Raw genomic sequence first — 288,358 nt, 5'->3', positions numbered from 1 at the left:
ACTGCTATGTACAACACATGTGCGGTGTTGCACACATGTGCTGTACGTAGCGACACCACACATGCACCCTATGTAGCTACGCTGCGCACGCATCATATGTAGCGGCACAACGCATGCGTCGTATGTAGCGGCACAACGCATGTGTCGTACGTTGCAGCGTAACATGTGTGCAGCCGGCAGTTTCCCCTGCCCCGGGTGTCGGTTAGCCTTCGTTCGCCCCTGGAAGGGAGAAACCCCAGAAAAACAGTGATATGTCGGTGACATCTTTAACTATGAAAGCAGCTTAGAAATATTTTATCAATAGAATCTTAAAACATTGGGCTTCTTGATCCCAGCAAGGAAAATCCACCACTGGAAATACGCCTTCCACATTTTGAGGTGACACAGACGCAAATGTGCTTCTCAGTCCATGAAGTTATCTGCCGCCACATCTGGGGACCACTAAGGATCAAACTTTCCTAGTGAGCAGTGGTAGGCTGGAGCCTAGAGGAGCAGAACAGAAAGGCTACAGAAGAAAAATGTCCGAGCTGCTCCAGCGAGTGGTACTGTGATTGTAGACATCATGTGAGTGTCTGAGAGAGCGTGAGAAAGGAAGTCTGTATTATCTCTTCCTTTGAGTACTATTGGAAGTGAGTTTCACTTCTGTGTGTGTTGCAGTTTTTCTGTACAGTGGTACCTCATGTTAAGTACTTAATTCGTTCCGGAGGTCCGTTCTTAACCTGAAACTGTTCTTAACCTGAAGCACCACTTTAGCTAATGGGGCCTCCTGCTGCTGCCAGAGCCCAATTTCTGTTCTTATCCTGAAGCAAAGTTCTTAACCTGAAGCACTATTTCTGGGTTAGCGGAGTCTGTAACCTGAAGTGTATGTAACCTGAAGCGTATGTAACCCGACGTACCACTGTACTGGTGTTCAAAGAGCACAGGCGTACTGATGGAGTCTCTGTATATAAGACTGTAAATAAGATAGTTTTAGAACTACGATTGAGTCTTTCTTCTGCTATGACATGCTAGAAGACTGGCATGCTCTGTTCAGGAGAGGAGGGTTGCCTATTACCGGTCTCTCTGGACTGAGGGAAATTTATAGCCAGAGAGGACCACCGGAGAGATGGCCCGAAGACTTCGGAAGTTTGCAGCCTTCCCAGGGCGTTTTTGCAACAACTTGAGACTAAGCAGAAGGGGCCGGAAAGTAAAACAGGGAGTTAGGAGGAAACTCTGCCTTTGAAAGAGGCATGAGGAGAGAAAGATTGCAAAATACTATTTGCATGGTTGCAGGGCATGGTAGGATGCTGTTAAGTTGTGGGCGAACATATCAGACAACACAGCGATTCTTCAAACAGCTCTTGTTTATTCACAGGCCCAGAACAGAACTGGGCTGAAGCATTCAGCCTACCTGCTTATATAGAGCTCAACTACAAAGCAACAGTAACAAATTTCTGTAACTATCCAATCACTGAACGTCACTTTCCATTCCTTATTTGCATATGTGGACCTGAGTGAAAACTATCTACAGTATCCCCCTGCTGGCCCAGGGTAAGAACTTCAGTACATAACAGATGCCTCTATCCTTTCCAGTGATGTTGTAGCTACTAACCAATAGCTGCCTATGACACAAAATCACATTCCAGGCTGCGCTCACTGTCATAGTGGAACCGCTAGCTAGCTAGTGCAAGTATTCATTTCCCCCATCAAACCAAAATAGCAGTGCATTGCTTGGAAAATGTGGTTTCCCCCAGGTGGAAGATGTCATTTGGCTGAATACTTTTGCAACGGAACCGCTGCATCTGGATTGCTGCAACTGGCTAAATGCTTAGCATACCTAGTTGTGCAATGAAATCTTACCTGGAAAGGCTCTTATTGGTCTCCCTATAGTACTAGGCTGCTGCTTCCATAATCCCGGGACCAAACATAGCATAAATTCAGTCTCCTTTTATTTGGCCCTTGGGCATTTAACACTTGATCTGAGAAATCACATCCAGGTTTTCCTTCCCCTCCCCAATATTTCACTCAATTATGTTTCTGAACTAAAATCTTTAATTTCCTTCTTAAGGCTCCAAACCTCAAAGTCACCCCTAAATAAATCTCCACTAATTTTTTAGTTTCACTATCCAGGGAGTTTCCATCCCATTTCTAATACACAAAAATATATATATTTTTTTTACCCCTATGGGCTCCATCTTGGTTGATGTGCTAGTAAACCTCCTCTCTTATTCCCCCAACAATACCATTTTCCCCGAGCCTTTTGCTAACTTAATTAGATATTCTAGCACTTTGGTTTAAAATAGTATTTAATTTCACTTAATGGATTTCAACCAAAATATTAGGATTCCCCAAACAGACATGTTCCTTCTCATTATTTTATCCAAAGGCTTCTGTTTCATCTTTTCCTTGCTTTGTCAAAATCTAGTTAATTGACTATACTTAAAGTACAATTCCAGCAATTTCCCTCAGTGAGGCATCATTGCTTCGCCTATTAGCACTACCTAATTGAAGTTATAATCTCTAGCCAATCACTTCACCCACTTCACAGACCTGAAAAGCTGCAAATGGTAAATATTAATGTTCCGCTTAAATGTATGCTGACTCCTCCCAAATTAACTCTCTGCTCCTTGGAGTGTAATCTAATAAAACACTGGATTAATGGGATTTTTCTATGTGAATCGGAGGGAACAGAGAGTTCAAATATGCATTTTGTCATCTTGTTAATGCAAACGTTCTCCCTGGGGCCGCAAGAACCTGAAAGAGTCATGGAGGCCATTAGAAGGTTTTTACAGTTTATTTCAAAATCCAGGCTGGATCTCCAACTGCAAGCAAAAAAAGCATCACCAAAAAAGCAAAGTACCGTATTTTTTGCTCTATAAGACTCACTTTTTCCCTCCTAAAGAATAAGGGGACATGTGTGTGTGCGTCTTATGGAGCGAATGCAGGCTGCGCAGCTATCCCAGAAGCCAGAACAGCAAGAGGGATTGCTGCTTTCGCTGCGCAGTGATCCCTCTTGCTGTTCTGGCTTCTGAGATTCAGAATATTTTTTTTCTTGTTTTCCTCCTCCAAAAACTAGGTGTGTCTTGTGGTCTGGTGCGTCTTATAGAGCGAAAAATACGGTGAGTTAGATATAACAGAATGTAGGAACCTAGAAAGATGCCTTATAGCAGGCATCCCCAAACTTCCCCCTCCAGATGTTTTGGGACTACAACTCCCACCATCCCTAGCTAACAGGACCAGTGGTCAGGGATGATGGGAATTGTAGTCCCAAAACATCTGGAGGGCCGAGTTTGGTGGTGCCTGCCTTATAGTGAGTCAGTCCATTGGTCCATCAAGTTCAGAATTTCTTGCCCATGAGCCTTATCGGGGCCACTGGAGCTCTCTGTTTGGCCACTCCACATCCACCTGCTTTGTAGCTGGTGTCATATAAGTTAAGTATAGTAATTTAATTCCCTGAGATTGTCAATGCTTGTATGAATTCTATGGAGTTCTCATGTGATTGGCTAAGGTTGGTCACATGGGTGATTCCATTTTATGTGATGCAAGATGACTGTGTTTTAGAATCCACTGTGAACACTGCTATGTTGAATAGAGTGTTGGAGTTCTTCTTCCCTGCTTGAAAGCAAGAGAGAAAAGCTGCCAGGAGAGGGTAAAAGAGAAAATATCTCCTCAGAGCTGCATGGCATGACCTGAGTGCTGAGCTCTGGAAAGAGAGGAAAATGCAGTTGTTTGGAAGTTAGAAGAAGAGGCTGTAAGCCCATGCTTCGACAATCATGTGACTGTAAATATTATGTTTCAATTCATCTATACGTTTCTGCAAGTAAAATTTTTGAATGTTAAAGTCTGGACATTGGTTTAATTTTCGAAGAAGGGTGTCAGTCATACATATGATTTGAGCTTCTTAGTTGCGATGTCGCAGCTCTGACTTCAACAATATACAGTGGTACCTCGGGTTAAGTACTTAATTCGTTCCGGAGGTCTGTTCTTAACCTGAAACTGTTCTTAACCTGAAGCACCACTTTAGCTAATGGGGCCTCCTGCTGCTGCCGCGCCGCCGGAGCCCGATTTCTGTTCTTATCCTGAAGCAAAGTTCTTAATCTGAAGCACTATTTCTGGCTTAGTGGAGTGTGTAACCTGAAGCATATGTAACCTGAAGCGTATGTAACCCAAGGTACCACTGTATATGCGGTATAGACACAGCTGAGTCAGAAGGAAGTTTGCAGCACTGCATTCTGCAAGCCCCAAAGAACCACTCCTCAATGGGGCTTCCATGCACAGATTAATGCAAAAGCAGGCCACCTGATGTCATTGTGCCATAATAATAATAAGAAGAATAAGAATAAGAATAAGAATAATAAGAATAATTTATTATTTATACCCTGCCCATCTGGCTGGGTTTCCCCAGCAACTCTGGGTGGCTCGCAACAAAATATGAAAATACAATAGGTTGTTAAACATTAAAAGCTTCCCTAAAGAGGGCTGCCTTCAGATGTCTTCTAAAAGTCTGGTAGTTGCTTTTTTCTTTGACATCTGGTGGGAGGGCATTCCACAGGGCGGGTGCCACTACCGAGAAGGCCCTCTGCCTGGTTCCCTGTAACTTGGCTTCTTGCAGCGAGGGAACCATCAGAAGCCCCTCTGAGCTGGACCTCAGTGTCTGGGCAGAACGATGGGGGTGGAGATGCTCCTTCAGGTATACTGGGCCGAGGCCGTTTAGGGCTTTAAAGGTCAGCACCAACACTTTGAATTGTGCTCGAAAACGTACTGGGAGCCAATATAGGTCTTTCAAGACCGGTGTTATGTGGTCTCAGTGGCCACTCCCAGTCACCAGTCTAGCTGCCGCATTCTGGTTTAGTTGTAGTTTCTGGGTCACCTTCAAAGGTAGCCCCACGTAGAGCGCATTGCAGTAGTCCAAGCGGGAGATAACCAGAGCATGCACCACTCTGGTGAGACAGTCTGTGGGCAGATAGGATCTCAGCCTGCGTACCAGATGGAGCTGATAAACAGATGCCCTGGACACAGAATTGACCTGTGCCTCCATGGACAGCTGTGAGTCCAGAATGACTCCCAGGCTGCGCACCTGGTCCTTCAGGGGCACAGTTACCCCATTCAGGACCAGGGAATCCTCCACACCCGCTGGCCTCCTGTCCCCCAAAAACAGTACTTCTGTCTTGTCAGGATTCAACTTCAATCTGTAATGCGAAAGTGAAGCTGATCGGAATGCCCTCTTTTGTTTTTAAAGATGGTTATCTTCCACACTCGTACGTATGTAAGGAATTCACACAGTGCGTTGGAGTCTAATGTTTTGTGGATATTTTGTTGCAACAGAGCATTGAATTAGAACTGGGGGCACCCCTCTCAGCCATAAAGCTCAATGGATGGTGATGGTGATGGTGATGATAATCACTATCTCTTAGCCTAACCTCACAGGGTTGTTACAAGAACAGAAGTGAGGAAATCATGTTTATTGTTTTGTTTTGTTTTGTTTTGTTTTGTTTTGTTTTGTTTTTTTAACCACTCTTTGGTTACAATCCTTTGCACACTTAATTGGGAGTAAGACCCACTGAAATGAGTAGGACGTACTTCTAAGGATGCATGGAATCAGGTTACCCTTGTAGCTCAAGAAGAAGAAGAAGAAGAGTTTGGATTTGATATCCCGCTTTATCACTACCCAAAGGAGTCTCAAAGCGGTTAACATTCTCCTTTCCTTTCCTCCCCCACAACAAACACTCTGTGAGGTGAGTGGGACTGAGAGACTTCAGACGAGTGTGACTGGCCCAAGGTCACCCAGCAGCTGCATGTGGAGGAGCGGAGACACAAACCCGGTTCACCAGATTACGAGTCTACTGTTCTTAACCAACATCCTCTTTGCATTCGGAAGCTCCCATTTCCCATACCCAGCACCTGGGAGAAATGCCTGTCTGAAGACCTGCTGCCAGTCACTGTGGCCCACAAGTGGGGAACATTTGGCCCTCCAGATGTTTCTGAAACACAACTCCCATCAAAATGACATATAATGAATTGGAAAAAAATGTTTAAAATGGCATTTGTAAAAAAAAAAAACAGCGGCAAGAATTCTGTTAGCTCAAGGTTGGAAGACTGGAGAAGTACCAACGAAAGAACAATGGCGAGAAAAACTGATGAACTATGCAGAATGAGCAAAAGTAACCGACAAATTACATGAAAGGGACAATACAGTGGTACCTCGGGTTACATACGCTTCAGGTTACATACGCTTCAGGTTACAGACTCCGCTAACCCAGAAATAGTGCTTCAGGTTAAGAACTTTGCTTCAGGATGAGAACAGAAATTGTGCTCCGGCGGCGCGGCAGCAGCAGGAGGCCCCATTAGCTTAAGTGGTGCTTCAGGTTAAGAACAGTTTCAGGTTAAGTACGAACCTCCGGAATGAATTAAGTACTACCACTGTAGTGGCTTTGAAAAAGAATGGGAACCTTTTACAACTTATCTACAGAAACAACAAAAAGAGATGGACTCATTGGTAGGTTTTGAAGAAACATTCACAATTTTATTTAAGTAAAATGTGGAGAAAAACAATGCAATAACATTTAACATGCAGATGATAACAAAAAAATGTAACAAACAAGGAGGTGAAGATGAGGAAAGTCAATGGGGGAGGAGGGGAGATTGAAAAATGTAAAATTGGATAATTGTTTTTGCAAACTGTTACAAAAAAAATCAGTGGAATGTTTTTTTTTAAAAAATGAAACACAACTCCCATCAGCACTAGTAAGCATGCCCAATGGCCAGCTATGATAGGAACTGTAGTTCAGCTGTAGCCTTATTAGACTTTACTGATTGGTTGAGTGAGTGTTGCTCCCGGAGAGGGTAGAAAGAGTCAAAAGACACCGAGGATGGTTCAGAGAAAGAGTTATTTATTTCTGCTCTCCAGAGCAGCAGAAAGGCACTTGTGTAGTCAATTCACAGCAAGTCCAAAGAAATGAGAAATTTCATGCAGTATATATATCCTCCAGGCACCCTCTCCCCCTTCCCCAGGAATCCAGCTATGTCAGCTTATACACGCAAGTTGACATCACAGATGTTCCTGCTCCGGTACTCTTAACCATAAAAGGGTTTCCTCTTCCTGTACTCTTGACCATAAAAGGGTGTTCCTGTTCCTATACTCTTATCTTGGAGCAAGAGGTCACCAACTCCTGGCGCCGTTCCCGGGTGGCTGACAAGGTCTGTGCCTCAGTGTAAGATAAGACCCAGATGCGTCATCCCTGCTCCACTTTGGAATGGGCAAGGCCATTCATTAGGTGTCACGGACTGATAAAGGAGAGAGCTTTGAGCACTTGTTTATACAGCTGGGTTTTGGCTCAAGAGCTCAAGTTAAAGCATGCTCCCTTGGAGAAGGAAAAATGTGGATTTTGGGGCCCGTTTCAGACTGACTGCCCAGTCAGGTTTTAGGTTTTGGAAACCCATTCCTTCACAGCCACATCTGGAGGGCCAAAGGTTCCCCATAGCTGTTGTAGAGCTGGAGAGAGACCAATGGTCTGAATCAGAATAAGGCAAGTCTCTCTGTCCCCACACTCTTGCGTTGCCTTGTGGAAGGCAGACTAGAAGCAGGGCCCAATCTTATATGAGCTTTCTACATTTCTGTCAGAATTTACCAACTCTGGTACAGGGAGTGAGACCGGCTTTTCATGTCAGATTTCCCACCCAGCGATTCCAGTCACACTAAATTTAGCGAGGTAAGAGCATTAGCCTCTTAGACTTAATTGGTTTCAGTCGACTGATCAAACTGACAGTGAAGAACGCTGGCGACTTCAAAGAAAGGTCTCTCGTGTTTCTTCCTTACCTGGCTAAATTAAGTGCCATTGTGGCATTAACCTCTCACACTTGCTCTTCTCTTTGGAAGCGTGCTTCAGGAAGAAAGATGGGTGTGGAATATGGCACCAGTGCTGTATTGTCATTCATTTCAAGGATTTCCCTACATTGACGAGAAATGGGTAAACAACCCAGTCTCAGTGCTTAGGGCAGAAATTAACCAGACTGGGCTCTCTAACCCATGGGTAGGCAAACTAAGGTCCAGGGGCCAGATCCAGCCCAATCACCTTCTAAATCCGGCCCGCGGATGGTCCGGGAATCAGCCTGTTTTTACATGAGTATAATGTGTCCTTTTATTTAAAATGCATCTCTGGGTTATTTGTGGGGCACAGGAGTTCGTTCATTTATTTATTTTTTCCAAAATATAGTTCGGCCCCCTGCAAGGTCTGAGGGACAGTGGACCAGCCCCCTGCTGAAAACGTTTGCTGACCCCTACCTAACCCAAACCAGATTTTTTCTAATTGAGTTGTTGAGTTGTTTACCCAAGTAGAAACAGAAGAATCCAAAAGGATAAACTACAGGTAACTCGCAACTTATGTGCATTTAATTCACTTTTCTGTGCTTGGCAATAATAATAATAATAATAATAATAATAATAATAATAATAATTAATAATTAAAAGGGGCAGCCGTACAGGAAAAATAGACATGGGCAATCCCACCCGCCATTGAACCCAATGTGTTTTGACTATACGTAATATTTATCCCCAGAACTTAAACCAAGTTGCCTCTGTTACTAGCTCCAAAGCAAAATAAATAAGAATAAACGGTTGCTCAAATCAGTTGTACCCTCCTTGTCCGAATGGTTGCACACCTACGATGGAACATGGGTTGCTTCCAGACTATCATTATTTCACAGAAGAGATTCAATCACATACCTGAAATTTAGGCTTGTGTAATTAAAATGTTCGGTTGTCCTGGTGCAGCAAGGTGACTTTTTTAAAAAAGGGACTTTTGTGACTAGGTAAGTGTATTGGAAAAGTGTGTGGTGATTAATAGGAAGACATATAACCGCTGCACAAGCAGATCAGGACAAATGCAGGAAGAATACCTGCAGCCATATAACCTCCTCATAGACAAATTGGAACTAATGCTCAGTAAAAAAACTGGCTATGATCCAAGCTCTGTGTAAGCTTCTTGCTAGCAAATCAGAATGGATGCTTCACAAGCAGGTTGCCTGGAGGAGCCCATAGTGGGATGTACACACACAAGAACAAGTGCTGTGTTGCTGTCACTCACCCACACTCACTGTGGAAAGGCAACGGCAACGGCGACTGGTAGCTTGCAGAAGAAAAAGCAATTATTGGGAAGCTGTAGGCATCACCTGTCTGGAAACACCCCTAGAAGGGAAACAGGGAGGTAAAATCTGACTGTCCTGTTCAAAAATAGACATAGTGGAGTATTAAAACATAGCAGCTTTGGCTGACAGGTTTGCTGCTACAAACCAAGGTACATCTTAATGTAAAAGAATAGATTCGGGAAGAATCTAAGGTAACATATGGACAGCAAAACCCATGTAGGCAGCCAGAAAGACTTCTGGTTGTTACACCCAAGTAGGGAGGGACATCACCTTGCCAACAAAGGTCCGTATAGTTAAAGCTATGGTTTTCCCAGTAGTGATGTATGGAAGTGAGAGCTGGACCATAAAGAAGGCTGCTGGCCAAAGAATTGATGTTTTTGAATTCTGGTGCTGGAGGAGACTCTTGAGAGTCCCATGGACTGCAAGAACAACAAACCTATCCATTCTGAAGGAAATCAGCCCTGAGTGCTCACTGGAAGGACAGATCGTGAAGCTGAGGCTCCAATACTTTGGCCACCTCATGAGAAGAAAGGACTCCCTGGAAAAAAACCCTGATGTTGGGAAAGATGGAGGACACAAGGAGAAGGGGAAGACAGAGGACGAGATGGTTGGACAGTGTTCTCGAAGCTACCAGCATGAGTTTGACCAAACTGCGGGAGGCAGTGGAAGACAGGAGTGCCTGGTGTGCTCTGGTCTATGGGTCATGAAGAGTCGGACACGACTAAACAACTAAACAACAACAACAGGGAGGGACAGAGTGTAGAGGTTTCAAGGAGAGGAAAAAGAGGCAAAGTGGCCTTCTCTCAGATTTTCAGGAGCTGACGCTCATGATCCCTGTCTTCATAATGAGAAAACATTCCTCCAGGTGTTGCCGGACTATAACTCCCATCATGCTTGACCAATGGGTGCGCTGGCTGGGTCTGATGGGAGCTGAAGTCCAACAATGTCTTCTAGAGGGCTGCAGGTCTTCCATCCCTCAGGTGCGATGCTGAATAGCTGTGGAATTGCACCAATTCCTTCCAAATGACCGCATTTCTGACTGTCCATTGGAATGCCGTAAATAAGGACTGCTTCAGGGTAGTCTTTGGGGACTCTCCACAAATTATTTCAGGGTGGTCTTTAGGGGCTATCGCCAAACGGTTAAACGGAAAAAGTGTTTCACTTCCAGATGGCCATTGAGGTGACTGAGAATGACTGAATGATGATCTGTAAGAAACATCAGGAGCAACACAACCCACCAACCACTTAAACCTCCTTCCTGCCCCTGGTGACCCCAGCCATTAAGAATCAGGCCTGCCTTTTCATCTGCATCACTGCATGGGTCTGTTCTGGCTTCTGCCTCTTCATCACTCTAAAGTGCGATGGGATGTTTTTAACTGGCCTTGATTGATAGCCGTCGAGATCTGTCTGTCTATACTACCCATTACTGCGCAATCACAACAAGCCATTCTTCACAGGGATGTCAAAAGCGCTCCGTAAATGAAAACCGTGTCGAAACGGACTTTTCTTTGGTGAACGGAGGCTTCCTAAACATTGACTTGATTGTACGAGTAACGTTTCCTGACACTGTGAGTAAAAAGCGCAATCTGTTTGCCTCCCTTTCTTGTTGTTAAGACATGGTTTTGTTTTCGCCTAGCTCCTCTTTTGAAGAAGCAGTTTTGAAACAGAAGCAGCAGAGGGTGCTATAGACTGCTAATAGGAGCCTTCCACCTAGGAAAAGATGGGTAAGCGATGAGGAGAGATTTTATTAACTTTCTGCGATACAACAGCAACCTTTTGTTTAGTCGCTACAAGCAACAATTCTAGATGGGGCTTGCTCCAATTGAGCGCTAAAAAGCAGGTTTTCATGGGGAAAGCTCCCAGGAAAAACAAAAAACAAAAATAGCCCACACGCTCAGACACAGAGCTTTTAAGTGTGGACCTGCACTTAGAAAGACTGGGGCAAAAAATTAAGTGGGGGCAGGGCTGGTTTAAGGTAAAGGGACCCCTGACCATTAGGTCCAGTCGTGTCCAACTCTGGGGTTGTGGCGCTCATCTCACTTAATTGGCCGAGGGAGCTGGCGTACAGATTCCGGGTCATGTGGCCAGCATGACAAACCAGAGCAGCGCACAGAAATGCCGTTTACCTTCCCGCTGGAGTGGTACCTATTTAACTACTTCCACTTGATGTGCTTTTGAACTGCTAGGTTGGCAGCAGCAGGGACCAAACAAGGGGAGCTCACCCCCGTCGTGGGGATTTGAACCGCCGACCTTCTGATCGGCAAGTCCTAGGCTCTGTGGTTTAACCCACAGCGCCACCCGTGTCCCTAAGGCTGGTGTAGAGCTCTCCATTTCAGAAGTTCACCATCCCCACTGGTTGAGGGTGAAAGGAATTACCACAAAGGGCAGGCCTTCACACACTCATACCCACTTGGCCGTGCCGGATTTACGTATATAAGCTAAACAAACTATATCTTAGGGCCCCCTCTCTTGGGGGGGCTCCAAAAAAAATTAAAGGAAAAAACCCTGGATGTACATTTCCAAAATATAAGATAAAAACAAATAAAATAAAACCTAGATACAGCAACAGTGTTTTGTGTTGTGTAGGCTCCTATGATGTAAGTCATGGGCCCCGCCTGCTCCCTAAAATATCACTGGTTTGCTTATTTCTATATCTAGGGTGCCTACTTTCTGCATGGACTGGTTGCATGGCAACATGTGCAAATGGCTTTAGATACCTGTTAGGTCCATAAATAACCATATAGCATATATGGGTGAGCTCCCTGCTCCTGCCAACCTAGCAGTTCAAAAGCACGTCAAAGTACAAGTAGATAAATAGGTACCGCTCCGGCGGGAAGGTAAACGCCGTTTCCGTGCGCTGCTCTGGTTCGCCAGAAGCGGCTTAGTCATGCTGGCCACATGACCCGGAAGCTGTACGCCGGCTCCTTGACCAATAAAGCGAGATGAGCGCCACAACCCCAGAGTCGGCCACAACTGGACCTAATGGTCAGGGGTCCCTTTACCTTTACTAGAGAAAACTCTGCCTTTTCTTCTCATTGAAATCTAAAGCAGCTCACACAATACTGTGTCAAACCCTAGCATGCCGGTACTTCCACCCATTGACATATTTACTTGCATGCCTACAATAGACTTTGTATATTGTGCTACATCGTCCTTCCCCAACCTAATGCCCTTCAGATGTCATCGGGCCACAACTCCCATCACCATTGGCCTTGCTGGTTGGGGCTGATGGGAGTTGAAATCCAGCAACTTCTGGAGAAGGGTGTCTCTAAGCTAACAGAGCCACTCCAGTGTATGCTGCTCATGTATTCATTGCATAAATGTATTGTTATAATGAAGAGATAATGCAATATAGAGTCGATGTAAATATACAGCTGTAGATGTCTGCAATGTCTCAAGCTCCCAGGATATAAACTATGTTTTATGACATGAATCAATAGAGCTTCATTAGTAGAAGGCAATGCAAAATATCCTCTTTTGGCACCGAGGGCAGATAAGTCATATACCTGTATAGTCTCTGTATGCACATGTGTAGCCGATAAACACTTTTGAGATGAAAACATACTTGCTTTGTGGTACCTTTACAATGTTGTTGTTGTTGTTGTTGTTGTTGGTGTGTGTGTGTGTGTGTGTGTGTGTGTGTGTGTGTGTGTGTGTGTGTGAGAGAATCTCATCTCTTCAGGCACCTTTCACTCATTTCCTACCCCTCTGACCAACCTGGTGGGGACTGATGGGAACTGGGGTCCAGACACATCTGGTAGGCCAAAGGTTCTCCAGTCTTGGTTGAAATCCCTGCAATGTTTGATCAGCCAGTTTCCAAAGTCAGCAGAATTTGAAAAAAGGCTTGCTGTGCAATGTGGAAAGCTGCTGTTAATGGGAGAGTAAGATTTTACAAGGCCTGTTGGGTGTGAGCAAGCAATTGTATGTACCCAAAGGGATTCGTAGGCTCACAGCCCAGATAATCTTATAATGAACTTGGAGGTTCCTGCAAAACATTCCCCCCCAAAATTCCAAAAGACAACAAAAGAGTTCCAGTAAGTTTAATGAAATGTCTTGTGTGCATTCCTCACCAAAAGCATAACACATTGTCAACAAATTATATGGAAATTCACCAGAATGATTATTTTCCTGTAGAAGTTCTGAGACAAACAATCGCATAAGTGAACCAATGAGTGAAGTTAGTGTTATGGAACTTGCTGCATTGATTAGAGTGTCATGGGTCTAATTCTGCGATTTCATTCAGAATTAAAGGACTACTCATTGCTCGGGTAAGTAAGACGCATTTAAACAAAGTTACTGTTCCGGTGGCTTAAGTATGTACCCAACTAAAGCAACTTACTCAGTCTACTCATATAATACTGTGAAAAGAAACATTTAAGTCATATCAGACCTTCCAAGTGTCCCTATTTTCCAGGGACGTCCCTGATTTAGAGAAGCCGGCCCAGTTTCTGATTTGATCCTGAAATGTCCTGCTTTTCCTTAGGACATCCCTATTTTCATTGGAGAAATGTTGGAGGGCGTGGAGTTATATGACCTCCTTCTGAAGGCAATCCTGAATAGGGAAGGCTTTCTAATGTATAGTGTTTTATTATGTTTTTACATATGTTGGAAGCCACCCAGAGTGGCTGGGGCAACCAGTAAGATGTGTGGGATATAAATAATATAATTATCACTATGGAACGGGACATCCCTATTTTCATCAGAGAAATGTTTGAGGGCATGGTATATCTTTAGGGATGTCTCCATACAGAAGAACAAAATGCTTAATGTTAATTCAAGCACGTTTTAACAGCCGCAGCAACACCATATTTTTAAAGCAGGTTTCATGACTTCCTTCAAAGAAATCTAGGAACAGTAGTTTTTTTTAGGAGTGCTAGGAAGTGCAGCTTTAAATGTGCAGCACGGATGTGTTTGCAATTTTGCATCAATAATGCTAATGCAATTGTCAAGCTCCCTTTAAGAATGAACATTTGACAAGGCTGGCTTTGAGACAGATGACTTGCTTGCCCTGTGTGTACACTGGTGTATCCAGAGGCATGCCTTATAACACGTCCTAATTTGAAGGGTCGCAGGTGGCGCTGTGGTCTAAACCACAGAACCTAAGGCCTGCTGATCAGAAGGTCGGCGGTTCGAATCCCCGTGACGGGGTGAGCTCCCGTTGCTTGGTCCCAGCTCCTGCCAACCTAGCAGTTCAAAAGCACATCAAAGTGCAAGTAGATAAATAGGTACCACTCCGGTGGGAAGGTAAACGGCATTTCCGTGCACTGCTCTGGTTTGCCAGAAGCGGCTTAGTCCTGCTGGCCACATGACTCGGAAGCTGTACGTCGGCTCCCTCGACCAATAAAGCGAGATGAGCGCCGCAACCCCAGAGTCAGTCGTGACTGGACCTAATGGCCAGGGGTCCCTTTACCTTTAATGTCAAGGAACATTTTAAAATTTCCTCAGCGGTTTCTTTTTTTATTGTCAATGTTTTATTAAAATTTTAAAATCTTTACATATAAATTCCAGATTCCAAATTTGTTATACATTTCTCTTTCGGCTTTGACTTCCCATCTTTCCCTAAAGGCACTTAAATTCAGTGGGGTGACGTGGAAATAATTAGTCTTACAGGTAGAGGTTCTCCTGATTGCACACCAGATACCTAGAACCCTAGATCTGTAGAGTTGGAAGGGACCACAAGGATCACCTGTCTAGTCCAGTGTTTCCCAAACTTAGGTCTCCAGCTGTTTTTGGACTACAACTCCCATCATCCCTAGCTAGCAGGACCAGTGGTCAGGGATGATGGGAGTTGTAGTCCCACAACAGCTGGAGACCCAGCTTTGGGAAACACTGACCGAGTCCAACTCCCTGTAGTTCAGGAATATTTTGCTGAATGTGGGGCTCGAACCCAGGACCCTTAGATTAAGAGTCTCATGTTCTACTGACTGAGCTATCCCCCAGGGCATCAATGTTGTGGAAACGCAAACCTCTGATGAAACATTAGCCTATACTGCAAAGGGTCTCTTGAAAATAAGGGAGAGAGATCCAGTCATGTTTAAAGCTTGGTTAGTTTAGGGGGTAAAGGTAAAGGTACCCCTGCCCGTACGGACCAGTCGTGTCCGACTCTAGGGTTGTGCACCTATCTCACTTAAGAGGCCTGGGGCCAGCGCTGTCCGGAGACACTTCCGGGTCACGTGGCCAGCGTGACGAAGCTGCTCTGGCGAGCCAGCACCAGCGCAGAACACGGAAACGCCGTTTACCTTCCCGCTATAAAGCGGTACCTATTTATCTACTTGCACTTAGGGGTGCTTTCGAACTGCTAGGTGGGCAGGAGCTGGGACCGAAAGATGGGAGCTCACCCCGCCGCGGGGATTCGAACCGCCAACCATACGATCGGCAAGCCCTAGGCACTGAGGTTTTACCCACAGCGCCACCTGCGTCCCATAAGTTTAGGGGGTAGGGGATACTTAAGATTCCAAGCATTGCCTCAGAAAAAAATCATGACATGAAAACCCGCATTTTGTATAGTGCCCTGGAACTGATAAAAGCATGTTAGTGTTTTTCCAGAATGAGATCATCTAAAAACAACTGAGAGGTATTAGGTGATGGAGCCGAAAACACAGCTAAAGATCTTGAAATTGTCATTCCCAGCCTGGCAGTATCAAAAAATCACTATGACAGTGTTATAACCTGTAGATCACAAAGAACAGAGAAAATATCCCGCAAGCTGGCACACTGGGATAGTCATCTCTACAGGCTATTCCGAAGAGCAGTCAAAAATACATAAAAATTGATTTCTGCTAGCCTGTGTTAGATAGAATTCTTGTTGAACTCGACGGATTATTCACCTCTAACACTAATTTGCTCTTTGGACCTCACGGGGGGGCCTTGGAAAGAAAGGAACAGGGGGGGGGGAGTCAGCGAACAGAGAATCATATTCCTATTAGTGAAACTGGAAATTACGATGACTGTCTTATTTACACATATGGATTTCCATGCTTGTATTTACTGGCGCTGTGGGTAAATCCTCAGTGCCTAGGACTTGCTGATCGTATGGTCGGCGGTTCGAATCCCCGCGGCGGGGTGAGCTCCCGTCGTTCGGTCCCAGCTCCTGCCCACCTAGCAGTTCGAAAGCACTCTTAAGTGCAAGTAGATAAATAGGTACCGCTTTAGAGCGGGAAGGTAAATGGCGTTCAGTGTGCTGCGCTGGTGCTGGCTCACCAGCTGCAGCTTCCTCACGCTGGCCACGTGACCCGGAAGTGTCTTCGGACGGCGCCGGCTCACGGCCTCTAGAGCGAGATGAGCACGCAACCCTAGAGTCGGACACGACTGGCCCGTACGGGGAGGGGTACCTTTACCTTTATAACCCAATCCAGCACATGTTTACTCAGAATTAAGCCCCTCTAGAGCCAACAGGGCTTACTCCCCGGTAAGTATATTTAGGACTGCAGTCAAAGGAGGAGCAACACCAATCTTTCCAAATATTAGGGTAATATCATCCTGTTTGGCTTTGTGCAGTGGTTAGTGTGTTGGACAAGGACCTAAAAGACAGGGCTTCATGAAGCTCGCTTGGTGACCTTAATAATAATAATAATAATAATATATTTATTTATACCCCGCCCATCTGGCTGGGTTTCCCCAGCCACTCTGGGCGGCTTCCAACAAAACACTAAAATGCAATAACCTATTAAACATTAAAAGCTTCCCTAAACAGGGCTGCCTTCAGATGTCTTCTTGAGCCAGTCATTGTCTCCCAACCAACCTCACAAGGTTGTTGTGATGAGAAAATGGAAGAGAACAACGTTCACCGTCTTGAGGTGCCTAGGACTTGCCGATCGGAAGGTTAGTGGTTCGAATCCCCGCGACGGGGTGAGCTCCCGTTGCTCGGTCCCTGCTGCTGCCAACCCAGCAGTTCGAAAGCACATCAAAGTGCAAGTAGATAAATAGGTACCGCTCTGGCAGGAAGGTAAACGGTGTTTCCGTGCGCTGCTCTGGTTTGCCAGAAGCGGCTTAGTCATGATGGCCACATGACCCGGAAGCTGTACGCCGGCTCCCTTGGCCAATAAAGCGAGATGAGTGCCGCAACCCCAAAGTCACTGGTCCCTTTACCTTTTACACGTAATAATAGAACAAAATTGTTATTAATATTATTTTATTACATACAATATTACAAATACATATACATATTGCATAACCAAAAGAAAATTACAGAAAAAAGAAAGAGAAAATAGAAAAAAACATAAAAGGGAAAAAAAGGGGAAAGGAAAGAAAAACTGAAAAATAAACATTTTCAATTATACATCTTTGTGGGGAATCCAAGCCTTCCTTTTACAACTTCTGGCTTGTCTCCCTGATTTGTATCTTGACTTCCCGCCTCCTTTAAACGGTTCCTAATAATTCATAATTTCTTGTTGTCTGTATTCAGTTAGTAAATCTGTGGAGAACAATCAAATTACCAGTGGGATTTTAATCTACACTAAGCCAAGTGAAGTCCTGGGAATGTCCTTTTTTCATGTAAGTTATGAAGACGTTCCATTCTCTCCTTATTCTCTCATTTGAAAGGTTTCTTAGCGATTATGTAAGTTTAGCCAGTTCTAAGTATTCACCTAGTTTTAAGAGCCATTCTTTTTTTGTTAGCAGTATATTACTTTTCCAATGTTTCACAATCACGATCCTGGCGGCTGTGGTTGCGTATAGAAGGACTCTTTCATTGTCCTTTGGAATGCCCGTTGTAAAATTTCCTAATAAAAATAACTCTGTGGGTTTTTTTTGGAAAAGTGTGTCTGATCTTTTTTTTTTAATTTTATTTCTTCGTATATCATGTCCCAGAATGCTTTTATTCTGGGGCATGTCCACCACATGTGGAAAAAATTCCCTAATAGAACAAAATTAATTCACTCTACACCTCAACATCAAAAAAACTAAGATCATGGCCACTGGGCCCATCACCTCCTGGCAAATAGATAGGGAAGTAATGGAGGCAGTGAGAGATTTTACTTTCATGGGCTCCATGATCACTGCAGATGGTGACAGCAGTCACGAAATTAAAAGACGCCTGCTTCTTGGGAGAAAAGCAATGACAAACCTAGACAGCATCTTAAAAAGCAGAGGCATCACCTTGCCAACAAAGGTCTGTATAGTTAAAGCTATGGTTTTCCCAGTAGTGATGTATGGAAGTGAGAGCTGGACCATAAAGAAGGCTGATTGCCGAAGAATTGATGCTTTTGAATTATGGTGCTGGAGGAGACTCTTGAGAGTCCCATGGACTGCAAGAAGATCAAACCTCTCCATTCTAAAGGAAATCAGCCCTGAGTGCTCACTGGAAGGACAAATCCTGAAGCTGAGGCTCCAATACTTTGGCCAAGTCATGAGAAGAGAAGACTCCCTGGAAAATACCCTGATGTTGGGAAAGATGGAGGGCACAAGGAGAAGGGGACGGCAGAGGACAAGATGGTTGGACAGTGTTCTCGAAGCTACGAACATGAGTTTGACCAAACTGCGGGAGGCAGTGGAAGACAGGAGTGCCTGGCGTGCTCTGGTCCATGGGGTCACAAAGAGGCGGACACGACTAAACGACTAAACAACAACACACATCACAAGCTTTCAAAATTAAGCTCCAATTTCCATATTGCAGTGATAAGGGCGAATTGTCCTCACCCCACCTTCCAGCTTTCCTTACCTTCCTGGGATCCAAATTTCATTCTTACTGGTGCTTCTGTTTCCAAAGAGAGCAAATGCATTCCATTCACTGTTCTCTCCCCAGAAGACCTTTATGAAAATTGAAATTTCAGCAATACAGTCTTAATGAAACCTAATTATGTGTCTGCTCGAACAAACTCCCTCAATTTTTCACACATAGGAGAGCAAGATAAAAAAACATCCTTTCTTCCTTTCTTTAACATCCAACCAAACCCAGACTGTAGGGAGAGTGAGGGGGCATGCACCATGGGGAACAGATAGGGGGGGGCAGAGAAACAGCATCCTGCCCCCTGACAAAGCATCTTCCTTCTTATAAGTCAAGGTCGGTGGACCATAGCTAGTCATCTTGCATCGTCTTCAGAGCCTGACTCCTCCTTTACGTTCCTGCTGGACCAAAAACAGAAGAAAAAAGAGAGATAATCTCAGCCGCTACCCTCTGATTAGAAATTGCATTTGGTTCAGAAAACACCTCGCACATAGCAAACGTTCTTTGCTGTTGAGGTGGTTCACATCACTTTATTCTTTAAAAAAATATATTATCATTTTCATTTGTAACGAAAAGACATTTCTAACATGTCTATACAAACATTATGTACTATTTCTTAAGAGGGAAAAAAAGAAAGAAAATGATAGAAAATTTATAAAGAAAAAGAAGAAGTAAAGAAGTGACAAAGATAAGAAACAAAGAAGACATGCAAATCTTTTAATCAATAAAGAATTGATATTAAAAAAAAGAAAGGAAAGACATTTCTAACAATATGAAAGTCATTGTTACATTTTAAACCTCTTTCTGCGGTTCCTTAACTATACTCTCTTTTCCCCTGCATTTCCCAATTAAATCTATTTACGCTTTTTCTCTTCTATCCTCCTAATGTCTTAATTTGTTTGCAAATATTCAATAAAAGATTTCCATTCCCTATTAAAGAGTTTGCTGTCTTGGTTTCTTATTCTTCTAGTAAGTCTTGCCATTTCTGCGTAGTCCTTTAGTTTCTGTAGCCATTTTGTCTCTTTGGGACTTCCCATCTTGGGGCAAATACCATTCTCGCAGCCGTTTTTGCCTACATAAATAAATTTCTATATTGTTTAGGTACCTCTGATCCCATAATTCTCAAAAGAAAAGCTTCTGGTTTCTTTACAAATGTTATTTTAAACATCTTTCTCAATTCCTCATATATCATTTCCCAGTGGGCTTTAGCTTTATTGCAAGGCCACCACATATGAAAAAGTTACCTTCTTTCCCTTTGCATTTCCAACACTTATTCGATTTCAGTTTATACATTTTTGCCATGGTGTTAGATACCATCTATATAGCATTTTCATATAATTTTCTCTTAAACCATAACATGCTGTAAATTTAATATCTATATTCCACAATCGTTCCCATGCCTCTGTTTCTATCTTGTGACCAATATCTATTGCCCAATGTATCATTGATGATTTCACTTGTTCGTCTTTTGCCTCCCACTCGAATAGCAACTTATACATTTTAGACATTATCACTTTACTCTTTGGAGAGTTGCATCCTTCCATTTGCTGTTTTGGGGATTCAGTACGCTTGTCTCTCCCCGTATCACAAACACGTGATAAGTTGCCCTTTCTCTCCCTTCTTTCTGGGGTGATTAACCTGCAGCCCTCCAGTTACTGCTGGTTTTCAGTGCCCATCATCCCTGAACATTGGCCATGAAGGTTGAGGCTGAAGCAAATCGGTCCAACAACATGGGTAGGCAAACTAAGGCTTGGGGGCCGGATCTGGCCCAATGGCTTTCTAAATCTGGCCTGTGGACGATCCAGGAATCAGCGTGTTTTTACATGAGTCGAATGTGTGCTTTTATTTAAAGTGCATCTCTGGGTTATTTGTGGGGCATAGAAATTCATTCATTATTTTTTTTCAAAATATAGTCTGCCCCCACACCAAGGTCTGAGGGACAGTGGACCGGCCCCCTGCTGAAAAAGTTTGCTGACCCCTGTCCAACAACATCTGAGAGCCACAGGTTGCCCATCCCTACAGTAGACCGTGATTAGAGCTCCACCTCTGGATTTTTCTTTATTTATAACCCAACCAGAACCAGAACACAAAGCAGCTCACAAAAAATTAAAACAAATACAGATAAAACACACACACACCTTAAAAAAAAACCCACATAAAAAGGTTATTGCTCAAAAGTAATTAAACTATCTACGGAATTAAAGCAATGCTTTAAAAATGTAATAAAGTACAGAGACAGTGGTACCTCAGGTTAAGTACTTAATTCATTCCAGAGGTCCATTCTTAACCTGAAACTGTTCTTAACCTGAAGCACCACTTTAGCTAATGGGGCCTCCTGCTGCTGCCGCGCCGCCGGAGCACAATTTCTGTTCTCATCCTGAAGCAAAGTTCTTAACCTGAAGCACTATTTCTGGGTTAGCAGAGTCTGTAACCTGAAGCGTATGTAACCTGAAGCGTATGTAACCCGAGGTACCACTGTAGTCAAAAAACAAGGCAAAAGCAGCACAGCACACTATTTCCTTAAAAGCAGTCAGTTCCCAGAAGCCTATTGGGATAAGAAAGTATTCTCCTGGCAGCAGGAGGGAGCAAATTTAGCCTCTCTAGGGAGGGAGTTCGAAAGCCTGGGAGCAGCCACCAAGAAGGCCCTGTCTCGCATCCCTGCCAAGCATGCCTGGGAAGAAGGCGGGGCTAAGAGAAAGGCCTTCCCAGAAGATCTCAGAGACCAGGTAAGTTTGTATGGGATAACACAGTCCTTCAGATAGCTTGGGAATTCCTCCTCTAGGTAATTATTAAAGGCGCAGCCTCCAGATTCTGTTTGACTACAGCTCCCATCATCCCTGACCACTGGCCACGCTGGCTGAGGCTGATGGGAGTTGAAGTCCAGCAAAATCTGGAACCCAGCAGGTTTACACAAACACACACACACACACACACACACACACACACACACACACACACACCTACCTGTTCTATTCAACCATGAAAGGTGTGCAGGCTTCATTCAATGCACTTCTTTTTAAAAACTTTCTTTTATCGCGCTCATCATGCGGTATAAAAACTTGGCCCATTCTGTGGGCTCAGCTCTCCGAAGTTTTATTGCGTTTGCTCTTTCTGCCCATCTGTATGCAGCGCTGCGGCTTACCCAAAGATGAACGGCAGTGATCCTGGCTTTACATGTGTCTTAGGCTTCTTGTTACTGGGAGAGCTATCAGCTGTGTCTGGCAAGGGGCATCCATTTTAATTAGGGAGAGAGGCTTTTCTATCCATTATTTACTATCCGCAGAAAACAATAAAATCCTTATCAAAATGGAGGCGAACCCAAGAAGTATTTTTCACTCATCTTGTTAGCACAAATCACAAGAGGAGTAAAAACCAGCGCTAGGCACATCAGATCAGGACAGCCAACAAATTCAGACCTCAGGCTCCAAGTGCGTGTGATGGTGACATTTGGACCACATCTTTACACGCAGGTCCATCCCATTCGTCTCTCAAATGGGATTGATGAGTAAGTTAAAGGGCCAAAGGGACGCCCAGGTGAGGGTGCTGAGCTGTCATCTCGCTGTTCTTTCTGCCTTCAGATATTTTGTTTTGTTTTCGTTCCTCACGAAATGAAAACATAGTGATGGTAATGAGACACACACACACTCCTCAATCCTTGTACATTTGTAGGCATGGGTGTGGGGGAACTTTTTCACGCAGGGGGCCACATTCTGCTCTGGGCAACCCTCTGGAGGCCACAGGCTGTTGGTGGGCCAGTTCAGAGGCAAAAGCAGACAGAGCAACTAATGTGAACTTTGCCTTTGCACAGTAGCCTAGTTTATGCAGACATCCACACACCCGCTCTCTGTCCTCCATTCGGTGGGATGTATCATCGCTGAAGCAGTCAAATACAACATTTCCTGTTGCCCAGAGTGGACACACAGGTGAATGTTGCTCCAGACAGGGAGGACTTCCTGTCATACCTGCTCTGGAACCTCCTCTCCCTGTGTGTGACCAGGTAAATGGGCGTGACCCTGGCAGACCTTATAAAAGGGCTAGTCACACAGCCATCTTCCTCTTTTGCCTTTTTTGCTCTTTTGCTCTCTGCTGGTTCTTAGCCAGCAGCACATCGCTCATCCTTACAAAGGATGGAAGCCACAAGGTCCATTTCTCTACAAATGTAACTGTAACCACAAGATAAAGGCTGCTTTCAGAATACAGTGGTACCTCGGGTTAAGTACTTAATTCGTTCCGGAGGTCTGTTCTTAACCTGAAACTGTTCTTAACCTGAAGCACCACTTTAGCCAATGGAACCTCCTGCTACCGCCGTGCCGCCAGAGCACGATTTCTGTTCTCATCCTGAAGCAAAGTTCTTAACCTGAAGCACTATTTCTGGGTTAGCTGAGTCTGTAACCTGAAGCGTATGTAACCCGAGGTACCACTGTACTACTGTGGACTGAATGCAAGTAAACTTTACTCTTACTTTTAATCAAGACCCTTGTGTTGTTGTTGTTGTTGTTGTTGTTGTTGTTGTTGTTGTTGTTGTTGTTGTTAGAGGGAAATGAGAAGGGAAACTTACCAGGAACAATCCAGACTGGGCAAGCCAGACTGGATTGCTTAACTTAAATTATTCTAACAAATCCATCAACTTGCTTCCAGCTCTGCTACTTGCTCACTAGTGTGAGAAGGGATAATATTTAATCAATATATCCTCTCCTACTTTCCTAAACATTCCCACACATTCAGAATAGCAAGATGTGGGATGTGAAACACAGGAGCAGTCCAGTACAACATTCCTAGAGTGAACATGTTTGCACATGGGGAGGAATGTTTGTCCAGCCAGCAGGTAAACTTCCTGTTTCCTTCTGGGCTGGGACAGACTTCCTCTGCATGTGACTAGAGGTGGGTGTGGCCTCACCTGTGCAGGTAATGACAAAAGCACAGGGCAGGGCAGGGCAGCCATCGCACTCCTCTTTCACCACATGCATCGAAGAAGCAACATCTACTAAGCCAAAGATGCCCTCTTGGCTTCCAGTCAAGAGAGGACAAAGGGACTGTTTTCTTAAGAGATAGATTCCAAGTGTATGTTACTTTTCTAAGCTAAGTCTGCCTTCTGGGATCCGACTGTGAACAGAATGTGAGTAAACTCTTTTTATACTTTTGTAGAATACTGTGTCGTGTCTTATCTTTTATGAGGGAATAAGGGGAAAATACCAGAACAGTTATTGCAGAGGCTTTAGCGAGCCTGAGCAAAACACATCCGCTGCAAATTTAAAAGAGGGGAATGTTACTCTGCCAAAATTGTGGAACTTGTTAACACAAGTTGGATAAGGATGTAATCAGACAATATATCCTCTCCTGCATCCCTGAACATGCCCACACAAGAGACATTGTCGGAGTTCAAGGGCACATTCCAGGAAGGCAAAAACACCCAGGTAGGGTGAGGAGCATTGCAAGGAGTGTAACAAATTACTGTTAAAACAAATCGAAAGCAAAACTCTTGAAAACTGGAACAATTTCTATGTAACAAAAATGAGTAGCATAAGGAAACGGGGATAGGATACACGTTATAAGATTGGGGGTTGGCCAAGAGAAGGTTAATGGATACAGGAGTACTGCTGGAGGCTGCCTTAGAAGCCCTGGCAAAGTTGCCAGCATCGCTTTTGTTAGGAAAATTACACAGAAAAGGCTCGCGATGACTAGGGAATAACTGGAGGCTTTTCTGGGAGGTTGAGGGCCATTTTGGGGGGAAGGCCTGCCTTTTTCAGCTACCCCTTTGGCCACTGGGAAGTGACAAGGTGTCTCTGTGTAAAAAGAACAACAGGTGGGACAATGAGGCAAAATGGACCGGCACCTGCTCCACCCTTTTTGTGTTTTACTCTGCAGCCCCACTGCATAAAAATTATTGCGGTAGCCCAAGATTATGGCTAGCAGCCATTGATAGCCTTATGCTCAATGAATTTGCCTAATCTCCTCTTTAAAGCCATCTAAGCTGGCGGACATCGCTACATTTTGTGGTGGCAAATCCCACAGTTTAATTTTACACACTGTGTGGAGAGGGGCATCCGTTTGCTTGTCCTGAATCTTCCAACATTCATGCTATGAGAGTAGATGCAGGCTGACTGGATCTGCGTATTGTATTTCTAGCATGCTGCTTTGTGCATAGAATCCTGAATACCAAGTAGTAATTATTATTATTATTATTAGTAGTAGTAGTAGTAGTAGTAGTATTTATTACTTATATCCTCCCATCTGGCTGGGTTTCCCTAGCTACTCTGGGCGGCTCCCAACAGAATATTAAAAACCCAATAAAACACCAAACATTAAAAACATTAAAAGCTTCCCTAAACAGGGCTGCCTTCAGATGTCTTCTAAAAGTCAGAGAGTTGTTTATTTCCTTGACATTTGATGGGAGGGCGTTCCACAGGACGGGCGCCACTACTGAGAAGGCCCTCTGCCTGGTTCCCTGTAACCTCGCTTCTCACAGGGAGGGAACCGCCAGAAAGCCCTCAGAGCTGGACCCCAGACTGAAAGATGGAGGTGGAGACGCTCCTTCAGGTACACTGGGCCAAGGCCATTTAGGGCTTTAAAGGTCAGCACCAACACATTGAATTGTGCCCAGAAATGTACTGGGAGCCAATGTAGGTCTTTCAGGACTGGTGTTATATGGTGTCAGCGGTGGCCACTCCCAGTCACCAGCAGCGACTGCTGCTCACATGGAAATGGTCTCGCCATTCCATTTCTGACCAGGTATGTGCTTTCCCTTGCTGCTCTCAGCTTTTCAGAGAACAAGAAGTCTTGCTCTTACTTTTCACATGTATGGGAGAGAATGGATGAGAAGATGGATGGATACTGTCCCCCTGACGTTCTTGTATCAACCCATGCCAACCCATTCCTACGTCTTATTATCTCATCAAAACCCTTTAGAGTGCACTGATTCCTCATAGCATTATGAAGTAACCTAGAACAGGGGTAGGCAACCTAAGGCCCAGGGACCAGATGCAACCCAATCGCCTTCTCAATCCGGGAATAAGCGTGTTTTTACATGAGTAGAATGTGTCCTTCTATTTAAAATGCATCTGGGTTATCTGTGGGGCATAGGAATTCGTTCATCCCCCCCCCCCAAAAAAATATAGTCCAGTCCCCCAAAAGATCTGAGGGACAGTGGAGCGGACAAAGCCTGAAAAACGTTGCTGACCCCTAACCTAGAAGGTTGCGGTGGAAATGCAGAATACGCAGGTGATATTGTGCTGCCAACAGCCCCATGCAACATTGTACAAAACTGTGATTTCACTGATAATTACTGGTAAATCTTGAGAATTTCCAAGTACTTTATATAAACGGCCCGGTTTCATCTCAGCTTCCATGGCTGACCAATAAAAGGAGACACATACCAGGACATACACTGGCTCCCAGTACGTTTCCGAGCACAATTCAAAGTGTTGGTGCTGACCTTTAAAGCCCTGAACAGCCTCGGTCCAGTATATCTGAAGGAGCATCTCCACTGAGGTCCAGCGCCGAGGGCCTTCTGGCGGTTCCCTCCCTGCGAGAAGCCAAGTTACAGGGAACCAGGCAGAGGGCCTTACAGTAGTGGCACCCGCCCTGTGGAACACCCTCCCACCAGATGTCAAGGAGAACAATAACTACCAGACTTTTAGAAGACATCTGAAGGCAGCCCTGTTTAGGGAAGCTTTTAATGTTTGATGCATTACTTTATTTTAATATTTTGTTGGAAGCAGGGTATAAATAATAGTTGTTGTTGTTGTTGTTGTTATATTTCTCCTTAATTCCTTACATTTGGCACCGAGCTTCCCCGACTCTGATTGAGGTCTATGCACTTCTGTTGTATGTTGTGCAGCCCAGTCAAGAGCACGTTTACTCAGAAGTAGCTACCACTGAGCTCAATAGGGCATCTTCCCAAGTAAGTATGCATAGAACTGCAGGCTCACAGAACATGATCCTCTGCAATGTTTACTTGGGAATAAATCCCACAAAGGTTCAACAAGGCTTACTTCCAAGTAAGTGTGCCCAGGATAGCAGCCTCAGTCCTATAAATCTTTTATTAATGTTTGGTATTATACTAATTAAAACTGCCTTCTGTATGTATTATTAATTTTTGTAGCACTTCATGCTAGGGTGACATTTTTAGCTGGCTTAGCAGAATTTACCACAGTAAATAAGAAAAAACTCATTTCCAGGCAATTAGGCTTACAGAAAAATAAGTCTGCTAATGGAGGGCATGATGATTACAAATTTTACCTAAGTAAACTGGGTTTTTTTAATGATAACTCCTCGTGCTAAGTAAACAGATTGCTGTAGTAATGTCCTAAGCAATACTTAAATGTAACTGTTTAATAAATTGGTAAATTACTCATTTCATCTTAGAACAAAATGGTAATCCTGCAGTAATAACATAGTATATATTCTGTAAATATGAAGCATCATCACTTTAGCTCTGAAGAAATCACCCGAGCAATATGTCAGCATTGATCTAAAACTGTAGCATTTTATCTCAAGTTTATTACCCATTTTTGAGAATCGCTGAGATTCTCAGAGCATAATGGCAATAAAAGAAGAATTTAAAAAGCGCTTAAATGTGCATAAGTTAATCAGAGGTATCCTCGGGGGGAAAGGGAAATTTGGTAAAACATGAATTATCAGCATCATTTAAACTTACTTTGGACGCTAGAGATAATAAATGGCACCATAATTTAGAAATAGCTTTTAACATCAATGACTGTAAGTAGCACTTTACCGTTCATAAGAATTGCAAAGCAATGGTGCTGCAGCCAATTTTATTAGCCATTTTTTCCTTTATAAAAGCATTCAAACCATTTTCCAAACTGAGCAGACAGGAACAAGAATTACGTGTTAATATGCAAAATGCATTTGTTTGCGCCCCCCCCCCCGACTTCAAAGAGCCAGCAATAAATCTACCAAAAGATATGGTCTGCAAGCAATTGAATGATCATTTAGGAAGAATAAAGCACTTTCAGAGCTTACATATTTGGGTGAAAGACTATAGGTTGCGGGGGGGGGGCGGGGGAGAGGAAAAGCAAGTTGTTCATTCATTTCTGATTTGACACAGAACGTCTTGGCACTTCTGAGTGAGTGAAATGAGACGGTGCATTTCATTTCTAAGGCGCTTTACGCAAAAGTATTCCACTTTTTAAACTTTTCATCACTGCCAAGCAACGCACAGACAGCATGACAGATAATACGCTGCGGTCGTAAATTTCCTCATGCAGACAAAATCCAAAATTTATTTTAAAACGAACCAACAGGCACAATGGAACTTCTTCTCCTGGGCTTCTTATCGGGGGGGGTCATTTTGGGGAGGGGGCAGGGGAACTAGGCTACCCTGTGGAAAAGCCAGAGATGGCTTCCACGTGGAAAATTGCCAACTCTCCTCTTATGCCAGCAAAGCCAAGGGCAATGCCATTGGTCCTTGCATGGTGTTCATCTGTGAGCCTCGGGGTGCATGAGGCCCTGTTTTTGTGCACCTGTAGGCAGATGGCCAGGGCTGTCAGCTTGGATCAGCCTGGCAATTGCAGCCGGGAAAGATATTCACACTAAGCAACCTCTTTGTGGGAATGCACACCCAGACCTGATTGGGCATGGACCACTGTGTGCTCAGTCGTCCCTTTCAGATGCTCGATTTCTTAACCCTACTTAGCACCATTTTTAATGCATGCACAAGACGCAGCCTAGAGGCACTATCTTTCCAGATCAAGAAGACCTATGTCCCTTTATCCCCAGATCCCATAGATATGCATGCACATACCCCACTTTAGGGACGCGGGTGACGCTGTGGGTTAAACCACAGCCTGGGGCTTGCCGATCAGAAGGTCGGCGGTTCAAATCCCCGCAATGGAGTGAGCTCCCGTTGCTCGGTCCCTGCTCCTGCCAACCTAGCAGTTCGAAAGCACGTCAAAGTGCAAGTAGATAAATAGGTTCAGCTCCGGCGGGAAGGTAAACGGCGTTTCCGTGTGCTGCTCTGGTTCGCCATGCTGGCCACATGCTGGTTAGTCATGCTGGCCACATGACCTGGAAGCTGTACGCCAATAAAGCAAGGTGAGTGCCGCAACCCCAGAGTCGGTCGTGATTGGACCTAATGGTCAGGGGTCCCTTTACCTTTACCTTTACCCCACTTAAATCGCTTTTAAAAATTGGGTTTGTAAACAAGAATAATGTTATACAAACAAGTATACCGACTTTTCTCATGTCATTTGTATATCACAAAAACAGCATAATAAATTTGGAAAAAATATCTACAACATGTTTCGTTATTGGTGGTCAATGTATAAATTCTTGGTTTATCAGTTGGTTTAAACAATTTGGAAGAAGAAGGAGGAAAAGGGGTTGGGGTTTGATGGTTATGCTTCTATTAATCTACTTAATGTATGTGTGCGGTTTTGTGTCAGTGTCACTTGTATGGGTTCTCTTACTATTCGCTTGTTGTATTTCCTTGGTGGTGAGAGAGGTTGCGGTGGGCCTAGGGTGTGGCTGGTTGTCTTTGGTTGGCTGTAGTGAGAATTGTTTTTGTGAGAGAGCGGTGTGTGTGTGTGTGTGTGTGTGTGTGTGTGTTTGGATCAGGGCAACCAGATTGATTCGTATGCTGTCAGGGGATTCTTGTCGTTGTCTTGTTGGGCTGTGTATGTGATAAAGGGGAGCCATACCAGGGTGAAGGCATCTTATTCTATTTGTCCCCATGTCAGCTTCAGTTTATTGGTTAGTTTTTCTAATAAGGCTGTTTCCCATACTATTTGATACCGTTGGTCCATGCTTACTCCTGACAGGTCTCTCCAGTGTCTGCTTAAAACACATTTAGTATCCAAACAAACCCCTGTGTTGCAAAGAGAACATCAACAATGTCTAGGCAACACGATGACCATATACATACGTAATAGACAACCTTTATAGAATTCCTTCAAATCATAAAAAGTTCAAAATGAAATCTTTAGTCTCAAAGTCTCTGAAAATCTTTAAATGAAGCGAGGTACCAAATTTTGTACGGTGGAAGACAAGCTGTGAAGCTTTGTGTATGCAACAATGATGTCAGTAATTCCGGATATTGACTACTGTTTCATAGAATTCTTCATCAGCGTTGTGGGTGGATATAGAATGCTTCATAAACCCATCTTATTTCGAATGAATGTATATAAATGAAAATATCAAATGCTGTGGAGCAGTGCTCATGTAAAAATGTAATCAAAACACATTTAGAGCACATTGCTTCCCTCATACAGATTCTTAGGTTGCTGGGAATTGCAGCTCTGTGGACAATAAACTACATTGCCCAAGGTTCAAAGGGACAAGACTTAAATATATGGTGTGCATGTAACCAAAAAACACTATAAGGCAGCATACTTGATGCATTTTGTCATATTAAGTCCCAAACATCAGTGTGGGATTCTAATAGGAGCATTTAAGCAGCAAAAACTGACTCAGTGGCTGCAGTTGGTCAAGAAAATGGGCGTCTGCATCCACCTCTTCTGTGTCCTGTCAACACTTGAGTACATCTTCTGTCTCCTGCTTATGTTCCTATAGCACTTTACTGTTATAAAGATGAGAGCTGAGAGCAAGTGGTAGCTTTTGGTGACTTCTTTTCCTCTTTAAAACCCAGGCAGTCATTCCTTCCAGTCCTCCTGGCTACAAATCCTTCAGGAATCCAGCCACTGGGCATGTGCCAGTCTCCCTGGCACTTCCAGATACGCTTCTCCTCCTCTGCACATGTCTAATGGAGCATCGTCGGCTTCTTGCGACATGACCCTGATGGACAGGCAGACCAGCTGGGAAGCAGGGGGTTGTCCTCAGAGTCTCTCCAGGTGCAGCCAAGTGCCAAACGTGCAATTATATTGTGTCAGGTTGTGCTCTTATCACCTAGTGCAGATGTCGGCTTGGCAGCCTCAAGCCAAGACCAGAACATCTCTCTCCGCTAACCAGTCCGAGCAGAGTCTTACACAAGACTTTGCCACAGAACCGCTGCCGAGGAACCAAAGTCAAACTTTTCAGGCTCCCTTGATAGTTTTGCTATTGCCAGGAGTGCCATGTTGGTGGTGTGATCCTGTTATGATTATAATACTGAAATGTTGTTGTCGGTTTTTGTCTCTTGTTATATTTGATATGACGCTGTTTTACTATGTCATGACGAAATCATTCTGGCAATGGTTGATTCTGAGATGCGTTCCTTTTTGAGCATGACTTTTTGTGGGGGGAAAGGTTCCCTGCAGGGAATGCCTGACTAATTAGGGGCTTATTCAGAATGCCATGGTCGGGCTGGCAAAACAGCTTTAAAGGAAAGGGCTTAGTAGGATACTGCTAAATAAAGGACCTCACTGTGGGAGATTTTATGCAGCCAAACATAACTGTACAATTGCCAGTAAGAAAAGTTTACGGACCACAGAAAAGTCAATTCCTAGAGAAGGTACAGCTAGGTCACACCACCTTACCTTTGAAAAGGGAGGTGTAATTGTTTGTTTCCTGTTCCCTTCCTCTTCCTCCCTCCTTTTTGAACCATGTTTGAGACTCCAGACCATACTCAGACCACGTGCTTGAAACAAATTCCTGCATTTTGTAACCAAGAATACTTTGCCTGGGTTTCTGCTGTAGCATTGAACAATGCATGAGTGAGACCCGCGTACAGCTTCCGGGTCATGTGGCCAGCATGACTAAGCCACTTCTGGCAAACCAGAGCAGTGCACAGAAATGCCGTTTACCTTCCCGCTGGAGCAGTACCTATTTATCTACTTGCACTTTGATGTGCTTTCGAACTGCTAGGTTGGCAGGAGCAGGGACCGAGCAACGGGAGCTCACCCCGTCGCGGGGATTCGAACCGCCGACCTTCTGATCGGCAAGTCCTAGGCTCTGTGGTTTAACCCACAGTGCCACCCGTGTCCATACCAGTAGAAGTCCTCAAATGCAGAAGGCACATGAGCTGCTAGCTTTGTGAAGGTTCAGACATGATAGGGGAGCATTCCTACAAACAGAAAAACATAGCATTTGACACTCATAAGAAGAGCTGGTGTAACATATGACCTAAAAATCTGAGTGATGGATCAGGAAATACAGGGTTGAAATATCTTCTCTGCCATGAACTCAGGCACTATTTGCAGGATATAACACTGTCTTACCTTACATGGCTGTTATAGCACTTAGAACATTTAAAATCACTACAGTGTTGTGTTGTAATTATAATAATAATTATTATTAGCAATGCTCACACTAAAAATATGACCCCTTTTGAAAAGACCAGAACGGTAAGAACTGAATTGACAAGCCGATCACACACAGGAGCTATTTCATTTGTTTGAGTCTGAAGGGCAAGACTGAAGAGAGATATTTGAAAAATCTCTCCCATTGTTCTTTAAGTGGCTGAATGGAAACTAGCATTTCATGGATCTGAAGGAAAGCTTAATAATCCTAGGAATAGGAACGTCTTAAGATGCATCAAGTGAATGGCTAAATTTGACCCTGCAATAAAAGAGATGTGCTGGGAGAGCATTTTTATTTCTTTGCCAAAAAAAAAAAAAGTATATGAAAGCAGCGCAAGAAAGTACTACTAAGTTTCTAGCAGATGAAATAGAAAAATGGCCTAATAACCTGCATTCAAACTATTAGAGGCATTATTAAGAATCAAGCGGTATATACATTTTGCTAAATAAACCGTTCTGAGAAGTAGATGGGGGAGATCTAGCAGATGACAAAATATCTTATCTGAGGTAAACTACTTTGTCTCAAGGTTTCTCTGCTCAGAGAAAGTGGAATATCCCATTGTGTATCAGACTGATGTCTTCTCTATTTGCTTCTTGTTGTTGTTGTTGTTGTTGTTGTTTAGTCGTTTAGTCGTGTCCGACTCTTCGTGACCCCACGGACCAGAGCACGCCAGGCACTCCTGTCTTCCACTGCCTCTCGCAGTTTGGTTAAACTCATGTTGGTAGCTTCGAGAACACCGTGCAACCATCTCATCCTCTGTCGTCCCCTTCTCCTTGTGCCCTCCATCTTTCCCAACATCAGGGTCAACAACAACAAAGTGTAGCTAGACAATACTAGGTGAGCCAATGGTTCAACTCAGAAGGCAGCAGCCTTCCTATAATCAAGCATTCAGAAAGAAGACCGGCTAGCAGAAATCTCGGTTTCACTTGACTAACTCCACAGCTACCAGGAATGAACTCTCCCCCCGACAACTGTTCCCGCATCAAGAGGTTTCCAATGTCAATAGCTGGGTCTTGCCCTGTTGATCTGCATCATTCTCTCTGCGTGAGGATTGGCCACCTGCTACCTGGACCCATTCCTATTTTGGCTGATGAATTCCAGCCAAGAGAGGCCAGGATCTTTGCTGGCTGCGGTGAATGTCTCATTTGGCAAAGGAGGGGAGAGTGCTGGATGCAGATTTGAAGAAACAGATTTCACTTAAAAACAAAAAAACAAAAACCCTATCCTCACAGAGATATCTAGATCAGCAACCAACTTTCTGCCGTCTGCCCTGTGATGTGATGGTAGAATTGTGATGTGTTAGAAATACACTGTATTGCCTAATGCTAGTTAGAATAGATAAATAAAATGTGCAATGAACGTAGACTGTGTATGTATTAGAAGTAGGCTAGGCAAGTTAAATAAAATGTGGGAACTGGAGAAATTTACATGCAAAACTGAGTTGGAGCAGCTTACAATATATATATTTAGGTTTGGGGATATTTTATGACATTCATTGATATATCATAGACGAAGTTAGTAGGAACACTAGGTGGGTTGCAGTTGTTGCATTCTGTGAATGGAAGGGCTCCTTCTCTGCTAACAAAAGGAGTCAAAGTCTGCCATTCCCTCCCCCACCACATCAATCACCAATCACCAATGTTGAAGCAATGTTGTGTGGATGCCTGATGATCGTCTTCCAAAGCAACTGCTCTATTCCGAACTTTAAAATGGAAAGCGTAATGCTGGTGGTCAACAAAAGAGGTTTAAAGACTGTCTCAAGGCAAATCTTTAAAAATGTAGTATAAACACTGACAACTGGGAAAAACTGGCCTGCGAGCACTCCAGCTGGAGAACAGCCTTTACCAAAGGTGTCATGGGTTTTGAAGACACTCAAACTCAGGACACAAGAGAGAAACGTGCTAAGAGGAAGGCACACTTGGCAAATCCACACCGTGATCAACTCTGATGACTATTCAGACGTCACCTTGGACCTCTATGGGGGTCAGGGTGAGGCTTTCCCGGGTCTTTAGGGATCATCTTGGATAGCTCAGCTGGTCAGTGCATGGTGCCGGTAATGCCTAGGTTGCAGGATTGGTCCCTGTATGGGACAGCTGCATGCTCCCCCATCGTTCTACACGGACACTGAGGTCCAGCGCTGAGGGCCTTCTGGTGGTTCCCTCGCTGCGAGAAGCCAAGTTACAGGGAACGAGGCGGAGGGCCTTCCCGGTAGTGGCACCCGCCCTGTGGAACACCCTCCCACCAGATGTTAACCACCAGACTTTTAGAAGACATCTGAAGGCAGCTCTGTTTAGGGAAGCTTTTAATGTTTGATGCATTACTGTATTTTAATATTTTGTTGAAAGCCGCCCAGAATGGCTGGGAAAGCCCAGCCAGATGGGTGGGGTACCAATAATAAATAAATTTAATTAATTAATTAATTAACTCCTGCCCGGAAACCAATGTCCCCACTGTGGAAGGACGTCTGGGTCCAGAATTGGCCTCCACAGTCACATGCAGACTCACTGTTAAAACCGTGTTTGTAGAAGACAATCTAACTCGGCGACAAGTGATCGCTAAAGAAAGAAGAGGACATCTCTCTTAGTCCCCACAGAATCTGATCCAGAGGGCTGGAGGATGTGAATGGGGTGGAGGAGGATGTAGTGGGAATCCAAAGTAAAAGACCACTCTGCAAATGAAAGGACCCTTTCCATTTGCAGAAAGGCAGAGTTGGGCACGACTGCTAATTCTCTAAAGTGTACTCTGATCCATAGCTCAGTATGTTTCTGCATGATGGCGTGTCTTCACATGTTTCTGTGCAAGTGATTTGTGCTCGTGTAGCGCAGATTTTGCTTTTAAAAAATAATAATGGTTACAGTACTTAATTTTACTCTTACACTTCTACCATTCAAGGGGCTTCCTACATCTGCTACTTCTAAGAAGCCATTCATATTTCTAATGGCTCACCTCTTACATGGCTAGTGTTGTGTCAGGCGAAATACAATTGTAGGAAGTACCGTTCTCTGCTCATGCATTCATTAATTCACTTAAGCAAAAGATCTGTATATTTTATCCACCTTTATATTATCTGGCCTGTCTGGATAAGTAAGCAATCCAGCCTTGTAGATCTATACAATCCAATGCCCCTCTTTAAAGGATTTGCCACAGAGCATATGGAATTTGGCTAGTATTCATTGTTAGTCTACCTGCATGTTGAGTTATGTCTTTCATCTGGAAGGAAATAATATTTTGATAAATGATAGGCCCTAAGGCAGGGGTCAGGAACCGTTTTCAGATGTGGGCCAGTCCACCATCCCTCAGACCATGTGATGGGCTGGACTATATTTTGCGGGGGAAATGAACGAACTCCTATGCCCCACAAATAACCCAGAGATGCATTTTAAATCAAAGGACACATTCTACTCATGTAAAAACACGCTGATTCCCGGACCGTCCACAGGCCAGAAGGCGACTGGGCTGCATCCGGTCCCTGGGTCTTAGGTTGCCTACCCCTGCCCTAAAGGACAACAACAGCCTCACCAAACGTTGACCATAACTCTGAGAAAACACTTCGCTAGATGTGGCTCTTGGTTGCTGGACACAGGCCCAGTTTCTTCATAGATCCATGGTCCTCAGATATACCGTATTTTTCGCTCTATAAGATGCACCAGATCACAAGACGTTTTTGGAGGAGGAAAACAAGAAAAAAAATATTCTGAATCTCAGAAGCCAGAACAGCAAGAGGGATCGCTGCACAGTGAAAGCAGCAATCCCTCTTGCTGTTCTGGCTTCTGGGATAGCTGCACAGCCTGCATTCGCTCCATAAGATGCACACACATTGCCCCTTACTTTTTAGGAGGGAAAAAGTGAGTCTTATAGAGCAAAAAATACGGTAGTTATTCTAAGGCAGGAGTGAGAAACCTCCATCCCATAGGACTAACATAGCCTGCCAGCCCTCCCCATTTGGCCCATGGGACCATTTCAGCCAAGCCATACCCACCTACCCATGACATTAATTGTGGGGCAGGTTAAAGGCAGGGCTTTTGTGAAAGGAACCACTGGTAAATCCCATGGTTGCATGGGCGTAGCCAAGGGGGGGCAGCTGCCCCCCCCCCGATCAAATGTTATGTACTGAGATGAATCCTAGAACAATAGGATACAGAATGCAGCAGTCTGATTGATCCGCAGGAGCCACCCAATCCAGCTCCAGGTGGAAGTGAATCAGCGACCTGATTGGCCTGCAGGAGCAGCCAATCAGGCTCCTGGATGAAGTGAATCAGCAACCTCATTGGTCTGCAGAAGCAGCCAACCAGGCTTCTGGAGGAGGTGAATCCGCAACCTGATTGGCCTACAGGAGCAGCCCGGAATTAGCCAATCACACAAGGCCCATTGTAAATAATGTATATATAGCTAGATGATTTGGGGAAAGTTTAATTCATTGCTACTATGAGCTGAATAAAGAGCATGAAATCCACACTCGACTCTGAGTATATTTCATAAAACATTGGTTCTGCCCCTGCCACAAAAGTCCTGCCCCCCCCCCATCAAAAATCCTGACTACATCCATGATGGGTTGCCAGTGCCTGGGGCCACGTGGAGTGGGAAGGAAGGGAAATGGAGTAGCATGTGCATTCAACTTCCTAACAGCTTCCGCATCACCCAGGAGATCACAGCCACAGAGATAAGAAAAGAAGAGCTGTTCTGTTGTCTGGAGAGGTCACTTACATGTCAAGGTCCCCAAGCCACCCCTAAATAATTCACAATTCACACATAATTTTTGTTTAAGGTTTTTGGTATAATTCTGGCCACAACTTTATTTAAAATACATACATGTGAGTGGTTGCTTAGGCATTGGTTATGACTATCTGTCCCCCACCCTGGGACAGAACTGACTTCCGGATTCCAGCGAAAGCCAGTAAGAGAAAACAATATTGGGGAGAGCATGGAGCCGGGCACCAGCCCCTCATACCCAGGGGTACGGATGAAAGAATGGCAAGCCCCTGGATTCCTTTAATGGAATTCCCTTTCCACAGCAGCATTGGAGGGGCAGGCACTGCCAATCTTCACCCCTCCACCAACCAATTTTTTAACCAATGACTAACCGCAACCTTACAAGTTGTGACGATTTGCTACGCAGTAGTCAAAAACCAAATGGCTCCAGCCAAATGGACAAAATTCCTACCAGACCCCTGTCCCAAAAGCAGATGACCCCATGACAGGTATAACAAGGTCAACGCAATAGCCCTAAATTAGGGAGGGTGGGCGGGTGATCCGATGCATGCAGCAAAAGAGCCCAGTCAGTGCTGCGTGACTTGATTTTATAACCTTTCGTCCATCCACCTAAATGGCAACACCAAAATTTGCCCAGTAACCCAACTGCCCAATCACTGCGGATGGTCATCCATACTAACCTGCCCAGCAACAGAGGGGTGGCCTGTGAGACCCCACCGCAATACGTGCTCTCTATGAAAGAGAACATGCTTTCCTGGTTTGCATGGAGAAGCTGTTTTCAACAGAGCCCAGTAATGAAAGAGCGCGGCTGGATTGAGGCAAATTTTGCACCCCTAAGAATTTTGCGCCTAGGGCAACCGCCCCTGTGCCCCACCCCATGCTAGGCCACTGGTAAAACCCCTTGGGACAGCACTTCCCAAACCCCATCTCGGTTGGCTGAATCTAAGGCAGACACGAAGATCATGGCCACTGGTCCCATCACCTCCTGGCAAATAGAAGGGGAAGAAATGGAGGCAGTGAGAGATTTTATTTTCTTGGGCTCCATGATCACTGCAGATGGTGAAAGGCAGTCACGAAATTAAAAGACGCCTGCTCCTTGGGAGAAAGGCAATGGCAAATCTAGACAGCATCTTAAAAAGCAGAGACATCACCTTGCCAACAAAGGTCCGTACAGTTAAAGCTATGGTTTTCCCACTAGTTATTTATGGAAGTGAGAGCTGGACCATAAAGAAGGCTGATCGCCGAAGAATTGATGCTTTTGAATTATGGTGCTGGAGGACACTCTTGAGAGTCCCATGGACTGCAAGAAGATCAAACCTCTCCATTCTGAAGGAAATCAGCCCTGAGTGCTCACTGGAAGGACAGGTCGTGAAGTTGAGGCTCCAATACTTTGGCCACCTCATGAGAAGAGAAGACTCCCTGGAAAAGACCCTGATGTTGGGAAAGATGGAGGGCACAAGGAGAAGGGGACGACAGAGGATGAGATGGTTGGATAGTCTTCTTGAAGCTACAAACATGAGCCTGACCAAACTGCGGGAGGCAGTGGAAGACAGGAGTGCCTGGCGTGCTCTGGTCCATGGGGTCACGAAGAGTCGGACATGACTACACAATTAAACAACAACAAGGCAGAGACTCCTGCAGTGAGAACAGGACTACCGCAGCTGCCGGAGGAGATGGCACCTCAGCAAGACAGACCACGTTATTTGCCACCTACTCTCAGTTTCACTCTTCCCACCATCTGTCTGATAAAAACTTCAGCGCAAAGCCCTGTAGGGCAATATTGCTAGAGCAAGCATTATATGGGCACTTTAAAAATAGAATGGTCTCTGAGCCCCCGCCTCAATCCAAGTAAAAGGCCTGAAGGCTCTTTAATTATTAACAGTTTGCTTTGCTTTCGCACTTTAGATTACAAGATCCTTAGAGGCAGGAAACACACCTTAAACTCAAAAGAAAGCCCTGATGGAAGGACCCCATGAGCGAAGGGCACTGCCCCTTGCCCACTGCTTTGCAGAATAATCTCATCCCGTTTGTGTGCACAGCTCCTGGTTGTGATCATGGGAAGTGTCAGGGTAGACCGAAGAGATCAGAAGAGACCGTACTGATCTGGTTTATGATCTGGAATCATAGAGTTGGAAGGGACCCCAAGGGCACAGCCCCCTACTATGCAGGAATCTCAACTAATATATTCAATAGACACACAAGACGTAACCGGCTGCACATTTGAATAAATAAGGTATACTATTCATTGTATTAAATTGTAGTTATCAACAGAAGTAGCTCATAAAGTTCAATGAGAAAAGCGGAAGACCCAGTGGATCAGTTCATTCTCTAATCAGTTCATGCATAAGGTCCATACAGTGGAACCTCAGGTTAAGTACTTAATTCGTTCCGGAGGTCCGTTCTTAACCTGAAACTGTTCTTAACCTGAAGCACCACTTTAGCTAATGGGGCCTCCTGCTGCTGCCGTGCCGCGGGAGCACAATTTCTGTTCTCATCCTGAAGCAAAGTTCTTAACCTGAAGCACTATTTCTGGGTTAGCAGAGTCTGTAACCTGAAGCATATGTAACCCGAGGTACCACTATATATGTGTAAGTGTCTATTCCACCTGTCTGTTTATAGAGTCCAAGAATCCACACGAAAGGTTGATACAGTTCCACAGAATCCTTTCACAGAGTCTAAGACAAGGATTTCCGGAATATTAGCCTTGTTTCGTCGTCCTGGGCTTTATCAGTAGTACAAACTCTAGGTAATGCAAATAAATACAATATCGTAATCTCACACATTTTTACAACAAAAATAATATAAAAACCATCAACAACCGTACATACCAATTTGCCAAGAAAGCTCACCGGTGGAATTGTGTCAGGGAAAGGACTGTAGTAGTGCAGTTCTGCTTTATATTGTGTCTCGCCAGTGGTGTATGCTCTAGTTATCTCCTGCTTGGACTACTGCAACGCGCTCTACGTGGTGCCACCTTTGAAGGTGACCCAGAAACTGCAATTAATCCAGAATGCGACAGCTAGACTGGTGACTGGGAGTGGCCGCCAGGACCACATAACACCAGTCCTGAGAGATCTGCATTGGCTCCTGTATACCTGAAGGAGCGTCTCCACCCCCATCGTTCAGCCCGGACACTGAGATCCAGCGCCGAGGGCCTTCTGGTGGTTCCCTCATTGCGAGAAGTGAGGTTACAGGGAATCAGACAGAGGGCCTTCTCAGTAGTGGCACCCGCCCTGTGGAACATCCTCCCTTCAGATGTGAAGGAAATAAGCAGCTATCTTCTTTTTAAAAGACATGTGAAGGCAGCCCTGTTCAGGGAAGTTTTTAATATTTAATGCTGTATTGTTTTTAACACTCGATTGGAAGCTGCCCAGAGTGACTGGGGAAACTCAGCCAGATGAGTGGGGTATAAATCATAAAATAATAATAATAATAATAATAATAATAATAATAATAATAATAATAATAATTACTATTATTATTATTAGCAGAAGGTCCCAGGCTCAATCTCTGACTCAGTATAAAGCATTTCACTTTGTTCACTTTGTTCCGATGTCTATTTAGGTATCGCTCATGAGCTTTGCCACCAATTCTTGGAAACACATTCATTCTGTTGCATCTCAAGTCTACCCACTGATGTAGCCAAGGCTGGTGCCAACCGTCTTGCTCTGCTTTCCTTTAGAGCACATCAGCGAGGCCGGGGCGGGTCTTGTCATCTGAGCAGCCCAGGACCTCCATACACCTGCCCAGGCTTGTGTCCTGGAGTGGTCACTTTGGTGTGGCTAACGCAGCAGTTTGACTTCACCCCCCAGAAGCGCACTCCATTGTCTCTCGAGTCGGATAGATGCCAGCCATCTATAAGTTTTGCCATCCCTGCTATCTGAAGTTTGTTCACTCTCCCCCCCCCCCATATATATATCTAGGTAAAGTTAAAGGACCCCAGGACAGTTAAGTCCAATCAAAGGCAACTATGGAGCATGATGCTCATCTCGCTTTTCAGGCCAAGGGAGCCGGCGTTTGTCCGCAGACAGCTTTCCAGGTCATGTGGCCAGCACGACTAAACCACTTCTGGTGCAATGGGACACTGTGACGGAAGCCAGAGCACACAGAAATGCCCTTTACCTTCCCATCACAGTGGTACCTATCTATCTACTTGCACTGGTGTGCTTTTGAACTCCTAGGTTGGTAGGAGCTGAGGCAGAGCAATGGGAGCTCACCCCTTTGCATGGACTTGAACTGCCGACCTCACGATCAGCAAGCATGAGAGGCTCGGTGGTTTAGACCACAGCGCCACCTGCGACCACTTCCTGTACGCAGAGAGGCCCTGTAATAGATAAGATTGCCTACTTGCCAGCTCTTTGCCTTGCCTGCTGCTTCTCTGTCCGCATGCTGCTGCCCATTTCAGTGAGTTGACCACTACACTCATACTTCTGCTGACCACCACATCAAGAGAAGAACATACAGGGTCCACCATCTGCTCCCAGCTAAGTCCACCTCACTGAGAAAGAGATTGTGCTGCTTTTGGCAGCTTCCACAAGAGAAATAAATATTCTGCCCACATTCTACTGCCTGCTTGAGTGGAAGAGGAACAAAAATTAATAAATGCCTGCCTGAGTGGAAGAGGAATGAAGATGAATGAATGCCTCTCCCCACAAGATGATGCTCCCTACCTGAAGGACAGGGGCTGCCCACTGTGGCCCCTGCTAGCCACCTGAGGGAGAAAAATTGGCCACTGTGATCTCATGCTGATGCTGCCTATTTCACAGACTGGCCACTGTGTTCTCACACGGATGTGTCCAACCAGAAGGAGAGACACAGACACAGGCCATTGTGATGTCATGCTGATGCTGAAGGAGAGGGAAACTGGCCAATGTACCAGCCCACAACTGCTGTTCACCTGAATAACAAGGAGACACTGCCTGGCATGCCAACACATTGCTCACCACGTTCATGAGAATTATGCCCTCTGCACCTTGGACCAGACTGGGGTTTCTTAACTTGCTTTTACTCTCCTGTTCCTGCATATTAGGTTCCCTTACCAGAGGTCTATAATAACAAGGTAATGAATCAACCACATTTATTTGTACACAAAAAGGTAGGTAAAAGGTAAAAGGTGAAGGACCCCTAGACGGTTAAGTCCAGTCAAAGGCAGCTATGGAGTTGTGGCACTAATCTGGCTTTCAGCCTGAGGGAGCCGGTGTTTGTTCACAGACAGCTTTTCGGGTCACGTGGCCAGCAGCTTCTGGCACAATGGAACACCATTACAGAAACCAGAGCACACAGAAACGCCGTTTACCTTCCCGCCACAGTGGTACCTATTTATCTACTTGCACTGGCGTGCTTTCGAACTGCTAGGTTGGCAGGAGCTGGGACTGAGCAATGGGAAAGCACCCCGTCACGGGGATTCAAACCGCTGACCTTCTGATCAGCAAGCTCATGAGGCTCAGTGGTTTAGACCACAGCGCTACCCGCATCCCTTTACTTTTCCATATGCGTGTGTGTGTGCGCGCGCGCGCGCCGCCCATTTGACTGGGTTGCCCCAGCCACTCTGGGTGGCTCCCAACAAAAAACAGTGAAAACACAATACAGCATCAAACACTATAAATGTCCCTGAACAGGACTGCCTTCAAGTGTCTTCTTAAAATCACATAGCTCTTTATCTGTTTGGCATCTGCTGGGTGATGGGGGTGGAAGCGCTCCTTAAGTCTTTTAGGGCCTTCAGCACTAACACTTTGAATTGTGCTTGGAAACCTACTGGGAGCCAATGTAATTCTTTTAGGACCAGCGTTATATGGTCCTGGCAGCCACTCCCAGTCACCAGTCTAGCTGCCACATTCTGGATTAGTTGTAGTTTCCAAGTCACCTTCAAAGGTAGCCCCACGTAGAACGCATTGCAGTTGTCCAAATGGGAGCTAACCAGAGCATTTGCCACTCTGACGAAACAGGTAGGGTCTCAGCCTGTGTACCAAATGGAGCTGGTATACAGCTGCCCTGGGCACAGAATTGACCTGTGCCTCTACACCAGTGATGGCCAAATTTGGCCTTCCAGCTGTTTGGGGACTAGAATTCCCATCTTCCCTGACCACTGGTCCTGTTAGCCAGGGATGGTGGGAGTCAGTGGCGTAGCGTGGGGGGTGCAGGGGGGGCCAGCCGCACCGGGCGCAACATCTGGGGTTAGGGCAAATCCATGGGTTAGGGGGCGCAAATCCACGGGTTAGGGGGCGCAAATTACTTGCCTTGCCCCGGGTGCTGACAACCCATGCTACGCCACTGGTGGGAGTTGTAGTCCCAAAACAGCTGTAGGGCCAAGTTTGGCTCTACACATTGATGGCACACTCAGAAGACCCACAGCTAACTCAAGAAAATCTTCAAACAGCCTTTTTGAGTTTCTATTCTATCTTACAAAGTAAGCACCAGGAAGAAATAAAAGCAGAACAAGACAGAGAAATGGGGGGCGGGGGGGGGGGAGAGAAGCTAACACTAAAAGAAATGTTTGAAACTAGGAATGTAATATACACCGTATTTTCAGACGCAGCCCTAGTGCAATAACTTAAACAGCACAGATTACTACTTGGGGAAATAAAAGGAGCATAACTTTTAAACTTGAAAAAGCTCTCTTTGCTTGTTGTAATCAATCGCAATAATCCGTGACAGTGATTTAGATGAAGATCAACTTTACCTTTCTTTGCTGATGACACAGAACTAGGAGCAATAAAAACTTAAGTGCATTTGAATGCACACAGCTAATGGATTGGATGTGGCATATGCCAACATACAATGGCTGCGAAATGAATGGGATCAATCAAAAGAAGTTTGACATTCTGGAAGACCTGAGGATTCTACCTCCAGTTACCTAATGGCTAAGAGGCTTGGCAGAGGTTGGTGCTCTGCAATATTTCAGCAGCTTGCTTGCTGACCCCAGAAAACGTATTACACACACAGCCCTAACATGACCCTCGCAGTTGGCAGCTGTGGCATTGAGCCAGCACAAGCGATGGAGATTGATATTCTCTTTCTAAATACTTCAGAGCAGAATGCTATCCTGGCTTTTGACAACATAGAAGACCACCCTGCCCAGATAGCTGGACACCTCTGGGAACACGAAATTTGTCGGCAAATAGAAGGGCATTCAGAGTTCCAGCGTCGAGGGCCTTCTGGCGGTTCCCTCCCTGCGAGAAGCGATGTTACAGGGAACCAGGCAGAGGGCCTTCTCGGTGGTGGCGCCCACCCTGTGGAACTCCCTCCCTTCAGATGTCAAATATCATCATCATCATCATCATTTTTAATTTGTATACCGCCTTTCTATCTTACAATACTCAAGGCGGTTTACAAGCTGAAGAAACAAAAAACGTACATCTTATAACAATCTAATGCAATACAAAAATGTGATCCTAAAACATAACTTTAAAATAGGCAACCTCCATCAAAAAAGTAACATTCGACAGTCATTAGAATAGCATAAAATAATAATATCAACATATAAAAGTTAAACAGAAATCCACTCAACAGTTACAATAATATCTAAACTATAATCAATAAAACAACGGCAAGCCACAGTACATAACACAATACAGTACACATTGAGAAGCAGAGGGAGGGGCAAGGCAGGTGGAAGAAGGCCTTCCCTGATGGAGTCTCTCCCCTCACAGTTCTTCCTCCAGGCACAGCTTCCTTATGAGGAGACCCAGGGCCGGAGGGTGGGGCAAGGCAGGTGGAAGGAGGCCTTGCCTGATGGAGTCTCTCCCCTCACAGTTCTTCCTCCAGGCACAGCTTCCTTATGAGGAGACCCAGGGCCGGAGGGTGGGGCAAGGCAGGTGGAAGGAGGCCTTGCCTGATGGAGTCTCTCCCCTCACAGTTCTTCCTCCAGGCACAGCTTCCTTATGAGGAGACCCAGGGCCGGAGGGTGGGGCAAGGCAGGTGGAAGGAGGCCTTGCCTGCTGGAGTCTCTCCCCTCACAGTTTTTCCTCCAGGCATAGCTTCCTTATGAGGAGACCCAGGGCCGGAGGGTGGGGCAAGGCAGGTGGAAGGAGGAGTCTCTCCCCTCACAACTATCTGACTTTTCAAAGACATATGAAGGCAGCCCTGTTTAGGGAAGTCTTTAATGACAGATGCTTTAATGTATTTTTAAGCTTCTGTTGGAAGCTGCCCAGAGTGGATGGGGAAACCCAGCCAGATGGGCAGGGAAGAAATAAGTTGTTGTTGTTGTTGTTGTTGTTGTTGTTGTTGTTGTTGTTGTTATAAAGGCAATAGTAGAAGACACATGATAATGATGCAGATTAGACAGAACAGGATAGGGCCAGTGTCAGTGCTCAGCAGCCTTGGGCTGTGGCGCCCCCACTTAGCTTTATTTTAAAATTTCCTACCATGTGCCTGACATGGCATCATTCTGGGACAGAGGTCACCCACCTTTGTAGGTCCATAGGCACATCTGGTTTTTTGGGTGCTGCATGATGCCCTCCCCCAGGGAGGCATCAGCCGCCACCGACAAACAGAGAGGAAAGCACATAACCGCGCACTTTCCTATATTCAGTAGTCACAATTTGAGCATGTGTGACGCTAAAATTTGGTGCCTCCCCCTGCCTCTCTCACTCCCTCCTACAGCACACACCAGGTATTATATTATTATTATTATTATTATTATTATTATTATTATTTTGTGAACAAGGATTTTCAACTCTAACAAATAAATAATCAGAAAAGAGAAAGGCTTCTTTGTGCTGCTGAGATGAGAGTTTGTTTGACTCGGATTAGATCTAATATAAATGAGATTAGGGGACACGGGTGGCGCTGTGGTCTAAACCACAGAGCCTAGGACTTGCCAATCAAAAGGTTGGTAGTTCGAATCCCCGCGACGGGGTGAGCTCCCGTTGCTCAGTCCCTGCTCCTGCCAACCTAGCAGTTCGAAAGCACATCAAAGTGCAAGTAGATAAATAGGTACCACTCTGGCGGGAAAGTAAATGGCATTTCCATGCACTGCTCTGGTTTCGCCAGAAGCGGCTTAGTTATGCTGGCCACATGACTGGAAAAACTGTCTGCGGACAAACACTGGCTCCCTTGGCCTATAGAGCGAGTTGAGCGTGCAACCCCAGAGTCATCCGTGATGGGACTTAACTGTCAGGGGTCCTTTACCTTTACCTTTAAATGAGATTATCCAGGAAAAGCAAGTTTACACCTCTCACTGAGTTTCTATACATAAGGTACATATGTAAAAGTCTAATTTATAGTTATATTTTGGGAATGGTTCATGTTCTTATGTAGCTGCATTGTTTTATACTTTCGGGATGTCCCATGATCATAGTTTAAAGTTGTTGTGTTCTCTGTTATAAATCAAGCACTGCTAGGATTGGCTCTTTTTGTTTTCCAATGTATTTCTTATCAATTAAAAAAAAATTGCATGTGGCACATGCAAATTTATATTCTGAAAATGTGGCCCAGAGAGAAAAATTTGAGAACCACTGCCTTATAAGGTGTACAGGAGGGTTCAGGTCTGCATTGAGTTGTCCTAGGAAACCTTGTTTCTAGTCTGTGCTGGGCGATTGTGGTTGCCGGTAAAGAAAAGCTCAGATGTCATCTTTGTGGCAATGTTCAGGGATGCAGGAGAGGATATATTGTGAGATTATATCCTTATCCAACTTGTGCTAACAAGTTCCCAAAATATCAGCAGAGTTTATAGACATTCCCCTCTTTAAGTTTGCAACGGTAACGTGTGCTCAGGTTCGCTAGAACCTCTATAATAATCACTCTGGTAATTTCCCCTTTGTTCCCTCTTAAAATACAAGACACGACACAGTCTTTTATAAAAGTATAAAAAGAGTTTACTCATGTTCTGTTCACAATAGGGTCCCAGAAGGCAGACAGGCTTAAAAAGGTAACATACATTTAGAATCTATCTTATAGGAAGATAGTCCCTTTCTCCTCTCTTGGCTGGGAGCCAAGAGGGCATCTTTAGCAGATGTTGCTTGAGCGGTGGAAGAGAAGCAAGAGAGAGATGGCTGCCCCTGCCCTGTGCTTTTATCATTACCTGCACAGGTGAGGCCACACCCACCTCTAGTCACATGCGGAGGAAGTCTGTCCCAGGAAGTTTACCTGCTGGCTGGACAGACATCCCTCCCCATGTCTTAACATGTACACTCTAGGAATGTTGTAATTGACTGCTCCTGCGTTTTACATCCCACAATCTTTAATCAGACCTTCTAATAGTGAACTCAGGCAGAGAGTGATGATGGATATCTATCCAGAACAAAGCCACCGAGGCGAATCGGCATTCTCGGGGAAATCTCAAAGTTTAAAGAAGTACAAAAATCTTTAATTTTTTTTAAGCATTCAAAAATATTTTAAAAACAAAACAGCCAGTGAAGAATGGAGCATATCACTAGGGCAAAAAAAGAAAATAAGAGAATGAGGACTGCCTGACTAGAACCCCAAACAGGAGTTCACTGCAGAAGATTCACTGCAATATTTTGTAACATAAATTGTTTTTTGCCTTTAGTTAATGGTCCCAGAAGATAAAGATTCCGGAATTGCTTCCTAGTCAAAAACACCAATTCCTAGTAAAAATCAAATAAAATTCTTAATTAAAATTAAATATAAAATTAAATTCAAATAATTAAAGCAATCCTTCATGGGCCTGGCACACAGCACTCTCAGTGGCAGGCAGTTTTATGGCTCTGTTCCAGTTTTGGGTGCCTCATCAAACTCAGCCCAGCTAGAACCACCATTCTGCTGATTCAGTGTTCCAGGTTGGGATCCTTAGTCCTGATTGGTGAATATGGACGTCGTAAACCATCAGCAGGGGTCACAAACAACTGTCCCTCTGTTCCCAGTGCCATAAGTTTTTATTCTCACTCGCTGGATCTAAAAAAATGTAGTATAAACACTGACAACTAGGAAACACTGGCCTGCAAGCGCTCCGGTTGGAAAACAGCCTTGACCAAAGGTGTCATGGACTTTGAGGACACTCGAACTCAGGATGCAAGGGAGAAATGTGCTAAGAGGAAGGCACACTTGGCAAATCCACACCGTGATCAACTCCTGCCCAGAAACCTATGTCCCCACTGTGGAAGGACGTGTGGGTCCAGAATTGGCCTCCACAGTCACTTACGGACTCATTGTTAAAAACCGTGTTAATGGAAGACAATCTTACTCGGCTACGAGTGATCGCCAAAGAGAGAAGAAATATAAGTTTTTATCACCCATATGTGAGATGTGGTAGGTTCTGGCAGATGGGATCCTCATAACAGAGGGTCCTGGTTGCGTGCGGGACCCAAGAGCTCAGCTGACAGGGTTAAAATGGGGGTTGGGAGGAGCATGAAGTCCTGGCCATTCCCCTGGGATCACACCAGGCGATTTTAGCCAATAGTGGGTGGCGTGATCCATGGGGCTTTAAAAACGGCAGTGTGACGCAAAGAGGGGCACTTGCTTCACACTGTTGAACACCCGCCCACCCTCGAGTCGCTTGGCCTTGCTTTGGTTTGGGTCACCTGTTTTGGAACAGGGGCTGGGTAGGAATTTTTCCATTTGGCAGATTGGCTTTAGCCATTTGGTTTTCACCTACCTCTTAGCAAATCGTCACAACTTGTAAGGTGGCGGTTAGGCATTGGCTCAGTTGGATTGTGGGGAGGGGAGGTGCGGCCATCACCTGCCCCTCCAGGAACTGGGTATTCCATAAAAGGAATCTGGGGGTCCTGGATCTCGTCCGACGTTCGCTTGAGGGGCTAGGGACATGCCAGGACCACAGGTGAGCTTAGGTTAGTCCTCATCAACCTAGCTCCCTCGTTTGGTTTACCCCATTGGACGATCACCCTGAGAGGTGGAGTCTGTTATAATGGGGAGTCAAAGCCTAAGCCAATACCTCTCACGCGATTGTATTTCAATAAAGTTGTGGCCAAAATTTGCCCCAAAACTTAAACTAATATAAGTGTCCGTGTGTATTTCGGGGGGTGGGTCTTGGGGCCTCGAGGTGCAAAACTTTCTCGTGTCCAAGTGCACCGCTCTAGCTGTGACTCACAAGATAAAAGCTGAAGGCCAAGAAGTCTTTAACTCTTGACCTTTGGCTCACACCCCTGCCCAAGAAGTTCCAAATAAATGCCGAGGAAGCTGGGTGGAGGAAAAGCAAATGCAGCAGAAGGCTTTTCAGGTAGCACCAGTTCCACTTTCCTCTGCAGATTTGGGACCACAATTCCTATCAGGCTCTAACCAGCAGAGGAGCTCATGGAAGCTGTAGTCCCAAACATCTGAGGTTGGGGAAAGCTGACTTACACCAACAGAAAGATGTTGTAGTAGTAGTAGTAAAAAGGTAAAGGGACCCCTGACCATTAGGTCCAGTTGTGGCAGACTCTGGGGTTGCGGCACTCATCTCGCTTTACTGGCTAACGGAACCAGTGTTGTCCACAGACAGCTTCTGGTTCATGTGGCCAGCATGACAAAGCTGCTTCTGGCGAACCAGAGCAGCGCACGGAAACACCATTTACCTTCCCGCCAGAGTGGTACCTATTTATCTACTTGCACTTTGCTGTGCTTTCAAACTGCTAGGTTGGCAGGAGCAGGGAAAGAGCAACGGGAGCTCACCCCGTCGCGGGGATTCGAACCACTGACCTTCTGATCGGCAAGTCCTAGGCTCTGTGGTTTAACCCACAGTGCCACCCGCATCCCTAGTAGTAGTAGTTTTATCATTATCATTATCATTATTATCATCATTTTGTTTGTTTGTTTGTTTTTTTTGTATACCACCCTTTGCCTGCAAGTCTCAGGGCGGTTACAACATAAAATCAGAATATCAAAACACAAAATACATAATAAAAAACGAAAACAACCCAATAATCTCCTCCCCCTCATTTTCATCATTTTCTGGACTTTGTAAAGTTTGTCTCTCAAACAGAAGTTCCTTTCTAGCTTTCGAAGGCATATTAGATAGGTATGTGTGCTGAAAATGTACATGGATTTGATGCTCATTGTGACTATTGCGGCTTTGCCTAAAGAATCCTGAGAACTATAGTCTGGCAAATGACCGAAAGATCAATGTTACAGGTCTCTAGCCTACGGTTCTCTGGTTCCCTGAAAGTGGGAGGAGGAATGGCTGATAAACCAGTTCCACGTCTTAGAAGTGGCCTCTATCCGGCCCGGAACTGAATAAAACTTTCTTTGCACTTTGCCCCACTGCAAACATTCAGCCTTTGTCTCTTTCTGATGGATCCTGGGAAGAAGAAGCACGTCTGTGGCAAGTTCTCCTTTTAAGAGTGCAGGTTTTTTTAAGACGTTCAGAGTCAGAAGCATCCTGCCTGAGATGGATCAGGTGGCAGAGATCCAGCAATCGATGCCACAAAATAAATGCAGCTTATTGAAAGAGGCTTGGAGAGTTCAGGCCAGCAGAGAAGAGCTCACATTACAAATGGCGGAAAGGCAAGGTAAAGGACCCCATTTTCACATGGAATGGGGGTGTGGGAAGAGAAGCATGTAAATATTGGCCTGTATTTGGTGTTCATTAGCTCCACCCTGCTGGGACGCGGGTGGCGCTGTGGGTTAAACCACAGAGCCTAGGACTTGCTGATCAGAAGGTCGGCGGTTCGAATCCCCATGACGGGGTGAGCTCCCGTTGCTCGATCCCTGCTCCTGACAACCTAGCAGTTTGAAAGCACGTCAAAGTGCAAGTTAATAAATAGGTACCTCTCCGGCGGGAAGGTAAACAGCGTTTCCGTGTGCTGCTCTGGTTCGCCAGAAGCGGCTTAGTCATGCTGGCCACATGACCCAGAAGCTGTACGCTGGCTCCCTCGGCCACCAATAAAGCGAGATGAGCGCCGCAACCCCAGAGTTGGCCACGACTGGACCTAATTGTCAGGGGTCCCTTTACCTTTTACATAGCTCCAACCTCCCTGCCACATGCAAACACACTCAACTTGTAGCCTCAGTAGATTGGCAAATTCTAAGGGAAGAGCAATAATGTGTCTGCAAATAAATTTGTTGGAGAAGGTATGTTTTGCACACTGCATAGTGTGCACTTTTTGCACACAAACCTGAAATTCTCGCACGCAATCCAACACTCCGTCTTGTGGATCCTTCATCATCGAGACCTGGATACGCTCCAGAGTTTGGCACCCAAAAAGTTAACTCAGAGGGCAGAGATAAATCAGAAGTAAACGTTATGCTATCAGTGGGAATTAGTACATTGACTACAACAGAAAACAAACAAAATAAGAAAACAGTAGGCAAATGTCAGCTTCAGTTTAGGAGAGTTAAAATGAGTACAATGGTTATTCTTAGAAGCTTTCCTAGAAACACACAGGAAAACTAGGATGTAGTCAGAGAAAGGGGAGTGAGGGTGCTGGATGAAGAGGTGAAGGTTGTACCACATGGGTAGGTAAACTAAGGCCCAGGGGCCAGATCTGGCCCAATTGCCTTCTAAATCCAGCCCGCAGACGGTCCGAGAATCAGCATGTTTTAACATGAGTAGAATGCGTGCTTTTATTTAAAATGCATCTCTGGGTTATTTGTGGGGGCTGCCTGGTGTTTTTACATGAGTAGAATGTGTGCTTTTATTTAAAATGCATCTCTGGGTTACTTGTGGGGCATAGGAATTTGTTCATTATTATTTTTTCCAAAATATAGTCCGGCCCCTCACAAGGTCTGAGGGACAGTGGACCGGCCCCCTGCTGAAAACGTTTGCTGACCCCTGTTGTACCATAAAGGCAGGGGAACGAGGGAGGTTTGGGATGTGGGCCTTTGGGGAGTTTTCAGATTAAAATCAGAAGAAAGGCTTTGGGGCAGTGGCTGAGATGAGTGAGAGTAGAGGGAGTCTGAGATTTTGGGTTGAGACAACTAAAGAGGAAGAAAGAAGCAGAGCAAGGGAGGGAAGAGGGCAAGAAAGAGGGGCCCGACTGCATGGGCATAGCCAGGGGGCAGGGAGGGGCAGCTGCCCCCCTAAATAAATAAAAATAAATTAAAAAATACATAGCAAACTGAAGTTCTGGGGCCTCCCATGACAAAAGGCCTGTTCCCCCTAACAAAACTCCTGGCTACGCCCATGCCTGACTGAGAATCAAAGCAGAAGGCTGCAGAATAGGTTTCTGATAGGTTGCAGAAAGAGAGTTTAATATCTTTTTCCTCGTTCTTTGGGGTTCCTGGTTTTGAAGGTGAAGGTACCTCTTCAGCAACAAAAGGGATGAGGAAGGGGGGAGAGTCCTCAAGAAAGTTCTTGGCTGGAGAGAAAGAGAGAGATCTTGGGTATCAATATACCTAGCTAGCAAGGCGGACAGCATCACCTCTCCTGCAATGGATGGATGCTGCCCACTGAGAAGAGTTCGTCTAAAACATTTGCAAAATGGCTTCAATATTCAATATATATTCATTCTGTCTGTCTGTCTGTCTTACTCTGGTGTCTAGGTGACACGGGGGGGGGGGAGATTAACATATCTCAGGATCACTACCCCTCCACACCTACAGAAATTAAATTGTCAACAAATATAATGAAAATGATGTACAGATGGTATTTGACTCCTGTAAAATTAGCAAAGATATATCATAACTGTGATAATCTATGTTGGAAATGTAAAGAAAAGGAAGGAACCTTTTATCATATGTGGTGGACCTGTCCCAAGGTGAAAGACTTCTGGGAAAAGATTTATAATGAATTGAAAAAAATGTTGAAATATACATTTATAAAGAAACCAGAGGCCTTTCTTCTTGGAATAACAGGTTTGGAATTCCCCAGGAAATATTTTAAATTATTTTTGTATGCCACAACTGCGGCTCATATTTTGTTAGCTAAAAAGTGGAAAACCCCAGAATTACCAATGATAGAAGAATGTCAGATGAAGATGATGGATTCTTCGGAGCTAGCTGACCTAACCGGAAGAGTCCACGACCAGGAGGAGGAGGAGTATCAGGAAGAGTGGATTAAATTTAGTGATTACCTAGTTAAATATGTTAAGTTAAATTAACTGAAAACAGCTTGCAGACATTTCATTGGCTTAGGATTTTATTTATGTTAAGTGTCGAATTAATATGTTTAATTTCATAATGTGAAGATCTAAGGATGTTAATGTTTAAGTTAAATTTTACAAGAACTGTGATTTGGAAAACCGTTAAAAAGATATGCAATGAAATTCAACCAAGGGGAAGCGAGGAAGTCACTTAACAATGTTAATAAGTGTAATTTTCAATAAGGCTATGATTTATGTTTGTTTGACTTATGTGTTTGTTTGTTTATAATGTTGTGAAAACCAATAAAAAAATTGAAGAAAAAATAAATAAATTGTCAACTGACTAGAAGGACCAACAGTTCTGCTGCTCCATGCAAGACGGGTGAATGGAGGTGAATGAGAAGCTTTTCTTTTCTCCTTCACAGGCAAAAAGAAGAGGGAGGAGAGGAATCACGAGCTCCCTGGAGAAAAGGTGTGTAGAAATTTAAGAAAAAGAAATGCATCGCACCTCCTCTTTTGCTCACCCAACACCCCAGAGGGTGAGGCAGCTCAAGTCTGGCAGTCGAGAGTTGACCATGCAAGCCAGCCGCAAGTCCATCCCCATCTGCAGAAAGAAGACCACAGCTGCGGGCGGCTGTGAGGGCTTCCCTTGCTGCAAGGACCATGGGAAGGCGAAGTCCTGAAGTCTAGCCAGCTCCTTGACAGGCTAGTTTTCTAACTGAGAGGAGAGAGACTTTCTGTTCCTCATCAGGCAATGGAGTTTCCACCTGCCTTGCCCAACCTCGCCTTTCCCAGATTATGATTTTGAGAACAGCAGCTGGGAAGAGAGGAATTCAGGGATAGATAGATAGATAGATAGATAGATAGATAGATAGATAGATAGTTTTATAGGTTGCACATCTTTGTTTCTCATTTTGGTCCTTTTACATGGTTTTGTGTGTTTTGTAGAATTTTATGCATTGTGATTTTCTTCTATTTTCATTGATTATATTGGTAATTCTTTATTGTGGTTGAACTGCTTAATTACTATTTGCTGATGCTTAGTTTTCATGTCTACTATTAGATTCTGATGGGTTGTTGAATGTTGCTTTGTTTGACATAAGTTGTTTGTTTTAAAGTTACTTTGACTTTTATGTTGGATCAGATTGCTACTATTAATGTGTGATGTTTTATTATGTTTTTATGTCTTCGAAGCCACCCTGCCAAATGGGCAGGGTATAAATGAAAAAGTTGTTATTATTAGTATTAGTATTAGTATTAGTATTAGTATTAGTATTATATTATGAGAGCTATCCCTGGCTCTCCATTTGGAGAAGAATCCATTCAGTGACGTGCAGCCCAAAAAGATAAGAGCTAATCTTAACTTGTCTCCATCCTTTCCCCCCCCCATCCCTATATTACTGCTGAATACTACTACAGTACTAATGATAATAATATTAATTGTGGTTTAAGGAGGCAGCACTAGGAAAATTTACGCCACACACCTTAGGTCAGGTGTGGCCCAGCTGTGCATCACAGCCACCAGATCCATGTGGGTTAAACCACAGAGCCTAGGACTTGCCGATCAGAAGGTCGGCGGTTCGAATCCCCGCGACGGAGTGAGCTCCCGTTGCTCGGTCCCTGCTCCTGCCAACCTAGCAGTTTGAAAGCACGTCAAAGTGCAAGTTAATAAATAGGTACCGCTCCGGCGGGAAGGTAAACGGTGTTTCTGTGCGCTGCTCTGGTTCCCCAGAAGCGACTTAGTCATGCTGGCCACATGAGCGCAGCAACCCCAGAATAGGCCACGACTGGACCTAATGGTCAGGGGTCCCTTTACCTATGATGGTGGGAGATGATTCAGCGGCGCAGGAGAAAACACTGAGCCCCTCAGTCCACTTTAGCCGATCAAAATCCAGGTTTCAGGCTCCCTTAATCACAGCTCAGACCAGAACCATTTTTAAAGAAAACGTTTATTTACACGCTTCAGCAAGTACAAAGTATTATACACGGTCTGGGTCAACCTCCGCTCTTCCTTCGTAGTTTTATTATGAAACATAAGGCGCTTTCTCTCCACTTCAGTCGCGGGCAAAGGGCATCGGCTGCGCAATGGGATTTTGGGGGGGAAAACATGGGGAGGGAGGTTGCTTTCTTTTCTTTTTTTGCTCCCCCCCCCCCACCACCACCAACCCCGCTCCAACCAGCCTCGCTCCATCTTCGTATCCTGCCAGAAAGGGGAGGCTGGGGCGGAAAATAATCATAATAAAGGCAACCGAAAGTCTGCGTGGCGTGAAAGGGGAGCCCTTATTACCGTGGCGAATAAATTACGGGTGGCGTTAGCTTCGCTTGGGAGACAGCTGGGGGCGGGCGGCTTCTCAGCTTAACAGGGTTCCTTAAGATAATGGATTTATTTTCCTTTGCTAAGTGGTTTTCGGGGTGGGAGGGCCGGCCTTCCAAGGTAAGAGCCGGAGGAAGGAGGAAAGCGCGCCCCCTATTATATTCTCCTTTCTCGAGCCAACCGAAAATATGTGTTCCGCTTTCCATAGAAATATCAAAGTCCTCTCTCTGCGTATTAACAGTGCTCGGCATCTCGAGGCATAAATAAATTAAATTATTCACATTTTCTTTTTACAGACACACACAGAAATGACCCCCTTTCATTCTCTCCGCCCCCGCACCTTCTCCTGTCTCCGGGGCACCGCTGGGAGACATCTCTGCGATGTCTGCCGGGGCTGTTTCGCCTCGACGGCCACCAACCATTAGGAACTGGGAGGCCTGGGCAACGGAAGGCACCCGGCAAGACCTTTCCCAGAAAGAGGGCATCCCCTCCCTCCCACCATCGACGCTTGCGGGTGAGTAGGGAAGCGGGGATCTAGCCCAGGGGAGGCAATGCGGGAAGGGGCGCCCTGGTTTTCCTGGCGCAGTAGCCAAGAGTTTCTCGCTCGCTCACTCGCTCACTCACTCACACACACACCGAAGCAAAGTTCTTGTTTAGTTGTTCGTTCCTTTGCTTGCTTGCCCTTGGAAAATTCAGATATATGGTGGGGCTCTTGCCTTTCGCCGGGGGAGGCGAGATCTGCGACCTTCTCTCTCGCTTCTGGGCCGCCGAGAGAGGCTTGGGGAAACTTCCAAGGCTGGAAGGAGCTGGCAAGAACCAGCCAAGTAGTTCTTGCTTGGTGGCGGCGGTGGGCAGGGTGGAGGGGTGGGAATATGGCTGGCGAGAGCATTCCTCATACAATAATCCATGCAGTCCCCTCCAGGGATACGGAGGGCCTCCGCGAGGGTCCATCGCCAGCGGCGGCAGCAACACTGGTGTCAGAAGTGGGATCACCCCTCCCCGCGGCCAGCGCGCACTCGCGTCCTCGGACCGCTTCCCGTCCTCGGTCCTTTTCGCGGTTGTGGGGTTTTTTTTTTTTTTGGTCGGAGCACCTTCTTTGCTGAGTTTCGGCCTTCGGTTCATGCAGGGAGAGGTGGAGGAGGGTGTCTGCCTTTCCGAGGCCCGCCCGCCGGCCCGGGCCAAGATCCTTTTACACCAGGGAGGTGACGGGCGGGATCTTGGAGCCTTCCTCTTCCCAGGGCTGGAGGTTCTGCAGCGCGAAGAGCGAGGAGTTGTGCAGGCAGAGCGGGTCGGGCTGGATGGAGTCGTTGAGGGACTTCTGGAAGGCGTCGTGTTGGAGCTGCAGCATCAGCCGGCTGGCCTGTTGCCTCTCGGCTTCCCTCTCCTCCGCCGTCTGTCTCCTAAGGAGGAAAAAAGGCACAGCTCAGAAGGTCCCCTCGCTAGGTAGCCGTCGACGCCCAAGCAAAGCCCGCGCTCGCCTTCCGTGGCCGTCGAGGGGAAACCGAGGGTTTCCTGCGCCACCGGCCGCCCGCTTCCTTCCAGCCCAAACGAAACACTTTTTTCTCTCTCTCTCTCTTTGGACAGCGCAAATTCCACCCGGATTCTCACTCAGAAGGCCGCCCTCCCCACCGAGTTCAAAAAAAGACGGGTAGAGAGGATTTGTAGCCTGGAGAGAGGGCCCCAGGTTTACTCAGAAGGGGTTAAGTTTGCTCAACTCCCCCGGTCGAGCAGCGCGACTCAGGCCTCCTCGGGAGAGAAGAAGGCGTTCGGTGGAGCTTTACTCCCAAGCGGGTTGCACAGTGGCATCCCTTTGGCTCGCCGGAACAGTTTCCACGGGCTCCGAATTAGCAGGGTCCTTTTATTCGTTTAAATAATAATTCTGCCTTCTGCGAGGGGGGTGCGGCTTTCAGGGAGCGCAGCTTGCTCAGATGGGGCTCAGATGGCGGCCGGCCCACCCCACCACGTCGAGGACTTTCCGTTCCCCCATCCTGGGCGCCCCAAGCGACAGGCGCGTCAAGGAATCGCCCCCGGCTGTTTTAGCCGGATCGTGGCACAGACACCACCTCCTCCCTTTTCCGCCCCTCCAAAGAAGCAGAAAAGTGCCTCTTTTTCCGCGATTTATTCCAACTGCTATTGCTTCGCACCTGCCGCCCACAAATCAAGGCCGGGCGCGCGCCAGAAACTTGGCGCGAGAAAACCAGGAGGGACATTCAGTAAACACGAGAGCCGCACATCCCAACGTTTCCCAAACTGGACGACACCCCCCCCAAAAAAAATTCCTTCTCTACGCACTCCAAAGCAGAGCAATACCACCCCTAAAAGAGGCGACCCCCTCCCATCCCATTCCTCCCTCCCTCCCGCAAAGTAAGTCAGCAAACGTAGACCTGTGCGCAAACCTGGGCATCCCCATAATTTAAGTGGGGCAGGAAAGGCCCGCTTTGTACGAGAATTTATCAGAGGAATTCAAGGATAAATGGGCGGGGGAGGACTGCAGAAGAGAAACTGAGGCAAGGAGGTCAGGCCTGGGCGAGCCATGAACCCGTTAATCCGAAGGACTTGGTTTCTAGGCTGATTCAGCGCCCGATCCGCAGCCCGTGGATTTGAGATTCCTTGAGCCCAACTAGCGCAGGCGTTAGCCTTGGTTTCCCGCACCCGTAACTTTCAGTCTCGCTTGTCCCTTCCAACAAGAAAGCGCGACGAAAAGGAAACCGCGAAATGATGCGCCCGAGATGGAGACGCGGCGCGTCTACACAGGCGCGCGGACTTGCTCCGCTCTCCAAAAGCGATCTCTCCTGAATTTGGGCCAAATTTGGAGGCGCTCCCAGAGGTCACTAGCCCGGGAAGCCAGGTGGAAATAGCCTGCCCAATTTTAACCCCAAAAGGCGCAAATTCTCCTTGAAATGCCCGCGGATGGGACATCTCGGCGCCAAACGCCTTTCTTCGTTGGCGCTTTTAAGCGCCGCTGTGAAGCCTCCTTGGAACTCACCGCCGTTTGGGAAAGTAGGAACGGGTCGACTGGGTGAGGACCGGAGTCCCTGAACCACTTTGACTCCTGTGGCCGCTCAAAAACGGAGTCGAAAAGGCACCGGGATGGAAAAACCCCTTCCTCCCGCATCTGCGCTCTGCGCAGCTAGGCCAGTTTCCCCGGAAATCCGAGCCGCGGATTTCTACGCGGGGCGACTTCCTCGCGAGTAAGCCTCCTTCTTGCCCCGCAATCGCCACCGGCATTCAACAAGGCTTTTCGCCTTCCAACGCATTTCCCCAGGAATCCCTACGGATCCTGGTCTTTTTTTATCGGGGCACCGATCCGGCGGCCGAGGCCTCTTCCCTGAACCGCGGACGGCGGCGATCGCGGCCTTTGCCGCTGCTGGTCAGTTCTTCAAACGCCGGTTGCATTTCCATAGGAGGGGATCGGAATCATCGTCATCGATTGCAGAGGCGGGGAACAAAAATAAACCCTGAGTTTTCGAAAAGAGGCGCATGATTTCTGACCGAGACGCGGGGGACCGGGGAGAGCCGTGAATGACCGGCTGAATCCGGCAGGAGCCCCTCAAGTCATCTGGGGCGAGACTGGGGGAAATGGAACAGTGCTTTGATTTTTCAAATGTGGAACACAACCCTTTGCAATAACGGGAGGTGGGGGGGGGGGGTCTCTACCCTTTCCAAACAATTTCCAGCTACAAAACTTCCCTCACGCCCCCTCTCACTTCTCCCCCTCACAATGCCCAAATTTATAACCAAAAAATAAAATAACATTTAAACGTATTTCGCATTTTTCAGACCGAAAGGCTTCCTTTTCAAAAGCTGAATTAAAAGGCTTTTGTTTTGGCGGGTGGATATTTGTTTTTAGAGAGACTGGAGGGGAAAGGAAGGAGCTTTTTTTATTTATCAGCTCATCTATTCCAGCCTATTTTCCTAGGAACTTTGCTCGCTCGTTTTGGTGGCCAAGCGACGTGAAACGATCTCCGGACCTGCCTTTGCGCTGCTACAAATGACGAGGCGTAATGCGGACTCTGAATCAGCGGTGCATAAAATGTCCAGAAGCATTTCAATGATGATTGTAGGCGGTCGAGGTTTTTGTTTTATTTTATTTTGGGGTTTGATTTTAGGCGAAGGGTGAGGAATGCGGGTAGGAAATCAGCGCCGAATCCCTGCTCTCGCCCCACCTCCGTCTGTTTAGGGTCGCAAACGAAGGAGCCTGGAAGCTATTATGCGCCGAGATGCCAAAAGTGGATCCCTATGGTTTTTTTCCCCACCCTATAAATGGGACAGCGATACCAAACCTTGGGAAAGGCGGACTTAAGAAGATATAGCAACCTTGCGCATTGGACCCTGTCCAACAGATTTCCAGAGGAAACAGAATCGGTTGTTCCTCTTGTAATGTTTCCAGTTTGTGACCCGGGATTTAGATCTCTTAATCCAAATGATGATAATATTTCATGTTATTTTCTTTTTTCCTTTTTGGATTAATCTGTTTTTATTGTAGTCTATGCTGAAAGGTTTCAATAAAAAATAATTTTAAAAAGAATAGCTAATAATAATAATAATATTGTTATTGTTGTTTTTATAGCATTACTATGAGCGTAGCATTCACGTTGTCGCGCCGTTAACACAAATACAATAATTATATCGGCATTTTTGTCCGAGGGCCCAGGCGCTCGTTGCAACCGCAAAGCGAGTCCATTTCCATTAATCGGGTGTCCTACAGCGGAGGAGGACGAGGCGTAGTCAGCGTCGCTAATACAAAGAAAGAGTTGCAAGTAACAGCGGCCTTGGAGAGGTTCGCAGCCTCAAAGGAGAGTGGAAACGATTCTGAGCCGACAGGCGTCGAGCAAACCTCCCAGGAGAGCAGATCCGGCCTCCAAAGGCTTGAGCCTTCTGCGCCCTGCTTACTCGGAAAAGCAAGAACTGCCACGGAAGTCAGCATAGTTTACTTCCGAGTAGGGTGTTGCCATTCAAAAGACACACACACACACAAATATATAGGTACATATATGTGTGTCCAGTAGCTCTCAAGAACACTTGAAGAGCAAATCAAGGCGCCAAAACTTTGGGGAAATAAAAGGGTGGGTATATTTTTTTACTGCGCTCGGAGCTCAGCCTTGCGCGTTGGTGTAAAGAGTAAATGGACGGTCGCGGAGTGGAGGGTTTTGAATGCACTCCTGCGCTCCGTTTGCGCCACTGAGACAGCAGTTTCGGGGTGTTGCCGAGAGTCACAGGACAGGTGATTTCAAAAGCATCTTTGAACTCCGGGATTCTTTAGGACAAGAAGAATCAGGGAAGGGGGTCTGAATTGGGACCACGGAGCATGGGAAGGTAGTTAACCCTTTCCCCCAACTCCCATTTTGCCATTGACCCCCTACCAAGGCGATGGGCCCTGGAAACGCTTTTCTCGGTGCCTCTGCGCGCCTGGAAGCCAAATAAATCAGAAGCCCCTGGCTGGATCAGTCCAGCATTTTACATCCAGCAGCGATCATCCGGGCAGCACAAGCAAGAGGATACAAGCGACAGCCTCCCACGTCTCAGCAGACGCTCGGGTTTCAGAGATACATTGCCCCTGAACCTGGAAGTTCTGCTTAGTTTCCATAGCAAAAGGCAAGGAATGTGTGTGGGGGGGTGTTAGACTCCAACTCCCATCAGCTCCAGCCAGGTAGTCCATGGTCAGGGATGATGGGAGTCCAGGAACAACTGGAAGATCTCAAGCTCCCCATTGCTGGCACAGACAGGCCTTTTGTCCATGGAACAATCTCTAATCCTTTTTGAAATGCGTGTAAACCCGTGTCCGTCCTCGCCTGACTATTAATTCCGCGAAGGAGCCACAATGTTGTACGGATCTCTTTGCGGATTCACCTTTACTGAGAGAGCGAATTCCTCTTTATTAACTCCCGGATCCGCGCTGTATTATTATTATTATTATTAATTATTATTATTATTATTATTATTATTATTATTATTATTATTATTATTATTATTTATTGCCTGGTACTGTGGTCGTCTCCCTTAATTTCTACCAAAACAAACAAAAACTCCATAGATACACCGTGATGCATTTATCGTGAACAGAATGTGCGCAGAGTGAGGGTTTTTTTTGCCTGTCATTACCTAGATCCTACCTTCCAAACCAATGGGCCTGAGGTCGCTGGATGAAAGGGGATGTCTAGAACGGGCTCTATGTGTGCGTGCTCCGCTTTTCAGGATCGCGCGTTTAGGATGCCGGCGGAAGGAGGGCAAACGCCTCCTTTTCAGGGAAAGAGAGAGTCGGATGGGCCCAAAATAGCGCGGGGTGCCTGTGGAAGGACTTTGGGATTTGGCGTTGGGCTCTGTAGCATGAGAAAGGGTGTTTCATAATCACGGTGTGGGGAGAAAAGATTCTCACCCGCTCCCCGAATAAATTAGGGCTCTGTTTAATTTCGCTTCTACCACTCTGTCCAGTAAACGAGAAGTCACACGCCGCTAGAATTAGAGCGCTGCGCTCTTCCTCCGCGGTCGCTGTCCATTTCAGCACCATTCCTTTCACCAACTCCATTTGTGGCGACAGAGGAAGGTGTCAGGGCGGAGGGCAGGAAGCAGAGGAGGTCCCGATCCCTAGGTATCCTGCTCCCTCCCCACCCTCCCCATTTACTCCTTCGGTCCCCCACCCCACCCCACAGCCATCCACTGACCCACCGACTCACCGCCACTTGGTCCTGCGGTTCTGGAACCAGGTCTTGACTTGCGCGTCGGTCATCTTGAGCGACTTGGCGAGCGCCGCCCTCTCGGCCGAGGCCAGGTATTTCTGCCGGTGGAAGCGCTTCTCCAGCTCGCAGATCTGCACCCGGGAGAAGGACGTGCGCGGCTTCTTGCGCTTGGGCGGGGTGCGGTTCTGGTAAGGGTGCCCGATCCGCCGCGTCACCGTGAAAGGAGTGAGCGCCGCCGCCGCTAGGACAGAAGACGGGGGCAGGGTGAGAGAGACGCGCAAAGGAACGGGGGGCAGAGAGAGAAACAGACGGGAGCCCTGCCCCAACCAGGCTAGGGGGCCCCAGGGCAGCACAGGGAGGGAGGGGGCAGAGGGGCGTCATTTCTCTTCCCTCTATAAGCCAACAGTGCTTTGATGGCCGATAAACTCCGCCTGGGAAGCATCTTAGCAGGCCTCGAGAGTTGGACGTGGTAAGAGAAAGCATCGCAGGAGAGCGCCTTGAGGCGCCCATTCAAGCGCGCTTAACATGGATTAGTTTAGTTCTCTTAGTGCTGTGTGACATTCCTCCCCAGTAACTAGCCGGGTGGCAAAAGTGGGTGGCTTGTTCCGCCCATGACCACCCTCCCCCCCAACCAGTCCATGATTATGGGTGACGTGGGGATTCAAGCCCTCCCTAGAGAGACTTTGTGAAAGGGAATCGAAGTTATTCTGGACCCATTAATTTGGAAGCGCAGAGAAGGCGGGCGCGCAAGTTAAGGTATGTGGTGTAGAAACAAAAAAAAAGCACATCTCATCCACCCAAAACAGGGACGGGCTAAGAACAGCCTTGAAGAGAGAAAGAGAGATGGATGGATGGAGGAGAAGCTGTTAAGCAATAGTGGAAATAAGAGTTTCCGTTATCAGGAACTGGCCAAATTGAGTACATTCCTGGCTAGGAAATATGCTCACCAAGCCAGCAAGTGATGATGATAATCACATTTAATATAGTGCCTCTCCAAGTTTAAAGGGTTATCACATTCATTTTCTCTGTCTGCTTATCCTAAGATTTGCTGATGGGCACCTCAACTACCCCCCCCCCTCCACAAATAAATGCCTTCACCCTGAAGTGAAACACCACCACATTCATAAGGGGAGGGGGCTTATTTGCAAGGGGATTTTCTAACCATGCCCATCTCCCCGTTTCCTCGTCCTTCATCTAATCCGCGTTGGATTCGAAGATATTTAAATTACCACCCTAGCTTTCTCATTTAGTTTTTAGCTGCCTGTTCTCCGCCTCCAGCCCCCTCTCTTACATTCTGTAATCAGATTAGGCACGGCGATTCCCTCGCCTTCCCCTCTCTCCTTGTACACTGCGATTTAAACAAATCAGCCCCACAAAACCATGAATTGGAATCGAGGCTTTGAATTCTGAGCGCTGGGGGTCGATTCAGATTAGTGGCGCGGGGACAGCTTTCCAGGCCGTCACTATTTACGGTGATTTTTAAAGAAAAGAAAACCCCTAAGAAACAAACATAAAAAGGGAATAAGTAGAATGTTTGCGTCTCAGTCCTGGCCACCCAAATACTGAAACCACAACTTGGTACCACAAACTGATCAACCGTCTCCCTCACTTAGACACACAAACACATTCCACATCAGCAAAATGGGAATATTTATCTCTCTCTACACGACGCACAAAACTGAATTGGGTTTTTGTTTTTTTTAAGGAGATTTCTTTCGCCCTGTTGAAGGTGCATGATATTGAGGCAGAGCGCCTGTGTGCGCAATGTATGTATGTATGTATGTATGTATGTATACATACATCAGTATAATTTTTAGAAGCACGGACGCTTTGGAAACACGCTGCGAAAGGAACTTGCGGGCTGAAGTTCGTCCTCTTTCTCTCTCCTCTCTCTTTCTCCCGGGGTCGTGCCTCTGAGACACCCCCCTCCCTCCCGCTCGCATCCCAACCACCCCTCCGCTTACCTGTGAATCTGTCCTTGACGAACCGCCTGCTGCTTTCCATCCAGGGGAAGTTGAGGCTGCCAAGGCTGGGTACAGCTGGCATGGCTGGTATGGCACTAGAAATGGGAGGTGGCACTGCCCCAGGGATGGGTCTATGAGCTGGCACCCTGATCACGCCAGATGGAGCCAAGCTGAGATTCACACTGTAAGATCCAGAGTCCTCGAAGGGCGCCCCGATGCCAGGGAAGGCGCCTGGGAGAGAAGGGTACGGGGCGCCCGTCCGGCTGCCCACGGGGCTGCCTAGGTAATTCGCGCTGCCGCCGCCGCCGACGTCTGATCCTCGCGGGGCGGGTTGCGAAGGGGTCTCCTGGTCGGAACTGTTTAAAATCTGATCAATCCCGAAGCTGATGGGTTCGTGTTGGTGCGGGGTCTGCGTGTTCGTTTGCTGATCCATCCTTGGTGAATTAGAAATATTGGCTCAAACGAAAGGAGAAGGGGTAAAAAAAAAAAAAGAACCTAAAAAAAAACACAACAACAACAACAACACCGTAAGAATTCCCCTATAAAAACGCTCCCCTTCCTTATTTCACAGTAGATCCATGTAAGGTCCTCTTGGTTTGTATGGATGTCACACTGAAACTTTGCCAAGACTGGTCCAGCTCGCCAGGCTCTCTGTCATCTTTTTTTGAACCAAACCTGGAGTTCCTGCTTCTAATTTCTCTCCCGCAGCTGCCATTGGCCACCCCAAACAAGCCTCTCTCCTCCCATTGGCTCCCGGGTTTCAATAAAGGCCTAATTCATTGGAATAGGAGCTTAGGGACTGTTCCGTGGTGACATCATTTTAACAAACGAACAATAGGTCAAATTTATTAGCTAAGATAATGCGGGGCGGATATTGCAATGAGCATCTGCGAGGGTTGCCTTTCGAAATTAGCGATATGAAATTGAACAAACCTGAGCAATTGCTGGGGGGGGCTCCCCTCCTCCCCTCCCCCCTCCCCTCCCCCCCCTTTGGAATCATTAACAAATATGCTAGTTGAACAGAATTCCAGGCTGGCCGTTGCCGAGGCTGCTCCGTCCCTCCTCGGTGGATTAATTTGGGATCGATGCCCCTCTTTCCTATATATTGCTTTGTTTGCAAAAGGGAGGAAGGCGCGGGCTGACCGCAACTGGGCCGATTCCCCACTCCGCGCCCCGTCTTAAGGGGTTGAGGAGCTGCTTTTGTTTTTAAATGCAAATAAGGGGAAACCATTCTGGTTTGGGAAGTCCAGAATTATTCCCCTCTTTCCTTTCCCCCTCCGCCATTTAGTTTGGGGAATCCGAAGCCTACGAAGATTTACTGGGAAATAAGTCTCATTGGACCCAGTGGGACTTCAGGGCCGAGTCAAAAAAATGCCTAAGGACAGTCAGCCAGGGGTATTTAGACAGGGCAATTCTCCCTCTGATTAAGGATGGAGGTGGGTTTTCTGGAAAACAACTCCAGGCCAAAGAAGAGGCGAGCATTTTGGTAAAATTCACGTATCCAGAGGTATTTAACAGCGCGCTCAATGGCGTGTTTATTTGGCGGGTGGGGTTTTAAAATAAAATAATAAAATGAAATATGTCAGATTGCAGCAATCCATAACAAATGTTTGACCCAGAAGCTGGGGTAGGGCGAAGGAACTCAACCCTCTCCCAATTTCTGCAAGCGGGAGAAGAGAATCGCCAAGTGCTTTTCCCTGGAGGAGGAAAGGCTCTCAGATTTACCCAGATTCAAATCTGTTCTGCGGTATGTGCATGTAAAATATGTCAGAAACTAAAGTGGCCTTTCTTCGGCTCGATGCCTTTTAGATCTGTTGAAACACAGCGCATCCTTCTTCGTGTGCTGGTGGAGTTTCCCCAGTGTTTTATTTGTCTCAGGCTCCGTTTCTTTCCACCTCATGGCAAGAAATTGTTCGCCTCTCTTGGATGAGCCTGGCCGGTGTTTGCACGGCGTAGCCTCCGTCGCCTCGGAAGAAGGGATTCCGTTTTGGATTAATTCCTGCCAGCGAAACTTATTGCCCCGCCGTCTGGTTCTGTGAGTTTGGAGACGCTCCCTAACGTCCAAATTGGACTAAAAGCGTTAAAAATTAAATAACGTTCAAATGCATTTACTTAGTTTCCCCTTTATAAAGGGAAATGAAAACAGGGAATAGAATTTTCCTTTTAATAGAATGTAATAGTATTTGATCAGCACCTGTTAGGGCTGATTTCGTGATTTCAGAAAGCGGTGACAAGGAGGGAGTATATTAGTTTTTAAAGCTTAGGATTCAATTACCGCAACACACTGAATAATTTAAATGGCAACAGTAAATGCAAAGAGACCTGCGGAGTTTTATTGGGCTTATTGCGCGGAATGGCGGCCGCGAAACGGGAGGCCCCGCGCGCTTGCCTCCGGCCTCCGCAAAGCCAAGTCCCTTTCCTTCCTTCTGGGGAAGAGGGACCTTGCTGCTCTCGAGGAGACTTCGAAACAGAAGGCGACTGCTGTCTCCTTCGGACCCTTGTCTCTTCCTAGTAAAGATTTTATATGTCTCTCTGCGTGTGCACGCACACATATATCTGCGCGCTCTCGCTCTCTTTTTTCGAGCCACAGAATTTATTTTCCCACCAAAATTTTCCATATTTTCCCTGGTGTATTCGCGTCTAGACAGGGACCCAGGTATATATATATGATATGGAACCTAATTCATTATACAGTATGTACATCATATATGTGACATAATAATATAAACACACGCCTTATAATATCTATAATATTTAATAAACGGAAGTCTGCGTTTTGGGATTGAAATGGAGGAGGATGTCTGCAGTGGACGTGGCCAAGGGGTGGAGCACCCTCTGGGTTCCTGGCCTTCTTGGGGACTGATCCACACAGCCTGCCAGGCTGAGGCTCCGATGGCTTAGTCTGTTCCACGGAAATTAAGAGCAATCGCTTCCGATTCCACACCGGCGTTACCTCAGGACACCCGCTGTCGGTGGTTCGCAGAATGAAGCGTAGCACCTGGCGCCTCGACCCTCGTTTGCTCGCAAGGAAATCTTATGTCTGTTTGTCTCTGTGTGTTTCAACTGTAGAGAGCGTGCTCAGGGTCTTAACTCCAAACGGATCTAACCCTCTGTTCTTAAATTCAAGCGAGGGTAGAGAATAGTGGACAGCTCTGATCTCTGCCAAGGACAATCTAGACCCAGCCATCGCGCACGGGCGCATTTTTCGCGGCTCCTCAGTAAAGCCAGGTTAGGAACCTGCGCCACAGTCCTAGGAGGGGGTTCGGCCCCTCCAAGGCATTTTGCTCTCAAACCTCTCTATTAAGAGATAATCCTCAAAGGAAGGAAGCGCGAGGTCTCCCTAAGGGTTGGAACTTTTACGCACGCGAGACCGGCGTTTCCTTTTCTATCCGGTTTTGCTCCTATTTAAATAGCACTAAAATAGGGGGCCAGTTCAACCCACGGTGGTTTGCGCGCTAGGAACCTAGCGATTAAAAATAATAATCCTGAAAACTTTCCCAAGCAGATGGAAAATTCTTATATCCACCGTTAAGGAAATGAGAACAACCGAAGGCTCGCTGATGCAGTCTTAGCTACCCGGCAGAGGAGAATGGAAAGTAAAAAAAGGGGACTTTATTTCCAAAGGAACAGAGGAGGAACGCATCCGTTTAGCCGCGTCTTTGACATTAGCTGCGGGACTCTGACAGCCTTTTCAGATTTGCATGGGCGTTAAATGAAAGGGCGGGCCGAAGGCAGATCAGGTGAACTGAAGCCAGGGGAGGGATCCAGACGAGGCGCTAAGTCCAAGTCTCGCTACGCCCCTTTTTTCAAAAGAGCAATCTAATGGATGTTAAAGACATCCGATTGCCTATGGAGTGTTTAAGAGGAATAATTAAAAAGCCAATAGACTCGCAATCCATTCCCCCACCCCACCCCCGCGCCACTCTTTCTCAAGAAACAGGGAAATGGACAGCTAGCACAGAGGAAAGCATATACTTATAAATATATATAAATAAGTTCCTTGTGAAAATGCACTAACGTAATTTCGAGGCCGCTTGCCTGACGTGGAGAGCGCCTCTCAGTTCAGGCGCCGCTCTTTTCCAGGCGGACGTTTTTACGAGTCTGCCCAGATGGAATGTGAAGGATATTCCTTTCACTGATAATCCGATTAAGGGAAGGGGAAGAGACCCACCGTCTCAGGCACAGCCAGCTCATTCCCCAGGCGCCTGGCTGCTCTTTCGGAGATGCTTCTACCATCGTGGTAAACAGAACAGGACCGCGTAAAGGAGGAGGAGATCGGCGCGAAAGAAGGAACTAAAAATGCGAGGGTGGTTACAAATCAAAGGGAAAATGTATCCCAGTCTCAGGTCTATTTTTCGCCTCGCTTTCGTGTTGATACGCCCTTGCAGTTGTTGCGAATAACCTGTTGACCTCTTCACGAGTGGGTCGGCTTGGGCTCTTAAGTTTGAGCCGGAGCTCCGCGTGCGCTTTCAGGAGCGCGCGTGGGGCTCCCAGGCAGGCTAAAAAGCTCCTCACGCCTCGTTCACTTCCACGGCCGAGCCCTCGCCCCCTCTCGACTGGAGTGATCCAGCTCGTATATCCTTCGTATTTCCGTTGTCATTCTCTTTCATTCATATCCATGTTCTGTGCTTGATAACTTGTAGAACAAACAGAGACCTGTTCGTACACAGAAGCACACAGTTTATTCCAAGGTGCGTCTTAAAACACACATGCAAAGAGAACAGATAATATTTACAATTTAATGTAGACACATATGCTTTACTAAGCAAATCTCCTCGGAAGTAAGGCCCACTGGTTTTCAGTGAGGTTCGCTTCCAGGAACGTGGATTGCCGTTTCAATGTATGCCATGTGCGCGCGCGGCTATAGGCAATATGTGTGTGGCATAGAATTGATCATACATTATTTTAGTTTTAATGTTATTACTGCTGCTTCTAGGGGGCCCAAGTCCCTTCGTCGTCGTCCCCCTTAAAATATTTGAAGGGGCCGCTCCCCCAAAAAAGTTGATAGGCATTGCAATTCAAGTGGTCCGTGCGTGCCACATCTTGTGATCGACTATGCGGGGCAGGGATTACATGCCCCCCCCCCAATATTTTATTCATGTTGGCACCCCTGCTGCTGCTATGCACTCAGCGTGCGTGGGGCGTTACAAAATAAAAGGTCTCTGCCAGGAACAGCTTACAATCTAAAAGTGATGCGCGACGGAATGGGAGCAGCCAGAGGGCCGGAAACTTGGAAGCGCCCTGGACAGGCGCAGACAGACCGAAAGTTTTGGGCACACACCTCTTGCTAGAAACCGGCTTCGCCAGCGGCTGGCTGGGCCAGGTCCCGTCCCCCCCCCCTCACTGCCTCTCCGGTCACCCCCGGGCCTTCCTTCGCCCGCCTTGGGGTGGGGTGGGGGGGCCCGGGAAGCTGCTGCCGCCGCCGTTACCGCCGCTGCCGTCTGGGAGGCTGAGCTAATTGGATTCTCTCCGCTTGCTCTCGCGGCGTGTCTAAGCGGCCTGATCATTAGTTTGAGTTTCCTATAGAGCGGAGCTAATTGGATTTACAGGATACCAGCAAGCTGCTCTGCCAGCTTCCCGGGGAAGAAGGAGGCGCCGAGTCCCAGCTCCGGCGAGGGGCGAAAGACCCCTCCAGGAGGAGAGGCGCCCCCCGAGGCGAGCCTTTTTTTGCGCAGCAGAAAGCACCCTCCTCTTTTTGGGGAGCCTCTCCGAGCCGGGATCCTGACTTTTGCAAGAGAGGGGCGGGGGCGACACACACACACACACACACACACACACACTTGCGCGCAGGCACAGCAATAAATAAAGCGACACCGGTCCTGAATCAGGCCAGTCTTTGTTAGAGGAAATTGCAGCTTGATCTGCATAATGGAAGTTCTAGGTGCCCAGGGCTATCTCTTTATTGCGTGTGTGTCTGCTGTTATCAATTTTGCGAACGATTTCACAGGGAGCCTGGCAGACTCGAGCTGGAATAATATGCAAAGATTAGCTTTGAATAATGAATGATGTGCTTTTAAACCAATTCCAAAGTGTCTCTGATAGTACAATATGAAAAGGGGTGGTAAGTAATAGTGGGTTTTAAAAGGCGCTAGTATGTTTTTATTACTATATTTAAAAAAAAAGATATCTATATTATTTTGGCAAAATGGATAATATATCACGGAGTCTTTGATAATCATATAAACAATACATTTTTCTTTGGAAGATCTCTCTCTCTCTCTCTCTCTCGGCTTTACCCAGTTGTGTAGGGCTTGGCTACCTTATTAAATATTAACTCTTTTTTAATATTAGCTTTTAAGTTTAATATGTTGACGTTCTGTACTTTTTACTTTAATTATATTTTATAATTAATAACTTAGGACCGGTGGTATTCTTAAACGCGACTTTCTATTTTGCACTCTTCCACCCCCGCCACGTCATAAAAAAAGCAACAACAACAACAAAACTTGTGAATTAATTTCCAGGGCGGGCTTTTAAAGGGTCACATCCTGTAAATAAATGTTTTCTGTTCACGATCAGGTGAGTTTATTACCGGAGATGCCGTTTTATATCTCAATATAAATGTTTCAGAATATTTTATGGAGAGGCCCTGTAATATATCGTAGCCCATGCAGAAAACATGCATGTAAAATACCTAATTCTACAAACGGTATTCGGGTTTTTACTAGCCTACGAAAGCCAGTGAAAACGTTCAATTAATTCGTTAAATTGCAGGCGATTTATGCATCACCATGTTCATATTTCATAGTGTTATTTAATTCATTTTAGTTACTTGGTTAAAAAAACAAAACATGAGCTTGTTATAATTTATTCATTTCGGAAAATCCATGCATTTTCAGCTAGTTCTTCTGTTTGCGAAGTTTCCCACTTGGTATCCTTTCCAACAATGAGAAAGGTGAAAGGGTCGCTAATCGTTTGAAGTGTGTACAGGGGATGGGGAAAAAAGAAAGAAAGATTATTCTAATAAATGTAAGAAAATTCAGTTTAAGTTTTTTAGGATGAGTGGTGGTGTTGTTTTTTAAGCATCAGGAATGAAAGGGGTGTGTGAGCACTGAAAAGACAGCCCTCGCCCTTTTGAGACGATGCTGCTGCCAAGGGTGCGGCTACCTTACGCATTGGAGACCCTTCAGACCCAGGCCGAAATGAATACAGTTAAATATCCCATTGATTCACTGTTTGCAGCAGTTTGGCGACGCCCAGCAGGAATTAGGGAACTGGTCCTTGTACAGGATTCCTTCAAGGGATGTGCTGGATCATCCGGATCATGCCCACACACACCCCGGCCCGCCCCCACTGACCGATTTCAATCCCTAAAGATGAGAAGGGTCTGAATACAGGGAAGAATACTTTGGCATCAACACCCAGCGCCTTGCAGGCCTGGCAAGGGCGCGGAGACAGCAAGGCCGAGGCGCGCTCTCTCTCTCTCTCTCTCTCTCTCTCTCTCACACACACACACACACAGAGAGAGAGAGAGAGAGAGAGAGAGAGAGAGAGAGAGAGAGAGAGAGTTTCGTCGTAGCCAACCCACAGGAGGAGAAAGAGAAAGCTGGGATGCAGGCGGAGCGGGAAAGGTCCCAGTCGCTTGGCGACGTTTCCTTCTGGCTAGCGGGCTTCTCCAAGGCCTACGGCTCCATCGCCACTTCCTTGGCTTCGGCGGAATTTGGCTTGTCTGGGGGTTGAGTTGCTGGAGGAGCAGCCGCAGGAGAGAAGGAGAGCCGGGCGACGAATCTCCCCTGCCCAAGCGAGCTGTGCTCCTTGGAGGGACACGTGCAGGCGCAAAAGCGAACGAAGGAGGCTGCTCCGTGTTTTGACGCTTGCTTAGTGGAAGCGACTAGAATTCCTCGACTCTGGGTCCCACTCTGTGCTATACACCTAAAGCAATATCATACCACTTTAAATGGCCATGCCCGCCCCCGCCCCCGAGAATCCTGGGAAGTGTAGTTTGATATGGGCTGTTATGGGACCCACCTATTCCCCTCAAAGAACTACAGTTCCCAGAGTGCCCTCGAAAAGGTGTGGGTGGTTGTTACACAGCTCTGTAAATTGTTGGAGGTCTCATCAATTCCCAGGACCCTTAAACAAACTACATCTCCCAGGATTCTCTGGGAGGGGGGAGCCATGACTGCTTAAAGGTAAAGGGACCCCTGACCATTAGGTCCAGTCGTGACAGACTCTCAGGTTGCGGCACTCATCTCGCTTTAACGGCCAAGGGAGCCGGCGTACAGCTTCCGGGTCATGTGGCCAGCATGACTAAGCCGCTTCTGGCGAACCAGAGCAGCGCACGGAAATGCCGTTTACCTTCCCACCAGAGCGGTACCTATTTATCTACTTGCACTTTGATGTGCTTTTGAACTGCTAGGTTGGCAGGAGCAGGGACCAAGCAACGGGAGCTCACCCCGTCATGGGGATTCAAACTGCCGACCTTCTGATCAGCAAGTCCTAGGCTCCATGGTTTAACCCACAGTATAAGTCACCTGGGAATGCATCAAAGAGGTGTTTAAACACACACATTCCTGCTGTTCTTTCCAATGCCACCTCCTTCTTCCCTTTAATCAAGCTGGGAATTCTCTTATTTTGAAATAGGCAAGCCAGTAACTTGCCTGTTCTCATTTCCATCTACCAGGCTTCTTAACAGCGCATTCCCAGTTAGGCTACCAATTCTGAGGATCTGGATTTGCTCCTTGGGGAAGGAAACAGAAGCAGGCAATGAGGGAGGGAACCCTATCCATTGCATTTACTGTCGTTGTTTCCAGGAAAGTGCATGTCTAGGTGTGCAACCTAAAAACAAATACTGAGGCCTGCAGAATCTCCCCACTTCCACCAAAGACATGGGATAGAAATGGCTCCATTCGACATTTCATGCCATTGTATGGAACTAAATTTAAAAATAAGCACCACCACCAAAGACAGGAGTGCCTGGCGTGCTCTGGTCCATGGGGTCCCGAAGAGTCGGACATAACAAAACAACTAAACAGCAACAACACCACATCCTACATAAATGTCACAAGACAACGCAGATCAAATTGCTGAGGCCTCTCCCCTGGGAGAGAGTAGCAAGGAGAAGGATAAAGTGTACATTGCCAGGAGCTTTGGAGAGAAGTCTAGCAGGATGTGAAGCAGAACAAACAAGGGCCCCAGCAAATCAACAACAAAGGTCTGGTTTGGACAATTACCTGTGCAGTAACAATCTCGTATAGTGTGTGAACAGGCCCAACCCTTTACTCTCTCCATCACACAATGTGCTGCTATATGATGCAGCCATCTCTTCTTTTGTGGAGCAAAAATTCTACCAGTGGAGAGCCTGTGCACCCAGGTAATATAGAGCGGTCCAAGTGTCCCTATTTTCCAGGGACTGTCCCAGATTTACAGAAGCCATCCTAGTTTCGGATTTGATCCTAGAATGCCCTGCTTTTCCTTAGGACATCCCTATTTTCATTGGAGAAATGTTGGAGGGTATGAAGTTATGCGACCCTCGAGCCAAGGAGATAAGTAACTATACAACCTTTAGAAGACGTCTTAAGGCAACCCTATATAGGGAAGTTTTTTTAAAAATGTTTAATTATATATATATAATGTTGGAAGCCACCCAGAGTGACTGGGGCAAAAATAATAAAATTGTTCTTCTTGTTGTTATGGAATGGGACGTCCCTATTTTCATTGGAGAAATGTTGGAGGGTATGGAAAGAGAGTGAGATACATTCTCCCTCTACCTCACAAAGGACCAGAGTTCTTTTGCCTCATGGAATTCTCATACTGTTAGGTCTGGAGTCTACAGGTAAACTAGCTGGGGAAATTAGCTGTTATAAAGCATGGCGTTTTTCTTCTCTCAGGCAATGCCCCTGCCCTCTCTCCCTGTTTTGCCGCTTTTGATGTCATTGCCTCAGCTGATCTGATGTCACCGAGGGGGCTCTGAAGTCACAAATGGGCTGGACCAGGTAACCAGAGCTGACCAGGCAAAGGACAAGATTATGCCTGTCTCCTTCCCCTCCTGGCCATCTCATGTACTGATAGTTAAATCTGGTGATGAGACAGCACCCTCAGCTTCACCTGAGAGAAGCAGGCTAGTTTAAGGGATGGAGGGCAGGTTATTTAGTGTTCAAAGCTATGTTCTCTAGCTGCTGGCTGCACCTGACACTTGACACGGATGCCTCACTCTGTTAAAACTGTGATCATGGAAGACAATCTTACTTGGCTGCGAGTGATCACCGAAGAAGAAGACTCGAATGGCGCAGGTAAGAGAGGGATGGAAAGGGAGATGTCAGGATATATGATCAAGAGCTGGTACACTACACCCCCCCCCCAAGTTTGCATGTACCATAGGTTAGTCCTATGTCTTTTTCAGTGGAGTCATTTGTAGCCTCTTAAAGGGAAACAGAGGGACGCGGGTGGCGCTGTGGGTAAAAGCCTCAGCGCCTAGGGCTTGCTGATCGAAAGGTTGGCGGTTCGAATCCCCGCGGCGGGGTGCGCTCCCGTTGCTCGGTCCCAGCGCCTGCCAACCTAGCAGTTCGAAAGCACCCCCGGGTGCAAGTAAATAAATAGGGACCGCTTACTAGCGGGAAGGTAAACGGCATTTCCGTGTGCGGCTCTGGCTCGCCAGAGTAGCTTCGTCACGCTGGCCACGTGACCCAGAAGTGTCTGCGGACAGCGCTGGCTCCCGGCCTCTTGAGTGAGATGGGTGCACAACCCTAGAGTCTGTCAAGACTGGCCCGTACGTACCTTTAAAGGGAAACAGGCAGATGACATTGGGCCAACAAACAGAAGAGCTGGACCATCTATTCCAGGGTCCTGTTCTTACAGTGGCCAAACAGATGTTAGTAGGGTACCCACAAGCTGGATCTGAACACAAGAGCATATTAATGCAGCATTTTAATACCAATGTCATCTTCTGGAGGTTTGCCAGGAAAATTCATTTATAGTTTCAATTTTCTCTTTAATCTGGATTTGATGTTAATTATTCACTCTGTGCTAATTAATACTAATGAATGTTTCATACAATGTTGTAAGCTGCCCTGAGCCTCTGGGAGAAGGCAATATACACATTCCTATATACATTACTTGCCCTTTTGGAGGTCTTTCAGCAAAATTATAACGGAAGGGGAACAGTAATAAAACAACAACCAAAAACAATTATTTATCAGTGTCTTAGGACAGAATAGCAGGACTGTGCATGGAACCAACAATCCAATTTGTGGCCCCGCTTTGTAAATTCAGGTCAGACCTGATTTGGCCCAGACCAATCCAGACCAAATCTGAATTCTAATCTGTATGGCAATCCAGAAAATGCAGACCAAATGAGTAATAATTATAATTTATTATTTATACCCCGCCCATCTGGCTGGGTTTCCCCAGCCACTCTGGGCGGTTCCCAACAGAATATTAAAAACATGATAAAACATCAAACATTAAAACTTCCCTAAACAGGGCTGCCTTCAGATGTCTTCTAAGTCAGATAGTTGTTTATTTCCTTGACACCTGAAGGGAGGGTGTTCCACAGGGCAGGTGCCACTACCAAGAAGGCCCTCTGCCTGGTTCTCTGTAACCTTACTTCTTGCAGGGAAGGAACTGCCAGAAGGCCCTCAGTGCTGGACCTCAGTGTCCAGGCTGAATGATGGGGGTGGAGACGCTCCTTCAGGTATACTGGGCCGAGGCTGTTTAGGGCTTTAAAGGTCAGCAGCAACACTTTGAATTGTGCTCGGAAACGTACTGGGAGCCATTGTAGGTCTTTCAGGACCAGTGTTGTACGGTCTCGGCAGCCGCTCCCAGTCACCAGTCTAGCTGCCGCATTCTGGATTAGTTGTAGTTTCCGTGTCACCTTCAAAGGTAGCCCCACGTAGAGCGCATTCCAGTAGTCCAAGCGGGAGATAACCAGAGCATGCACCACTCTGGCGAGACAGTCCGTGGGCAGGTACGGTCTCAGCCTGCGTACCAGATGGAGCTGGTAGACAGCTGCCCTGGACACAGAATTGACCTGCGCCTCCATGGACAGCTGCAAGTTCAAAATGACAACCAGGCTGTGCACCTGCTCCTTCAGGGGCACAGTTGCCCCATTCAGGACCTATGAAAGCAACAGGGAAGCGGTTTCCTACACTGCTGGGGTGTCAGCTGAACCATCCCTTTCCCAGAGTTGTATAGTCTTTCATATTTTTTAAAGCTGTGCAAGTTTAAAAATGGATTTATGGATCTCTGAACTGGGCCACGTTTCTGTGAAAGCTAGTTTTCGATTTGGAGCATGGTGATGCTCACTACCCTCTTTGGCCCCAGTGCAAGTGGGCTACATCCAGAGCTTTAATGAAGTCCTTGGCTGTCCGTAAAGCAGATCCTTTTCAACGTTTGATAGAACTCCAGTTGAAGCCATATAACCCATTATTATCTGCTTTGCTTGTCATGTTTATACTCCATTATTATTACTTTTTAAATGAAGAGGTGAGGCAAGGTGGACAGGCTTCTGGAAGGAGATCAAGAGAAAGCGATGCGATGAGAACCTTTTAAAAAGACAGGTAGCATTTTATAATAATGGAACATTAATTGATATTACATTACTCGGAAATTCCTATGGAGTTGCATATATTGCCTCCACAATAATACGAGGAGGACAGCAAGATGGATAGCATTGCACAATGAAGGAAGAATGGATTTCCACGTCATCATATTAGAAGTACTGCCAGATATTCCTTTTTGGAGAAACGAAGCGGGTACCAAGAGGCAGATTAGCTTTGCTCTGTTGTCTTGCTATGGTTTTGCTGACACGACTTACCCAATCTTTAAAAACAAAGTGTCATGTATTAAATATGGGCTTAGTTAATGTGTGGCAAAATGCTAAACAAAACCTCTTTCCTGCACGTTATATTGATTGTAAGGTATCAGCTGCAGGTGGGGATCTTGTAGGACTTTGTGACATTGCAACTGACTCTGGCTAACCAGTTTGTCATTTTCATCCTGTTGACTAGAATAATCTTATATTGCCTTGTGCTTGTAATGAAGCCTTGCTCCACGTACCAGATTTCAAAGCCTTGCTCCATGTACCAGATTTTGAGGAGCTTGTGGAAGAGATGCTCGCAACAGATTCTCCCCCTTTCCCCAAGTGCTTCCTCCTCCTCCTCCTCCTATTGCCAATACTCATTTTCTTGCCCTCCCACTAGTCCTGAATCTACACTACTGTATTTTTCACTCTATAAGACGCCCTTTCCCCCTCCTAAAAAGTAAGGGGAAATGTTTGTGCGTCTTACGGAGCGAATGCAGGCTGCGCAGCTATTGCTGAAGCCAGAAGAGCAAGAGGGATCGGTGTGCAGTGATCCCTCTTGCTCTCCTGGCTTCAGCGATAGCCACGCAAAGCCTCTTGAGTGCAGCCAGAGCACTCCTGACTCTTCGCTCAAGAGGCTTTGCATTGCTTTCTTGTTTTCCTCCTCTAAAAACTAGGTGCGTCTTATGTTCGGCTGCGTCTTATAGAGCAAAAAATACAGTATATCCCCAAGGGAGAGAATAAAGTAAGCTGCAGTTACTGTTCCTCCTTTCCCCCTCTGCTCACAGTTTACTTGCATGGAAAGAGCAGGCAGAGAAGACAGCAACAAGGAGGGGGAGCAGGGCCAGGTGACTCTAGGGATTGGCAACAGGCCCCAGTTTAGACCTGGACATGGCAAGTCTCCAACAGTGCCAACCTCTGATGCCAGTTTTTGTTGACCCCTAACAGTACATGCATCAGTCTGAGAAGTACGGTGACCAATTCTGCATTGCCAAAAGACATTTGCATTAAAATTTAACTGCTAATTGAAATTGTTGTTGTTTAGTCGTGTCCGACTCTTCGTGACCCCCTGGACCAGAGCACGCCAGGCACTCCTGTCTTCCAATGCCTCCCGCAGCTTGGTCAAACTCATGCTGGTAGCTTTGAGAACACTGTTCAACTATCTCGTCCTCTGTCGTCCCCTTCTCCTTGTGCCCTCCATTTTTCCCAACATCAGGGTCTTTTCCAGGGAGTCTTCTCTTCTCATGAGGTGGCCAAAGTATTGGAGCCTCAGCTTCAGGATCTGTCCTTCCAGTGAGCACTCAGGGCTGGTTTCCTTAAGAATGGAGAGGTTTGATCTTCTTGCAGTCCATGGGACTCTCAAGAGTCTCCTCCAGCACCATAATTCAAAAGCATCAATTCTTCGGCGATCAGCCTTCTTTATGGTCCAGCTCTCACTTCCATACATCACTACCGGATCCGGCCCAATCGCCTTCTAAATCTGGCCCACGGAAGGTCTGGGAATCAGCATGTTTTTACATGGGTAGAATGTGTCCTTTTATTTAAAATGCATCTCTGGAATAGCACATTACAGGTCGATGTCAGTGTGCAGACCAGACACAGAGCAGTTAGCCCACGAAGGCAGCCTACTACTCTGTTCCATTTTATTCTTTGTATTTTATCCAACAATACTCAAGTCCTTACCAGATATTTCCCCCCCTCTACTAAATATAACTTTGTTTCAAACACTTTTGTTGGGCAAATTACATTAGGGTGGATGGCGCAGGTATCCATTAGAGTTTATTTATCGTGATACAGTTTAGATCTCACGCTTATAAATAACTTATGTTATGGGGCTTTTGTTTGTAGAAATGTAACTTACATATTTTATTACGCTTTTCTGTAAACCTCAAAAAGAATGTCAAAGCAGCACTCTTAAACTAAGGTACATAAAATCTGCACCACCATTATTTTTTAATACGGCAAGGAAGCATGCTATTTCTCGATAGTTTGAAAGGTTTGCTGTCACCATAAACACACACCACAATAAAACATTAAAAAGTCGGAGGAATTATTTTATGAAGTGCATAGGCACCACAAACTGCATTCCTCCAAAGCATTCTTATGTAAGAGGAAACAGAATATTTTTCACACCTCTCTCTCTTTTTTTTAAAAGTCAAGCAACACAGCCTTCGCTGGGCTACAAAGCAATACACAGTTGTTTACTTCTCTGTGTAAAAGCCTGGTAGATGCTTGCTTTCACCTCGCGGCTATACAATGCTTTAGTGGGACGAATCAAACTGAAAATCCTAATTTGTTAAATTTATAGCTGCAATTTAAACTCCCACGTACTCAATTCAGAGGAAACTACTATTGCCTACTTCTCGGATGCTTTTAGAATATTCCCCATCCCAATTATTTCCCCTCTATTATGTTCATGCCTGGCCCATAAGCTATGGAGAAAATAGGGCACAGGAAAGAGAACTACGTAAAGTAGGGCAATTAAGAACACTTGAGGGAGGGGTGTTATTGCACAGATAAAAAACCCATTTAAAGGATTAAATTCTGGACTTAACTAATTTTGGCAGGGTTCCTTGGAACAACGGATAGATTTAACAACAGCAGCTGGAACCGTAAAAACCCAAGGCCAAGTGCTATGGCACCCATTTCCATATCTAAAAGCGGGCCGGTTCATATGTCCATGTATTCCAATAAGTTCCAGCTCTTAATGGTGGTTGAGAAGCTGTTCAAAATATGTGCAGCAAGTTTCAGGAATGATCTTATTTATCTGGCAGTTTTGTATTAAACGTGAATCTTGGCGTTGGATTTATATGCTCCCGGGAGCCTGAAGCCATATACGAGGAAGCAGCACTAAATCCAGAGTGCTTAGTTACAAGGGTTCTCAAGTCCAGCTTTCTAGAGAAGCTGGTTCAGACCCCCCCCCCCCCAAAAAAAAAAGACTGATCTGAGGACACAGACAGATTGCACCCAAACAGCATTTCCTCCCACGGCATGACAAAGGAAGCCACAGTTAAGGGAAAGTTAGTTTGGATCTCAGCCTTTCAATGCGGAGGTACAGGTTTTCAAGCTAATGAATTTGGCTTTGCGTGGAAGTCAGGTGTTGTTTACAGGGATGGAGAAAGGAAAAAACACCTTGGACTGGAGCGCCTCGCCTCTTGAAACAAATAATTTGACGGAATGACAGTTCCTTGCTTTTTTCGAAGGCTGAAGTGAGTTACGAGTGACAAGTCTCTGCTCCTGTTTCAACAGCAGGAACAAAATGCCAACTTTAAACAAAATGTAATCTGGGCACCCACATGAAACAGACCGAGGCAAACCACAGGTTCATCTAGCCATTCTCCAAAGTCTCTGGAAGGGCTTTTTCCCAGCCTTGCTACGAGAGTCTGAGCCTAAATGATTGCAGGTTCAAGATTTTGAAAGGTGCACCGTTGCCCGTATCCTATGTGGGATGCTGCCTGAATAAGGAGTCAGAGGACCAGAGAAAAAAACCATTCCAGCACCAAGCGTACTCATTTCCCCACAGTGTTGATACAGAGTACTGTGCAGCTGTGGAGAGGATAAATGGCTGGCAACAGTTCCTTGCACAGAACCCTAATCCCAATAAAAGTGGATTCCCTGTGCCCCATGGACCACTGGTGAGCAGGGCTAACTTCCAGGGTTCTCCTACTTGATGTAAGTAGGGCCATTTAAGATGAATATGCCCTTTAGGTGCTGTGACAGGAGCAGTCCATTTCTTTAAAAATATTAAAATTCATTTTAATCCTACGCACAATTACAGGCAATCCTATACACAATTACCTGAAAGTAAGCCCAAATGAAAACAACAGGACTTTCTTCTGTGTAGACCTGTGTAGGATTGTACTGGTAATTCTTGCGCAAGGAATACTTTATAGCAGTCAAAACACAAACTAAAGCTCTGTATTTTGTCCTAGAATGAAACATTCAAAATACGTGAGTGTGAAACGAACATTTATTCATTCTCAATTAAAGAATGGATCATCACCTGTAAGCTTCAAAAAGTACCACTTTCTTACTTTAATCCAGAATTGTTAATTTGCATTCTGCCAATCTTCTGCTTGTCAACAGTGCACTTAAGACATAAAGCTTTTTTAAAAATCTACATATCTACATATAGCCATATTGTTTACAAATTATGCTTTCTGTTACTCAGTTTAGATGAAGCTATGAGAGAAATAGATATGACATCGCTGTTTTTTTAAACTCTCTGATATTGGTCTAATCGCGGAACTGAAATTTCCCAGCAATGCAATTTCAGAAAGAAAATACACATTTTATTTTGTTCTTTGGTTAGATATTGTTTCTGCACCATTTAATTGTGAAAGGGGATAAGATGTCTGGATACGGAAGTTCAAAATGGTTCTTAATGCCAAGTGTGATTTTTACATTGTTTCCAGTTTTACAAATCCTTACATTTATGCCAGAGATATAAAAAGGCAGAAGTTATTTAAAAAAATATTTTCTATTAAAGTCAAACCCTATCTAACAATATTGTGGTTCCCCAACCTTCAAAGTCTGTTCATTTATCAAACATCTTCCAAGTTCAGCATCAACTCATCATTTCTGAACTGCTCGATTCTGACGCCCCCTCGCAGCGCAGGGTTTCAGCCATGTCTCTGCGGAAGACGGACATATTCTGTGTGAATCTGGAACCAAGAAGGCACCAAACATGTTAAATGTCATTTCGGACTAAGCATTTAGAAAAGGCTGCTAAGAATTCTGAAAACAAAACCAGTCCTTTGTTAGAATTGAATTGCTATTGTCAGAAATTAACTCCCACAGCTGCAAGAAATCCTACAAATAAAATAAACACCTTTAAAAAATTTTAACAGATGATGATTATATTTGGATTATTTTAGTCCTTATTTGAGCTGGAAAGGAAAGCCCCCAAAGCATGTGAAGGTCAAAATTAAGGCATAGCTAAAACCTGAAAAAGTCTGGTTAGTCAATGCAGATGAACTTTCCTTCTCTATTTAGCGGTGAGAGTGGAACAATTTATGCATATGAACAGTGATGCCTCTTTCAAACCATTATCAATTCTCTGAAAAGACTATAATTAGCCATGATTATACCTTGGGTTTAGATTTCCACCAACGTTGTTTTGAAAATGAGAAGCAAACTTTTAAATCCATCCCTCTGATTTGCCCAAGGGTGAGAACCTTTTCTGTGTGGTTAATGATTTTGGTGTATTAGTTGAAGGCCTGTTCTTTGAGTCTTACAGATCCCTGCCTTACAAACAGCTCCAGACAGGTTTGGAATTGCAACAAGCCCAAATATTTAGGGTGAAGACGCAGTCACTCTCTGTTTAGTCTACCCCATAAGAATGCTGTGAAGGTAAAATGGGGGAAAGTAACAAAAATGGATAAAAAGAACAATAAAGATCATGTACATCTAAAATATAATTATTAGATGCTATTAAACTGCCCACAAGGTAGCAGTTATAATGCAGCACAGTGGAGCAGATCAGCACGTATTTGGGGCAGATTTCTTTACACTAATTCAAGCCTCAAGCTAACAAATGGGGAATTCAAATGGGTCCTACAAGCCTTTATGACAGGGGAAAAAAAGAAAAATTCTCCAGCACTGGAAGGAAAGTTTTCCACCAGCCGTTGCACAAAGGGCTTTCCATATTAGACTGTGCAGCCTATCATAGGCCAGAGCTTCTAAATAAATATTTGGGCATTTGGTCTGCAGATACTGAGCTTTATACCTTTGGGCATAGTAGTTGTGTTGAGAATAACCAAATCTTTGTACCTGAAGCATTGCTGGGAGCTGTAATTGTACCTTGGCATTGGGGTGGGGAGCACATTGCATTCAGTGACTTTTAAATTTGCCCCCAAATGCAAACCCCACTGGGATTAGCTACTTTATGGAGGGCGATTTCTCACTGCTGAAAGTTGCCGCCAATCAGTTGAATTCCTTGCAGGTCCTGCCAGTGGCTGCAAAATAGCTCACCTGAGGTCATCCGGTGACTGACAGATGGGAAGCCCCCATCGAACTGTCAAAGCGGCATGTGGGAGGTGAGGAGACAAAGGACCAGGCCCACTGGACCCAATCCCGTGTTCTTGCTGGGATTATGGAAGTGAGAGCTGTACCATAAAGAAGGCCGATCGCCGAAGAATTGATGCTTTTGAATTATGGTGCTGGAGGAGACTCTTGAGAGTCCCATGGACTGCAAGAAGATCAAACCTCTCCATTCTGAAGGAAATCAGCCCTGAGTGCTCACTGGAAGGACAGATCGTGAAGCTGAGGCTCCAATACTTTGGCCACCTCATGAGAAGAGAAGACTCCCTGGAAAAGACCCTGATGTTGGGAAAGATGGAGGGCACATGGTGAAGGGGACGACAGAGGACGAGATGGTTGGACAGTGTTCTCAAAGCTACCAGCATGAGTTTGACCAAACTGCGGGAGGCCATGGAAGACAGGAGTGCCTGGCGTGCTCTGGTCCATGGGGTCACAAAGAGTCGGACACGACTAAACGACTAAACAACAACAACACCATGGTGAGAAGCAGACACACAAAAGCCGTAAATCATGCCACTTCTGTGGCAACATCATGGATTTTATCCTTAGTCCGACGTTCATGGCTTTCTGAACCCACCAACACTAACAATAAATCTTGTTCCCGTGTAATGGCTCGGCTACATGTTCCCTATTGCCTTGGCACAAGATGACATTTCCATACATATACATGCACACACTGCTGTCTGAGCAACTGTGCATTTATGGTGTGCAACATACTTATCTGGAAAATCCCCTATTTTAAGGTTATTTTATCAGTCACAGATTTTTCAGATTCTTTTCTCTATGTCAGGATATAGTGAAGCTTACCTGTCTCTGTTCTTTACTAGAAGGCTTTGTTCCACTCCTTCCATTAGGTTGCTAAAGCACTGATGAAGGACTTCTTGTTTGTTGGCAGGCTGGCTGTTTATCAAGCTGGCTCTTAATTCACTGAAGTACTGAAAAAAGAAAGAAGAAATAGTTATTAAAATGATGGAATGTAGCATATGGCTGAGTTTACAGGATCAAACTTTCTATTTATTCATTTAGTGCTAGTATCTCTCTCTGTGTGTAAGTGTTTGTATATATATATATATTTCAATAAAATATTTTATATATATATATATATATATATATATATATATGCGCAATAATGTACTGTGGAGTACAGTTTTTTTGTAATGTAAAACTGACAGCATATAATGCCAAAGCATAGTAAGATACCAAACCTCTCCATAACGTGTGGAAGATTTATTAACATTCAAAATGAACAGGAATCAGGCTGCATTCAACTTTTTTTTAAAATCACCTCTTACCACCCTGCTGTGCCGCATTAATCATTCTGTTAATGCTATCCTAACAAGCCAACTTTGTAGGGAAAGACCAGATCCAGCTTTCCATTTAGCAGCAATTTCCATCCTTGAAGCAGCCAACAAAAAGGCTACAAAGTTCCTGGTGTATAGAGGACTGAATTTTCAAACTCCAATAATAAGTGAGCTCCATCTTGGGAATATGAATATCTAGTTCCAGCTACAGTTTGGAATGAGGCACTTGATCATTGGAAGGTGTTTCAGGGCTCTTTAGCCCAGCCTAATAAGCTGAGGCATCCTTAAATACTTCTCACACACTCTACATCAAGACAAGAGCAAGACACAAGCAAAACCCACGTGGGTCCACTGTACCCCAGAGCCAAGTGAAGGCAAGAAGGAACAAGATTATTGTAACACAGAGGCCATTGACCAGAAGATGCTAGTTGTGTTTACATCCAATTGAAAGCAATAGGACAATTAAACACGGCTGGGATAAGTTCAGCATGACTAATTATATCGGGACTGTGAATATTTGCTGTTACAGATATGGGAACAAAGGCCAGGACTAAGCAATGTAATTTAGTCTTCCTATAAGGAGTCGAGGCAACCCATAGTTGGTGAAGGAAAAACTTATTTTTCTTATCTTAGTTAACATTTTAAGCACTGAGATTAGTTAAAAAATTTCCCACAAGGGCTCCTTTTCTTACAACTGCTTGGTCCTCACTCTGAATTTTAAGTTCAGTTGGGCCCTTTAAAAAACCAGTAGATCTTTTGAAAGAGGGACAGTTGTTGATGTAACCCAAAAGGCCAACCTTCCTAATGGTTTTTGTTGGCATCCGTCTGTTTTGAGACACCAACCCTCATAATAATCCTCTGCTATTCGCACTTTTCAAGGGAGGCAACAGAGACGTTATCTTGCCACAAATACCCCTTCTCTTATCTGCTTTAAAGGACTGTGTAACGTGCCACAGTGCAATCTTGGGACCCAAAGTACGAACTAGATCAATTTCACTAAGTGTAGCTGTCAGGGAACTGACATCGGAGCAAGATAGAGAGGTGAGGCTCTCCAATGATGCCGGAGAAGGAACCAGTACAGGAGGAGAGAGGGCTCCCGCGGGGGAAGGAAAATCAGGTGACACCAGGAAGAAAGGAGGGTTGGAGAGCACCTCGGAGGGGAGGCTCCGAGACTCTTCAAGTGAGGTCAGTGGGGAGAGTGGAGGACCATCGATAGGCACGCCCACTCTGCGCAGAAGGCTGCCGCGCAGAGAGGCGAGAAGGAGGCTGTCCGTTAAGGAATTTTTATGTTGGAAGAAGTTTAGGAAACGCCCACTGACGGATTCTGCCAGCGACTGAAGCAGTCATGCCCAAGGGGGGCTGCTCAGCCGGGGAAAACGCAACCGCCTCACCCAGTTTGGAGCAGGTGGAGGTTACACACAAGCAACCCCAATTCCCATGATAGTAGCAAACACCCACACCCACCCACTGCGCAGTACTGGGTGCTCCCCGCTAATGTGCTAAAAAAAACCAATGAAACTCTTCATCAATGAATCTTGAGAGGTTAAGCCTTGTTGTAGTGGGTTCTACTGGACTAGGACTAGGTCTGGGAAGTTGAACCTAGAGCAGCTCACTGGCTGACCCTTGTCCCATCATTCCCTTTTAGCCAACCAACCTCACAGGGTTGTTGTGATGATAAAGTGAAGGATTGGACCACGTACACTTCACTGAACACCTCGGAGAAAGAGAGGTAAAAATGAATGACACTGATGATAAGCATCATGCAATGGCAGGCTGCGCATGTTTACTCAGATGTGTTCAATGGGGCCTACTCTCAAGACAGAATTGCCACGCCAGATTGCATCCAAATTGGTGTTGGAACCGTGAACTGAAACAAACCACTGCTCATCGCTATATTGCTGGCTTCTCAGAAACCGGAGCAGCAAATGTTACGGATACTCGAAGCGCACAGAATATTTGCTGTTTTGTATCCTTTATATAAAAATATTTCCCAACAAACCTATTAAAAAAACCCACCCACCCCAGTACCTGCCTCCTTAATGCAGACGAGTCCTTAATACAGAAGACCTACTGATAAATAATGACACGCATATATACATTCCACGGCTAACCAAGCTCCATGATCATTAGAATGCAATATTGTTCCAGAAGAAAGAAAATTGTGCTAGCCCCATATTTCTTACTATTCATGATTGCATGGCTATATCTCCTTGTGAAATATTTAATTCCTTCTTACACTAAAGCTGCTAAAATCAAAACCACATAATTAATATAGAGTCAGGCTAATATTTAATACTATAAATCAGAGGCATTGGCTAAACAAAAATGTTGCCAAGAACAAGATTGGGAATGCATAAGACTACTTATTTCCGCCTTTTATAATGATGCACTGACTCAGGGCAGATAGAAAATGATTAGTTTTCCTCCCAAAGTAGGAAATATTGCTTCCATCTGTAAAGGATAATATTGTGATGTCATAAACTTTTTCTAAACACTGAATTTGCCCTTATTCCCTCTCAATCATTTTAAAAGAACTGCTCCTCGTATGGAGGTTGGATTTAAATCACAATAATACACCAAGAAGATGAATGACAGTGCTATTGGATATGGTTAAAATTGGATCCTTCAGCACAGGTGAATGATGAGACGGCGCTTCTATACTTGATATATTTTCTTCTTCTATTAGTTTCCTACCAGGGCTGGGATTTCGGTTTGAATTTTAATGTATGCGGCTGCTGCTAATCTTAGTGTCTTATTTTTTCCCAGCACCATCTTATTGTATAGACAATTCATTCTCCAAAGCAGTAATGCACTGCCACTTGTGACTGCCCAGGAGATAAATGAATTTGGAATAAAGTCAGAACGCGCACAGAAGTATGGAGAACGTTACAGGTCAATATCTCCAGGAACAATCCCTCAGTATCTGCAGCAAGCCTGTATATGTTCAGACGGGTTTGCATGGCTATACAGAAATGGTTTCCTTTTCATCTGGGTACCTGACCTTAGCCTCAAGTCCAGACCCAAATTTGCATGCAAAAACCCTACAGGGGGTGACTTGTCTGAAAAATGACTCCTTTGTCCACCACAAAGCCTGGCGGTGAATATCAATGATGTTCTTTGAGAGGCACTGGGTGCAACCACACATTTTGGGCTGTGCTTGCACACCAACATAATGAAATACTCTTGAAAACTTTTGAGAAGGAGGAGGGCTCCCCTCACCCCCAAATTCTCCTCTGCTGCTTCAACAGATGTATCAGTGGAGGAGCAGGCACTGCATGTGGTAGGTGTCTGGAGAACCCTCTCCTTCAAGAGTGATAGAAGGAGGGCAGAGTCCAGGGATGGGGAACCTGGGGCTCTCCATTGTTGGACTCCAGCTCCCATAGCCCCAGCCAGCATGGTCAATGGTCAGGGATGATGGGATTTCCCTCCTTCCCACTGGTCTAGAAACACAAATCAATTGGTTGTGAGCTAAAGGTTTGAATTCCGGTGACGGGGTGAGCTCCTGCTGCTCTGTCCCAGCTCCTGCCAACCTAGCAGTTCAAAAGCACACCAGTGCAAGTAGATAAATAGGTACCGCTCCAGTGGGAAGGCAAACGGTGTTTCCATGCGCTCTGGCTTCTGTCATGGTGTTCCACTGCGTCAGAAACAGTTTAGTCATGCTGGCCACATGACCCGGAAATCTGTCTGTGGACAAACGCCGGCTCCCTCGGCCTGAAAGTGAAATGAGCGCCACAACCCCATAGTCACCTTTGACTGGACTTAACCGTCCAGGGGTTCTTTGCCTTTACCTCACAAAATGAAAGAATCTGCAGAGGGGGTTGTGGGGCATCATTATCTAGTCTCAACCCCCCATACTCCTGTATGCCACCATGCATTTAAGGGAGAATGTCCTAAATTAGGCTGCTGAGGTTGACCAGGGCTAGAGACATGAGCTACATAATGGTTTGGGAATGTAGAGGAGATTCATTTTTGTTATGCAAAGAATATAGGGTTTCTTTTTGCAATATGAAGTGTCTCCAAACACCTCTGCCTGATCCAAGAGACTTATCAGCAATGGACTGTGAAAAGCAGCCTGTCAATACCAACACTGACTTGTCTCATTTTTAATCTAAATGAATGCCCTAGCTCTGGAATACTTACTTTCTCATTGAGAAGTATAAGGCCCAAGAGGGGTCTGGAGACTGACCACTGGTTTCTGCAGTCCTCAAAAATTATGGTGTTCATGAGAATTGACATCATCTGAAAAGAAAGAAAATGACCAAAAGTGTAATTAGTGAATATACCACCGTGCATGACTAATCCCAGCTCCAAAATAAATGAACAGAATAAATAGAATTTCAAGTATTGCAGAAGTTACTTTTGACATGGCATGGGTATTTTAACCAGACAAGCTATTTTTTAAATACAAATTAACTTATGCAATATACTAATTATTTCCTTTGATTCCCAAATAGCAACCTCATCCGTAGCTTATTATAAAAACAGCAGAAGGGGGAAGAGGAGAGAAAACAGAAGAAAAAAAATTAAGGGTAGACTTGTGTCCACCTGTTTTGAATGCAGACCTTAATGCAAACTTGTCAAACCCCTCGCTTGATGGAGATAATCTAGAGCCTCTGGACAGCTACTGATTGAAGACCTCCGATGAGGGAGAGAGCATCACTCCTTTAGGTTAGAGTTTCCCAAACTTGGATCTCCAGTTGTTTTGGGACTACAACTCCCATCATCCCTAGCTAGCAGGACCAGTGCTCAGGGATGATGGGAATTGTAGTCCAAAAACCTCTAGGTAATTGGTTTCACTGTCAAACTGATCTTCTTATCAAGAAATGTCTCCTGATGTTCAACTGAAACCTATCCTGCTGTAACTAAAGATAATTAGATCTAGTTCTGCCCTCTGGGGCAGCAGCAGGTTTTATTTATTTATTAAAAATTTCAATTCCACCAATAAGGTAAGGAATGAAATATAACAATAGATATTATAAAGGAGAAAGGGGAAGGAAAACAAAGAGAAATTTACATAGTGGCAGAATGCTAAATTAAGGGAAGAGTTTCATGGGGGACATTTCCCATGAAAACACAGGATATTAATGAAATTCAAGTGTGCCATTATTGAGGATGCAAAGCCACAGAGCCGTATTTCCAAAAGCCGATTTCTGTAGTGAGATGGGAGGAATTTATGCTGGCCTTCAGATAATTGAGATGCTGCAGAGAGCTTCCTGGCCTCTTCTGAGAATGAACAATTTTTGTTTTGGGACACACTATTGTGAACTTTATAGATAGTGAAAAAATCAAAGTAAGCAAGACATTTCACAGTTTATAGTGTACCGAACATAAACATCAGGTATTGCCCAAGTAGTTTTAGAGTTCTACATTTGTAAAATTTGGTGAGGAAAAATTAGTCCATTGCTGTAACAAAATAACTAAAAAAATCATCATCCCAGCATCAAACACAAGGAAAATCCTTTGATTATTTTTTCAAAACCAACGAGTAGCAGTGAGGTGAGTCCCCCGAGACCTGACATACACTCCAAGCCAGATTGTAATAACTGCCCAAGAAAAAGTCAAACAACCTGTTTCACTAAATGAGATAATCCAGAACGAAGACATTGTCAAAGCTTCATCACTAGTAGTGTAATGGGGAGTACAACCTAGGCCTCATTTCATTGTTGTCAGCACACATGGATGACTATTACTCAGGCATACGGGTTAAAAAGATGATTCAAAATGGGCTAGAAATCTAATCTATCTATTCACGCACACGTCCTCCTAAACTAGGCCTTTCTCAGCTTTGGGTTGGACTAAAACTCCCATCATCCCTAATTAGCACGGCCAGTGGTCAGGGATGATGGGAGTTGTAGTCCAACAACATCTGAGGAGTCAAGGTTGAGAAAGGCTGTCCTAAGAAAAAGAAGGTACCTTTTACCACATGTGGTGGACGTGTCCCAAGGTTAAAGACTTATGTGAAAAGATATATAATGAACGGAGGGAAATGTTGAAATATACATTTATTAAGAAACCAGAAGCCTTTCTACTTGGAATAATAGGAATGGAATTGCCCAAAAAAGATGTTATATTGTTTTTGTATGCCACAACTGCAGCGAGAATTTTACTAGCCAAAAATTGGAAATCACAAGAAATACCAACAGTGGAAGATTGGCAGATGAAGATGTTGGACTTTTTGGAGCTGGCTGACCTTACTGGAAGAATCCACGATCAGAAAGAGGAGGAACATTAAGAAGATTGGAAGAAATTTAAGGAATATATAGCTAAATATTATAATATAACGTAAGTGGAAATACTTGCAAGTACCAAATTGGACTAGGATTAAAGTATGTTGAATTGTATAATACTATGGTTTGAGAATATTATGAAAAGGAAGGAAGACAGTAATTTGAATAAGTTAATTTTATTAGAAAGTGGATATTGGAAAATTGCTACAATGTGATTTAATGAAACTCAGGGAGGATTCGAGGAAGTCACTTAACAATGGAAATCCAATTGGATTTTTAGTAGTAAGATTTATTTATTTTAATGTTTGTTTCTTCTTCTTTTCAATATGTGTTGTTATTTTGTGTGAGTTATATTTGTTATAAATTTGGAAAACTAATAAAAAAATTTGGAAAAAAGGAGAGAAAGGCTGTCCTAAACACCACCACCACCACAATGCTGTTCCATGGGAAACTAAAAGAATCTGCACATGATATCAAAATTACTGGACGTCGGAAGCTGGCTGACTGAAGTAGAGCGTATGCTTTGCAGGCCCAAGGGCCCATAACAGTTTCACTTAAAAAAATCTCTGACAGCAGATGTCAGAAAAGAACCCTGGTCTCCTTGATGGCAGTCAGAGAAGACAATGCTGGGTTTAATGATTTGGTTTAGGTCCCACAACTGCTTTCTGAGCAGAACATCCAATGTCTGCAGCATTAGATGAAGAAGAAGAAGAAGAGTTTGGATTTGATATCCCGCTTTATCACTACCCGAAGGAGTCTGAAAGCGGCTAACATTCTCCTTACCCTTCCTCCCCCACAACAAACACTCTGTGAGGTGAGTGGGGCTGAGAGACTTCGGAGAAGTGTGACTGGCCCAAGGTTACCCAGCAGCTGCATGTGGAGGAGCGGAGACGCGAACCCGGTTCCCCAGATTACAAGTCTACCGCTCTTAACCACTACACCACACTGGCTCCAACTCTTGCCAAATAACTTGCAAACTTGCCAAATAACTTGCAAATACAAAATGGTTCTGCATGAATACCTGGTACAACACGCACACAGGCATCTAGTTTTGCCTGTGCTTTCCATCTCTACAATGGTCTGATGCAACAAGAGCATGGGTTGCACAGAAACTGCAATATACCTAGGAGAGGCGGAGAGTATAATGTACAAGATTTGTTTTGGGGAATTAAACTATATTGCTCTTTGTTAGAAGCTGAACGCAATGTTGCTGGCTGGTGGTCTTGGTGGCACAGATTCTGTGTGTCACTAAGTAGGCAAGATCTCATTTAAACAGCAACTATTTAAAGCAAGGCGCATTTGGTGCAAGTTGGACCTAAGCCAGGTGGTTACTGAACTGGTTGGAAGGCTGCACCCAAAGCAGAGAGAAGGTGTTACTCCGGTGTGGTCTGCTGATGTTGGTGATGAAGTGACTGAAATGCTCATGAAAAATACAGATGTTACAATCTTAGAAAGAATAGCAATCAATGGAGAGGAGATGAATACAGTTTAAAACAACCCTGAAACAAAGTGGGACACTATCTTGTAGAAACAACACTCAATAAAGTCAAATGTAAAAAAACACACACCATTTTTGTGCTTTTAGCAAGGAGGGTTATTTTTAACATTTACATTTTGGTTATAATCTGCCACCTGGCTTTACACTGGGCTGCAAGGTGAAGTTCAATAGGACAAGGGAAAGGAAATAAAGCCTGTTTTAGTTTGCTTTCTGAAGTATTGTATGTAGGATGTGGGAGGTTAGGCCTCAGAAGGAGAGGAAACCATGTGCGTCATATCTAGTTTTGAACACAATATTTTATAAAAGGATACCCACACATTCAAAGGAATGCAACAATGATAAAGGGCTTTTGAACAACTCACAAGTGGGAAAGCTTGAAAGAAAAAGAACATTTGAATTTATTGCCTGTTCTCATTACACATGCATGATCGAGAGATAACACTTGCTCTCTGGACTGACAGTGGTTCCATAAAAAAGTCACTTCCTCCAACATTTCTAGTAAAATAAACTTACACCTGAGCAATTTGATACAATGAAAGAAAAAGCTAAAAGTCATTAGCAGAAAACATAAGATATGCAAATAAAACATAGCAATTCCCTCCATACTGCAACCAAACAAATAGAAATCAAATGGGGCTTCTATTGCAGTATATTAATCTTATATTTTATATTACAATTAAATTACAATTATTTCAGTTTAACATTATCAAATTGCTGTTTTTAAATCAAGGTATTCACAGCACTGATATAAATATCTCCCCTGGATGGTTTCATAACTCAATTCAATGCAGGGGTATGCAATCTCCTAAATGCCACGTCTTTTTACAACTGCGCAGAAGTTCCGTACATCAGTTTAACAGCAGCAGAATAAATTTAGAACAAAAATTATCACCTAGTCCAGAGCTCTGTGTGCATAATGCTAGCTGAAAGAGGAATTGTAAAAAGGTGTTGTACTATGTGCGGCTCCCATGTGTCCCCATGTGCATAGCAGAACCCAAAGCTCAGTGAGCCAACACATACGTTTTGCAGTAGGAGAAGAAGACAGCGAAGGCATGGTCTGGCTAGAACTGGGGAGAGTCAAAGGGGCAGGGCTTGTGTATTTCCTAAAGGGCTCTCCTATAGTAAAAGCTATGGTTTTCCCAGTAGTGATGTATGGAAGTGAGAGCTGGGCCATAAAGAAGGCTGATCGTCGAAGAATTGATGCTTTTGAATTATGGTGCTGGAGGAGACTCTTGAGAGTCCCATGGACTGCAAGAAGATCAAACCTATCTATTCTTAAGGAAATCAGCCCTGAGTGCTCACTGGAAGGACAGATTGTGAAGCTGAGGCTCCAATACTTTGGCCACCTCATGAGAAGAGAAGACTCCCTGGAAAAGACCCTGATGTTGGGAAAGATGGAGGGCACAAGGAGAAGGGGACGACAGAGGATGAGATGGTTGGACAGTGTTCTCGAAGCTACCAGCATGAGTTTGACCAAACTGCGGGAGGCAGTGGAAGACAGGAGTGCCTGGCATGCTCTGGTCAATGGGGTTACAAAGAGTCGGACACGACTAAACGACTAAACAACAACAACAACAACCTCCACCCTAATTTGAGTACTGCATAACTGTTTCAGTATTCTCACATAAACAACATAAACACAGGGAATAAAGTTCCTATGGGAAATGTCAAAATAAGGTGCAGAAGCAGAAACAAGTACTGTACAGTGGTACCTCAGGTTAAGTACTTATTTCGTTCCGGAGGTCCGTTCTTAACCTGAAACTGTTCTTAACCTGAAGCACCACTTTAGCTAATGGGGCCTCCTGCTCCCGCCGCGCCGTTGGAGCACGATTTCTCTTCTCATCCTGAAGCAAAGTTCTTAACCTGAAGCACTATTTCTGGGTTAGCGGAGTCTGTAACCTGAAGCGTATGTAACCCGAGGTACCACTGTACTGGTGTTAGCTAGCAACTTTGTTATCACTGAATTTGAGACTTTGTTATTGTTCAATTTGGGAAATCGAAATGAAAATTGGTTAGTCAGGTGATGCAATATGAAATCCATTCATATGAAATCCTTTTTTTTAAAATAAAAATAAAAATGGAGACTTCTGTGACATTTGCAAGTGATAAATGTTGGGCTGAAAAGAGACAAATCGTGAGGCTATTGCCATAGTGTGAATTCCCATGAGCATTACAACCTTTTATAGAGACTTGATGCTGACCTGCATTTTGTGAAGTACAGTGTAACATGCACAAGGTCTTTGCTTTGGAGGCATTCATTTCTGGATGTCAATAAATGAATTTTCACATGTTACATTCATTTGCCAGAGGTTTTCTTTCCACGGTTTCCAATAAATATTTCCCTAAGTTTGATACTTGTCCATGAAACATAAGCTCTATATGTATACTGCCATGGACGGGGGCAAAAGTGATTCATAATTTTAGAGAAAACACTTATCCAAGCTACATATAAATTATTTAGGTCGCAAAGCTGTTACATCAGTCACTTTTTTTAAAAAAAAGCATTTAAACTACCTGTGGCACACTTCTTGATTATTTTTGTAGGGAAGATTAAGGCAGTTAAGAAACAAATAATTTAATGTAATTGCAGTTAAGTAATACTAGTTAAAACATAAAATATTATGTAAAGAAGTTTACAAACCTCGCCACGGAATTACCCGAATCACTCTTGTGTTTGAACCGTTTGGCAACTTGTCCAAGACTTACAGGAGTCTCTAGAAATTCAGCTATATTAGAAAGTGGTGAGGTTTTATAAACAGAGGGAGGAGAAATGAGCATTGTGGAACAATCCATTATCAATATGAATTATTTTTAGTCTGATTTTTAATTAGGGAGGTTTCCTGAACTCTAATCAAAACCCTGCTTAAAGAAACAAATTAGGAATACAGTGGTACCTCAGGTTAAGTACTTAATTCGTTCTGGAGGTCCGTACTTAACCTGAAACTGTTCTTAACCTGAGGTACCACTTTAGCTAATGGGGCCTCCTGCTGCTGCTGCGCCGCCGGAGCACAATTTCTGTTCTCATCCTGAAGCAAAGTTCTTAACCTGAAGCACTATTTCTGGGTTAGCGGAGTCTGTAACCTGAAGCGTATGTAACCTGAAGCATATGTAACCTGAGGTACCACTGTACTATGAATAAAGTGTATGGAATTGTATTGAAATGAACAGGACTTCAAAAACATGCCTAGAAAGAACCTTATATGGATTAAGCACTAAGATTCCAGTTCCTCATTCTTACGATGGAATTACAGGCTTTGGGGCAAAAGGCCTTCAATCATAACTTTTCACCTGAAAAGTGTTTCCCCGGTCCCTGTTTATTTTAAAGTACAGTGGTACCTTGGTTCTCAAACGCCTTGGTACTCAAACCACCTGGAACTCAAACACTGCAATCCCGGAAGTAAGTGCTCCGGTTTGTGAACTTTTTTCGGAAGCCAAACATGCTTCGTTTTGAGTGTAACGCTTCCAATTTGAATGCCACACTTCTGATTTGAGTGCCACACTTCCATTTTGAGTGTTACACTGAGGTCTGTCTCTTTTTGCTACCTATTTTACATTTTTGTGGCTCTTTTTTGTTTTGTTTTTGTGACTGTGTGGAACCCAGTTCAGCTGCTGATTGACTGATTGTGTGACTGCAGTACGTTGTTTATTGCTTTCATTTTATGGATCAATGGTCTCGTTAGATAGTAAAATTCACGTTAAATTGCTGTTTTAGGGGTTGTTTTTAAAAGTCTGGAATGGATTAATCCATTTTGCATTTTATTCTATGGGAAAGCGTGCCTTGGTTTTGGAACGCTTTGGTTTTGGAACGGACTTCAGAAACAGAATAAGTTTGAGAACCAAGGTACCACTGTAGGTGTTTTGCATCCACATCAGGAGCTCCTCACTGGAATTCATAGAGAGGACCCACAGGAATCTGGATTGGGCCACAATAATTTAATCTAGACTGAGAGTAAAATTTGTAACCTTAAACAAAGGTGAAAGGAACCATGCAAAACACACTGTAGAGAGACATAAAGATTTGTGAAAAATTAAAGGTGATGTGCACGTTCAGGACATAGCTATACAGTGGTACCTCTGGTTAAGAACTTAATTCGTTCTGGAGGTCCGTTCTTAACCTGAAACTGTTCTTAACCTGAAGCACCACTTTAGCTAATGGGGCCTCCTGCTGCCGCCGCACTGCCGGAGCACGATTTCTGTTCTCATCCTGAAGCAAAGTTCTTAACCTGAGGTACTATTTCTGGGTTAGCGGAGTCTGTAACCTGAAGTGTCTGTAACCTGAAGCGTATGTAACCTGAGGTACCACTGTAAATTCCACGATCAGTCCTAAGTTCTACCTCATAACCATTTTCAAGAGTGCCAGGAATGAGCGAGGCCTCTCACAAACTGAGCTTTGTGCATATGAGGAAAAGTAGGAAACAGTGCAATGTGCACAATTCATGTAATGAACAGTGACAAATTCTCACGATGAATGCGGCCTTCTAAAACTCTCCGCCCTCCAACCAAGGCTGTAAAAGAAGATCTAGCAATCTGAGTAAAGTCAGGAAAAATCACAAAATATGCAAACGCTTTGCATACAAAAACTCCAAGTTCAAAACCCTGGCTACTCCAGGTTTTGTTTTTTTAAAGAAGGATCTCAGATAGCACGGTTGCGAAAGATTCATCTTGCCCTAGGCTTTGGAAAGCTGATGCCTGTCGCAGCAGAAAATAATGGGCTAGAGTAGGGTTTCCAAAGCTGGGAAGATCTGGGGGGAGGGGGATGAGTGTAAAAAAAGAAAAGAAAAAGTGCAATATAAGTATAAAATTAAGTCATAAAATTTCAATCCATTTGAAAATTCAAATAACATAATTAGGAGAGCCGGGGAGGCATGGGATTTTTATGTTAGCTAAAATGGGGCAATGGGTAAGAAAGGTTGAAAAACACTGGGCTAGATGGATTTGATAATGTACACATGGAATCTGTATGTGATTATTTTTAAAGTAATTTTAGTTCTTGGAGAATGTTTCTTATGTCTTACGACCTATTTGCTGTCATTGCTGGGCCACCTATTCAGTTGTATCTGGACAAAGGCATCACAGATGGAATGGAATTTTAGATTGCAACAAGGCCAATACTCTTTCTATATAATCAATCACTTTTCAAAGTGGTAGGGTAACTTGAAATCCTGTGAATCTTGGGAAACGAAGAACGAAAGCTCTCACCTTCATATCAAGTGTGTGGAAATTAAGTTAAGACAACCCAAAATACATTATGAATGGCACAGTTTAACCACAGGAAATGACCCTGCTGAAGGGGAAAAACAAATTCAGTTTCACAGGTGTTTCTTTCTTTATTTAGGAAGACATTTTGAATAAGAGCTCAAGCGTTTCTTATACCTGCTGTATCTATTAACATCATGTAATAACAGTTCCACACCAATTAGAAAGCTAGTATCTCATCCTATCTTACGGTTTACTGCTGAAACTTTTGACAACTGGCAAAATGCCTTCCAAACTGCTGACAAGATAATAAAGTTGATGTCTACATTTTATCTGAAAGTAAATACAACAGTAATGGGAAGACAGGAAGCAGCTTGACTGCAAATGTGCCAGTCTAATGCCTCACTCTAAAAACAATGTTGATTCAAAATATCAATTTTAAGCACTTTCAGTTTGATTTGCAGATTTCCAATATGTTGACATCAATGCTATTAAAAGCAAGTACCGGTGAAGGGCATTGCATCTGACGTGCAGTCCAGCTGGATGCGACAACAGCAGCCATGTTTGTGGTTCATGTGTCTGCCTGGTTCACTCGTAAAACAGGGAGATGGAAGGTCCAGTTGTGATTCGAGTACCCGTCCCCCGCTTTGGGTTAATAAAGACACGTGGACACAGTATATTAGGTTAATGGGGCAGAAAAGGCCATAACTTTATTGATTACAGCATGTGAAAAGGTATTGGCTTAGGCATTGGACAAGAGCAAATTTGACCCCACCCACTCGGAGAGGGGTGAGTCTGACGAGGGGTTAACCACCAGTAGGGGGAGCCTGTTGATGCCAATACAACTATAAGCTCTCCCCTGATGCCACCGGGGGTCGTGCCATGGCCCCCCGCCACACAGGGCATCGGACAGGATCCACAACCGGCGGATTCCTTTAACGGAATACCCATAAGTGAAGGGGTAGGCGATGGCCATACCTTGCCCTTCCATACACCAACAACACATTCCAATGCCTAACCGCCGCGGCCGCATTTGAGCGGCTAAACCACGCCCCCGCAGTGTCTCCTGATTGGGTGCCCAGCTGGGAGGCGTGGCGCGCCAGCGATGATGGCAGGGCAGGGGGCAGAACGCCCCCTGCATGACGAGAGGATCTGGTCCCGCTCACAACCCCTCCCCGCCGGAAGGCTTTGTTAACATCAAAATGGCTGCACTGTTAGCACAACAGTTTGGGTTGCTATAGATTTATTTTCCTGCAGGTTAAATAGGTGGTGTGTGGCTGACATGCTGCACTTACAAGCAGAAACATAATCAGAAGAGGCATCTCTTGTTCTTGTCTACATTGAATTCCTTGTCAGCTCTCTATTGCGTGCTGTGTCATTTCCAGGCTGCTTTATATTTGGGTGTGTGATGCACCCAACAGATGTTTTCAAACTCAAGCACCCTTGTATCTTCCCATCTGGGCTTTTGGATGTGCAGATTTTTCTTCCTCAAGGCTTGAATAACTTATCGCTCACAAAAAAAAAAAAAAGGATTTGTGAGTTGCTCATTTGGATGAAGCTTGGCATTCTTCAACTAGCAAACTCATTAGAGTTAAGAGTCCATTCCAGTTAGAGTATATCATATTGCAGTATGGACCGTTTGGAAATTACGATGAGCTCTTTAAGCACTTAATCAAACATATTTCTCCTTTTGGCAATGCTAACGCAGGCCCTTCGTAGAACAAACGCTCCACATGTTACCATATTTGCACTAAATTTCCACTATTGGGATTGGATAACAGCTCCTCTTTGAACAATCACTACCACATGATTAATGAGGGGAGAAAATAGCATCCATTACAAGTGCCTCTTGAGAGAAGAAAGGCGCAGACAGCCTGATCCTCTTAATAGCTGTGTCATATGCTTCCTCCACCAATGGCCTTGGCAAGAGTCTATGATTGCAAAGCTAGCTTTTAGCCTACCAGCCCTCCACATCTGGCCCTAAACTGTTGCTGGAACCTTCGGTGTCTGTTTTATACTTAAATCAGTGGGACATAAACTCTGCGCCATTTCTTCCTAGTGCTTGATCATTGCAAAATATCTTCCTTTCTATTCTATGGTGATCAACCAGACACTTCTTTGAGAGTCATTCCTCTTCCACAAGATGCTGAAACCAGAAGGTAGTTTTGCAAAGTGGGGTGGGGGAACGTGATAGAAGAGCATGTTGAAGAATACTTCCCTTTTTTTTGAAAAAGGATGTTTATTTTCCATTGACTCCTAATGGGTATCAACAAAAAGCAACCCTGCTCTTGAAATCATGATAGGCAAAGTACACAAAATCTATATACTGTGTCTCGGTATTGCACAATCGTTTGCCAAAACCTGCATTCCAGTGCAGACCAGGAAGAGATGAAAAGGACAGAAATTAGACTGGTCATGAACTATCAAGAATAATGGCTTGATGTTTAGAGAAAGGGTTTTGAAAGACACAACGAAGTTTATAAGGGAAAGATAAATACTAAAGTTCAAAAGAATCTTAGTGCCTTGGGTGAAAAGAAAGATGCGACTCTTAGCCTAACACAACTTCTACCTGGATAGCTCAGCTGGTTGGAGTGTGATGCTGATACTGTCAAGGTTGCAGGTTCAATCCCTGTATGGGACAACCGCATATTCCTGCATTGCATGGGGTTGGACTAGATGATCCTCAGGGTCCCTTCCAACTCTATGATTCTATGATATAGAGAACCACAATTTCTTTTAGAAGATCAGCTTATTTGTGTGTTTGGCAAAGCATTAAAGAGACATGCTGGAACAGCTTGTATATGTATATAGGCTTCTTTAATCCTCTTTGTTCTCAAGTGGTTCACAAACTGATCCTAAATTTTATGGAACAATTTGTTACTTGAAACTATTCGCATTTGGAACAAATGATAATTTGAAAGCACATTCTTATGAAATGACGGGTGGGAAATTGAATACTAACAGTAGCTATTCCAAATGATTGGAATTACTGAGTGGTAACAGGTCTTCCCTTACTGCATTATAAAAAGTAATCAAGAGTCTTTTTCAATTAATATAATTTCTCACAACCACCACCCATCAAAGCTAGAAGTAGCAGGATACATTCTGGCATTATTAAAAACAACTTCCTTGAATATTACTTCTCCTACTTAATACTGCTTCTGTACCAGTCTCTTTGGATTCCTCTGGTTAACCAATGTTCACTGGAATATTTATTACAGACTGGAATATTGCTCTTTATGCCAAAAAGAAGTTAATTGGTTTTCTGTCGGTAGCATTAATCTGAGCACATCAATAACTAACCAACTAAAGAGCACTATTTGCGCTGCTTAAATGGCAGCACAAATCGCAAAAGCTCTAACCATAATAAACCAGCAGAGACCTCTTCTCTAGTAGAATATTTGAGGTAAGAAAAGGGCCAACTCGGTTGCATGCAGAGACACCTACGATCTATGGAACCAAGTGTTTGAGAAGGCGTTTTCACCAAAGATTATCACTGTTTTCAAAGAAGTCAAGGACCCAGCTCAGGATCCACGATTTGGGCAATATGAAGCCGATGCCATGCGAGCTCAGAAAAACCAGGAAATAGAACAAAATATATGCCCCTAAAACCTGGAAATAAATGGACTTTGATTCTTGACTGAGAAGTACTGTATTTTTCGCTCTACAGGACGCACCTGACCATAGGACGCACCTTGTTTTAGAGGGGGAGAACAAGAAAAAAAAAATCCTTCCCCTCTCTGCGCAGCGCTCCTTCAGCAAAGCAGCAGGAGAAACGGAGTCCCTTCCATTTCTCCTCCCACTTAGCTGAAGAGGCGCTGTGCCTTAGCTGAAGGGGCACCTACCCTTCAGTGAAGGCAACCCGAAGCCTTCAGAGCACGGTGGGAGTTCGGAGCATGGTGGGAGTCTTGCTCTCCAGGCTTCAGTGAAGGCAACCCAAAGCCAGAAGAGTCTTCCTCTCCAGGTTTCAGCGAAAGGAACGCGAAGCCTCCAGAGCGTAGCGGGAGCTCCCGCTGCGCTCCGGAGGCTTCAGGCGGCTATCTTTGAAGCCTGGAGAGCAAGAGGAGTCGGTGCGCACCGACTCCTCTCCCTCTCCAGGCTTCAGTGAAAGCAACGCAAAGCCTCCAGAGCGCGGCGGGAGCGCTCCCACTGCGCTTCGGTGGCTTCGCAATGCTATCGCTGAAGCCAAGGAGCCTGCATTCGCTCCATAAGACGCACACACACGTCCCCTTAATTTTTGGAGGGGGAAATGTGCATCTTATAGAGCAAAAAATACGGTATATTTTAGCCAGATTTGAAGATGGCCTTTTACTTTTGGGGGGGGGGTATTGTTTTTGTTTGTTACTACATTATGTATTTTTGTGGCCTTATATCCTAAACCCTCAAATGAAGGGCAGTATGGAAATTTAATTTTTTAAAAATACATACATCTGATGTGAGAGATCGCCAGTGCAGTATGGTGCCTAGAACTGGGGTGGCTAACCTGTTACCCCCCCCCCATCTTATTGTACTTCATCAGACCCAATCAGCATAATAAAGGCTCAGGGAAGATGGGAGTTGTAGTTGAACAACATTTGAAAAGGCCAAAAACTAACCATTGCTGGGCCAGAATATCTAGACAGATTAGGTGGACTTGAGTTCAATCCCCATTCAGTCATAAGAGCGCTGAGCGACTTAGCTATGCATGATCCCCCCCATGTTGCCACCCCATCATTAGAACAGGGTCTACTGGATCATGCCAATGGCCAATCTAGTTCAACACTGTGTTTTCAACAGCAGTCAATAAGAGGCGGCCAGGAATGCAGGCAACAGCTTTCCCCGTGGTCGTTCGTTTCTCTGTAACACGTATTCAGAGACATACCAAGAAGCTCTGCCTACAACCACTGGGACATTCAAATAGACAGATGTGCAAATGTTTCTGCAACACTTACTATTTCATTTCATCCTAAAATAAAAATGCAGGCAGCCTGTGTAAAACATAGGAAGAAGGGCAAGGCCAGCTTTCAATCAAATGGTTACATCCTGCCATTTGGCAACATCCGTTTTATGCGGAAAACATAACCAAAACATTTTGTACGACTTCTGAATCAAAAGTAACAAAGCCAGACAACTGCAAAGAAGTGGGCAAATTCTGATACAAATACTTTTAAAGATTGTTCCGTGTTTGCTGCTGTTTTAAAGGAGGTTTGCCTAGAAAACTACAGTTGTTCAGTAAGCATGAGAGATTTCATTTATAATTCAAAACACCCCCGTTATTTGTTTTTCCTCAAAATATAAAGGTAAGCCATGCTTTATAAATATGCAACAAAGTTTCAAATAAGATGCAAACACCAGCATCCTAATGTTTTCATTTAATTACCCCTGAAACGCATTCTATTTAATATTCATTACTCAAAAGCCAATTTAAAAGGGAAAGAGGTGATGGTACTTATTCAGAAAGACATGCTTTCATTCACTGCAATAGTTATCTAATATACGGAAGTTAATAAAGCAGATTAATCTACAAGTCCCTTTAAGCCATCACTGAGTTTAGAACAACTGCCTCTTTGACCTTTAACCCTCCTGCTGTGCACCAGTAGCAGGTGCCAGCTGCGCTAAAACGATGGCTGACGTGTTTGAACGCAAAGCCTTTTCTTACTTTGCCTCTGACCAGCAGCTGACCCTGTAGGAGCAATTGTTTCATCTGTTGGCCTAAAGGGTACATAAACCAGAAACGGATAAACAATAAGCATATATACACCAGCTGCCTAGCCTTAGGGTACACCTCTACCATCAACACCTCTAGCAATTTTTTCCGAAAGCCAAATTGCAGCCTTTTTGTCTCCATCCATGGACTAGGCGATACTTGTTACTTTACGAAGCTAAACTTCCATGCACACCAAAGTAGCACGCTGTATTGTTAAGTGCTTAACAAGCTTTGTGATCAGGGAAGTCATTCTTGCTCGATTTAACCGTTTTGTTTTACAAACAGATTGCACTCTTAAAGTATAACTGCTTTGAAGAACTATAAAGTAGCAAGCTTCGGATTAAAAGCTGAAAAGTTATGCAAGATGCAAAACGATGGACGAAAGGTTTAGTGGGGGTCCCCTCCTCCATTTTATAATTTTACACAGAGAACGGTAAGCACAGCATTCTGTACAGGTGGAATTATACCTGCATTGTGCTTTTATCAAAGCTGCTGACACCGTCACACCATTATGAAATATTGTTCTGCTTATTGAATTACTCTGCCTTAAGATGAGAAGGCAATTATTTTGTTGATAAAAGTTACACGAGCACAAAGGCAGAGCAATTAATAAATGTATTATACGTCTGACAGAATAAAAAGTTAATATATTTTAAGGCACATCCAGTGCCTCCCCCCAAATTCATGAAATTATTTATATTAAACTATCAATCAATGCTGAAATGCCTAAATTTATGTCAATAGTTCAATAAGTGGCTTTGAGATTGAATTTTGGTTCATTCAATAAAGTACCTTTTCCTGTTCCTTAACCACCCACATCTCTGCTGATTTGGTCTACAGCTGTTATATTTCTTTCAATTAAGAAAAAGTTATGATGCTTATTGGATCATATCCTTAAAATATGCTAAAGTCCTGAATCCAGATATGAGTGGTTGCCCATTGTTTGGGGCCTGAGGGTACATTTAATTTTGACAGAGTGAGATGGGGGCATCGCCCCCTCTGGTTGCTTTTTTCCCCTCCCCTGGGTTACACTCCCCTCCCTTGAGAAAGGGAAAAGGCACACACAAATTTGTTTACACAAATCCTCTTCTTGTGTTATAGCCACCCCACCCCACACTTCATAGTAAGGCTATAGTCTTGTCCCCATAGTATTCTAGTTGCTATAAAAAATGACTGAGATGCCATCTGAAAAGGTAGAATCAAAAAGATAACATGCTATGCAGTGCTGAGAACATTCATCCAAATGTGAACAAACTTTTGCTTTTTTACTTATTGTGAAAAACATTAGCGCGAAACATTAAGGCATTTTATTAATGGCGTATTTTACCCCGATCCCCCTGTGAAGCAGACTAATTTTAAATCCTTTTGTAAACTACTAGGCACGCTGCTGCTTCTCCCACTGCTTAATACCAAGAAAAGCCATCAGAATTTTAAATATGAAGAAGGTACCGCAAAGTATGTCAAAGCACTGAATATCTACTGCAAGTTACACATGGGCTCCCCATAGGAAGGACAGACTATTCCCTCTAGGGGCTGTGGTTAACTTTGGGATGAACAACATAACCAGCACTGAAGAACGGAAACTTCTATTGATTTATGAACTGCAGAAAACGTATTAACATAACTTCTATTTACGTTGGAGCAAGTTGTTAAGTTACAGCTTATGTATGTGATTCAAACATTAGTTAATTAAATGAAACACTTTAAAAAAAACAGTTGGGGAAGGGTGTTGGCTTTGTTTAATCTTAGCAAGGACGGAATAGCTGCATTTGTAATTTGTAGTAAAAGAAAAAGCAAGCACAAGGATATTTAAAGAGGATGCATTTTACTACGTTGAACAAGACTGTATTAAAGCTTAGAAGTGATACTGGTTAGGAATATAAAACAACACCCAATCATATAATAAAAAAAAGAAATTATGCATAATTGGGCTTCTTACATTCCACGTTTCTAGAGCAGTTTCACTTATGTGAGCAAGGGCAACTCCATTTGCATTCTACACAAATTTCTATTTCATTTCTTCAGCAGGCAAGATCAGGCAACGGAGAGAGCTAAAACCTCTTAAAGATCATTGCTCCAGGTCTAACTATCTGATAAACACTCACAGAAGTAGTTTTCATTCTGAGACATAATTAAATAAATGCCTTTCACTGAACTTCTAATACTCTTAATAAGACTATATGTTTTAAATGCCTCTGACTATATCCACAATATTATTATTCCTACCCCTCAAGGCTTTAGCAGAGGTCCTGTTTATTGTATAACCCAATCAAGCCAAGCAGTGAAGCACTTGGATAGTCTGCTCTTTGCTATGTGTTCAGATGTTTTATGAAGTTACGAGGCCTTTGTCTCACAGGGCCAACATATATTTGAATCTTAACATATGCATGTGGTTTCAGATGGAGATAAGCAGATGGCATGCTTTACTACGTTATACGTACGCTTACAATAATCTGAATAGTTTTACAATGGTCTTTCATCCTCTAATCTTCCCTCTCTCATATCCCTGCTGCCAGCACGGCACATCCTCGTCATCTATTACTTCTTTAATATCCCAGTAGTCAGGAAGATAGCAAAACAGCAGTGCAGTGCTATGGTGGTCAGCTGAAATTGTTCTCACGGTTCTAAAGAATAAGACCGCTCTTTCCTCTGGCTCTTTATGCCACGAAAAAAGACATGTAGCCCCCCCCCTCCAACTCTAGGCTGCCTTGTGTCTGTGCACCATGTCATGTGATCAATTACGCAGAGCAGGGCTTACTTGGCCCCCAAAAGAATATTTTATTCAAGTTGGCACCCCTGGGTGGTACAGTTGATATGGCATAGGAACTGGTCAATGCCAGCTGAATAAAGGAGCAGTTTGCTTAGAATCAACTGGCATTCATTCTATGGGTCCAGCAAATAGCATCTATCGTTAAACAGGACCAGAACGTTGGAAGGGACCTTAAATGTCGTCCAATCCAGGAAAGCCACTGTCGTTGTACAGCTGGTTAAAATGTATTTCCATTTCTTCAGTAACAAGAGAACTTACTTTTACCTATCTATTTGATGCTTGTGCAGCTATGCACCCGTATTTAGGGATGCTCCTTTCGTTATTTTAAAAGAAACACAATATAAACAGTGCTTCCGCCAGAAGAGAGGAACAGGGGAAAATATTCTGTTACATTGCATCACTTTAAAGAACTGACAAGCCTCTTTAAGCTCACAGCACAATTAGTCATTAGGGCCTAGTTTTCTAGCACTGTTAAGCAATTTGTAATAACCCCCTTCCTTTTAATAGGGTTAGGCATTACTTACAAGACACAGCTGTCTAGAAAACTGAAACCTCTAGTTGTGAAGCAACCGTCTTGTTCATTAGCCGCCATGATAGTCAAATCAGCTCTAAAGCCAGGGTTTAATGGCCTGCCGATGAATAATCAATGGCTCACTTTTCATCTGAGTGTGAAAATGAGAATAATCTAATTCATTGTCCCTCTGGTAAGATTCAAGTCCTTGGGTTCTGTTTCTATTCAGGGCTGATTTATAACCCAATGGAAACCTGATGTAAACATATAATCAATGAGTCCCATCATTGCTGATAACCGCCCCCAACTGGCTCACTCCCTCATCTCAAAAAGCCATCCCTTTAGGCTATTAGCTCCGTCCAGCTAACTCTTTCTACTATTCCTTGCCTGCTGCTTTTACCTTGGCCATTCGTTTAGACCAGCAGAGTCAGAAGTAATTTTATACGCAGCAGAGAGCGGGTGGAATTGATTTTTCACTCAGCACTCAGTTCCCATCTGAATAATTATCAATTTTACTGCCTCATAAAGGGGAGAGTCAAAATTTCAAATCAATTCAAAAGAGCTTCTGAGACTAGAGAAACGGTGCACAAGGAGAAAGGTCAAAGTTGGCAGTGACCTCGGGAGATGATGTCAGGTATTAGAACACTGAATGGTTGACATCAGAAGCACTCAGTACGGTATGACTCGTGCTAATGCAAATCATATTTATGCTGACTACTGGAGACCAGTCATTAATATTTAAAAGAGTACCTGAAAGCCTACATTCAGACGAACTATAATGTATTCGACAAACTGCGAAGCTAATAAAGACAGATCACTGCTTATTCATACGATATAAATTTCAGGATTGCCAAGCATCATTAACACAAAATACGGCGTTCAGGTCATAAGGAAGGCAAACGTATGAAAATCCTGATTTGAGGTCAGTATGCTATTATTTCTGATCCTACAGTTGTATTTATAGAGCAGGAACTACTGTACACAGTGACAGGTGAGTACTGAACACACCGCCAAGTTCTAATCAATTTCTGCTTTGGATTGGCTTCTGCAGGAAGTCGTAGCGAGAGGGAATGATGGCAATGAATCACATGCCGATAATAATGCCAGTCAAATACATGCCTAAATAATATGCTGTGTACCAGTTCCTTATTTGCCTTTATTTGGAAACAAAGATCACCCAATGTAATCGGAACAATAAATAACAATGATAAATCTTGTAAACTTAAATAGCAAGCACCATTTCTGTTACCTAACCATCAGTACAATCTCCAGGTCACTAAAGATCTTCCACTGATGTCACTCTGTCCTGATTACAGCCATAAATCCAAGCAGTTACATGGTATTTAGTTAACAATCTGTTCTTAAAATGCCCACCAGTCTGCCATTTGGGATTAAATCATTCACCAAAGACAAAACTGACTATGAAACTGTCAAAATGCATGGTTCCTTGCAACAATAGTGCATCCCATAATAATAGAAACAGAAGCACAACACCTCTCTGTATCGTCTTCAGATCATGAAATTTTTATTACTCGATTTGCCTTGAAAAGACAAACGACAATCAATCGCTTAGTTGAATATCATATGAGCATCTAGTTATTTTTTTATTTAGAACTACTGTATTCCATCTGCTTATCTCTGAGGTGACTCAGATAAAAGATTAAATACTAATACAAAATATAATACTAAGATACTAAGTAAAATCCATCTAATATACAAGGAAAAAGAAAAGTCAGAAGAATAAGTGTACTTACTAAAATCTGGTACAATTAATATATATATGTTGAAGACTCAAGTACATTAAAAAGCCTTCACCAGACGCCTAAAAGACATTTAAGTAGGTGCTAGGCAAAAAATGTTTAGAGAGAAAGTTCCAAAGTCAAGCTGCCACACTTTTTTCAAAAAAAGGGCCCTGCATCAAACTTCCAAAGGTGGAGGCAACTAGATCAGGGCCTCAGTTGATAATCTAAGCAAACAGGCACATCCATGTAAGAGAAGACTGTTGCCCTGAGGCTGTTTAGAGCTTCAGACACTAAAATGAACTTTGAACTGCACCCAAAAACATACTAGAAGCCAACAAAGTTCTTTTGGTTCCAGCAAAAACATATTCAGCACAGCAGTTTCTAATTGGTAACTTGGTCACTGAACCTGTTCAAGTTTCTGAAAACTCTTACACAGGCAGCCTAATGTATAGCCACATTGCAGATATCTAATGTGAGATGTCAACAAGGCATGGATAAATGTGGCAAGATTTTAGTTATCAAGGAGAGGCTGCAGCTAGCACGCCAAGGCAGAAAGCTTTCCACACTACAGACTTCATTTGGGTGCCCAAAAGCAAGGCTTGACCTAAAAAACACCACCAAATTCTCTTAAGGGAAACTGCAATTTCATCAAGAACAAGCCAAATATTAACTCACTACCCAACCATACCATCTATGAACATTCTTCAGTCTTGTCTGTTGAGATTTAGTTTATCAGCATTTATTGAGATACCTACACCTATTCCTGTCCCAGGCATTCACCACTATATTTGGATTGGGAGAAGGAGGGAGAACTCTCCAGATGGTTTCACTAAACAGGATGTAAGGCAAAATTGATTACTAGGGAGCCAAAAGTGCTCTAGTTAGAGGGACAGCATGCCAACAAGTGATCAACACTATATTTCAGAGGTCAACCAGGACTCCCGTAGGTGTGTCAGCAACATCAAGCTGTAAACTCCCATAGTACCAGACCATTGACCATGCTGGCTGGGAATGACAGAACTTGAGATTCTGAAACATCTCGAGGGTATCAGGCTCAGGAAAACTGGTATACAGGATTCCAAATCTGGCCACACATTCGGAAAGGTACCACAAAGAGGTCAACTTATTTTCAACCCCAACTTTCCAATAATGAGTTAATATTTTTCACTGCTGTTGCATCCCAGGTTGCAATGCTTTTCACTGAGCTATCCACAATGGCCCCAAAATTTCTTTCCTGAATACTCAACCACTGAAGACTCCCTTAGTGCATTATAGAAGCTTCTGAACTTCTATAATAAAATCATTTCACATGTGTGCTGATTGGGCACATGGTTTTTTTTGGCAAAGTGCCTTTTGCTTTCCGGCAGAGATGCACTGACACTGGAAATCCAGTGCAAAAGGAAGTTGTGGTGGAATAGGTCTCTTGTGTGCAGATGACCCCAGCATCTCCCAAATGCAAACAGGGGACACAGAAAGGGCTGAACTCCTCAATGCCTTCTTTGCCTCAGTCTTCTCCGATAAAGAAAACAATGCCCGACCTGAAGAATTTGGAGCAAATGATTCAGCAGAGGAAACACAGCCCAGAATAACTAAGGAGATAGTACAAGAATACTTGGCTAGTCTAGATGTATTCAAGTCTCCAGGGCCAGATGAACTGCATCCAAGAGTATTAAAAGAACTGGCAGATGTGATCTCAGAACCACTGGCAGTCATCTTTGAGAATTCCTGGAGAACAGGCGAAGTCCCGGCAGACTGGAGGAGGGCAAATGTTGTACCTATTTTCAAAAAGGGGAAAAGAGAGGACCCAAATAATTACCGCCCAGTCAGTCTGACATCAATACCAGGGAAGATTCTGGAGCAGATCATTAAGCAAACAGTCTGTGAGCACCTAGAAAGGAATGCTGTGATCACCAATAGTCAGCATGGATTTCTGAAAAATAAGTCATGTCAGACTAACCTGATCTCGTTTTTTGACAGAATTACAAGCCTGGTAGATGAAGGGAACGCAGTGGATGTAGCCTACCTAGATTTCAGCAAGGCATTTGACAAGGTGCCCCATGATATTCTTGTAAAGAAGCTGGTAAAATGCGGACTTGACTATGCTACCACTCAGTGGATTTGTAACTGGCTGACTGACCGAACCCAAAGGGTGCTCATCAATGGTTCCTATTCATCCTGGAGAAGAGTGACTAGTGGGGTGCCACAGGGTTCTGTCTTGGGCCCGGTCTTATTCAACATCTTTATCAACGACTTGGATGATGGACTCAAGGGCATCCTGATCAAATTTGCAGATGACACCAAATTGGGAGGGGTGGCTAACACCCCAGAGGACAGGATCACACTTCAAAACGACCTTGACAGATTAGAGAACTGGGCCAAAACAAACAAGATGAAGTTTAACAGGGAGAAATGTAAAGTATTGCACTTGGGCAAAAAAAATGAGAGGCACAAATACAAGATGGGTGACACCTGGCTTGAGAGCAGTACATGTGAAAAGGATCTAGGAGTCTTGGTTGACCACAAACTTGACATGAGCCAACAGTGTGACGCGGCAGCTAAAAAAGCCAATGCAATTCTGGGCTGCATCAATAGGAGTATAGCATCTAGATCAAGGGAAGTAATAGTGCCACTGTATTCTGCTCTGGTCAGACCTCACCTGGAGTACTGTGTCCAGTTCTGGGCACCACAGTTCAAGAAGGACACTGACAAACTGGAACGTGTCCAGAGGAGGGCAACCAAAATGGTCAAAGGCCTGGAAACGATGCCTTATGAGGAACGGCTAAGGGAGCTGGGCATGTTTAGCCTGGAGAAGAGGAGGTTAAGGGGTGATATGATAGCCATGTTCAAATATATAAAAGGATGTCACATGGAGGAGGGAGAAAGGTTGTTTTCTGCAGCTCCAGAGAAGTGGACACGGAGCAATGGATCCAAACTACAAGAAAGAAGATTCCACCTAAACATTAGGAAGAACTTCCTGACAGTAAGAGCTGTTAGACAGTGGAATTTGCTGCCAAGGAGTGTGGTGGAGTCTCCTTCTTTGGAGGTCTTTAAGCAGAGGCTTGACAACCATATGTCAGGAGTGCTCTGATGGTGTTTCCTGCTTGGCAGGGGGTTGGACTCGATGGCCCTTGTGGTCTCTTCCAACTCTATGATTCTATGATTCCCACAGTGGTCAAAGGTGCCCACTTATTTGTAAGGTAGTTGATACTGGGTCAATGAGGAAGACTATTGTGATTGTTGACAGTGAGGTCGTCAGCGCCTGGAGTTAAGAACATGATCTCCCCATGACTACTGTATCACTAGAGGCTTTTTCTAAACTTCCAAAACAAAAAAACCCCAGCAATTTTTTAAAAAGTCTCATCTATTAACTTATAAACTGGAATATCCCTGTAAACTTGCGTTATAAGAAAGAAGAGGAGCTACGACAGCAGCGCGGATGTTATTTGCCCAAAGATGGAAGGCAGACAAAGTACCTACAAGAGAAGAAGGCTGACAAAGATGATGGAATATGCCGAAATGGCGAAAATGACCAGGAAGATTTTATGGGAATGTTTAGGGATGCAGGGGAGGATATATTGTCTAAGATATCCTATCCCAACTTGTCTTTACAAGTTCAACAAAATCAGCAGAGTTAACATTCTCCTTTTTTTAAACACACGCACAGCAGGTAGCTTGCTCAGTCTCATTAGAGTCTCTGTAAATATTTCCTGGTATTTTCCCCGTTTAATCCCTCCTAAAATAAGATGCTACGCAGTCTTCTGTAAAGTATAAAATGTTTACTCACAAGTAATCATCTGTTCACACAAAGGTTCCCAGAAGGGAGACTTAAAAGGTTATAACATAGTTTAAATGTGGTGACTATCCCCTTATGGGAGAAAGCCCCCCTTTTCTTCTCTTGGCCTGGAGCCAAGGGTGCATTTTAGTAGTGCTGTTGTTAAGATGGCATCGATAGAGATAAGAGAGACAAGAAGAGACAAGATGGTCGCCAGCCTGTAGGTTCTGGATCATTCCACTTCAGGAGAGGCCACGGCCATCTCAAGTTACACATAGGAAGTTTCGTCTCAGTCCTGGAAAGCAGGAAGTTCCGGCTGGAGGACTGAAGAAGAGTTTGGATTTGATATCCCGCTTTATCACTACCCGAAGGAGTCTCAAAGCGGCTAACATTCTCCTTTCCCTTCCTCCCCCACGACAAACACTCTGTGAGGTGAGTGAGGCTGAGAGACTTCAGAGAAGTGTGACTGGCCCAAGGTCACCCAGCAGCTGCATGTGGAGGAGCGGGGAAGCGAACCCGGTTCCCCAGATTACGAGACTACCGCTCTTAACCACTACACCACACTGTCTGCTCTAGCAATGTTGTATTTGACTGCACCTGATTCTTACATCCCACAGATTTACTATCAAGAGGATAATACATTTAATAAAGAATGGGGAAAATTTATGTTACTTCAAAGAACTCTGTAAACAATTAAAAACGTTGGCAGGATTCTAAAAAACACTTGCAATGTAGTGAGAACTATGGTGAAAATTGAGGGTTAAGAAAATATGGAGAACATTATATGATGCAGTTAGAAAGTAAGTTCTGGGACTCAGACAATCCTATGTGTACATGATTAGGATTCATTTGTGATGATAATTGTTAAAGGCAAAAATGAATAATTATTTTTTTTAAAAGAAAGAAAGGAGAGGAGAGGAGAGGAGAGAACACCTTTGCTCACAACGATAACAAAAATGGAGGAAAGCTGCACAATGCTACGGAGCTTACCTGCTGCAATACCTCTGAGTTCTGCTGCATGAAGTGCAGTAATCTTTGCCCGTCTTGGGAAGTCTCTCTACATCTCAGAGGTTTCTTGCCTTCTTTTGCTATGTGCTTAAAGAGGTAGGTGACAATGTAGTCTAAACTTGCACAGCAGCTGGAGGAGACGATGGTATCTGCACACGGCAAATGAAATAAAATGTAATTAATTAGGAGAAAGTTCTAATAGTAACATCCTAGATGAGAAAGAGAAATCACAATATTACAGTGAGATTAGGTATCTGGATGGAAATGTTTCACCGCACCGTTGCTCTTCTTCGGTAGGTTTAACATATTCAAAGTAGATTTCAGTGCAACAGGCCCTCTTCTCTCACTCTAAACCGCACAGGGGGACTCCTAAATCCCACTGGTATTCTGCCTAGTTGTAAGCACTCCTGCTGGGTGTTCCAAATTGCAGGATTCCAGCTGCTTCCTTATTGCTATGAAATTATGAAATCTGAAGAGTTTGTACTTGGGGGATAAGAGCAAATGTTTTCATTCTCCTGTTTTAAAATCCTAACTGAATAGCCAAGATCGCAATTTGCCTGAAAAGGAATGCACAGGTTGAACATGTAACCCAAGGGGCTTTTTTTATTAAATATTCAGGGATATTGTAGGGACGTGGGTGACGCTGTGGTCTAAACCACTAAGCCTCTTGGGCTTGCCAATAGGAAGGTCGGCGGTTCAAATCTGTGCAACGGTGGTGAGCTCCCATTGCTCGGTCCCAGCTCCTGCCAACCTAGCAGTTCATAAGCACGCCAGTGCAAGTAGATAAATGGGTACCACTGCGGCGGGAAGGTAAACAGCACTTCTGTGCACTTTGGTTTCTGTCACGGTGTTCCGTTGCGCCAGAAGCAGTTTAGTCATGCTGGCCACAGAAAGCTGTCTGTGGACAAACGCTGGCTCCCTCAGCCTGAAAGTGAGATGAGCGCCGCATCCCGTAGTCACCTTTGATTGGACTTAACCGTTTGGACTTAACCGATTGGACTTAACCTTTACCTTATTCAGGATATTATTAAGAATTTGGAAAAATGACACAAACTTGCCAGCTAACAAAAATATTTAAAATTGTATTTCGATAGAACTTAGGATGACACTGATACTGGGGTATGGAATGAGAAGTGAGGAAGATAGAAGTAAATGGCTGGCTGGATATTTTTATTACAATCAAGGATAATGACAAGTGCAATGACTATTGCACAATTTCTACCAGAGGTTTTGGGCTGTGAACTTGATAAAGCAATAGCTGATAAGAGAAAGTAGAGCAAAGGATAATGGCACATCCTTATGTGCAGGATTTAAACTGAAGGAAACTTGTCAGAAGACCAAAACCGAACCATATCTGATGGAACATTAATGTGTCCATCTGACTCATGTACACTATTTTTTTCCCTGCTTGAAGGACAGGCGCAGTTTGTCTTCCTCACCTCAGTTCCTTTATTTACACCCCTCTTTTGCAAGGACACCCCGTTCAGTGCCACACTTTTAACAGCAGAATACCTTTGTATGCTCAGTATAGTCAACCGATTCCCAAATCCATATATTACTGATGCAATAACTTTGCCTACTCTTTGGAGAATGTTCGTTGTATTTACACTAACTAGAATTATCTGCTCAGCTTGTAATGTGGATAAAAATATTCATGCTGCCATTATATCATCATAACCTTACTCCAACACATGCTGCCTCAGTTCAATGAAAACAGAGTTTGTTTGCTTATACGCATTAGCATATGGCAACAATAGATTGGTTATTTTCTATCTGTGCCCTGTTTATAAATGTAGGCAATCTTATCTAGTTTCTCCTTACTGAGTTATTTGGTCTTCTTTTCCCACACCATAGTTTTTTCTAGCATTACTCTGTAGCCAAGTGCAGCTTCTTTTTCAGTTCTAATGGCAGTCACGCTTTAAGCTACTGCAGATAATTTGTCTCCCTTTTTGTTCAAAGAAGGAGAAAATGGAATGGAGGCTGGTATAAGAAACAATCACATTCGTAGGAGATTGCCAGCATTTGGGGATTCAACCTGCTCCCAAGTGAGGGCAATTGACTCTAAGGGTTGCAAATCTAGGTCACCATAGAATTGGTTTTGATTGTCTAGCTTTTGGATGGGTGCACGAATTAAATTGTTAAAATATTCATTTGGAAGAGAAAGAGAAGGTGTATGATAGACTCAATTAAGTGTATCCCCCTAAACTGTGATGAGTGGAAACCTGCCAATATTGCAGTGAGCATTTGAGAACTACTCTCTAGACGCCAGATTGTTGATCTGTGCCAGTTCTGCTTCATAAACGTTGTTTTCAAGTTTACTTGTATTTGAACATCATTGCAATATATTTTCTCCTAAGCTAAGTTCTCCTGAGGTCTTAGAAAGGATTTTGCAGACAATATAGCCACAATTAGTCTCAAGACTCTCTTAATCTTACCAAGTATGAAACATTCCTGTGAATTTCTGATAATCCCCATTTCTACTGGCTTCAAATGGAGGTGAACTTTCGTATCTCTTTCCCAGAGAGTTCCTTTATTTGTAGAATCTACCCAATCTATCTATTATCCATCTCTCATAATAATGCCCCATCCATTCACCATGCTGCTGAGGTTGTCATACATGGTTATCTCATTTTATCATCTCACCAGCATATAAGTACTGAATCTAACACGGATAAATTAGACATTCTTACACATCAAGTCATACAGAATTCACTACATTAAGTGCAGGATCAAAGCTTAATGTTGTGTTTCCAGGGGGGTTGCTCGGGAGCAAGCAGGCAAATTATCTCCCTACTTGGCTGTGAAGTCTTGGCTTTGCTGCCAAAATAAACTTTATCTGTCCGGAGCGCCACTCTCCGGTGGCTGACTCAATCGCTGGCAGAATCCGTGAGTGGGCGGTTCTTAAACTTTCCCCAGCAAAGCAGCTTCTTGACGCCCAATCTGCGCCTCCCCTCTCTGCGCGAATGCTTTCTGCGCAAAGAGGGCGTGGGCAGCGGAGGACCCCTTCCCTCCCCGCTTCTCCCAGGCAAAGAGTCCTTTGACCGCCTCGCCACTTCCGACTCCTGCACCTCCTCTCCACTGGAGCCGCGTTTACTCTCCTCCGTTGAAGAGGAGCTACTTCCCACGATCCCTGGAGGCTCCCTATAATCCATTTGGCTTTTGCTCTCTCCCTCCTGCACTGATGGCAGTTCCCTGACACTTAAGATCAAGATATTTTAAATTCCAAAATGGGAGAAAATGCAGAACCAAGCAATTCCTTCTCCCAAGGCATGGCAGTTTGAACTCTGTAGTGCAACGGGAGGTATTACGATGACTTGTGATCTCAGGGCTACTTGATATACAGGTGAAACTCAAGAAATTAGACTATCGTGGAAAAGTTCATTTACTTCAGTAATTCAACTTAAAAGGTGAAACTAATATATGAGATGGACTCGTGACATGCAAAGCAAGATATGTCAAGCCTTTATTTGTTATAATTGTGATGATTATGGCGTACAGCTGATGAAAACTAGACCCCCTATAACAGGATGGGCAACTTCAGGCCCTCTGGGCTTCTCTGTCTGGTCCTTGGGATTTTAGCCGAAGTGGAACCCAATGCAGGACCAATGTAGGGTGGGACTATGCAGTGGTACTGAGTACTTTGGGACAAAACAAACAAGCTTCAATGTGGGTCATGGGGGGGGGCTGGATCTTCACTTCTGACATTGGGATCATTTGAACAGGTTGTGAAAAGTAGAATTTGAAAGATGTATGTAGATGACCAGTGACTACCCTACCTATTTGGGGTGGAGGAAGGCGGATTTCTCATCTACTCCACCATTTCCCCTTGTAATTCTATTTCTGATATCATCTTTTCCAAGGGCAGTGTTGATTGTGACATAGAAGCGGAGGGAGGAAAAATCTCAATCGAGAACCTGACTGTTGCTTTGAGGTGAACTAAAGTCATTATTCAAACAAAGGTCTGAGAGATGTGACCAAGAACACAACTCCAGGCACCAAGATATATGAAGTAATTGTTTGCAAAGTGCAGAATTAATCTACTATGTTGGCCACCCAAGGAAGGCAACTGCATGGGCCTGGTTCAGATATTCCCCCCAATCTTTCTTCTATGTTTTGGGTGGACAGGATGGGAAAAGAGCATACCTTCCCTCATGGGCGTAGTGAAGGGGAGGCAGCTGCCCCCTAAATAAATAAAAATCAATACAAATCTGAGGTCCTGTCTCCCCAACCTAACAAAAATCCTGGCCACTCCTATGCCTTCCCTACCCACCCATCTGGCCCACAAGTTCAGCTTCTGAAGCTACTCAATGTCCACATGTAAGCATAACACTTCAATAGGACATGCATAAGAAATATCCAATGTGGATAGGCTGAAATAATGCAGAAAGCTTCCAGGCATTTTCTAAGATATCTAGTGTGCTGTTCTGGTCTATGTGCACTGGATGTTAGGCATGCATGCCATTCTGAAATGCTACATGTTTATACAAACATATAGTAAAACAGGCATGTAGATGGGTGAGGAGGCCCATTCTTTCTCCCTGAAATGTGCAGGAATAAGATCAGGGGGTGGGTACTGTCCAAACTAAGTTGTTGTTTTTTAATAAAAAAGCAAAAATGGATGTAAGAGTTCTAAAACTTCTAGGTAGAGTGCAGGTGGGCCTAAAAAAATAAGAATAAAATGTTAGCGCTTTCCTTCTTTGAACGGAATAGTGGTTCCCTTATTGAAAAACAAAAACTCGGCTCACAAAGAAACGTGTGTTTTAAAAAGAAGAGGACAAGATTCTTCAAACAATGTTTAGTAAAGAAAAACATATTGCCTGGCCTAAAATCGGCTACGCAGTACAAAGGTTTGAGTGAAATCAACTACCAGGTTTTTAGCCCTCCTGATTAGACTGTATAAAGGTAATAACTGAACACAAATTCAGCCCAAGGTATTTAATAGCTGCTGAATAGCAAAGGGGATGAGGGCGGCTTCTGTGAACAGTGTAGGATCAGGCCCATTATGTTTTCACTTCTAAAGGCTTCTGGCCTTGTAGCTGCATATGGAAGTAATGAACACTTTAAGAAATGTATTTGGAAATGCATATTTCATAAGCGAGTTTTGCAGTACTTTTAAACCAGTGCTTTGACTCTATTTGTTTTAAAATTGAATAACACAAAGTAAATCACTAACATCCATTTAGAAACCAGTAGCTGTTCTAAACATGCTGATACTGTACAAGTAGATATTTTATATTCCTCTGTAAGTGATCTTAGCAGCACAGTGGAGAGGTCTACCCTCTCATCTGCTCACGAGGATGCAATTTAAGTATTAAGAGCTACTTATATTTTCCCATAACTGTATATCAAAGATGCTTGTGGCACTCATTTTTCTTCTTATTGTAAGAGTGTAACAGAGGAGGATGTGATGCAAGACCCCCACGCTGATTTTAATGGACGCGGATGCAGTCCTTATTGCATTTTACTCAAGGCAGACAGACAAACAGCAGGCAGGCAAGTTAAAAGGGGAGGAGGAGGAATGACAATTGTTGCTCTGGTAAACAAAGAGAGAGAGGGGAAGTGTCTGCAGCAGTGATACCATGAAACATCTGGTAGGCAACCTGGCTAATGAGAAAAGGGAATATAACATCTGTATTCAAGCCAACTTCCTATTACATTAGCACCAAGGTGCTGCTGCTATTTATTGTTACTTGAAAAGGCCCATTTGGCCCTAGCATTTTATGAATAAGCATAGATGGAAGAACTATTTTCAACACTTGACAGCATTACTGAACAGACCATAATCTAAGAGCTTTATTTCGTTTAAGATGAAGATAGCAGGAAGAGGTACAAGTGCAATGCTTGCAACGCTCCTGGACTAGGTTCTTTTTACACCATACCTAAATGATCTCTTTTAAGGGAGTTTGAAAGTAAACAAATTAATCTATTTAACATCCAATTAAAATGGCAGGACACCAAAAAAATGCCATGCTTTCATTTTAGTTAATGAATGGCAGTATGTTATCAATCACAGAAAAATTAGAAAAGCTTTACATGGCGATTAGGGAGAACATCATACAAGATACATTAAAAGGTTTCAGTCGGATGTGGAAAAGCCAGGCAAACACTTTAGAAAAGGGCTCTTGAAAGTGTTTATCTTTACTGTGAAGTCTATATGAGGGCTTCCATTACACATGATTTACAACCAGGGCATACCAAAGGAATAAATATTATTGCAGAGTATTGAATATACTGTAAAGTGTGGAACTATGATGCACACAGTACTTCCATTCAGGATACTTGTATAAAACAAAAAAGTTTTAAGATGTGGGTTTTCACATCTTTTGCTCTACTGTTTAATCCGCAATATATGCCAAGCACTTCAATGACACAAGGCAGAAAGGGCTTACACTTGAAACAAGCAAACAAATACGTCTTAGCAGATGCTCTTCTGTTCTACTAAGCACAGGATATAGGTTGCTTACTCTAATGGTCTGATGTTAGCACATCCTGTGGGATGTGAAACACAGGAGCAGTCAAGTACAACATTGCTAGAGTGAACATGTTTACACATGGGGAGGGATGTTTGTCCAGCCAGCAGGTAAACTTCCTGTTTCCTTCTGGGCTGGGACAGACTTCCTCTGCATGTGAGTAGAGGTGGGTGTGGCCTCACCTGTGCAGGTAATGACAAAAGCACAGGGCAGGGCAGCCATCTCTCTCTCTTTCACCACATGCATCGAAGACACAACATCCGAGCGAAAGATGCCCTCTTGGCTTCTAGCCAAGAGAGGACAAAGGGACTGTCTTCTTAAGAGATAGATTCCAAGTGTATGTTACTTCATTAAGCTAAGTCTGCCTTCTGGGATCTGATTGTGAACAGAATGTGAGTAAACTCTTTTTATACTTTTGTAAAAGACTGTGTCATCTCTTATATTTTTTGAGGGAATAAGGGGAAATTACCAGAACAGTTATTATAGAGGCTTTAGCGAGCCTGAGCAAATGCAGCCGTTGCAAACTTAAAATAAAAGGGAATGTTACTCTGCTGAAATTGGGGAACTTGTTAACACAAGTTGGATAAGGATATAATCGGACAATATATCCTCTCCTGCATCCCTGAACATTCCCACACATCCAAGGCCTAGTTATGTATTTAACTGTTGGGTTGTATTTGCCCACTGCTTGTGCATGTCAACACCATGGCTGCAGTTTTCAAAAAGAGTGCTTACGAGTTGGTCGGTGTTACATTTGTGAATTTACCAACATGCTCTGTATTTCATATGTTTGCATTTGTGCTTTAATGCTTTGAATGTCTGCTGTGTGGTGCTTTGGCCACAGCTCATTGCAGAAAAGCACCATACAATTAAACTCCATCCATCCATCCATCCATCCATTCATCAATCAATCAATCAATCCATCAAACTGAGAGACAGTTGAATTTCCAGTATTCTGACACCCCCACTAACATCCAGCATCCTCACAAACACCCAACTCTATTTTAGGAACAGGAAACATTATCCAGTTTCATGGGAAGTTTCATTATGAAGCAATTTTATGCAATTGGACCAGGAAGCCTGAATTCAAATTCCAGCCCACCAATGAAGTCAAGGGAACTACTATTGCTTGATTCATTTCCCTCTGCAAAATGAAAATATTGGTGACAGGCTTGTTTGTAAGGTTGAATGAGTTACAGAAACTATGCCCTGGTTAGAATGTTCTGTGAGGAGAGTGAATTACACATTTTTATAAAAATTGTTTGGAGCAACACTGAAGAAAGGGACAAAAGTTGGATTTAAATGAGGAGTGTGTATGGACCATGGTTCAGCATCAAAAGTTCTTAACGAATGGCAGTAATATGCATATTTATGTCATTAAATTCACTGGGAGTTATGTTACTGATGTCCATGAGCTGATGTCTATAGCCATGACTGCTTGAGGACCAGAACTGTTAATTTCCCCACAAAATAACCATTTTATATAAAAATAATAATACTGTGCAGCATTGGAGTCACAGCAACAAAATTAAATTCTCTGGAAGCTATACCATATTGCTTTTGACTGCTGCACAGTAGTTTTTACACCCTTCCTTAGCTGAGTTGCATGGTGTACTTACCCAGTGCAGTAAGTCCTTCAGATATTGAAGTAAATATATACATTAGTACATGAGGCTCTAAACTGGTGATAAAACTCATGTGGTCCTGGGTGAGACATTCCAAGAGTGGATAATAAGACTGGCCTAGTTTTCGATATTGCTAGGGTTGGGGGGAGGGAGAGACAGAGAGAAAGAGACAGTTGAAAAGTTACTCCATGTGGATTATTAACATTTATTGCATTAAAATACCTGCAAAGTAACTTCAATGCATTCTGGATTATCTACTGCATTAAATCAATTTTACACTGGAAACAAACCCAGCATAAGATATACCCTGGGCTGTGTTTAGTCTGTTCTATAGACCACCAAACTGGTGCCAAAGTAATCTGCATTTTGAAACTTGTATTAATTATGCAAATGCAGCCAGCTTATTCATAGATCAGATCATTTTGCAACTTTGTTCTGTTAAGTATGGAAAGAGGAAAGGAGCTGCACAAGCACTAAAGATTTCCCCGCTAACTAAGGCCAATATTCAAAGTATAGAACACACAATTCTGTCTATATGTTGACTTCCCTACTGGAGAGAGGAGAGATAACTGTGTGCATTTACACACATGTAGGCACACTCTGTGGGGGGAAAGGGAGTGAGAATATACACCATTACTTCTGAGCAACAAAGCAACAGCCATAACACCTAAGTATTTACCAGTTGCTATCCTTAACTTTTAAAAACATTAGCAAATCTTGCTTCCATTCTGCAAACACAGATATGTTCCTAGCTGTTATTGGGGACAGTGTGAAGGAGCAACAGAACATCCACACAGCCCAAACAACATTCTGTTCCAGGCATGGCTTTGTTTGCTCCTTGTTGTCATCTAAGAGTATCATGCCCTGGATTTTAATCCTAAAATTGAAAATAGTCTATTTCCAGGCTCTTACTGAAATCAGTGTCCTGGGCTGGATATGCACCAGATTTTAGCCTCCAAACTCTGAAAATAGCTTAATCATTTGGGGGCATGTGTTTTGAGGGAGAAATATACAACTCTCCTATCGCTGCTGTAAAAAATAAATAAATCACAGTACATTAACTGCTTACAAAAAAACCTGCTCCTGTGGCATTCTACCACCTATTGGCTCTTCCACATATTCCACTGTTGAAAACGCTGCACTATGTCATGCTTTTATAAATTTTATTTTGCAGTTTTACAGAAATCCAAATCCAATATTCCCCACCACACACTGCTTTTAGACCATGGTCATCTCTGATCACAGTATGTGGGGATTTTACTGGAAGGGGAACTTGACTGGCCCTTCCATCCTATCTGGTACATGTCTAGCATTTGCACATCAGTTGTAGCTGCTGAAGACTCAAAACTACACTCGAGTCAAGGCCTCATGTATTAACTCAAACTTTCTTTGGGAATATTTTGGCAAGTAGTGAAAGTCAGCAAGTCTCCCCACTAATTTCTTTCTTTCTTTTTTTTGCAGGGAAAAAGGGGTCTTTCATGCCCTGCTTGACTCGACTGCTTATACAATCAATGCATATCTCCTTATACAATTAAAAATTGCTTCTGCATAGAACTGTTTATAGGTTAGCCATTATAACGAGAGAGTCTAGCTTTATATGCTCGACTTCATTTTTCCACAACCATGAATGGTTTTCTACAAGGTGAGTTGTATAAACCAATAAAAGGCAAATTAAAATTGCTAAGGCCCAGTTTATCTAGTACTGAAAGAACAAACGACTTGGTTCAATACTACAGTTTTGACAATGGCAGAATTTCTCTCTCCCGTATGCCAAGTAGTGGACTGTTAGCATCGTTACCATTAAACCCATATGAATAGCTGTCAGAAGACTAATATTTCAGAAAAAATATGCCCCAAATTTCATAAGGAAAGGTTGTTGGTGTGCACTGTTACCGAAAAGGCATTATGGCATCTAAGCTAAATTAGAACAACGTGGAAAACAATTCTACTGCCATTCAGGAGAGGTATTAGACACAGAAGATAATTTGACCAATATCCTCTTATCCTTGTGATGCATTTTAAACATTTTGAAGTGAATACTTATCACTTGAGATAATGGAAATACTAATGGTATATTTGACTCTAAGAATGCAAATAAATGCAGGTAGCTGAGACTAAAAAGAGCTGCCTTTGAGTTGTTCTAGATCCCCCTCTCTCTCCATTTTAAGCCTGTGGTGGTGATTTCATATTTTGCATAAAGACTCCCAAGACGAATAATTGCTTACTAGCAAGTCACTGTGGGAGACTGAGAGCAGCATTTTGACAAAGGCCTGAAGTACATTGTCAAAGTGGTTGTCCCCATACAACTTGAAGACGCCAAAGCTGACATAATTTCCACACAAGGCAGATTTGAGTGCACAATAACAGATGGAGATACCCTTGAGTTTCAGTGGATAAACTTGATCTTTCGACAGAGTCCCAAGGGAGAGGATCTGATTACCTGTTTTCAAGGAAGGGGGAGGGGGGGAGGAGAATAAGGGATAAAGAGAGGAATTGACATAAGTAACTGAAAAAACTGAAAACTGTGTCGCTTCATGTTTCCATTTTACTGGGTTTTTATTATTATCTGAACACCCCATAACATTGATATTCTAGAATAGTACCATTTTAAAGGAATCACAACAATATATTTAAACAGAAGGTCCATAATAATACAATAAGGCAGGAGAACCAAACTGACCGTGGTTTCTTCTAGTGAGATTGATACCAAGTTCTAGAGATTGCATATTCTAACATAAATGGTCATTCTAAAATACATGGTTATTTATATACAAACATTAAACACAGAGCATAAACAGGTGGTTTACTTTTACCAGGCCATAAGAATGAATTACTGTTTTTAAAGCTTCAGTATTCTTTCCCCTTATTCTAGTAATGCAATTGTTTGGCATGCTTAGTTTGAGACATTGGCTATTTTGAGACCTGCTGAACAATTCAGAGGCCTTTGTAAAGGTGCTACCTATGATAAAGAGATAAGACACCTGTCAATGGCCCTTGAGATATTGCAAAAAAAGGGGAGAAATACTGCACATGAAGCTGCTGGGCTGAAGGGAATATAGTGATGAATACTTTTTAGCTCGAGTCTACTGATGTGCTTCTTCATCTCTACATCAACTTCCAAGTCCCTGGTGCAGTGAAAATTGCACTGACTTCACAGCTCCATTGGCCAACACCTGCAGTGAGTATGGCTCCTGCTGTACCCCAGAAAAATACATCACACTGGCTCTGCTGGCGATCTAAACTCCATTCCATGACTTGCCTGACTTGTGGAAATACTAGCATATGAGGCCTGTAAAGGTATTTGACTTGAGATTGGTATCTGTTTAAGAATAGTTGTAAAGAACAGCCTCGAAAGAAGCCTGACTTGCCTGACTTGTGGAAATACTAGCATATGAGGCCTGTAAAGGTATTTGACTTGAGATTGGTATCTGTTTAAGAATAGTTGTAAAGAACAGCCTCGAAAGAAGCCTGACTTGCCTGACTTGTGGAAATACTAGCATATGAGGCCTGTAAAGGCATTTGACTTGAGATTGGTATCTGTTTAAGAATAGTTGTAAAGAATAGCCTCAAAAGAAGATACTGACCAGTTACTGAGAACAGTTCTAAAATGGGTAACAGGATAATCAAGAGCAAAATGAGCTAAGATCCGAAGAAAACACGCTGGATTAAAACTTTTACATCACAGACTACCTGAGAAGTATCACTTTTAGGGGAAACTATTGTTGGTAATATGTAAAACACAACTTCCTGGGCTCTATCTATAAAAGAGTTGCCCTTGTTCCATCCTTCTACACCAGGCAAACCTGGCCCCCCAGTTGTTTTGGGACTACAATTCCCATCATACCTGACCACTGGTCCTGTTAGCTAGGGATGATGGGAGTTGTAGTCCCAAAACAGTTGGAGGACCAAGTTTGGCCATGCCTGTTCTACACAGTAAGGGGATTAACATGAATACTTGTGAGGGGATCAAGCTGGCTAGCACCCCTAGCCTGGTTGATTGGTCCAGAATTCTCCTTCCTGTAGGTGCATAGGGCTCCTATTCACAGCCCTACACACAGCCATCTCTAACCCCTAATTCTAACTCGACAGAGAGCAATACTGTATTTACTCGAATGTAATGCACACCTTTTTTGGTAATGAAACTTAGGGTGCACATTAGATTTGATGGCACAATAGATTTTTTGGTTTCAAGGTTTTGAAAACTGAGGTGTGCATTAGATTCGATGGTGCATTGGATTCGTGTAAATACGGTATTCTAATTTTTCACAAAGTATAATGCTGCTGAGTCTCCACCCTCCCCAAAAGATCTCCAATACTTCCCAAATTATTTTTAAGCCAACTTTTAAAGGAAGCTAGAGAGTATCTGTGGGGGGATTTTAGGACACACATGTTCTGAGAATGACAAGAATCTCAAATTGATCAAGGGAACATTGGAAGTGGCAGCTAAGAAGCTGGATAATAAGCAGGCAGCAAACGGAACAATGAGCTGCTTCAGTGCACCACTCATTTCCAAAGTGTGCATTCCCTGAGAGTCCTGGCCACCACACACACTGGGGAAAATATAGGCTTATTTCCAGGATGCTTTTGATGAATGATGCTATCAACCTGGAGTTGTGTTCTATATGCTATGCACCTTCTGACCTAATAACAGAGCTACTAAAAGCTTGTGATGATAAGAGTGCAACATGCAATCATCTTCTCACCTGTTTACATGCTTAAAGGTAAAGGGACCCCTGACCATTAGGTCCAGTCGTGGCCGACTCTGGGGTTGAGGCGCTCATCTCGCTTTATTGGCCGAGGGAGCCGGCATACAGCTTCCAGGTCATGTGGCCAGCATGACTAAGCCGCTTCTGGCAAACCAGAGCAGCGTCCGGAAACACCGTTTACCTTCCTGCCAGAGCGGTACTTATTTATCTACTTCCACTTGATGTGCTTTTGAACTGCTAGGTTGGCAGGAGCGGGGACCAAGCAACGGGAGCTCACCCCGTCGCGGGGATTCGAACCACCAACCTTCTGATTGGCAAGTCCTAGGCTCTGTGGTTTAACCCACAGCGTCACCCGCGTCCCTCTGTTACGTGCTTGCTGGTGTTTAAATTTCACTTTGATTACATGATTCCAGTGCTATCTTTGATATTGTTCTCATCTTTTTGGAAGACATGGAAGGATGGGCAGGGGTCAAGCACACCCACCATCTACTGTTTCAGTCTTCTCCAACCACCAACCTCCATATGTTTTGGACTCCCACAAACTCTGACCACTGGCAAAGCTGGTTGGGGCTGATGGAAATTGTAGTCAAAACATCTGGAGGATACAAGGCCGGGTAAGCTTGCACTATTGGGATAATTTCCTATTAATGAGGCAGCAGGCACAAACCTTGTGGTTTGCTTGCAGCACCTCTACTGCAACCTTGTTGTTAGGGGAGGTGAAGTAAAGGTGGGACGGGGAGGGCATATTCAACAGGTTGCAGTTTCGAGTTACAGAAGCGGACTTAGCAATAGGCTAGTCAATAGGGACTATTTAGCAGAAAATGGTCTTAAAATGCTGTGGGTTGAACCACAGAGCCTAGGACTTGCCGATCAGAAGGTTGGGCAGTTCAAATCCCCACGATGGAGTGAGCTCCCGTTGCTCGGTCCCTACTCCTGCCAACCTAGCAGTTCGAAAGCACAAAGTGCAAGTAGATAAAGAGGTACCGCTCCGGTGGGAAGGTAAACGGCGTTTCCATGCACTGCTCTGGTTTGCCAGAAGCGGCTTAGTCATGCTGGCCACATGACCCGGAAGCTGTCTGCGGACAAACGCCAGCTCTCTTGGCCAATAAAGTGAGATGAGTGCTGCAACCCCAGAGTCGGTCACGACTGGACCTAATGGTCAGGGGTCCCTTTACCTTTACCTTTAAGAAAATCACCACCCCTATTTCAAAATGAAACTAATTTGAACAGCATGCTTCACACAATTGCAGGATGCACCAGTAGAGTATGGATTCTTAGAGTAACAGAACTGAGGCATTCTTTAAATCAGATTGACATGCTGCAAGTATCACTAAAAGAAGAGAATATTGTGTGATGTTAAACTACACGAGTTTATCAGATGCTAAAACTGCCAATACATATAGCTACAGAATGTAAATACCATGAGTGCTCAGTATAAAGGAACAAGAGTTGTTAACGGGGCAAAAAATATAGTCCATTATTAAAATGGGCAATCTATTAAAAATAATATTTATTACACAGCAAAGAACAATTTAACTTTTTTTAAGAGGCATTATTTTATTATGTTGCTAGGGTGGAATGGATTACAACACTAAGCTTTCCACAATAGATGTTCTAGAAGCAATTTAAAGCTCATTAGAAATAATGTCCCTGGCTACTGGAAAATGTGGTAAATGTAATCCACATCCAAATGTTACCTGGGCTATGAGAACAGGAAATTGTTCTGTGCTACTGTGGCTAACCTTGAATCTGACCCTGGACGGTAACTGCTAGAACAGCTGAAAGCTCCAGCAAAATTAAAAACTTACATCAAAGTATATCATGACAGAATGTAGATAAATAAAAAACAGCATATTGAAAATATTACTTTTTCTGTCAGTCTTTCGTAATGGCAAGGTAGTAAGGGCTGCTAAAAATACAAGGGGCTCCCGTCACAAACACTAGAACAATACATATATTAGGATCTAGAACAATTACGTCTCACTTTCTGATACTTAGCACATCTGAATCCGTTATACCTATATGCAGAGTTTCCGATTAGCCTACACTATCATGGAACACAACTGAAGGCCAAGTCTGCTGTAGTGCAGGGGCGGTACAATGATGGACCACTTAGTGCTTAACTGGTTACCTGGATTCCACTCAGATATGTGCCCTTAGTCGACATCGTGATGACAGAGGAGTGCAAATATAGCAGAGAGTGATGGGAGAGACTCCATCAGGCAAGGCCTCTTTCCACCTGCCTTGCCCCACCCTCTAGTCTCTGCTTCTCAATTTGTATTATATTATTTTATGTATTGTGTCTTGCCGTTCTTTTATTGATTAGAAATTTATTATAACTGCTGAGCAGATTTCTGTTTAACTTTTATATGTTATTATTATTATTTAATACTATTCTAGTGATTGTTGAATGTTACTTTTTTGATACAGGCTACCTATTTTAAAGTTATGTTTTATTATCACATTTTTGTATTGCATTGGATTGTTATAAGATGTACATTTTTTGTTTCTTCAGCTTGTAAACCGCCTTGAGTATTGTAAGATTGAAAGGCGGTATACAAATTAAAAATGATGATGATGATCAATAGGCAGTGGCTTTCCAGCATGACAAAAAGGAGCTGTTTCAGTCCTACCTGGAGATCCCAGGGATGCAGTTTGGAAATTTATGCATGCATCTTTGAACACTGATACTTTGCTATTTAGGGGCTTGAGAAGGCCATTCCCTCCCTCCCTCCCTCCCTTCCTTCCTTCCTTCCTTCCTTCCTTCCTTCCTTCCTTTCTTTCTTTCTTTCTTTCTTTCTTTCTTTCTTTCTTTCTTTTTTTCCTCCCTCCCACTTCCAAATGGCACCCTCAACTTACTGGGTCTCAACTGTCCTCAACATTCAACAGGCCGCGTAAGTTCACAGGTTCTTGTGCGCTTGTTTTGATTTTGTTTAACTTTTAAAAAACACATAAATGAACTGATATACTTCTTTGAACGTAGGGAATTTCCAAGTATACAGGAGCTACTAGCTTATTTTTCAAATTGCCTTATTTTGCTTCCAGCCTGATAGGCAAAAGATCACGCAAGTGCAGTGCTAGAGGGATGGTGGCTTCCCTGTTGGAATCTGTCCCTAAGGTTGGTGTATACAAAGCAACCTGCTGTCCAGAAACAGTCTAAACTCATCATCTCTCACAGTAGGCCTTGCAAATATCAACGTATTTGGAAGCTAAATCTTGCTTAATGAGAATGAGAAACTCCTTTGTTTCTAAAAAGGCAAGGTGATATATATAAAACAAAGCATCAACAGTTGCTCACCGTAAGTGCAAATCATCTTACTGGCCTCCCTGAAGAGGAGAATTCCATTAGGAGAAGACACATCAAAATTTAAACGCTGCGATCTGGAGGGAAAGTAGCAACATCTCTTCAAATAACCCAATAAAACAAACATTAATCATACATGCTATAACAGTGAACTCAGGTACAGTGGTGCCCCGCAAGACGAATGCCTCGCAAGACGGAAAACCCGCTAGACGAAAGGGTTTTCCGTTTTGGAGGTGCTCCGCAAAACGAATTTCCTATGGGCTTGCTTCGCAAGACGAAAATGTCTTGCGAGTTCCTGCAGGGTTTTTTCCCTCCCCCCCCTTTTCCCCAAGCCGCTAAGCCGCTTATCAGCTGATCCGCTAAGCCGCTTAACAGCTGATCGCTAAACCGCTTATCAGCTGATCCGCTAAGCCGCTTAACAGCTGATCCGCTAAGCCGCTTATCAGCTGATCCGCTAAGCCCACTAAGCCGCTAATAGCACTAATCCGCTAATCCGCTAATGGGCTTGCTTCGCAAGACGAAAAAACCGCAAGACGAAGAGACTCGCGGAACGGATTCTTTTCGTCTTGCGAGGCACCACTGTACTGAGTTATGGTGGTCAAACAGCTAAATCAGGGGTGCCGAGAAACCAGAGGGAGGTATGCTCAGGAGAACCCCCAAGACTTGCCGAAGTAGGAAAGAAAACACAGAGAGACTTAGTGGGGAGATGTACCCCAAAACAGTCCAATGGGGACTGAGCATGTTAAGTAGCCACAGAACACTGTTTTTTAATTTTTTATTTATTTAAGAATTTAACTGCTTATTGCATGGATTTTCTGTAAGCGGGAACAACTGACGCATCTGAATCAAAATGCAAAGAAGACAGTTGTGAAGAGAAGAGAACTAATACATAGTGCTGATTAAACACAGTGGCCAATTTAATAGAAAAAACATTTTTTATAAGTTGGAACCCCCTGAAGCTTTCTGTTGCTTTGGTGGGCCAGACATTTTACTGTTACTGAATAAATGTTCTTGTTTAAATAAATAAAAGCATTTTTTTTAAAAAAAAACACAGCACCTTGATTTCAGTATTTGAATTCTACACTAGCTGCAGTTTTCAAAGTGACTTCCAAGTATTAACTCCCCTCAGTGATTTTCACAAGAGGATCTACCACAACGCCCCACTTCTTCAAGTGAAAGGTGCATATTCACTACATTCTCCTGTATGGAATGAAAGGATTAGTTTCAAAATATGTGGAAAGCCATCATGAAGGTGCTGAGGTGGAAATAGATTTATCTCACAGGCACTAAGAAGGATGAAGCATGATCCCATGCTTCCTTTTACACACGTACACCCTGCCACAGTTGCGGATATTTCTTCTTGTTCCATATGAGTGACATCTTTTATGTATTTACAGTGCTGGTTTATTGGTGGTTTAAATTGTTGTTATACTTATGTTTTCATTTATTGCATCTACTGAACTTTTGTAAATAGCTTCAGTACTATTTTTGTGAAATGCTAGATTAAATTAAATTAAGTAATAATTAAAATAATGAAGGAATGGAGCAAAATGTTCCATTCATTTGTACAGGCATAGCAAAGCTTTGTGGATACCAGAGAGACCTATCAGATTTTCAGTTCTCTACAAGAAGTTGCAATTTTGTATGGCACCGAAATGCTTTACAAAATGTGTGTATTACATACACTGTAGAAAATGGTAACATCTGGCAGATGGAAGAAACTGAAGCAAACCCTCATCCTATCATAATGCACAATTTGATACCCTGTAACATATTTTCACCATGTCAAAGTGTATTGTATTATGCATTTTAACCTGTAAAACCTAATTCAATACACAACTCCAGAAAAAGCAAACCCATCCCTGATGATGTTCTCTAAAGGGAACAATACAGGCTTTCTGCATACCAATAGGTAGATGAATACCATGAATATGCAAAGTAGTTCAATGAGCTTCCTCCTTTGAAGATTTAATCTACTAGCACCTCTTTGCATTGTCAGTATTTGTAAACATGTCTCCAAAAACTTTCTCCTCTAATGTCTCAGCATTACCAATTTTAGAGACGTGTGATATAGATAAATGAATGTTAAGATTGAACAACTCTCAGCCCACCTCACATGGCTGTTGTGAAGGTAAAAGGGGAAGACAATGGACACAACCTTGAGCTCCTGGATGAAAGATCAAGCTCCAAATATAGATCAAGTAACAAATTTGTGCAGTTTCACAACCCTCAGCAAAACATATGCATACAAAACATTTTGCAGGAATTGATAAACATGTTTGTGTTATAGTATAGTCCATAGGAATATTAACTTGTTGCAGCTGAAAGGTGTTTAATTATTATTTGGTTGTATTTGTTGATTCATTTTGTATTTCTGTATCATCGTAATCATTATTACATTACATACCCTTTACCAACAGGTCCCAGGGCAGGTTTCAACACTTTAAAATTGTGTTAATAACAGTTAAAAACAGTTCATAGCCATAGGAATTGGGTGAGTCCTAAAAACACACACATCTCAGCTGTCAAAGGCCAGGGTAATGATGTTTATAGTATATTAATAAATAGCAGTCCAGTGATGACAAACAAACTAGAAGTGGTTGCATGAGCCAACCATCTATGATTTTTTTCTGTACAAGTGGAACACCACTTGGGGAGTGAAATGATATGGACACAGTGCTTTAAAAAAACATTCCCCAGTATCCTCCTCCATCCTACTTGAGGTAGTCCCCCACCCATACTGGAAGGGGCCCTTTCTAAGTCTCAGGTGGGGGGTGTCAGCATCCCTTCCAGCATCCCGCTTGATTAGCATTAAGCGTCCTTAGCAATGGTGCTGTTTGCTGAGTGCAAAAGCTTTAGAGCTGCTCTGAGTTTTCTACTCGAATGTCCAACTGACTTTCTAAAAAATGAAAACTAAGTGTCTGCTGGCCCTCAAATCCTACCCCTTCTACCTATTTGTCAGCAGTCCTGACAATGATCAACTTGTAGAGCAGAGGTCGGCAGCCTAAGGCCCGGGGGCTGGATATGGCGCGTGGGGATCGTTTAACCGCCCCCCGAGCCGCCCCCAAACCCTGCTGCCCACTCGGCAAGTCCCCGTGCACTGCACTAAACCGGCACAGCACGGCTCGGGGACTCACTTCTGCGGCGCTGGCGGGGCTTCCTATCGGATGCAGGAAGCTCCTGCAGCCAATAGGAAGCTATAGGCACCTCCTCCACACCGAAAATAGCGTCCGCGCATGCGCCTGCTCCGCGCCGGAACGGCCCACAGAGAGATCTCCGGGGGAGTGAAGCGGTTCAGGCTGCTTAAGGCTTGCCGACCCCTGTTGCAGAGCAATCCTATGCATATTTATTCAGAAGCAAGTCCAACTGTGTTCAATGAAGCTGATTCTCAAGTCAGTGTGCACAGGACCCAGTTTGAGTAAATCCCATTGAACTTAATGGGATTCACCGCTGAGCAAAATATTTGCAGGACTGTATTGTGCTGGAGGAGTCTCTTGAGAGTCCCATGGACTGCAAGAAGATCAACCCTATCCATTCTGAAGGAAATCAGCCCTGAGTGCTCACTGGAAGGACAGATCCTGAAGCTGAGACTCCAATACTTTGGCCACCTCATGAGAAGAGAAGACTCCCTGGAAATGACCCTGATGTTGGGAAAGATGGAGGGCACAAGGAGAAGGGGACGACAGAGGACGAGATGGTTGGACAGTGTTCTCGAAGCTACCAGCATGAGTTTGACCAAACTGCGAGAGGCAGTGGAAGAGAGGAGTACCTGGAGTGATCTGGTCCATGGGGTCACGAAGAGTCGGACACGACTAAACGACTAAACAACAACAACAACATTGCACAAGAACTTCAAGGACTGCAATTGTTTGTGTGAACATGGCCTTAAGGTGTGACCTTTCAACGTCAACATCATTTTGAAGAAAGACCCCAGAGGAATCTCAGATGTGATTTTCACAAATGCAAAATAAAGTTTGTTTTGAAGGAATTCCAAAGCATGGCAATGGTAGTTGCATATTCCAAGTCTGAAAACATAATACAATCTCTAAAGTTTATCAGGACAGTTGAGCAAGCCTATGATTAATTCTACCTGTTTTGCATCATCTCAGCCATGAGCTTCAAAATAGGAGTAGTACATGCTGGTTCACGATACCACAGCTCAATAGCTCTTTGAAGAATAGGGAGATATGACGGGTATCTTTCATAATGTAAGTTAAAGATAAAATTCTTAATAAAAGATTCTCATCACACACAGCTTCATTTCAATACTTACTTTTAAAAACATGACTAAGGTTTGAGGTCTATTCTTTAGCTGCTATAAATTATCTCTGAAACCAAGCCAAATTGCTTCAAAAGACAATCTTAATGTGCACTAACTGAAGATTTTGTTTTGTAGCCATATCAATCACTAGAGAATCAAAGATCTTGCTGACGGGTCCAACCTCTGGCAGCCCAAGAGCAGCAGAGGCAAATTTAATGAAAGAATCAACCATGCTAAAGTTAGAGGAATAGTTTAAGAACAGACAACACTAATAAAAAAACCCTGTGTAGCTACAAAGGAAGAAAAACAAGGATATCAATCAATATATCAATGCTCCTAGTCCTAAATGGAAAGCCATCAGAGCAAAATGCTCTGATAACTTCCGCTGTAAAAACTCTGCAAATATCCTGATATGGCTAGCCAGTTCAATCAAAACTGAGGAGCTCTAGCAGTAGGTATTTGGAGATAAAGTTTAGGTGATGGAAACCCAAAGGAAGAATGGCTTCTGGCATGCTTGATTTCATGGATGCCTAGTATAGTGACAGAAGGAACTTCATAGACAGTTCATTCAACTTTTTTTAATATCTGCTTTCCTTCATTGATAACTTGGATGTTCTGTTTTCTTAGCAAAAATAAATAAATTTTAGTGGAGTTTCTGAACATTCAGTAGATATTATGTAAAGGGACCCCTGACCATTAGGTCCAGTCGTGGCCGACTCCGGGGTTGCGGAGCTCATCTCGCTTTATTGGCTGAGGGAGCCGGCCTACAGCTTCCAGGTCATGTGGCAAGCATAACTAAGCAGCTTCTGGTGAAGCAGAGCAGCGCACAGAAACGCCGTTTACCTTTCCGCCGGAGTGGTACCTATATATCTACTTGCACTTTGATGTGCTTTTGAACTACTAGGTTGGCAGGAGCTGGGACTGAACAACAGGAGCTCACCCCGTTGCAGGGAATCGAACTGCTGACCTTCTGATCGGCCACCCGCGTCCCTCAGTAGATATTAGATTGCTGCAGTATCTCCTGTTTTAGGGAGGGTCCTGACTGGCAGCTGAGCCAGTCTACTTGATTCTGCCCTGATGACTCTCTCCTTAAGCAAACAGGAGGTTGCCTCCTTCTTCAGGGATTTTGAGCACAGGCTCCCTGTCTGGTGATGTAGGCTTTTGTGGCAACACTGTTGGTCATAATGTGAATGCAGTAACCTGTCAACTTGGAAGCCAAATGTGATGAGCCTGGGTGCACTCGAAGGCTTCTGGCAATGGGATGTCCATTGGTCAGAGTGGCACCTGTTGTGACTGTTATTCTAAAAAGATTGCTCCTTTGGGCAGCCTCGGCTTAGCTGAGCTGGCAAAATCTAACAAGTGATGGAGCAAAAGATTGCTGCCAAAAGCCAAAACCTATGGGTTTGAACCCTTGGAAGTTGGATTTTCAGAAGTAGGGTCTACATGGTCTGGAGGGATGTCTTGCACTTTATAACGTGCCTATGGACAAAAATTTCATCTCACAAAGTCTGGCCAGGAGTTTCGGGCAAGCATTTTGTGGAAGAGGGGGAAATTGAAGTCTTAGGACAAATGGATAATTATGGACAAATTGATAAGACTTGAATTTCCCCTCCTCCACTAAATTTTGATCTGCAGACATCAATATATAACCAATCAAATGTACACTAGAATCAAATTTACATTAAAAGATATGCTACACTTCTCAAAGCAGTGTCTAACACAAACTCATTCAAATGATTAAAATCAGAATGCAGTCTCATTAACAGAGTTTTCAATAGTCATGTGGTTCTAATATTTACTTATCTCAAGAAACTACATACTTTGATCATGTTATAGGACCTATTTCTTGAGGATTATCACAAAATAGGTCATATAACATGATCAAAGTATGTAGTTTCTTGAGATAAGTAAGTGTTAGAACCACATGACTACTAAAACTATGTTAATGAGACTGCATTCTGATTTTATGCTTAAGGGCGCATGGTCTTAGAAAATATTGTTCCTGTATATTCAAAAGTACCCTGCACACCTAATATGCTGTATTGCTGAATATACAAGGAAAACCAACTTCCAAAATATAACACTTGAATCACTGACAGTTTGACATATCAATATTTTAAAAGAAACGAATGACTTTCATATTCATGATATTTTTAGTTCCATGCACCTTCCCTCGCAATACTTCAAGAACAGCCTATATACCTTACCACCAGAAATGTCTTTAAAATATTTGGAGATATTTTAATAAAGCCTTATGAGAGATCAAATAACAACTTTGTAACAGATTTTTCTATTATTGCACATATTTGCTCTTCATCCTTTGCCCAGAGGGAAAAACTATAAATCTTTTCTCAACTGAATGAACACCATTTATCATATTCATTTTCTTGTCAATACAATTATGAAAAGCCTTTGGCCTTTTTCCAAGGAGCCTGATTTGTTACAGAAACCCAATTAGTATAAGCAAGCCTGCTACAAACAATCCTATTTTACAGGATAATGTTACTATTCTGCTTGCTGGGCTATTCGCTTCTAAACATTACCCAAGAACTGTTATAATATATAAAACATAATAATTCCCAGGTTAAAGACCAAGTCAAAGATGTTATGAATTCTGTTCATCTTTGCCATCTAGTGGACAGAAGTAAAATCAGAGTGGTTTCCTCAAATCTGAAGAGGATATCTAAGGGGGTCACCACTAGCAATTTTAAGACCACTTTTGAATCTTTTAAAAATGTTGCTCATCTGAAATGGAAGCAGGGCTCTCTAGAAAATTCATGCATATGACTGATGATGGCTGCTTCATCTTTTGCTCTCTTCCTTTTATTCTACTTGCTGCTGAATCATTTTGATACAGTTTTAATATTCCTAGGTTTTAATCTGCATACTGCTTGGATTTTTGATTTTTTTTACATATAGGGAATCAAAAAATGTAAAAATAAAATAAATAAATCCTATTTTTAGAGTGAGGTGTCCTTTTTCTTTCTTTCTAAAAACACCCAAACCACTTTTCTATATAGGCAGGAGAAACACAAAAACAAGTTTAAATATTACTTAAGAAAACCTGCAACTGGAAGATCTTAAATTGCTAAAGCCCTAAAGTGTTTGAGTTGACTTTATATACTATCCACCTGATGATGATGATGGTGATATAATAATAATAATAATAATAATAATAATAATAATAATAATAATACCCCACCCATCTGGCTGGGTTTTCCCGGCCACTCTGGGCGGCTCCCAGCAGAATATTAAAAACACAATACAGCACCAAACATTACAAACTTCCCTAAACAGGGTTGCCTTCAGATGTCTTCTTAAAGTCAGATAGTTGTTTATTTCCTTGACATCTGATGGGAGGGCATTCCACAGGGCAGGTGCCACTACCTAAGGTGGGCAAGTTGTAAAAGTCCAGAAAGGCCCATGGCTTTGTAGGCTTCAGACCCTTAAATCCCCTAGGAACTCAAGCTGCTCAACTTGCTCACCCCACCCTTTCAAACCCACAAGTGAGCATCCAATATCTGCAGAAAAAGTAATTTTGGTTTCCCAGCACAGCGTAAGAGAAGACTCAAATAATGGAAATCCTACAGCATGCATAATGTCACATGAGAGATCTCATAGTTACTTACACAGTAATGACTAAAATATACTAAATACAATTTCTTCAATGGGTGGATTATGATGATAATAAAAAGAAATCAGAAAGAGCCCCGATAGCAGAGGTACATCACACTGTAAATTAAAGGGCTTTAAATTAATCTAAGTATTGCAGGCTAACAATAGAGTAGGAGAATAATTAGGGATTAGTGTGGCACAACCCCCGCTCTGCCAAAAGTGACCTCCTTGTGGTCTCTCTCCAAATGTTGCCCTCTCGGTTAATGGTATGATTGCAACTGTACTGTAATTTTAGCTGATTACGCATTAGTTCATTTAGCTTTGTTTCCTCTTCCCCACTGTGCCACACTATTAAACTAATGCAAGGGACCTGGCATCCCTCTGTGCACAGAGCCGGCATTGTCATAGTGTAATAAGGATACATCCAGTCAAACAGCATGGTGTAGCTGGTCTTTGTGTTCAGAGCAAAGGCAATCCCTCGAAGATCTCTCGCCAGTCCGATCAACATACGCTGTCAGTGGGAAAGAGACACAGTAATTGATTTTCACGTTAGCACAGAGCAGATGGAGTCATGATCAGCCAATAATGAGCACAATATCTGATTTTAATTCATTAGCGTAAACGTCTTTCCCCCCCTTTTTTCTTTTAAAAAAACCTAGGGCTTCTAAGTCTCCAACTTAAATATTAATACTAAGCAAGTGATTTTTGCGCAGCGATAAGCTTATCAATAGAAATAATAAAATGTATTCAGCTTGAAATAGTAGATATGAGATCATATAATAAATTAAAGCCCAGAAGACACATTAAACAGAAAGTAACTTCTATTTATATTCCCACTTTCATTTTTCGTTTTTCTCTTTTTAAACTAGGCATGGGGATCTGCACTGAGGTCACTTATTCTAACTTGGTTATCCCTCAGAAATAGTCTGAGCAAAATTTATTTAGCTGTTCAGTTTTATGTTTGAAACAAGAATAGATGCTAAGCATGGAGTATGAATATATATTTCCATAATTATTATTTAGTATATTCATTATTGAGTGTGTGTGTGTGTGTGTGTGTGTGTGTGTGTGTGTGTATCAACATGCAATTCATGGAAAACATTTATTAGAATAAAATGTTTGTTTTTAAAGATTGACCCATGCATCCTCTTTATAAAAACAGATTCAACAGCTGCTGAAATTGTTTAAAAGACAATTCCTAAAATCATATGTAGACTTCAAGTGTACATGGCTGTCCTCTCTCTAGGAGAGGAAAGTGGTGCTTTTAGGTAAATAAATAAGCTATGCCATTTTTAGACTCCGCAAAAAATGGGGGTTGACATTGCCATCTGCATATAGTCAGCTCTAAAATGATAATGTTAATCAGACTGACTCTGAATAGGAATTCTTTGGTCTGAAGGTTAATCAGATGGGTTTATCATAAGAAATATAGTTTGCTGGAATTATGTTTACTGCAAGACAGGGCTAATTTGAGGCATCAATGATATTCAGCCACCCTACTGAATTCGCAACATAGCATCTATCCAGCCTGTATCACCCATGCTGACAACGTATGGACCCAAACTAACAAGGATGAAAAGGAGCAAAGTTCCCCATTTCACCTTCTTTTAACAGAAAACAACTAGAAAAGTCGTGCATATTTATTTTATATTTTTGGACAGGTTACGCCGCAAGGCCGCTCGGAAATTTGGGGAGTCCCTGAGATGCCTTGTTAATGGTGCGATTCTACTCAGAAATGTGGGACCCTTCCCTGAATCTCCCCAATTCATCTAGGAATTCGGGGTACACACAGAACCAATGCAGACTCCTAGTAAAGAAGTTATAAATTAGCATGATTTAGTGTCCAATTTTTTGCACCATTGTTTAGGGAATATATGAAGATGTAATCCATGGGAACCTTGAGTGGAACTGAACATTGGTCTAAGGAACAATTGCTGAAGGGAACAATCTCCCCTTCTGCCATGTGCTGTTCTGGGGGTTCTCCTGATGACCCCCCCCAGCAGACTCGGAGGAGGCACAGGGGGGGGGGATGATGGAGATAGTTTGGTTGCAGTAGTTGAAGTCCTTACGCTGGTTTTCACTAACAGAACCAGGTAATTGAACCCTGTCCTTTGATTTATAAAGGTAAAGGGACCCCTGACCATTAGGTCCAGTCGTAACCGACTCTGGGGTTGAGGCGCTCATCTCGCTTTATTGGCTGAGGGAGCTGGTGTACAGTTTCCGGGTCATGTGGCCAGCATGACTAAACCACTTCTGGAGAACCAGAGCAGCGCACGGAAACGCCGTTTACCTTCCTGCCAGAGGGGTACCTATTTATCTACTTGCACTTTGACGTGCTTTCGAACTGCTAGGTTGGCAGGCGCAGGGACCGAGCAACAGGAGCTCACCCCGTCGCAGGGATTCGAACCGCCGACCTTCTGATTGGCAAGCCCTAGGCTCTGTGGTTTAACCCACAGCGCAACCCGCATCCCTCGCCTTTGATTTATATTTGCCTTTTTTCTTCTTGTGGAAATAGTTTTACAGCAAACCACCCTAGTGGGCAGCAATGGTAGGATATCCACCAATGAGGGCCCAGATCTGCAATACACTACGCGAAACCTGCCCTTCCCCATGATTAGAACTAGAAACAATAACACAAAGCAAAGAAACAAGTGTAAATGTTTTTAATCTGCATAACTTATACAGGAAAATCCAGTTTATTTTGTCAAATATATTTTATGTTTGTTTTTAGCACAGAGCCCAGGGACACAGCAATGGTGTAGGGAGGGAGAATGTGGATGAGCACAGCAATGGGCTCAGAAGTGATAACAACATTTGCTAGAGTCTTGGAGCGCAGTGGGGTATGGCAGGCTAGGCTGAGACAGTGACTGGTCCCAGGTCATCTGTGAACTTCATGGATGATCAGGGACGGGAACCCATGTCTTCAAAGCCATTTCTTTCTCTTTCTCTTTCTCTTTCTCTCCCTCCCCTTGGGGTTTGGGCTATGGGGATCCATCAGTTCAAAATTTAGCACTATACCACTGAACACACGACTGTTTTGTATTACTTGTGTTTCTATCAACATCACTATGAGGTCCCCTCACTCCCTTGACCTAATTCAGTCCAAAATTATTTACATTTCTGACAAAATGCATTGAGCATAAGTAATACAGCCAATATTCTGAATAGGCAACTTGGAGAATATAACTCACTGAGCTTAGAATCTGGGATGAGACTTAGTGTGTCAGGAGAGGGAAAGGGCACTTTACAATTAAATGGCTTGGACAGGACCTGGTTATGTTACAATTCTCTTTCTGGGACTAGACTTACAATGAGACCTCAGAATGGACCTGGTCATAGAAACTTTTCTATGACCAAGACTACGTTGATGTACTGCCTGTCATTCAATACAAACAGTGTGACAGTATGAATAATTCCAACTACCCAAGTCATTTCTCAAAATCCTTTTTCTTCTATTAGCTCATTTACTTATGATTTCCAGATGAAGCCTGCTTCCCCTTATAAATGTTCATAATTTCCAATGGCAAATGTATATAACTTACAGTAGCAAAGTCTACTGTAAGCCATTACCTAAAGCAGGCTTCCTCAACCTCGGCCCTCCAGATGTTTTTTGGCCTACAACTCCCATGATCCCTAGCTAGCAGGACCAGTGGTCAGGGATGATGGGAATTGTAGTCTCCAAAACATTTGGAGGGCCAAGGTTGAGGAAGCCTGACCTAAAGCTACACAGTGCATGGCTACAGAGATCACAGAAATCACAGTTTTGTAGAGTTGGAAGGGTCATCTAGTTCAACTCCCTGCAATGTAGGAATCACACCCGACAAATCCCTGACAGATGACCATCCAGCTTCCATTAAAAAGGAGAGTCTACTGCCTTTGGAGGTTAGTTTAGCCCCTAATGACTCACACCAAAATCCATGCAACAAAGTCAATCTGGGACAGTTCAGAGAAGGTGAAACCAGTCCACCTCTCCTTTCAATGGCTGGTTTAGTCTTCACTGCTAGGGATCGCAACACATCTTGAACTGCAGGAAGCACCAAGATGCTTCCAACCTATCCATCACACTCAGGTTTCCCTCTGTATATACACGCTTTCCCTCTGTACAAAGATTCTGTGATAATAATAGGGGCTAAATAAATTTAAAGTTATGAATAAGTGTGAAAAATACCGATCACATGTGATATGAAAGAAAAAGAATGTGAGAACTATGTGTTTCATTGGGTCATCATTCGTTCTTTAAAACAACGAGCGTGGAGAACATACCATACACTGTAAGTCTAAGCGGGGAGAATCATGAATGATAATTCATTAAGTTCCACTGAGGTCAAGTCTCACTAGCCAGAAGATCCTACTTATTCCAAATGGTAAAAACAAATGCTCAAATTGAACAGATGCCCCAAACATTTATGTGATCACATGCTGACACTAAAAGGATGTTAAGGCCACCAAATTCATTCATTCATTCATTGTAAGACCAATAATCAACTTACTAGTCCATGTTAGGCTCTCAAAGCAGGTGTAGATTCATTATTTTCAGATTTCAGTAAGATGAATCTATCTAAAAGTATAGATTTAAGGTGGCATGGTCTGAAGAAAAATTCAGAAGAGGCCTCTAACAGTAGTCACATTGCATGATTTATTTTCTTGTTGCCAGATATGTGTGATATTAAGGGAGGTAGAAACAGGAATAAGCAACTGGTTTTTTAAAAAATAAAAATGCTTATTTGTTTATATCCTCAAAGAACCTCAAATGGCTTGCATCTAATCTGAGGAACATAAGGTTACTGAAGGATCACAACACATGTAACACTGAGATACATTCATTCCTGGGATGCATAGTAACCACTGTCGAACAATGTAGTTATTACGCGAAGGACTGAATGCGAAAATGTGCAGAGAGAATTTTGGTAGCCAGAACTCAGATGAATAAGCACATTTCCATTTTGAAATAATTACTGCATTTCTCATAACTACAAATAAAAGAACAGGCTGGCTGCTTTAAAAGCCACTTCGCTAGGCCTGTTGCTGATTTCCCCTCGATTTCTTAAAATAAATTTCCGCGGCTTTCTAAAAGTAAGAGCAACATGGGGGCAAAAGACCCATCAAAACCGAAATTGCAATTTGACAGCCCGCGCAGCACATTGCTAACTTGTTCCAAGTGGAGCCAGACAAGACAACCCATTCAAACACCCCAAAAACAGGGTTTTCTAATGGGAAGTCTGACAGACCTTTAACTATAGTTGCACTTCTGGGTGCAGCTATAATATTACCCTCATAATTCTACTATATAATAACAGCCGGGGAAAAGGTGAAGGGTCATAGTGCTTTGTCTTTAGAATTAAGATGGCTGTCTTCGTCCTTACAGCATACTCTTAATTCTACAGACACGTCTTAATAACCTCTAAATAGTTCCAACAAAAGGGCCATGTCAGAGGAATGAGCAGGCCCCAAGGTGTTTCAACTGGAGTGTTTTCATCTGCCTTTATTGCGCTATCCCTCTCCAGAATTAAGGCAATAACCTGTGATAAATTATTCAGGAACTGCTACAGGGATCAAAGCAAAATCATTCTGTTAAAGTGCTGTTTGCAACATTTGGCACTTAGTGTGAAAACTTTTAATGTGTGCAAGCTGAAAATCAAGGATTTTAAATAATTCAGCAGCTTCGAGTTTCTGTGAACCAGCTATAGATAGCACCATGCTACTTAACCACTCCTCTTCCTCGGATCACATTGCTTTATTTGCCCCTATCAAACTAATCATGTCATAAATAATATCAAAGTACCAACGAGGTTAAGTATAGAAAGTCGATATATTATTGAGCCAAATTTCCAGGGCCAATACAGGGGCTTCTTTAAGAGAGCGGTGGTGAGGAAATAGGCACTAATCTTGTAACTATGATTTTTTCCCATCCTCAGCTAATGACGTCCTCACATATTTGGTGAGCACTTCCTGGAAAATAAACCTGAACATATGCTTTATGAACAGGCTTGTCAACTACAAATGTATTTCAAAAAGGGTAAGCTGCCCCACTGCAATTATTTTTCAACTATGTGTTTCAGATGTATAAAAAGCCAATTAGAAAATCCTAGTAGAAGCCACAAATTAAATGAGCTTGGCAGTCATAGGCCATTTTCTAAGTGATATTTTAACAGTGTCACCTCCCTGCAGATAAGAATACTAAGCATTTTATTGAAGAGCGGAACAGATTATTATTTTCCTTTTCAGTACTTCCAAATAGAGTACCTGAAAGCACTTTACCACGTATTATTTATTCATCAGGATGAGCAAACAAATAAACAAAACAAAACAAAATCCCAAAAACTCTATAATCTAATAAATTACGTTTAAAAAGATTTCAGTGGGAAAGTTTACTTTATGATAAAGCAACAAATTCAGTTCCTTAGCAGTGGCTTAGAGCATGAAGTTTCCCTTTATACAAATTAGACAGATGGTGCTTACAGTAGAATTTACTAAAGGTCTGTCACAACAAATGCAGCCAAGCTGCATATTTAATCACTGCAGAACCTTGTCTACCTGCAGCTGCCAACTGCTAATCCAATTTCCCTGATAAATGTGGCAAGAGACACGATCAGCAATAAAGAGCATCTAACTCCATTTTCCTGCAGGGCGTCTTTTGATGAACATTTAGGACGGAAGCAAGGAGTGCACTGTGTGGCCCTGGCTTGTGGCAGCTGCATGCATTCTGAAGGCACAGTTCTCAGGTTACTCACTTAATTCTGCCACTATCATTATGTTGCTATTGATCTCAGTAGCTCTTGTCTACACAGCATTACTCTAGATGGAGCTGAATCAGGCAGTTATCATGCATCAAAGTTGCTCAAAAGCCTGGAGATTTCCCCTTAATTACTTGTGATTTTATTTGCAAATACCGTTAAAGTGTAATCAAAGCAATCACTTTCCAGGGTCATTAAGAACTTGCTAGTTTAGGGATATAACACTGGAACTCTATTAAAATTTCCACCAGTAAGAACGTTCCTCTATCAAACAAGACAGTGCAACAGCGAAATGGTTTCAGTACTGATAAAGTCCTCAAATGACAGAAAGCTGCAATCTTTCATGAAGGTCGTTTAAAATCCACTCCAAATCTGATTCCTAACCTCAAACTGCTCCCTGGAACAACAATCTTTACATAGTAGTAGTAGTATCTAATGCCGCCCTGGGCTGCTTCAGGAAGAAGGGCAGGATATAAATTCAACAAACTAACAAACAACGCGTTATTCTGAATGATCAGCAAAGTCAAGTGAAGAGTTTAATGTATGTGGCAACAGTTACCGCATTTTTCGCTCTATAAGACGCACCAGACCACAAGACGCACCTAGTTTTTGGCGGAGGAAAACAAGAAAAAAAGTATTGTGAATCTCAGAAGCCAGAACAGCAAGAGGGATCGCTGCGCAGTGAAAGCAGCAATCCCTCTTCCTGTTCTGGCTTCTGGGATAGCTGTGCAGTCTGCATTCGCTCCATAAGACGCACACACATTTCCCCTTACTTTTTAGGAGTGAAAAAGTGAGTCTTATAGAGCAAAAAATACGGTATTTTTTGAGTCAAAACAGTGCATTTACTGTTACTAAAGGCACTGATGCATCAAAACATCTTCTCATGGAGCAACATTAAAGACAACATTTAGCAAACATGCTTAGCATATGCTTATTATTTAGGGCCACATTTTAGCATACACAAGGGTTTGTACAAAAATAAACTGGGCTCCTGGGCTTCTCCACTCCCATCAATATCTCCATGAGCTACCTCCCGAAACCTTGTCAAGGCAGGCAGAAGCACCCAATGAAGATTGCTACCTATATATAGAGTGAGAGCATACAGTTCTCCAGATCCGTTTGCGTTTTCTGGAAGAGCCGAGGAGAGGGAAGAACAGCAATGGCACCACGAAGTTTCCCACCACATTTTAAAATGCTAAGGGAAAATTATTGATAAGAGCTTCTGCGAATATTACACAGTGTAGCTGAAATAGCCACTCTAGAGTGCACGGTTAACTGTTTGTTCATAATAGTAGAAGGCAATCTATTTAATGTAATGCTATGCTAATGTGCTTCGTTCCACTTAGCAAGTCTCCCCCCACCCTCTAAAATATACTGTTGTTTTGACACAAACAGCTTGCTACACTTAAGGATTTTACTAATAAAACATAATGTTGTGCTAGATAATATGACTGTTGCCACAGCTGAACTGACTTGTCAAATCAATCCTAATATGGCTCCCACAGGCACATAAAAACCTTATTTAGCTATCAGTTATCCTAATCACTTTGTTCGGTTTAAGAACGCAATACTTCAAGACCAGTTCCTATTTATACATATATGCCCAGCCATTTAATAAACTCCTGATTTATATATTAAATTCTTGTTTGGAAGAGATGTTCTAAATATACAGTGTTTTCATCCCGCTTATTCCTATACCTTTGTAGGTCTACACACACCTAATAAATAAATACATAAAGAAACAGAAAAGCTCATCCACACAAAAAATGAAAGTAGTTAATAAACAACAGGCCAAAATTCCAGAAGTATAAGATATTGAGCAGTCAGGGTAAAATCCAACATTAATCATGCTCAGAGCAGAGTCCAACATTAATCATGCTCAGAGCAGAGTCACTGATATCAATGAACTTAAGTCCATTGGTTTCATTTAGTCCACTGTGTATGACTAATGTTGTGCATCATCCACTGAAAAACAGAGAGTGGAGTCAAATGTAATGCTGATCATAAGGCTGTCACTAAAATAGCAACCCTATATCTACTTCCTATCTCCCACTGATTAAAGGAAAAGTGTGAGATGGCATAATGTTTTCATCACTGCCACTCAGGGGAGGATGGCAAGGGAGGCAAGTACGCAATATGATGACATCATATCACACACTTCCCTTATGAAATGACATAGGGAGAGACAAGGGAACTAGGTGTGGGGTTTCTAGCTCATTGATGGAAACTCCGCAAACAGTCTAGTTTCACTGGTAATGCAAAATTCTCAGGGAAAATTCAACGGTGCAATTTTGCTTCTCCTAGTTTAGGATTATCAAGGCCTTTTGTTCTTCTACTTCAGCATTCCTCAGAGCCTAGGAATAAGCTCAGCACCACATGGGGATTGATACAGATAAGGAATAAGGCACCTTGCATGCAGGGATGGGACAGGGAGGTATCAAAAGAGAGGGACGAGCGGAGAACCAATTCTACTTCTACCTAATCTTCCTACTTGTTTGCTCATTGTGTCAGTCTCTGCTTCATCTTGCTCTGGAAACAAATCTCATGCCTTGCCCCTTCATGTAGGGGAGAGTAGATTCATATCCCCAGAGGCTTAAAAATGAAGGGTTCACATATGGACCTTCAAAGGGAAACATCACATAAACTAAAGCAGAACTGAGAAAAAGGCAACCAGCCAAATCGAATCTTTCTGATTTTAAGGGCAGAATTACTTTCACACTTCATTTCCATCAATTTAAGTCAATGGGCCTTAGTGTGATTTTTTTTTGGCTGGATGGTATCTCCCCACCCATCTCTCTCTCCCGCAATCTCCCTATTGGTTTATGAGAAATAAGATTTCCCCCTTCTATTCAAAACAACTTACCTTTGCTTCCTCTTGTTTAAAACTATTGTTAAATATTTGAGCTAAAGTTTCAAATGAAACTGTCAGGGGAAGCATGAAGTTTTCAAATTCATCTTCATCTTCACCTATGGGAAAAAAGGAAGAAAGGCAAGGGTTAAATGCCAGGAAAAGAACAATGGAGCCCAGGAGGCCTACAACAAGGACTCCTAATATACAAAACTTGCTAAAGGCTATTGAAAAGCGATAGATCTTCAAAAAGCGTGCCAAGCCTACAAAGCGATGGAGTTCCATTGTTGCCGAGTCAATGAAAAGGCTGTGTTAAGGGTGCCCACCATCTTCACAGGTGGACACCTAAGTAAGTCTTCCAACACTGATTTCAGTAAATGGACAGGTTGGCATGAGTGCAGGTGGTTATTCAAGTATCCTGGGCCCAATCTGCTCAGGGCTTTTAATGTTACAGCTTTTAATGTTGAATCCACATTTCTTCACAACTTCACGTCTTAACAGCAAGATGTAGTCTAGGAGACCACTCCAGAGCAGGGCTCTTGGGATGACTGACACTCATAGGACCTTACTAGTGTTAGTTACTCAGTTGCTAAGCTAGGGTAAGCCTGTGTGTAGGGCTATGCGTATGCACACACAAATGTGATTGGGGGCAACACCACACCAAGGCTTCAGAGCAGGGTTTTGCCCAGCTAATATTATTTAATCTGCAGTTAAATCCAGCTTCCTTCATACTGTGTTGCATTGTACAGTGGTGCCTCGCAAGACGAAATTAATTCTTTCCGCAAGTTTTGTCGTCTTGCGAGTTTTTCGTCTTGCGATGCACGGTTTCCCATAGGAATGCATTGAAAATCAATTAATGCGTTCCTAGGGAAACCGCCTTCAGACCAGGTCCGGGGACAGTCTGTCCCCCGACCTCTTCTGAAGGCTGGGGGGGCGAAAGTCTTTGCTCCCCCCGCCTGCATTCAAAAGCCCTCCGGGACAGCGGAGAAACGTGCTGCGGTTCTCCGCTCTCCTGGGAAGGCAGGCAGGGGGGAGCAAAGACTTTCGCCCCCCGCTGGCCTTCAGAAGAGGTCCAGGACCTCTTCTGAAGGCTGGCGGGGGGCAAAAGTCTTTGCTCCCCCCCTGCCTTCAAAAGATGTCCGCCCAGGCTTCGGGGACCTCTCCGCAAGCAGCGGCAGCGCTGCCGCAGCTTGCGGAGAGTTGCCGGCATGCCGAAGCCTGGGCGCGCCGAGATCAGCGCGCCCAGGCTTCGGGGACCTCTCCGCAAGCAGCGGCAGCGCTGCCGCAGCTTGCGGAGAGTTGCCGGCATGCCGAAGCCTGGGCGCGCCGAGATCAGCGCGCCCAGGCTTCGCGGCCCCGCCCCCGGCATCGGGGCATGGTCCCGATGGCGGGCGGCGGGGGGAGGCGTTCCCGCCCGTCCACCGGCATCAGGGCATGGTCCCGATGGCGGGCGGCAGGGGGAGGCGTTCCCGTCCGCCGCCCGGCATCGGGGTATGGTCCGGGGCTTTTAAATTGCCCCGGAACAGCGGAGAAGTCCCCCGCTGTCCCGGGGCTTTTTAAAATGCTGGCGGGCGACAGCGGAGGCTTCGCTCCCGCCCGCCAGCATTTTAAGATCGCCCCGACAGCGGAGAAGTTCCCCGCTGTCCCGGGGCTTTTTAAAATGCTGGCGGGCGACAGCGGAGGCTTCGCTCCCGCCCGCCAGCATTCTAAGATCGCCCCGACAGCGGAGAAGTTCCCCGCTGTCCCGGGGCTTTTTAAAATGCTGGCGGGCGACAGCGGAGGCTTCGCTCCCGCCCGCCAGCATTTTAAGATCGCCCCGACAGCGGAGAAGTTCCCCGCTGTCCCGGGGCTTTTTAAAATGCTGGCGGGCGACAGCGGAGGCGCTTCCCTGCTGTCCCGGAGATTTCCCTATGGGCTTTCGTCTTGCGAAGGAAGCCCATAGGGAACTTCGTCTTGCGAAGCGCCTCCAAAACGGAAAACCCTTTCGTCTAGCGGGTTTTCCGTCTTGCGAGGCGTTCGTCTTGCGGGGTACCACTGTACTCTTGAATACTGATTTTCCATTGTTATGCAAGAAATGGGAACACAAAACTCACAGGGCATTTTGATATCATATCAAGAACTATAGCTGCCTATTATTCTAAATAATATGTTAATTCTCCCAGCTGACACTGCTGATGTCTGTATATTCTAATTATCTGTCTTCTTCTTATTTCTTTTCGATTTCTATATACCGGCTTTAGCACACATCCCTCTCCTCATCACTTTCAGAATTCCCCCAAAGACTCTTTGGACTACTCCACTTGATCAAACATGGGATGGAATTTGATGAAACAGGATCACACTTCTTTGAAAGAATATACATCCCTTTGGATACATTCTGCCCAATCAAATTTGAATGTGTGTACGCGGGTGGCGCTGTGGGTTAAACCACAGAGCCTAGGAGTTGTTGATCAGAAGATCGGCGGTTCGAATCCCTACGACGGGGTGAGCTCCCGTTGCTCGGTCCCTGCTCCTGCCAACCTAGCAGTTCAAAAGCACGTCAAAGTGCAAGTAGATAAATAGGTACTGCTCTGGCGGGAAGGTAAACGGCGTTTCCGTGCGCTGCTCTGGTTTGCCAGAAGCGGCTTAGTCATGCTGGCCACATGACCCGGAAGCTCCCTCAGCCAATAAAGCAAGATGAGCGCCGCAACCCCAGAGTCGGCCACGACTGGACCTAATGATCAGGGGTCCCTTTACCTTTACCTTATAATGAGATCCAGGGCTTTTTGATCTGCTGAAGCCCCATGTTTCATGTGGCGTATCCAGGTATCTCATCCTGAGGCCACCTCATAGGCTATGGCTCAAAAATACATGCCCCTCATAACACACGCAGCTACATCAAGTCATTGTTACTGACACGTGTGACAGGTACTATGTTGGATGTGTTGTATTACGCTGTCATGGAAACAGGCAGCCTGAGGATGGGGGAATGTAGATGTCACCCTTATGATCGGATCATTACATCACAAAGGGTGTAAATTTTCATAATACAGTCTCTGATGGGAGGCAGAAGAGAGATGAGATGCACAGGCCAATGGATGGCCCAGACTTGGAGACTGAAAATTCCAATGGGTTTACAGAATGCTCTGGGAGATTAATTTTACTTATGCCTATAGATGACCAGTTGAAGAAGTTACTACAGCTGCTCTCATTCCGAATCCTAAATAGACCTTCCTTCGGTGGATGGATTACAGAAGGCTGTTGAGGCTTGGAGACAATATAGCAAAGTGGTGCAATTTTTGTGCTTAGTTGGACCAAACAGGTAATTGAACCCATTTAAAAGGCTACAATTAGTGGTAGCGAAGAAGAGTTTATTCTCAACTTAGACAGCACTGTGTTATGGGGTTTGTTGGGTCCACATTTTGCACACAAACAGAAACTAAGTAATCCACCATCTTCTAAGATGCATTAGCAAGATAGTGATTTTTATTCAGTCTAGCTATTTCTAAAACATAATCTGAGTCACTGATGTTAATGATCACTTTCAGTTTATTTCTTCCTCTAGATGCTATGGCATTTTAAACTTTTTTTCAAAAAATCCCAATGAGAATAGGGATTTCTAGGGTGCCAGGATATAGCAATATAACTTTAAGGACTGTATAGATAGTTTACAGGTGAACTTTGCCTATTCTAGTTTGAATCTGGCGAGGGAGCGTCTTACTTTGCAGAGGAATCTTATAAGTCTGGAAATAAAGTAGCATTAACTTAAAATACTGAATCATCTTTGGGACAATCTAAAGCCAGTGGAAATAAAAAGAAAGTACATTCTAAATCTGTCTTTTTGTTCCTGGCATAGAATCCTAGAAGAGAAAGTAGGTTCTTCAGTGAAACAGGGATAGGTCCCATGTCCAAAGATTACACTCTTATAATTTAGCTGACCAATCTAAAATACGTTTATTCAGAAATTAACTCTTCTAAGACTTATTTCCTAGTAAGAAACATTAGCCTTGAAATGAAAGCCCATAGGTAAATAAAATGAACTGGATCGAAGGAACCTGGATGGAATGAAAATAGCCACTAATACGTCCTACAAAAATTTTGAAGGAGTATTTTTTAGTACATTCTATAGCAAATTTCATGCGGATTCTGGCACAAGCAGTCATGCGGACTTAATGCAACCAGAAAAACCATGCTGAATTTAGTTTCACCTTTCTTGCACATGATGAGGAAAACAATCCTTCTGTGGGCAGATTAGGTCTCAAAGTGGTCATAACATGTTTTAATAACATGTCTGGCGTAGTGTTCTTTTGATTTAAAAACAAATATCTATATTGCCAGGAACTGATTATTAGACCATAGACAATGTATTTGGGAGACCTTTCTAACTTCAGGAAGGGAGTGAAGGAATACAATGAAAAATTTCTTACCTAGATCTACCATGAGAAGGCGTGTGAGTGCAGTATAGAATCTGGTTCTGCACCTAAGGTCACTCAAACCATAATTATCATTTACACCCAAGAAAGGAAAGTGTTTACTCTGGTGGAAAAATGAAGAACAGATGAAAAAAAGTCAACACCATTCATTATTTTATGTTAACAACTTTTAAAATATGGAAGCTAATTCGAGAGACCTACCGTATGATTCTGCAGCATGAACTTCACAGCATCTATTTTCACAAGCTTTTTTAGGAGAATATAAGTGTTTGAAATTAAGGGAAACAACAGTATGCAATTCATATGCTGGTAACACAAAACCTAACTTTTTAATGCTTATGGTCTTCAGAGACCACATATTGACAGCTTTACAGAGTATTAGAACATAGAGATTTCAAAAATTAGGCTTTTTATTTAAAAAAAAATAAAAAGTAATGATACATAATATTACTAAGCAGAAGAGCAGGGAAGTTGTTAAAACTATCAACAGTCAAAGTGTTCTTAATTTTTTTAGAAGACAAGTAGGAAATGTATGACATCTCAAGGCCAATTCTTTCATCTTTTACAGCAGTCGTCTCTCACAGCAGATGGGAGAATGGGGTGCCAAATTCAGGTAAACCTTGTCACTAATCCTCAACAGGTGAGTGTGGCGTTCGTACGGAGCCCCCGGTCGTCTCACGGACTATTGACCCGTACACCACTAATCCGCTGCCACCAACCAGGTCCTCCCTGGTAAAATCACTTCAGCCTCAGTCAGGTTCTCAATTAATAAAGAAGAGTGTATTTGATTTCAGACACAAACAAAACTTTTACAGCATTCCAAACGTTGTTGCTCTTTACTTTCTTAGTCTTATTTTCCTCTCTCTATCTCTTCTACCTCCCCACACTCAAGAACCCGCTGCCCTAACTGTCTCTCTATTACCAACTGCCTTTCCCAATCAGCCAACCCACTAAATCCAACCAACTACCCACCAACTACCCCCAACGAACTCCTCCCAGAACTGGTTTTATAGTCCCACTGACTCCACCCCCCTGGGTCCTGACTGGGCAACCTGTTTAACTATTTACCTCCAGCACTCTCTCTTATGTTAACGTCACAGTGAGCAGCTCTGTCAGAACAGATAGTGCTGGTCCTCTGTAGTGTGTATACTGGGGAAGAGGGTGGTTCTTCTCATGCAGAAGAACTGGCACGCAACTTGCTGCTACATATGGATCAAGGTTTTGAGTTCAACATCTCATCTCTCACAGTTCCTATTAAAATATTTTCTCTGTTTAAAATGGTTAAGACAGGAAGGAGCTACAGAAAAATACTGGCATTATCCTGTACCACTGTTTTACTCTAGGAGAACCTTCTCCAACATGGTGCCCGCCAGATTCCAACTCCCATAGTCTCAGCCGGCATCACTATAGGTCAAGGATAATGCATTTGTAGGTAAAAACATCTCAAGGGCACCAGGTTGAGGGAGGCTGTATAAGGAAAGAAACAAATAAAGTGGTACCTTGGTTCTCGAATGGCTTAGTTGCCGAACAAATCGGCTCCCGAACGGGGCAAACTCAGAAGTAAGTGTTCTGGTAGACAAACGTTTTTTGGAAACCGAACATCCAATATGGCTTCCAATTGAGTGCAGAAAGCTCTTGCAGCCAATCGGAAGCCACGCCTTGGTTTTCAAACGGTTTCAGGAGTTGAACGGACTCCCGGAACGGATTAAGTTTGTGAACCAAGGCACCACTGTGTCTCTGCATCAAAGTTAGCTATAGTGTGGCACTGAATATTCAACACAGCAAAATAGTCAAAAGTTTGAAAATACTGTATTTTTCCTTGTAAAAGACTATATTTCCCCCCAAATTTTTTAAGTTTAAAATTGGGGGTCATCTTACACACAGAATGTTGCAATTAATTATTTCTTAATTTTGGGTTCAAAAAATAGGGGTCTTCTTACACATGGAAAAATACGGCACTAGCCTTTCCGTCCAACACCTTGCATTCACAGTCAAATATAGTTAAAGAACTTTATATAGCTATGAAACTAGTGTACACATATCTATCTTATTGGCTGAAAGTACAGTGGTACCTCGGGTTACATACACTTCAGGTTACATACACTTAAGGTTACAGACTCTGCTAACCGAGAAATAGTACCTCAGGTTAAGAACTTTACTTCAGGATGAGAACAGAAATCGTGCTCCGGTGGTGCGGCAGCAGCGGGAGGCCCCATTAGCTAAAGTGGTGCTTCAGGTTAAGAACAGTTTCAGGTTAAGAACGGACCTCCAGAACGAATTAAGTACTTAACCCGAGTTAGGTAAAGGTAAAGGTACCCCTGCCCGTACGGGCCAGTCTTGACAGACTCTAGGGTTGTGCGCTCATCTCACTCTAGAGGCCGGGAGCCAGCGCTGTCCGCAGATACTTCTGGGTCACGTGGCCAGCGTGAAGGAGCTGCTCTGGCGAACCGGCACCAGAGCAGCACACGGAAACGCCGTTTACCTTCCCACTATAAAGCGGTACCTATTTATCTACTTGCACTTAAGGGTGCTTTCGAACTGCTAGGTGGGCAGGAGCTGGGACCAAACGACGGGAGCTCACCCCGCCGCGGGGATTCGAACCGCCGACCATGCGATCGGCAAGTCCTAGGCGCCGAGGTTTTACCCACAGCGCCACCCGCGTCCCTAACCCGAGGTACCACTGCACTAAAGAGAGGGTATAGGAAAAGAGTTTAAATTATATAAGCAACCTGGAAGTTATTCAAATTGGGGTCTCTATTTAAAAATTTGTTTTCTTTAATCCTAACATTTTAAAAGTCAGAACTCTTGGCACGCATGCAACATTCTGTGTGCATAGCTCCACTACTGCAACAGGACTTCTGTTTTTTCTCCCCCCTGTGCATCCCAAAAAAACTGTTTTGGAGCATGCTCCAGCCCTTTGGAGTTGATTTTGAGGGTGTGCAGGTGGGTGGAAATGATTGGAAAGGAAAAGGCAGCTCCATTGGCTACATGGAAGTCCACTGAACCAGAGAAGCCACAGCATTGGGTATGGCCTCTAAAGTTTACATCAGCAGTCTTCAGCTTTTAATTGACCTAGGACCCATCTTGGTCCTATCTGTAACCTCTTAAATTTTTGACTACAGGTAACTCGCAACTTATGTGCATCTAACTTGTTCACATTCAGCTACACAATTGGCAATATATATATAATAAAAGATGGCAATCCCACCCGACATTGAACCCAATGTGTTTTGACTATACTGTACGCGATTTTGGCTTTACACCAAAATCCCTATACCTGGAATGTAACCCCAGCGTAAACTGAGAGTTGCCTGTATTTTAATCACAATCCAGTACAGTGGTACCTTGGGTTACATACGCTTCAGGTTACAGACTCTGCTAACTCAGAAATAGTGCTTCAGGTTAAGAACTTTGCTTCAGGATGAGAACAGAAATCGTGCTCCGGCGGCGCGGCAGCAGCAGGAGGCCCCGTTAGCTAAAGTGGTGCTTCAGGTTAAGAACAGTTTCAGGTTAAGAATGGACCTCCGGAACGAATTAAGTACTTAACCTGAGGTGCCACTATATAGAAGTAAGCATGTTTAAACACATTTGCATCAATGGACTTTGGCCGTAATTTTTATCTTTACTACATTTGTCTAAATTTTTCCTTCCTTCTCTATTGCCAAATGGTAAAGGTAAAGATACCCCTGCCCGTACGGGCCAGTCGTGACCGACTCTGGGGTTGCGTGCCCATCTCGCTCTAGAGGCCGGGGGCCAGCGCTGTCCGAAGACACTTCCGGGTCACGTGGCCGGCGTGACGAAGCTGCTCTGGTGAGCCAGCACCAGCGCAGCACACGGAAACGCCGTTTACCTTCCCGCTATAAAGCGGTACCTATTTATCTACTTGCACTTTGACGTGCTTTCGAACTGCTAGGTGGGCAGGAGCTGGGACCGAATGGCGGGAGCTCACCCCGCTGCGGGGATTCGAACCGCCGACCATACGATCGGCAAGTCCTAGGCGCTGAGGTTTTACCCACAGCGCCACCCGCGTCCCAGCTATTGCCAAATGATAGTTTACTGCAATGCTTCTGCAACCAAGCCAGCATGGGTCTAGATGCAACCAAACAGTAGATTCATCAGCTGAGGACGAACATTTTAAATAATCCACTTCCTAGGCTATGTTTTAACAATTACATGTAGAGACTTTTAGGTAACTTGCTTGATTACTTCTTATCAAGTGACTGTTTTATGTTGTGAAGTCTTTTTGCAGGGGTTTTGTTTTAAACCAAAAGAAAGACTTTAATAACTGCAATCACAGGTTAACTAGGAAGAAGAACAATCAGATACCTGAAAGACACTTTGTGGTCAGTTCCTTCACAAAATAACCGTGTGTGTGTGTGTGTGTGTGTGTGTGTTAAAGTTAATTATGAGAAACAACAGAGGATGCATGAGGGAGTAGCATGACTACACTGACAGAAAGGAAACACTAACACATTCCATTATGTAAATGAATTCAAAGCTATTCCGTGACTGATCAGCTAGAAGGGACATAATGATTTATAATTCAAATAACTGAGCCTTAAAATCAAATTGGGCTAATATATTTCTAAATATGCAAGCCTGGAATAATTGTTAAAATAATGCAAAACAAGACAGCAACACAAATCATTTGTTGCCTCTTGTTGCTTAAAATACTCCCTATATATATTTTTGCTCTTTTGTCTAATCCTTTCTAAAATTGTGATATATATATTTTTTAAAAAAAACTGTTATAGAATCTCTGAAGAAATAAATAACCCTTATGCATAATAAAAGATAAGTACCAATTTCAAGGAACATGTAGCGCTTGATTCTGAAGGAAAATTATATGCATATGAATGAATTAAGCAATGGGCAGGCATTTAAATTAAACTAATTATTTTTTAGCCTTTCAAATTAATCACAATTTAATGTACCCTGTGCGCTGAAAATGGGCCCCCTGGATGTGGTCTCTAAAAAACATGATGCTTCTCAACAAAGTTATATATAATGAAAGCCTAATCCTCAACCGACCACAGTGACTTAATCCCTATCAGAATGAGAAGGGCTTGTCTGAAGTGAGCTTGAACATCACAGCCACTGAGTTGCTCTGACAAACTAATGCATTGTTAAAAGGTTAAAGTTTGCAATACCAGGAAGTATTTATAAACACTTCATATGTAAGAAATAAGAAGTACTTCAGTATTGTTCTTTAAAAGCTGAGCCAATAGATTTAAAAGAGAGAAAAATGTATGTATCGTTAAAAGCCAAAATGACCAGCAAAATTGGGTTGTACATCATTTTCCAACAAAAAGGAAAAACAGCTTCGACAGCTGTAATTTATCATTTTTCTGATTTAATACCAAAGAAATATATTAAAATAATAAAAAGAATCCTGAAATCCTCAAAATTTGTTGTGATAAATAGCCCTCCCTGCCTTTATTACATTATGCCTACTAACAGAAATATTGCATGGTGGATTTTGCCAGACAAGGACGATTATTTTCCAATAAAAAGTTGCATATTAAATTCCAGCACAAAAGTGGGTGTCTTAATACTTCTGAATTCTTTTTTCATTTGCCAAAGAACACAATTTTAAACTTAACTAATACTAACACATAAGAATAAAGTGAAACAGCATTTAGGTTAGCTCTATCATGCTACATTCATTTTAACTGGAAAAAGAAACAAATCACAGAAGTTCGAGTCAAATTACATTTAATGCAGTTTATTTATTCAAAACGTTGTTTATTTCAATGTTGCCAATTAAAAGAAAGTTAACTAGCAAAGTTAATGCCGATTTTATATGCTCTTTTCATCGTGTAGCCCCATTCATCGATATAGCAAAATTACCTACCAAGCAAGAGCGTTTTACAAAGTTCATTTGGGGAATAATAATATCAGGGAAAAAGAGGAATAGAACACTGAATATTATTGGACCCTGGTTTGGAATGAAAAAGTGCATCAATTTCTATGAGATTTTTAAATAACAGATACAGTGGTACCTTGGTTCTCGAACTTAATCCATTCCGGGAGTCCGTTCGACTCCTGAAACGGTTTGAAAACCAAGGTGTGGCTTCTGATTGGCTGCAAGAGCTTTCTGCACTCAATTGGAATTCGTATCAGATGTTCAGTTTCCAAAAAACGTTCGCCTATCGGAACACTTACTTCCGAGTTTGCACCGTTCGGGAGCCATTTGTTCGACAACTAAGCTGTTCGAGAACCAAGGTACCACTGTATAAGCAACAAGGGGAACATATACCAAGCCATGCCATTGGACACCTAGCCCAGTATTGCCTTCAAGGTTCTTTCCAGTCTGGTTGAAAGAAGGAACCAGGTTTGAACCTAAAACCCTCTTTATCTAAAGCATGTGCTTTACCCACTCAGCTATGATGCCTCCCCAGATTATTGTCCAATGCTGCTATATGCCACTGAATCAGACAAAGAGATGAAAAAAATTATATCCAAAGGCCAAGGATTCTTAAACACAGGAGATGTTTAAGTGCTTTAATATTTACCTGAAGCCCAGTCGCAATGCAATTCATTTCTTCTTTAAAAAAAAGATTCATACATTTTATGTAACTTTTAAATTATAATATAAATTAAAAGGCAGCTTTAAAAAAGTGATAGAAAGAACAAAACTGAAACAAGCATATCTATTTAAAAAAAATTAAAATAACAAATTTGAATCTCCACTTAATCAAAAGAAAACCAGAACCAAAATACTAAGATATAACATCAGAAGCAGGACCATTCTGCAATCTAATGTGAATATAATATTGGCAATTAACAGATGTGAACTGAACAGGTAAAAAACCATTAAAAGCTCAGTAGTACAGAACCTTTTGGACTTGACATCTATAATGGATTAGTATTAGTGCATGGCAGGCAAGGGGTCCATATTTAACCTGAAAAGTCCATAACTCGAGGCGCTGCTTCTGCGCATGCAGGCGGCACTACAGAGCGCTACCGCGCATGCACAGCGAAACCCGGAAGTATACACTTCCGGGTTTGCCATGTTTGCAACCTGAAAGTTACATGTCCAGAGCGGTACGTAACTCGAAGGTCCACTGTAAAGGAGTAAGCATTCATTAAATCTAGTTTGTTTCAGAGAGTGGAAGAAACAATCAATTTCTGCTATTAAAGAAATGGAGAAGAAAACAAAGGTAGAAAGTCAGCTTGGAAGAACATGCTGATTCAACTGGCGGTGGGGAATAGAAAGGAAAGCAAAACAAACAATCACACAACTATTTTGAAGATGTCAGATTGATCTGGGCCCAGCACATTCCCTTCTCCTGCCTGTCACTGCCTAGCAGCTCCTCCTCCTCCAATCTGGGGTCATCCTCACCTCTCAATGGCAAAGGACAAGGAGAAAGGTGGTGATTGAGATGAACACAGTGTTTTCTTGCACCACAACTGCTTTGCGGCAACTGCTTGAAGTTTAAAGTTCTCTGCGTAGACTAGGAACAGAAGCACCAATGAAAGAAGTTCATTACCTTTTATTACTTAAAGACTGATTATCTTCATATCTTAACAAAGCTATTTAAAGTAGAATTTCTTGTTGACCTTTAGTTTATTGAACAATAAGGTACTGAAAGAAATCATCGAGGAAAAACAATCATTTTTACCCTTTTAACATTTTAGCAATGCAATACAATAACCTCTTCTCTTCCGTCTTTGTCACATACAAGTGACACTTCCCTTTACACACACACACACACACACACACACACACACACACACACTGGCAAACATAAAACACCCAAACATACATTCACACCAGACCATGTTAACCAGCTCATTAAACTAGAAGTACAATCAGCTGAATGCTCAATTGACCCTGACCTTGAGTTGCACAGCAGACATTGGCACTGGGCTGATGATGGGAGGAAGTGCAAAAGACCATGTACTCTTCAAGAAGTCTAACTCACAGGACCAGTGAGCTGCTGAACATTCAAGAGCATTCAATCAACGACAGGCTCTGAAGCAAGCACAGACGATTCTGGCCATCTCACCAATAACTGCCCGATTCCAGTTGCCATAGCTGTTACCCTTTCATGGAAGCCATCAGGAGCAGGGTTGAAGGAGACAATAAACCTATTTTGGTTTTATATCAAAATCCCAGCTTTACTGACCAATAAAACTGGACAGGAAACTGAACTTTTAGATTAATTTGAAAGGAAGATTATGTGCAAGACGGCATTTGTACAATGGACTATGCACAGAAAGGGCTATGCTTAATTACTATTTCAGTATCAACTATTCCCAAGAGTATTAACAAGTAAAAAAGTAAAGATGAAAATGGTGCACATTCTACCATCGTCTAAACCACCCAGTGGATAGGACTCATGATATACAGTTAAAAGGATATCCAACTGAAAGGTCATTTAGAAACTGAAGAGTTCTTGAGATCACAGGCTCACATCGCCCCCAGTATTTAAGATTTGTAACACTAGAATTAAAAAAAGAAAAGTTTTACAAATGTATCTTCTAACCAGACATACACATGTGCAATATTAGTTCAATGGGACTTATTCCCAGCTAACTGTATTCATCCCAGTTTGCAGCAATCCATACTTTGTTTGTTCTTGCCTTCAAATTGAGCTCTACTCTGAACCATCGGCTACCAGCCTGCTTAAAAATAACTTAGTTCCAGGTGGTATGAAGGCAAGAATTGGATTTTTCAACCCAGTTACAAGGATGTCCTTCTTTCTCGTGGTTCACTTATTATTCTCTCCAGAGAATAATTTGGACCAATGTTTCAAACAACTATCTAGAGAGTCAAGATTTGCTGAATACTTTCCCCAGTGTATTATGCAACGTATTCTATAATGCAGCATAAAAAGGGAAATACGAAATGAACAAGGTTGCCTTCAGATTTGAATCAAAATGTGAAAACAACAGAAGACAGTTGCTAACTGATAATAACAGAAAAAAGGATGGTGGCGACAGTAAGAAGCCACATTAATTGCATTCATATGTCACATCTCAAAATTTTAAAATTAAGGCATTAACTATTAGCAGCATTTGCATTAATGTTTACATGGGGGGGACAAAAACCACAAGAGAAGGTATTTCAAACTCACATTTTTGCCATAAATGTTTCTAGAACTTGGTTGTCATCTGTTATTCCCAAAACTTCTGACATTCGAGCATAAACCTGGAAAAAAACAATTCAACGGTGAAATCTTAATAGCTTACTGTACTATGATTTTTTTTAACATGCATTGTTCTGAAAAGAGATCACTTTCCTTGGCAGCAGGGAACCAGCAACTTGGGTGTTGTTTTGGAATTCAGTTCTGTTGTGACTATGAGGCTGAAAATATGGGCAAACTGTATTTCTCCCTGCTTCCTCCTCCTCCTATTCTATAATCCAGGCTTCCTCAACCTCAGCCCTCCAGATGTTTTTGGCCTACAACTCCCATGATCCCTAGCTAGCAGGACCAGTGGTAAGGGATGATGGGAAATGTAGTCTCAAAACATCTGGAGGGCCAAGGTTGAGGAAGCCTAAAGCTACACAGTGTATGGCTACAGGGATAACAGAAATCACAGTTTTGTAGAATTGGAAGGGTCATCTAGTTCAACTCCCTGCAATGTAGGAATCACACCCAACAAATCCCTGACAGATGATCATCTGGAGGGCCGAGGTTGAGGAAGCCTGCTTGCATTATATAGTTAAGAAAGAAAGACTGTTCCGCTCAAGCAACTTGTGATGACTAAGCAGACTGAAATAGATGGGTGATAGCTACAAATCCTGAAGCTGAGGCTCCAATACTTTGGCCACCTCATGAGAAGAGAAGACTCCCTAGAAAAGACCCTGATGTTGGGAAAGATGGAGGGCACAAGGAGAAGGGGATGACAGAGGATGAGATGGTTGGATAGTGTTCTCGAAGCTACCAGCATGAGTTTGACCAAACTGTGGGAGGCAGTGGAAGACAGGAGCGCCTGGCGTGCTCTGGTCCATGGGGTCACGAAGAGTCGGACATGACTAAACAACTAAACAACAACAACAAGCTACAAATGATGCTGGAAGGAGGGGTTGGGTGAGAAAGTTGCTATGAAAGAACCACCTCAAACCCCAGAACCCAAAGCCACCCACCTTCTCCCAGGAAAATGCAGCCAGTCAGGAAGCTCCCTTCTCCTATCCTAGGCCTTATCACTGCTTCTTCTTCCTGCTTGACCTTGTTTCTGCTTTTTGCCCAACCCTGACAGTTTCAAATTGCTCTGGACCACCAGACTCACAGCAATCCATGGCTATTTTAACCCAACTCGGGCGATGCCTGGATTCCCTCAAATAAGAATGATTCAGTCCAGGAGCTGGGCTTTGGCTGAATCCGCTTCACAGACCTACTGCCAACTATATTCTCAAATTCTGAATCCATCCATATGTCGAAAAGCTACGGTGACTAATATTTTTAGTTGCTTGCATTTATCCTAAAGTATTTATTATTATTGGGGATAAATGCTACTATTTTATTCTTTGTATGAGGAAGCAATTTAAGACCCCCATAAAATATCTCGTAAGGCAGGGGTCAGCAAACTTTTTTAGCAGGGGGCCGGTCCACTGTCCCTCAGACCTTGTGGGAGGGCCAGATTATATTTTTTTGGGGGGAGGAGGAATGAATGATTTCTTATGCCCCCAAAATAACCCAGAGATGCATTTTAAATAAGAGAAGACATTCTACTCATGTAAAAACACCAGGCAGGCCCCACAAATAACCCAGAGATACATATTAAATAAAAGGACACATTCTACTCATGTAAATACATGCTGATTCCCGGATCGTCCACGGGCCGGATTTAGAAGACGATTGGGGCAGATCCAGCCCCCAGGCCTTAGTTTGCCTACCCACGCCATAAAGTTTTATATTAGCAGAGAAAAGAGTGTTTTAACAAGTGCTCCGCAGAAAGAAGACGGTATTCTACTGTACATATATGTTCATATTTATCACATTTACTGTGATAAAAACCCTTGCTTTTCTGGGTGATTAGGTGATGGCTATAATCACCAGGTTATAGCTATTACAGAACAGCAAAAAGAGAAGGCACAGATCTACCTAGTAGATGATAGGATTAAGAAGGGTTGCCCAGTTTTAGTTATTTCTCTGTGGAATGTGGATGGATGGGCCATTGGGTTTTAAGGTATTTCTTAGGATTACATTTAATGTTTCACTTTCAGAAGCACAGCTTTTTTTGGGTAAATAAACTTTTAATAGTTATAGTCACACCACACATGCACATAGTAAAAGTTATAAATTAGGGATTAATTCTACGTACTTCACTGTGCAAAGGACACTTGATATATGAGATTATTTTAGTGGATTGGTTTCTATTTGTGTAGAAGCATTACTACTACTACTATTAGTAATAGTAGTGTTAGTATTAGCCATAGCTCCGCCTTTCCCCCTGAAGGGACACAGGGCAGCTTACAGATTAAAAACATAAATAACATAGAAAAATCAATCATTAAATACTATTAAATATTGATAGAATTAAAGTTACATGCATACAAAAAAATCTGTTTAGAACATACCAATTATTACAGTGGCATGCAAACATGCAAGTCTTGGAGAAAACACATGTTTAAGAATAAAGGAGAAAGCCTCAGCGCCTAGGACTTGCTGATCGAAAGGTCGGCGGTTCGAATCCCCGCGGCGGGGTGCGCTCCCGTTGCTCGGTCCCAACGCCTGCCAACCTAGCAGTTCGAAAGCACCCCCGGGTGCAAGTAGATAAATAGGGACCGCTTACTGGCAGGAAGGTAAACGGCGTTTCCGTGTGCTGCGCTGGCTCGCCAGATGCAGCTTTGTCACGCTGGCCACGTGACCCGGAAGTGTCTGCGGACAGCGCTGGCCCCCGGCCTCTTGAGTGAGATGGGCGCACAACCCCAGAGTCTGTCAAGACTGGCCCGTACGGGCAGGGGTACCTTTACCTTTACCTTTAAGGTTAGGTATATTTTGAATTCCTTAGACTTTCCAGCTAGTTAACCCAGAACCATCTACTATTCCTATGTCTACACTAGAGCATTAATACATGTGCACGCTTTAACCAGTAACTCCGAAATCTATCTCAACGTTTTTCAAAATCTCAATGAATTTTTCATTTACCAGTTTTACGCCAAGCAGCCTTATATACACAGCAGAGAGGCAAAGAACAGCCAGGCAGGAGGTGGAATCAGGGCCTTCAATCTCCAAATCCTGCCCCCATACCAGAAAGCCATTTCAGCTTGGCGAAGAAAGTAAGTTTTCCTTTTACTTCCCCACCTCCTGGAGCTGTTGATTCTTCCTGAACTGAAAGTTCATTTTCATTTTTAACACAGCATTTTCGTGCAAAACAGCAATTTAAAATTTTTAGAAATGCATCACAATCATGCCTTCGCTTGTGAAATAGTGGTGCTGTATCCTTTCCTTTGGGCGGATGGAAGCAAAATGGCTAGGTTGAGCTCAGGTGAGGAGCAAATGGTATAATAATAATAATAATAATAATAATAACAATAATTTATTATTTGTACCCCGCCCATCTGGCTGGGTTTCCCCAGACACTCTGGGCGGCTTCCACAAAGACCAAAAATACATTAAGATGTCACACATTAAAAACTTCCCTGAACAGGACTGCCTTAAGATGTCTTCTGAATGTCAGACAGTTGTTTATCTCTTTGACATCTGATGGGAGGGCGTTCCACAGGGTGGGCACCACTACCGAGAAGGCCCTCTGCCTGGTTCCCTGTAGCTTTGCTTCTCACAATGAGGGAACCGTCAGAAGGCCCTCGGCGCTGGACCTCAACATCCGGGCAGAACAATGGGGGTGGAGACGCTCCTTCAGGTATACTGGGCCAAGGCCGTTTAGGGCTTTAAAGGTCAACACCAACACTTTGAATTGTGCTCGGAAACGTCCTGGGAGCCAGTGTAGGTCTTTCAAGACCGGTGTTATGTGGTCTCGGCGGCCGCCCCCAGTCACCAGTCTAGCTGCCGCATTCTGGATCAGTTGTAGTTTCTGGGTCACCTTCAAAGGCAGCCCCATGTAGAGTGCATTGCAGTAGTCCAAGCGGGAGATAACTAGAGCAGGGAAGCAGGGAATGTGGCAATAGGTGGAAAGGATGTTGTGTGGATGCCACTCACAAGAATGACACACAGTGGATTTACATCCTCATTAAACTTCTGTGTGGACAAGCCCTAGACATTGCATGCAATGATATTTCAGGATTATTTAACAAACTTAGATTTTGTTTCAACATTTTGGGCAAGGCGTATGAATATTTATCATTTGTATGAAAACGAAATTAAAAATATACGAGAAGGATAGGAAGCTGTGTGCTATGTGGTAGCATTTTGTTCTCTTGTCAATTAACATTCAGATCATGGCTTAACAAATGAAACACTGGGAGAGATGTCAAATTTAACAAAGAACACTCCTTTAATCCACCGTTTCCTTGCTGCTTTCGCTACTCCTTTTATCATGCATTCACTATTATTCCTATTATCCCATCAAGATCTATGTCAACACTTATCCCTGGAGATGTCCCTCAACTACTAGAATCTGACAGCTAAGCTTTGGTGCTAAACAGGATCATTACCTCTTAAATCTACTTATCTGAACCACTGAATAAGTAAATTGAAAAGCTCATTAACAGCAACAATCTAATTTGTTTTCACATGTGACAGGGTCATTTTAAATAGCTGTGTGGGTAACATAGCTATACCATACGTTGTGGAAAAGAATAGCTCTTAAATTAAAACAGCTACGGAATTATGTTATTTATTTGTGTTTATCCTGCTCTTTGTACAATTTTGTCTAGTACAATTTTGCATAGAAAAGTATCATAAATACACACAATATATGCAGGCTGCAGAATGGTTTTGGTTGTTTTCTTTTTTTAAAAAAAACAAAACCTAACAAGGCAAATACAGCCCAATGGAGCATGTGCCTGTTTGGCAGCCTCGGAAAATTGATTGTGCTGGAAAATATAAAAGGGTGGGGAAAGCAGAATACTTTGATTGAGTGCCTTCCATCTTCCTAGGTGAGTGGGGGCCTGATTGGCTTGTAGGTTCCCTGCTAGTCTTCTGCTAGGTGGTGAGGAAACTGCAGCAATTTGTGGCAGTCCCACTTGTAACGTTCAAGATGTAACCCCTCTGCAGACAGTTCTTGCAGGTTCGTGCCAGTCTCAGCTTGAGATCAGGCACCGCCTCACACTTCTCTGCTGGGGATGTGACTGAGATGGACTCAACAAGCTCGTCCCACTCTGTAATCCAAATCCTGGTTGCAGGTTTAGATGCAAAAAGGCATTGCCCTAATGCATGGAATCTACCCATATGCTGCTGCGGAGGACGTGGAGGTTACTGATCACACAGTCCCCTGTGAAGTTGGAGCTGCCAACATGTGGAGGTCAGGTAGAAAAGGGGGCAAGGCCAGTAGGAGTGATAACTCCATGTAACACAGAGCTATAGCCTCTACTTAGTCGCATGTTCCCCAGATTCATCAAACATGGTGCCTGTAACACTACCTCTATGGGAATCTCTTGTAGCTCTATGCCTCTGGGAAGAGCTGATAGGGCGCTTCCAGGTGAATTTTGCATCTCACAAATAATACAAAACGTGTGTAACGGACACAGCAGTGTGGGGCTACAATATTCTCAGTTGGAACTAAATTACAAGAGCCCCCCTCATATGCAGTGCTTATGCCCTAAGTAAAAAAAAATAGGTTCATTTGAAAGCAAGGAAAGATTCAGCAATGAGCTCCATTCAAATATATTCCCATTAGCTAATGTTTCTCTTCTTACAGGACATAACGTGATCAGAAGGTGAAGCAGTGTCCAATCAAATTATTTCCAAATCAATTCAATACTTAAAATACCACAAGGTAACATTACAAAAACGAGAATAGCCTATTCTTATTTCTTCTGCAATCCAAAAGGGTTTGCAGTTATTTAGAGCGGTGGGGTGGGTATGTTGTGCTATGCTGCAAAGAATACAGGAGGCAGTGAGACAAATATCCAACTTCAGGGACAAAATTGCAAAAAGCGGTATATTTGAATTTAATCTTAGGCTGAGAAAAGATGGTATCATCATTAAATAAATGAAAGCTTCATACTATATTGTTCATACAATCCTTCGGCCCTGGACATGTTTAGCTAAGAAGAAGAAGCTAATTACGTCAATCCTTAAAATGTGAAGCATATTATAAAACTGGGAAACTGAGAATGAGGGTTTCTAAAGGTTGTATGGATATATAATGACAGTCAGAGAAATTCAATAACAGCTCTGTATGGAATGTGCTCAGAAGCACCGCATGAAACAAATTAAACTAGAACAATGAATCCTTCACACTGTGCAACTAAGAAAAGAAAATGTTGATTCTCTGTGTTTCATATGGGTTGCAATAATGAATTAAGATTTTGGGTAGCAGATCTTCACAAAATTACAGTAAAGTTATTACCAAGAGGCACAGCATAAATGTTTTAGCTCTTACAACTTCTTGAACTTTATTCAGGCTTTGCTGCAGGAAACCAGCAGTAATACAGATGCAACATTAAAGCATTTTGTCATCAGATAACTTAGGACAGTTGAACATTTACTAGCTGAGCTGAGATAATAGACACAATGAGTTGGCCACTGCATAGGAGTTTGGGGGAAACATATAGGGCAGGATTCACTTAACAAGCCCGTCAGCAGAAGCCCTGCGCAAAGGCTTCTGCTGGTGCAATGGGGCATTCACCACCCCCTAAAATTGGCTCGGGGGTGGTGGTGTCACAAGAACCCCTATAACAGTGCATGGAGGACAGATTGTTCTATGTAGCAAACCGCAATGATTGTGGAGATGGAACCACGAAGAGTGCAGTGTTGAATTGCACCAATAGGAAGGAAGTTGCCTTATACCAAGCTGAACAATTGGTCCATCTAAGTCACTATTGTCTACACCAGCCTTCCCCCAACTGGTGTCCTCCAAAAGTTGTTGGTCTCCAAGCCCATCATCCCCGAACAATGACCATGCTGGCTGGGATTGATGGGAGCTGGAGTCCAACCATCTCTAGAAGATAGCAGTTTTGGAGAAGGCTGGTCTCCAGGGTTTCCAACGGGAGTCTTTGCAAGCCCTGCCTGTAGATTGCTAATGTTTGAACCTGGGAACTTTTGGGTGCAAACTGAGCTACGCACCCTTTCTCTGATTCACATTCTTCTTCTTTTTTTTAATAATAATTTTTATTCATTTTAAAACATATTGTCATACATTCCACAAAATTTCACCTCTATTACAATCTTTTGGACTTCCATCAGCACCTCTGATGATCTCCCATTTTTATAATTTCTCCTGCATTTCTTAAGTTCACATTGCCTTTAATTATCATAACTAACGTCATCCTTTTCGTTCGATTCACATTATTCTTAGGGCTGCTTCTGACTTTGACATTTGGTATTCAGGCACAAGTTATCAGAACGCAAAACACTCACACCTTTTGTCATTTGAGAATGTTCACATCGCCACTTATTCTTGAAAAAAATACATAGAAGCAGGTACCAGGGAAAGCATTAAATTACTCCTTTCCATGCAGAAAGCCAGTGTCGTGCAGTGGTTCCTGTGCTAGACAAAGGCTGGGGAGCCCACATTCCAGTCCCCATTCAGCAGCGAAACTCATTCGGCGTCTTTGGGGCAGTCACACAGCTCTCAGCTGAATCAATTTCACAGAGTTGTTTTGAGAATTAAAGGGGGTGGACTTAACTGTCCTGAGAATTTTGGAAGAAGAGTGGGATAAAGACACCATGAAGAAAATAAAGTTAAAATTTCCAAAATGTAAAATGTGAGTATGGTCATTCTAAACAGATATATTTTAGAGCAGTGTCTTGAGTACAAAAGACAAAGCCCTTTGGAAAGTATAATGGGAGTTTATTTTGACTGTGCCTTTGGTATGTGCAAGAAAATATAGCTGTTGATTCCTGTTCAACTCTCTGTTTGGAATTTTATCCCTGTGTGTGAAATAGCTAGCAAATACATTGTCATTTCATTCAGATGCCCCCCATCCTTGCCAATTAAAAGAATTCTGAACAGATTCTGTACCCAAATATGGCACAGCTGGAATTCTGGCAGTAGCAGAAGCATCTGGGGAAAGGAGATAGTCTCCCATCTCCAGCAATCCCCTCCCAGCCAAATCTGACATATCTTTAAGCAGTCATATACAGGCAGTGAGAAATTTCTGCACACCAGACAGTTCAGTATGGTCAAAGGATGGAAGAGTCCTGCATCACCACAGGAAAGGGGCTGATCCCTGAAGCTACTTAACGTCAGGAACTGGAGAAGTGGGATGGCCTTCCCCCAAATTCTTCAGACAGAACTCTCATAATTCCTGGAGCTTGAGAAAGCACCTCCATCTTTTCCACCCCACCACTGTTGAGCAGAGGTAGCTCCTCAGTAGACTATGCCACTATGGCAGGGGTTGGCAAAGTTTTTGTGGCTTGGGCCGGTTCACGGTACCGATGACACCGTGGTGGGCCGGAGTGTGTGTGCGCACATGCACAAAGGCTATTTCCGGTGCTCCTTCCAGCGCAGAGGAGGCGTGCGCAGCTTCCCATTGGCTGCAGGAGCTTCCTGAAGCCAATGGGAAGCCGGCCCACGTTGCAGAAGGTGGTCCCCGCTCTGCTCCAGTTTAGCGCGGCACATGGGAGCCAACCGAGTGGGTGGCAGGGGTCCCCGAGCAGGCGGTGGGGGTCCATGGGCTGGTTAAACGACCCCCATGGGCCGCTTGTGGCCCACTGGCCTTAGGTTGCACTATGGCATAAAAACAGTGCAAAAGGAAGGCCACACCCTATCAGACCACACAGGCTGGTGTCACATAGGAAAATTAGGAAGCTAACTTGCCCAGGCAGACCATGGGCCTTTCCATCTAGCTCAGTGTTGACACAACTCTCCAAGTTTACAGATAAGAATCTTTCCCAGCCAAAGAGACACCGAGGATCGTCTGCTTACAAAGCATGTTTCACCTCCAAGCTATGCTCTAGAAATATATGACACGTCATCAAGATATCCATAATACCAACCAACAAATACCATCTATTTATAGCCTTTTGTGACAGTCTTATGATAATGTGTTATATTCTTTCTTTTTCCTATTCTGAGACGCCTTGCGTTGGTAAAGGTAGAGGTACCCCTGCCCATACGGGCCAGTCTTGACAGACTCTGGGGTTGTGTGCCCATCTCACTCAAGAGGCCGGGGGCCAGTGCTGTCCGGAGACACTTCCGGGTCACGTGGCCAGCGTGACAAAGCTGCATCTGGCGAGCCAGCGCAGCACACGGAAACACTGTTTACCTTCCCGCCAGTAAGCGGTCCCTATTTATCTACTTGCACCCGGGGGTGCTTTCGAACTGCTAGGTTGGCAGGCGCTGGGACCGAGCAGCGGGAGCGCACCCCGCCGCGGGGATTCGAACCGCCGACCTTTCGATTGGCAAGCCCTAGGCGCTGAGGCTTTTACCCACAGCTCCACCCGCGTCCCTTGCGTTGACACTTCCCCTATTTAATGATAATTTCTTCCTATTGGTTCCCCCTCAACATGAACGTTAGTTGCCACATCATAAAAAGCAATGTGTGAAGCAGTCCTTAAAGTTGCAACAAGGTGGCTAATGTTATTTTTAGCCAATGGTATTTTTAGAGAATCCATCTTGCAAGGGTCTTTCTCCTATGTATCAGAAGCATAGAAGGGCCATTATTTAAAGTAGATAATCATTTCAATCCAGCAAGGTTGAGGGATCCTCAGAAACGGGTTTGTGTGCATGGGCTGAACATCTGGGACGCTGTCATTTACGTGTAAAATGTACAGAGTGTGTGGGAGGGGAATCAGGGTGCATGTGGGGAGTTTGTTTCTATATCCTGCATGCACCACCAAATAAACAGTAGCAGAGTTGATGACTTGTAGCATGCACTGTGTGTTTTCAGACAGTCTCTTCCTCCTCTGAGTTGACAGGATATCTTCAAACGCAAAAGTATGTATGAAGCCTACTGCCTGCCTGCAACGTTTCCTGGATCAGGACCTCTGTGTGTTTTAAGTCATATATCAGGATGCTTTTTGCACATTTATATCAGAGCCTTGGGGGAAGGGGGAAGAATACACCATAGCTAATACTAGCAATTTGAACACTACTCTTTGGCAGGCCAGAAATAAGATAATTGTTCAACATAGGCTGGCTCTTTTGAACTACTGGAAGCATTGCCTGTAATTATAGACATCTGTCATTGCTAGCCACTCAGTAGTAATCCTGACATCAGTATACAACTATAACACTAAACTGCCTCCAGGCATAGTAATGGAGGCCAGATACGAAAGGCGGGCAATCATCTGCTTCATCCAAACTATCTGTCAAAGGTTCCCAACCACAAACAGCGCTTACATTTTGTATCCTTAGGATAATATGTTGATTTATTTTAGATCCTCTAATATTTACAGTCTAGACCATCTACTAAAATAAAGAAAAGAAACCTTACAGCTAATCGAGGCTGTTAGTATTTCATATCATCCTGAAAGATCATAGCTCACCTCTCCAATGTTAAATATTGCCAGCCATTTTGAATATGTCCCATTAGAATAATAAAAGGTACTAATTATCTAAGTATATTCAGACCTCGTTAGAAAAATTATTGTACAGGTAGTTACATTTTAGATCTTTACGTAGCTTTCACATAATGCAGATGTAACAGCACAATCTCAATTATGTCTACACAGAAGTAACTCCTATTTAATTCAATGGGTCTTACTCTTGGGTAAGTAGAGTTAGAACTACCTAAGTGTGCTATACTTGCAACAAGTAAGACAAGAGTATGTTTTATGTAATTTTATTTTGCTGAAAACTGAATGTTGCAGTATTTGCAAGTCATGTTCGGAGAAGATCCATTATTAATTCTAGACATAAAATGTATTTAGGCTTTCATGAGGAGAATTAGGGAACAAAATTTAAGTTAGATGTATAATCACAACAGCAATTGGAGAAAGGAACAAAAAGTGGCTGTGGGCTTAAGCTAATTAAGAATGAACAACCCTATAATTATTATAATCTGTTATTAACGAAACCAAGACAGCCCATATGAAAAAACACAGTTCGTACCAAGGAGAAACTATTAATTATTAGACAGACTGTTAGCTTACAAGTGAGATGCATTTTAAAAACCTCCTTTAAAATACAATTGCTAAATGCCTTACAGTGCTGTAACGTGAGACAGGTTCAAATCTTATTACTTCACTGAAATTAAAACCTAAGTTTTAATACTGTTCAAGTCGAACAACGATTCCACACTTTATTGCTTTTGAAATCCCTTGATGATCATAGGAAAAAATGCCCTCGAGAAAAAAAGACTCTGTTTTCGATAAACAGAAAATACAGTTTGCACTCTTAGCCTCTTTGTCATCACAAAAAAAGGATTTAATGCCAATTCTTAAAAAAAAGACTTTTTTCACAAAATGTGCACCTTGTGTGCCATTTGTAAAATCAGTTCACTTTCTTTTATTTATTACTGCAGTGCGGCAAGGCAATAAAGCAGCTACCGATAGCTAATAAATTACATGCCTTTTAAAACAATTCTCCAGCTACAAAAACTTGTAACTACAAAGGTTTACATTTACATGGTACATCATGTGAAATGTCTATATTTATGTCTTATTAACCACTTTAGGAAAATCTGACCTTTTATCTAGTAGCTGAAGGCAAATCTGAGGTTATATCTAAGAGTAAATACACATAGAGAATGTGCCACCTATCCACCAACACTTCAATTCTTGCCATTCTTATTATGTAATCAACACAAAATTTGGCACACAGTTAAAATAATTAGCTGGTCGAGATATGCCAGGCTTACAAAAATAAGGTGTCCCTCAACACCTTACTGTTCGACTTGAACAGTATTAAAACTTAGGTTTTAATTTCAGTGAAGTAATAAGATTTGAACTTGGACAAAAAAAGGAACATTAATTTTCAGCTACACTTTCCATAAGAAAATGGGAGTTATGGCTATATCTCCTGACTACAAAGGATTTTCAACAATATACACATTTTCGGGACGTGCAAGGGGGAAGCTGCACTGATTGTTCATTAGGTACATTTAATAATTCCACAAGAAAGCTCTTTTAGGTTAAAAACCAAATAATGAAGCATAACCAAGGCCATCTTATTTAATCGTACAGTCACAGTAAATACCATTAATATCGTGAAGGTACACTTTGATAACATTGCACCATGCTGGAACACTATGGGCTTTCCAGAGCCTTATAATTACACTATATATTTCACATGCTTTGGTTAAATATAGGATTTTCCTGATATGCTGTGTTCTTCAGATATAACTTTTCCTTACTACTGATTGGCTCTTAACTTCTAGTGAAGCAGTCTGCAACAGTGTTCTTTATAAGCTATGTGAACACAGTTGTATATTTACACAGTTTGGGATTATAGTAGAAATTCCAAGAAACAGAGCAAGTAATGTGCCTTTACACAAGATATGAGATCCTAAGCAGAGACCTGAAGGACCAACTGGCCTGCTTAGAGTTTACATAAATAATCACTGTTTACTCTTGATTGAACCATGTTAATAAGTACTCCTCCAAAAGTGAGGCTTGCATTTGTAGCATTCTAATCCTGTTCCTTGTTTTTGAATGGATGCCCCCCCATATTACTGTGTTCTATTGGGACCACCACCACGTTTCTTGCAGCACTGGGGCCAATTGTTTGATCTTCAAAGCAGCGGAGCAGATCTGAAGCATGTACAAATGCAGCCTGGTCAAGGGAATGGGCTATCTACAAGGAAATTAACATGCTCAACAGTTCGTAGGAGGCATGGGCTGTTCAATGCAGATAGGAAAAAGCGATTATTCAGAATCGAAGAGTATTGCAAGGCAATTTGGTTCTATATTACTCCCTAGAGACCATCAGCCTCTTCCTTTTCCATAACTGTGATCAACGGGGGGGGAGGGTGAGGAACCACAAACGAAGGGGAGAATGTTGTCACTGCTGGGAACATCTGCAGTTAAGTCTGGCATTCATGGACTACCTAGACTTCAGTGATCTTGAAAGATCTTAGCTGTTAAGAGGCTCAAGCTCCCTCATACAGTGGTACCTCGGGTTACATACGCTTCAGGTTACATACGCTTCAGGTTACAGACTCCACTAACCCAGAAATAGCGCTTCAGGTTAAGAACTTTGCTTCAGGATGGGAACAGAAATCGTGCTCCGGCGGCGCGGCAGCAGCAGGAGGCCCCATTAGCTAAAGTGGTGCTTCAGGTTAAGAACAGTTTCAGGTTAAGAACGGACCTCCGGAACAAATTAAGTACTTAACCTGAGGTACCACTGTACTTGATGGAAATAGTAGCATTTACTTTTTTGTACCTCTCTCTGCAGAATGCCAAAGGGAGCCCCCATGAAGCAGGATAATGTAGATCTTCAACCCATTCATCTTAATCGTTTAAGACCTTGGAGCGACCACCCAGTTAATTAACACAGGTGATTGCTGTTCTGGCAAAGAGCAATTATAATTTAGGATTACTGCATGGTTAGGGATGAAGATACTTTTGCATCTTCGGACATATTCAGCCCCTCCCTTGTGATTTTTCTTTGGTCTTTGTCCATGTCCTCATATGATGGATTATAGGAACGAGCTATGAGTCTGAATACTCTCCTCCTGCGGCTGCTTCCACCCCTTGCCTGGTTTAACAGAATACCTGATTTATTTATTTTAAATCATTTCTATACCACTTTCCTTTTAAAAATAAATCCAAATTAAGCTTACAACTATTAAAATAATAACAGTTCTAATAAAAGATAACAATGAAACAGCAAAACATCAGAATTACAGGACTAGGGGCAAGAAAATCTGGCATCCAAAAAAATGTTTTAAGTAAGTGACAGAAGCATACCATCACAGCTGCCTGCTAAACTGTAGACATGTCTGTGTCACCACAAGATGGAGTTTGCAGTTTGCAACATGGGATAACAGGTTTCTTGGTAATCAGGCATGCCTATATCTGGGAAATGGGACGCGGGTGGCGCTGTGGGTTAAACCACAGAGCCTAGGACTTGCTGATCAGAAGGTCGGCGGTTCGAATCCCCACGACGGGGTGAGCTCCCGTTGCTCGGTCCCTGCTCCTGCCAACCTAGCAGTTTGAAAGCACGTCAAAGTGCAAGTAGATAAATAGGTACCGCTCCTGCGGGAAGGTAAACGGCGTTTCCGTGTGCTGCTCTGGTTCACCAGAAGCGGCTTAGTCATGCTGGCCACATGACCCAGAAGTTGTACGCTGGCTCCCTCGACCAATAAAGCGAGATGAGCGCCGCAACCCCAGAGTCGGTTACGACTGGACCTAATGGTCAGGGGTCCCTTTACCTTTTTATGTCTGGGAAAGCGCTGTCTTCAGTAACTTGTTCCCAAGTTGTTTTGATCTCTACAATAGAACTTTAGACCTTGCCAGTGCATTTCTTTTAGCACAAAAGAATCTAGGGGTCTTAGTAGAACACAAATTTAGCATAGGTCAACAGTGTGATGCAGCAGCAAAATAAGCTAATGCTTTCCCCCCACAATAATAAATCTGCAGAGCCAGAGGACAGAGCTGTCATAACCCACGGCCTGGAGACCTTGTAGTACATGGCTGAGGACCCAGTTGAGGAAGAGGTCCGGGCTATTTCCTGGGAGTGGGGGGTGGGAGAGAAGAATCACCAAAAACTCATTCAGGTCCCTCCCAGCTGGAGGATATATGAACATAAGAACAGCCTGCTGTACCAGACCAATGGCCCATCTAGTACAGCATCCTATTCTCCAAGTGGCCGACCAAATACCTATGGGACACTCACAAGCAGGACCTAAGCCCAAGAGAAATCTCCCTTCCTGTGGCTTCCAGGAACCAGTAGTCAGAAGCATTATTGCCCACCAGCACTACCCTCCCATCATATTTAGACTCAAGAGGATGAGTTCCCTACAGTACCTCTGCCCCTCTAGCCTCAACGAAGCCAAAGTCTACAAAATAAGGCAAGGGCCATTAAACCAAATAATTTGGCCAGCCAACTCCTCCGGGGAGGTAGAGGTAGAGTCTTCCACAATGACCAACTTAAGAATGCTTGAATGTTTGTCTCTAGTGTCCCATGGAGACAACTTCCCTTGTAGATGTTTTAGCAGGATTCCTTGGGGAAGACCAAGGTCTTGTTTTGACCTCTGTTTAACTCAGACATCTGACATGGACATCCTGGCTCCACAAAAGTCCACAGAACTAGACAGCAGTTAAGAAAACAGCTTCTACTTTTTACACTCATGTATTTCACTATTTTTTACTTAATATTTGGTAGATACTTGTTTAAAATGCTCTTTACCTTAAGTAAACAAATACACTCATGGAAGATTAAAACCAAGCCTAACTATTTTATGGAAGAAATACAAATATTAAGTTCAGACTGGCTTTCAGATGCTCTTTGTACGTGGGAGTCACTTTCCTATGGTTTCATTTTTTTGTGCTGCAGCATTTAAGACACCAAAACTATATCCTTTCCTCCAACAACTGAATGGGAAGGACTTACAAGATTGGTCCTGCCCACCTGGCATTGAGGTTTTTAAATGTTACAGAAGCATTCTGGAGTGAAATAATGGTTCCCTTGGTGAACAATGGCTGGGGCCTTTATTTGAGTTCATTTTAGAATTATTTCATGTTTTTGTAATTATATTTTAATTTTATATACTGCATTTAAATTTGTGGCTGTGTGCTGTAATGAGTCAGAGTCTTTGGTTTATTAATTATCAATTAAGGCATTGGGTTGCATTCAGCTCCTCACTCCAAATGCTCCAGAGCGTTTCCGACACCCTGGAGTAGATTTTGAGGGCATGTAGGGGGCCGGAGAGGAAATAAAATCAAGAGGCAGATCTGTTGGGCATCATGTGGAAGTATGTTGTATGAGTGGGCCAGCAATGTTGGATACCGTCCATGCTAAATAATTCTAAAACAAAAGTTCTATATAGCATAAATTTAAGTTACATCTTAAGTTCTTCAGAAAAATGTGGAGGAGAAGGAAAATCTGGAGTGTACTGAATTCATGGATCAGAATTCATGGATTTAAAAGATAACAATCATAGCTTTATTCAAGAAGAATAAGGAAATATTTTCTCTATTTCAAATAGTGTTGCATAGATGGTACACATTTAATGCCACACAGAAGATCAGTATCTTTAATTATATGGTAAGTCTATGGCAAGCAGACATTTCAGTTTAATAGGATCAGACTGCAGGAAAATGCAGCCGTGTCTGTAAAAAGCAAATACAGAGATGCCTTCACTTCTACAAATAGGCAATGACAAATACACTGTACAAAAACGCCAATAAATTATTCAACTCTGATCTTTAAAAAACCTCATATTTAAGGGAAGTGTTTTGACTCAGAAAGGTTGCTATCTAGCATTACATCAGCTCAAAAGAAAAAAATTAATACAGAGTATTGCTTTCATTCTCTCCACATATAATATGCTACTGCGTCCACATCATTTTCAGACACTAATGGGGCAGAATGACCATTCCCAGAAGAGGTAAGCTAGAGGGAGAAAACATCACTGTATTTACATTTCAAGTTTTAAAAAAGAAAATAATTATCAAGTGGGGTGGTGGTGAGGAATTCTTCCAATTCAAATAGTTACTGCAAGAGCAACCATTGTATATACTGATTCTCAATGCGTCACTATCAAAATTGTCTTGACTGCCTATCACCACAAGACATTAAACAACAAACGGTAGTCAACAATGAATGATGAGTCCTGGATAGCTTATGTCAGCACTTGACACATTCTCAGAAACAACTAGCGTTATCACCTCTACGTTTGCCTTACCTGTGTCCTTAAAATACGAGGACTGTATAGATGGTTTTCAGTTATATTGTTTTATAACATGAACGTATATGCATAAGCATTTAAAACAATCCCACTGCATTCATTAAGGTTTATTCCTAGGTAAATGTGCATAGAATAATACCTAGATATACCTAGACCCTTCAAAAATCAATGCAATTAAAAACACAATGGTTTTACTTTTTTTGAACTGTTGCTTACTATCTCCACTGAATACTTGTGGAATGGTTATGCTGAATTGCTGGATTTTAGCCACACAATCCATAGTGGACTCATATTGCAAAGCTCAAATATATCCCAGTGTACATGCTCTACATTCAAGCAAATGTTTTTATGAATGCACAACACATTCACAAATTTTTATGATGTATCATATTGGGTTGAATTTGTCAAATACCTGGCTTCTTTAAATAATTAAAAGGGGAAAAACACAGGTACACAATCACCCTTAGATCCTTATTCCGAGTCACAAATTCAGCTATTTAAAAGAGATGCTATAAATATATACCCAACAATTATTTTAAATAAGTGAAAGCGTGTGTCCCTCAAAATGCACTTCATTTTTAAAGGGTAAGCCAATTCCTTTAAAAAAAATTAGTTGAATTGACAAAGGATGTTGTCCGGCTCAAAAATCGACGCAATAAAAATTAGGACTTAGCACAAGAGTGCGGGAACAGCATTTAATGTCTGTGGATACAAATTCTCCATTGCACCTGCCCTCCACTGTGCGAAAGAACATCAGCCTGCCACTGATTATGTGTTTCTGACATGATTTATCACCTACTATTCTTTAAACTTGATAAAGCAAATTAATCTTTGATTGCAGAAGCCACTAGAGGTTGTCATTAGTCATGTAGTTTGGTGAGGCTGCATGCGTTTCATTTACCAGTCACAGAAAAATGAAAGCCCAGCAGCCATCACTGGCTACTTTCAACCTTTTTCTTGGAGAAATGATCCAAGAATTTATGGTATTTTCAATGACAGCTTCAGAGCTGCCCTACATAAGTGGTAATTACTCCTTAATGTTGTTTCTAAAAACAATGCCAATGCACTTACCCTTTGGACAGAATATTCCAACAATGCAATTTGTATTAAAATTAAATATTCTTTTAAATGGGAGCAGGTCTGCAAAACCAGGCAATTAATGTCTTTTGGACATTCCAAGTCACTTATAGCTGTAGTAACCCAGAGCAAATAGAAATAATATTGTGAAATAAGGTTTGCTAACTATGAGTTGTTGTTTTTTAATTTTAAAAAATCTGGTAAAATTTAATACATTTTAGCTAGGAGGCCTTTGACTTATCCATCAAAAATGCCACAACCCAGGTCATGCTTGACAAGTAAGCCCCTTTCACTTGAAAAGCCTGCAGATATTTCAAATTATCGTTCGACTGCTCAAAGACAAATCTTCTCTCCCTCTCTTCTCACCCCCTTCCACAATATAGTCCAGCCTTTCTCTATGCCTACAACCTTCCATGATTCTGGCATAACTTCTGTTTTCATTTTAATGTATACCTACTAATGCTTTGAAGAAAAATGCTGGTATGTACCATGTATCCAAGGGTTTTGTCACAAGAAGAAAATCTAGGGGAAGGTGGGACATAGAGACAGTTGCCATGAAAGCTTTTAAACATCTTAACACTTACAAGGTCACAGAATCACTGGGCTGAGATGGATCAAGAAGTCATTTCATTAACACCCCTTATTTAACATCAGTCAGGAATCTCCATGTCCTTAAACCATTTACATGAACCCCCAAACTCCCAGGTGCACTGCTACTACGAATGTACAATTCAACACTTCAGGTGGATCTCTTATATAAATGAGAAACAGAAGCTGGAGGTCCATAACTTCCTAAGGGATGCAACCAGGGGTGCCAATAAGATTTTCTAGGTCCAATACAATGTATGTGGATTGGGCCGTCCAGCCCACGAGCAAAAGAGGACACAGATTTGTGTAAAATTTGCATATGTGTGGTGTGGGACAATCAAATGTTAAATCAACAACAAGGTGCTTCCATATCTGTGCCAAATATAGTCCAAAATCTTCAGAGAGTTGTGGGAGGGTGAAGAATGCCCTCAGACTTAAGTTATATGCTCGATAAATAAAGGTAAAGGGACCCCTGACCATTAGGTCCAGTCGTGACCGACTCTGGGGTTGCGGCGCTCATCTCGCTTTATTGGCCAAGGAGCTAGCATACAGCTTCCGGGTCATGTGGCCAGCATGACTAAGCCGCCTCTGGCGAACCAGAGCAGTGCATGGAAACGCCGTTTACCTTCCTGCCGGAGCGGTACCTATTTATCTACTTGCACTTTGATGTGCTTTTGAACTGCTAGGTTGGCAGGAGCAGGGACCGAGCAATGACTAAGAGCAATGACTGACCGAGCAATGGGAGCTCACCCCGTCGCGGGGATTCGAACCGCCAACCTTCTGATCAGCAAGCCCTAGGCTCTGGTGCTGAGGAAAGCCCAAAAATAAATCAGTGTCCACACATGTAATCAAATGTCTGACGGACAGAATGTGAACAAGTGAGACTTTCCCCATAATTGTATTTCCATTTTAGAAAGGTATCTGTTGAATTTCTGCCTGCCACATAACTGTTAAAGCCACAAGAACTCTGGTCTCCCCCACCCAGTACCAATTTACTAAACCAAAACCTAGGCTGTAATCCTAGACCCACATTCTAGGAAGACTAGCAGCTAGCTTGCTATTCTATTCTATTCTATTCTATTCTATTCTATTCTATTCTATTCTATTCTATTCTATATTCTCAGCTGGAGGCCTGATATATCAACATCCTCTGTATCTATCTCTCAGCAACCCTAGATGCAACCGTGAAGCACAGGTGAAAACTGGCCCCAAGATGTCAAGAATGACTTGCAGGAGAGTCAGTATTTCCTGCTCTGTGAGTTTGATTCCAACTGGTTCAGAATAGGGCACTTTAATTCAACTAAGAATAGACATCCTGATATTATTGAACCAAACTCAGTAACATTCATTAATTTCAGTGGGTCTGCTCTCAGTAAAACTAACTGCATACCACTTCCACAGGCCAACAAACATTCAATACAACTGCCTGCACAGGTAACCCTCAAATAGTTTACTTCGTTGTAAAAATTACGAAGAGTCAAGAGTCTCATGGGTTGCAGACAGAGATGGATTTAAAATATCACACACACAGGGCTGAGTTAAATCACTGATGTAAATCAAGTTCCTTTGTGTATTTCCTGAACATGCATAATTGACTACCAAGACAATTACAAATATATCTGTTTGTTGCTAAACATAAACTTTATGCTACCTAGAAGCATACCCCAAAATACAGTTACTAGTGTTTTTGTCATATGCTTAAAATGTGCCTCTTTGCCAGGGGTCAGCAACCTTTTTCAGCCGTGGGCCGGTCCACCACCCCTCAGACCATGTGGTGGGCCAGACTATATGGGGGGGGGGGAGAGATGAACGAATTCCTATACCCCACAAATAACCCAGAGATGCATTTAAAATAAAAGGACACATCCTACTCATGTAAAAACACGCTGATTCCCGGACTTTCCACAGGCCGGATTGAGAAGGCGATTGGGCCGCATCCGGCCCTTGGGGTTTGGCTGCCTACCCCTGCTCTTTGCCATGGCCTTCTCTCACGATTCCTGCCACCCCTGTTGCTCTGCTGCCTCAGCTCTCTCCTTCTTCCTGCAAAGGGCACTGAAGCACAAGAGCATGTGGAGAAGAAAGAAAGGTAGTGGCTGAGGGAGACACTGGGAGCCCATTATCCCCTTCTTTTCTCCTGTATCTCCCATATGTCTCTCTCCCTTCTTGCTTCCTCCCTTCTGTTTGTATGTGTGTGCCTGTGTCTCACCTCTACATAAAAAGGTAAAGGGACCCCTGACCATTAGGTCCAGTCGTGACCGACTCTGGGGTTGTGACGGTCATCTCGTTTACTGGCCAAGGGAGCTGGCGTACAGCTTCCGGGTCATGTGGCCAGCATGACTAAGCCACTTCTGGCGAACCAGAGCAGCGCACGGAAACGCCATTTACCTTCCCGCCGGAGCGGTACCTATTTATCTACTTGCACTTTGACGTGCTTTTGAACTGCTAGGTTGGCAGGAGCAGGGACCGAGCAATGGGAGCTCACCCCGTTGCGGGGATTCGAACCGCTGACCTTCTGATTGGCAAGTCCTAGGCTCTGTGGTTTAACCCTGTGTCCCTCACCTCTACATAGTTCCATCCTTATTGCAGATATCACTATTTATCGGTGTGTCACTATGTTTAGCTGGTGATATTCACAATGTTCAAAACCACACATCACTCAGCCCTAAAAGGAGGTTTGGATGCATTAAAAAAAATAAAAATCAGCAGCAACTCACTATATCAAATAATAAGCCTTTTTTAAAAAAAAGCTGACAAGTTTCAAAAGCAGCTTGTGATATGCCATGAAGGTTTAGTAAAAAATTAATTGACCATGCCCAAGTCATCAAGAGTTCCTAAAGCAGTTCTTTTGCTCCCCGCTTAAAGGCAAGAACTTAAGGTAACTGCCTTTAATGATGGTTGAGTTTTTGGTGCCTCTTGAAAATGCATTTATTCACTCTGCTTTCGTGGGTTACCGATAACTTGTCTCGAGGGGCTGTTTGGCTATGGTGTCTATTTTTTGTGTTTTGGACTGGAATCCAAATCTGCCACCGCCAAGACTCTGTGGAGTGGGACAGAGCGACTTGCGTATCCACAGCATGGCATTCACAGCAGAAGATGGCACAGGCAAATTGGGCCCAATCCTCATGTCAGCTTCAGGCTGGTGCAGGAGCTGGAGCCAGATCAGGTCCAATGCTGACTACAGCCAGTTGTGAGAGCAGCCCAAGATCCAGTGGATCCCAGGCTAACTCAGCCCTGCCTCACCCCAGCCTTTGGAACACCCCGTTTTGTGGTTATCCACTGGGCTCTGAAAGTGGGGAGACTGCCAGGAGAACTTCTGCTTGCCGCATGTTCAGTGGGTGAGCCAAAAGAAGCAAACAGAGGGATGCCTCCACTCAATCCACCCACAGACCCAGCATGGCAGGGTTGGGGCTGCAGAGCAGAGACATCACCTTGCCAACAAAGGTCTGTATAGTTAAAGCTCTGGTTTTCCCAGTAGTGATGTATGGAAGTGACAGCTGGACCATAAAGAAGGCTGATAGCCGAAGAATTGATGCTTCTGAATTATGGTGCTGGAGGAGACTCTTGAGAGTCCCATGGACTGCAAGATGATCAAACCTCTCCATTCTGAAGGAAATCAGCCCTGAGTGCTCACTGGAAGGACAGATCCTGAAGGTGAGGCTCCAATACTTTGGCCACCTCATGAGAAGAGAAGACTCCCTGGGAAAGACCCTGATGTTGGGAAAGATGGAGGGCACAAGGAGAAGGGGATGACAGAGGACGAGATGGTTGGACAGTGTTCTCGAAGCTACTAACGCGAGTTTGACCAAGCCGTGGGAGGCAGTGGAAGACAGGAGTGCCTGGCATGCTCTGGTCCATGGGGTCACAAAGAGTCGGACACGACGAAACGACTAAACAAGCAACAAGCAAGCTTTATTTACCTTGTTTTAATGTGGGGTGGTGGGTTTTAAAAAATAAAAAAGATTTAAACCATCTTGGGATTTATAGGAAAAGTGATATATAAATGTTTTTTTAGAAAATAATAATCAATGCTTAGAAAGTTAGTTGCCTAGAGGGAAGCACAAGCTCCAGATGCAACATCTCCTTGTACTTGTACAACAACCTCACATAAGTTCCTTAAAAACAAATCTGCCAGCCATGCAAAAACAGGAAGCTCAACTCTCCTGCACGGTACACATCATACCCCAACATCTAAATTCACATGTGAAGCTGCTCCTCAGTCACAATTAATGTAGGGAGAGAACAAAGCTTGACACAACCTCCACTGCCAGCTTGACAAGCAGAACAAAAGGTTTACAAATTGCTGAAAGACATTAAAACCCTTTAGAGATCAAGTAATATGCACACCTTATTTTATGCCTACCTGTATTGCTTTACAAAGATATCAGGCCTTAAATACAGAATGCTGTAGAATACCAAAAAAAAAAAAAGGATGAAAGCGGGAAAGTATTTTTTAAAAATAAAACTAGCTTTGTCCCTGAACAATAATCACAAACCTCAGCATATTTTGCAGACTCCCCAGAGAATTACAAATGCACACGGTTATTTATTTATTTATATCAGATTCCGGTAAGGAAGATGCTCTCAAGAAAGTTGAAATCACTGCATAATGCTGTGTGTTTTTCTGTTGCTGTAATTCTATGGATAATTGTATGTTTGCTTAAAACACTACAACAATAATAAAACATACACACACACACAAAACACATGCGCAGTATTTGGGTTCGATTAAGAAACTATAAATTTCATCTATTGAACATTAGCAAAAATTACATGTGTTTATCATCTCGATTATTCTCAGATTAATAGAGATAAATGACAAGACATAACCAGCAGCAGCTCTGCAACTTAATCATTGCATCTGAGCTATAGGAAGCACTTAATTACTCTCATTTTCTAGGCTGAATCTAATGAGAAGGCATTAGCCAAATGAAAAGAATGCAGTACAAACAAACAAAATAGTTACACCATCATTAAAGAGAAACTCTGACAGTGCAGGTGACAGCGTATGCTGCATAAATTACCATAATGTTCTAAATGCTGAGCTGTCAGAATGCTAACACAGTGATCACATACCCTGGGAATCTCAGCACTATAGCTGTCAGAAACAGGTATCATAAATCACCTCTCTCGACTGTATTGCTCATTACGGCAGCTATCTTTATACATGTTTTCCAGCACTCTTCTATACAGAGATAAAGGGAAGGCTCCTCTATGAGACAGTTTGCTCTGGCAGACATTATATACAATCGTTGCTTTTAAATGGAGACTTTTTTTCATTATAATGAATTTAAATGTCTTATTAATGCTCACAGTCCTTTACTTCAACATGCAAAACCCATACAATGCAGAAACAGCAGATTACCTTGTCATATAGCTGCCGCGCTGGTAAAAAATAATGATATACCAAGCTTGTCCTTAAAATTATTATTTGTAAGCGCTTGGGTTGCTAGAAATTGTAGGCATGGAGACACATTGGGGAACAAAATCACAGCAATACATGACAAAGTATCAATGTCAGAATTACTAGTACACACATCAAGTGCATGGGCGGGGGGTGGTAATTGCATAATCAGTGCCCTAGATTGCATTGAAAAGGAGCGCTGGTCAATGTAGTTAGATGGAAAGCAGTACTTAAAAATCGGCAAATGGCTTAATCCACAGTTCCCATAGAAGTGATGGGGAGCAGGGACTTCTGCCAAAGTGGCACACAGCCTGAAATCCTATATATGGTAAGCGACCTGAGAGCTATAAGTCCTATTGAACTCAATGGGATTTGATTTTGAGTAGACGTGCATATGATTGTGCTCTTAAAATGAATTCAGATACAGTGGTACCTCAGTTTTTGAATGTCACCGTTGAGAAACGTTTTGGCATTCGATCGCCATAAACCCGGAAGTAAATGCTTTGGTTTTTGAACACTTTTTGGAAGTCGAATATGCCACGCGGATTCCGTATTGAGTTTTCCATACTGAGGCTTCCATATTGAGTTTTCAGTTTTTGAATGTTTCAGAACTCAACGGTTTTCCAGAACGGAATACGTTCAAAAACCGAGGTACAGTGGTACCTCAGGTTAAGTACTTAATTTGTTCCAGAGGTCCGTTCTTAACCTGAAACTGTTCTTAACCTGAAGCACCACTTTAGCTAATGGGGCCTCCTGCTGCCGCCGCACTGCCGGAGTACGATTTCTGTTATCAACCTTAACCCGAGGTACTATTTATGGGTTAGCGGAGTTTGTAACCTGAAGTGTATGTAACCAAAGGTACCACTGTACCACTGTACACAAAAAAGTTTTATAGTATAATTCTCGTTGGCAGAATTGTGCCAAAGAATAATGGTTTGAGATAATGGCCTGGATTCAAGTAACTGGGTATGCTAGCAGAAGGCAGGGCAAGGACACCAGCTAGTACAGGGGTCAGTAAACTTTTTCAGGAGGGGGCCGGTCCACTGTCCCTCAGACCCACGCTCTCCCAAAAGCACCGCCCTCCCAAAAGCATCCCCCTCCCAAAAGGACCCCCGCCGCCTCGTCTTCGGCAGTGTCATCGTCGTCCTCTGCCTCGGCCAGGGGTTCGCGTGGGGCAGAGTCCACACGCTGGCCTGGGTGGCGGAGGCAACCTCCCCACCACAACTGCTTCCTTCCGCTCAGGTCTTGGCCATACGCGGCCGCCTCAGCGGGGAAGGGGCATCGTCCAGAGGCGTCTGCGGCTTCTGATTGGTTGCAAAAGCTTCCTGAGGCCAATCCGAAGCCACGCCAGCGCCCGCCCAGATGCGTCCGCAGCTTCGGATTGGCTGCAGGAGCTTCCTGCAGCCAATCCGAAGCCACGCCAGCGTCACGGAAATCAGCCTCTGCGCCGGCTTAGCGCAGGGACTGACCAAGCGGGCGGCAGGGTCCACAAGGTTCACATGCCAGATTAACCAGCCCGGTGGGCCACATCCGGCTCCCAGGCCTTATTTTGCCAACCCCTGAGCTAGTACAACAGGGTTCCTCCCCTCCTACCCTCATACTTTCCCAAATCCACTCTGGAAGATCATGAGAACCCCTCACAATAGCAGGAAGGGAGAGTGGGGATCATTCCATTTGGTAGCAGAAATGCTTGCACTGATGGAACAATCAGAAGAGTGTGATGTTCAATTCCTCCCCATATGTCACAGCTTCCTTGAGTCAAAATCCCTGGAACACACAGGCCTAGGGTAGAACTTTCCATGTACAGAAAGTTTTTGACTACAAAATGCTCCCCTAACCTGAAATGCAAGGCAATACGAGTCTACCTGACGGGATCATTTGGAAAGGGATCAAAACAAAACTGCCATTATCTTAATGAATTAACCCAATTTTGTGGTATAACCAGCCCTGCTTACCGCACCCCAAAAAGAGTTTAGAAGGCTGCAGAAAAGGGCAACTGCAATAATCAATAATCAATGAGGTGCAGCAACTGCATTTGAAGAAAAGGTGCAATGTTTGGAGCTTCTTGGCTTAGGGGAGAAAAAAGAGGCGCATAAAAAAATTATGAATGGTGTAAAGGAAGTGGATCAGGGGTAGGTTTCTCCCTCTCTCGCAGTTAATAGAATCTGGAGTAATCCAATCAAACTGAGTACGGATGGCGGCTGCCAACTTGGACAGATTTAAAAGGGGATTAGACAAATTAATGGAGGATAAGGCTAGAGTGGCTACTAATGATGGATATATTATCTCCAGTATCAGAAGCGATCTGCCTCTGAATAGCAGTTGCTAGGGAACACTCGAGTGGGAGAGCGCTCTTGTGCTCAAGTCCTGCTAGGGAGCTTCCCAAAGGAATGCTGTTGGCTGGACTAGAAGGGTGTTTGGTCTGATCCACCAGGGCTCTTGTTATGTTTATGTCCCAAAATAGAGTAGCAAACCTCACTCCTTACACCACAACTGCATCACACAATGAGTGATGGGTGGATAAAAATCAATGATTTAAATAAATAAATAATAGGATTTTTTTTAAAAAATGTTTAAATTGGATTTTTAAAATAAAATTCTTTCAGAGGAAAAATCTTTCTAAAGATAGTTTTCTATTTAAGTTGCATTATAGTCCAAAGGCTATTCATCAGGAAATAAGGATTTGTTTTAAGTTTTTCATGTGTGCGAAAACTCAAAAGTTTTTTATTATTATTGTTTAACCACATCAGTTAAGAAACATGGATACATATGCTATAATGTTATTGTTTTAGTTAAATAAATTGTTTAAATTGTTATTAAGGAAATGGTCATTTTTTCCCTTCTAATAAAGTACAGCAACAAAGTTGTCCAAATGTAAACAGTTAACTTATTAAACCTCACAATAATTTGATTACCATCGGTCTATGTATTTCTAACAGTATAACCAGTAATTTTTGATATAACTGTAAAAACTACTCTGAAAATTTATTATTGGAAAAATGAAACCTTCACCTGGTTGTAACTATTAAGATTATACCAGCAAGAATGAGTCTTTCTGTAAAATAAAATAAAAAATTAAATAAAGTCTTACTGACTAGTGATTTAAATTGATTGTTCCTGCAGCCAATCGGAAGCTGCAGAAGTCACTTATTCTGTGCTACAAAACTGCACAGTGACACCAGGAAGTGTATTATTATTACTATATTGCCCTATGCCCAGCGATCTCAGGGCAGTATTCTCCTTTTGCACTATGCTGCACAACAAGTATATGACATCTTTACCATTCTTCAACACACAGGGTTGATGAATATTATTCCAAAGCAAAGGAGGCATTGACAAAGTATTTCCCCCTAAAGAAAAACATTGATTTCGACGTCTATGAATGCCACTGGGTCAGAAAGAAGCAAAGGGAATAAATGGCTAAGTTTCCATGCAGTCATGTTTCTGCCTCTCTTGAATTCAAGCACAAAGAGGATGAAACTCTATGGATGTCTTTCTTCTTGGCAGGGCATGCAAATACGGGCAAAGGCAGAGTTGTCCCTCCTTACACCTAAAAAACAACCCACCCTAACACCAATTTTAAAATGAATTTGTTACAGAGATGCAAATCAATCCTGACTTCTTCTTTTCAGTCCCATTCCAAAATGGTGGTTGTCAGAATGCTGTGGCACTATTGTTAACAAAACAACAACAAACCAAGCTATGGTCACGTAAAGCATACTCAATAAACATGGCTGTGTTCTTAGATAAATAAGGTATACTATTCATTGTATCAAATTGTAAATTTCAACAGAAGTAACTCATAAAGTTCAACAAACGAACAAAGCAGAAGATCCAGTGGATCAGATCATTCTCTAGTCAGTTCATGCATAAGGTCCATCCATGTCATGGTGTCTATTCCACCTGTCTGTTCATAAACCATCCACCTGAAAGGCTGTTAAAGGTAAAGGTAAAGGTACCCCTGCCCGTACGGGCCAGTCTTGACAGACTCTAGGGTTGTGCGCCCATCTCACTCAAGAGGCCGAGGGCCAGTGCTGTCCGGAGACACTTCCGGGTCACGTGGCCAGCGTGACAAAGCTGCATCTGGCGAGCCAGCGCAGCACACAGAAACGCCGTTTACCTTCCCGCCAGTAAGCGGTCCCTATTTATCTACTTGCACCCGGGGGTGCTTTCGAACTGCTAGGCTGGCAGGCGCTGGGACCGAGCAACGGGAGCACACCCCACCGCGGGGATTCGAACCGTCGACCTTTCGAGCGGCAAGCCCTAGGCGCTGAGGCTTTTACCCACAGCGCCACCCGCGTCCCGTTACAGTTCCACAAAATCCTTTCACAGAGTCTAAGACAAGGATTTCTGGAATATTAGCCTTGTTTCGCCATCCTGGGCTTCGTCAGCAGTTAAAGCTCATATGTAATATTACAGGACAGTGGATCTTATGGCATAGTACCGCAGCTACTACTATGCCAATGAATAGAATACCATATTTATCTAAGAAGGTTACGTCTCGTGTGTTTATTCAGTGGCACTATTGTTGGCATAGGTGGTCATAAGGGGTATCCATATCTAACAGCAACCAAAAAAAGAGAATGGCCTCCATCTGGGGGGAAAACCAACCCATATTTGTGTTCCAATTTAGGTCTAATCCAATATGGCTTTCATGGGGAGGGATGCACTGCACTGATTCGTCACAGGTACACTCTGTTGAAAGCAGCCATGTGATGATCTTGAGGAATGTGGAATTATTTATAATTTCTACTTCTTAACATTGCCACAAACACACAGTGAAACCAAGCAGAAGTGCCAGTTTACCCCCTTGGATCCCAAATTTGAGTCCAGGCTTAAAAACTGTTAAGAAGAAGCTTCAAACAACTAAATATCCTCCTGGACAGCAATATCAAAACATCTAACCCTTTGAAAAAAGGAAAAGGAAAAAAGAAGACCAGCCATAAACTGGGAAAGCATTATAGTAGTAAGGAATTTACTTATCCCAGGAGTTTTAGTATTTTATTTTACTTTTTGGCAAAAATTACAATCCACATCTCTTCACAAGAGCTCTTTTAGCACAACAATGAATTGACTGCAATTGCAATTGATATTGTATACTAATTGGCTATTCTATTACAAAGCAAGGTTCAAAAGGTTAATTATAACTTGATCACCAGTTTATCTTGGAAACATGAAGCCAATTTCTATATGCCTATAAAATGAAGATGTACTGCATGCATTATAGTGCACTGACAAATGATTGGGTCCTTTAACATCAATGTAACAGGCATTAACATTTGCTCTGCCAGTAAAACTGTCAGCTCTTTTTAATTCTGAAGATATATAAAAGTGCTGCAAATGCTTTGGTTTTCATTTTATTAAATTCATGGGCCAAGAGTGCCAAAGTCAAGCAAAAATGTGTTGTCCAGTTAAACCCAGAATTAGAGAAACCATGGAGTTAATGAAGCTGAAAGGACGTGATTATTTGTCAGAGTGCAATTAACGCACAGCAGTATATAACCACAACTGATTCCGTGTTTTCATGATAAGCCACTCAATGGTCAAGCCATAGTTAACAGGCAAAGGTAAAGGGACCCCTGACCATTAGGTCCTGTCGTAGCCGACTCTGGGGTTGTGGCGCTCATCTCGCTTTATTGGCCGAGGGAGCCGGCGTACAGCTTCCGGGTCATGTGGCCAGCATGACTAAGCCGCTTCTGGCGAACCAGAGCAGCGCACAGAAACACCGTTTACCTTCCCACCAGAGTGGTACCTATTTATCTACTTGCACTTTGACGTGCTTTCGAACTGCTAGGTTGGCAGGAACAGGGAACGAGCAACGGGAGCGAACCGCTGACCTTCTGATCGACAAGCCCTAGGCTCTGTGGTTTAACCCACAGCGCCACCCGCATCCCTTTATAGTTAACAGACTTTAGTACAATTAGAGATATGTAAAAAACAGCTCCTCCCCATAAATACATATGCTGAATACAAGGTAATGTAGCCAAAGTCTTCCCTAACTCCCTGCTGAAGCCCCCAGTACCACCAGAAAATACTCTCCACATTGGTGGCATAGTGGACTTACTAAACATCATGGGCCAAGGTGTACAGGCTGTAGCAGTAAAGGGGAATATCCTAAAATCTTTTCCTCTGCTAGCACAGGATTATTCTGCCCAATTTGAGGCAATCCCCTTTCTCTCACTGCAGCACCACACAACATACGGTGGTACCTCAGGTTAAGTACTTAATTCGTTCCGGAGGTCCGTACTTAACCTGAAACTGTTCTTAACCTGAAGCACCACTTTAGCTAATGGGGCCTCCTGCTGCTGCCGTGCCGCCAGAGCACAATTTCTGTTCTCATCCTGAAGCAAAGTTCTTAACCTGAAGCACTATTTCTGGGTTAGCGGAGTCTGTAACCTGAAGCATATGTAACCTGAGGTACCACTGTATTCCACAATGTTAGTAACTCCCTGTTCCTCCAGAGACTTTTCAGGATGCCATGCGCTGTTGGGGACTGGAGAGAGAAAAATCCTTATGTGTGCTTGTCTTCTGCTTACACGATGTTGTAGATCGCTAACGACAACCGTTTTGCAAAAGGCAAAATATCCAAAGATTGTTTAAACAACTCTGACCATTCTCCCTTGCTGCCCTTCTATGCACAATGCTTCCTCTCTAAACTTGTACACTCCATTCCTCCTAATCCCTCTTCAAAATCCAGCTTGGTATGGCCCTTGGCTTATTATTTTAATATCCATTCCTAGCTATAGCCAAGCTTTAAGTAGGCAGAACAGCATTTGCACACGTTCTTCTTCCACTGCCTCTCCCTCTCCCTTTTCCTCTGTTGTTTTACCACTGTCTATAGACTATAAATTCATTAGGGTCAGGGAAATCTATGTTGTCTATGTCACTCCGTAAGATACCATGCTTGCTGACAGTGAAATATAAATAATAATGACACACCAATATGACTTTTTTCATCCCTGGCTATTGCACATTGCAGCCTAAAACGTTAATGGGGTTACAGTGTTGGGGAACATTACTGGTTGCATAGAGAATATCATATTTTGCAAGGGAACTGAAGCACATGAACTTCAGTTCTCTCTCTGATGATCTTCTGGATGAGAGTTTATTTTGGAATTAGCGCTGCCCATGCATGCAAGATTTTAGCATCTTCCGCCCAACACTGTCAACCTTATTATTTAATCCGGATTTCTCTTAGCCCTTTATACATCCACAGTCAGGTGTGGAAGCTTAGCAGCATATTTGGGGGGCTGGGTGGTTTATCATGTTTCAGAGATTGGCCACCATTGCCACACCCCTGCATTCATTTGCTCCTCACCTGAGCAAAGCCCAGCCATTCTGTTTCCAGCAGCCAACCAATATAAGTTGGCAGTGCATGCTTGTTAAAATTTGCTTTTGCTTGTAATCGATCATTTGAGTGTATCTTTTATGGTTGTTGTGTTTGGTAAACAGCTTTACCAAACGTTTTATTTACAGTTAAGAGGTATAAACGTATTGTTAAATACAATTTAAAAAATGCAGAAGGCATGTCTGAATTTCAACAATCTAGATAGAGGAGCAGTTCTCTCAAGATCTTCACACAGTGCATATGCTTGATTGGTTGCTTAATTAATTTCCCCACCCTTCCTGCCTAGGGCAGCAAACACATCAATACTAAAAAAAATTACTATCAAAATTTCTAAAAACAGTTAAATGTTGATTACCTCAGAGACTTTAATACTTTGTAGTATTTTTAATGTACTTTCAGGATTTGGTTGCTCTCGGGTGTTTTTTTCTGGGTGTGTGTGTGTGTGTGTTGTGAATTAACCCTAGGTCAGCACAGCAGCATTGACACAACCTCATGGTGGTCAGAATCTATAGCAAATGCTTTTTTGCTTTCTACAAAGAGTTAGACAAGCAGGGCATAGCTATCCAACTCCACTCTGCTAATCTTCCCCACAAGAATGCTGTGGTACAAGCCAAGGACGCAGCTCTGCATCCTTGTTACTTCTGCGCAACTGATGGCAAGACTGCCACCTCTGGAAATTCTCAACCCACAGAGCTACTATTTATCTATCTATAAATAATAGGGATTTATTCCCACTCCAAAAGGAAGGTACTCACTGTGGCTAACAAATCAAGCATTAAAAGATGAATAGCCTTGTGCTGCTATACTACTTTGCACCTCTTCCGTATGGCAAAGTTTGTATAAAAACAACACATGCCGCATGAGAGTAGGGCATTGTTAGGGTCCAAACCGTCTTAACGCCTCAACAGGAGACAAACTCTGAATCCTCTCGGATCAAAAGCCCAATGTTATTTCGCTATTGCATGAGCCCCAAAAGATATAAAGTATTTTTAAAGGAGGGGAAAAGCTAATGGCAAGCATAGATTGCTTCACAAGAAATTAGGAAGAATTGCCATAAATAGGTCCCAGTACTAGGCATTGGCACGTGGCTTTGAGAAATTAAAACATTTTCCATTCAGCTCGAAAATAATTCTAGCTAAGCAGTAATAAGAATCAGAGTCCAAGTATTGCATCATTAATCAAAAGTGACTTTGTACTAGGCATCTAAGGGATAATTTTAATTAGAAGTACTGTATGTGCGGAATACTTAGGTATTAGCATAGAGTTGCTCCCATTCTAATGGCCAATGGGTAAAAGGTCTATTTGCAAAACACACATTAAATCTTTCATTTTTATTCAAAGCATACAGTTGTATACAGATACAAACAAATCCAGTGAAGTCTTTGAAGCCCCCAATTACTGTTTAATAGCAAGCATGCTTAGTCTGAAATAATCATATACTTGGCAATTTCAAAAATGAATTCAGTATCGGCTAATACATAAGAAAGCAGCAGAGCATGCGAATGACGATGTAAATCAATGCAGGAATACTCAAGTCTGAATGTAGTTGTTTGTGGATACATTACTAAATTCTGCATCAGCTTAGTGTCTAATAAATCATTCATGAAAACGGAATATATATTTATGTGTTGTTATTTGGCAATTCAAAACCTGTGCCTTTTTAAAAAGACTGCTGATTCAATTACTCCAGAACTATTACCTTTAGTTATTAAATGATGTTGACAACTGTCACTTTAGCAAAGCTCTCGCTGACCTTAAGGAAACCTGACGGAGGAGCGATGGGAGGAGGGGACGGAAAAGAAAGCCTTTCACTAAAGGAACGAAAACCGCCAATTCCTCCATTTATGTTTTACAAAGGAAGTGTCTACCGATACAACAATTAAAGAGTTTATGAAGGCCTGCATCAGGTTTTCCCCCCCCCAAAGCACTAAATTGCAAAACATCAACTGCATTACCCCAATAAGTACCATACTACATCATCACTGTAATAAATGATGAAGTGCTCCCATGCAGAGTGTTCTATTTGGAGCAATGATTCATTGTGCTCAGGAAAAAAAAAATTGCTGACACTTTCTCGAAGACATTTCCCGTAAAAGGTTGAAGTCCTTAAGCAGCAAAAAACAAAAAAGAACAAAAACACCAGCGTCCATCATCTTTAAACCCTATTGATTTCTGGAGAAGATTTAAAAGGCTGTTTACTTATTTCCCATCAGTTTTGTCAGTGCTGTAACAGTTCTCTTCCCACTGAATAAACCTCTCATGATCCTCCTGGTGATTAAGGTCAGACAAAATGTCAAACTCCTAATGCTAAGTGCTTTCACATTAAAAATTAATATCAAATCACCAAGTAAAATCCAAACAAGATTTCCAACATGTAAACAGTACACAATATGGATAATACTGACCATTAGAAGGGGGGAGAAAGAAAACAGGATAATGCATACACGAGGAGCACACTTGGCAACGAGAACTTAACCTTTCGCTCTTGCATCCTTGCAACCCGAGTTATTGGGATATGGTTGACACAGGCCTTTTAAAAAGTGGTTCTGGAATTAAAGTTTGAAGCCCTCTCCCATATTCATACCAAATCTGTTTACCGGTTTGTCTGGACCAAGGCAGTTTGTTCTCATTTTATTCCGAGAGTTTTGAGCCATCAAAAAATCAGCATGCAGTTCTCAAGCATTATTCTCGGAGACACTGCATTTATCAGAGGCTGTAAATGGATGCACTTTTCTCTTTTTTTCTTAAGAGAAGCACAACACACCGTTTCTCCATAAAAGCAAAGATGGCACCCCCTACTTAGGTTTATTCGCCTCACATACATACACATGTATTATCTAGATGTAAAAGAACAGAAATATTCTCAAGGGCTGCATATTTATGTCAAATGCACAGTAACACACCAAAACAAATTTGCCCATATTTCACCTGTTCCTCTGTATTTTTTATATGCCAATGCTTGGCTAGCCCAAACTTTGCAGCCCAAACAAAACTATAGGTGCAATCCATGCGCACTAGAGGCATGGCAAATAATTTTGATGTTTTCACCCTATCTTCTGCTTACGCAGGCTCATAGGCACAAGCAGCATAATAGGATGTTATTTATATATTTTATAGCCACACCCTGGCTTTCAATTTTAGCCAAACCACCACAAGGTGGCTTCCAGACAGAGCAAATTAGAATAATAAAAATATTAATTCTCAATGCAAAAAAAATCAATAAAAAGGGCATAAGGAACAATAACCACTATCGTAAATCTGCATAGCAGAAAATCGATAGCAGAAATAAAGATTTCATTATTTTATTCTGCTGTATATGTAAAGGTAAAGGTGACTGTTAGATCCAGTCACGGACGGGCTGGGGTTGCAGTGCTCATCTCGCTTTACTGGTCTAGGGAGCCAGCGTTTGCCCGCAGACAGCTTCCGGGTCATGTGGCCAGCATGACTAAGCCGCTTCTGGCGAACCAGAGCAGCGCACGGAAATGCTGTTTACCTTCCCGCTGGAGTGGTACCTATTTATCTACGTGCTTTCAAATTGGTAGGTGAGCAGGAACAGGGACTGAGCAATGGGAGCTCACCCCGTCGCAGGGATTTGAACCGCCGACCTTCTGATCGGAAAGGTTTAGACCACAGCTCCAACCATGTAGGCCATCAAAACAAATACCTCCAATGGAGAGGGCAAAGAGAAGGGATAAGGAGTTTGTTGGGGGGGGGAGAGAGATAACTATGCCCTCCCCAAAAAAGAAAAAAAAAAGGGAGGGAAGAATAGTACATGCCTTTATAATACAGTGGTGCCCCGCAAGACGAATGCCTCGCAAGACGAAAAACCCGCTAGACGAAAGGGTTTTCCGTTTTTGAGTTGTTTCGCAAGACGAATTTCCCTATGGGCTTGCTTCGCAAGACGAAAACGTCTTGCGATTTTTTTTCACTCCCCCCCCTTTTTCTAAGCCGCTAATAGCCTTTTAGCCGCTAAGCCTTTAATAGCCGCTAAGCCGCTAAGCCACTAATAGCGCTAAGCCACTAATAGGGTTGCTTCGCAAGACGAAAAAACCGCTAGACAAAGAGACTCGCGGAACGGATTATTTTCGTCTTGCGAGGCTCCACTGTACTGAGAAACAAAAAGTAATGGTAAGACTTACGAGCTGCAGTACTGCAATCACTATCAAATGCCTTCACTTTACTAGACAGGTCAGTCGAAGACCTTTTAGGTGAGACTCACCTAGTGAGTCCAAGCCCTGCACAAGGATTTTGCTTGTGCAATGGGTCATTCCTCCCGCACTTTCCCTTGTGCTCCTCCCCAAATTGGCTCGGTATCTGTGTGTGTCAGGGAACGCCCAGAACAGTGCACAGGAAGAGGAAAGGGGGGAGGTCCATTCAATCTGGCAAGCTGCAATGCTGACAAGACGTTCAGCATAGCGCACCACTAAATTCCACACTTAGACCAGCTTTCTGACGTTTATTAGAAGGAGACACCCAAGAGCAACCTCCCTCAAATTCACGGTAATTCAAAGACAGAGAATGAAGACATGAGAACCAGAATTGCTAGACAGTGTTATTTAAACAGTTGATCAATAACAGCAGCCTGTAGCAAGGTGTGGCTCCATAACCACCTGGTTGCAAAGGATGCAGTAGTAGGTAGGGAATTCAGCTCTGGAATTTTTCAACTTAAAGCAAGTTTTCAAGATTTGAAAAGGAACAAGATATTCAGTGGTCTTGCATGGTTCTTTGGATGACTATCAGAAGCAGAATACAAAATAAAACGTTTCATTAATTACATTGTAGGATCCAGCTTTTTCTTGTGAAATTGGTGCTTTTTAAAAAACACTTCCGTCTAAAAGCTTGAGCTATGCTCTCACAATGGCAGCATGTTTGTCTTTGTCCTCCCTTGGCAAACGTCATAATGCTGCATATAAACAGGAAGAAACGGCCTCAGTTCTTAAGCAGACAAGTGTTGTTGTTTTTAATTGTTGTACAACCATTAACTGTACAAGCTTTGTAGTGTACGTTGTATACATGCCCTTTACCTTCTTTACTTTTGCAGCAATTGCTGCAAAATGCAAAATGACTTTCTGAGTGCGACCCACCCCCTAAAAATGCACACAGGAAATCAAGATCTCTTTCTTCTAAAATGCTCCCTAATTGAATAAAAGTTAGCGCAACCTTAAATACAGCTACAGCTTTAACACCATTTAGTCTAGACATCTTTGATGGAGTATTAGTGTTATAATGTCAAGCAGCTGGCCATTAGTGGGTATTATGAAGCTATTTAATACACGTGCAGAACCAAAGTAACATGATAATGGGTGTATTATTCATTAGTAACTGGAGACCTTCAGCCAATGCTCTCACTGGTTCGTCAAACTCCTCCCCACCTTTCAAGCCCCAGAAGAAGCTACGCTGTCAATGCTATTGCCAAGAGCTCTGCCCAAGCAGCTAGAACATTTGTACACAATGTCATGAGATTATAGATGCAGGATGGACGCTGCAAGGGGGTTGGAGTGCTTCTAAGCAACAGGCAATTTTGGGTCCGCTATACTGATAATTCCTACAAGCAAATCTTGACTGCACCATTATTACAGCTATGTAAATATGAAAGTATCTGCTTGGTACAATCTATTGTCTTACACAGGTTACACACACACACACACACACACACACACACACACATATCACATTGATTTGGCAATTGCAAAACACACAGTCACCTTTCTTGGTCACTGCCATTTAAAATGTAGCCTGCATACTGGCATAATCCGTAGTGGAGGAAGGGGGCTGCAGGGCGCCCTCCAGCAGGTGGGCGCAACACTGCCTGAAAAGACAGCTCGGGGTGTGCTGTGAGACACAGGTGGCGCACGGCCTGCAGGACGTTCCAGCTGCTGCATCCCTCCCGGCCATCAGCAGGCCAAGCACTGCCGGAAAAAGCAGGGTGGGTTGCGCTGCCAGGAGGGCACCTGGAAGGGGCACCCAGGAGGGGTGCAGCTGGCATGCGCCAGCCTGCAGGTTTCCCTCAGGTCCTGGGTGCCCTGCCAGCAGCGCACCCCACGATGTTTTTCCCCGACAGCACTGGGCTGGCACATGCCAGATGCTTCCCTCCCAGGCTGGATGCATTCACACCTATGGTGCAGGGGGGAGTGCGCAGGTATACCCTGCTGCCCCCACGGCGCTGGCAGGGGTTGCTACGCTGGTGTGCATAATACATTTTTAACCTGCTGTTCAGGAGGTTGGAAGCAGTGGGAAAGACTCAGGAGAGACAGCAGGTGTAGGGCTGCCATATTTTGAAGAGCAAAACAGAGGCCACATTTGCCGACTTCAATTTTAACTATGGATCGCCATGACAACTCTACCCATAAAAAAGAGGACATATGGCAACCATCAGGTTCAACCATGTCCCTCAACTACCTGACCCTCTAGGTCACAAGTGGGGAACTGGATCGGGCCAGATTGCTTCCCCCACCCCTTCCATCCCATGTGTGACAGGTGCGCAAAGCCACCCACTTGCCAGTGACCTTGCATCACAATTATGTCATGTAACCTCCACCACAAGGGACCCACAAGGGAGTCGGTCACGACTGGACCTAATGGTCGGGGGTCCCTTTACCTTTACCCTCCACCACAATCAGCAGAGTTCTTCAAAAGCTGATTTCTGGGCACCTGGCAATCAGCTGTCTGTTGGGGCTTCAGAAACCCCTTTTAAAATGCTTTCTCACCAAGTGCTTTGCATAGGGACTGTAGGCACCACTATTCAGTTGGCCGGAGGTGCCTGCAACACCCCTTTTGTCTAAGCCAGGCATGGCCAAACTTGGCCCTCCAGATGTTTGGGGACTATGATTCCCATAATCCCTGACCACTGGTCCTTTTAGCTAGGGATGATGGGAGTTGTGGTCCCAAAACATCTGGAGGGCCAAGTTTGGCCATGCCTGGCTAAGCCAAGCTTTTATATTGCATATGATGTTAGATGTACAACAGGTAGGTGTGGCTTGGCAAGGCAGATGAGGAAGTCTGAAGGGCCTAATCTGCTATGCAGGCCAGGTGTTCCCCATCCCTGTCCTAGGGAGAGTTTAAGATTGCAATCCTATGAACACTTGCCTGGGTGTAAGCCCTGCTAATGCAGTGGAACATTCTGCAAAGATTATAATGCCAGAAAACAAGGAGACACCTACTGGTTTTTCTCAACCTTTTCACTTACATTCCCAGATGTTTGCTCAGCAATAAAACTCTCTCAGTCTGGGTTACAATGATTGGACTCATTTGCCACAAACTTACTGACACCCTGAAAATGTCCAAATAAAGACAAGACATGAAGTACTGCTTTAACGTCCGGAACCTTCCCATTTGTTCCAGGCAATGCTCTCCATTTCCATGATTAAACTGGACCTGGAGTCCCTTTCGAGACACCATGTAGTTGGCAGTGTTTTGTATAAAAAATAATGGGTGTGAACTGATATCCTTAAGAAGGAACTCTATAATAAATATTTTTCAAGTAATAGAAGAATCAGAACACATTACATGAAAATAGCAAACCACAGAATTATTGAAGCTGATGTAGTTCGTCATTACTTGGCTTGAGTGCTATTACTATGCACGGTTTAAATGCATTGAAGTCCCACAAAATAAGGGCATTTCAGATAGTCAAAAATAGCACTGACTTCATGTTATTTAACCTCCTCTCCAGTCCTCAAGCTCGCTATCAAGCGCCAAGTCGTCATCTCTGCATCTGACAGAATCCATCATGGAAATTACAGAGATACCAGTACCATCTCTTTTAAAAACAAAATGTCCCACCTTTGTAACTAGATCAGATCTGTTCACCCCTAGGGCCCTAAGCCAAATTTAGCTGTGCAAACCATGTTTTATATGTTCTTATTAAGGCCTAGTTACCTCAACATTATGAGTTTGACCAAACTGCGGGAGGCAGTGGAAGACAGGAGTGCATGGCGTGCTTTGGTCCATGGGGTCACGAAGAGTCAGACACGACTAAACGACTCAACAACAACAACAAAACCTCAACATTTACTAGTTAACAAAGACCATTCACTTTTGAATTAAGAATCACAGAAAAGGCAATCAAACTAGACATAATACACCGCTTGCTTCCTATCAAGGTAAACTGTAAGGGAAAAGGTAGAACAAGCCATTCAATTGTGTGTGAAAAGTAGGATTAAACAAAGGAACTCCAACTTACATTGTGGAAAACTGAAAATCTTGTAGCAAATTCATATTCAACAGATTTTCAGGGAAATTCATACTACAGGGTTTTCAATACCCCGTTACACAATTCTGAAAAAAAGAAAAGAGCAAAGCTTAATTTTCCAGAAGTAGAATTTCCCTCTAAAAAAACTCTGCATCATTTGGGAAACTGTTACGAATTACCAGTGCTTTTTTTCTGGGGGGACGCAGGGATACGCATACCCCTAAACATTTTGTGAATCTAAGTTTGGCCTCATTGAGGGGCAGTATTTCAATATGAGTAGGAAAATGAGAGTACCTCTAAACATATTTTTTTTTAGAAAAAAAGCACTGCTAATTACCCAATAATATCCTAGACACACTGGGGGGGGGGGGGAACACCCACAACAAGGAAAACACTGGAGGTGGTAGGAAGTCCTTATCAGTCTGGACCAACAACTGTCCCATGAGAGGACTACAATGGGAGTCAAGTGAGGAAGCTACCTCACTCGTGTGATCACGGTCAGAAGAATTCTAAGACACTGAGTATTCACTCCATCAGTGACACACCAAAATGGATCAGTTGATACCCCACTGTGCTGACAGTACAAAAGTACTTTACCATCAAAGTTTCTGCTAGGGTTAAACAACAGCTATTTAAGAGAGTAGTTGTGAACTCATCACTCGATAACTCCTCATTTTTATTTGAGAGAGCCATTCATCTCTCCTGTTTCTAATATGAGTTCTTCTAAGGGAACGTGGACCCATTGATTTGTATTAGAAACTTCTTAGAGCCCACATGGACCATCAGGAAAATGACAGTTTATTCATCTAAATAAAAGAAACAGAAGACTTCATGTGCTCTGCCTGATTCTCCAGCTCTTTTGACAAGAGCTGCTACACACAGCCAAAAGCTGATACTTTTAGCAAGTGATGGTTGTGGGAAGGTGGGATAATTTCTCTCCCCTTAGTGATTTCTCTATGACGGGCAAAACTACATAAAACAGCCCATTTATAAAAGTTTATAATAAATAATAATAATAATAATAATAATAATAATAATAATAATAATTCTAGATGAGAACAGTTTTGTACACTGGCTGTTGCTGATATATTATTATTATTATTATTATTATTATTATTATTATTATTATTATTATTATTATTATTTTGTACCTTGCAAATCTGACTGGGTTGCCCCACCCACTCTGGGTGGCTTCCAACATATACAAAAACATAATAAACCATTAAACATTAAAAACTTCCCTATTCAGGGCTGTAAAGGGAAGACACACTGAAGAAATGCCAAAAGAATACAGAGGAACACTATAGAAATACATCTCAAAGAAATCAAAAGCGGTCCCTATTCAGAAATACCATGCCAATGACATTAATAAAACAAGATTTTATTTTTTTTAAAGTGTTCATATCCTTCTTAGGGACAGAACTGTTTTAAGAACTCATCTTCAGAGAGTAAGAAAATTATTAGTACTACAAAATATATTGATCATTTTTACTTTCCTCTGTGAGTATGTTAATATCTTGCTCTTCCTCTGCGATATTTTCCATAATTTAAAATGTGTTCCTTGGTATGAAGGAGATCATTAAGGGTATTGCAAAACCGTTAAGCTGTGTGCTTTATACATTATAATTAGTTTGGCAGATCAAATACAAATCACTTTTACAGACTAACTACAACAACACTGAAGTACCAGTTAAATATTGAAAATAATTAAAGGAATCATGTTTAGTGTGGCATGATTAGCTAATTCACTTTACAAGCATTTATTAAAATGAATTCACATGTTATTATTCCATAGGTAGTTACACAATAGTGTTTATACAGGAAAAAATATAATGAACCAAACTCTTTGTATCCAGCCCTTCACAATTAAAATGAAGACTCCCCAAGTAATATCAATCTAGGATAGACTAATTAAGTTTGGTTTGATAACCATTCATTTCTTCTATTGCCTCTGAGCAAATTGTTTATTAGAGAAAGTTATTTTACACAAATCAAATCAAATTGGGTAAGCCATTATATTTGAGAGAAACCTTAGCCATCAGTCAATTAATCCATCATTTTCTCCAGACACTTTTGCTTAACAAGCAGATCACATTATCAACAATTTAGATATCAGATGATTAAATTATAACAGAAAATCTATTGACAGTTTTTCTAATACTTTTATTATGAGTAAATACACTTTTTCTCCAACTTATGAGCAAAATAAGCATCTAAAATACAGTGGCAATAAAATAAAAAATCAGACAAGAAAACGCCATGTTTTTCGAAATCTATTCAACAATCTGTGGATTATGCAATATCAAACCATGGCAGAATGAGAATGCTACACCATGGGTACCTTAGTTTGTGGAGCTGTTGCTGTTCAGTCTCCACCTGTGAGAGGTAATAGGCAGGGTTGAGAATGAGCAATTGAGTTTTGCTCATAAGATCCAGCCTATGTGACAAGACCCAGGGAGGTCTTGTAAGGAACAACTAGGACAATCTCTGCCTTATGTTCCTATGTGCCCTAGGAATCAGTTAAAAATAAATAAAAAATTCAATATTTTATTATGAAGCTACAATAACAATCCCATAAGGAATATGAAATAAAGGAAGAAAAAACAACAACCCCAAAACCAACCAGGGTTCACAGCCATTACCTCAAAAAATAAAGTACAAACCAACGATGAAATATAGCTTTATTTGGTATTCATAATATTTGTTTTGTATTTTCTGCATCAGGTCAGCTCTTGTAACATCTAATTCAATGTGTAGTCTCTTGAGGATGTACTTTATTTTATGAGGGAATGGCAAGAATCAGTTTTACTGTTAAGGGAGACATATACTGGTCAGTCCTTGGCTGAGATATGTACTCTGCTGGCCTAGGCACCAGCAAAGTGAAGAATTTCATTGGCAGCCAGTTCTCTGAGAGCATGAACAGACCTTTAGTCTCTCAGCTTGCTGCAGTCCTGCATTGAAAGTAGTATCCTAAATGGCATTCTGTTTATGCTGCAGAACAGAATATTTTCTGCTCATTTACAATAATATACAGTAATACAATCACAACACGATACTGACACAACACAAAGCCAATGTTTGTTTGAACCATGGTTCGTTGAGTATGCCAGGACATTTAAACTGAAGTTCATTACCACAACTTCTGGGGAGGAAAGATGGTGGACTAAGTTATTGGCTGCCGATGCTTCCGTCTGCAGAGATAATTACGTGGTGGTCAGATATAATCAAAGCATAAATCTTGGTTACCAAACTCCCTTTTGAGATAAGGGAGGTTGGGAAACCCCAAAGGCTTGGAAGAATATAACATCACACTGGAGAAAAGGAAGTTTTCAGAATGAGCATCTCGAGTGTGGAACTTTCCACTTGGCCCATACACTGCACAATTACCCATTTAGGGCACAAGTTCGACAAAACTCCTTCTTTTAACTATTTGTAAGACTGGAAGCAAATAAGAACTGGATTTTCTATCTGCCAGTTAATTAGTATCCAGAAAGGAAGTGGGCTGCTGGGTGATGATAAAGCACTAACAGGCTAGTTAACAAGCTTGAGAACGAACCAAAAAGCTTAAATTAACTACTGAAGACTTTGAAAGATTACAACTGATAAAGTACCTCTGAACCTGCTATAAATCTTCAGCTTACATTGCCTATAAATCTCCATCTTGGGCATGTTGTGTCTGCTGTGAAAAGCGAAACTGTATTTGATTCCTGTGGGGAAGGAATTCGTAGGCAGGCACAACTTCCTGGAAGTGGAAACTCACAAGGGGTGGGTGTGCGACTAAACAAAATATGGCAAAAATAATGTTGCATACCCCACAGATATTTTTTACAACGGCTACTAAATGAACAGTTGTCAGAATTAAGAGTCAAAATACGTGGAATTGTAAGAGTGAAGAATGAAGAATGCACTGGACCTGTGGGAGGAGATTTGGATCAATTTCTGCCTGTTCATGAGACAGCAGGAAATAATGAACTGGAGGGGATGGCCTTGCAGCTGTCCAGAGGACTGTAACAGACAAAAGAAGCTGCTATGATACCAGGGGAGATAAATGGATTTACGATCAGAAACACTAGGAGGCATGTAGAGATGGAATTGAGGAAAGGTTCAAGTGCACAAATCGAAGTGAACACAGTACAAAAAGCCCCAAAGCTTATGGTGGTTGGTGTGGGAGAAGACTGGAAGAAATGGATGACCCCTCCCCTTTTAAACAGGGTGAAAAATGATTAACAGGAAATGAGAGCAGAAACATGGAACTGAGTTTGATTTAATGAAGATTTAATGAAGATACAACAAGCAAATAAGTTGGGACTATTATACTATTAAGATATGTGGAACCCTTGGGGAGAAATTTATCATCTTGGCTTGGAGATGCATTATTTTGGACACTTAATGACAACAATAATTGAAGAGCTACTTTCGATTTTTGAGTGGAAAAAGGCAAATCTGAGGTGCCTGGAGTTGAAGACTGAGAAAAAGCTAGACATTAATACAGCTAGAAGTAAACTGGGAGTGTATACCTTGAATACTTTAAATAATTGTTATAGATACAATTGGTAGACAAGAGAATCGGAAGGCCCTCTTTTTTGGTTTTGTTAATTTATTTATTCTCTTATCTTGTCTTTCTATGGTCTTTAATCTTTGCTTGCTCTTTGTTCCTATATATATGAGAATGCTTTGCTTTTTGAAGTTTTCGAACTTGGATTAATGAGGATACACAAAGGAAGGTGATGGATGGAAGATGAAGGGCCTGCATGAGGCAGGGTGGAGAGGATCTATCATGGCATTACCATATCACCAGTTTTCATACCACTGACTGGCTGAAGTGGGACAGGGAGCAAACACTGTCCTCCTCAAAGATCATGACATGCAGAAAATATAGCCTCTAAAACCTCCCCTCTTTCCTCCATTCTTGGAGACTCCCAATGAATCCTTTCTATACTATCCCTCTTTGTTTACTCTTTCCTCCCAAACTGTGACAGCTCTTTGGATGAAGACAAGTTTCTTTCAGCAGTAAAACTGTCCTGGTGAACAAGCATATGAACAGGGATTATAGTAACTTAGGTTCTTAGGATGTACAGGTATGGGTACACTTGCAGAAATTTCGTGGCCATCAAAAGTAATTTTTTACCTCTCTTCCATAGCCTCCTCTGCGATACTGCATCACACAGAGTATTGTATTTTTCCATGTATAAGACAATGTTTTTCCCTGAAAAATTATAGGCAAAAATAGGGGGTCATCTTATATACAGATAGAGGGGGGGGGCATCGTGGTTGTTGCGATCGGTGGTGGCTAGGCCGGCAGGTGAGAGATCTCCCCCACACTCAAAAGCTCAACTCAAGAAATCGTGATTTCTTAATATTGGGTTCAAAAAAATAGGGGTCGTCTTATACATGGCTGCGTGTTATACATGGAAAAGTACAGTAAATAATAAAGATGGGCTGCGGGGAAGAGGTAGCTGAACCAGCAAATGCCCCATGACCAATGTGTTGGAACAAAATCCCACATGAGAATTTGCCCTTTCCCATGTCCTTCAGCTAGGTAATTCATTTGTCACATGTGACCCTCCATGCATAAGAAGACAGAAATGGAATGTTGTCAAGAGAGAGAGACAGAGAGAGCCCAGAATAAACTTCTGTTAAAAGAACAGGAATCTCAGATCACTATACATTCATGAAAATTCTAAGTGGTCACAGTAGCCATCTTACCTATTCAATACTGTAAGACCAAAATGACCACTGCGTGCAGTTAAAATGGGAAAAGCTGGCTTTATACCTTGCTTGACATAAGCCCTGTGTACTTGCTCTTCTTCTGGGTTTCTATAGTTCAGATGGGGAATCTGTGACCCTCCAGATGTTGTTGGCTGGCCACCTCCTTTCAGCCTCAGTCAGCGTAGCCAATGGTTAAGGACAATAGGAGGTGCAGTCCTACTCATGGAGGGTCGCAAGTTCCACAGCCTTGCTATAAAATTTGTGCCAAGGATACAAACAAATCAACAGTATAGTCCGGGTTCATAATAGCAGCTTCTAGCATCAAACCAAACTTCACTTTCTGCCAATACCCATAAAAAAACAAAAACTTCCTGACTTTCAGAGTCGTTCCCCCCCCAAAAAAGTAAGCACATGCATGCACAGATTTGTTACAGATTCCACAGTCACACCACCACCATGATCCAGGAGCTCCAAAGCATGCATGATGTTCAAAGCCTCCTGGGTCTTCTGTATATCATCTATAAGTAACATAATTCTGAATGTGTGATGTGCAGAGCCTTTCCCTTCACTGCAGGGCCAGGCATTTGGACTGTGCCTCATATCCATAGTGCAACAAGGCTCAATCTTGATTGAGGTTTCCAGGGGCTGTTCAGACTCAAGTAGATTAATGCCGTCAATAACATAAAACTATTAAGTCTTCTGAATTATTCTTTAACTCCCGAGCCAAATTTTTATTAGCCGAGCAAAAGAACATTTATTTATTGCATCTCCATCACAATTTGTGCACTAAACGTTCTAACAGTACCTTAAAGGACACCATTTCAGGCACTAGAAAGGTCCCAAGAACATTTTAGAAAGATATAAAACACCACATTTACACGACCTGCTCAGAAAAGGCCAAATAAATGAGCAACTCAGTAGACAAGAGCAACTGGATATTATATTATATTTTTCAGATATTATATTTTTCAGATAATATAAAAACCCAAATGCACAAAGAGTCTGATAGTCCTCTCAGATAGAGGAACACATCATTAAAAGGGAGTTAACACGGCCAACAAGGCTTTCCCCTTTAAATACACTCCTTGACCTTTCCCCACAATATTACCAGACAGAGTGTGACTCAACACAAGAGTACTAGCACAGACTAGGAGAAACGTCTCAGAAACCATACATGGCTTGCAAACCATAACACAGGACATCCCCGCTCCAATTTTATTGCAGCTCAGTAGAAACTGTATCCTTTACTTATTTTTTATTTCTATTATTACATTTATAGTTTACCTTTCCTCCAAGGATCTCAAGGGGGCATAAAATGATTTGCCTCCTCCCTGTTGTTATACTTACAGCAACCCTGTGAGACAGGCTAGGCTGAGAGACTGTGACAGACCCAAGAGAGCTTCATGGCTGAGTCTCCCAGTTCCTAGTCCAGCACTCTAACCACTACACCAGAACGGAGTTGGACATAAGCACACAAAGAAAAACTCTCTCGAAGACAAACGCACACACATAAAATGTGAAACAAATTTTACCCCAGGACAATAAACTCTCGCATATGCTTGCAATTCTACCTGTCCTGTAGATAAAAATAATAATCCAGTTTGAAATGAGCTTTCATAATTTATCAATGACCAGCCCTTTCAGTTTAGTTGTCCAAAGTCTAAGTGCCAAAATATTGGTGAAACATGTGTTTGTTTTTAATGTATCTGTGCAGTTTAATGTATTTATGTTTGCTTTAAATGTATCCATGCATTTTAATATATTAATGCAGATTTTTGTTTATTTTCTTTTTTGCTTGTAAGCTGCTTTGAGCTGTCTTTGGCAAGAGAAAGTGATCAAAAAATTCAACTAGTAATAATAATAATAATAATAATAATAATAATAATAATAATAATAGCATATGCCCCTTTTCTGTTTGACTGGATGGGGACTCGGACTCACATCAGCACCATAAGGCATGTCCCAACGAACAGGGAGATAGGAGTCCCTCAATGTTTGGAGGGCCCAAAAGTTGCTTCTGGCATACAATGTGTCACTCTTGATTGCGACTCTTAAGAGTCTAAGTCCCCTTCTCTCAAACAATGCACATAACTCAATAGAACAATGGGATTTAGTAAAAAATAATTGGTACAGTTCTGCAACAAAAATGATGCTATTTAAATACCACCATAGAGCTTGTCAGTTTATGTACGAGCTTCACGTTACAGTATGTGATCTAAAGGCTTTAAAAGGTTCCAGTGCAGCACCTATTCAAGTGTAAAAGCCATATGACTCTTGAAATTTGCTAAACAGTATGATGAAAACAAATGTTTGACCTTTAATACACTGACAAGTATAAAAAATACTCTCCGGCTCTTTTCAACTGGCAAGTTTATTTTCTGCATAGATTTTGTCCTATTATGCTATAACAATCCTTCATTACCCTAGTATGATAACACATAGTCTATGGTCTACCTACAGTTGTCTGGTGCCTATTTAGTTTTATCGCAAGCAAGCAATTTGAGAATATGGTAATAAACCCTCAATCACTATAATGAGGTATGATGGGTTGTAATTTCTCTGTGCTAATGGGTTACAAACAGTATTACAATGATGACGGGAATATCATTGATTCATTATGACTGCAATAATATCAAAATGACTTAATATAGATCACTATTAACTCATGCACATACTGCTAACAGCCTTGCCGTGGTTCTATATACATACATATAATACATAAAATTAATATTTGTCTTTATATAAAATTCACACAGCACAAAACATTGTGTTGAATTCCCTAAATCAATATTTAAAGTTGGAATTATGGCATTGAACTCGTTCTTTGGAAAGAAGACCATTGATTTTAATCTGCTTGAAGCAATCAATTACTCCCTGTCCTCTTTATTCCAAACTGTAATGAAAACTAAACTGTGCTGTCTTGAAAACTAAATGTGAAGATGATCATAAACAGAATTTAAACTCCATGGATTATTCATATCTACCCATTTAGATTTGCCATTTCCATTATGAGTACATTTGCCATGAGCATTTAATGGACATCTAAAAGGGAATTCATTAAAGCAGGAGCTGTTGGCAGCACTTATGGCCTTCAGACTGCTTTATGTTTGCCTTTAATAGCTTGCTATTATAAAAGTGATATATTGTGTTCATCCCATTAGTAGTTTGCAGAAAGGTCTGTAAGACACAACAGAATGAGAATAAAAACTAAAATCAATGTATTCTTTTTTTAAAGCGGTATACAACTATTGCAAATATATACATCATTTTGGGTTAACTATATTGATGCAAATAAGCAGGTAGCCACCATTAAGCCATTCATGAATGCAGTAACAAAACCCACCCAAATTATAACCATGAGACAGGATACAGAAAGTCATGATCAGTTAAGAGGGGTTTAAAAAAATATTTATATATTATATGTAAACACTCATTACAGGTTTCCCACTGCAGTAATTAAATGGACTCCAGTAAGGGCCATTATAAAGAAATATTATGTTAAAATTGATTAGCAAGGCCTTTTCTCACTCATTGGTCAGTCATAATTCTTAACAAAAACCAAAACATCTCTTTTTGTAGAAAAAAAGCCTTATAAAGTTGTCATATGAAAGCTATTTACCAGAACTATGAGAATTTGTAAAACATATTGGTCAAAATAAATATTCATTCATAAATTTGTATCCTGCCCATTGTCCCAAAAGAGCCCAAATAACTGAGTATGGCTGATTTAAGTAAGAACCACCTGAGTGCATTACCCAAAACTTTATCTGCAGAAAGTACAGGGCAGCAACTATCCCTGGACTAATGCGTACTAATTCATGTAGCTTTTGTAAGTAGACAGAGAGACTAAATACACAGATTAGGGCAGCAATCCTTTCATCAATTAACTTGTTAGACTAGTGAACAAAAGTGCTTTGACTCATTACACCAAATGGTTTCCCCCAAAGAGGCAGTGGCTAAAACAAAATACAATTGTGCATCTTAAATAGAGACAGTCATCTTGCCAGGGGTACAAGGAAAGCTCACAACATAACTAATAAAGACTTGCATGCAAGATTCAAGTGTAACTTCAAAGCTTAAGGGAAACGTGTCTGTTTGAATGCTTCTCCTTCACACAGAACCAAACCTTTTGCAGGCATTGCCTACACACCTACAAAAATATCTGCAACCATGGGGACTAGGAAAATGAAAGCTGGGATTCTAAGATTTGAGTTTTCAGATTGTCAAGTGACCTGCAAAATCCTGCACTGTATACATATCAAACGGCTAGCCCTAACTACATATTATAGTAACCAAAGCAGACATAAAACAAACGGCATTCTTACAACTGTTATCGGAATTCTAAGGTCATATATATATATATATATATACACACACAGAGAGAGAGAGAGAGAGTGGTACCTCCGGATGTGAACGGGATCCGTTCCAGAGCCCCGTTCACATCCAGAAGTGCGTGACGTCATTTTGACCATCTGCGCATGCGCGAGCGGCGAAACCCGGAAGTAACGCGCTCCGTTATGTGCCGCATGATACAGGAACGGCTTGTTGATTTCTGCCCCCACAATGCATTTATTCTAAATTGCTGAACATCACACAATAAGTCCAAACTTTACATGAAATGTATTTGTAAGATGAATAAGGACGTAAGTTATTAATTCACACACACACAAATGTTGGGCAGTTCTGGCAGCCAGTTAAGCTCACCTATAAAGAGATGTACAAAATATATTCATCGTTAAACTTTCAAAATTAGGTCAATCCATTTCTAATGCCAGTCTTCTTACTAGCTTACCTTGCGCCATGCATGAAAGACAGGCTTGACCCATTTGCCACATGGAGCAAAAGAGGAACCAAAATCTTCAAGTATGGAGGGCAAACTGGTTTGCTACAAGTCTTCACAGATAGATGGGCAGTCTTCTGTGCAATAAAACAAAAACAGATATGGAAAGAGAGCATAGTCGTAGCAGATGCATTCCCATTTTCTATTAATGTAAATATACAGATTAGGGCTGCAAGCTTTAAAATCAGAATATCAGCTTTACTTCATTTATCAGTGAGGGAAATTTTTAACTGACGGAGCTGAAAATTAAGGGCATATTTATTTCTGAAGTTATTTTGGTCATTGTGTGTTACTATTAACAGCCTTTCTTCCAATGAGTGGCAGTTTTTGTTTATTGTATCTCACATCTCTGTCAATATCTCGCAGAGGCACCACAGGGAGGTTCTTTTATCATATGAAAATTAAATGTATCCAATTAATTGTATAAAAGGTTTGCGTCCAATTCAATGGATAAAGGCCCATGATCAATTAAAAATTATTTAATCTGCCAACAGCCCTAATATATGTATGTGTGTGCATGCATTCTTCAATGGGACTCTTCTCTCAACAGAGCTAGGAAATACCTCTGCCTAAACCTTGAAAAGTCACTGCCAATCAAAATAGACAATACTCGGCTAAACAGACCAACACTCTTGACTGGGAATTCAGTTGCAGTGCAGACTATACTGACGACAAAATTCTAGAAGTTCCTTATGTTAGAAGGAAAATAAACTTTCATTACTATTCTACTTAGATTTCCCCTATCCCAGACTGAAATTTCTCCACTGCTAAATCTTATATTATTTAAATTTCAAAGTGTCACTAGAATTTGTATTTATTCAAAGACAATAGAGTAAGTAAGGCTGCATCCGCCAGATTTTCAGTATCTGGGCAGTCTTCTGTGGGACAACTTCCAATGCAGCCTCTTTGACACCAGCTCTAATACTGCCAAGGCTCATCGCCCTAGAAAGTGGAAAGGGCTCATACAACTTACAGTGCACACCCACCAGATGTTCCAAAGAAAATGCCAGCTGTGTATCATGTAAGTAAAATTTAAGATCTGGAGAATAACTTCACATTATGGATATTCCTTTAGAGGTCTCAAGAGGAAACTCAAAACATTTCATATAGGAGACTTTTTGCACTAGTCTCCTTGTATTATTATTTTGTACTGTATTATTTTACTGTTGTTAGCTGCTCTGAGCCTGGCTTTGGCTGGGGAAGGCAGGATATAAATAAAATTATTATTATTATTATTATTATTATTATTATTATTATTATTATTATTATTATTATTCCATAATTTATGCTAACACTCCAGGTTAATAAATGAAGCATTCCCCCTTTTTATATTCCTTTGACATCTGTATTCATCAATAGTTGACTAACTGAACAATCTATGACCTCTATGTTGCTGTTATTGTTTTGTTTGCTTTTATGCCATGTATTTTTGTGCTTCTATATTGTAAAACACCCTGTGATTCTCAGATGAACAGTATATAAATTTAATAAATAGTTTCTTCCTAAAATTAAAATGGCCCAGTTTTCTCAGTATTTACCACACAGCAGAGGGAATTTAAAATATATATCTTCCATTGATTAACATACCAAATGTAACAGCCAGCAAGAAGTTATATTTATAGAATTAGAAGTGGTGAACTCAAATAAGGCATCTCTTGAATGAAAACTGACCGTCAAAAATTATGTTAAGAATTCAAGACCTCACAAGTTACAAAAAAGTGACTGTCTAAAAGAAAACCTTCTGATGGTAATTTACGAGTGCCAATTTTATCGTTTTCCCAATGATAAAAAGATTTTCAGTGCAATCCTACTCAAAGTAAGTCCTGTTGCTTTCAGTGGGGCTTACTCCCAGTTAAGTGGTATTAGGACTGCAGCCATGGTTATCTGGCACAACAATTAAAACAAACAAACAAACTTCTGAGCCAATCTGAAGGCACATATTTAGACTGTAGGCTCCTTGGTGGCAAGGCCCCTTCTTTTTTGCTTTTGAAAGGAATGTTCATTTATTACTAAGAGCATTATTAGCATAAGAATATTTTTTTAATCATTTCTGCTGAGACTTTAAGATCTTTCAGTGAGTAACACTGACCTTGAAACTAGCCTCTTGTTCTACAAGTTCCAGTTCCCCCAACAGGCTGTGAGGTGCTGAAAAACAAGAAGTCTTTCTTGTATGTTATTACTGGAATACCTGGAAGAATCTGGAAACTGAATAAAAAACCCCCACTGATGAAAAGCAGTTTTGAACATCTAAGCACAGGGTCTGGTGCACAGGTTGTATCTTAGAACAGAAAAATCTAGGAGGTAATATGCAACATTTTCTACAAGTACAGTTAGCCTCTGATATTTCTTGGAATACATGACAACTATAGATCTAGGAGAAAAACCAGCACCAAACCACTGTTAATAAATTAGTCAAGAACTCTTATTCGCATTCTAGTACTGTTCATTTAATTTCAACTCAAGTGGTCCAACGGTTAAGACACTGCAGTTATAAAGACCAGGATGTCCCAATTCAAACCTTATACAAGCCATTAACTAGTTAGGCCCAGTAGATATGGCACATAAGTCAAACTTTTAAGAGATCACAGACACCTGTGCTCCCTCCTTCTGTCCCCAAACTAAATCCCACATGTTCTGACCATTTGGTTTAACTTGCCTGTTTGACATTCTGTGTGTCTGATTGCAACTGTCTCCCTCTGGGCCACTGAATTATTTGAACAAAATATGGTGATGTAATAGGAGGAGTAAGACATCACAATAAGGCTTGATATGTACATTTATGATGCAATAATTCATGTTAACTTCAAACACCAGCTCAACCCTTTACACCCATTTTTTGAGGTGGCAGGAATGATACAAAATGCATTGTAACTCGGCACCTGAAGGGAGACCTTTTGAACACTATTATTAACTAGATTGTGTCCAGCTAATGAATTCATATAAATTATGGAGTATAATAGGAAAAGTATGCCAAAGTGAGCAAGCAGGGGTACAAGGAGTTGACTCTGAAAGAAGCCCACCCATATGTGAAAGGCACCTTTCACTCACAGATTGATCTGCACTCCTTGTGTATATTTAGAAAGCTTGGTGGATTGAGCACAAAATCAAAGGTAGTCCAAATTCTTTTCAAAGACAGACTATTTGTCCTGAACAACCTGCTCCTCATTAACCTGGGGATATATGTAAGTATTGCCCTTCTATTTCTTATACTGACTTGGGGGGGGGGGCAGACAGCAGAACACACTTCTGTCTTAGCTAGCAGTCTCCAAACCAAATGAACAGGAACTGTCAGATTACAGGCTTTGGGTAAGGGGTCCCCAACCTGTGAGCACATTTCAAATTTTGAAAAAGGTTTGTGGACACTAGCACAAAACGAGTACTCTGGGAGTGTGGCCAATAACAAAATGATCTACTTCTAGGGAGACCTAGGTAGTCCTGTTTCATCCTTTCCTGACACACAGCGACTTCGAACTTGCCCACAGATCAAACAAAAGCTTTGTATTCACCATCTGTAGCAGCTGGCAAAGGAAAGGTTGCTGGGTGAAACTACCTACCATTCCTCAAATAACCACATTGGCTACCAATTTCAGGCCAAGTTTAAAGCAAGTTTACATACTTCAGATTACATACGCTTCAGGTTACAGACTCCGCTAACCCAGAAATAGTACCTCGGGTTAAGAATGTTGCTTCAGGATGAGAATAGAAATCGTGCAGCGGCAGCGCGGCAGCAGTGGTGCTTCAAGTTAAGAACAATTTCAGGTTAAGAACAGACCTCCGGAACGAATTAAATTCTTAACCCGAGGTACCACTGTATAAACCAACCCAACCATTGAGATCGAATCAGGTCCTCCTCTTGGTTGTTCCACCACCTCCACAAATCTATCTTACAGCGAGCAGAGGGAGGGCCTCTTCTGTGGTGGCACCTAGCCTTTGGAAATCCCCCCTGAAATAAGACAAATACCAACTCTGATTGGTTTAGTTATCTGTTCCAAGAACTACTTAATAACAAGTGAATGCTCGGGCGAATAATAACAAGCTCTTAGTAATTTGTTTGAGCTATGGTGGATATTGTATATTTTATTATTTTAATTTATTTCTTTTATGAAGATCAGATTATATTGCCCGTAGCCTACTCTGGTTTTGGTTTTTTTTTAATGAAGGGTGGCATAGAAATATTTTACTTTAAATAAATAATTGCCTCATACTGCTGCCTCTGCCTGCTTCCTCCAGACAGCCATTTTGCAGTGTTTGGAGAGGGAAGGGGAGCAACAATGAACACCTCTGGCTCTGGCAGAAGAAGGCTGGTTGGAGCAAATATGTCAATTTTTAAGATTCTTCCAGCCAGTGGCGTAGCGTGGGGGGTGCAGGGGGGCCGGGTGCACCGGGCGCAACATCTGGGGGGGGGGGGCGCTCGCACTCGCAGTGCTAAAATCCACAGGTTAGGGGGCGCAAATTACTTGCCTTGCCCCAGGTGCTGACAACCCACGCTACGCCACTGCTTCCAGCCTCCTGCACAGCTATCATCAGTAGGTTCAGGGACAGGTAGTGGAGAACCTAGTGCCTATTAAATTTTTTTTAGAGCCTTTTAAAATTCCATCTCAGTCAGAAGGGGCAAGAAACAGAGAGTCTTGTAGGCACTGTGGGAAGTCTACACACATGCACTATTCTGAACAATGCAAGCTTAGATTATGTTTTTAAATCTTATGGGCTTCTTGATGCTGACCAATACGTAATCCAAGTTTAATTTTCTAGACAGACTGGAAAACTTTAAAGCCAGATTGTGAGAGGAATGCAGAGCATGTGGGCTTGATGCCTGTTCCTGCCGTAGTAAACTATGGTAACCTCTAACAAGAGATAGAAGTAGTCTCTTAGTCTTTGAGCAGTAATAGTCCAAAAGAGTGAGGGTCAACCAGCTACATTCAATTAAAGTGGTAGATAATCACAAGAGAGGGAATGGGATTCCCTAAGTTTGTCATACAGATCTAGTGCTTAGGCCAACAAACTAAACAGCAGAATGCAGAAAATAAAAATAAAATAAAAATGACCACTATAGGGAGCGACTCCCCTGTGAAGAAAGGTTGCAGCATTTGGGACTTTTTAGTTTAGAGGAAAAGAGATTCGGAAGCGACATGACAGAAGTTTACACATGGCATGGAGAAAGTGGGTGGAGAGAAGTTTCTCCCCCTCTATCGTAACACTAGAACTCATGGACCTCCAATGAAGATGAATGTTAGAAGATGCAGGACAGGATAAGAAAAAAGGTATTTATATCTTATAGTGTGGTGGTTTGTTTGATTCTTCTGTTATTTGTTTGTTTGTTTGTTTGTTTGTTTGTTTGTTTGCTTGTATGCACATTTGTTTTTTCATAAATATATTTATTTTAAATTAATAAAGATATATTTAAAGGGGGGAAGGTACTTCTTCATGCAGCTAATAATCAAACTATGGAACTCGCTCCTCAAGCAGGCGGTGATGGACACCAGCTCAGATGGCTTTAAAAGAGGATTAGACAAATTGACGGAGAAGGGGGTTATCAATGGCTACTAGCCTTGACGGCTATGCTTTACCTCCACAGCTTGAGGCAGCAATGCCTCCGAATAAGAGTGACTAGAAACCATGGGAGGGGAGCATGCTCTTGTGCTCATATTCTGTTCCCTAGTTTCTGTCAGGAGCTCGTCCTACACTCGAGTAGGACCCTGGCAGAGACACATGCACGACTGGGCATGTCCCCTCCCTCCTGGTCGGTCGGGAGCTTCAAAAGCTTTCTTCTGCCCGAACATCGCAGCAACTGATGCCAACAGACATCAGCACACTTAGGGATCCGCAGAGTCTTCACAGCTTGCGTGACAGACCTCAGCAACTCAGCATTTTGGCTAATCTACTTTATTTACATATAAACACACACGGAGCACTGCAACATGGCTCCCTCCCTCTCTAGCATCAGATAGCAAAGAGAGAGAACAAAGGACAATAGTCCCACTTCACGGAACACAGTAACACAAACATCCTGTCTCCGTCACTTCACACTTGGTGGAGTCAAAACATATACCCTCATGTGAAAGACAAAAATCCCATGACTGCAAACATGGAGCAGGAATTCTAACAGTTTACCACAGGTATCTGGTTGGCTGCTGTGAGAACAGGATGCAGGACTAGATGGGCCATTGGCCTGATCCAGCAGGTTATCCTTACATTCCTATTCTGCCATTTCATATCCAATTTTATTTTACCAATTGATTTCAAAAATTAAAAAATCTCTCATTTTCTCATCCATATATATATATACACACACACACATATTGCCGCCAGCGCAAAACATTACTTAGTAATAAAGCAATAATCATCTTTGCTTAAATGAAAGGAATTTGCTAAAATCTGCAGACATTGCTCATGAATGTTTAATAGATGCCCTTGCTGATTAATACTTTCAATCAGTAATCTGAGCAATCTCTTATATAAGTAAAACCATCAGGCTCCTCCACTCTGCACCAACAAGTGTACCTGAACATTGCCTTGGGAAGAGGTATTTACACAAACTCACATCTGGGAATCAGTCCAGCAGTGACTCTCTTCATAGCTTCCAAGAAATAAAACCACACTTTAAACTAAAGATTATCTCCTTCCATGAAACTTTAAGAAGACAAAGAAGGAATACGCATGCAAATCTTACACAATGTGTACTTGGAAACAAGCAAGATTCCCACCTACCAAACTTGTTTTGTTTTCCCTAAAGTCTAAAGGGCGAGTTCACATTGTCAAACTCTGCCATACAATTCAGTATATCACAGAATAGAGTTAGATTAGCATGAACCGTGTTATATACACATGGAGCCACAGCCATTTCCATGACTGCAGGTGTACGTTTTCCCCTATGTTTTAGGTATGGTTATGTCTAAAGCTTTGGGGAGGCCTGGTTTCTTGGACTGGGGTGGGGGCAGGGATGGCTTTCCACCAAAATCCATTCTAAAAAAAGCTCTATTTTTCCTGTGCTCAGCTTCTCTTTTGAAGAAGAGATTCCAGAGTTTCCCACCATAACACTTGCCAAGCCAGGGATTTCCATGCTGAGCACAGTTGTTGTTGCTGCCACTACCTTCCTTTAGAGACTGTTGCTGAGGGCAGCTCTGAAAAGGATTCAACACAGCAAACAACCCTACTCAAGTGGAATTTCTCCAGCTGTAGTGACTTCTGTGGATCCCCAAGCATCAATTCCCAAATGATGTGTTGGAGCCTTCAAGAAATATGCCACCACCATGTTGGCTACACATTCATTCATTCTATACCCCTCAGGGTCAGGGCATAATTTTAAAGGAGACATCATAGTCTGCAAACATTTTGGGGGTGGGGAGATCCCAGAAGGATGGCCATTGCCTAGAAGCACTGTTGCATCCCCAAACTCTGATTAAAGAGAAGGGTAAGACACCAGGAGGAATATTTACCAGGCTTTTCTTCTTTTGCTGAGAAGGGTGAGTGGTGTGCTTCCAATTTTTATCCAGAAATAAAACCATCCCAAATGGGAAATGCCGTTTCATATAAACAATTCATGGAGAGGCCCAGAGTTACATCAGTCTTTTCTGGAAAAAGGGAGTGTCCTAGATTGGAGAGAGCTGAGCTTCTGCTGCTACAGTATATAATTCTTAACTACCTCTAAAGCTCTCTCAATGATTTATCAGCATTGACTGTCACCTACTGATATAATTATTTTATTTGGGGCAATAGTAACTTCTCTCAAATACAAAAAAATTTAATACAAGGATAACCTGATAATATAGTTGCTAATGACCGACTTATAAACACAATCATCTGAATGCAAGCAGTGCTACATTTCAATCTGCAAGATAAAATTCTGAATCATTTAAATATTATTTCACAAATGTTGCTTATGGCTTCAAAGCACTGAAGATGCAGCTTTGCAAAGATATTGGCTCTAGACAGTAATTATATCCACAGCCTAATGTTGCAGTTAATGGACACACACATTTCAATAATTACAATGCCTGAACAAGATAATATGCCTTTATTAGCTGCTGCAAAATAAAAGCTAAGCCGGAACTGAACTTAGCTAAGCATTTTAGAGACCAGATATAGAACGTATTATTAAAAACTCTAGACAACAGAAAACACCGAAATCAGGATTTTCATGACAATCGCGTAATAAAAAATGAACAGTATTCATATAGGTAGCATAACTAGGCACGGTGGGTGGAGCTAGCAGGGACTGGAGAGAGAGATCAAGGTTTTAATTAGTACATGGTTGAAGATTTTACATTAATTGGATGAAAAAGTGTTACGACATGATGATTATAATAGGACAAGCCTAATACTCTTGCTGAGTATTGCCATACTTTCAGCAGTAAAGCCATTATGTTCTAATGTTCTGTTGTTGTACACCATTTTGAATTTATTACCTTACACACTCTAATGTAGCGTTTATAGCTCTCTCTGGTTCTATATGACCCACAAATTTAGCAATGAACTATTACTAAATTTTATTGTATTTCATTAATATATATATATATATTAACAGTACTGGATCTAGAATAAACTCTCACAGAACACAGTAAAACATTGCAGGTTTTGAACTGGGAGCTACAGTGGCACACCCCAGGCACTTTACTCCCGGCTCAATTATGGTTACTTGGAAACAAAGAACATGGCTAGACTGACCTCTTCAGATGGTCAGAGGGTGCTATTGTACCAAGTAGCCCCAAACAGAGATCAGGCACCATTAGGAGTGAATCTGGCCCTACAGTGCAGCCGACTCTGACCTGGATCCTCAGTCTGAGCAACTGTTCAGGTATGGACTGAATAGTTCATGCACTCCCTATCTTTGTTTACCACCTGCATGAATGCCTGCTGAGACTGTACTTAATTATATCAGATGTGAGGTTTTTTAAGTCAGTTCTATGTCTACTTTATGGCATAGTCATTGTCTCTAATTTCAGCAAGAATTTTGGCCTATTCTAATGATGTATTTCTAAGAAAGCCTAAAATATGCATCAGGAACGTGCCAGGATTCTGATAACAACAATTAGCTTATCAGTGCCTTTCTTGGATAATAACATGATCATCTAGCCCAATTCAGTAAATTCATACTAACAGGAATTGTTCTACCTTCCTCTGTTGTTGCCTGAATTGTTGAATAAGTCCATCAACAGCACTAAAGTAAATTAATCTCCCAGATCAATCTCCTGGACATTTTAAAGAGAAAGGAACTTCATCTTAGAGCTAAGCAAGTAAAAGCAATGGTGTAACACTTTAGCAGCATGAACATTCCAATATAATACCTTTGTTCTCAGATAGAGAAGAATTCAACACTGTACTTTCATGATTGTTCCATCAGTGCAAGTATCTTGGCTCACCAGATGGAATTATCTCCCCTCCCTTCCACCAGGACATTGTTCCAGAGGTTATCCCCTCCCTGCATGCCAACTGAGGGAGGGGGCAGGCTTAGGGAAGAATAGGGTGGAAAAGCCCCACTGCCCAATGGAAGTTCTTGCTCAGGACTTCCACTAACAGGACTCATTAGCTGAAATCTACCCCAAGTAAACAAAGCAGTAGGCACGTGATACTTTGTAGACCCTGTGCCAAGGGTTTTGGAACCCCTGCTATGAAGATGAGATATGATGTTCCAATGGTGAACATCTCTGGAGCAGGATCAAATTTCGCTAATCACATCAATTGCATGTCCACCACGCACTCAAAGATGGATGTACCACTACATAACACCAGTGTGTCCGTTCAAATTCAGCCTGGTGGCAAATCCACCTGCATGCTCACGGGAGCCAAAAAGAATCTAAACTGGACCAAAAGATAAACCAACGAGTTGCGCACTGAAGGAAACAGGAAAGCAAGAGCACTTCCTGGTACTTGGAATGCTATCATGAGTACTGCATATAATATAAAATATGATATTAGAATATTTCCAATATTAGACAGGTGCTGAATTAAAATATTCAAGAATTATTGGTAGTCTTCATTTCAACCCTTAGTAACCCCATTACGTTTTATAAATTCCAATTCTACAGCTTCTCATCCCAATTAGCCTTTGGAGTTTGTTTTGTTTTTGTTTAAGTATATTGAACCAAATATTCCCATTGTCTACATCACTAGATAATCTGAGGTTTGCTCAGCTAGCAGCTCGAGGGCCCTTGGCTGAATATCATCAGGTCCTTGCTACCTAGGACTCATTCAGACTGTGCACATAATTTTAATTGCTCTTTTTGCTATCCTGACCCGTGTATCCTCACCTTTTCTTGTTTATATCAATACAATACAAAATTTCATATCTGTTGGGGTTATTGTGAGTCCATACACACCAGAGATTGTACATATTCACATGAAGATGTGGAGAATATTCAAGAATTGACAGCACCATGAGAGAATATTGTTCACCATCTGATCAATACAGACAATCATAAATGGATACTGGAGAACACAAAATGACCACTCTATACATTGTACACCTAATATGCATAACTTCCATGTAAGTTTCACACACTGTCTGTACAATATAGATTACATTCAAGCAGAGGATATGTATGCTGACCGCCCAACAAGCACACTACCCAACTGACATTGCCAACCTGTACATATTCTCCACCACCACTTGAAGATTATGCATCTCAACTGGGAAATATACGAAGTCCACGGCTCACGTTGTCAATTTCTGCAATTTCTCCATGCGTATGTATAAAACAGTGGTTAAATGGATGAACACCCGAGTTTCATTACTTCCACAATCATTCATTGATAATCTAGAACACCAGCACTTTATTACTGTTAAATCTTCCTTGCAGAGCCAGATCAAATCTCATTCTCAGCTTTTTACTAGGGTAGACATGCCAAGTAATACTTCTCAAAAGACAGCTCTCCATCCCTATTATTATTGTGTGTTTATGCATGTTTTTTTAGTCTTCACATTTAGTCTTCCTCTGACCAGAGTTAGACAAGCAATGCCAGTATGACCATAACTTCAAGTCCCATCACCTCTGAACAGTCAAAACTCCAGCTTTTGCCACTTCTCTTTCTGAGCAAACCCAGGTTAGTTATGCTTTTTACAACCGTGAAGGGAGATCTCCCAAAGTAGGCATTTTCAACTGGCTTGCTATTTTGAACAAAGGAAGTGTCTGGTGCAAGAATGCCATTCAGAAGCACTCTCCAGTGAGCCAGTGTGGTGTAGTGGTTAACAGCAGTGGACTCGTAATCTGGTGAACCGGGTTCGCATCCCTGCTCCTCCACATGCAGCTGCTGGGTTACCTTGGGCTAGTCACACTTATCTGAAGTCTCTCAGCTCACTCACCTCACAGAGTGTTTGTTGTGGGGGAGGAAGGGAAAGGAACTTGTTAGCCGATTTGAGACTCCTTCGGGTAGTGATAAAGCAGGATATCAAATCCAAACTCCTCCTCCATCATCATGACTATAGCCACATTATAGAATAACATGGTTAAATCCATTTTTAATAGTGATATATAAAATGACACTTGGTTGCCTCCCCTTTACTTATGGGCCTTTAAAAATTATGGTACTTCTGTAACACACAGAAAACTAGATATGGTAAACAGTGCACCGCAAAGTCTTTAGTACAACTGTCTGGAAACGGGACTTTTTCACCTCTCATTCAAAACAGCCAGTACTTCCAGGTTCAATCTTCAGCTAAGGCTGGGAAAAGCTCCTACCTGAAACCCCTGAGGAGTCGCTGCCAGTCAGTGTTGACAGTACCAAGATCAATGGGCCAATGGTGTGATATGGTATAAAACAAGCCAAGCCACAATGCAACAGGAGGACTGAGCATATGAGTTCTTTACACTACTTGAACCAACATTTGGGAGGTAGTCCATGGCAGCCATACATACATAAATGCAATGTGAGATGTATTTGCCAGCATGTAGGTTCGTACACTCCAATGTTGAATGTGGTTTCCTATTCTGATTAAGAGGGTAAGTGCCATAGTCCACTGTTTCAGATGTAACAGCGAACTATGGAATCAAGTTCATCTGAGCAAACGAAGTCCGGGGATGGGGGGCCATGTGAGCCCAATGTTCACTTCATGTGTGTGGAAGTACAGCTGTACAAAATGTATCTGTTCATCCCAGCTATTCTTTCTCTTGACCCTAAATAACAGCTCACGTACAGTTGGGTACTTTGGTAATCAATACGTTATAAAACTGGACTCCAACATATCTTTATCATTGTCATACCTCTGTGAAGTTTCACCTACTTTGGCCAAGAACCCTAAAAGCCCTACTTTAAAACTAATGTAGCGATCTCAACAGCCCTTCCCTAAAACATTCGGGGGCACAACTGAACCCATTATTTGTTAAAATTCTTCTGTAAACTCTAAATGTTAAAGTTAAATGAGAGGCATTTAATGCAATCTGAAAAATATTCAGTTCAATTAAAAATAATTGATGCATGGTGAAATAATTCTTCCCAAAGCTGCTGTAAAAATCTTCAAAAAAATAAAGCTACTTAATAATTTTCATCTCCTACAGGCTAGAGAAGCATTATTGCATATTAAAAATTGGAATTCAGTTTTCCCAGGAGGTACAAGAAAGTTATTAAAACAACCTATTTATTGTTGATATAACTATCCATTTGTGCTACACAAAAAGTAACAATTTCAGTACATTAAGAGAAAAACTAATTAAGATATAATTAGTATTTTCTGTATTTTGATAATTAAGGATTAGTTGGCTATTCCTTTTCACATTCCTGTTTGTTGCATCCTGACAATACCTTTAATGAGCAGCTAACGCTATTTAAGCCCTCATGGCTGAGCAGTTTAGTGACCACTACTACATTGCTTCCATTTATCACTGCCTCTTTACCTATAAATTAAAGCAGCCCTCTAGCTATCTTGATCTACTTTATATCAATTTCTTCATCCATATCAGCTGAATATGTATGGCATTAACCTCATTTACCAGTTGAGAAAAGATGAATTAAAATGAGATCCAATTCCTGGTCACACAACACAATTTCAAAAATGCCTGCTAATTTCCACCACCTGTCAGAACAGCAATCCTTTACTTTCCAGTAATAAAATGAGGTATATTTCTGCTCAGCTCATTAAAAATAAAAATTGAACACACATTTTAATGTAATTAACCACTAAAAGTACAAATCCCTGATTACAATGTGAACCATATATGTTCAATTCTTCTAGTCCCAATGAAGCAAATGCATTTGTATACACTGTGAAATGCACTGCAAAAATATTAGAAATGTTAAGTTTAGTATAAAGTCACTTCTGTAGCCTTGCAAAAATACAGTATTTTATAAACTAGGATTAACAAGAAAACTAGAGGCACAATAATGAGCAATTTTTTTATTTTAAACCATTCCAGTTCCAAATAAAGTAAATTGCCAGAATATATACAGATTCTGTTTGCAATATTAAACTTGCACTGATAAAGAAAGAAAATTTTCTTTAACATACTGTACATTTATGTTCCTATATTTTGTAGTTTTATTCCGCAATTATCAAGCACAGATAGAAACTGCACACAAGGAAGTGAGATTAATACAGGAATTATAATTAAAATACTTAGTTGTTCTTTCCAGGAAACAATCACCAACTTTCTCAATGTCTCTATATTTTTGGAGTGAGGGATTACTAACAATTTCCCTTCTAAGTCACCTGCACTGGGGGGTTCTTTCTAGGATTATTTTCCAAAAAACTCTACCCCTGCTCCAAATATCCTTTGCAATAATTATGTTTCACAGATTCGTCTTTGCTTTATAGCACCTCTTCACAGAAACAATGTACTGTAGATCCTTGGTCTTCCAAATCATGCTCAGCCCAAGGGCCACAATCAGGAGAAAAGGGGGCAGAGCAATGAATGTAAATATTACATTTGTGCAGTAGGCTAGCTTCTATGTACTTTCACATGCCTCTCTTTATTCACATCCAGAAAAGTAAGAGGCGTTACCAGAATTGAAGGACACATTCCAGCCAGGCAAAAATATTTGGCAGTGCAAAGCCAAGTCACAGAAGCTGTGACCTGGGGAGAATTGCAAGAGCTAGACAGTGGCGCCTAGTGGGCCACATTCAAACTCTGGGCCCGAGGTCCCCCACCACTGATCTACACCAGGGATGTCGAACAGGTTGATTGTGATCTATTGGTCGATCGCAGGGTGTCTCTGGTCGATCACGGGACCCTGCCCCCCCCCAAAAGCTCAAGAACTCTGGTCAATACAATGGGTAGATCACTGTTGGTGTTTTTTAGTGGGAGTAGATTGCAGTCTCTTAGAAGTTGGATATCCCTGATCTACACACTGCGTGCAGCCTAATAAAGCTTTGCCTTGTTTTGGAAACAAAAATTGAGCCCCATCTGCATAAACGAGAACACACAAGTCATTTCAACACTCAACAGGTTTCAGAACATGCTCAGTTGGTTCTAGAACACCAACAGCAAGCTCCCTCTCGCAAATAAGAGTTTAAAAGGATCACCAGGATGAATAAGCCTTGTCAACCATTCAGTCTACGACTAGCGTCAATACAACTAGCAAAACTATGAGACCGTCTTGAGTGTTGGAAGATGCAATTTGTGAAGAAGAAGCAACCATCCTATCTGTGTCAAGCTATACGACCACAGATCTTCAGCCTAACAGAATGACACTAACTGCAAAAACAAGACTAATCTTGGCATTTGATAATGCTGTGCAATCCATACCAAAACATGTAGACCAAAATGGGGAATGAAAACGCCTCTCAACATTGCTATCTGTCTGTCTGTCTATCTATCTATCAGCATTTATAGATAGATAGTATTTAGATAGTATTTATAGATAGATAGTAATACTTAGTATTTCAAAAATCTCTAAGTGATGCACTGTAATGATAGATATATATTATTAAAACGAAAACAAAAGTGCAGCCTAAAACAAAACAGCAGTAAAAGTATATAAAAACAAACAAAATAGCAATTCAGAGGATTCAAACACATAAAACAGGTTCCAGTCTTATGGATCAGGGAGAATCTGGTCTTCATATTTTTTAGCAGATGGACTGATTCAACATAGGTTTTAAAAAGGGTAAAGAACCCCTGGATGGTTAAGTCCAGTCAAAGGCAACTATGGGGTGCACCGCTCATCTTGCTTCAGGCCGAGGGAGCCGGCGTTTGTCCACAGACAGCTTTCCGAGTCATGTGGCTAGCATGACTATACCGCTTCTGGCGCAACAGGACACCATGACAAGTGCCAGAGCACATGGAAATGCTGTTTACCTTCCCGCTACAGTGGTACCTATTTATCTACTTGCGCTGGTGTGCTTTCAAGCTGCTAGGTTGGCAGGAGCTGGGACAGAGCAACAGGAGCTCACCCGATCGGCAAGCCCAAAGAGGCTCAGTGATTTAGACCACAGCGCCACCAGCTGCAATACTGCGGACAGGACAATCACTCATGCCCTTTAAATCACATTCCAAAGGAGACTATATTCAAATTGAAAGCCTAAGATAAGGGTGTGTTGTTTCTAATTTTTATATAGTAATTTTAAGCCCTTTATATTAAAATAAATGAAAATATGAGGAAAGCTGTTTAATAGCCATCTATGGTCAAATTAAATTATGATGTGCATTCCTTACAAACAGTTATGGCTATAGGTGAGCATAGGTAACAATATGTAGTATTTAAACCAATTCTATTGCATCACCAATGATCGTTCTGGCTTTTAAAGCTATTTCAGTTCCTACAACTGGTTATAAAGGTAAAGGTAAAGGGACCCCTGACCATTAGGTAAAGTCGTGGCCAACTCTGGGGTTGCGGCGCTCATCTCGCTTTATTGGCTGAGGGAACTGGCGTACAGCTTCCGGGTCATGTGGCCAGCATGACTAAGCTGCTTCTGGCAAACCAGAGCAGCGCACGGAAACGCCGTTTACCTTCCCGCTGGAGCGGTACCTATTTATCTACTTGCACTTTGACATGCTTTCGAACTGCTAGGTTGGCAGGAGCAGGGACCGAGCAACGGGAGCTCACCCTGTTGCGGGGATTCGAACCGCCGACCTTCTGATTGGCAAGTCCTAGGCTCAGTGGTTTAACCCACAGCGCCACCCACGTCCCACAACTGGTTATACTCATCTCCAAAATCTGTGGGTTGTATCCAAGTAAAGCGTAACTCAGAATAAAACCACTGGATTGTATTCAACGAAATCTTACTCAGAGTAGAACTACTGAAATTAATGAACCTAAATTAGTCATGCTCGCTTACTTCAATGGGTCCACTCAGAGTTGGACTAGCACTGAGTACCACTCATTGAAATCAATGGTCTAATGTTAATCATACACATTGATTTCAGTTGGTTTACTCTAAGTATGACTTACCGTAGTTGGATTAAATCTTATAGGTTGTTAAACACTCCAAACTGAAATAATCTAAGCATTGTTGAGAGTGCTTATTATCAATGCCTCTAACTATAAGGGACAAATGTAAATATTTTCTCTCCACTGTTAATCTTCAAGACATATATTTCTCCGTTACCCCTGCAAGGTCATTTATTTCCTGCATAAAGCAGAGGGCAATTAAATGGAAGGATAAACCTGGTGCCCTGAAGAGAGAAAACATCCACAGTCAATTGAATATTTTTGATTCCTTCCCTCTCTTTTTCACCAAGCGCTACTTGGGGAGCACATTATGCTGAAATGCAATCTCATAAATATCATTAAAAACCATAACAATATAAATGTGTAATACATAGAACAGAGGGAGTCTTTCCCCACTTGGGCTTCTGATCATTCCCTACTGCTTATATTTCCCCAACAGAATGAAATAACCACATTAAATAAAATAAATAAATAAAGAACGTGTATAATGTGCATGGGAGAAAATACAGATGTAAAGGTTAACAAATTAAAGATCTACATGCAGGAAAAGGTACACACAGCGTATGTTCTATAGCATTACAGCGCCACAGTTTTCCACCTATGCGTCTGAGCATAGCTATTTGAAAGAATGCTCATTGACTGGTTGCATGGTTAGTCAAACATTTGCAACTTGGCCCTTTGTACAACCAAGTACAGCCTAGATATACGCTATTTTTAGAACTCCCCACTGCAGTATTCAGAGCAGGACATTTGTTAGCATTCTCCAAACCCTCCAGATTTGCAGCAAGCATAATAAAGTGTTTGCTATATTAGGGAAAGCATGACCTTGTGGCTTCTTTGGTTAAACTGGATACTAAGCCTCCCCTTATCAGTTGCTAACAAAATGCATCTTAAAAAAAAAAAATCTGTCAAAGTTCAGCTTAAAAAGGATCCCCAGCAGTGTCTCAATGAGGTCGAAGAACACAGACAATCCTTTTATCAAATTTATAAATATCACTTTCAGTTAATTTAAGCTACTTTCAATAGCCATATAAATGGTTGTCATCTTAACTAGATCCGTTTTTAAATCTCTCTTTACTTCTGTTTCCAAACATGAATCCTTCTAATCAATAAGAGTGTATCTATGCAGGCAATATATAGCAGAGGATTTACTGTAGGGATATAATGCCATCTGCTGCTACAGTTGCTGCTATAGCAGGGGGAGAGAAAAAAACAAAGACATAACTGGGCCTTTAGTTTAACAAAAAAAATGCTTTAGCGATCATATCGTTTCATTTTATCCCAGAAACGTTAAACCCAGACATTCAAAGAAAGGACCAGGGTTTTGTTATTCAATCCCACCATCCCACAACTACACACCTCTATTGCCTGCCAAATCTGAGAAACACTATATTCAGAATAGATTTACAAGACAAGTTCTCTCATCCTTTCACAGGTCCATGCTGAACTGGATTGTGTAAAGGATCCAATACTGATTCACAGTGTGGTGGTGAAGTTTTATTCTGGTGAACCTGGATCACAAAGCAACTTGATCCTGGCTATATTCAGAAGTAGATTGCCCCTGAATACCAGCTGCTGAAGGGAAATAACAGAAGAGGCCTCTTGCCCTCAAATACTGCTTGTGGACTTCCATTAGGCATCTTCTTCACCACTATCAGAAACAGGATACTGGACTAGATCTGTCTTTGGGATCCTCTTTCATTATCCAAGGGAAGAATCAGTGAGTAACAATGGACTAGAACCCCTAAAAACTGCTTATCTACCACCACCCACTTTCCCTTGCAATTTGCACCCACAGGGATGTGTTAGGTCTGCCACCGTCCAGCTAGGGTAATGTTAAGCATACCGGATTATTCCTGCATTGCAGGGGATTGGACTAGTTGACCCTGTGAGTACCTTCCAACTCTTCAATTCTATGATTCTAGGCTGATCAGCACTTGGAAGTTATCCAATATCACCCAATATCCTTTACAGTGCATCCTATCTAAAGGGAGGCCACAGCAGGCACACAGTGTTCCTCTAAGAAATCAATGTAGATAGGGTTCTCTGAAGGCATTTTACTCAGAGTAGACCCATTGTAATTAATGAACATGACCAACTTAGGTCCATTCATTTCAGTGGATCTACTCTGATTAAATGGGACGCGGGTGGCGCTGTGGGTTAAACCACAGAGCCTAGGGCTTGCCGATCAGAAGGTCGGCAGTTCGAATCCCCGCAACAGGGTGAGCTCCCATTGCTCGGTCCCTGCTCCTGCCAACCTAGCAGTTTGAAAGCACGTCAAAGTGCAAGTAGATAAATAGGTACCGCTCCGGTGGGAAGGTAAACGGCGTTTCCGTGTGCTGCTCTGGTTCGCCATGCTGGCCACATGACTCGGAAGCTGTACGCCGGCTCCCTCGGCCAATAAAGCGAGATGAGTGACGCAACCCCAGAGTTGGCCACGACTGGACCTAATGGTCAGTGGTCCCTTTACCCTTTACCTTACTCTGATTAAAACATAACTTTCTATCGATCTTTTTAAGTAGGTAAGGTACACTTGGTTAAACAGGAGCTGTGGCAGCAGGGTAAATATGCCCAGACCTAGGAAAGTGAGGGTGCATATGCAACAAAGCAGAGAGGGCAGCCGAGGGCTTCACAGACTACTGCTTTGCCTCATTATATGATTGTTTCCTTTTAATGAAACTAATGTGCTCTTCAGCAATATCAATTCTCAGTTTGATGACATCAGGTGAAAACAAAAATAGCCAAAAGAAACTACAAAAATTAAAGCATTAGAAAAAACGTACTTCCAACTAGACAAGCTTGCAACAGCCTAGACTTCTTCAACAACAGGAAGAGGAATTTTATAGTTGGTCACTATCAAATCTTTACTGCCACAGTCAAGGACCAGCAAATGTTTGCCACTGTTCACATCTCAAAACAGAAACACGTTCTGTGTTCAGGAATTTGCCTAAACACACAAAATCTATGAGCGCAGACAGGGGTGCATCTATAAGACCAGTCCCAAACATCCTTGCCTGCATTGCACATACACGGTCAGTTCTCTGCCTTCTCTTGTGTTGTATAGGAAAAGTCTGCAGGGAGTTTCTGCTCACATTTGCTTGAATGAGACTACACTCCTCCATGTGATCAGCAACCCGGCTTCAAGTAAACACAAGCAGAGGCCCCTCAAAGACCATTCCCACACAACAAGGCAAAGGTCGGTGACTATGGAGGACCACCCTGGGGATGTGGATTGTGTGTGCACCCCTGTCCCCACTCTGAGTGTCCACGTACACAATTTAATTTATTTTTTTCTTCACGGAACTCAACATTAAGTATCTCTAAAAAGAGGAGTACACCAAAAGGGGAAAATAAAAACCATGATACTGATCTGGTAATCAGAAAGTCCAGTTGCTGTGTCTAGTCTTTCATCACTGTCTTCCTGCTAAATATTTGCTTTGGAGAAGCAGCAAAAACTATTTCAATCTTTCTCAACATCAGCTGATCAGCTCGGTATAATATCTGTATTGGGAGTGTCCCCTTAAGTTAGGAGGAATTAACTACCGGTACTTTTTCCTTAAAGAATGTGTCTTACTATTTCTTTCTTCTCTAGTCAAAATGAAGGAAAAGCCAAGTAGTGTGAGAAATTCAGTAGAAACCGAATAAATGAGTAACTGTCAAAAGGACAGAACTATTAAAAGTATAAATCCTGCATACCCAGCTGTGAAATATAATACAATATAGCAAACTCTGTTAAATGCTTGAAATAAAAGACAAAATGCAATGTAATATCAAACTGTTTAATGAATACAACTGTTGAAAAAGTGAAGTACTTTCATACAGCACCCTGAAATGAACTTGACTACAAATACAGAAAATACGTCAAGAGATAAAAATCACATTCATCTGCAGTCTAGTCGCACCAGTTCCACACTCCGTTCCATGAACAGCAGCTTCAGCTCCTTTGCCCAAACAGCTTCCCAATTTACTTTCAATGAACTAAATAGCAGATAATCTCTCTCTACTAAAATGAGCTGGGCTGCTTATTTAGTGAAAGAGCACACGCAAACTCTTTGGTTCAGGATCAATTCTCCCCACAACACACATATCTAACAACAACAGGCTTTTCTGTATAAAATTAAATTGTGTAAGGGAAACACTTACCTTTGAGGTGCGCTGGAGCTGATCTCCTACGTAAGTTTTACGGAACTGATCCAAAAACCAGAGTATGGCAAGTTCCACTTTCTCATTGCTAGAGCGGGGTAACTGGGCATCCATCAAAGAAATTAGCTGAAAGACTCTGAAATCAGTAAAGAAAGAAAGAAAGAAAGAAAGAAAGAAAGATGTATAAAGTTGTTGGGTTTTAAACCTGATATTCAAAATGATTCACAGGTGCACCAGCCATTAAAATCTAAACACATCTTCAGTTGAATCAAACTGTGTTCTTTTTCATCAAGCAGACACCTCTGCTAACAGAAGAGGACAGTCATTTTTACCAATTTCCCTGTTCTGAATTTGAGTTTACACAACACACAAGCAGCCAAAGTGCTGACTAGGATATGAGTATCACCGTAGAGCCAATAGAAACCAACACTGTCATTTTGTTGTTTCACGTCTCTCTGGTTATGATTTTGTTTTGGAAACTCTTTTCTGCGTGGTATTATTTGTTGCATAGCATTATTTTCAACTCATTGCCCTTTTTAACTGTATGTTATTTAAATGCTCTTGGTTTATGGTTTTCATTACGTACAGAGTGATTTGATGGACCTGGGGAGATGAATAGAGATGCCCCTATAAGAGCAGTTTCAGGTAGGGAGAGGTATGGTGATTGTGCTCAGTCCCCTAAAGGACCAGATTCACAGTTTGGGTGTGTTTTCTGTTCCAACACTGAGTAGCTTCTCTGGCTCAAAGTAGCTTCAGTCAGCTCCAGCTAATAAACCTATACCTATACCTGGATGAGGATAGCTTATCCAATTATCCAGGCTTTGGTAACCTGCCACTTAAGACTATGACAGTGTATTATATATGGGGCTGCCTTTAAAAACAATCCAGAAACTGAAATTGTTTCAAAACAGGGACACAAAACTTTGAACTTGGTGAGGCATTATGCCAGTGCTTTATTAATTGCATTGACTCCCAGTCCGTTTCCAGGCCCAATTTATAATGCTGTTTTTAACCAATAAAGCCTTAAATGGCTTGAGACTATGTTAGCTGAAAGATCATCTCCTCCTGTGCAAGCCTATCCAAATTTTAAGATCCTCTACAAAGGCTCTGCTCCAGGGGTCTCATCAAGTGAAGTTGGGAATAGGTGATACCAAGGAAGGGGCCTCAGGACTGCAGCTGCAGAATTGCTTCTCTAGAAAAGCTCACATGGGGTCTAGGTAAAGGGGCCCCTAACCATTAGGTCCAGTTGCGAACGACTCTGGGGTTGTGGCGCTCATCTCAATTTACTGGCTGAGGAAGCCGGCGTACAGCTTCCGGGTCATGTGGCCAGCTTGACTAAGCCGCTTCTGGCGAACCAGAGCAGCGCATGGAAACGCCATTTACCTTCCCGCCGGAGGTATTTGTCTACTTGCACTTTGACATGCTTTCGAACTGCTAGGTTGGCAGGAGCAGGGACCGAGCAACGGGAGCTCGCCCCGCCGCGGGGATTTGAACAGCCGACCTTCTGATCGGCAAGCCCTAGGCTCTGTGGTTTAGACCACAGCACCACCCGCATTCCTTTTTCACATGGGGTCTACTCTATGGTATTTTCAGCAGCAGGCAAAGACCTATTTTTTCACCCAGGCTTTTTGATTCAGTTTGGACTGTAAAATGTGTTATGCTGTCTGTGCTGCACATACGTTTTTGCTGTCTTTTATCACTTACTGTTCATTTTAATTATTGTATATTGCATTTTTAATATTGTTTTGTTTGCTAGCCATCCAAAAAAAAAATATTGATTGGTGGGGAAAATATGTATACTTATGTGCTGGGGTGTGTGTGTGTGTGTTTGTGTGTGTGTGTGTTTATGAAGTTTTGTGTATGTGCAGAAGCTCCCAGTAAATATTAGAACACGCTAGAGCAGGCTTCCTCAACCTCGGCCCTCCAGATGTTTTGAGACTACAATTCCCATCATCCCTGACCACTGGTCCTGCTAGCTAGGGCTCATGGGAGTTGTAGGCCAAAAACATCTGGAAGGCCGAGGTTGAGAAAGCCTGTGCTAGAACATTCTAGAGAGCCTGTAACTTTCCATTCTGCTCTGAGCACGCAACAGGTATTTTCGAACTGTGTGTGTCATCTGAAGTGCCAAGGCCACTGGGAAGTGTATATCTGCTGCCCGGTGAGCAGTCTTTCTCTTTTTCTCTCATTCTTCTACAGACTTCTATTTCCTTGCTTTTATTTTTTGCATTTTATGTTCGTGTGGTGTAATTTTTTTTATGTTGGAACTGGATTTTGCTCGACAAAGAGCTGAACTGTGACTTGCCAGGGATCTGGCAAAGAACTGTTTATGCCTTAGTAAACTTTTATGCTAATGATTTTTCCTGCGTCTGGTGTCTTTTTGGGATGCACTGCTCTGCTAACCAATCAATGGCTAGGCAATGTTCCAGGGCTTGGGGCACTGGATGCTGACAATATATAGAATGGTACCTGTATGTATGTTCAGTGGTACCTTAGTTTACGAACTTAATCCATTCTGGAAGTCCGTTCTTAAACCAAAGTGTTATTAAACCAAGGCGTGCTTTCCCATAGCACAGCGGGGGACTCAATTTACAAATGGAACACACTCAACAGGAAGCGAAACATGTTCTTATTCCAAGGCAAAGTTCACAAACCAAAACACCTACTTTCGGGTTTGCAGCGTTCTTAATCCAAGTTGTTCATAATCTAAGATGTTCTTAAACCAAGGTACCACTGTATATGTATGATGATATGTGTGTGCATCACACTGTGAAACACAGTGTGTGTATGAATACCTGTGTCCAAAGGACATAAAGTCAATAATGGCTACAGCAGAGGTGGGCAACCAAGGATTTTCTCTACACATGGTCGCAATGCAGTTCTTTGAGACCCAGTCAGTTTGTGCTCGACCTATGATCCATACCTTGTCCTGACAATCAGATCCTGTACTCCATGATCTCTAGGCTGGGAAAGTGTTCTGCGTAGGAAAATACACACACAGGGCAAACAAATGGTTGCTTCTCTTGCCAATTAGGAGAACCCTTTTCGGCTTAATCTTGTTTTCCACACAGAGAACGTCCAGAAGGATCAGATTACCTTCCATGAAAGAAGAACCTGCCTGTTTTAGTTTAGCACTGAGGACCTAGGCCCACAAACTCAACTTGTTTACTACACTGAAAAGCATGCACTCTGCAGGGACAGTCAGGTGACTGTGATTTAAGACAGAGGTGTTATCAAATGCTGTCAAATGAGCAGTTCTGTAATGCCAATTCAGATTCCAAGCCAATATGCTGTTTTGAAAGCCATTCTCTGTTCATCAAATCTGAAAACACCGAGGGGTAAACAGGACTTTTGCCCATAGCAATTTTCATTCACAAAACATGCCTTCTTTTTTGAAAACGTTTGAGGGTAATGATGCACACTTACCGACATGATAATTCACCATCCATAGCATCATGTTCATCAGTACTGGTATAAGTTAATCTTCCTCCTACAACAGTTCCCACAAGATAGACAAGCCATGCCAAGCATCCTAGCATGGAGGGAGATAGGGAGGGAGAGAGAGAGAGCATTTACATTACAACTTCATACAGCATCTGATCCAAACATATTGCAGGCTGTTCTAGTAAATGCTAATGTTTATTGATAAATTGTTGAATTTCTGTCTAATTCTTTGAAGCCACTTGATGATTCTTATAATAAACTCATAAATGCTTATATTGTAGGGCAGGCTATTGTGGCTCACATTTTACCAGGAAGAGGGAAATGCGGATGAAACTTGTGAGTTTACCAAAACCACTTGGTTAGCCTTGAAATCTATTCTTAAAATCTTCTAAAATGTTAAGAACTGCTAGCAAACATCAACATTCACCAAGTTCCTGATATGTATTGTAACACAGCTGAGGAAGTAATTCCAGAATTAAGACCGAATTTTGCTTTCTGTTATAAATCATACTTTGATATAGTCATCCCAAGTACTATAATTTCCATTTTTATGACAACATTCTGACTAATGATCCAATATAGCAGGTTTTTAAAAAAACCACTGCAGACCTAGATTCTGTTCGTTGGCCCTTGACTATGGGAGGGGAAAGGCCTTCACACCTCTAGTAAGTGATCTTCACTGCAAATCAACAAAAATAATATCTCTTTCCTCATCCTGGATAGACTTCTCTGCAGTTTTTGACACTATTCTTTGGGACCTTCTTGAACATCTGGCAAGTATCTGAGAGGTCATTCCAATGGTCCCATTTTTTTGCCTTTGAAATAACAGGGGAACCAGGAATACTCCTAGATCTAAAGGTAAAGGTAAAGAGACCCCTGACCATTAGGTCCAGTCGTGACTGACTCTGGGGTTGCGGCACTCATCTTGCTTTATTGGCCAAGGGAGCCAGCATACAGCTTCCGGGTCATGTGGCCAGCATGACTAAGCTGCTTCTGGCGAACCAGAGCAGTGCACGGAAATGCCGTTTACCTTCCCACTGGAGCGGTACCTATTTATCTACTTGCACTTTGACGTGCTTTCGAACTGCTAGGTTGGCAGGAGCAGGGACCGAGCAATAGGAGCTCACCCCATTGCGGGGATTCGAACAGCCGACCTTCTGATCAGCAAGTCCTAGGCTCTGTGGTTTAACCCACAGCGCCACCCGCGTCCCTACTCCTAGATCTAGCTGTCTTTATTGGCTTAAGAGTCTTCAGTGATGTGGAGTGCCTTTTGCCAGTTTTATCTGGTTTGCCAGCTACAGGCATTCTTGAACAGTGACAGCCTGGTCACAGTAATTCATGCTCTAATAACTTCTCATATAGATTACTACAATGTGCTCTACGTAGGCCTGTCTTTCAGAAAGACTCTGTAACAGCAGCTAATACAGAATGCCGCAGCAAGGTTACTGAGTTGATCAGCCACCGAGAGCCACATATCACCTGTTCTGAAGGAGTGGCTGCCATCATGTACTGTTGACAACTTATAAAACTCTGATGATTTGGGACCTAAATACTTGAAAGAGCCTCTTCCTATATCGTCTTGCAGTGATGCAACAATAAAGGCCTTCTTGGTGGTGACACCCCAGCTGTGAAATGTCCTCCTTGCTGAAATTTAGCTGGTACCTACTCTCTTTTCATCCTAGTGCCAGCTTAAAACATGTCTGTTTACTCAAGCCATTAATAATAATAATAATAATAATAATAATAATAATAATAATAATAATAATAATAAATTTTATTTATATCCCGCCCTCCCCAGCCATAGCCGGGCTCAGGACGGCTAACAACAATCAAATAATCAAACAATCAAATAATCCAACATTCTAAAAACACTTCATTATAAAAATTAATTAATTAAAATCAAATTAATGGCAACCGTTAAGCAAAATTCTGTGCAGGTTGCCAGAGGAGGGAGTCAGGCAAGAGGAGGGAGCCATTGTAAATGATTAATGTTCAACTTTGGATTTTGAGGCGTGTCTCTGCAATTTTATGACCAACTGAAATTTTATCTATTCTCATGTTCAGTTACTGGATTGTGGCTTTAAAAAAAGAAAATTTTATTGTTCCCCACTCTAAAATATTAGGATGGTGCGTGGGCTATAAATAGATGAACAGTGATCATTGCAGACACCATCCCTTCTTTATGGTATCTATTGCGAGGAGTGAAAACATGATCATTTTTCTATCCCCCACCCCCCGTTGGTTTGATTTGATTTGTTATAGTCTCAAAAGCTTAAAGTGATAACTATTTATTTTAAACTGACCAAGTTCTGCTCCTCATTTGGTATCTATTTGGTTGCTGCTATTAATGCAGATTCTGTAATCAAATGCTTATTGCAAAAACAAAATCAGTATTTTAAAAGTACTATTTCACAATTTTAAGGCCAGCACCACCATGTCTGAAAGCTGGAATATTGGCAAGTCTGAAGCACAGAAAACCGTTAAATGGATTGATAGCCTCCTCAACATTTAAGATTAAACTCTAAACTACTCCCATCAGCACATGGAGTATTCTGTTAATGATCCTGAGTTAATCCCTATGCACAGAAAATAGAATTCATTTTCCATCACAATTCTCTATGCTTACTTCCTCTATTCAAAACATTCAGTATTGCTGCTTTTCCAGCTGCTTAAGGAGAATATTTTTTTTCCTTACCAAAATAATTATTGCTGTAATAATCTGTAATTATGTTTTATAACAGCAATAATCCCAAAGAAATCAGTCATTACCATAGATCACAAGTAATCGTTAACTACTGTTAATGACCCATTTCTTGGGGATTATTGTTTTAGTAAACCACGACTGCATCACAATCGATACAGAGACCAAGACAATATAATAAAATGAGGTCTTAATATTATATTAACTTATTTTGTAACATTAAAAACCATTAAACATCTAAATTAAAGTGTGCATAACTAGAGGAGGTAACATTTATTGTTCTGTGCTAACAGAAAATGTTTAGTCCACAGAAAAGATATTGAATATTATATAAAGAGAAATACAAATTTAAAATAATGCCAACGTTTTCTTTGGTGGTGGGCGAATTCAAACGCTTTGACCTACAGAGGTTTTCTGAGAATAGCAGCTAACCACTTTCATCATATGTACTGACACACAACTTGGGGTACAAAAATATTAATGGAGTCATTAATTTTCTTATAGCACTGAGTATCATCTTCAAAAGATGCATCTTCCGTTTTAATCCTTAACAACCCCATATTGCTTCATTAGTATTAAAAACTATTTGCATAAATTATGTCAAGAGTCCTTACAACAACCCTGTAAAATAGGTCAGAGTTGTTATTCTGATATTACAAATGGAGCAGGGAGGTACCAAGGCTGAGATAGTTGGCAATGTAAGGCCACTCAGTGATTATAATTATGTATGCTTAAGCACAGGATGTGGGTGGCGCTGTGGTCTAAACCACAGAGGCCAGGGCTTGCCGATCAGAAGGTCCGCAGTTCAAATCCCCGCGACGAGGTGAGTTCCCGTTGCTTGGTCCCTGCTCCTGTCAACCTTGCAGTTCGAAAGCATGTCACAGTGCAAGTAGATAAATAGGTACCCCTCCAGGGGAAGGTAAACGGCATTTCCGTGCACTGCTCTGGTTCGCCAGAAGCGGCTTAGTCATGCTGGCCTCATGACCCGGAAGCTGTACGCCAGCTCCCTCGGCCAGTAAAGCGAGATGAGTGCCGCAACCCCAGAGTCGTCCACGACTGGACCTAATGGTCAGGGGTCCCTTACCTATGCTTAAACACAACTGCATAGCAACCAGTTGGAAAGCCAACAATAATAATTTCTAGCCCAGAGACCAAAAGATCTAGCTTCTGAAAGGGGTAATTTTCATCCCACCAAACTTTAATTCTTTGAGTGTCTCAGCAAGCAGGCTGATAGCAGCGATCCAGCAGGCTATATACACCTCAACTTTCAAAAATAGTTTTGACAAATTCCCTCACCTAAGACAAAGGAAAAGCAGCAGCGGCAGCAAACATCGAACCCCACTGATCAGGTTCCTCCCTGCCCGCATTAATCTATCACTCGGCAGAAGCCATTTCATCAGGCTCAGCAGAAAAATCGGTAGGAGGAATAGGAGCTCTCTTGAAAGGCCAGGTCCAATTGGCTCCTCTCTCTCTCTGGACTGTTTCCATTCCAGCCATTCATTGTAAGAGCTACAATGCAACTGAACTGGTGCTCAAGTTTTTTCTCTCCCTACTCTTTTAAAAAAAAAACACTCTTTTGTGTCATGCCTTTTGTATTTGTTTTTATTTATCTTATTTAAACTGCTCAAGAAGTCTTTTTGACTGAAAAGCAGGGTAAAATCTGCTACTCAAGAGCCCTCCGAAAGTTGTGGGACTTCCCCATCATTCCCAATGACTGGCCATGCTGACTGGGGCTACCAAGAGTTCAACAAGGCAGGTTAGTCAGCCCTGCTTTGTGTTTTCTGATAGTATTTTCCCTGTCTGTGCCGGCAAAGTTGTTCAGGAGGTGAAGGCAAATGTACCAGACAGGCAAACTTTCAGACAACATAAATACTAACCTTCCTGAATTGAGATCGCCAAGGGATTTCTACTAGAAGACTGCAACAGCTTCTGATAGCTTTGTGCATTTTGGTCAAATAGCTGTACAAGAAGAGCGCAAGTCTTTTCATATTCACATCTGCTAACTGTACACAGTTGCTCCAGCTGCTGAAAAACTGTGGCTGTATCATCCAAGGGATCATCCAAGCCATCTCTAGAATACATACAAATAGGAAAGTCATTCTGGGCAATGTAAAATGCATCGTGTAGGAATGTAAGCATTTTTGGCTTACTTATAAGGTTGCAATCCTATACCCTGAATACAACGGGTCTTACTTCAGTATAGACATGTATGGATGGCTATGTATGGCTCTGTATTACTCTGTATTAGCTACAAGCTGAAAAAAGCTTCTCAGGAGAGCGCCTTCAAAACATACACTCCAAAGCCAAAAAATGAAAGATTATAGAGCTACGATGATCTATTATCTTAGGCATGCAACACAGGAAATAGCCCAATCTTTGACTGGACCCAGTTGAATTCAGGAGCACTTTCCCCCTCACAATTTTGTATAATCAATCAATCAATACTGTTATCGTAACACAAGAAGAATATGCATGACAACGACAGTATGCTATCAAACTGGAAACAGTACAGCAGTACTCGTGGAGAAGAATACTTCATGTTGTTACCTTATAACCATGGGGACAGATTCCAATCTAGAAGTAATATATGCCTTTGTGATCTCAGGTGCATATGTATCCAAGAGATGGGGTTCTGATGACTTCACAAAAGGCACCGAGGCAACCATTCTCTGCCAAAGGGTTAGCAAATAATGAACACTGTTTGGTGCAAATTCCCAATGCTACGAAGAAACAAAATGAGATTTTCATTAAAGTAGGTTTTAGCCCAATGTGAGCAATTACAAACATTGTAATCTATACTACCACCGTTATTTACTATTTCTGTTCATGCCTCAATTAGAACCAAAGCCCCAAGATGTTATGTAAAACTGCAAAAAGATATGCTCCCCAAAGTTGATGCTCTCAGAGTAAGGCTATTGGAACATGTAAAAGCATCAGTTTTAATGAGTTCATCATCATGCAAGGTATGCACTTTAAAAAATCCTCCTTTTTATTAAGTAGATCACAGAACAGTTCTACCATTGTCTTACCTGTAAACTAGTAATAGTGAAACTGGCTATCAGTCTAATAACTTCTGGGTAATCTTTCACAACTACTAATTCTCCCAGTTGATAATTAGTCTTCAGTCGAGCCAAAAATCGACAGAATTCATGATAGTTACCAGGATCCGATAAACCCTAAATTGCACACCAACACAGAAGATTGTAATTAGTAAAGCAATCGTCTAATGGCAGAAATGCATGCTTTGAAAATATATACTAAATTATTTTGCACAGGGTGGGCCATTCCAGAATGATCTGCATGTCCTGAAGAGGATCCTGAAAGATTAAGAAGGGCACTGAAAGCTGTGTTACAAGTGGCATATTCAGAAAAATGAACATTATTATTATAAGAAGAAAAATCAGTAGAGCTGAGGCCCATGTTTTAGGTGACCAGATACAGTGGTGCCTCGCAAGACGAAATTAATTCGTTCCGTGAGTTTTTTCATCTTGCGGTTTTTTTCGTCCTGCGAAGCACGGTTTCGGAAAAGTTTTGGAAAAGCTTAAAAAATCACCAAAGTCTTCAAAAACCTCAAAAAAGGCTACCACACCGCATGCTATGAGTTGCTCCTCGAAGTCAAGTCGCAACTGTATTAACGGTTTTAAGAAAAAGGAAACAAACTTGCAAGACGTTTCCATCTTGCGAAGCAAGCCCATACGGAAAATCGTCTTGTGAAGCAACTCAAAAAACCAAAAACCCTTTCGTTTTGCGAGTTTTCCGTCTTGCGAGGCATTCGTCTTGCGAGGTACCACTGTACGGAGTTACAGCAGTGGAGCAGCTGGCTGTCCTTTTGGAATCATTAATATAAAGTTTGTGTGCATGCAAGTGCCAACTGATGTTAAAGCTAAATGAAAATAGATTCTGCCATTCATGCTTCAACTGCTTGTTGTTGTTGTTGTTGTTGTTGTTAGCTTAGTCGTTTAGTCGTGTCCAACTCTTCGTGACCCCATGGACCAGAGCACGCCAGGCACTCCTGTCTTCCACTGCCTCCCGCAGTTTGGTCAAACTCATGTTAGTAGCTTCGACAACACTGTCCAACCATCTCGTCCTCTGTCGTCCCCTTCTCCTTGTGTCCTCAATCTTTCCCATCATCAGGGTCTTTTCCAGGGAGTCTTCTCTTCTCATGAGGTGGCCTAAGTATTGGAGCCGCAGCTTCAGGATCTGTCCTTCCAGTGAGCATTCAGGGCTGATTTCCTTCAGAATGGATAAGTTTGATCTTCTTGCAGTCCATGGGACTCTCAAGAGTCTCCTCCAGCTACTATCACACAAAATGCTTCAAGTTTAATGTCCTCGGGGGAAAAGCAATTTTTAAAATATAGTGATGTAAGCAACTTGGCTGTCTCTTGTTAATTGTTGCTGAGCACCAGTTGGCTGAGCAGAATGGGGACTTTCTCTCATGTCCTCAGCCGGCTCTATTAGTACCCTGATTCAGGCACACTAGGAGTACAGCGAAGTCTCACAACCTGTGGCAGAAGAAAGCCAAGCTTGTTGTGACTCCTTTCTGATTCTTTAGTTATTTATAGGAATTTCTATACTGCTTAACATATAAAATACCAGAGCAATAATACAACTCTCATCATGTGGAGGTCAGACATGATATTTGCAGATTCACACTTTTTTTGCTTGACTGAGATGTGGCTAAAGAGAGCACCCTTGCCTGTTGCTCCTATGCTTTCATTTACCCTACTAGGTTATCACCATCTGAGGCTCTTCTTTGTGTGCTCCCCTCCATGAGATCCAGACGGTGGCAACACAAGAAGGGCCTTTTCTGCAGTGGCTCTCCACTTGTGGAATGATCTCCCCAGGGAGCCTCACCTGGCACCTTCATTACAGTATCAGTCTCAAACTTCATTCTGGTCACAGACCAGCATAAGATAAAACATATAGATAAACTGAACACATAAGACTTAAAACAGGTAAGGAATAAAAACTAGTAATTAAAAGGTGATTATACCATACATACTTAGAAAGATAGAAACATCGACAAACAGTTAAAAGTGACTATAAGGGAAGGGGGCTATTGGTTCTGTTTGTTACTATGTTCTGCGTATTTGAGTTTTTATATTGTAAGCTTCCATGTGGCACGCCGATGAAGGGCAGTATAAGAATTTAATAAATGAAATAAATGAATATTCCACATAGTTATAAGCAGCTGTGTTTTTCAAATAAACAACAGTGTATTTTCAAACAGAGTTGTTGAAACTAAACAGAACAGCAACATAACACTGCTGGGAAATATTTTTAAAGGTGCCTTTTTCTTCTAGAAAAGACAGTGCAGGCACAAACCTAAGTCTGGTGAAATAATGAACCATGCAGACAACACTTGGAGCTGATGGGCCACCATACTTATCCCAACCCTCCTGTCTTCCCCAAAAGCTAGCGACACCACAGGAGCTATTTGCTGAGTAATTGGCATGTTTCCCTCACCAATGGTTTGTATGAAGTTGCCATACAGGAAACTCTATAACATTTGTCACTGTGCATCAAGCACAGAACCATTTCCTATTACTCCTTTTTAACCCAGAAGGTAGAGGATATGTGCCACACGTGATGCCCCCTATTTCCCCCTTCCTTTCCCAGCTTATTAGCCCAAACAAACAGGAAGATAACCACTTCATCCACAATTTAAATTAGCAGCAAGACATATTTTTAAAAGCGGACAGCATATACTCAGAACTGAGGAGAAAACTGACGAATGTATACCTGAGGATTTTCAAGTATTCTTTTTACTCCTTTGATCAGGTTACCAAGGTATTTGGCACGTTCTGGGTTGCTAAATAAGGATCTCCTTGTAGAAGCAAACTGAACTAAACAAGAAAGTGCCTAGAAAGAAAACATGGATTTAATAATTTTATTCATTAACAAGATACAACCATTCCTTTTTGGACTAACGGATACCAGAAGCATCCAACACCTTACTGCTATACCAGTCAAGTTTCTTCTAGCTTAGAAAAGTCTATACATTCATGTTGGGCCAACAGCTACATTAGTCAAACACAGTCTATATTTAAAACACAGAAAGCTGTCATCAGTGTTCATGCGCCATTAAAAACAATGCTAAATAAACTGATTCAAATACACGTATCTGTATGTCCACCATCTCTACAACGGACACAATTCAGGTAGTTACTGGCTTCTGGTATGATCACATCCTAACAGAACACTAGCCAGGCAACATGGTGTTAGATACTGTGCCCTGTTGCAAGGGCATGTGCTGTGATTACACAGCTAACCAGAAGAGCCCAGTGACTTATGCTGCATTGTGACAATGTAAGAGAGTCATAGCAACTCTGGCAATACAAGGCCAAAACTTAGTGGGGAAAGGGGCATGGTAGGGGAAGCATGGAAGAGTGGCCCATTTTGTTAGAATTCTACCCACCATTCCACAATTTGGGGATTATCTCTGGAGCAACTCCTGTATGACAGAAGTTAATATTTGAGGATATTTATAGAGAGACATCTAAAATTGTGCATTATTTGGAGGGAGAGATTTTTCTTCTCTCAGACTACTAGAATTTGGGGTCACTGAAAGAAGCTGACAGAAACTTCAGGGCAGACACAGGGCACAGTCAACCTACTCACTTCCACAGGATGCAACAACAGCCGCAACATCAGCTTTAAAAGAGGGTTAGACCAAATTGTGGCTAAAAGTCATGATGGCTATTTAATAACTCCAGCATCAGAGACGACAGGGCTCTGAATAATAGTTTCTGCAAAGCACATGCAGAAGAGTGAGCCGCCCCAATATCTTCGGATGAAGGGCAGTACACAAATTTAATAAACAAACAAAGAGTGCTACTGCAACATCTAAGGACAGAGAGGTCCATGGAATTGCACCGGGAAATGCAAGGCCAAAATAAACCCACACATTTAAGCAAGGCATGTGCTTTCCGCACGTTTTTACTGTCTGTGGGCAAATACATAATTGATGGTGGGCTGAGCATTTGCTGTGGGAGAGGCTGCAGTTGTAGCTACATTTATAAATATACTGTTGATTTGCTGCTGGCTGATTAGCAGAAACGTCCTGTTGCTTCCAATTGCAATTGTGTGTGCTCCCCCTCTTCTGAACTGTACCACAGAAACTCTTTTGGAGCATATAAACAGGAGTGAAATCTAAGGTGATACAAGGGGCAATTCTGGTATGACATATTCATTAAACATGTACTAATGTCCAAACAGCTTATCAGAAATCCCTTTCTTTTACTATTGGAAAAACATACTTACTAACTGAGACAGCATTGATGGGAGGGAATGATACAGATCAAAAAAGAGATCCAAGGTTTCTGGCTCCAGGAAGACTGAGAAGAGGAAGGTAAAATTATGAAATGGACAAATCCCTGCGTTACAAAGAAAATAACTTTCACAAGTTCCACTCCTCTTTTTAAAAATGGTAAGAAATATAACTGTTTAGCATTTGGTCTACACTGGCAAAAAGAAAAAGAAAAAAGCAGGCCATATAAATCATAGCCCAAACTGTTGGGACTCCTGCAGAAAATGAAATCTGCTAAGGTAGGACCACAATTTATGTGCATTTAACTTGTGCACATTCAGTTTTATGTCACAAAATAAAAATAAAAAAGAGGGCAGAAAGGAGCCAGGATTACAGGGAAAATGATGCTGACAATCCCACCCACTATTGAACCCAATGGGTTTTGACTACACGTGGTTTTGGGTTTTGGCGTGATCCCTGGAATGTAACCCCCGTGTAAGTTGCAGACTGCACAACCCAGTTTTCTTCTTTCTAAATGGTCTCTACTTCAAGAGTACAATCCAAATTATACTAGTGCTATGTCAAATATTCACCAGTACACATTTTTACATAAAATGGGTGTCTGGGGTAGGGTGGTGATGTTTTTCCAAGCTCCCTCCCAATATTTTATACTTGTTCACCGATAATGTTAACCACTGTCAAGTGATGCTCCAATCCATGTTCTGTCCCCTTTAACTGCCTCACCTTGCTGCTGAACAGAGATCCCAGCCAACTGGGGACCATGTGTGGTCATGTTTACATCACAATGCCATGGAGCCAATCAAAATACAGCGGCATGAGAATGTCACAAAGCCAATTAAAGCTGAGGCAAGAAACATTGTGCCAAACTCTGAAAGGGTTCCAAGTGGGAAGCTGTGCTTTCACCTGGTTGCATACTCTTCTTTGTGTCCCCCACCCCACCCAAAAAACCCCACAAAACCATAACAGAGTAAAGAGGAATAAAAAGGATGTGAACCTGCCACTGCTTAAGACCAGCACTAAATTCTACTCTTGCTATTTCAGTATTCCTTCTTTTGACTCAGCCTCTCCTTGTGACTGTCAAGCACAGGAGAAGCAGGACAATACGGCCTGGCTCCCAAACACTGCAAACCCGGAAGTAAGTGTTCCAGTTTGCGAATGTTTTTCGCAAGCCGAACATCTGACACGGCTTCCACTTGAGTGCAGGAAGCTCCTGCAGTCAATCAGAAGCCACGCCTTGGTTTTCGAAAGGTTTCGGGAGTTGAATGGACTCCCGAAACGGATTAAGTTCGAGAACCAAGGTACCACTGTAAACCAAACCATAGCCCTGTTCCCCGTTTCATTGGTTGTCAGAGTTATGTTTAGGACAGAGCGAATATAAAGTTCTTGTTCACAGCCTATGTCAGGTTTTAGCGTATCCCTGAAAACCAACAGTTTTTGTTTCATGACCTGAATAGCTTTCTATTAACACAATGAAACAGTACCGTTTGCCATTTTAACATTATGTATGCTTACTGGTTTTTTAAAATGTCCCACAAAATACACAAATATTACAGGTATATAGAACTCTGCTTTGAAAAGTTCCTTTTAAACTAAAATCTCTTTTCAAACAGTAGAGAAGGGAAAACATTCCAGGAACAAACTTTAGCAATATATACACAAAATGTGAACAGTCATCTCAGTCTTTACTACTGCCCCTCCAAAGTGAAAGGCTGACATTTTTAAAAAGCTGTTCAGCACAAAGCACAGCAGCTGGAAGGTAGGGAGGCCCAAAGAGTATAGTTTGCACATACTTCTTAAGTACATTATCCAACCGAAGCTTTCTAATGGACCAACGAAGCAACCACTGCAGCAACAATGTACACTATTTAAAAGCTTCCAGAGTAGGCAAAATGGATGTACTAGAGAGAAAATAAAGATTGCACTCTGCAGACTGTTGCTGCTGTATACACGTTGCCCATTTTAACTTTCATTAACTTCTCTTCCGCTAAAGAATTATTAACTTAAAGCAGTTTTCACCACTAAGGATGGGTTCAATGAAACATTCTATTTAGATAGGGAAGGACTGGGAGCAATATCACTGTTAGTTGGGCATGGATTCACCTGCACTTTTTCAAGAGAATATTTGCAAAACAGCAATTATAGAAGAACAGCTAGATGGGCAATGGGAAGGAAGGGTATTAAGGGGAATATTCAGGAGGGAAAGAATAAGAAAAGGTGAAGGAAAAAAGAATGAGGGGATTTTTGTGACTGTTGCCCCTTGGCACTTCCTCAAAATTCCAAATGTGCCCACTGACCAAAAATGGTTGGTGATCCCTGTTTTTAGGGTATATTATAGTCTTAGTATCATGGAACTCCATAGTACATCATTGTGCCCCTGTATTATTAATACTAACACTTCAGAGGCTAGCAGGGGAAAAGAAACAAAATTAGTACAAGATTATTTCATTGGATACCAACCACCCTGAAGCATCACATATGACAAATATAACCCATGGTCCCTTACATTACATACTGACTGCGTGGCTCACACTTCACATGCAAAGAGTTCAATTCTGCCCAGGACTACTGTCCAAGTTCAGGGAATTAAGGTGTGAGACTGCAAATGGTTGTGAGCTGTGAAATATGGGAAGTTTTGCCGTGTCAGTTCCTCTCCCAACCCATAGAATATTTTTTTTGCAACTAATATCATGATCAAAAATACCCCCATAAGATAGAATGCCTTTAGATGCAAAACAGATATTCAACTTCAATTGTGTATAGTCATGGGCACCACCTAAAATGTTAGGTTATCACCATTAATTAATTCTCTTACTTGATCTCCAGTTTGTTGGGATCTGTACAGTGCACAGATCATCTGCAGATTCATCTGCTGAACTGCCAATGAAGTCATAGTTAAGACAATTGAGGACAAGTTTCAAAAGGTGCATTGCTAGATTTTGTTGTTGCTGATCCTGAAGATTTAATGGTTTTGCCAACATCTAAATCCAAACCAAAAAAAGAAAAAAGAAGTGTGTGTCAGTAACTGGCCACATTCACATATCATAGTCGACCTCGCAGACAGAAGCTTCTTCCTTCCTCACCTATTGAGAGCAACAAAGCATGATCCCTCTCCTAGCAATATGTCCAAACAAGGGGCTGTGGGGGTTTTTTGGGGCTCATACAAATCACCATCAGGTCACACCATAAAGATGAGAAGAGCCTTGGTGGATCAGATCAAAGGTCCAGCATGTCCAGCATCCAAAAGCCTACAGAAAGCCCACAAGTGGGATATGAATGTAGCAACGATCTCCCCATTTGTGAACCTCCTTAGGATCTATGAATGAAGGGCAGTATGCAAGTTTAATAAATAAAAACAAATTAATAAATTTGTGCTCCCTAGCAACTGCTATTCAGAGGCACAGAACATAGCAATCATGGCTAGTTTCCATTTATATCCTTATCCTCCATAAATTTGTCTAACCTGCTTTTAAAATAACTAAAGTTGGTGGTCATCTTGTGGAAAGGAATGCTGCAGTTTAACTATGCACTGTGCAAAGCAAAAAATGAACTATGATCGCCAGCATAATTTATCATTGCAAGCCAAGGATCCTGGTTTGCTGCTCTCACTGTGGGAAACACTACATGGGAGCTATCTGAACATTCATGGTAAAATATGAACTATGGGCTGGATTTAACTAAATAGGCACACTTGTGGAAGCCAGTGGACTCAGTTCTGCTATTGCAATGTGACTTCCCCTCCTGCCTCTCCCAATGGGCTCTGGGGGATCTGGAGAATTCCCAGAACAGTATGTGGGGTGAATCATTCTGTCTGGCAAGCTGAAATTTTTGCACTGGTGGAACAACTATAGTAGCATAGCACTGAATTGTACCCTGTGGTTTGCCTTGACATCCAACGGTAACCAATCCAACGATAACCATTCTGAGACCCCCTGGTATAGGGCAGTATATAAATTCAATTAATAATAATAAATAACAACAACAACAAGCAAAAATCACTTCTCTTGGTTTATTCAAAAAATAAAGTAGCAATATAAACCACCATCATGCTTCAGAAATTTAAGTGGAGACAAGAGCAAAGAGTATTATGTGTTAAAAACCCAGCATATGTGAGCTTTACTGGCAAGAGTTCTGTTTCAGGCTGAATTCATAAGCCAGTTAGACTTATCATAGACAGGTACAGATGTATATTCTGCATCTGATTCCAATCGTGAATTCATCTCTAGTCTACTATGTTCTATTCTGTTGTTGTTCAACAGCAAACAATGTTCTGGTGGCATACTAATTTTGCTCAAAAACAAATGCAATTATTAGCCACTTGGGTAACGCTGGGATGGCTCAGTCGGTACAGCATGAGACTCTTAATCTCAGGGTAGTGAGTTTGAGCCCCATGGTGGGCAAAAGATTTCTGCATTGCTGAAATTCTATCTTTATAATACAGCTTGTGTTTAGGCCTACCTCTTTCAACAGCGAGCATGCCAGCATCAAAATGTCTTTTAAAGTAGTATCACGAAACGAGGTAGCTATTTTACGATGCTTTGATGAAGGTCTAGAATAATCAACCTTAAAATAAAAATTAAAAAACACTTCAGAATCAGTGTCTCTTCATTTTGGCTTGATAAAACATATTACTTGTATGTGAGCTACAAGAAAATTATTGCGCAACAGGAGGTCTACATCCTATTATTTAATTCATATGATCCTCCTTACCCACATGTTCTTAGTTTTGTTTCCCTCTATTTGTGTTAAGCCTAATTTGAAACAGATATACAAATTTGACTTCTGTCTGGAACTCAATATCCATGCAAAATACAAGTGGGTCTGAAATTACTGTGGGGCATGTGCTCTAAAATGAACAGGAACAGAGTTCAAGTGGAGAAAGTCATTCAGAAAAATAGTCCTCCAGACATACAGAATCTGTACCATAACTATACATATCTAATACCAGGACACTTAGTTTAGAATATTCAGTCATTATGGTGGACAGTTCCTTCATAAGTGCAGCCAAGCTACTTTGCAAAGCCAGCAGTGACACCTCAATGCAAACCTGTATGTTAGGGTCAAGTCCCACTGATTCAATTGAATTTGCAAAAGATCATATTGATATGAAACCAGAAGATATGGAACAAAGTATAAAGGACAATCATTCCATGTAGGATAAGGATTAAGCAGAACTCCTAAAAATTCTTAGGATGCATTCACAAGACTTAAATCACTTACTAAATTTCTGCATCTCTATAATTGCATCACACCAACCCATATTGTGCAAGTTGAACTGCTAAAAAAATTCACATTGCTAAGCGTAACTCCCTCACCATTTTAGTGGAGACGTCATCACACACACACGAGAAACATCCATATACTAGCCTTCTCTATAGCAAAAATTACAATCAGCAACAGATGGTACATATCTGTTAAGAATGTACATCTACCAGGTCAATTTGCATAGCACAACTTTTTCTGATGACCATTATCAAACCTAAAATTGGCCACGCTAAACACCACATGCAAGGTTCAAGGGGAGAAGAAAATGCCACTTTAAAGTATCACCTTGGATTATACTTCAAAGCAAAGGCAAGCTAATGCAAATAATGACAATCAAGAACCCTGCTCTCCTTCCCTTCAATCTTCTCTTTGGTTTCCTCCAAAATGATAAAGACTAATAGTCTTTGCAGCCCTTAGTGGGATGTGGATAGGATTATTAAAAGCTGAAGAACAAGTGAGAGAACATTTCTGCATCTTTCCTCTCTTAACCTATTTCCTATATGCAGGGTGCATTTGCCTGCACTTCTGTGTTGCACGGGAAAGTGTGATTACTTGATGTGGCTGGGGGGCGGCATGTGGTTTCTTTGTCCTTTTTCAGAGTATTATAACTGATTCTAGCAACTGTTGGATGGGCCACATTCCCTGCAACCCATTTCTCTGCTTCATTCCATTAAAAACCTTTCTTAGGCAATTTTTTTACTTTTTACAATGTACAGCAGCTTCCCAATTTTCAGCCCCATAAGACACTCTGACCATTCTCTTGACAGCGTAAAAGAATTTCCAGAGGAAAGAAGTGCACTTACAAAATTCATTTCCTGAGTCAGTTCTGAAAGAATCATTACTCCTATTATGCAGTGGTCCACAGTCCCCTACAGCATATAGGGAAAAAAGTGTTAATGTTCCAAAATGAATGTTTTAGGTGGCTTTTAATCTCAGGTAGGTATTCAGCACCGTGCTTTTCTGATCATTCTGTCAGCTGAAGCATTTCTCCCAACCCTGCAGAGAAGATTTGGTGGAAGGAACAGGGTACATAGTGGGGAGGAGAAGAGGAAGACCACTGAGCTAGCAAGAGCCCTTACACTAGCTTCTGCTAGAGCAAGGTTTCCCAAACCTGGGTCTCCAGCTGCTTCTGGACTACAACTCCCATCATCCCTAGCAAGCAAGCATCAGTGATGGTGGGAATTATAGTCTGAAAGCAGCAGGAGACCCAAGTTTGGGAAACACTGAGTTAAGACGAATCTGGCCATTTTTATCCATATTATCATAACAAATATGATGGCCAGCACAAACGTCATCAAGTAGGTAGGGCTATCCCCATACATTCTCGCGGCCCCTTCAGAATTCAGTACCCACAAGTACTAACACCTGAATGCCTATATCAGGGAGGAGGGAGTTTCTCTGCTAACACAAGCCCATGAGGTTGCCTTATATTAGTTCAGAGTATTAGTCTTGCTAACCCAGTTAAGTGCCATCTACTCAAATTGGCCTTGGCTCCTCAATGTCTTAGGCAATCAGAACAAACCATTCCACAGCCCTACACAGCCAAACTCCAGGAATGGCTGGCAAACTTACTGCTATACTAGGCAAGACAGATATATTTACAAATTTAAACTGGACTCCCCCTCCCCATTTTCCCCTATTTAATGACCATCCAAACACTTGTGCCCAAGACTTAATATTTATTGCTGATCAACATCTCTATTTTAAATGGTAAGTTCAGCCGGGAATTAGAAATATGGTTTCATTTTGTCTCTCAAAGGAAAATAATTCAGTGAAGGAAGTCTCCCAAGAAGCAAAGTTTTGAGTCTGAATCTCTATTATTAATGAATTAACTACAGCAGATTCACACTTCAAACATTTTAATAATAAATGTAAAATCAAATTACATTAATAAAAATAACTGCAAAACAGCCGCAGTATTCTTCCCATATTTGTTGTTAATGAACACAAGGCCATTTTTATTACACTTTCCTAATGATTTTAAAGTGCATTAACTGTAACATATTATCAGCTTTCCCCCCTCATGCAAAAATAGAAACAGAATATAATGACATTTAACAGGAGATGGTTTCACATTTGTGAAACCAGGATCAGTTTAAATCTCATTTAGCCATTAACATATTGGGTAGCCTAAGACAAACAACTCTTACAGTCAGTCCTTTTCCCATAATACTGCTCCCTCATACCACACTCTGGGAAGGATTACTCAGATAAAAGTATATCAAACACTTTTTGAGCACCAATAAATCTAAGTCTCACAATCATAAGTTCGCTTTGCTAAATAATTCCTTATCTCCTTCACCACTCCCACTCAGTGCTAGAGATTTTATCTGACAAAAGGAGTTGTGGTTGGCAAGCATCAAAGATTTACCAGGAGGAAAAACACTCAATCCACCACTTTGGTTTGAATATTCAGTTTGCAGCTACTACTTACTTTCAAATTAATTTGTAAAAATTCCATGACAACTCTACTTCCACCTAGGCTAGGTAGCAAAAACTACCTAATCTAAGCTTTGATGATAAAAATACATTTCTCATTCCAAGTTAAGGGAACTCATTTCCCCACACAGAAAAATAACCCCCTTGGAAACTGCCTTCCTCTTTTAACTCCCCTTGCCTTACATAATTTGAAACAAATGAAGTGCCTTTTCTATTTAAATTTTTAAAACTATTGAACTGAACAGGTGAGAAGACAGGAGCATGACAGCAACCATCTTGGCCATAAGAATCACAAGAAGAGAATCAACACACAGTCCTGGGTATAAATTATCAATTATTTCTCAAGGTAAGCACCACCCATAGGTAGGGAAAACCTTAAACAGGCATTTCCAGGACTTGGGCATTACCTTAACTCTTGTTATTTCTTGAAGGTTTGAGTTTATAGCAGGGGTGGCCCTCCAGATGTTGTTGGACTCCAACTCCCATCAGCCCCAGCCAGCATGACCAAAGGTCAGGAATGATGGGAGCTGGAGTCGAACAACACAAAACAGAATATTTAATATAAAATAAATGGATCCCCTCTTATCTACTTGGGTTAGCATAGCTTCCCAAATCTGGTTGGGGCTTCATATGCATGTGGATTTCCTGTATATACAAAAGCCTTCTCATTCACCAGAGTCTCTACATATGCTGCCCCTACTATTAACAGGCAAAGGAAACTTTGGTGCAAATGACACATCATTGTTTTTATTCAGCACTAGAAGCTAGCTCCACTCAGCAGCAACCCCTGGCACTGCTGGACCGACATGGAAGAAAGTACCAGTACAGAGCAGAAATTATTGAAAGGAGATGCAACCAACTGTTTTTAGCATCACCTCCCCGGAAGCCCCATACATCTCCTTAGTGCCAATGCAACATGACACTAGCAAGAGGTCTATTTCAATGCTACATTTTTACATCCATTTTTCATCCAGTTGCATCATTTTCTACAGCACAGTTCTCATGACAAAATCATAAATAGTCTCCGCCTTAAGTCGGCTCTTCTTTTATATTTCAGGCAGTTCTTAATCGTACAATTTGCAGCTGACTGAACTACTTTCTCCATTCTGTGTCTCCTCCTTAGGATCATATGGCATTTAAAATATGTGACTACTATATATAATACAGAAATGTTTTTAACAAGCAGTCATGTTCACTTTCTCTTACCTGCAAAAACTTTTTAACATCAGCAATAATGTCTCTAAAGATGAGCTGGTCTTTCTGAACATCAAACCAACCCAGCTTTGTGATCTTAGCAATTACTTGAACAAGAGCTTGGATCACAAAAAGGGCCAGTTTTGGTCGAGATGCAACATAGTTTAATATGTAGTTTCCTGTACCGAAATACCAAAAATTAAATCAAAATTATTTTATGTTCAATGCATCAAGTTGTTCTAAGTTATGCTGTTACTGTGAAATACACGGATTGAGTCTCCAGAAGACCAGATCTTGAAAACTGCATAGTAATATTCCTAATTAAATGCTTCAAAGGCAAGTGCAGGTATTCTAGTGCTATTATTAAAGTACAATTACTCAAGAAATAGTATTTTTGAGAAGGCCGAACATGTCAGCTGAATGTACAAGAAAAATGTCCAGTGCTGTTCATAAGCATAGTGCTTCCATACCAAAACCAAAGCTCAGGGATAGCGAAAACAGTGCCTGATTGTCTCTGTGGGGATTACAGATTCCATCACCCCAAATCACTGGCCATACTGGACAGGGCCAATGGGTGTTACAGAACAAGCACACTGGCTACTTCTGCTATAACTCAACAAAACTACCAAGGTTATGGGAACAGCTTACCAGACTCACTTTTAGTTCTCTAAAGATTCCACAACTGTTTGGTGTTTCCTGGCAGACAAGACCCTGCAGGAAACTTGTGTATGCTATACCTTGTGAGCTTCCAGTTGCCAACTGGAATCAATCACCATGTGCCCTATTATTTTGGTTAGTTTGGTTTGATTATGCTATGTCAGGGTGCTATTTTGCTTTTTAATTTCTTAGAAGGCTTATTTCATTACAACATTCTATAAATAAATCTTTTCTCCCCCTTTACAAGTATTCACTTTCCCCCATTTATCCTAAAGCCTCTTGCCTATCAATGAGCCCTAAACAGCTTGGTGCCAGGTTTACTTGGAGATATTATTTCAGAATCTGTGAAGATGAGCGTCTGAAAAGTCTCTGTATTAAACAAGAAATTAGCCAAGCAACCATATCAGCTCCAGATGTTCTGTTTATTTTAATCAGCTCTCTACCATCATTGATCCCGGGACACGGGTGGCGCTGTGGGTTAAACCACAGAGTCTAGGACTTGCCGATCAGAAGGTCGGCGGTTCGAATCCCCGCAACGGGGTGAGCTCCCATTGCTCGGTCCCTGCTCCTGCCAACCTAGCAGTTCAAAAGCACGTCAAAGTGCAAGTAGATAAATAGGTACCGCTCCGGCGGGAAGGTAAACAGCGTTTCCGTGTGCTGCTCTGGTTCGCCAGAAGCGGCTTAGTCATGCTGGCTGTACGCCGACTCCCTCGGCCAATAAAGTGAGATGATCGCCACAACCCCAGAGTCAGTCACGACTGGACCTAATGGTCAGGGGTCCCTTTACCTTTACCATCATTGATACAAGTAGGCAACATGCTCATGACAGCATGGTTCAGAATAAAGATCCAAATATGGTTTGTCTCCCTTAAATGTTAAGTCCCTGGACTAGAACTATAGGCAAGTACTATTAGCAAAACTCTTTATTACTGAAGCCTAAAGAGCTAAGCAAATATTTGATGCTAACCCCACATACATAGGTTCCTTAAACAAGAAGGAGACTTAAGCTTAGACTTAAACAAGAGCGTCAATCACAAAATGGGCTGGTTTTGATGGAGCTGCTGCACAATTCAATATGTAGCTGACTTCTCCAAAATACCCCAGATAAAACATACTTTTCCTTTGTTATTAACTGATAAACTAACTCCATATTTTAGGTCATTTCAATAAATACTGAAGGTCATGTCTTACAAGACTTTTATACTAAGGGACTGATACCCAAGCACGCATGTACCACATTAATTATGAAAGAGTCACAGATATTTGTGAATTTTGTACTCTTATGCCCACACCCAAATACAAAATATATCTTATGTGGAGCAACTGAAGTCATTTTTTGTTAGCACATCTATTAACATTTATTTTTTATTTTTATTATAAAGCAGGTGAGGAAGATGCCTGCTGCTGCATTTGTTTGACAGATCAAACCTAGTTAAGGGAGTAGACCTAAAAGTATTTGAGTTCAGTACTACTGAAAGCAATGGGACAGTTTAAAATAAATGCATTTACAACAAGGACATACATGTACCTAGGCTCCTGATCAAATTCTTAGGCTTTTTAATTCATGCAATACAAACACACCCACATGTTTACACATTTTGTCCCATAAAAAATAAAGGACAACACAAATTCTGGATCACATCTTTATCACATCTTAATCTGATTTTTCTGGAAGTTAGAAACATCAACAGTTTTTCAAAGAATGATAAAGTATATAGCAGCTATAAATGAAGAACACCTAAAATCATTCTGACTGGCAATCTTAAACTCTTTGACTAACTACTAGGGCAATTTGAAATTTGTATCATTACACAAAAAAATACCCTACTGCAATACTGAAAGGAATAAATAATACTTACTGATGTCCATCCTTTGCTGAACAGGTAAAGGAGGTGTTTTGCACACAAGTTTTGAGAGGCATGTTGCTGCTAACAGTTGTGCATAAGAGGTCTAGGGGAAAATGCACACAATTCAGGTGGCAGTAATAACTATTCATTTTTTAAAAATCCTTAAATAGCATCCAAAAAGATAATCTTGCAACAAGAAACACATCTCCTAAAACCTTGCTGTGACAAATTTGCTCTACTTACTTGGATGTGTGCATTTTGATACAATTTACAGCTCAGTCCTGAGATTTACTATGTAAGCAACATGGGATTAAGACACGTACTATATTTATCTAACAGCTATATATTACTTTCAAGGATATGCCTATAAAATATACACAGGGTCATACCTTCATAGACCCTACAGTCCCTCCTTTGAAATCACGGCTCTCTCAGAACAACTAAAGCAACATCAGCGAGGCCAAGAGAGGAGTTTGTTATCTGGGCAGCCCAGGACCTCCATACACATTGCCCAGGCTTGCGCCCCAGGGAAGTCACTTCAGTGCTGCTAACACAGCAATTTGACTTCATCCCTGGAGGCGTACTCCATTGTCTCTCAAGACAAATGGCGGCCAACAACAACCCAGTACCCTCCAGATGGTTTGGGCTACAATTCCCACCATCCCTCATCACTGACCAAGTTGCCTGTGGCTGAAGGACATTTAGTCCATACTCTCTAGACCCTACTGCAGACTTCATACTGCATAAATGCATACTGCATAAATGTGGCCCCTTCTGCCTCTGAGCTCTATAAGTTAAGGGGACTCTTTCCCTGTCCGTAAGCAGGAAGAGAGATGTTCAACCTGAATACATAGATTTGATCTGCCAGATCATAGCTTTAGACTGATAAACTTGGAGAGTCTAGAATGATTTCACCATTTTACCCAAGGGAGCTAATATTTCATTTGTGTAAACCAAACCATTATCATGTGGAATGGTAAGCTCCTAACTTATGCATAAATATGACATATTTGCTATGTTCTTCTAAAGTATTAATGCTTGTACAAACCTTATCCATAATGGGGGGGGGGGTGTCATTTGAAAATCAAAACAAGCAAAACAAGCAGAAGAAAAAGCACCTCCAATGATTACGTTGCAGCCAACTTATTTTCATTGGGGTTGGAGGGAATCTCCTTTTAATCTACAAAAGTTCATTATCACTACTTTCAAATCTCACACTACGGTTTATGAAAAGCAGAGAAAGGATGGGCATTTAATGAATGTGTATTTAGATAATAAAGTTTGAAGCACTTACTGTTCCTTGTTCCAGTAAAAGCTGGCATTGGCTAAGACATTCAGGACTATTAATAAGCTCCAATAGCACCTTTTCTGCTTGTATTCGCTGTGCTAAGTCTGTCCCCTCGTAGAGCTGTTTACAAAGAACTTCTAGCTCTGCCAGACTCTGCTGGGGGTAAAAATCAGACATGAATTGCCCTCCATTAATATCCTCACAGTACTATTTATTCATGCACATTGATATAGAATATGAAAGTCAGAATGGGCTGTATACAAGTCATATTCATAACTACCTTAATATCATTCATCTCAATGGGTCTTTCCTGAGTATCACTACCATATTTACTGGAATCTAACTCTCACCTTTTTTGGCCAAACTGCGTTGCGAAAATTAAGGTACGCATTAGATTCGATGGCACATTTACATTCACCATCAAATACTTTTTTTTGTTTCAAGGTTCTGAAAATTGAGGTGCATGTTAGATTCAATGGTGCATTAGACTCGAGAAAGTACAGTGGTGCCCCGCAAGACGAATGCCTCACAAGACGAAAAACCCGCTAGACGAAAGGGTTTTCCGTTTTTCGATGCGCTTCGCAAGATGATTTTCCCTATGGGCTTGCTTCGCAAGACGGAAACGTCTTGCGAGTCTTGCGATTTTTTTCGCTTTCCCCCCTTTTTCTAAGCCGCTAAGCCGCTAATAGCCTTTTAGCCGCTAAGCCGCTAAGCCTTTAATAGCCGCTAAGCCGCTAATAGCCTTTTAGCCGCTAAGCCGCTAAGCCTTTAATAGCCGCTAAGCCGCTAATAGCCTTTTAGCCGCTAAGCCGCTAAGCCTTTAATAGCCGCTAAGCCGCTAAACCGCTAATAGCACTAATCCGCTAAGCCGCTAATAGGGTTGCTTCGCAAGACGAAAAAACCGCTAGACGAAGAGACTCGCGGAACAGATTATTTTCGTCTTGCGAGGCATCACTGTATGGTAAAGTCAGATACAATCAACTCACATCTTTTGTTTGGGTTCTGTTCCAGAGACAGCACATAAAACCACAATTGTATGTAGTCAGAAAAACCATTTTAAAACTGGGAAATGGCCTGTAATACTCTCCTAAGGTCACACACACACTCTAACTGCACCTCCAAATGCAAGTGCAATTGCAGGTGGAATTGCCTATGTTTTCCTCCCAGCCTACTGCCCACCCTCCCAGCTTGCCAAGTGCATAAACTTGAAATCACATTGGTTAAATGCACATACATTGCAAGTGCAACCCTGTGTGTTTAAATAATGAAGTATCCCTAAGCCATTGCCAAGGGGTAGGGAGGAAGGACACAGGGGATGCTCATCCAATTCCTCCCACTCACTGCTCAAAAGTAATTTGTTCATTTATCACCCAAGAAACATATCCTAGCACTGAAGTAGAATATGTGCAAAGGAAACAGGGGTTATTTGTCAGATCCAAAATGGAAGATCATGCACAAGCAATTAAATTTCCTTGAGCATCTAAATCAGCAATATTTTTTCTTGCACTTAACAAACAAGAAAGCAGGCAAAGTTAACAGTAATAATCAATATTTTCAGTGCTGCTTTTGGTCTTTGCCATTTATTTCCCACTTACCAAGAAAGAATATAAATTTAGTTTCCACCTCACCACTTGTGAGGTGTGGGATATCCTTCCTAATCAAAGGAAGAATCAAGGTGCATGAATAACTTTTGCCCAAATACACTGTGATTCCCTCCTCTCTCAGGTATACAGGTTAAATATAATAACAGTTAGGAAAACATACTGTGTCCACACAGTTAAAACACAGTAAGCTTGAATCTCATCACCATAAAACTTAGGCGTATTCACGTATTACTGGGGATGCAGGAGTATTAAGACAAAACTAACAAAGTGGATGTACAATGGTATCTTGGTTTATGAACTTAATCCACTCCAGAAGTCTGTTCTTAAACCAAGGCATGCTTTCCCACAGCAGCAGGGGACTCAATTTACAAATGGAACACACTCAACAGGAAGCAAAACATGTTCTTATTCCAAGGCAAAGTTCACAAACCAAAACACCTCCTTTCGGGTTTGCAGCTTTCTTAATCCAAGTTGTTCATAAACTAAGCTGTTCTTAAACCAAGGTACCACTGTAATCTGGTTAAACAGATTTCAAACAAAGTGAAATGTTTGTTGATCTGCTCTTAGTGAAAGATTATGCTGAATATCTATAATTGCCCTTTGTAAGCAGAGTGCATGTCAAGGTACAGTCATTACCCTAGTAATAGCAACTTCATGTGAAGGACAATTATTAGATGATTATCAAAGTACATAAAAATACAAAGTGCTTAACACTACCCCTTCTCTACCCTAACAACATATTGTTTTCACAGGGAGTTAGACGTCTCCTTCTGGGATGTCTATTAGCATCTATTGGCCATGATAGCTAAACAGAACCTCCATGCTGAAAGGAATGATACCTTCACCTTCTTACCTACTTGTAAGGTTTAAGGGGTACAGTGGTGCCTCGCAAGACGAAATTAATTCGTTCCGCGAGTTTTGTCATCTTGCGATTTTTTTTGTCTTGCGAAGCACGGTGTCGGGAAAGTTTTGGAAAAGCTTCAAAAATCACCAAAGTCTTTAAAAACCTCAAAAAAGGCTACCACACCGCGTTCTATGAGTTGCTCCTCGAAGTCAAGTCGCAACTGTATTAACGGTGTTAAGAAAAAGGAAACAAACTTGCAAGACGTTTCCGTCTTGCGAAGCAAGCCCATAGGGAAAATCGTCTTGCGAAGCAGCTCAAAAAACAAAAAACCCTTTCGTCTAGCGAGTTTTTTGTCTTGCGAGGCATTCGTCTTGCGAGGTACCACTGTACCTGGCTAGCTAGACTGGCTCATGTTCTGGTCCAGCATGTCCATTTTATGTTCTTAGGGCAGGGATGAGAAAGATATGGTCCTCCAGATGTTACTAGATTCCAGTTCCCATAAACCCCATTCATGATCACAGATAATAGCCATTGTAAGCCAACAACATCTGAAGGGCAACAGCTTGTCTACCCTTGTCTTAGCCAGAAGAGAGTAAATTTTGTTGAATATGTAAATATGTCCTAAAACTGAAATAAACAATTGAATTTTTACCCAATAGATATCAAATATTTTTCTTTTCTGTTCCCAAAAGGAAAGGACTGGAATAGGGTATTCTTGGTCACCAGCCAAAAGAGTGTTTCACCAACTTTTTCTCTACCTTCCGCAAACTCAGATGTGCACCAACTAGAGGCCCCAATATGTCCCCTCATTGTTTGCATGAGTGCAGTCATGATGCAAATACAAACTTCAAGTAGTGTTATGTACCTCGTACCTCTAATGGACAGAAAGAAATCATCACAAGTATTTGTAAGCCACCTTTCATTCCAAGGTAGCATAGGCGCAAAATTCAAACAACAGATTCAATAAAAATAATACTAATCAAATAACTAAAGCCAGCCAGGAGATAATATCAGAAGTATACAACCGGAGTTTAAAAGCTCCAGCAGATTGAGCATTAACTGCTCTTCTATGGGCAGCTGATATTTCAGACTTTACACTTCATGGTGACACATTGAGAGAAGCTTCATATCAACAGGATCTAGAGCCTACCCATTCCCCCAACAAGGGGAGGAGTCTAGGGCAGGCATACCACCACCCAACACATACACACTTCCCAAAAACTGTCAGGGCTCTGGATTGGGCTATTATTTCACTGAGGATTCACCCACTTCCCTCTTGCTTTGTCCAAGAGTCAAGCATGGAGATCAGGCAAACTTCCCTTTTCTATAGAAAAGGAGTCACCACCAGTAGATGCCAATCAAGCCACCCTTGACAATGGAATTCACAATCACTTATCTCACTTCTCAGGGGTGAGATAATGCAGGAAAATACATTCCCTAAAATATCCCAGACCCAGACTTTTTAGAGATTTAAAGGTTAAAAACTGATGTCAAACATGTCAAACTTGGCTTTAATGCTTTAAACAGATAATCCCAATGTGTGGTGAATAGATTCCAGACATGACTTACAGTTGTAAGAGATAATCTGGTGGGAGTTTGTTTATTTTTTTCCAATGGATATAAAACAAGAAAAATAGCTGTAACAGAGTATCAGAAACAGAGAAAAGAAAGGCCAAACCAAACAAATATCTAGGAGTGTCAAACAAGGACATTTGTCCATGAAGGCAACAATTGTTCTTATGTAATTAAAATACATTGGTGTTATGTGTAATTCAAATTCACAGTTTTGAGAAATAAATGTTTTGTTTGGTGCTTGAAATAGAATATATTAAAAAGGTGGGGGTGAACTTACATTAAATTTGATCTGCATAAAGAAGATAGCATAACTTTGCAAGTTTGGTGCCACATGCTCTCTGCATGCATGCATACATACACATTTGTATCTTTCATGACACAAACAAATAGTTATACATGCATACATGTGTGTGCCTTTCAAGGCACAAATAGTTATACACAAACGCACATGTGTCTTTCAGGGTACACACCAGTAAGTTATACACACGTTGACATGTGTCTTCCAAGACACACACAAAGAGTTATACATGCATACATGGCACAAAGAATTATACACTAATGCACATGTGTCTTTCAGGGCACACACCAGTAAGTTATACACACACGCACATGTGTCTTTCAAGACACACAAAGAGTAATACATGCATACATGGCACAAAGAAACAGTTATACACAAATGCACATGTGTCTTTCAAGGCACATACCAGTAAGTTATACACAAATGCACATGTGTCTTTCAAGACACACACAAATAATTACACATACACACACCTGTGTCTTTCATGGCACACAGAAATAGCTGTACACAAACGCACATGTAACTTTCCATGACACACACAATTATATATAAAACAAAAAAATATCCTTTCAGTAGTGCCTTAGAGACCAACTAAGTTTGTTATTGGTGTGAGCTTCCGTGTGCATGCACTTCTTCAGATGCACACGAAAGCTCATAACCAATAACAAACTTAGTTGGTCTCTGTTTCAACTACAGCAGACCAAGACGGCTACCTACCTGTAACTACAGTTATATATATACACAGTTACAGATAGGTAGCCGTGTTGGTCTGCCATAGTCAAAACAAAAAAAATTCCTTCCAGTAGCACCTTAAAGACCAACTAAGTTAGTTCTTGGTATGAGCTTTCGTGTGCATGCACACTTCTTCAGATACACGTATCTGAAGAAGTGTGCATATATACACAGATACATACATATATATGTCCATATATAGATTAGATATAGATATAGTTGACATCCCTCTATTCTTGAAAGGTTTTATTTTATTTCTTTTTTATCTTACATTTTGGAAATGTACATCCTTTTTTTCTTATCTATATTCTTGTGTGTGTGTGTGTGTGTGTGTGTGTGTGTGTGTACCTTACTTTTCCCCGCCCCACACGATCCCCGCAGCCCCCCCCCCCCCAGGCGTCTCTTCCTCGCCGCATCCCCAACGGACGTGCGGCGGTGGGGCAGCCTTCCTCTCCCGCCCGCCCCCCACCCCTTCCCCCCGGGGCTGCGCTGCCGCCCCGCTCGGCCGGCGGCCTACCCGCCCCCCCCCCCGCGCGTCCCACTCCCCACGGGGACGAGCCATCTCCCCGCCACGCAACGGTCAGGCTCCGGGTTCGACGTCGCCGCCGCCGCCCGGGGCGCCCACTGACCTGGCCGCTCAGCGCCATCTTCCAGCGGGGCGGGAGGGCGACGCCGCGAGCAGCCCGGGCCGGAGGAGGAGAGGGCAGGCCCGGCGGGAGGAGGCGGAGCGAGAGGAGGCGGCGGCGGGGAAGGGGTTGAGGGGAGCACCGCGGAGGGAGGAGAGGAACCAGGCCCCTCGCGGCCCTCTGAAGTATTTCCGCGCGTGTTTTAAATCCCCGCCGCCTTATCTGGCCCCGTTTGAACTCGACGCGTGTCAAGGGCGCCGACCTGAACGGAATGACAGGCGGGCAGGTTGAGCCCCGCCCACAGGGTTGGTCACGTGTCACGGCACACGCGCGCTATTTGAATGGCAGTGTCCATCAACCTGGGGGCGGGGTGAGGCAGCCCCTTCAAATATATATATATTTTTTGGGGGGGGAGACCCCCCTAGGAGTTGACCCCTATCAGTGTGGATTTACATATAAGCTCAACAAGTTCTAGTTTAGGGCTCCACTCTCTTGGGGTCCCCCAAAAATGTAAAGAGGGAAAAAAAGGATGTACATTTCCAAAATGTAAGATAAAAAAGAAATAAAATAAAACCTACATACAGCAACAGTGTTTTGTGTTGTGTAGGCTCCTGTTTCTTATGTGCAAATGGCTTTAGATGCCTATTAGGTCCATCAATTACCACATAAGCGTATACAGTGGTACCTCAGGTTACAGATGCTTCAGGTTACGGACTCCGCTAACCCAGAAATATTACCTCAGGTTAAGAACTTTGCTTCAGGATGAGAACAGAAATCATGTGGTGGCGGCGCGGCAGCAGCGGGAGGGCCCATTAGCTAAAGTGGTGCTTCAGGTTAAGAACACTTTCACGTTAAGAACGGACCTCCAGAACGAAATAAGTACTTAACCCGAGGTATCACTATTCAACAGAAAAAAATAGTGACAATTTGTTGTTGACAAAGGACAGCTGGACATATACCTTCAGTAGCTTAGGGCAGGGGTCAGCAACCTTTTTCAGTCATGGGCCGGTCCACCATCCCTCAGACCATGTGGAGGGCCAGACTATATTTTGAAGGGGGGAAAATGAACAAATTCCTACGCCCCACAAATAACCCAGAGATGCATTTTAAATAAAAGCACACATTCAACTCATGTAAAAACACACTGATTCCCGAACCGTCTGCAGGCCAGATTGAGAAGGCAATTGGGCCACATTCGGCCCATGGGCCTTAAGTTGCCTACCCCTGGCTTAGGGCCACATCAAACCTAAATACAGCCCTGACCCCTATGATACATGTGCGAAAGGCGCACTTTCATAACAAGGTCTCTGGACCCCAGGGAGCTAGGGTTGGGGGTTGCCAAATAGGCAGAGTTGGCGCCGGTCTACGGGCCTTTTGGGGGTCAAAATAATATTGATTTGGTTTGGCTGGTAAAATCAAAAACATATTAGGAGATAATTTGCGAAGGGCCCTCTGAGATTGCGACTGCCTAGGCCCTAAGGGCCCTCCATAGGGTTCAATCTGGCGCTGTTGTCACTTGTCCTGTATAATACAGGATTGTCCCGTATTTCAATGTAGAAAGCAGGTGGATAACAGTTTTGTCCTGTATTTCAGGTCTTTTCTCTTTCTGCCAAGTTAGGGAACCTCTCCAAATACGTGTGTGGAAGGTTGTGTGGAAGGTCATGTATTTAAGCTCCGGGTAGCCGAACACAGACAGAATTTCAAATTCATGCCGATGTGCACAGGCGTATCCGAAAAATTCCAGATTCCTGGTCCTAGACTAACCGCAACATCACACTGGCTTAAGTAAGGCTCAGTTTGGGAGAATATGGAATGTGTGTGAGATAGCCTAGTGCCTTAGCTGGGGTGGTCGGTACGGAAACTTCAACTTTCTGTATGCAACACACATGTCCTGCCAGTGACACACTTAAATTAAAATGAAACAATCAATATTGGGGGCTGTTGTGATGTCTTTGATGGGCCCAGTGCCCTACAGTCAATATTAAGCACTGTCTTGAGTCAATATTAAGCACTGTCTTTCTTGCAACTCACTATTGGTGGGCTTAGAACATTAATTGTCAAATTGGCACAACCACTCCTTAGGAGGAAGCCAGACTCGAATTCTTCTTCCTGACATTTAGTTGTCTCTGTGCCAGGGCCCCCCTCCCCATGTATATATTTGATTTTTATTTATTTATTTGGCATGAAGGAACATTCACTCCAAAGTTTTCTTCCACCTGAAGTCTGGAGTTGAAAATCCCTGGCGCTGATTTAACCACCACAGCTCATTTATTGTATCTCCAATCAGTGATCATGGTTGTGGGGCAGACTGAAACTGCAGCCATGCAAATGGCTATTCAATCTCCCTGAGATCGCCTGAACATGGTTAGTGAGACGGAGATTTGCTGAAACTGAGACCTTTGAGCCTCTGCCTGAGGGCTGCTCAGAAAGTACTGAACAACAATTGTCCAAGAGACTCACACCAGATATTGCTTGCAGTTTTAGAATCAGGTGGGAACATAGAAATATGGATAACTTTCTTGAGAGGAGACTTGCAAAACTGCTGGAAAAAGTGCGTTTGTGAATGGTTTTACCGCTTGCCTCTTTTTAGTGCTTTCTGTGAGAATTAGGCCTCCAAAGGGCATGTTTCATTCTAATGCCAAAACAAGCAAGCAAATGTGCTCTTTTAATCCTGAAAGAAAGGGAGGGGGAAAATGCACTAGAGTTGGGCAGCCAGCTTCTGAGATAAACTGGAGGGGTGAAATTCCTGAGTCAACCTGCTGGCAAACTAGTGATTTCTCTTGCTCCTTGATAGGCTCTGAACAATCAGAGTTGTCTGGAAGTAAAAGGAGGATTTAATTGTGCTAATTGTGATATTTTGTCACCAGCTTTAGTATGACCAGGTCCTACTTTCCAGCATTCAAAAGGCTTGTGAGCTAAAACTTAACACCTCCAAAGGAGGTTTACCCTTATAATGGATCTGAGGTGTCCATGGAGTATAAAAAGAGGAACTTATCACCAGTATTGCCTTATATATTATGTGCTTATGAATATTTAACTGTTGTCCTTAGACTTAAATACATTTATTTGCAAATAAGCAATCTGTAGTTTGTCAAATGTTTTGTGCTGCAGATTACCCTAAAATGTTAGATTGAATTATTTATGTGAAGCTGACCTTGAAATAAATCCATACTGTGATAGATGAAACACGAATGCTTCAGACATGGAAAATTGTTTGTTGAAACCATAGTGAAATTCACCTGCAACGGGACCACTTTGCTTGATTAACTTCCATGCCACAAAGATGTGGTATTCTAGTTTTAACAATGCCAATTTACAGGCCTTCAGCATATAATGGGAATTCCCAGAATATTTCAGCTTCTCCAACAGAAAAAAAAAGGTTGAAGAGTATTGCCTTTCACTCCTGCAGCATGTCACTGCTTTATAAAAATGGCAGCAATTCTGAATCAGCTGGTACCACTGGGTTTGGAAAGGGTTTTCTTCCCTTTTGCATGGGGACTAAATAATATGCAACTATCCCCGTGACGGGGTGAGCTCCCGTTGCTCGGTCCCTGCTCCTGCCAACCTAGCAGTTCAAAAGCATGTCAAAGTGCAAGTAGATAAATAGGTACCGGTCTGACAGGAAGGTAAACGGTGTTTCTGTGCGCTGCTCTGGTTCGCCAGAAGCGGCTTAATCATGCTGGCCACATGACCCGGAAGCTGAACGCCGGCTCCCTCGGCCAGTAAAGAGAGATGAGCGCCGCAACCCCAGAGTTGGTCACGGCTGGACCTAATGGTCAGGGGTCCTTTACCTTTACCTTTACCACTGATCAGGGCAGTGAAAATGTTTTGGGATGGTCACACTACTGCACTTCCAATCAGTGTAACTTCCTGCTGAAATCCTGTAACTTTTTAACAGGTTATTTTTGTCCCACTCTTGTTGCACTCTGGACAGCAATCACGTGGTGGTATCGGTCTTCAACAACTTACTGTGACTGTGAAGTCCTCATGTGACTTTCCTGCCCTACAGCTGTATGACAGAGAGCTATATCTCACACAAGGAATTGTAGAGGGATCTTGATAAGTGCAACGTTTATATCTTTTGCCACTATGGTTTTTCTCAGTGTGCAGGATTCTGAATATAATAAATATAATGGAGGCTTAAAATTAGAATAGTGTGATTGAAATGGTATGTATACTTCTAGGCACTGTGATAATTTCTAGAATTTGATACACATTTTTGTTGTGATAATATGAGGTTTCAGGACAGTGCAAATCACACAAGCAAAATGGATGAACTTGAAAGCATCAGCACGTAACAACCCCTTACACAATCCAAACTTGCTTCATTTTTCATAGTCTCCAGATTCATATTCTGCCTCTTCCTCGTCTTCAGCAGAATCAAAATCGTCTCCGTAATCTGTGCCATCGCTTGTGCTCCAGCTGCCAGGAATATTCTGGAAATTTAATGATGAGTCTGCAGAAAAAGGGACATTTAGTGTTAACAATTAAGCTTGTGATTGGGGAGTGGCCATAAGTTAGTGGATAGGGCCCTCTTTTGCCTGCAGGAGGGCCCAGTTTCATTCCTGGGCAGGTTCAGTTCAGGTAGCAGGACTGGGAAACACTGATTTAAAAAAGCCATTATGTCCACTGAAACATAGATTCCCTATCTAAAACATACAGTGGTGCCTCGCAAGACAAAATTAATTCGTTCTGCGAGTTTTTTCGTCTTGCGATTTTTTCGTCTTGCGAAGCACAGTGTCGGAAAAGTTTTGGAAAAGCTTCAAAAATCACCAAAGTCTTCAAAAACCTCAAAAAAGGCTACCACACCGCGTGCTATGAGTTGCTCCTCGAAGTCAAGTCGCAACTGTATTAACGGTTTTAAGAAAAAGGAAACAAACTTGCAAGATGTTTCCGTCTTGCGAAGCAAGCCCATAGGGAAAATCGTCTTGCGAAGCAACTCAAAAAACCAAAAACCCTTTCGTCTTGCGAGTTTTCCGTCTTGCGAGGCATTCGTCTTGCAAGGTACCACTGTGCTGGTTTGAAATGAACAATTTGGGTTCCTATTAGCAGAATCAGGCAACCACCACCGAAAGCTTGATCTTTTTATGTCCTTCCGCCAGCAGACTTTTTGGGAACTGATTGTTTTTAATAAAAGGGCTGGTGCCGTGCTGTTTATATTATTAATAGATATACATTTCTATCAATGTTAATTTTTTTCTTAATTATTGTTTTTTTCTATGTTTTTAGGTTTTCTTACTTTTATCTGTGAACCACCCTGAGTCCCCTGTCATGGAAAAAGGACTAATAATAATAATAATAATAATACAGTAATTTACCATCAATAACTTTCAGCATTGCAGATGAATAGGCAAACCCATATTTGTTTTTTGTTTGGCATATGTAGACACCTTCATCTGATTTCTTGATCCCTTGAATTTGTAACCATCCAGACACACTGTACTTCCGAGGTCCCCCTCTTGCCTGAGAAAATGAAAGCCAAATAACAAATAAATGAAGGTCAAATAATAAATAGGATGAAGTCTTCACCGTGTATACTCCACTGACATCAGTGAAATGTACATCATTGAGATTTTGATTGCAACGTTATATATGTTCTGTGGTCATGTACGGAGCAACTACTTTTGCAATGTTCCTCAACATGGCAAAGAGGAGAGCAAAGAGGACAAGCAAATTGTTGGTTTGCTTTTTTAAATTCAACCTGAACAATTTGCTCATCCCAAACTCCAAGTCATTTATGAACAAGTTAAAAATCGCTCCCAAAAAATTGCTCCCAAACCAATCCTCGGTTTTCTTTTCCCAGCCTTGAAAGGTGAGGAATTCTAGATGTCTTCTTCAGCCGCCATTTTGTTGTAGGGAGAGGTCTGTGTCTCCTGATACCGCAAAGAAAAGGTGATTATATCGCCTTACCTACTTTAAACTGTATACCTGTATTGAAATATGAGCATCATCTCCTGGCAGAAACATCTTATTTCCTTTCTTCTTCCACTCAAGGTGCGGCATGGGATATGCAGATACCTCACAACCGAAGATGACGTCATTCCCTGTGAAATTCTGGGTGTCTCGAGGTGGCAAAGAAATAACAGGAGCTGGAAAAGACACAACTGAGAGGATCACCATGCTCAAGAATCACATTAAACAGCTTTCACAACACAGGCTAATTCTATTCATTTGTTTATTTTATTTACTTGTTTTATAAAATTTGTACACTGCTTGATTGTAACAAACAAACAACTCAAAGAGGTTTTCTTACGACAAGCATTGTGTGTTATGCCACCGCCCTACAGCAGCCAATTTGTGACTGGCACACACAGCACTCACTCAATGCACCCAATAACTCCCAAAGGTTGGCAACTCCTGACAACTCATTAGTGAAGTCACAAAGCTTTGGTGTTTGTGATTCGAGGACCCGTTACCCGCTTGGGAATAATAAAGACACATGGACACAGCATATTAGGTTAATGTGCTAGAAAAGGCCACAGCTTTATTGATTACAGCATGTGAGAGGTATTGGCTTAGGCATTGGACAACCACAAATTTTGACTCCACCCACTCAGAGAGGGGTGAGTCTGATGAGGGTTAACCACCAGTAGGGGGAGCCTGTTGATGCAAATACAACTATAAGCTCTCCCCCGATGTCGTGCCATGGCCCCCAGCCGCACAGGGCATCGGACAGGATCCACGACTGCCGGATTCCTTTAATGGAATATCCAAAAGTGAAGGGATAGGCGATGGCCACACCTTGCCCTTCCATACACCAACAACCTATTCCAGTGCCTAACTGCTAAATACCAAGAAAGTTGTGACGATTGCTACGAGGTAGGCGAAAAAACCAAAAGGTCAGTGCCAATTTGCCAATTGGAAAAAAATCCTACCAGGCCCCCTAGGCAACCAGGGCGACCAACCACAGGTCCATAGCAAGGTCAAGCGAACAGCTAAGCCCTAAAGGGAGTGGTGGGTGGGTGACCTGAAGAGATCGGCAGTGCAATGGCGGGGAGAGCTGGCGCGGCCGCATTTGAGCATATAAACCACGCCCCCAAGCTGCCGCCCGATTGGGTGTTCTTCTGGGAGGCGTGGCACGCCAGCAATGGAGCAGGGCAGGGGCCGGCACGCCCCCTGCATAACGCGGGAAACTGTTCCCGCTCACAATCCCTCCCCTCCTGGAGGAGGAGAGGCTTTTTCATAGAGGGTTAGATAAATCTCCATGTGAGCATGTCCCAAGAGTGAAAAGAAGGAGCAGAGAAAGTGTCATGGGCCATAAAATTGCCTGTGTGCACGGTTTGGGAATTGTATAAGTTGTTTTGGGGTTTTTGAGACCAGAGTTTGCAGCTGTGTTGTTTGTTTGTAGACTGTGTCATCTCTGACCGTGAGAATTAGGAGTACACGTGTGACGAATGGGACTGTGGTAACCAAGAATGGTCTCATGTTTGCACTTCTGCAAAACCAAGGCAAGGTCAAATTGCTGATCTATTAGGCCTAATAAGAGCCAGAGTTAGCCACTAATAGATTTTAATCCCGAAGGAGCTGGAGAAATAACTTTCCCTATGAATGGCCGAATGAAAACTGCTTAATATTTCAAAAAATATGCGGTGTAAAGACTAAAAACAAACAATATGTCAACAAAATCTTTAAACAAGTACAAAAACACAACCAATAACCAATTAAACACCAATATAACAAAGCACATAAAAACATTAAACAAATCAGAGGATTCAAACATGTCAGACTGGGTTGTTGTTGTTTAGTCGTTTAGTCATATCAAACTCTTTATGACCCCATGGACCAGAGCATGCCAAGCACTTCTGTCTTCCACTGCCTCCCGCAATTTAGTCAAACTCATGTTCGTAGCTTCGAGAACACTGTCCAACCATCTCGTCCTCTGTCGTCCTCTTCTCCTTGTGCCCTCCATCTTTCCCAACATCAGGGTCTTCTCCAGGGAGTCTTCTCTTCTCATGAGGTGGCCAAAGTATTGGAGCCTCAGCTTCAGGATCTGTCCTTCCAGTGAGCACTCAGGGCTGATTTCCTTCAGAATGGAGAGGTTTGTTCTTCTTGCGGTCCATGGGACTCTCAAGAGTCTCCTCCAGCACCATAATTCAAAAGCATCAATTCTTCGGCGATCAGCTTTCTTTATGGTCCAGCTCTCACTTCCATATATCACTACTGGGAAAACCATAGCTTTAACTATACGGACCTTTGTTGGCAAGGTGATGTCTCTACTTTTTAAGATGCTGTCTAGTCAGACTGGGTTATGGGTCAGCAAACTCCTGGTCATCTCAAGGTGTCTGAAGCAACTGGTGGTTGCTGATTCATATTTGCCACAGGGAAAACAGGTGGAAATGACCATTTTCTGGGGACTGCATCCTATGATATTATGAAGGGTGTGGTGCCAGGAGTATAATTTCCCCAGATGATGGTATAGGGGGAAGCAGTCGTTCAAGTAACCTGGTCCCAAGCTGTTCAGGGCTTTTTAATGTTAACAAACAGACCTTGAGCAGGGCACCAAAACCAATCTGCAGCAAGTGCAGTTCCCACAGCATGGGGAACGAACAATAAATAATTGTCCTTTTCTAAGCAACTCCGAAAAGCATTTCATCCTCACAATAACCTCTTGCAGAGGGAGAGTGACTTTCCCAAGTACTGAACCCAGAATTCTCCCTCCCACCTGTGGCCAAGAAGACTGTAATCCTGAGTAGATTTAGGCAGTTCAAATCCCATAGACTTTCACAAGATTAAAGCAGGTCGCTGCATGCATGATTGCAGCTCAGCAGCTAGCCAGTGCTACACTGGCATTTTTTAAAAAAAGCATTTTTAAGCATTGTTTGTGTTCTTGTTACCACTGCTGCACACAGTGAAGCCGAACACCCCATCTGTTTACAAGAATGCTTCGATTCCCCCCCACACACCTCTTTTATTCCAAATGGTAGCTGTTAATTTTGAACCCAGCATGAAGGACAGTTATAACTGTGAACCATGTGAGTTGCTGCCAGTTCATTTGGGCACTAAATTCTGTTTTATAACTTTCATTTTGATCAAGCTATTAAAGTCATTATGCTTTTTTGCGGGGGGGGGGGGGAGCACCTTTTAAAAATGTAATTACAATGCAGTTTTCCATTTCACGTTCAGATTAAATTTGTGAAATACTAGACCACGTAGAATTTTTGCCATTTGTCTGAAGGACGTCGATGTGGTTTTCAATTGTGTTGTTTTCAAAAATAAATAAATAAAGAGTATGTCATATCTATATAATATATATCTATATACACAGATATACATACGACCACTAGAGGGAGTTGATTTAATGTCTTCCTTTGAACACATTAAATGAGCAACCACTGTACAGTGGTACCTTGGGTTAAGTACTTAAATCGTTCCAGAGGTCCGTACTTAACCTGAAACTGTTCTTAACCCGAAGCACCACTTTAGCTAACAGGGCCTCCCGCTGCCGCCGTGCCGCCGGAGCCCGATTTCTGTTCTTATCCTGAAGCAAAGTTCTTAACCTGAAGCACTATTTCTGGGTTAGCGGAGTCTGTAACCTGAAGCGTATGTAACCTGAAGCGTATGTAACCTGAGGTAACACTGTAATAAAGATTGGGGCTTTTGAAGATGCAGAATTGAAAAAGCATATCTGTTGTTGAAATCCTGTATTTCCCATTGTTGAATGGGGTTTCAGTCAAGTAAGAAGGCATCAGATAATAATAATAATAATAATAATAATAATAATAATAATAATAATTTTTTATTTATACCCCACCCTCCCCAACCAAGGCCGGGCTCAGAGCGGCTTACAAGCAATAATAAAAACAAGAAGAATGATTACAACTTAAAAACAAAAATAAAATACAACATTAAAATAATGGAACATTAAAATATTAAAATGTAGCCTCATTGCAGGAGGAGAAGGAAAAGAAAAAAGAAAGAGAGGGAGGGAGGGAGGGAATCAAATTGGCTCCAAGCCAAAGGCCAGGCGGAACAACTCTGTCTTACAGGCCCTGCGGAAAGAAATCAGATCCTGCAGGACTCTGGTCTCATGAGGCAGAGCGTTCCACCAGGCTGGAGCCAGAGTTGAAAAGGCCCTGGCTCTGGTTGAGGCTAATCTAACTTCCTTAGGGCCTGGGACCACTACGGTGTTGTTATTTATGGACCTTGAGGCTCTCTGTGGGGCATACCAGGAGAGGCGGTCCCGTAGGTACGAGGGTCCTAGGCCGTGAAGGGCTTTAAAGGTCAAAAGCAGCACCTTAAATCTGACCCTGTACTCCACCGGGAGCCAGTGCAGCTTGAAAAGCACTGGGTGAATATGCTCCCATGGCAGAGACCCTGTGAGGAGCCTCGCTGCAGCATTCTGCACCCGCTGGAGTTTCTGGGACAGCTTCAAGGGCAGCCTCGCGTAGAGCGAATTACAGTAGTCAAGCCTGGAGATGACCGTCGCATGGATCACTGTGGCCAGGTCGGGGCGGGAAAGGTAAGGGACCAACTGCTTGATGCGGCGAAGGTGGAAAAATGTCGCCTTGGCTGTTGCTGTAACTTGCGCCTCCATGGAAAGGGAGGCGTCAAGGATTACACCCAAACTCTTAACGGAAGGCAATGGCACTAATTGGGCCCCCGCAAGAGAAGGGAGTTGGTCCCTCATCCCCATGCCATCCCGACCTAGCCATAGGACCTCTGTCTTTGAAGGATTTAGTTTCAATCGGCTCTTCAATCAACAACAACAGCAACTACCCCACCCATCTGACTAGGGTTGCTCATTCCTTGGCAGAGAGGGGAGAATGCACTTAAACACATAATCAAATAAGAAGAAACACATCCCCCCCAAACTGAGAACAAAGTAGGGAACAGATTTGACTTTTGAGAAAGAGCTAAAAGTGTTGTTCTCTTCATCTGGGCAATGAAGGGGCGCCTCTGTCTCTTGATATCTTAAGTGGGTGCAGCGGATGTGATATTTGCAGAACTGCAAATTTGCCATTTGCTTCCACCCGTGCTCTCAATGGATCTCTCATTTCAGGGGAAATCAAGGCTAAGCCACGGAACCACAGCCCCAGGAATTCCTCACTAGTGGGGAGAGCAGAACAACCCTTATGTTGCCTGACTTCTAGGAATGTCAAACTGACTGCCTCTTAAAATCTTCAGTAGCAATAGCCCTCTCCTTGCGTTAGACGCACATGAAGCAGGTTTGCACGATTAAAGGGAAGAGGGGGAATCCATTACACACATGCATTGTGTGTAAACATCAGAGGAGGGAGAGTCCATATCTGTATAGCTCTGCACACACACAGGCTTTGTCACAAAGTGGAACCCCAGTGCGGCACAAGCTAGGCTGTGAGTAGCCCATGTAGCTTCCTCCATGTGATGGCCTGGGAATCTGATTCAGAGGCTGAACCTGAGGAATCCCAGCCTGCACAGGAGTCCCCGCCTCCAGGGCCGGCTGAGCCGGGGCAGGGGCTTGAATCTGAAGGATTCTCCTGTGCCGGATCCTCAGGAGCAGACACCAGATGAATCCACTCTGGCTCCGGAGGTGATTGAGGACCCATTGCCTGCAGGTGCTCCACTCTCAGCCCCGTCAGGGGAAGGTGAGGTTGCCTCTGGGTCCAGTAACCCTCCAGCCTCGCCTGAGCTGCAGAGGCTCAGGGCAGAGAGGCAGAGGGAACTAAGTTCTCTCAGGAGGAGTGCTCGCCTTAAGGCCAGGAGAGGCAAGTCACCTGTGAGCCGGGACCGCCCTAGGCCCCAGAGGAGATAAAGGCCAGTCAGCCCAGTCCCAGGTTGCGGGAGCAACATCACTGGTAACCTGTTCCTGCCGGCACCCTGACCTGCTCTCCTGAGTTCCTGACCACGCCTGACTCCTCCCTTTGGCCCTCGCTTCGCCCCTGACGGACAGCCTCCTTACCCTTGACCTAGGACCGGACTTAGATCACGCCGCACGGTAACCCCCCCCCCCCGGGACCAGCACGCTCCAGTTGTTTGGGACTACAACTCCCATCAGGCCCAGCCTGCATGGCCAATCTTCAGGGATGATGGGAGTTGTATTCCACAACACCTGGAAGGTACCACGTCGATTACTTCCAAACTAGGCCAGATCAATCAGCTGTGATCATAGGAAGTAAGACCTATTGCAGATACTATATTAATATTTGTACAGATTGAAGAGACTGGAAGCATGAGAACTTTGCTCCCAGTTACCAGCTGTAACTGTTTTAACTACAGATGACGGTGTTTTCACACATTCATTACCTGCTGCCCTCGTCTCCCTCCCATTTCCCCTATGGTCTGTTACCTATGGACTTGTTCATAAATTACACACAACACAAGTACAGGTAATTGTGCACTTGTTGATTTGCACACACAGGCACACAAACTGTACACTCGTTGAATGTTAGTAAAGGGAAAGAGACCCCTGACCATTAGGTCCAGTCATGACCGACTCTGGGGTTGCGGCGCTCATCTCGCTTTATTGGCCAAGGGAGCCGCCATACAGCTTCCGGGTCATGTGGCCAGCATGACTAAGCCGCTGCTGGCAAACCAGAGCAGTGCATGGAAACACCGTTTACCTTCCCGCTAGAGCGGTACCTATTTATCTACTTGCACTTTGACATGCTTTCGAACTGCTAGGTTGGCAGGAGCAGGGACCAAGCAACAGGAACTCACCTTGTCGCGGGGATTCGAACTGCCGACTTTCTGATCGGCAAGTCCCAAGCTCTGTGGTTTAACCCACAGCGCCACCCACGTCCCCATTGAATGTTACATGTGAATAATTATGACAGCATGTTGCTTAATTATTTGTGTGCACAGGTTCACAGATTGCAAACTAGTTGAATGTGACATGTGACCACCTCTTATTTTAGATTGGAAGCTCCCCGAGGACAGGGATCCAGGGGCGGAGGAAGGGGGACGGGCTGCCCCGGGTGTCACCACTAAGGGGGGGGTGACAAAATGCCAGGCGGCACTCACCATAGGGCCTGCAGCGCACCCGAGCCACACATCTCTCCTGCGAGTGACGCAGTGGCTTGGGCACCCGCAGGCTCCATGCTGCCCCAAACTGTCCGCCTACCACCTCTCCTTCAGCTGTAGGTCTGCTGAGTGGGAGGAGGCAGGCAGGCTCCTTGGAGGCCCCACAGAGTGTCCTGCCCAGGCTCACCCCACCCCGTGGGTGGCTGGACCCACCCCTGGGCACAGGGCATGTGTGCCACCCCGGGCGTACCACCCCTGTGCTCTGCCACTGCAGCGATCTATCTATTTTCCCTTTGAAACTCTCACATTACATAAACTGACGACATTCCTCTGTTCATGCCCATGCCCATGCTCAAACACACACATGTACATACTTCAGATATTTATCCTTATATTTCTCTGTTCTATTGGCCCATGGAATCCTAAAAGCGTTTTCCGATATACATACAACATTGTCCTACACAGATCAAGGAACAGGAGAAGATCAGTTCAACCCAGCAAGGGCCTGTAAATTTATACGAAGCATTGCCAATTGCTGTCAGAATTCACTGCATGCCCAATACTACCATTTTACAGGCGCAATTTATGTCACCTCTAGGCTGGCCTGAGATCCTTGTGCTTTTCGTATGGAGAGCTCTGACCACTGCGCCTGCAGAATGGCACAGACGATGCCAGCGTTGCCGAAACATTTCACTGACATTGCCAGTCATACACCCGGGTGCCTTTGTATGAACAGGGTGCCTGGGAGTTATCACTGTGCCACATGTCACATGCGACTGCTATAGATCACTGGCATGCTTTGAAGAATGCAGAAAATCACATATGGGAAAATCTTATATAAATTCGTCTTGGCTCCGTTTCGGAACTGCGTGCCATTTGGACCTCACTCCAAAGGCTGTGCTAAATCTCTTGGAATCCTGTAAAGCGATGATGCTAATTGCAGAAGAATGAATCATTTACACATCAGGCTATAAAGCTGCCAGGAGGCTAAGAACTAATCTCTCCATTTGGTTATCTTTTCCGTTGGGCTTTTTCACATGCAGTGAAGCTGCATGCAAAGGTTTGTTCTTCGGTATAAAAAGAAACATGACCTTGCATGTGATTTATTTAAATCTGCATAAGACTGCAAGGGATTTGGGGGGTCTGAGACTTTAAACATTATATATTGTTTCAGCTTGTACCTTCCTATTTTGACATACAGTGGCTATTTAGATCTTTCATATCAATGTTGCTGTCTTGTTAATTTCAACTTTATATACTAAGATTGGACCTAGCTGCTTTATGTTGATTACTTTTTTAGCTATTAAATAAAGAGAATCTTTTTCCATACTTTTACCCATATTCCTATAGTCTTCAATCCTGCCTTTCATTCATGGATAGTGGTAAAAGGACTCTGTTATGGCCCCCCTACAAATCTGCAGGCAATTTGTTTTCTTCAGCTTCACATTTTCACACTCCCCTCTGATCAACAGGTTGTCAATTCCCATGTGAATTCTACAATGCTAATCTCACAGGCTACGTTGGCAATTCCGTAGCACGTTCACATGCTTTAACAAAAGCTTTGTGGACTCTGCATCCAATGTTTTGTAGCCTCAGAAGACACACTTTGAACAGGACTCCTCGTTGTTACTATTTGTTACCTTAAGAGGAACTTTATCTAATGAAACGTCAATAAGGGGGGAAACTGGATGCAAGGGGGAGTATATTTTCTCATTCCAGGATCACATAATATCACACTTGTGCCTATGTCCTTAGGGAAGCCAAATCTACAATTGAGTAAATCCCAATAAAGTCAATAAGTTTTACTTCTTGCATTGTCAGACTGCAATCCCATATATCCTTACCTGGACCTAAACACCACCGAACACAGTGGGAGTCACTTTAGCATAAACACACATAGGATTTCTCATCTAAACTCCAAAAAGATAACAAATTGCTCATTTGCTTAACTCCCAAAGAGTGATTTCCGAGCCCCTCTGTTACATCCCTAGACTATGCTGCCAAATATCACCATTAGTAAATCTCAGCTTCCCTCAGGTACGCACCATATTTTTCGCTCTATAAGACGCACCAGACCACAAGACGCACCTAGTTTTTGGAGGAGGAAAACAAGGGGGGCGGATTCTGAATCTCAGAAGCCAGAACAGCAAGAGGGATCGCTGCGCAGTGAAAGCAGCGATCCCTCTTGCTGTTCTGGCTTCTGGGATAGCTGCACAGCCTGCATTCGCTCCATAAGACACACACACACATTTCCCCTTACTTTTTAGGAGGGAAAAAGTGAGTCTTATAGAGCAAAAAATACGGTACTTTAGACTCTGCTTTGCCTTTCCTTACCCGATTTGCATGGTCCTTTGTGCTTTATGCTCGCATTTATCCCCTTTCCTGCATAAGCCTCATGGAACTGGCAGATGTTCTCATAGGTCTTCCCTTCAGGTCCACATACAGTCTCCTGCAGCTTGCAGACACATTGTGGCTCGGGGATTTCTCCAGACTTGATGTCACGGACATCCAAACGGCACTCCAGGTTGTCCCCGCATTGCCCGTAAAAATGGCTGCCTTCGTCCAAGTCACAGATCTGCCCCTCCACATTCCCGCATTCGGGACAGCAGCCGCATGAGTCCAACACGGTCCCTGCTTGGCAGGCTGTAGGCACGGGGCAGAGTTCCAGGTTGCATATTCCACAGCTGTCCCCTTCCCTTAGCAGTCTCAGCCATCCTCTGTGGTACCAGGCGGGGAAGGACTGAGAAAGTTGCATCAGGGCTACCAGGAAAACTGTAGCCACCAGGGGTTTCATCTTGAGAATGTCATCAACAAGAAGCAAAGACCTTTTGGAGGCAAGCCAGAAGAAAGGGGGAGAAGAGGAGGAGGAGGAGGAGGAGGAGGAGGAGAGAGCGAAAGAAAGCATGTCACAGTCACATTCCACTTTTCGGTTTGGAATATGAATCTGGAACAAACACTAGAGGCTTTAAAAGAGAAATTAGCCCCAGATCACAGCTTCCCCATATCAATAACAGTCAAGAGTAAATGTCAAGTTTCTTTGGCACAGTTTTGGAATGCAGCTACTGCTACCCCACACGAGAAAAACCAACAACAGTCTTCTCCTTTACTTGTGAACCTGACATGTATTTTTTACATTGCCGCTGTGTGCATTTCTTTAACTGTGTCTCAATTCCCCAGCAAAAGGTGACATAAATTAGTAACTGTGTTCCAAACACATTAAGTCATAAAAACCAAACAAGGATATGCACAGCACTTGTTCGTTTCTATAACTTCAGCCAAAAAGAAACCAGAAAAGGAGAATTGTGCCCTTGCCGGCAGGCTTTGATAAAATCTGTTGCTCCACAATAACTAACAATAAATCGGAAGTATTTATAAAAGCGTTCCTCCTTTCTTCACCTCCCTTAAATTTTATCATACGAGTGACACTCACTACCACTGTATTTTCCTTATAATCATCTTAGCCAATCTTCATTGTATACATTTGCCGCTTGGAGCAGCTGCAAGAATTTGCCGCAGCTACCAATCGCCTGTCCAATTGCCACAGCCACAGCCAATCGCCAGCAGGCCTTCCTGCAGCCACCAATCACCCGCCCAATCACCACTGTCAATCTCTTGCTTGCTGCTGCCATTGATAGCACGTTCCCCCCGTTCACTTTCCATGTATAAGACGACACCCAATTTTTGCCTATTATTTTTTTTAGCAAAAAGCATCGTCTTATACACTGAAAAATACGGTATTCCGTGGATTGACGTTTGCACTGATTCAGCAGTAAAGAGCGGGTTTTCCTGGAGAAAGTGGTGGAACAAATGAAAAAATAGTGTTAAGTGGAAAACCTCTCAGATACTTGCTTCCTACAAGTAACGTGTGGACGAGCCCTTTGTTGAGCATTCATCTTGATTTGTTTACAAAATATGTAAATTGTTCATTCTTTCATTCCACAATTTACAATGTTTTTCCTATTTTTTTGCAGTTTTTCCTATTTTTATTTTTTTTGCAGTGCTCATTGTACACACTGCAAAAGTCTGTTTCCTATTTTTAAAAAGTGGATTTGTTGTGTTAAGGTAAAAAGGTAAAGGGACCCCTGACCATTAGGTCCAGTCGTGGCCGACTCTGGGGTTGTGGCGCTCATCTCACTTTATTGGCCGAGGGAGCCAGCGTACAGCTTCCGGGTCATGTGGCCAGCATGACTAAGTCGCTTCTGGCAAGCCAGAGCAGCACACGGAAACGCCAGTTACCTTCCCACCGGAGCAGTACCTATTTATCTACTTGTGCTTTGACATGCTTTCGAACTGCTAGGTTGGCAGGAGCAGGGACCGAGCAACGGGAGCTCACCCTGTCACGGGGATTCGAACTGCCGACCTTCTGATCAGCAAGCCCTAGGCTCTATGGTTTAACCCACAGCACCACCCGCGTCCCTTGTGTTAGGGTAACAGGGCACAAACCTAAAGTTCTAGTGTGCACTTGAATCCCTCGTGCAAAATATTGGCAGTCTGGAAGCGCTTTCTTGATCCTTTGTTGCTCTAGATCAGGAGGTGATCATGTAGCTCTCTAGTTTTGTCTCAGGGCCTATTACAAAACCCCCCTCTAGTTGATTGACAGCTATCCGTTTGAACGGTTCGATATCAATTGTTGTTGAACACTTTTGAAATGTTTCCATTTGTCTGGGAGACGGAAGAACAGAATTATAGTTCTCTCTTTTTAATATTATGTAGAAAACAATTAAAATATATAGGATGGATTATTAAAATATGTAAAATTTATAATTTAATTATAAGATTGCAGAGCTTTATAGTCTAATAGCTCTGGTGTATTTTGCATAACAGTGAACAATTGCTTCCTTAAAGCACACAGTAGAATCATTTACTTGATGCTGGAGAATAAGTTAATTATGGATCCCTTGGCTTTGACTAATGGTTTTAATAATCACATTACTGTAGAATTAACTTATACTTTACCATGCTTATAGCACTAATGATGAGAATTATAAAATTTATGTATCTTCAAAGTAAAATTGGCATGAAAAAGCTGCCTGAAAATACAGCAGCTCCTCAGAGAACGTTTAATGGGTATCCAATCACTTCTGATTCTTCTCCCACTTATCCTCACTACTCATTTACAATTTTCTTCTGCTTCCAAGACTGCTCAGCAATTACCATTTTATGAGCTGAAGTGTGGATGGTCTTCCTGAGCAGAGTGTATTAAAAAACAACAACCCTGGCCTAGAACCAAAGCAAACAATCCCAGCAATGCCACAAATTTGCAACGTGCACACTGGACGTGACACTGACTGTTAAGTTGTGGGTGCACATATCAGACGACACAGCGATTCTTCAAACAGCTCTTGTTTATTCAGAAGCCAGAACAGAACTGAGCTGAAGGGCTCAGTCAGCCTGCTTATATAGAGCTCCAGTACAACGTTACTGTAGCAACTTTCTAAAACTATCCAATCACTGAACATCACTTTTGATCCTTCATTTGCATAATTATCTACAGTATCCCCCCCTGCTGGCCCAGGGTGAGAACTTCAGTACATAACACTGACATTTATTATGACAAATTATGGAAAGAAAGGAGAGAGCCCCGATCTTTATTGTTCAGGGGTGTTGACTGTATCAGCTTTCCACATCATTTTCTGGATCTGTTGTATGCCTGACTGCAGATACTGATGCTCCCGGTAGGGATGGTTAAGAAATTCTATTCTGTTTGTATTGAAAGCTGAATCTGTCAAACTCGTGCTTTCTGAAAGAGTACGCTAACTGCCCTTTGAAATTCATGCTGATGTGAATTTTGCAATGCAGTCCTCCAAGCAACATTTAAAAAAAGAGAGAAGAGCACGTATTTGGGGAAAGTGCAAATAACAGACGCGTCAAGAACATTGTGCAGAATACACTGGCAATAAAACAACACCAGTGTGGAAGGGGTCTCAGGTCAGATCCTGCTTTCATCAAGCACAGTGTTACCATCTCTGTGGCAGTGGTTCTCCAGTAGTTCCTGGCAGAGAGAAGGAGGTCTCCTTTCCCATCACTTTCTAGTATTTATATTTATTTATATTTATATTTATATTTATATTTATATTTATATTTATATTTATATTTATATACCCACAGGTCTCAAGGTGGTTCACAAGATAACTTCACAATATAAAAACGCAAAATACATAACCACTCTGCTCGGCCCTGGGTGCTGACAACCCCTACTACGCCACTGGTGCTAGAATGCCTGTCTCTTCTTGTTGTTGTTTAGTCGTGTCCGATTCTTCGTGACCCCATGGACCAGAGAACGCCAGGCACTCCTGTCTTCCACTGCCTCCCGCAGTTTGGTCAAACTCATGCTGGTAGCTTCGAGAACACTATCCAACCATCTCATCCTCTGTCGTCCCCTTCTCCTTGTGATCTTTCCCAACATCAGAGTCTTTTCCAGGGAGTCTTCTCATGAGGTGGCCAAAGTACTGGAGCCTCAGCTTCACGATCTGTCCTTCCAGTGAGCCCTCAGGGCTGATTTCCTTCAGAATGGAGAGGTTTGATCTTCTTGCAGTCCATGGGACTCTCAAGAGTCTCCTCCAGCACCATAATTCAAAAGCACCAATTCTTCTGTGATCAGCCTTCTTTATGGTCCAGCTCTCACTTCCATACATCACTACTGGGGAAACCATAGCTTTAACTATACGGACCTTCATGGATCACTGCCTTGCCATGGCGAAGGGGCTTGAATAACTCAGCGAAGCTATGAGCTATGCCGTGCAAGATGGACAGGTCATAGTGGAGAGTTTTGACCAAACATGATCCACCTGGAGCAGGAACCGGCAAGCCACTCCAGTATCCCTGCCAAGAAAACTCCATGGACATAGACAACAGGCCTGCCTCTTGAGAGGGGGAAAATTCTGGTGGCGGTGGGGCAGGAAGGGCACCGCCTCTTCTTCTTTTGCTGCCTGAGGCAGGTGCTTCCCCCCATCTCATCAGTGGGCCAGCTCTGTGGCCAGTTATTGAAGCCGCATGTCTCGCCCTAGCTTTGGTTTTCGTACTTCTTTCGTTTACTGTCTAATCCCTACTCCCATTTGACATGAACTCAGGAAGTGCTTCAGTGCAAGGTTTTTCTTTTCCTCCCCACCCCCCACCCCCAGTCTGCAATCAACAACACCTGACACCAATTTGTACTTCAAAGACTCCCCCCTCCCCCCCCCATCAGAATACAATTTCATTAGTCATATGCCAAGCATTACAATGCCATGGAGAATAATGCAACAGAACTCAGCACTTAACATGATACTATCACATGACCGAAAGGCAGGAAATTAATAAAAACACAATTTCCTAAAAATAGACTTAAAGGCACCAGCGCTCTAGAGGAACAGGGCTTCACAAATGGTCTGGTGGGGAAGGATCACTTGTTATTGGTAGCAACGTGAAGTGACTTTTATTGGAGATATTTGTTGTTTCCCCCTCTAAAGAGAGTTGTCACAAGAAATTCCAGTTATGTGGCAATTCCTGTCCAGGAAACTAGAGAACTAGACTGTCAAGTCCAGATTAATATAACTATCCAATTACACTCTGGGGCACTGGAGACCAGGGTGGTTTTGTTATGTTTGCTTAAATACTAAAACACTACAAGTGACAAGCATAATAGAATGAAAAGGACCAGTCAGTCAAAATCAGTTCCCCGAAGACAGACTGAACAGAGAGTCTATTCCTGGTATTTAAAGAAAATTAAAAATCAGAAAAGAAGGAAGGAAAGGTGCTTCCAGATTGTTACTAGATTTGGCTAGGATACAATTGCATACTGACAAATTCAAGTTTTGTAGTTATGGTTGGTTGGAAGTCTTGCGCAATAAACCTGCTCCCCGCAAAATGAACTGGAAACTGTTCAATGTCACCTAGCGTCCCCACCAAGAAACCAGGTTGAAGGATCAATAAATGCAGACCAATCAACTGACCTGGAAAAATGGGACACCCCATTTTTACTCAGGAGAGGACAGTGGCCAGAATTGCTGCTGCAATCTTTTGTGATTTCAGGCTGCACTTTTTTTGGGGGGGGGTGGCACTTTTTGGGGGGCGGCTGAGATCTCAGCCAGTGTTTACAGGAAAGGAGCTGGGAAACCAACAGTCTCTCATGAAATAAAGGTTTTTGAGAGAATGTTTACTGAGACCTTTTGCGGCCACCATACAAAGTATAAAATGTAGTTTGACCCCTAGGTCACCTCCTCTTCAATATTTCAAAGCTTCCGTGTGTTTGCTCTGACAGTTCCAAAAAGGCAGACCTGAGAATTTGGAGTCACTGTACATAAAGTCATTTTCTTTGGCAGCCTTGATATTAGTCAGTGGGGCCCTTAGCTATGTCCAATTTATCTCAAATGTCTTCATAGTCAAGATATGCACGGCAGGTTTCATTTCAAATAATGTAATTCTAGCCGACGGTAGTGCAAATATTCATTTTTATTATTGGGATCGTGTATATTTTGGCAATTTTAACTATACACCGGAAGCCTCAAAAGTAAAAAGTCCAATGCAGTTCAAAGTCTTATTACTTACCTGACCATTAAAAAAACCAGCCCATGGGTCATAAATAAAAACAGAAAGTGTTCCTTTATGCTTCACGTGATTTCTGTTTCACAGCGGGCTAACTTGAAGAGAGCAATTGTTTCCATCAAGACAGCGAAGGCCTGGAAAGTGGGAAGTGGCAGGGGAAGTTTGGGGCATGATGTGTGAAATCACACGGTGCGAGGCAGCGGTGCGGCAGGTGGCGGTGCTGCGCTGCTGTGTGTGGCAGTCAGCTCAGTGGGATCCCATCCTCATCGCCAGTGAAATATACTCAGAGTCAAGAGTGGATTTCATGCTCTTTATTCAGCGCATAGTGGTGAGGAGGAATGGAAGTTCCCCCACAATATCTGCTTTATATACATTATTCACACAATGGGCCCCATGTGATTGGCTAATCCCGGGATTCACCTGTAGGCCAATCAGGCTGCGGATTCACTTCCACCTGGAGCTGAATTGGGTGGTTCCTGCGGACCAATCATACTGCTGCATTGTTCTAGGGCCAATCAGACTGCTGCATTCTGAATCCTAGGACCAATCAGACTGCTGCATTTTGGATCCTATTCAACTCAGCACATAACAATGTGGCAGACCAAGGGAAGGTATGGATCCAATGCATTCCCAATGCCCTTGTCAACCCCAACTTGCAACCCCAAAGTAGGAAATAAACTACACCTGGAGCTAGCAGTGTTTATTTCCCTCCCATCATTCCCAGCAAGGGGGAAATTGTAAAATAAGAGCATATAAAATCCAGGAAAGGACTGAGGGCCACAAGAGTTATCCTCCTCATCCAGTAAGCGCCAAGAGGGGTTTGAATGAGACAGTCTCCAGTCCTTGCTCCCCTGTTCCATTTTAGGATTGCAGCCTAGCCATTAATTGTGGATTCTCTAATTTGCCTAGCTTAGCCCAGCCTTGAATACACATACCCTCCAACATTTCTCCGATGAAAATAGGGACATCTTATTCCATGATGAGAATGACCCCAGCCACTCTGGGTGGCTTCCAACATTTCTCCAATGGAAAATAGAGACGTTCTACCATACACTCCCACATCTCTCCGATGCAAATAGGGACGTCCTTAAGAAAAGCAGGACATTCCACGATCAAATCAGAAACCAGGATAGCTTCTGTAAATCTGAGACTATCCCTAGGAAATAGGGACACGTGGAGGGTCTGTATACACAGGATATGAACTATATATTGTATTCTTGTATACATAATGGAATTGAATTGAGAAGAGGAAAAGCAGTATATGTCTATCAACACAGAATACATAAGAGTATGCCAATATTTTCAGCAGAGTAGTTGACATAGTCCCATACTGGTCCCATCACCTCCTGGCAAATAGAAGGGGAAGAAATGGAGGCAGTGAGAGATTTTACTTTCTTGGGCTCCATGATCACTGCAGATAGTGACAGCAGCCACGAAATTAAAAGACGCATGCTTCTTGAAAGAAAAGCAATGACAAACCTAGACAGCATCTTTAAAAGTAGAGACGAGACATCACCTTGCCAACAAAGGTCCGTATGGACCTTGTCAACAAAGGTCCGTATGGTCTTCCCAGTAGTGATGTATGGAAGTGAAAGCTGGACCATAAAGAAGGCTGATCACCGAAGAATTGATGCTTTTGAATTATGGTGCTGGAGAAGACTCTTGAGAGTCCCATGGACTGCAAGAAGATCAGACCTATCCATTCTGAAGGAAATCAGCCCTGAGTGCTCACTGGAAGGACAGATCCTGAAGCTGAGGCTCCAAGACTTTGGCCACCTCATGAGAAGACTCCCTGGAAAAGACTCTGATGTTGGGAAAGATGGAGGGCACAAGGAGAAGGGGACGACAGAGGATGAGATGGTTGGATAGTGTTCTCAAAGCTACCAGCATGAGTTTGACCAAACTGCGGGAGGCAGTGGAAGACAGGAGTGCCTGGCGTTCTCTGGTCCATGGGGTCACAAAGAGTCGGACACGACTAAACGACTAAACAACAACAACAGTTGACATAGTGGGTAGAGTTTAGCTTCAGCAGAAGTCTGAGCCATGTTCGTTAAGTAATGGGTACTCAACGGATTTTTTAAAACAAAAAAACTCCTCAAAGCCACACACCCATTCAGTTTGACAAATAGCTTAGCATCTGAGTTCCAGTTCATCCAAGGCTGAGAATGGCACCATTCCTTAAATCTGGGAAGATCTGCTGTCAGTCATAGCTGATTCTTCTAGGCAAGTACAGTATAACACAGAACAAGGCAGTTTTGCATGTTCATGATATTATTGCAACTATCCAAGCACAATTTAAGGTGCTGTTTTTGACCTTTAAGTCTAAAGATGGGTTTCACTGGATGCTTCCATATCCCCCAACTAACAGTCTATTATTCTAACACCCTTAAAATGATGAGGAAATGCACTCAAAAGGGTGATGCAACAGTTGGTTGACCCAGCTTTGTATAACCTCCTTGTGAACACATCAGAATGGACGTTCAAAAAATAGCCACCATTGTCTAAGCTCCCCACAATTTGTGTGCAAACTAATCAGGATGAATGCTCAAATCAATAGGTCATCAAGGAGAGACCAAAACTGAATTTTGGCTTTATCTAGTTCTGAGGAAATTTATCAAATGTTGCCTTTTTTTTATTATTATTTTTTTTTTTTGCTTCTATGTAAACCACTTAAGAGGTTTTAAAATCAATAAATAAATGCCCTTATCGTACGTATTAGTCCTTAAGGTGCCACAAGACTTCTTGTTTTTTGCTGCAACTGATTAACAAGGCTACTAACCCTCTGGCATTTATTAGCACAATTGTTCCTAAGTAGGTTTCCCTCATACTAGCTCTACAGAGGTCTTGTTTAGCAGTGGCGATGGCAGGCCATATATTGAGAAAGTTGTTATCACTTATCTTCTTCCGCCCCATTCCCAACAGCTGTAAAATATATAAGATTCCTGTGCAAGAGGCAGAACTCATGCAGCAAACAGCTCAGAAGTAATTCTACCTTATCAAGGCATATGTGATTTGTGTAAAATATAGCTTTGGGGTTCTCTTCATGCTGTCATGTTTAATTCTGTAAGGTAGAGGCTGATGAATCTGCTACCAGCCCAGTAAAAGGCTGTTTGTGTAGCCCCATTGGCTCTGAAAAATGCATGAACTTCATGTCAACAGATGGGAACATTTACATACACCACTATGTTTTGAAACAGTAATATAAACCACATGGAGAGTAAAAACACAATGCATGGATTGAAGCCTTTCATGTCAATTCACATTAAAATCAAGGTTTCTCAAGTGCCAATTGACATTTGTTTAGGGACCAGAAAAGTGAGCTTGTTGCTTGCTCTGAGAACTAACAAGTCCATGAACACAGAAATGGGTGAATCTGTCAATTTCAATTTCTCTCCGTTTCTCATTTTCCCCAACTTATATTCATTTCTACACATTTCCACAGCAGTTTTCGACTTAGGGGGGAAAAAGTCGAAAATTCCTTTTAGTGCAAATGTCTCTGCACATTTCCACAAAGCAATTTCCTCTAATGTATCATATTTTTGTATGTTATATGCGTTTCTGTGCACATTAGCTGGAGAACTGCACTGCAAAATTCAAAACAGTGTCAATTTTTAGGGATGGCTGCATTGTTCACGCGCTGTTTCAGAGCGCTCACTCCTTCTCTATCACTGTTTAGGATGCAGGGATGCAGAACATTCACCTTCCGTTGCTTACCTATGAGGGGGTACCTTATCCTTGCAGTCCCAGTTGCAGCAGTGGAGGGGAAGTTCTAGTAGGTATTTGCTCCTGGAGTCCTTAAGGTACCCAGAAGAATTTAAGGAACCACAAAAGTTAGCAATCTAACCTTCCTGTATTTGCTGTTGGCATGATCTGCTTGCTGTTTTGAGCAGAGTTGCTCCCTTTTTGCGTCAATGTTCTTTCAGCAAGACCTCATATTCTCTCCAGTCTCATCTGACTTTTGTTAAAAACTAAAAGGACTCCTGACCATTAGGTCCAGTCGTGACCGACTCTTGGGTTGCGGCGCTCATCTCGCTTTATTGGCCGAGGGAGCCGGCGTACAGCTTCCGGGTCATGTGGCCAGCATGACTAAGCCTCTTCTGGCAAACCAGAGCAGCGCACAGAAACACTGTTTACCTTCCCGCCGGAGTGGTATCTATTTATCTACTTGCACTTTGACATGCTTTCGAACTGCTAGGTTGGCAGGAACAGGGACTGAGCAATGGGAGCTCACCCTGTCGCGAGGATTCGAACCACCGACCTTCTGATCGGCAAGTCCTAGGCTCTGTGGTTTAACCCACAGCGCCACCCGCGTCCCCTGACTTTTGTTAGGTCCCTTATAATAGGAAGCTGCCTTACACTGAGCAAAAATGGCTGAGGCTGATGGGCTTTGGAGTTCACCAAATTCTGGAGAGCAACTAGGTCAGGAAAGGCCACTCTTGACAATATTAGGTAACAACAAGCCCAGAGTTTGAACAGACAAAGAGATTTACTTTGGGAGAAAAGGAGGCGTTTTATTTTGGCTGGAAAATAAATTATATAAAGAGCAAATGTCATTTTCGTAGCTTTTTAAAATTTAATTTTAAACCACACCATTAACTTTATTACAGTTTATCGAGGATATTTTAAAATGTCAAAAAGTACAGGCCTACATTTCATTACTAGAATTTCACTTTCCATTGTTTTCCTCTGCTGGGGTGTTTCTGTTTTGTTTTGTTTCTCCCTGAAATATAATACTTGATCAAACGTATGATTTATGAATATGTGGTTTTGATCCTTCACAATACACGGTGGGGAAATGGTTCAATAAAAAGTTATTAAAGAAAAATCCATAATGTTTCATATGTTGTGCTCCCATCATAGAGCAAGAGACCTGAAAGACTACAATCAATCACATGGTAAGCACCTCCGAGATGAACTTGCCATTCAGCATATGTAACTAACACCAGCCTAGAAGGCCTGCGTCAGCCAAAACCCAACAATGCAAACTGTCGCCTCCATTAAATGAATGGGGAAGCCCTTGTGGGCAGCAGAGCTCTGTCTGTGGATCTATGTAAACCTTTGACCTCAGGCAATGCATTCCAGTCTTCTACCTTGAGAGGATAAGTGTTGTTATTTGCTTGGGGTCTGCGGCACATTATGTGTATTTTGATATTATTGATTAAATACTAAATGGTTAGACACAAGGTTAACTGGTAAAAATAAAAATAAAATTCCTTGACCCAACTGACATGCCTATATTGGGTGAATGATAAATGCAGCACAGAGTTTTGAGTTTTATAAATGCCATTATGGAGCGTCAGCAGAACTCCAACGATGACCTTACGGTGTCAAAATGGTATGTCTTCATAATAGAGATGTTCTCAGGCCATTTATTGGAGTTCATTGTGGAGGGCCAAAAGTAGATGAGATTCTAGTTGTATGCTTAGCAATTATGTCAATAGCTTTAAAAAGTAATAGCAGCTCCCTCTGATCTGATTCAGGACCTTCATACAAGAAGAAAAATGACCCCACCCCTACTCCTGCTATTTTCATTGGAAAAAAGAGCTTCCATTGGGGAAAATGAGATCTTTTCTTTCAATGCAAGTACCAGGCATGGGGAGGGTTGAGCTGGATTGGGACTGTAAAATGAGGCAAGAGGTTAAGGCCCCTTTCTCAACACCA

At 42.7% G+C, this 288,358-nt stretch overlaps 3 protein-coding genes across 9 annotated transcripts; all 3 read right to left on the bottom strand.

The window, feature by feature from the left end:
- Positions 1–56,023: 56,023 nt before the first annotated feature.
- TLX3 (T cell leukemia homeobox 3) lies at positions 56,024–64,405 on the bottom strand. The gene is made up of 3 exons (XM_028721684.2): positions 63,561–64,405; positions 61,594–61,837; positions 56,024–56,319 (listed from the first exon to the last, which is right to left on the bottom strand). The coding sequence occupies exons 1-3, from the start codon at positions 63,991–63,993 to the stop codon at positions 56,109–56,111; spliced, it is 888 nt and encodes a 295-aa protein (XP_028577517.1). The 5' UTR covers positions 63,994–64,405; the 3' UTR covers positions 56,024–56,108.
- Positions 64,406–80,255: 15,850 nt separating this feature from the next.
- RANBP17 (RAN binding protein 17) lies at positions 80,256–261,521 on the bottom strand. Of its 7 annotated transcripts, none has more exons than XM_028722173.2 (28): positions 261,239–261,521; positions 255,563–255,709; positions 254,281–254,371; positions 251,777–251,943; positions 248,935–249,000; positions 247,325–247,429; positions 245,682–245,847; positions 242,863–242,936; positions 241,342–241,461; positions 238,629–238,775; positions 238,147–238,319; positions 237,477–237,670; positions 232,881–232,986; positions 229,458–229,593; positions 159,111–159,184; positions 158,396–158,476; positions 150,229–150,292; positions 150,022–150,130; positions 145,631–145,734; positions 136,456–136,544; positions 132,248–132,355; positions 128,152–128,234; positions 122,373–122,587; positions 120,142–120,280; positions 112,035–112,201; positions 87,783–87,881; positions 83,149–83,276; positions 80,256–80,963 (listed from the first exon to the last, which is right to left on the bottom strand). In XM_028722173.2, the coding sequence occupies exons 1-28, from the start codon at positions 261,254–261,256 to the stop codon at positions 80,867–80,869; spliced, it is 3,267 nt and encodes a 1,088-aa protein (XP_028578006.2). In that variant the 5' UTR covers positions 261,257–261,521; the 3' UTR covers positions 80,256–80,866. The 7 variants fall into 7 exon arrangements, with proteins under 7 accessions (XP_028578006.2, XP_077782605.1, XP_028578004.2 ...); XM_077926479.1 differs by having other exon boundaries at positions 255,563–255,712; positions 261,239–261,520; XM_028722171.2 differs by lacking the exon at positions 261,239–261,521 and having other exon boundaries at positions 255,563–258,353.
- A 2,717-nt stretch (positions 261,522–264,238) lies between these two features.
- Positions 264,239–277,084, bottom strand: LOC114593642 (kazal-type serine protease inhibitor domain-containing protein 1-like). Its single transcript, XM_028722177.2, has 4 exons — positions 276,509–277,084; positions 267,164–267,324; positions 266,554–266,698; positions 264,239–265,691 (listed from the first exon to the last, which is right to left on the bottom strand). Exons 1-4 carry the CDS (start codon positions 277,077–277,079, stop codon positions 265,561–265,563), a joined length of 1,008 nt encoding a protein of 335 aa, XP_028578010.2. The 5' UTR covers positions 277,080–277,084; the 3' UTR covers positions 264,239–265,560.
- Between the last annotated feature and the right edge of the window lie 11,274 nt (positions 277,085–288,358).

Source organism: Podarcis muralis, chromosome 3 (genome assembly GCF_964188315.1).
Source record: "Podarcis muralis chromosome 3, rPodMur119.hap1.1, whole genome shotgun sequence".
NCBI lineage: Eukaryota > Metazoa > Chordata > Lepidosauria > Squamata > Lacertidae > Podarcis > Podarcis muralis.
This window is presented reverse-complemented; position numbering and strand designations above follow the sequence as displayed.

Bases quoted from the DNA above. Each gene is read 5' to 3' on its own strand.
- TLX3 (XM_028721684.2), bottom strand. From the start codon at position 63,993: ATGGATCAGCAAACGAACACGCAGACCCCGCACCAACACGAACCCATC. The intron at 61,838-63,560 runs GTAAGCGGAGGG...CTTCTGTCCTAG, and splicing joins CGTCAAGGACAGATTCACAG to CGGCGGCGGCGCTCACTCCT. The intron at 56,320-61,593 runs GTGAGTCGGTGG...TTTCCTCCTTAG, and splicing joins AACCGCAGGACCAAGTGGCG to GAGACAGACGGCGGAGGAGA.
- RANBP17 (XM_028722171.2), bottom strand. From the start codon at position 255,733: ATGTCTGATTTTTACCCCCAGCAGAGTCTGGCAGAGCTAGAAGTTCTT. The intron at 159,185-229,457 runs GTAAGTGTTTCC...GTTTTTTTCCAG, and splicing joins AGCTCCAGCGCACCTCAAAG to GTTTATGCTCGAATGTCAGA. The intron at 132,356-136,455 runs GTATCCTTATTA...ACATTATGAAAG, and splicing joins ACCATGCTGTTTGACTGGAT to ATACCCGTCATATCTCCCTA.
- LOC114593642 (XM_028722177.2), bottom strand. From the start codon at position 277,079: ATGCTTTCTTTCGCTCTCTCCTCCTCCTCCTCCTCCTCCTCCTCCTCT. The intron at 267,325-276,508 runs GTAAGGAAAGGC...TGTCTTTTCCAG, and splicing joins CAAAGGACCATGCAAATCGG to CTCCTGTTATTTCTTTGCCA. The intron at 265,692-266,553 runs GTAAATTACTGT...CTTTTTCTGCAG, and splicing joins AATGCTGAAAGTTATTGATG to ACTCATCATTAAATTTCCAG.